Source organism: Tachypleus tridentatus, chromosome 7 (assembly GCF_004210375.1).
Source record: "Tachypleus tridentatus isolate NWPU-2018 chromosome 7, ASM421037v1, whole genome shotgun sequence".
Taxonomy (NCBI): domain Eukaryota; kingdom Metazoa; phylum Arthropoda; class Merostomata; order Xiphosura; family Limulidae; genus Tachypleus; species Tachypleus tridentatus.
This window is the reverse complement of record NC_134831.1, coordinates 165244437-165530716: the sequence shown is the minus strand read 5'-3', so window position 1 is coordinate 165530716 and position 286280 is coordinate 165244437. Positions and strand designations below refer to the sequence as shown.

The 286280-nt window shown below is 34.4% G+C and overlaps 5 protein-coding genes and 1 pseudogene across 27 annotated transcripts; 3 read left to right on the top strand and 3 right to left on the bottom strand.

Moving 5' to 3' along the window:
- Positions 1 to 3743: 3743 nt before the first annotated feature.
- On the bottom strand, positions 3744 to 40543 carry LOC143257129 (aquaporin AQPAe.a-like; annotated as a pseudogene). Its single transcript, XR_013031696.1, has 5 exons — positions 39639 to 40543; positions 13513 to 13717; positions 10163 to 10243; positions 6644 to 6762; positions 3744 to 6274 (listed from the first exon to the last, which is right to left on the bottom strand). The product of XR_013031696.1 is annotated as an aquaporin AQPAe.a-like (transcript).
- A 44785-nt stretch (positions 40544 to 85328) lies between these two features.
- LOC143257127 (hairy/enhancer-of-split related with YRPW motif protein 1-like) lies at positions 85329 to 93281 on the top strand. The gene is made up of 5 exons (XM_076515401.1): positions 85329 to 85758; positions 86038 to 86095; positions 86408 to 86491; positions 87302 to 87374; positions 92072 to 93281. The coding sequence occupies exons 1-5, from the start codon at positions 85688 to 85690 to the stop codon at positions 92710 to 92712; spliced, it is 927 nt and encodes a 308-aa protein (XP_076371516.1). The 5' UTR covers positions 85329 to 85687; the 3' UTR covers positions 92713 to 93281.
- Positions 93282 to 101484: 8203 nt separating this feature from the next.
- Positions 101485 to 166457, top strand: LOC143257124 (protein argonaute-2-like). 5 transcript variants are annotated; one of them, XR_013031695.1, is made up of 23 exons: positions 101485 to 101620; positions 115357 to 115660; positions 117938 to 118055; positions 120526 to 120707; positions 121720 to 121856; positions 124070 to 124292; positions 124679 to 124762; positions 125402 to 125465; positions 128669 to 128740; positions 130907 to 130954; positions 131234 to 131275; positions 133035 to 133157; positions 134341 to 134474; positions 136015 to 136199; positions 137364 to 137523; positions 138226 to 138316; positions 139090 to 139284; positions 139546 to 139782; positions 143545 to 143744; positions 144364 to 144477; positions 151781 to 151859; positions 163267 to 163364; positions 165133 to 166457. XR_013031695.1 is itself a non-coding variant. In XM_076515391.1 (21 exons), exons 1-20 carry the CDS (start codon positions 101605 to 101607, stop codon positions 144470 to 144472), a joined length of 2724 nt encoding a protein of 907 aa, XP_076371506.1. In that variant the 5' UTR covers positions 101485 to 101604; the 3' UTR covers positions 144473 to 144477; positions 151781 to 154414. The 5 variants fall into 5 exon arrangements, 3 of the variants coding, with proteins under 3 accessions (XP_076371506.1, XP_076371505.1, XP_076371503.1); XR_013031694.1 differs by having other exon boundaries at positions 144364 to 151859; XM_076515391.1 differs by lacking the exons at positions 163267 to 163364; positions 165133 to 166457 and having other exon boundaries at positions 151781 to 154414.
- LOC143257125 (kynureninase-like) lies at positions 154887 to 210624 on the bottom strand. 8 transcript variants are annotated; one of them, XM_076515398.1, is made up of 13 exons: positions 210476 to 210624; positions 195017 to 195189; positions 192611 to 192734; positions 188976 to 189058; positions 185874 to 185935; positions 181963 to 182034; positions 180583 to 180657; positions 179805 to 179951; positions 177532 to 177630; positions 175151 to 175289; positions 169660 to 169745; positions 168152 to 168379; positions 154887 to 155253 (listed from the first exon to the last, which is right to left on the bottom strand). In XM_076515398.1, exons 1-13 carry the CDS (start codon positions 210595 to 210597, stop codon positions 155233 to 155235), a joined length of 1431 nt encoding a protein of 476 aa, XP_076371513.1. In that variant the 5' UTR covers positions 210598 to 210624; the 3' UTR covers positions 154887 to 155232. The 8 variants fall into 8 exon arrangements, with proteins under 8 accessions (XP_076371513.1, XP_076371510.1, XP_076371507.1 ...); XM_076515395.1 differs by lacking the exon at positions 154887 to 155253 and adding an exon at positions 155274 to 155564; XM_076515392.1 differs by lacking the exon at positions 154887 to 155253 and adding an exon at positions 165831 to 167779.
- A 1544-nt stretch (positions 210625 to 212168) lies between these two features.
- LOC143257123 (ras-related GTP-binding protein C-like) lies at positions 212169 to 237674 on the bottom strand. Of its 7 annotated transcripts, XM_076515384.1 has the most exons (10): positions 237050 to 237208; positions 234765 to 234910; positions 234127 to 234221; positions 232536 to 232669; positions 225060 to 225259; positions 223179 to 223293; positions 220238 to 220380; positions 216650 to 216798; positions 215452 to 215525; positions 212169 to 212984 (listed from the first exon to the last, which is right to left on the bottom strand). In XM_076515384.1, exons 1-9 carry the CDS (start codon positions 237050 to 237052, stop codon positions 215461 to 215463), a joined length of 1050 nt encoding a protein of 349 aa, XP_076371499.1. In that variant the 5' UTR covers positions 237053 to 237208; the 3' UTR covers positions 212169 to 212984; positions 215452 to 215460. The 7 variants fall into 7 exon arrangements, with proteins under 7 accessions (XP_076371499.1, XP_076371497.1, XP_076371496.1 ...); XM_076515382.1 differs by lacking the exon at positions 237050 to 237208 and adding an exon at positions 237418 to 237674 and having other exon boundaries at positions 212169 to 215525; XM_076515381.1 differs by having other exon boundaries at positions 212169 to 215525.
- Positions 237675 to 248553: 10879 nt separating this feature from the next.
- Positions 248554 to 267904, top strand: LOC143257122 (MFS-type transporter SLC18B1-like). Of its 5 annotated transcripts, none has more exons than XM_076515375.1 (14): positions 248554 to 248639; positions 251884 to 252194; positions 254985 to 255080; positions 256844 to 256917; positions 257340 to 257484; positions 258778 to 258846; positions 259308 to 259392; positions 259758 to 259894; positions 260229 to 260327; positions 260907 to 261001; positions 261496 to 261591; positions 264167 to 264241; positions 266024 to 266117; positions 267490 to 267904. In XM_076515375.1, exons 2-14 carry the CDS (start codon positions 251934 to 251936, stop codon positions 267592 to 267594), a joined length of 1431 nt encoding a protein of 476 aa, XP_076371490.1. In that variant the 5' UTR covers positions 248554 to 248639; positions 251884 to 251933; the 3' UTR covers positions 267595 to 267904. The 5 variants fall into 5 exon arrangements, with proteins under 5 accessions (XP_076371490.1, XP_076371493.1, XP_076371492.1 ...); XM_076515376.1 differs by having other exon boundaries at positions 248574 to 248635; XM_076515378.1 differs by lacking the exon at positions 260229 to 260327.
- Positions 267905 to 286280: the final 18376 nt, after the last annotated feature.

Sequence of the window (286280 nt, the reverse complement as noted above, 5' to 3'; positions counted from 1 at the left end):
TGTTTACTATTAAGAGCAACACTATACGATGATTATACCACTGATGCATCATTCCCTATGCAATGTGTTTATGACACAAGCCATTATTTCTTCACTGGAGGCAGTAATAATTCTGGCCATTTGAAAGGACAAATAATGATTGTGAAGTTTAATATCAGTACCCCATATAAACAGAGTATTTACTTCATCAGGATTTTATGTATATGTGGGCTTGAGGATTCTTCTACAGCAGGTGTCTGTGACTTGTTGGCAATAAATTCAAATAATAAATGGATAGCACACATTCCACTTATTTTAAAATAATATATTCAAAACAAACTATATATAATTTCTTATGCTATAGCATATCACAGTTGTACCTAAAACTCTAAATATTTTTTTCTTGTCAGTAGTTCACCTAGCTTGATTCTATTAATTTATTTTCTGATTGAAAAGACAAACTATTTTTCTCTGGCTTTATGACAATTGTATCCCCTTTTCATCAAAGCCCACACAGACTAGTTCAAATACTTTAGAACAGTTAGAATACACAGACATACTTTGCTTGTCATCTGGTTCTCATCACTGTACCCAGTATCTTTTAGAACCTTCACATATTTGCATATTGTGATTTGTTGGCACTTTTTCATATTTGTAATATTTTCCAATCACCACTGTTCGTCCATTGGCTAACTTCTGTCGCCTTTGGTGGACTCCTGCTTCTGGTCAACAATCATTGGTTTTGAATTTAACTACATATTTTTGGACTTGTCAGTTCTACTACCTTCTCAGTCTTCATCTTGTTTTGCCAGCTTGATCATCTCCTCAAATCTTTTGGGGCGCCCTTCTTCAGAAACAGTGACATGTCAGTTGAGCACGTGATCATGTACTAGTTCACATACTAGTAGATCTGCTAGTCCATCAAGACTATTGTCACACTTGTCCATGTCAGTTCATATGGTGAATTATTGCAGTAGACATGCAACAAGCTGAAATACAGTTTCTCCAGTGTACAAGTTTGACTTCTCTGAACTTCCAATGAAACCTTACTTCAATAAGTTCATATCTTTTCAGCAAAGCCACTTTTAATTTCTCATAGTCTTTATCATCTTCTAATCTCATGCATGCATTTACTTGTAGGCTCATTTCTGTGAGAAGTGAGCTGAGACAGACTACCCTGTCACATTTGTCCCATTTCTGTCTCTGGCAACTCAATCTCTCTCAAAGAAAACATCTGTCATCTTTCTCTTCATCAAATATGGGAGCTTGGGTTGGTTGGCCCTAACCCAATTGTCATTTTTGGGTTCATCTTTTTGTTGGATGAGCTTAGCGACCGTAATTTGTATCCTTATTATCTATATTTCTCTTCTCTCATTAATTCTTGTTGTTTATAAAACGTTCGTATTTCACTGTCTTTTAACTCGAGACGTTCTTCTCTTTCTATCCAATTATTAATTTTTTACATGGTTATGTAGCGTGATTGTAATTTCCACACTAACTGCGCTACTAATACTGTTGTATGAATGTAGGCCTACTTGTTTCCGTTGTCATTCATGTTTTGTTCTATTGCCATTTATCAGTGTATAACCTTGGCTAGCTCACCAAAATGTCGGTGTTTATATGTATAGATGGGCTGAAGATTCTTTTATATCAGATGTTTGCGACTTGTTAGCGATAAATTCAAACAATAAACAGACAACACACATTCCATAATGTCTTCAAAACAACGTCAAACCATGTAGAAAAATTTATACTAGCTATTGGACTTTATCTCAAACTCTAAATAATTATCTTTTTCTTGTCAAAATTACAGCTGGGTTAATTCAATTATTTTAGAATTTGATTGACAAGGCAAAGTATTTTTTTCAACCTTTATCACAGTAATATCGGTGAATAATTCATTGACGTTACCCCGTGGGTCATCACAGTTGTGTGTAGAATAATTGTTTCCTTTTCGTCGAAGTCCACACAGACAGGTTCAATTACTTTAAAACACAAATTTCATCCTAGTATTTATAGCCTTATTTTTAAGTAGTACATGTTGCAATTGCTGAAAATTAATATTTTGTGTGTAACTACAACTTTAGGTATAAGTATAATTTGTTACAGGAATATTAGAATATTATTCTTTAAAGAAAAAAACTAAAGTCATATATAGACCAACCCCCCGATGTTATAAGGAATAAGTTTTATTTTTATTGATGAGGTTAAGGTTTGTTTTAGCTGTTTTCGGACGCAATTTATAAGTTTTAACTAAAGTCACGCCGAACGTTATAATGACACCTGTTAACAAAAAAAAAAAAAACAGGTTTTACGGAAATGTTAGTCTGAGCTTTGTAAAAGGTAAGTAAGGCTCAGTGCTGATATTTTATAACATGTAACTACCCTAGACAAGTCCTAATACCTTCATTGTAATGATGATCTAATACTCTGAATAAATAGTTGAAGAGGATTCTAATCGGGCTCTATTAGTTAAAAAAAAATTATAAATTAGGATTTAATTTTGTTCGTGGTGGCGCTGCTATTTCATTGGTATTCCGCTCAATCTTAGTAAAAGCCTTATTTTAAAACCCACCCTTACTTTGCGAATTTATTAGCAAACTTCGTACCAAAATAATTAAATTAATGACTTCATAAGAATAAGAAAACGATAAAAATTGTAGTTTGACAAATACCAGCATTTGTTAGTTTTATAATGTTTAGTTTCGCTTTTTTCTTTATCGGGTTTTCGGTCTTAACGATCAGGGAGGTCAGGTTCACTTGTACCTCTTCCTCTGTGTTTAGTTTCTTTCTTTTTCATTTCTAAATTTGATTTTCGCAGGTTTTCAACAAAGCTCGAGATTTTTATATTAAGTTGTATTTAATCTTGAATAATAATTAAACCAAAACGAAGGGGACTTAGTCTTAAAACATTACAGACAGGCTGCTGAATTTTCACTCCGTAAACACCAAATTTGTATTTTTTAAAAATTTATTCCAAAGACTGGTTTAGGTCTTTCATATCCCTTTGGTTTTCTCCGACCTTTGAAAACGGTAAAACATTGTTTGTGCTCTACCTCAGCGATTCGTTGTTTTCTTTCACGTGAGTATCGTTCCTGGCTCTGATTCGTCGTCTAACAATGGTGTCTCTGCTGTTCAATAGACGGCGCTGTCAACAGTTGACGACAGGGTGTAAACTGTTACATATTAGTGTTAGTTTCTGTTGATCCATATGGAAGTGCCAAAATTTTCTTTTGCCTTTTTTAAACCAAATCATAAAGAGTTGGTATATCTAGTTATATCAATATCATTGTCAAGTACAATTTAAAAATATTAAATATTTGAAAGATGATTAATTTGCCGAAAACGGGAAATTAAAGTTTATTGCACAATGAACATAACCCGCAGTTTTATACAACTGAACTTGTTGCACACTGTTCTAGTATTATATGCCATTGAATTTCTTTCGATTTAGAGTAATCTTATACCTAGAAATTTTCGAAATTAGCAAGAATTTACTGACAGACAAAAGCTACTGTATAATGGTTAAAACAATATTGCAAAAATAAGTTTTAACCACTTTTATCTCTATTTGCTAATATTCCGGTTCAGAAAGTACATGTAAAAAATCAAATATAATTTTCATTTAAGAATTAAAATTCGTGTATCTTATTGTCTCGCATATACATATATAAAGAGGTATTTGGGAAAACAGTTCAGTTTAAAATGTGTCAACAAAATCTAAAATAACCGTAGTAATATAAACCCAAACACACTTCGAACAATATCGCAAAAATTCGCATTTTATTAATCTATGATAGTTGGCAAGTGGTAACACATATCCAGAATATTTGATGACATTTTTCACTCGTGAAAGTTTTTCGTTGACTTTCATTGTCATAACTCTAAATTTAAAAAAAAAGCAGATATATTTGCGCTGAGTAAGATAAAACCAATATTAAGGGTAACAAAATTTTATTGTCTTTAAAATTTATTCGTCATCTCGTGTTGTAGGCTATAAACCGCATAATTCTTCTCGTAATTGATGGCATGCGCACATTTTACTGACGTCACAATAATACAAATTGTAACTTTAAGCGTCCCTTATATGACGTCATTTTAGTGTCTACTGACAGACAAACTACTGTGGGGTAGTACGAATGGTTAAAATAGGTGACCCCTTCAGGCTGTCTTTGGCTCCCCTTTGAAGGAAACTAGTTTTACAGATATTTACTGCAATCATTTTGATAGTAGCTGTGGAAAATTATTGTATATGCACAAAACATGTTTACAGTGTATCTTCTCTTCCTAGCTTCTTTTATCAGTGGATAACATACGGAATGATGTTTCTTTAACATTTTTGTCAATTAGACATTACAAAATTGTACTATAAATCCATTTAGGTAAAACAATATACAACAGATGGCTGTAGTATGTTTGTGGTTATTTTAGCGCAAAGCTCTTGCCGACCCACCTGAAACTCATAAAGGGTTTATTTCACTTACTGTTCTGTTAACGTACAATGGAATCGAGCTTTGATGCTCTAAAAATCTGTAAAGGTCAATAAATCACATTACCTATACACAACAAATTACTTAAGTTTTGCAACAGATTTGGAATATTACATAATTTTTAAGCGCATACACGATACTGCTGTTCTAAATTTAATGTTGTTATGTAACATATCGACGCAGTTGGGTACTAAATTAAATGCGTTGTTACGTTTTATCAATATCAAGTTCCGGTATTTACAAGTGAGCTCCCTATAACAAAAACCAAAACGTTTGTAACTATTACTTAAAATGATTATCAAAGCCTTCGTGAAAAGCTTACACGATGGACTATCTGCGCTCTGTCTCTCACCGGTAATAAATTCCTGGATGGTTGGTGTTGAAAGTGCGTAAATTTACTACTACCCTGCCTGTGGACTAGTGCCGCTATAAATCTTGAAACTAAACAAATCAAGACGAAAGCTCGAAAAACATCCTAAAATGTCTATAACTTATGATTATTTGTAATACGACGATATTGTTAAGTTTATCATAGTTTCAACACTTCACTCGTTAGCCAGTCTCCGAGGTTTTTCAGAAATAAAAAAGAAGAAACTATATAATAGTATGTCAACCCAGGTATGTCTGCCATATCCGTTGCTTTTATACTAAGGTATTAATTAACAGGGCTAGCTATGCTGAAATGCCAGTATAAGCCTAACGGTTTGCTTTCGCTCTTAGGCTTAACTTGGTTGACAATGTTAGGTGAAAAACATGGAACGTTTGTTTGTTTGTTTTGAATTTCGCATAAAGCTACTAGAGGACTATCTGTGCTAGCCGTCCCTAATTTAGCAGAGTAAGTCTAGAGGGAAGGCAGCTAGTCATCATCACCCACCGCCAACTCTTGGGTTACTCATTTACCAACGAATAGTGAGATTGACAGTTGTATTATAACGCCCCCACGGCTGAAAGGGCGAGCATGTTTGGCGCGACGGGGATGCGAACCCGCGACCCTCAGATTACAGGTCGCACGCTTTAACACGCTTGGCCAGGCAGGGCCTAACATGGAACGTAACAATCAAATTAACAAAAAACTTCCATACCTTACCCATGATTGTCAACACATAGACCGATTACAAAAAGTGTGTGAAAACCGTTACAATGTTTCACTCTAACAACGCTAAAACTTAATGTCGTAAATTTAAAAAGTCTCGTACTTTTACTTTTCTTCTCTCCCAGAAACTTAATTTGTCGTTACTATACGCTCGGCAGAGCTGAGTTATTACAGTTGTGAGCAGTAACGACAGAAAAACCGATGTGGAATCATTAAACTAGTTTTCGGCACCAGGGTTCTCTCAATCACAAATACAGAAATGATTAATTCGTAGTGGAGTTGGCGAGCTCAGTAAACCTGAAATTTAAACACAGTGGATACAAGTCCGCACTTCTGAAGGGCTAAGGTAAGATATACTAGGATACCTTCAACATTATAAGGTTCAGGTCAAACTGTAAGTATCAAAGAACATTGCACTAGAACTTTGCGGACCCAGTGTCATATTCCATACAGGTTGGCACACCCTTAAAACCACCTCCAAACCGTGGCCCACTGATTTCTCCATAGCTGGACGTGGGAGCGCTGTGCGTTCTAAAGGTGGATTCTGTGGAAGCTGGGTAAGTAGAAGGGGTGGTAGAGTAGGTATTAGGGGGAAGCCTCAAGTTTTGGTCATAACACTGAGCTCGGAACTCTTCAGACGTCTGTGGACTTCTGGCTTTGGTCATCTGCAATCTTTCTAGATCGTCGTAGTCGTCTTCATCTAGATTCGATTCTAGAGGCCAAGAAACAACATACACCCATAGTAAACTTAAGTGTAAGTTATACAGATCTGTAATAAACTCATTATATCACCCTGATCTCATCTAATAAGAAACCCAAATAATGTAGTTTTCAAAATGGCCGCTTCCACTGTCAAAATATTCTAAGCGGTTTGTTAATATTTTCTGGTAATTTTATGTCAAATGAAAAACAGCTGAAGATCATGTAGACAAGAATTCTTGTCCAATCAGTATTTTAGGTATACTGAAAGTATTTGTAAACTGGATAACCTTTGGTTTACAATTCGAAAAACAGACGTGACACAAAATATATTTACTTAAATAATTTAAAGTGATTGTAAATATGCTATTATGGTTCATACCTCTGTCGATTTCGTCTAGTGCATTTTTTCAACGTTTTGGCAGTCTTTTTAGTATCGAAGATGTATTCATAGATTAGGCCTGCAACAACGGATCCCGCCAGAGGACCGAACCAGTATACCTGCCATACAAAAATGGTTTACTAGCAATTGGACTGCAAGACTAAAAAACACTTTCCAAATAGCTCCTTGACTCTAGGCAGTATTTATTGCTATTAGTAGTTAGAGATGTTCTACAATATTACTTAAGACTACATTAATTGCTATCTAGAATATACCGGAAAAGTCGTAAGTCCTAATATTACCTACCCTTGTAAAGTAGATGTGGAATATGGAAACTATACTGACATATTTCACACCTATGTCTCAACAACAGGGAAATGAGGAATGTAGTTATCCGATAAACGAGTTAGATGTAACATCGTATTATGGCAGGTATTAACAACAACCGGACAATATAACAAAGCCATTATCTTTCGTCTTCAAGTACAGACACGTAAATCATATCTCTCAACTGTGAAAAGTAAAAAAAGTGTCTCGTCTTAAACACGATAAAAAAAATGATATTCTTTCATCATGTGTATTAGCCTGACAATATAGAAGCTAGTAACATCATCATCATGTGTATCAGCCTGACAATAGAAGCTAGTAACATCAATTCGGTGTGTTTCTGAGTGGAAATAGAGAATAGCGTGTTATATGTTAAATACATACAGTGCTGTGTAAAAGGACAATGGGAGGTAAATCACTGGTGAGACATCTAAAGTTTATTAATGTTCATATTTAGTACAACAGAAACTCAGTGGAAGTACTTGAGTTTAACAAACTTAATATTTTGTGTTTTCCTATTCCCGTAAGACAGTCATTTACATATGGTTGGAACATATTTAATCAAACTGTCATTTTGGATTTTATTCCAAATTTCTCTCTTAAAATTTCCATAAAGTTTCTTTGGAAGTAACTTTTGATTTGCCAAATTTTTCATCTATCAAATCCCAGATCTACTCAAATGGGTTAAAATTGGGGCTTTGTGGGGACCATTGTATTATTTGAATGAATCCAGTAGCTTCTTTCTTAGCTAAGTAATTTCTACATAGATTGGATGAGTGTTTGGAGTCATTATCTTCTTGGTAGTAGAATTCTTTACTTAATAATACACAAACCAATGGATATACCATGATAGATCTGTATCTAATGGTACTTGCATTGGTCAATTATTCAATCTATTTTACAAATATTTTATGTCGCCTTAGCAGAAAAACACCCCCAAACCATCACCTTACCTCTGTCATGCTTCATGATAGGTGCTACGCATTTAGGTATCTTTCACCTTTCTTCTATTGGACGTACAACTTACACTTTGAACCGAATATTCAAACTTGGATATTTAAGTCCATAACACCCTTTTCCAATCATTAACAGTCCAGTTTCTGTACTTTTCAGCAAATTTCAGTCTCTTGACAATATTTATAGATAAAAGTAAAGGTTTTAAAACTACTATATGACCGAATATTCCATTCTGGTTTAGTCTTCTTGATAATGTTTGTTTGGACACTTTTTTGTCACCTGGTACATGGTTGTTTATCACATGCTTGAGATCAGTAGCAGTCTTCCTCCTGTGACAAAGGCTGCATAAATGAAGATACTTAGCATCGGTATCATTGAGTTTAGGTGTTCTGCCTCTTCCTTTCCTATTTTCAAATTCTCATGTCTTGGTCTCACGATCTAGGATGTACTTGACATTGTATGGGGGGCATTTCAAGTTTGCAACAACGTGTTGGAGAGTCCAACCAGCATTACGTAAAGCTTTTATGTAAACTCTCTGTTCTACTAACAATTCTCTACACTTTTGGTACCTTGGCATGGCAACAAAACTTAATGTGCAGTATTAAACATTGTTTTTATCAAGGTTTATCTGCAGAGTGCTATTAAACTGATTCCTTCTAGCATATATCGGTACCAAGTGCTAACTCCTTGCTAGTTTCTTTCTATATAATTAAGACACTGCTTGGGGTGCCATGACAGATGTTTCAGACCGTAAATTTGATCAGTACGTTCATTCAAGCAGGACCCTTATGGCATAACTTTGATACAAGTACACATGAGTTCTATAGAATGATAAGTATTCTTACTCTGACTCATTCAGTTGTCAACAGAGATCAGTGAAACATTACCACAATGACATAGAAGAATTAGCCACATAAAATGGGAGGAATAACAAAATATTGTCTTGTCCTAACACAGTACTGTACCTGCTACAACCAAACAAGTCCTTCCTTAATATCCGGCCAGGTGGTGATGACTAGCTGCTTTCCCTCTACTCTTAAACTGTTGAATTAGTGACGGCTAGCGCAGATAACTCTCGAGTAGCTTTGCGCAAAATTCAGAACGAACAAACTAAACCTTAATATCCATCACTCTCTCTGGTGGAGTCTTGCAACCTGCTCATGCTCATCCTTTCAGCGATAAAGGCGTTATACTGTAACAATTAATCCCTCTATTTATCAGTCAAGAGTTGACGATGAGTGGTGTTGACTAGCTGTTTTTCCTCTAAATCTATCACTTTAAAATTAGGGGCAGTTAGCATAGGTAATGTAAACTTCGTGTGTTTTTTCACGAAACTGAACAAAAACAGAAAGCATCCCGTGCCGACGAGATTTTTTGTCCATTTCTTAGGCTCGTCAGGTGGGCTGGAATACAATAAACATAGTACGAGTTGGGATGCCACATGAACATTTACTCTAGTTTAAACTAAATTAAATCGAGGAAGTGATAGTTTTCTTTAGATGAGGTAACTTAGAAACAATACGAATATTGACGCATGAACGTTAAAAGGTGTTTTGTAAACCTTAATAACCAATGAAGTGTGATGAAAAGCGACAGCCAACGGTCAAACTCTAAATCCTGCCAAAAGAGGGAGTTCTGGGTTAAGCTTGTATTGTTACATTTCGGAAATTTTGTCTACCTTTCGTTTGAGTGACTACTTAATGAAAAGTAATGTGAAAAAAAATATTACCACTTTTCCTAAGCCTAAAAATCCTCCTCTCGTCTGTCTTTTTACATATATCTTTTAATTATCTGGGAAAGCCGTTTGTTTCTGCTCTAGCTATAAAACGTGTATAACATTAAACATTAATATCGTCTGTACTTTACGATATACTTAATTACGTAACTAAAACTATCTCATACACTAAACTCGTATATTCGAAACTAAACATTAGCCGGGTATGGAATTTGGTTTAAACTTGTCACTATTCTCTGCAATTTTCTGCATTGTTTATAAACTTGCAGTGAATAATTTAAGATGCTTTAAAGTCATTAATATTGAACAATGTAATTACACCATTCTGCAGTAGTAGCAAAAGAAACTGTACTTATTTTTACGTGTTCACTTTGACCGTGAACTTACTAAGCTTACTAAACCGAACTGTCTGTGTTCACTGTGGATCTCGCTATAAGACTGTAACCGGCAAATTGTTGCTTGTGCTTGCATCATGAATATATATTAAAGAAGATACTTACCCAGTGGTGGAGCCACTTGTTCATTACGAAAGCCGGGCCAAGCGACCGTGCTGGATTGAACGATGCTCCAGTGGCTGGTATCTAGGATACGAATAAACGCTATTTAAATTCAAAGTATAAAACACCCGCAAGAAGGAAGCAATATACAGGAAATGTTTATATTAATATGTCACAACTTTCATATATGTTTCTCGTGCCATGCATTTATTAAAACAACAATGAATACGTTAATATTTAGCACACTATATTTGGTCAGAACATTATTCGGGTATCTAGAGTAATTAATATTATCATTAAAACGTATGATTACGAGTATTTAACCAAAGTGACTAGAACTTAATTAAAAAACAACATAACCTATGAAAGTGCTTATTAAATATCAGTGAAATAGAAAATTACCTATACCGACTAGGTTACAATGAACCATCACTTGGATAACCTTACTGTTCGACCAGCTTAGGATTAAGCCTGAACAGATATATACAATAAGTTCTCAATGCAAACTAATGTTTGTAAGTGCAGTACTAATTGTACATTTTCGTAGGATAAAGGTAGTTTTAATTCATTAAAAAACTTTCGAGATGAATTAATTAGATTAAAGTAATAAAAGATTGTGAAAGTTGAGGAACACACACTGTGATTTGGAATTTATATTTTAAAGTTGATAAATACTGCTGCACACGTTTTAATCCTGATAGCTATTTATTAACCCTAGGTTGGTTGTTTCTTGGAATTTCCAGAAAGCTAAAGAATGTTTATCTGTGTATAACCATCCACTGAGCTAACAGATTAGAGGAAAGACAGCTATTCCACAGCACTCACCGCTGAGGTTTGGGGTACTATTTTGCAACTGAACGACGGACTTTGATTGTAATTATTAGAGCTTACTCCTAAAGTGTGGAGTGCTTTTTGTGTGTGTGTGTGTGTGTGTGTGTGGCAACGGGACATAAGTCACTAATTCTCTGAGACATAACCTGGCCATGCTAACAAGTAAGCCACAGTCAGCTCCTCGGTCAGAACACAATAACTGAAACTTATATAAGAACACATTTCTTGCATTTTATGATAAAACGTTTTTAATCAATAATTCTCTGTTCCGCTCTCTAAAACATAAAAATCAGATATGATTTTTAAAATCTTTAAACTTGTAAATTCATCCAATCGTCTTTGGTACTGCAAGTTTTCAACTATACTATAAACAAGCAACAAAAGATGACAAAAGACGCTACACCAAATGATGAATATATTATTTTAAGGAAATTAGCTAAGCTTTGTTTGCAGAGACCAACTCATAACACCTTTTATTTGAATTTAAAATAATTATAAAGTTTAAACACCAAAGCAGTAAAATTAAACTAGAGTTTTAAAAATAAAAATAGGACATTGCCTTCCAAAAGTATTTAACCATCTACCAATAATGTCACATTTGATGAAATACAAATAATATAAACAATTTAATAATAAACTTGTTTTTACTTAAAAGTCTAATGATCAAACTTAACACTCTTATATGTGAAGGAAGTTGAATATCAGCAAAACCTGCAAAAAATAAATAAATTTAATTTACTGTATAGCACAAATATTCAGTCCCATATGTCAGTACATTGTGAAAGCAGCACTGGTAGCAATTACTGCTGTAAGTCTTTCTGGATAGGTTTCTACCACCTTTACACAGTGGGATGGTGTGATGTTTGTCCATTCTTCCTGTCAAAATTGCTCCAATTCTGACAAGTTCATTGGGGATTGTTGATGGACTGCAGTCTTCAAGTCTCTCTCAAATCTCTATCGGATTCAAGTCAGAAAATTGACTGAGCCACTCCAGGATAGTAGTTTTCTCCTTTTGAAACCACTTCAGTGTGCTTCAGATCGCTATCTTATTGAAATTCAAATGTTGGACTCAATATTTGAAATCTTGGCTGACTCAAAAAGGGTTTTCTCTAGGATTCACCTATACTTTACACCACCTATCTTCCCGTCAACCATGACAAGCTTCTCAGTTCCTATTAATAATAAGAATCACCATAATATGATGATGCTATCACCATGCTGGACAGTTGGTTAGGACAATATTTACTGGGTGATGTTCTGTTTTGGGCTTGTGCCAAATATAACGCTATGATTTTAGACAAAAAAAAAAATTTAGTCTCGTCTGACTCCAAAACCTTGGACCAGGTGTTTACAGTATCATTTACATGCTTTGTCACCAACTCCGTAAGGGATTTAAGATGATTCCTTTTCAGAAATGGCTTCTTTATTGCCACTCATCCCTACAGTCTAGTTTTGTGTAAAGACTGGGATAGTGACGATATATGAATACTGACTCCTACCTCACACACAAAGGTTTGAAGATCTCTCAACGTAATTGTTGGCCTCACTGTGACATCCCTAACCAGTTTCTTCCTGGCCAGCCACTTAGTTTGGAAGAGCGGCCTGATCAGGGTAGTGACTGGATGGTATGAAGAACATTCCACTTCTTAAAGATGGACTTTACCGTACTAAAAGGGATAATCAACGATTTTGACACCTTACTGTAACCTTCTCTTGATCTGTGCTTCTCTACCAGTTTATCTCTTACTTGTTTAGAAAGCTTATTGGTCTTCATGGTTGGTTTGTTGTATCACTGTGTGAATTATGTCTTGAACAGATACATTTACTCTGAAGTCAAGTTCAATAATTTTGATTATATACAGACAAAGACCACTAAAGTCATTTTGTGACCTTTCAAATTCATGTTTTGCACCTTAATTGGTTTAGGGTTGCCTTAGCAAAGAGGTTGAATACTTATGCATATGAGAATATTCTAATTTTCTTTGAAAATCTAACTTATTTTCATAATATCAGTGTTTCTTTAGCTTTATCAGCTAGAGTAGATTAAAGATATAAAGTCTCATTTGAAAGTTTTGTAATTGCAAGCTCAGACGGCAACAAAGTATGGAAACTTTGCACAGGGATGAATACTTTGCAAGGCACTGTAATAGAGAATTTTATGATTTATCGCTGTTCCAATACCCGATACTAGGCCCCACAGCTGTCTGGTGTTTACACTTATACCACGTGGGTATTAAATGAACAACAACAGAATTAACAGATGTTCTTCATGTCTTTGTATTTATTTTTTATTGATAGACCAAAGGATAATTCCACACTTGTGTGACGACCAGTCTCTCCCGTTAAACTGTCCTGTATACCTACCTCAGGTAATCAAGCAGCTAGATAGCCAATACATAGAGTCAGTGTATCTCTACTTACCCCAGACGGTGAAGTAACCAGATAGCTAATACCCACAATCAACACATCTCTACTTACTCCAAACAGTGAAGTAGCCAGATAGCCAATACATTTCTACTTACTCCAGACAGTGAAGTAACCAGATAGCCAATACCCACAGCCAGTGCATCACTTCCCAAAGATCTTCTGCTAGGATCCAGCGTAGCAAACACTGTGAAGACCACTAGAAAGGTCAGGATGAATTCAATTCCAAAAGCTTGCCATGGTCCCAGATCAGGATGAACCAAAGTGGCGCCCAATATCCCCTGATGTCCAGGAATTGTTACTCTAGGTTCATATAAAAATTCATTTCTATATAAGAATATTTACGACCATTTGTAAGCCAAAACAAAGTTATATAAACCTAGTAAGAAAAACACTTATAAAAGCATTTATCTCTGTTTCTTCTATACGTAGATATATATACATTTGCCCTTTAAATTCTAAGAGGCAGCTAATTGTAGTTTACTTTATGTGCATTTTCCTCTCATGTATCCTGTCAACAACTTGACATGGTGTACTTAGCATCTGTTTGCCATACTGTCTTCCTGTTTACTTTTTGGAAAAAATTATTTAAAACATATCTTGTAAATTTGTTGTTTAACCTGTTCAGTGCCGTCGACGAGATAATTCGTCCAAGCCGATCGGTAACATAGTGCCACGGACGAGTTAATTCCTTCTCAATAATACCTAACTTCAACGCTAGATCTCAACACCATACATGCATTTGACCTACTAACAAATTGTTTCACTTTTGATCCAAAATTGCGTCATAAAAAAGTTACAAAATGAAGAAGCATTAGAGTTGTATTGTAGCAGCTGAAATACCTGGCAGTCAACAGGTTAAAGTCTAACTGTAAAACAAAACTATAACATAACACTTTTATTTCAAAATTATAAATAAACCATTATTTTAAATTATTGTTATAATTACTTTTGCAGATGTTGTTCTCAGAATTGATAGCATATGTGTGTGTGTTATTAAACATTTTATGCAGCTTGTATGTTTTAAATCACACACCTACACAATGGGTTATCTGATACCTGCTCACTGTTGATATCAAAACCTGATTTTTAGCATTATAAATCCACTGACTTACTGCAGAGCCAACGTAAGCATAGAGATGGTGGAGACTTGTCTGATCAGTGGTATTGTGCTAGTCTGTATAAGATGAAAATGGTGGAAACTTGTCTGATCAGTGGTATTGCGCTAGTCTGTATAAGATGAAAATGGTGGAAACTTGTCTGATCAGTGGTATTGTGCTAGTCTGTATAAGATGAAAATGGTGGAAACTTGTCTGATCAGTCGTATTGCGCTAGTCTGTATAAGATGAAAATGGTGGAAACTTGTCTGATCAGTGGTATTGTGCTAGTCTGTATAAGATGAAAATGGTGGAAACTTGTCTGATCAGTGGTATTGCGCTAGTCTGTATAAGATGAAAATGGTGGAAACTTGTCTGATCAGTGGTATTGTGCTAGTCTGTATAAGATGAAAATGGTGGAAACTTGTCTGATCAGTGGTATTATGCTAGTCTGTATAAGATAAAGACGGTGGAGACTTGCCTGATTACTGGTATTGTATTAGATGTTTGGAAAGCTTTGTGCGAAAAACTGAGTTTAATTTATTACAAAATTTAAAAAATCAAATTGATTTGAGTTCGCTAACCAAGTTTCGTCAAAAGAAAAAATGAAAATTTGACCAAGATCTGAATTCGTTTTACTCTTATAAATGTATCGTCGTGAAGGTAAAGATTAATCAAAATCAGTTTATACAATAATCTTACGTAATGATTTATCAACATTCATTTTTTGCCATTGATACCTTTCGTAATCTCTGTTTGTTTTCGGAATTTCGCAAAAAGCTACTCGAGGGCTATCTGTGCTAGCCGTCCCTAATTTAGAAGTGTAAGAGTAGAGGGAAGGCAGCTAGTCATCATCACACACCGCCAACTCTTGGGCTACTCTTTTATCAACGAATAGTGGGATTGATCGTCACATTATGACGCCCCCACGGCTGAAAGGGCGAGCATGTTTGGCGCGACGGGGATGCGAACCCGCGACCCTCAGATTACGAATCGCACGCCTTAACACGCTTAGCCATGCCAGTCCTAGGTGGAAAAACAACAGAGGAAATCAATATAGAAGAAAGATGTGATAATATCAACGAAAGTACCACAAGATGGCGCAACCAAACTGAGTACACACCTCCATTTCTTAACCATAAGAGTCAAAGATACAAAACAAAATGTATACCGTTTTTTTTCCTGTTTTCTTCTTCTTGTAGCGATTGTGTTAGCCCTTGACAAAGAACTCTTGTCACTAGAAAGTAACAACTCTTTCTGCAGAGCAATGTGTTATTTCTGTTTCTCTGGTCAACGGCCCGGTATGGCCAGGTAATTAAGGCACTCGACTCGTAATCCGAGAGTCGCGGGTTCGAATCTCATTCAGACCAAACATGCTCGCCCTTTCAGCCGTGGGGGCGTTATAATGTGACGATCAATCCCACTATTTGTTGGTAAAAGAGTAACCCAAGAGTTGGCGGTGGGTGGTGATAACTAGCTGCCTTCACTCTAGTCTTACACTGCTAAATTAGGGACGGCTAGTGCAGATAGCCCTCGTGTAGGTTTGCGCTAAATTAAAAAAAAATTATCTGGTCAACAATTTCACTAAAACCCCTTTCTGTCGATTATCTGTGACAAATAGTCCTCTCCGGTAAGCCAGAGGCAAAAATCTTTTCATCAAAATATACTTTACCTCGATTAGTTACTACCCAATGTTCTAATGAAACATGGAATATACGTATCAAATCAACTACCACAATTAATCAAAATAAAGCATATTAATGATTAACTATATTTTAATAATTCTTAATCGAAAAAAACTCACAAACTAAACCTTCATTTTTCAAGACAGTTCAGTAAAGGTTATATATAAGAACTATGCACGAGCTACACGTGTTCACCATATTATTTCGGAAATCGCTACCAGATGACCTTACGATCACCTCCTGCATCCCCAAGAAGCTATTAAGTTCGCTTCTTCCCACTGTAGGGTGAGGAAGGGGAAAAGGTAAAGAACCTCTCAGAAATCGTGTTTGTAAAATAGAAGATTTCGCGCGCCTCACAGCTGTCACGCATGATAAAAAAAAAACGAGCCAGAAAACAAAATGCTTTTTGTTGAAGACGCCAGAGGGCCAAGAAAATTAGGTATTTTTCTATTTACTGACTTATTTGTTTTATGTTTTTGCTAAAAGCCGACTAACCGCTAGGACTTGTAACATGCTATAGAATTTCTTACTTCGTAGCCATTAAAATATCCAGTTTTATTTTCATGTTCTCTCATGGACAACTCTGAGCGTATAGAATGAAGTTATTACCACACGCTACATTTTAATGCCGTGAAGAAATTCCTCCTAAGAGTAACAAATGAAAAACATATAAAGAAATATCTTGTCCTGAACGCCAAACACATGGAATTTAGCGACCTTTGAAAACAACTAACTAAACAAAATTAATTTAACAAATTAATAACCATGTGACGCTGGTAAAAAAAAAAAAAAAAACTTCGTTCTCTTCGTTGTATAATTAGTCTTGAATGTTCATGGCAGGTTTGCAGTTAAGCAGAAGAGAAGCGTAGTAAACAATGTACAATAGAAAACATCATGAGAAGCGTTGTTAACATATTTAACGGATACTACATTATAATAAGCATTGTTAACATGTATAATGGAAAACTAAATTACATTATTCACAACATTTACTAAACAGGACTTCACACAATTACTACTTTACACAATAGAGATGTTCATAAATCTAATAATACAAACTCCACAGAATATAACTACACAAAGTATTCGTCCCCACCCAGTCTACCTGACAAGATTCGTGGACGTATCCCTGAAAGGACAGAGAGTACAAGAAACTACAACTGATATCACGATCAGCTACTCAAACTTAAAGTTAATAATAGTTCAGCAGGAAGGAAGAGATTCAAGAAACACTTGATCTTTTCAGGTCTACAAAGACCTAAAGTTGAGAATATAAAAATATGTGGTTAAATTCACTATAAGTTGAGAAGGTCAAAAATGTACAGTGAATTTAACCATGTACAAAAATAACTAAAATGATCACAGATGGAAACAAAGTGAAAATGTAACAGATAGAATGAACTGAAAATCCACCAGACGGAATGGACTGAAATTCCAATAACCAAAACGAACTGAAAATCCAACAAACAGAACGAACTGAAAATCCACCAGATAGAATGAATTGAAATTCCAGACAGAACAAACTGAAATTCCAACAAATTAAATGAGCTGAAAATCCACCAGACAGAATGGGCTGAAATTCCAACAAACAAAACGAACTAAAAATCCACAAGACAAAATGGATTGAAATTACAGATAGAACAAATTGAAATTACAACAAAGAAAACAAACCGAAAGTCCAACAAACAGCGAACTAAAATTCCATTAGTCAGAATAAACTGATTATTGATTAAATTCAAATTACTTTCCTAAGGTTCTTTATATTTATTTCAAAACCCATAAGAAATATATATCTGTTTATAAATACACTTACTATAAGTATCCAACCATATTCCCGCGTGAGCTTTACTGTTTCTAGCTCAATAGAAATACAACATATTCTGTTCACATAGAAATTTCAAAAATATATTTTATACGTCATTAAACGATGTTTGTTTGGTTTGTTTTTGAATTTCGCACAAAGCTACTCGAGGGCTATCTGTGCTAGCCGTCCCTAATTTTGCAGTGTAAGACTAGAGGGAAGGCAGCTAGTCATCACCACCCACCGCCAACTCTTGGGCTACTCTTTTATCAACGAATAGTGGGATTGACTGTTACATTATATCAACCCCTACGGCTGAAAGGGCGAGTATGTTTGGCGCGACGGGGATGCGAACCCGCGACCCTCGGATTACGAGTCGTACGCCTTAACGCGCTTGGCCATGCCGGGCCCAACATATTCTGAATATCAGTAAATAAACGAAACACAATTCTACTTTGAATATCAGACGATGAACAGTACATACTACTTAAGATGGAAACTGTTGACAGCATTATTATTACCATTCTAAGGCACTCAACTGGTAATCCGAGGGTCGCGGATTCGAATCTCCGTCATACCAAACATGTTCACCCTTTCAGCTGTGGGGGCATTATAATGTGACGATCAATCCCATTATTCGTTGGTAAAAGAGTATTCCAAGAGTTGGTGGTGGATGGTGATGACTGGCTGTCCTCTCTCTAGTCTTACGCTGCTAAATTAGAGACGGCCAGCGCTGATAACCCTCGTGTAGCTTTGCGCGAAATTCAAAACAACCAACAAAAAAACGCAACTATTACCCCTTGTGGAGTCCAAGAATAAATAACATCTAATAAGACAAGAACATAAAAATACGAACAATAGTGAAGTTATTCCTCACTACAGCTGTATTTCACATACAAAATTAGAGATTTTAGACAATTTGTCCTTGTCAATTCTTTATGAAACAAAATAAGTGAATCTGATGTTATACACTGCTGGCCAAAATTTTAAGGCCAATGAACATAAAGAAAAAAATATGCATTTTGCGTTGTTAGACTCAACCACTTATTTGAGTAGAGTTTCGAAAGATGAAAATAAAAATAGGAAAAATAAAAACTTTTTAGCATTTAATAGGAAAAATGTGAACACTATGAAATTAGCCTAAATACTAGCTGGTCAAAAGTTTAAGACCATATCAAAAAATAGTTCTAAACAGGGTAGAAAATGTCCAACAAGAGGTCTCAGTAGTGAGTTGCACCGCTGTCATTACGAATAACTTCAAACATTCGCTTTGGCATGGTCGATTTAAGCGTCTGCAGAAGGCGGGCTGGAATGTTATTCCAAGTGGTGAAGATGGCTTCACCAAGATCATGCACTGTTTGAAAATGACGTCCATTTCTATAGACTTCCCTTGCCATCCACCCTCAAACATTTTCAATGGAGTTCAGTTCGGGCGAACACGTTGAATGGTCCAAAAGAATCACTTTATTCGCCATGAAAAATCCTTTGTTTTGCGGGCATTGGAGATTGCAGCGTTGTCCTGCTGAAAGATCCAGTCATTTCCACACAAGCGAGGCCCTTCAGTCAATAAAGATGCTCTCTCCAACATGCCAATGCAGCCAGCTGCTGTTTGACGCCCCTGTATAACCTGTAGCTCCATTGTTCCACGGAAGGAGAAAGCACCCAAGATCACGATGGAACCTCCTCCACTGTGTCGTGTAGAAAATGTCTCCAGTGAGATATCTTTATCGTACCAGTAATGTTGGAAGCCATCTGGACCATCCAGGTTAAATTGTTTCTTATTAGAGGACAAAACCTTCTTCCACTTTTCTACGTCCCATGTTTGGTACTTCTCAGCAAAGTTTAACCGAGATGTTTCGTGGTGTGGAAGGAGGCGTGGCCTTTGAAGACGTTTACGATTTTTAAAACCTTTCTCTCGTAGATGCCGTCTTATTGTTCCTGAGCTGCATTCTGTGTCCGTAAGGACCTTATTCTGGTTCGACGATCGGCTGGTGTCTTGCCGAACAACCCGTCGAATCCTCCTCCTCAACGCCGGCGAAATTTTCTTGGGCCGACCACTTGAAATTCTCGCTCCGTATCCCTCAGGGTCTTTAAAGAAATTTGCAACAGCAGTTTTACTAAGCCCAATCTCACCAGCGATGGCGCGTTGAGAGAGACCTTGCTTTTGCAGCTCTACAATTTTTCTGTCAAATTTTTAGCCTTTGCCATGTTTTTACCCAATGTAACGCAGGAGATGTCTTCCAAATTACTAAATTTCGTTATGTGTTTACCGATTAACGCTTCGTTTCAGTATGGTCTTAAACTTTTGACCAACTTGTATTTAGGCTAATTTGATAGTGTTCACATTTTCTCTGTTAAATGCTAAAAAAGTTTTTTATTTTTAGTTTCCCTTTTTTATTTTCATCTTTCGAAGCTCTACTCATATAAATGGTTGAGCCTAACAACGTAAAATACATATTTTGTCTTTATGTTCATTGGCCTTAAGATTTTGGCTAGCAGTGTATGTGGACTCTAATGACAGTGAATGATGTAAAAACAAGTCGACAGTTTGATACTTGGAAACAGATTTGAGACAACAAAATAGAAATGCCACATCTGGTTGAAGCATCTCTACACACCTTGCTTGTTCTGTTACCACTATGTGGAATATCAAGTTTACAGGTGAATATAGCTTTACATGTTCATAGAAACATTTAAAAAAATAGGCCAGGACTTCCAAAACAGTACATGTAATCCTACGATGCTAATAAATACAAAGTCACAGTAACAGAGACAATCCACGTGACACAAAGAAGCTCATTGTATTAACTGATAAGGTTCAGGGTATGAATTGTGACACATTAATTTACTTAATTCAGTTTAACACGGGAGACGTACACCCTTTAAAATCACTCAAACATACAACAGAATCACGATAGATAGTCCACTAATGTTTCATGTTACATGTTCCATACTTCCAATATAAATAGTCATTTAATGGTGTTTTAAATCACACAGAGCCATTTGCACCTCATAACGACAGTGATGAGTCGTTTGCACCATTTCAATGTTTATTTTACAGCGAAGTTGTAACCATTCGACAGTGCAGAACCACTTAGATAAACTTACACTTAGGAGTTACTGTTTTCCAATAAACGTATCAATCAGTGTATCCTCACTCAACTTACCGACTTCTATTATTTGACGAATAACTATTGACTGCAAGGAAAGAGAAATTTCCCAACATGCCCATAAAGAACAAGCACCAAAGCAAGAATAATGAAATAATACACTATCAAGTTAGGTCAAGGTCCTATTGCGATATCTCGCAACCCTTAAATCACCTACGTCAACGATGATTCTAAATAAACATATTCATGGGGAAAATATTCACTCATACTAACTTGTGTAAGTATTCTGGACCACTCCTTGGAATAAGTTATGACCTTACTTCAAGAATGCATAGCACGCACATAGATGCAAGCAAGAACAAGCCTATAGAACAATTGTTCTACTATGGAATCTTTATCTAAGATATGAGATGTGTACAAGTTTATGACATTAACACATGGGAGATACATGGGGGGGTTCAGCTGTGTGTTGAATGGGTAAAACAACTAGCAGACATTATAGAGTGGATGAGTATACAGAAGTACAAACACAATTTTCTTGTACGTTTCATTTTTATGGACTTAAAATTGTGTAACCAAAATTCTGAAGTTGTATGTTACCACGCAGAAATTTACGAGGGCTCAGATTTTAGTTTTTTAAAGCTTTGTTTCCACTCGTTTTGATAAGCATTTTGTTTCAGTTCTTCTATCCTGTGTTAAAGAACTAGGTCGTTATTATAAGGTGTTACATAAAGCACTGTCAAGTACCAGGAGTGAAAGCCTTATCACGGTCATGTCATTCATAAAAGAAAAACGTTAGTTAGTCCTAGTTTGGCCTGCCATGGCCTAGCGCGTTAAGGCGTGCGCTTCGTAATCTGAGAGTCGCGGGTTCGCGCACGAATCGCGCCAAACATGCTCGCTCTCCCAGCCGTGGGGGCGTTATAATGTGACGGTCAATCCCACTTTTCGTTGGTAAAAGAGTAGCCCAAGAGTTGGCGGTGGGTGGTGATGACTAGCTGCCTTCCCTCTAGTCTTATACTGCTAAATTAGGGACAGCTAGCACAGATAGCCCTCGAGTAGCTTTGTGCGAAATTTCAAAAACAAACAAAAACAAACAAAACATAGTCCTAGTTTTAATTCCAGTTCAAACACCTGGTTATGTAACACAAGCACACTTTTTGTTTTAAGCAAGTCTTCCTACGTATTCTATGTGATAAGCTAAAGTATTTAATTCCAAGACGTTGTTAGAATGGATTGGGAAGCTCTTCAGGGGTTTATATATTTGAATATATGGCTAAGTTACTAAGATGATCTGCTGCTGTCCCTAATTTTCAAATATTGGCCAGAGGCTAAATAATCAGAAGCAATTTACCATCTGCGTTTCACGATTGTAACACAACCATGGCTTAATCATTAAATCTACAAAGTACATGAAGTGGACCTTTCTTTAAAGAGTCAGTTTCATAATTGGCTTAAATGCTTGACATACTTATCTTTATAATGTTTAATTTCTAATACACTTCTTTACAACACTGTTAGCTAAATAGATCCACCTAGCAGTAACATAAACAGTGAATGAACCCTGTCAAATAATACTAGGATCACGGCCGAAAACATTGTTAATAACTAGTGAAACAACGCATTGTGATCTTTATAAGTTATGAGAAGCATACTAAATTAGCTATACTCTTTACGTGGTTGACTTTTAGTAAAGATTTACGTAGATAGCGCGTTTTGATCAAAAGCTAACACCAATCGTTACGCATCACTCTTAGATTTGCTTCTAAGATATTTAGAATACCCAAAATGTATTACTAGTTTACTGTTTACTTAGTCAGTTGTTCCCAGTCATCAGATGGGTGAAAGGTAAGTTAAAGGATTTGTAACATCAAAATCCGGGTTCGATCCCACGCGAAGCACAGATAACCCATGGTGTAGGTTTGCAGCACCCGACAATTAAAGAGACGGTGTTTTTGGAAAGTTCGAGCACATTTAGAGTCACGTGCATGAGAAATGTAAGCCTCCTATTCGTAGAGAACAATAATTACACTTAAAGAAACTCTTCCCACCCTTGAAATTATCACATCGGAACTGAATTCAGAAGAATGTGCGAAAATTTTCACGTGTGTATACAAGCTGATTAAGGCTAAAGACCTGGACAACAGGCAATAAAAAGAGTAATTTCACAAAAACAGTTAACAGATAGTTGATAATTTTCAACTAAAATTTCTTCTTAAATGCAGAGCTCCACAATGGGTTATCTGTGGTCTGCTCCTCGCGGGTATCAAATCCTAGTTTCTACCGTAAGTCTTCTAATGTACCGCTAGCCGCCGATGTTTTTCTATTTTTTTAATTTTGCACAAAGCTAGACAAGGGCTACCTGCGTTTGTTTTGTTTGTTTTTTTGAATTTCGCACAAAGCTACTCGAGGGCTATCTGTGCTAGCCGTCCCTAATTTAGCAGTGTAAGACTAGAGGAAAGGCAGCTAGTCATCACCACCCACCTCCAACTCTTGGGCTACTCTTCTACCAACGAATAGTGGGGTTCACCGTCACATTATAACGCCCCCACGGCTAAAAGAGCGAGCATGTTTGGCGCGACGGGGATGCGAACCCGCAACTCTCAGATTACGAGCCGCACGCCTTAACACGCTTGGCCATGCCGGGCCGGCTACCTGCGAAATTCAAAAAAACCAAACCAAAACTTGGCCATGCTGGGCCTATTTCAGTTTTAAATAACTACACTTCTTTTGGCGGGCCCTGAACAATCGTCAAAGGTTGTGTTTCTTTCTTTTCTTCTAAATTCAGATCACCAGATAATTATTAACAGGTTTTACACATTACAAACATGTATTAGCTTATTTTACTGGCAATGTTAAGAGATTTTATTAGAAAATGTTTTAAAACATGATACAATTTGAAAGAGTATTGATCTAATGTTTCACGACAATTTTTAAACCCGAAACACCTTAAATCAACGTGGATATTTTTTTTAACGATCTAACGCTCTAGTGACTCTCTCTCTGTAAAGTTACGATAAACTATATAAACCACGTACTGTTGGTTTAATTTAATAAAAACTGACTCTATTGTCTTTATCTTTCAGTACGGAAAAGATCCTGTACATGAAAGATTCTCTTACAACGTTGCCTACTAGGTCTATCAACGGTGTTTGGAACAGCACGTAATTCAACATTCCCAAGCAAAGATGGGGAGGAAGATGATATGTAAAACACAGAAGGTATATTACGATTTAGAAAGCGATCCCTCCGCCCCTTATACTGAGTCTACAAACACGTCAACATTGCTGACATAGTTAGTTACCGCCATTACTTCACTTTTATACATAAAGTGGGTGAAATTAGTAACACAGTTTTGGGGTTCCTGTAAAACTTCCCCTTAAGGGTTAATCTTTGCAGCAGAGACAGGTCAGATATTAATGGTGAAATGAATCCTATCGCAGTGAACCTGACGATAACCGAAGAAGGTCGAAACGTTGTTCGCTCCTCTACATAGTGTTTTATCTATTCATACCAGCCGTTTTTTATATATATAATTAAATCCTATCAGTTTATGGGTCTGTCGGTAGTTCCTGGGTGTGAGATTACGTGTCAATGGTGTGTCATCAAATGTAGTGAAAACTTCATAACTCCGACTTGACTTTGCATCAAATCCAAAGTCGTCCATCTAAAGTAGCTGTTTTCACGGACGTTTCTTTTAGTTCTAAGATTAGTTTCAATCACTTTTTAAGCTTTTGTTGAACTTAAGTTATAATCCACTCAAATTAATTACGTTACTTAATTACATTTTACTCACTCGTAAGTCCAGCTTTGTCCATTTAATTTGTGAGCAGGGGCGTAGATTTTTTACACCGATGGAAGGATGATTTTTGCAACCACTTATGTGGACTGTTCAATTTGCAAATTGGTAATCTCTGATTACGTGAACCTGAAAGCTGTAAACGTGCAGTCACAGAGTAATCATGTTGCCACGATACTTCAAGGTTTCCATGTAGGTTTGTATAAATGAGGTGTTGTGAACAGTTTTCAAAATGTTAATAGAATAAAGACAAATGTGTCACAAATTAACTGCCACATGAATTTATTCCTGCACACTGTACAGTATAAAAGATGGCCATTATACTTGACAAGGTTACTAATAACTTTCATTGCATGAATTACGTTTTCAAATATTAATAAAATTAGTAATTACCCTTGATAAGTTTATATCTACTGAAAAACTGTTCATGTTGTTTGATAAAAATAATTAAAATATCTTTGCGAATTCTTGAAAATTACATATCAATACAATGTAGCACATAATTATTCATACTTTTTATTGAAGTAAAATTCATTTAATCCTCTAGTCTACATGTTCCCAAACATAGACCTCCTTTGTGATGAAGTGTTTATGAATTCTTTCATAAGCTCTTCTATATTTATCTTGTTGACCTCATCTTTGTGAATGTGACAAACTGACACATGGTTGAGGCGGCACTGAGACATAGTTGACCTTAACCACGTCTTCAACCGTCTTAATGCAGAAATGCTGCGTTCACATTCGCAGCTGGATACTGGACATACAAGCAAAATTTTCATGAGAAGAAACACTCCATTAAACATCTGCTGGCTTGTTTCATGCATTTTACAGTAAGCATTATTCGCACCTTTCAGAGATACTGCTTTTGTTGTTCCTTTGAACATGGGCAACTGAAACTCGAACCGTTGTGCAGAGATTTCTGGATAGAAGTTTATAACCGAGTTGTCAATCTTGCCAGATGTGATCATGTTCCCAAGTACCAGATATTGCCTCAAGTCATTGTTGTCTGCATTGAATCTAGTGGTCATATGTTCTATGACTGTGTCCACAAATTCAAAATATTGGCTTCTGTAGTAATCTCTAGCTGTTGCAGAATGGTGTGCTGAGCCATCACCTGTGATCCTTCTCTTTCTAGGGGGTCTGCGAATGCGTGGTAGTTCAATAGGCACCAGTTCTAGGGAAGTTACCTTTTTCTCAGCTTCATCAAATATCTTCTTGTAATTTTCCTCTGTTCAGAATACCCGCAATTGCCCAACTGTCATTGCAGATGCTTCAATCGTGCCAGATACTGTCGCTGATTTTGCTTGGAATGCACGGTTTAGTTCCTCTAATGCAGCTAATGGATGCTGAGCTATCAACAATCCTAAAACTGTCTTTCCTTTGTCAAATCTGTCCAGCAGACCTCGTGCTTTTACTGCTACATCTGATTTTTCATTTGCTAATTCAGACAAAGAATCAACAATGTCACTGTAGTGATCATTAGCACATGTAAATGTAGATTGCGGCACAATCAGCATGTTGGACACAGTGGGCGGATGTATTTAACTGGACCATTGTGGCTGTCTGACGATACAATATTTTCTAAGAATGTCTTGTATTTGTCTGATCTCTGAAGCAAGACACTAAGTTCATGTACCCACTGGATAGAATCTCGAACACATTCACAAGCTTGAACTGCATGTTGCATTATTAAATTAGCCTTATGTGCTCTGCAGTGAAAAAACAAAGCTGATGGTCGCTTCTCTTTTATTTTTGCCTGGCATCCACTGTACGCACCACTCATGTTAGCGGCTCCATCATAAGTTTGTGCTATTAATCCTGACAGTGGTAAATTGAGTCTAATCAGTACATCAAGTATAGTCGAGTATATAGTTTCAACCAGTTGTATTGGAAACACTGTACAAACCAAGAAATGTTTCATGGACGTCAAAGTTCTCATCTACGTATCGTACACATATTGCTTCCTGTTCGGCACCTGTAATATCTTGAGTGCCATCAACCATTAATGCAAAGATTTTACTTTGCTGCACTTCGTGTGCTGTGTTCCTCAGTATTTGATGGCTGAACATCTCCATTATTTCATTCTGAGCCTGGAGTGATGTGAATGTGGTTTTCTTTGACAAGTAGGCCGTCAACTCAGGATCTTCCTCTTCTAGGAACTTTATTAACTGCAGGAAGTTGCCCTACGTATCAGTATGTCCACGTAATGCTAGACCTTGACGCAATAAGAAACGTAAACTTCTGAGTATTTTGGCTAGACTTCTTTTGCATTCTTCCTGCTGCTTCTTTTTTCCATCATGTAGCTGGACAGTCACTGGAGTTACATCAAGTGAACCTTCTGGAGATATAGCAAATCTGTGCTGAGAGGAGGATTGGTGTTCGTTGAATTTCTGTTTTGCCTTTTTCCAGTTGCAAAATCCAATGGATATGAAGGTATACTCCACTGGCCTCTCCAATTTCTCTGTAAAAAGGCCTCTATTTTCCGCTTTGCCACAATGAAAGCATATGACTTTTTGAGTCTGATTATCGAAATGCAGCCATGGGAACTCATCAAACCACTTGCCCTGGAAGTTGATATTTTGAGATTTTGCTTTCTGTCGTGGTATTAGTTGTGCGTCTGGATGATATGGCTTTCCACACTGTATCTGTGACGTGTCAGATTTTTCATTACTGCACAAACTTGTTTCACAACCATCTGGTGGTTCATGATGTGCAATAGTTGCACAAGCATTTTCAGACTCGTCCTCTGATAAACATGGCATTTCCTCTGTATGGCAAGTTTCTATTCCTTTGCTTGAGGTTGTTGGATTATCTGCATCTGCATTGTTACTTGTAGTACTGGTACCTGGCTTGTAGAACTGTCTAATATCGGAAAGTTTGAGACGCTTGCTTGTCATAATTGGAATCTATTTCCTAGGTGACTCAACAGGCTAAAATACAGTCTTTATTGAAAAACTCTAACGTACAACGAACGAAGATAGAACAGAATAGAAGTAGGACTGAACTGTACAATGTATTTAAGTCGAACGCGCGAACCTCACAATGACAATTGAGCCGACTGACCACCTGGGCATCGCTGGGACAATAATGTGTGCTAGTTACAACATAAGTAATTGCAAGTTTCTCGAAAAATGCTTAAACAATCACAAATATATTATATTCCTGTTAAAGCTCATCAAAAGGCAAACACATTGTGATATAATGTCTATAAGCACGTCTATTATATAAAAACAACTAAACAAAAACTACCGATACAATTCAAGTAGAGGCTTCAGGCCGTTGAAATCGCTCCTTTCGTGTTCTAATTATACAAGAAAATACAATATTTTCACTATCTATGATAAGAGAATATATTGTCCTTTTACCATAAAACACCAGCACTTTATTAGAGGGCGGTGATAATCTGAAATTTCATGGATTATTGAGGGCCACAAACACAGGTCTAATGAGCCCTGTTGTAAAATCGAGGCTCAGACTACAGAGAGCGGAGGGGGGTGATGTAGGGCGCGTCTGGATCCGAGCGGCCCGAACCTGTCTTTAACTGTACACTAAAGGTACACTATGGTCAGCGACTTCGGCAGCTCAGGAGAGTAAGGCGTTTGACAATAAAACCGGCTAGACATGCATAAGAACAAATGACTTAGGAAAACCGCACAATATGCACATAAGATTGATGCAGCTAGAAGCTACAAATGGCCTGCCAGATCTAGATCACAGGAGTTTACGCTTGGGAGTAATATTTTCGAATTTAATGCTCTGTTCAATCTGTTGTGGTGAAAATTGTACTTAATCTTACACTACGTACAAAACGTAGGTAGATTCTGTGGTAGTGCTTGCAAGCCTTGCATGTATACTTAGGCTTACTGACTGATACTTACGAACTATCGCTCAGATCGAAAAGTTCAGAAGCACGCCTATATTAAAGATGTACATTTCGGCTACTGAAAAAGCCTACATCTAGGCCTAATTATGTAATTCGATTGGTAAGAACACGAGAATCACAAGAACAAACACACAATTTGTAGGCCTATGATGCAATAAAACAGTTCAACAGACCAAACTGTATGAAGAGGATGATTGTATGCACCATAACCCCACCTAAAATGAAGGAGGATGTATTCCACCCATCCCCCCCAGGATGTACGCCCCTGCCGGTGAGATACGTGTGGTTACTGATCGTTCATTGAGCTACCGGTGAGATACGTGTGGTTACTGACCCTTCATTGAGCTACTGGTGAGATACATGTGGTTACGTATTCTTCATTGGACCACCAGTAAGATATTTGCTATTATTGATCATTTATTGAACTACTGGTGAGATACGTCTGGTATATAATCATGTTGTATGTTTCATATATCCTTTGCTAAAATATAAAATGAGTTTTTAAACATAAAGTCAATGAAAGGAGTCATGAAGCACCTCTCGCTCCACTTACTCGTATGAAAGATTACTATAAAGTAGTATATATTCTACCGACAGGAAAGTAATCTTATCCACTGGGAGATCAAGCGATACCTTAAGAAAACAACATCACTTGTTTTCTCGTGAGAGTGACTGTGAATTACGTGTGTGGCGCCTGCGTCCTGAGAAGAACGACATTGTTGCTTATATAATGTCTTGTTCTCTCAGTCTGGAATAGGATTTCAACATTTGATGACTGTGCAGAATCTAATTTGAGAAATCGACAAAATGAGATAGAGCTATCTCTCCAATAAAGGTACCAGATTATGTTTACTTGTGTGAAATATTGTATCCAGTCTTTGATTTAAAAACTAAACGTTTTCTGGTAAACCTCTAACCATTCTACAATTATTTGCAGAAAAGTCACTGAACCAAACAATACGACAAAACTAACGCCTTAAACTTTCCACAACTATCGTTCATTGATATTTAGCGCAATTGTCTTTAACAGTGAGATAAAGATCAAATTTGCCATAACATCAAGTTTGCCATGCTAGTCTCTTATTAATTTTACAAAATCCACTTTGCCACACTGATACTTTATTAATTTTATAACAGTTTCTTTGCCTTTCTGGTCCTTTATTAATTTTACAACATCCACTTTGCCATTCTGGTCGTTTATTGTTTTAGAACATCCATTTTACCACACTGATACTATATAAATTTTACATCACCAACTTTACCGTTCTGGTCTTTTATTGATTTTATAATATTCAAAACATTTGCAGAGAAATGATAACGAACAAACATATATATATTTGGAAACCTTCTGATAATATTTTTAATAAGTAATTTTACTAAAACTACAGATGTCTGTCCATTCCAGAGAAATCTTTTTCCTCAATGTAGAAAGTGTAGTGAAAATCCTTATAAAGGATATTTCTGCGCACAGCATATCCGATTTTAAGTTGAAAGAATAGAGGGAAGACAGTTAGTTAACAGCACCCACCGTCAGTTCTCATTGAACAGTAGGATATGACTGTTACATTTATAACACCCCCAAAAAAAAAACAACAACAAAAAAACAAACAAACGTAGAGCGACAAAAAGACGCAAACAAGAACCCTAGTTCTATAATCTAGGCATGTTATTGAACTACGCCTGGCTATTCAAAGAAAACGTAGCGCTAATAATGAATTCGTTGGAAACGCTACATTTTATTTTATGTTAATAGTCATTAAGGCGTAACGTAGAGACAATATACATCCCCTTGAAATGTTATAACTTTACTTATGTTAGTATTATTTCTTCCCAACAATACACCTAGCTATTACAATAATTTATAATAAAACATTACACTTTGATAACGGCGCTAATTAAGTAAGTTGATATTAAGTTTGTTTCTTTTTCAATTTTCGCGCAATGCTAATTGCAGTCTTCTCTCTAGTGATCACCACATATCGCCAACTATTAGGCTGCACTTTTTGCCAACGGATAGTGGGATTTACTGTAACATTATAATGCCCCCACGACTGACAGGGCGAGCATGTTTGGTGTGACGGGAATTCGAAGCCGCGACCCTCAGATTACGAGTTGAGTGCCCCCTAACCATCAGAACATGCAGGACCACAGTACAAGTACGATGAAAAATGTACCGCTTTAGAACATTTTATTCATTTAGACAAGGACGGGTGATAGAAAATGTTGTTTTATTTTCATCTATATCATAATCAGAAATATAAGCTACAGAATAGACATCGTATTTGTATAATATATTCATGGAAAACTCAGGTTTTCTGCAACCGTCCCTAATTTTCATGAGAAGGAAATCAGCCTTCTACCAGCATTGCTAATGGATTGACTGGCACTCTTGTAACTCCTTATATCTTTAGCTACCTACCTCATTTTGTAATCTTTATACGAGCCACTGTTATGATTATAAACTTAATTAAATTTTAAACCTATCGAAGTTAAAGGGATAAAATCGGCACTGCCTCATATAATGGAGGCTAATGCCCAATTAAAATTCTAAGACTAAATAAGACAGTTGGGAAGGAAAAAAAAACAAAGTTGTTTCGTGATTGATTGTCAGATTGCGTGTCAAAAGACAGTTTTATGTCTACTAGGTAGCTCTCCGGTCGGCTCAATAGATCGTAACGTTCTTTATACAACAAAAAGTTGTATATCTACATGATAAATGCAACTATACTATACAGCATGGGTTAAACAGCTCTACTTTCCCCTTTCTCTTGGAGTTTGGAAAGAATTACTGTTAAAGTTTTGGCAATAAAATCGTTTTAAACTGGCCTTAGAAGTCAAAATAAAAAGTAAACCTAAAGTATAAATAATTGACTGCACACAGGTCTTTAATATAAAAAAACAACAACACTTTTTTATATCGCTTTTTGCATCGTTTCGAAAACGCCCTTCGTTAGGCTTAACTGTTGGATACCGATTACAACTTGGGTTGTTTTCACTTTGAACTTCTTTTAGACTTTTGCACATGAAACGCTTTATTGGCGGGTAACAATTGTATTGATAATAGCTACTAATCAAAAGATTAATAAAAGAAAGAAACTGCTTAGAAAACCGCAAGTATTTTTATGTTAATCTGGAACACCCTGCTATAATGAGCACAAATACACCACTTACTGATAATCAAATTTATTTTTGGGAATACAAAATTTAATACAAAAGTTAATTACGTAATCATAATGCAATATGGTCGTTTGAAACTAGCGAAAGCTCAGGATCGACTTTATTTTTAGGTTAGACGAAAACGAAGAAACAGTTTAAAATTATGGCCCGGCATGGCCAGGTGGTTAAGGCACTCGACTCGTAATCCGAGGGTCGCGGGTTCAAATCTCCGTCACACGAAACATGCCTGCCCTTTCAGCCATGGGGGCGTTATAATGTTACGGCCAATCCCACTATTCGTTGGTAAAAGAGTAGCCCAGGAGTTGGCGGTGAATGGTGATGACTAGTTGCCTTCCCTCTAGTCTTATACTGCTAAATTAGGGACGGCTAGCACAGATAGCTCTCGTGTAGCTTTGCGCGAAATTAAAAACAAACAAACAAACACTTTAAAATTAGCGAAAAGGCGGTTAATTAATTAAAATATACGAATCACGTCGTTGTTGGTTAAACGTAGTGTCTAGTGTTAAAATGAGTCAATAATTGCTGTATAAAATTTGGCTTTAAGTGTATTTTTCATTAACTAAATAATCCCAATTAGTTGCGTAAAACTAGTCCTACCAGCGCACCTTTAAAACCTGTAATAGCCCATAAGAGCCTGTTTTAATGCTTTAGCTTGTAAAAAAATTTAAATTTACAGAAACTTATTTTTATTGTTATTAATTCTACATTTAAGATGTAATTTTAAGTTCCTAGTTGTGGCTGTCATACACGTGCCCTGGACCAGACACATCTTGTGACCAGTGATACGTGAGGTGGGAACCAGAAACTTAGAATACACTGGAATACACTACAGGTAATTACATAGACTTCACTTGTAAGTATCCATACTGAAGCTGTTCAAGGAGTTGATATAATAATTTTCAGATACATCATACATGGAGCTCAGAGAGTGAATTGATATATCTTTTTTTTTAACTACAAGGTGAAAAAAATCCTTAGTTGTTAGGTAAAAAGGTGAGAAACACCTATATTTGAAATAAATACCTATATTTGTTTTGTTAGCTCTTAAGCACAAAGCTACGCTATCTTTTCTCTTCTCGCCGCTGGTATCTAAACTCAACATTTAGCGTTATAAGCCCTCAGACTTACTGCTGATCCAACAGGAAGGAGAGGGCAATATACTGTTGCTGTTCTCCTAATACAAAGTTAAACAGTGAACTATCTGGATTCTGCCCATTACAAGAATCGAATAAAAGTCTGTAAACTTACTGCTAACTCACCGGGAACCCCATATTTAGGAACCTAATATTTCCACAAGAATAATTTCACAGCCTGCATTCCAGTAAATTCCAATATATTATTTGTCACATGTAGCCTTCATTTCAAAGGTTAACATCAGCGCACATAACAGCGATCCCGAATCACGGAGCCATTAAAGACAACTACCACAAAAATTTTTATCAGTCTGGCAACAAATATTTTCACATGTGGCTAAACCAACCATATTATACTAATATATTGCCACAGACACGAAACCCGACGAACCACTAAGATGCAATAAGCTGTGTATACAAAACAATATATTAGAGGTACTTCCGCAGTGCTCCGTTTAAAGAGTAAATAAAACCAAAATTATTAGTATCAAACATTTATATTCCCTGCTTTTAAATATCATATGTCATGTAGTATTGAAGCCTACAGACTATCTAATTCTTTGGTGGTACGCGCACGTTTTACCTTTCACTTCTTGGTTTAACTTTATGACAATAATTATGTAAACTTCACATTTTCTCCCTCGTTTCTTGTTACTTGTAGGAGACAAAAGACAGACCTGAAATTATATTTTTACATTCCTCTGATTCTGAATCCACAAGCAGCAAATTATGAGGATTGTGTGAGTCCCAAGTTTACGTTATTTTAATCCCCAATGTTAAACCTACATGTAACTCAAGTGAACCCTAACAATCCACGTCAACTTTAAGCTCGACAGTAAAATTTTAACTAAATTAACAGACCTTAGCAGATTTTATTTTAAAGAAATTAATTATATTTTATATGAAATTATACTGTAAATAAAATCAAAATGGCGTACTAAGTTGCTTATAATATAAATACAAAAAGTTACTTTCAAATATTTCAACTTATATGAACCAAGTGTCAGAGGATTGACCTTCAGTCAACTAGATGTTCATCGATGAACTAACTAATGATGAACATGAACTGCTTGAACTTGATTCGTGTGGGTTACTGGAATGTAAATTACATTCTCAGGACTCTTTAAAATGAAGGAGGATTATACATAACTCAGTCACTGACAGCACTCTTTTCACTCTGAAATTCAGTTCATTGAGATGATTATAGAATGCTTTTATTGTGCGAGTATTGAAAATAGTTCCGTATGTAGTGAAACATGTAACTTCTGCGAAGATACGACAAGAAATCAAACCTCTAATTTTCGAGTTGTAAACAGTCAATAATACAGTTAAGGAGGGCTGTTTCTTATCCACTCATAGTTGTCCAGATAATGTTGTTTTTTTTTTAAAGCTGTGGTCGATGAGTTAAGCCATTTGTGGAACACTTCCAACCTACATTTCCAATGGTTCTTTTTGTTTCGAGGGCCTTACATACATCAGTGAGTGAAGAGGTTTATTAATAATGTAGGACTAATATAGCTTATGAAACCAGGTTTATATTTTATCAAACGTAAGTACTAAGAAGCAGCTATAAGCGTATTTTCATCAAAAGTAAAATATGTGACCAGGGAAGGGTTCAGGCCTCAATGCATCAGGTTTCTATCTATTCTGGCGTGTAGATTTAGAAAACGATGTCTACTGAAATGTAACCTTACACGCGTTCTTGTCACGTCTCATCCTAGATAAGACATCACCTGGAAAACAGGTTAATGGAATTGGTTTAACTGCTACGTCACACCAAAACAAACTGTATAGATTGTATCACGTGACAGTGCTCCTACTTTGCTGTACAATGCCTAAAATCATAGGATTTACACGGAGAGCCTATTGAAAGACAAACCTGTGATATCATCCTACCACAAGGGAGCTTCCAACAGTTATGATAACTCAATCAGTGGTATCTTATTCGAGGTTCACTGAAGCAATGAATAAAGAAATGCTAGATCAAAATAATGAAAAGATGAGTTGATAAATGGTTGTTTGCCAAATAAACAAGGAATTTAAAAGTCTAGGTTAAAGTTGGGAAGTGCAAGAAGAAGGGGTTTGGTTTTAATTTCACACAAAGTCACTAGAGGACTCTGTGCTAGCTGTCCCTAATTTTGACAGCATGAAAATTGGTTATTCAACACCACTCAACGCCAGTTCTTGGGCTACTCTGTTACCAACCGATAGTGGAATTGACCGCCCCATTATAACACTCAAACGGCTAAAAAAATGAGCATGGTCGGAGTGAAAGAGATTCGAACCACAGGTTGCGAGTGAAGCGCATTAACCACCAGACCAGGGAGTATATAATGGTACAACGTGGTGTAATTGTATCTTGTAATTAAAGAGAGTTGAAGCGTAGAATAAAAAATATATGAATATACTTTCCTGACTTATTTCACTTCTGTTTATGTGAGCATACTGCATGCAGGATTACACAGAAATTACCATTTATTGAGTTAGGAAACTTTGGATTACGTCAGTGAAAGGTCGTAGAAATCTAAAAACAGTGTTCTCCCCGAAAATGTTATTCGTTATTTCAGAAAAGTATGTGTGCATTAGTTCATTACTGGTGAACAACCGGACCGACAGTCACCAAAACCGGTATGTATGTACTGGTACAGTGTGTTGACAAGGTAGGTCCTCTAGAAGACTCCTGGATAATTTCATAGAATTGACATATTTACAATGTTAACCTAATGTTTGCTTGTTTATAATTAAGCACAAAGCTACACAATGGGCTGTCTTTGCTCACCAGGAGTATTGAAACCCGGATTTTAGTGTTGTAAGTCAGCAGACATACTGCTGTGCCATTGGGGGCGTTTAACCTCGTGAATAACTTCTTCATCCATAAGTGTTGTAACTCATCACATAAAATTATATACGATGTCTGTTAATTACACACACCAAACATAACTAACATCACACTTTTAACAACTAGAAGATTCCACAAAAAAACGAGAGTTCAACAAGAATTTGTCCATCACTTTCAGTGTTTGTGCACGCGAAAGTGTAGATAATTTGCTTTCTTCTGTTTCAACATCTAAGGTGAACGAAAGTCGAATGCGGTTTAAGGAATGGTCCGAGTCCTCCACCTCTACAGCTGAAACACACGGATCGATAGATTTGATTCGAGAGCCATAATGAAGATCCTCTTTGACGAGTTTCGTATTTTGTTTGTTGTTTTATCTACCTCATACAAATTATGACTGTTCCTTTATATGACATCGACTATTTCTTTATAATTATTTCAGGGCCTGCTGTTTTACAACTAAAACATAAAGCTTTCCAACGTAGGCGTCTCGAACGTTTTAAGGGAGAGACGGAGCAAATTGATGTCCTCGATCAAGAGAAAAATAAATAAAAGAAAAATAAAAAACGGCGTCACATTGAAAAACGTGTCTGCACCTGAATCACTATGACAACACCGATCTTTACTTATAAACCTATTATTTTATTTCAATAACATAGTCGTACAGCTTCTTCGTAGATATTTGTTTGAATATTTGTGTATCATTAGAGTTATAAGAACTCCCCTACAAAACCTGCCACAGCCCCCCCCCACCCAAGACGTTAATCTGACCCTGGTTCTATGCTCATGTTGTGTCAGGCATTTCCCGACATTAATCTAACACCAATATAATTCGATGTAACAATTAATTCGCCGTATTAAGCATTTAAGGAGGATGGGGGAACACCCTGGTGGTTGAAATTCAGAGCAATGAAACCTCTAGATGGAACCTGTAGGTTGGGAAAATAGTGAAGTCCAAATAGGTTTCATATGAAGCACACCACACCAGACTTTAAAATGTGATGCAAACTAACCATGATGTCACAACGAAAAACATTCAAATTTGTTTTTCTAGAACATTTGATACCCTTTTACCTACGATTGAACCCACACCAATTATGTTACCACACACACAGAACATATTTCCAGTGTTTGCATTCAATGTGCTTTTTTTTTTCTGGGGAAACATGAAAGTTATAACCAATATGCCTTTAATTAATGGGACATTACATGTATTAGCATGTTTATGATTACAATATGAACGTTATAAAGAACAAACAAAAGTACCCGTCCCTGGTGCTGGAAAACGTTTAAAGGTAATCTATCAATATAAGTTATTTGAGGGACTTTAAAATAGCTAATTGCGTTTCACTCTTTGTTTCACTCAGAACCAAATCTTTGAGCTACTTATACCGCCCACCATGAACGTTATAAACAATATACTTTTTTACCAACAGATTTTATTTCAATATGAACATTATAAACAATATACGTTTTTGTTAATGGAAAGTTACATGTCTTAACACGTTTCTGATATCCACGAGGTACCAAGAAACAATACACGATTGAGAGTTAAGAAAAACTAGTTTCTGAGCAAGATTAAACCCAATACATTAGAAATACTACAATACCTTACAATGTCCTAACTTATAAGTTAAACCTCTCATGCTTTACTAGTTTAGGGGATTATATTTTAAACTTACTATTTAGTCCTAACGTCATCTGATAGAAATACAGTAAAAGAGGTACGATAAAGTTGTGGCAGAATATTTTGTCAATGAAATTAGAAAAACAAAGACTTTTACCGTCCATATAATAACACAAAAACACAACTGATGAAGCGGCAATGGTGGAACGTCAGCAGTAATATCTTTTTTATCATCATCTGGAGAGTAAATGTCATTTTTCTTACTAACTTAATAGTTAAGATGTCTAAGTTTCCCCAGGGCGAAAGACTGTGAAAAACTATAAAATCAAGACAATTTTAAATTTTCTCACCCCACGCACGTCATATCCTGGGGTATTACGTAATTCTGTTTCTGCTTCTGCGATTTCTTTCTTTTTCGGAGTTTATATACAAAAAAAAAAGCCGCCTTCCTTAAGATGTGAGCTCATTTGTGTCTGCAGGTCCCAAACCTTCAACCTTTGTCAATAAGACGTAATTTTTGTCTTCAGGTACTATAACTTTATTGTTGTTGTTTGTTTGTTTTATGATAGGGGGTTTATGAGCAAATATATTACTTGTATGAGGTTTGACATTTGGTTTTAATACCTATACCAGCCGTCTTATGAATACTAATTTGTTACGCTGATACTATCATGACGTCTGCGTAAAGTTAACAAACAAACTACACAGACCAGATTCGTTGTTTTGGTGCAAAGCTACGCTGCAGGAATCGAATCACAAATTTTAACACTGACCCACCGTGATATAAAATAAGGGCTGAAAAATGATTTACTCAATGTTACATAACAAGCTAGGAGTGTGTAAAATAAAAAATATCACAGTTGACTATCACTGCTATAACTAACCTTAATCCAATAGGATATTGTCAACTTCGAAGATATAGGTAATCACTAAACCCATGTACTAGATTAATAATGGAAAGTAATATTCGTACAAGTAAACTCTAAATAATAATAAAATATAGAACCAACACTAATAATATAATTAAAGAAACGATGAGATATAAATTGGCATTCTGAAACAACCCTACACGTCACTTTGTTTTTGGATTTATTGCAACATTATAAACACGTGCCACGTTCAACCACATCAAATTTAACGTTTTTCTCGAGTCCTAAATTTTCCTAATTTACCTATGATTTGCCACAGACACAGTTGTATAGATAATTTAGAAATGAAGGTTCGTTTTCTTTTGCTTCAGCCCCCCACTAGCTCAGCAGTATGTCTGCGAACTTACTACGCAAAAAACCGAGTTTCGATACCCGTAGTAGGCAGAACACAGATAGCCCATTGTGTACCTTTGTGCTTAATTCAAAACAACCAGAAAACAAACAATCTTTTGCTTCAAATATTGTTGTCGGAATACAAATATATAAACCCATTCCCTATAACACGTTTTTCTAACTCTGTTCCTTTGTTTCAAACATTGTTACTGGATTACAAATATATAAACCCATTCCCTATAACACATTTTTCTAACTCTGTTCCTTTGTTTCAAACATTGTTACTGGATTACAAATATATAAATACATTCCCTATAACACTTTTTCTAACTCTATTCTTTTGCTTCAAGCATTGTTACTGGATTACAAATATATAAATCCATTCCCTATAACACTTTTTCTAACTCTATTCTTTTGCTTCAAGCATTGTTACTGAATTACAAATATATAAATCCATTCCCTATAACACTTTTTTCTAACTCTATTCTTTTGCTTCAAGCATTGTTACTGGATTACAAATATGTAAACCCATTCCTCCTTTAACATTTATTCATGGCACTGATTAACTTGCTTATTCGATATCACTGATATACACGTAGCTCATAAAGAAATACAGAATCCAGGGGGAAAAAGCACAGTATAAAAAAGTGACATTAGGTTTAAATATCATAAATAATTAATGTAATAAAAATATTTAAAATCAGTTATTAACTGATAATACATGACTTCTACACATTGACAACACAAATCATGTGAATGTGTAAAGTCATTTGTAGAGTCTGTGACTTTATTTCCTGTCACCGGAATACACACTCACCCGTACAGGAGGGCCGCTCCAGCAATTGATCCACCGCACTGAGCGATTACGTACATACTAGCCCTGAGTGAGGATACTTTTCTGGTCAAGAACATGCTAAAGGTCACCACGGGGTTCACGTGAGCACCAGAAATGTGACTGAAACTCTGAGCAAGAGTAGCCATGGTTAGACCACTGGTCAAGGCCTTAATCATTAAGTTACTGGGTTCATGACCAGGCCAGGTTACGTGAGCGCCACACAGAAGGAAAACATAAAAGAAACTAGCCAGACATTCTGCAATAATTGATCTCCAAAACTCCAGTGTTCTAATTTCTTCCTGGATACTCTGGTGCTTGTTCATCTGCGACTGAATATTTTCCACCTTACTAAGCAAGTGAAGGAAAAACGTTTCCAGCGGCACGGTTGCCATGGTCTAATAACCGTTAGTTGTTGAGCTATAATTTTAAAACAAACCGTGAAGTGTTTATTTCATCACACAGAAATCATGTCTTGTTGACGCTTCAGGAGCAGCACGTTTCATAGATCTACAGGAGAAGTCTTGACATTTGTAGACTAGCCGAGAAAAGTCACGACCATGCATGTCCGTCCGGACTGTCGTGTGATGGAGCGAAACTGAATTGCTGCTACACAAGGCGACTTAGCTGGTGGAACGAATCAACTCTGTTTCTTCAGAAAATGTTGGCCTTGTCCACTCAAGCCTACGGGTACGGTAAGATAACCAGCTGGTTTGGAAGGTGAATTCTGTTACAGCCAAAACCCTATCGCGCTTGATATCCTTAAAAAATCCAGCAGTTCACTAGAGGATTATTAAAAACAAAATCAATCCATTCTCTCTCGTACTTTGCACTCAGCTATCGTCTGTTTGCTGTAGCTGGTTGCCACTGGCTACTGCTGTCTGTGTGGCACGAGCTTTGATTGACAGGTAGGTGGAGCTCGTGAGAAAAGTGACTCGACGATCAGAACAAGAATGAACACACGAAAAAGTTTAAACTGCACAGACACGAGTAGGATTATGGGTGAAATAAAAGTATAATTCATTTCAAACCTGTTAAATTAAACTCTACCAACATGTTTTTGTGGAGAGGGTGCATTTTGAACATTTGTTATTCAAATGTTCCAAGGAACTCTGGTCTCCAGTTCTTTTCCATTTTAAGACGTAATACATCAAAATATTAAAAACCTCTATAAAACAACGTTAAAATTTAAAAAAATACATAAAAACACATTACTGAAGGCACCAGGTCTTACTTAAACACGCCAACATTACAAAGGAGACAGACAGCATACTTAAAAAACAAAAGCATTACTGAGGGCACTAAGACACACCGACATTAGGTAAGATAATTCGTTAAGTGGTGTATATAATATTTTTGGTTTTTAAATTGATCTATACATTTTAATATTTTAAAAATCACTCTTATACATGATCGGCCCATTTTGTCTTTAATGCAATAGATTATAAGTGTAAGATATTAATTCTGAATAGCACGCAGACACGTCGATTGAAAGTTGTTAACGATTACGCACTGTGATTCAATTGTGTAATATAAAGCAATTATTTCATCTCTATTTTTTATTTGTGTTTTATTTTGAATTACTATTAGTTTTTTATATATGAATTATAACAAGTATTTACGATTATTCAATTGCTTGAAAAATAACACCAGAGGGTTACATGTAAATGTTTACTATAAAGTTTGTAATTGTGATTCATTGAATATTTGTGACTCTTACCATTCGAACTAACTGGTGCAATATACGTGCAAGATCAGAATATGAAGAATTGATTTTTGTTAACCTGTAGATGGCGACACCATCAAATATACAATTTGGAATTACCGACTAATTTATATACCAGTGAGGTCCTATAGATGGCGAAATCGTCGAACACACCATGTGGAATTACCAACGCATCAGTGATATCCATATATTGGATTATTTTCCCGTAAGGGAAACCTAAAGCCACCTGGAAGACTCGCCAGTTTTAAACAGTAATGTATATTGTCAGTCAGTAGACACTAAAATGATATCACGTAAGGGGCCTTTAACGTTGCAGTTGGTGCTGTCGTGACGTCAAAATTACACAACCGCCTTCAAACATGTGGTCAGCTATCGGTCAGTAACCCTTTTTTTCTTTATGAACCTGACGATGACCGAATAAGGTCGAAACGTTGTTCGGTTCTCTACATAGTGCTTTCTCTACCCATACCAGCTGTTTTTACATATATAATTAGTTTGTACGTGTTATTGTCGGATTTGTAAAATGTTATTTCCCGACCTAAGACCTCCTGGTGGAGTCACGTGTTTTAACCACTCGCACCACTTTACAGTACTGTGTTGTCTGTCTGTCAGTCAGTAGACAGTAAAATGACTCATAAAATGCAATATTTATTGTCCTGACTTTAATAAAACGTGAAGAATTTTAATTTTTAATCACGAGAAAAATTATACACTCTGTGTGTGTGGTCCGGCATGGTCAGGTGGTTAAGGCACTCAACTGGTAATCTGAGGGTTGCGGGTTCGAGTCCCCCTCACACCAAACATGCTCGTTCTTTCAGCCGTGGGGACGTTATAATGTGACGGTCAATCCCACTATTCGTTGATAAAAGAGTAGCCCAAGAGTTGGCGTTGGGTGGTGATGACTAGCTCCCTTCCCTCTAGTCTTACACTGCAAAATTAGAAACGGCTAGCGCAGATAGCCCTCGTGTAGCTTTGCGCAAAATTTAAAACAACTCTGTGGGTGTAGCATGATATAAAACCTTCAAAAGCAAAAAATAAAAATATTTCTTGCCCTTAATTTTGGTTTTATTTAGCACTTTCAGCGACCCTGCGGATGTAGTATTAAATTTACAGCTTTATTATTATTGTTGTTTGTTTGTAGTATTTGCTTGGTCATAACGACCCTTTGCTTAATAAATTAAATAAATCCAGGAACGTTTAGAGAATAAATAGTTTCAACAAATGTATTTAAAAAAAACCACATGGTTTCCGTGTGGGTCTAACCAGTAACCCTATGGTTAACCTGTAAGTAGCAGCGATAACGTGTTATAATATTTTCAGGTTAATGTGACGTACAAGCAATCAGGTTGCAAGTTAATCCATTTTATTTTTAAAGGAGTATGTTTGGAAGTCACAATTTGTTTCTTTATCGCAAATTTGTAGGTACAGTAAAACTTGTCTTAGTCGGAAACTACATAGGGCGGAAACCTGTATATGTAGGAAATGTCAAAATTTTGCAGCATTATTTTAAGATTTCTCTTATAAAAGGCCCTCTATATGACAGAACCTGAGTAACGCGGACGGAAAACTATCTTTCACCAACCTCATCTATCAACAAAATAATATCAGAACCTGATTAAGGAAGAAAAATGTTTTGAATTACTTATTAATTTCTTATTTAATTAATAATTTGTTTAAATGTTAATAAATTCTTGTTTAATTAATAATTTGTTTAAATTATCGGACATTTTGTTAGTGTAAACATTGGTTAAACATATTCTGTTCTTTTTTCTGCCGTCATTATTCCGGAGGTCGCTATTCGAAAGAATGATTGACTGTGCTTTTGGTCACATTTGCTGTTGGGGAAAACTAGAGAAACAAACCATGGGTAATAGGTAAAGGTGAAAATCCGCGCTGTTTCAAAAACTTAAGGAAGAATCAACTTCCTGTGGAATGGAAAGCGAATAATAGAACGTGGATAACAAGTGTTACATTCGAGGAATTTTTGAACAAATTAAACAAAGAATGGAACAAGAAAATAGAAATATTCTACTTTTCCTAGGTAATTCAACTTGTCACCCACAAATTCAACTTTCAAATGTTAGTTTAATCTTTCTACCTCCATGTATAACATCAGTTCTACAGCCACTAGATAATGGAATTATACAGTATATAAAACTGAAATACAGAAAATTGATGCTTCAGCATATTATTGCAAACATGAACGACTGTAAGAAAACATCTGAAATGACCATAAAAAATTGATGTGTTAGATGAAATTGCATTTTTAAGTCATTTAATCAAATACGTAAAAGATAAATGTGTGATAAAGTGCTTTCAAAACTGTATATTTATTCTTGATAATGGCAGAAATGGTGGAAAAGTTGTTTGTTATGACGATTCTAGTGAAATCCAAACTCTAATTGATAAGACTGATGCAGATGATTTTGTGAACATTGACAAGAATGTTATAACAGAAACTGATGAAACAGATTTAAAATCTATAATATAATCGCGAGATGGTAACAGTGTGAGATATTCAGAAGATGAACAAAATGCAAAAGATAGTGAGAAAACTGTGTGCAAAAATGAAGAGGGAAGATGAACTTCATGAAAAGGCCGCAGAATTAGCGTTCGCTTTTAACCGCATGAGAAAGCCCATTATGATAAAAACGAAACAGTTGAAATTGGACACTTTCTTCAACTAAATGTAATTAATATTTTGTGCACTTATGTATATTTTGAATGTCTATTTTTGTTCTTATTCTAATAAATACAGCACAAACAGTATAACTTTATTCACAAATGTCTTACTTCACTTGAGTCAAGCAAGTATAACGTTCTGCTTAAACATTATATATAATTAAGGAAATACATGTTGACTATGTCTTAGCCGATAAACCTGCTTAAGCTGGAAATTTTACTGGGTCCCGTGCGATTCCGCCTTACACAGGTTTTACTGTATTTCCTTTTTCTTTGTAATTAAGCACAAAGCTACACAATTAGCTATTTGTGCTTTTCTAACTGCGGGTATCAAAACCTAATTTTACCGTTATAAGCCCAAAGGCTTAACGCTGAGAAATGTGTAAGTAAACTGACATAGATCTAATCGTATTTGATGTGCAAAGAAACATTAAATAATTTAATTAACTCAAACATCCATTGTTCACATCCCTCAGTGGCATTATTATTATTATATCGTGTTCCTCGATCGCTTAAATTTATTAAAGATAATCGACGAAAACACTTCCAATGACAAAGCTAGTGTATATTAACTTCAAACTACAGTGACGAGTGTAACTCGAGTTCGTCATTTTCTAGCTCTGAATTATATATATAAAAGTCAGACATATTTAGACGCGTTTGATATCTTGACGTTACATGTTCGTGCGAGCTACTTGTTGACTCAGCTTCAGTGGAATTTGATAAGGTAATTCGAGTAATGCTGTACGAAAAAATGAACAATTCAGTTACCCACACTCACGCCGTCCCGCCATCCCCGTGAAGTCAACAAGATAAATGCTGCGCGAGATGTCGAGCATCATCACATACATTAATGAAAATTTCCTATACCCTTCCATGCATAAACGCGTGTGGTTAATACTGATCCTACACTTAATCGAAGTCACTTGAAAACACAAAAAATTAAATTATAGTATGTTATTTCGTTTATATATGGCAAATAATTACTTGCATTTCTACAACAGAGGGTAGTATTTAACGAAATTAAAATATAAAAATTAAGTGGTCATTTGAGAAATATAAAAACATCAGTAAAATGACGTTTCCAAGACTGTCAGTCATATAGCTTGAACATAAAGAAAGTGTAAAATAGCTTCGTTCTTACTAAGTAAACATTCGAATCCCCATCACACCAAACATGTTCTTCCTTTCAGCCGTGGAGGCGTTATAATGTGACGGTCAATCCCACTATTCGTTGGTAAAAGAGCAGCCCAAGAGTTGGCGGTGGGTGGTGATGACTAGCTGCCTTCCCTCTAGCCTTACGCTACTAAATTAGGGGCGGCTAGCGCAGATAGTCCTCGCGTAGCTTTGCACGAAATTCAAAACAAACCAAAATTAAGTAAACAGAGTACAAACGTATCATTTCATTGTTAGACACACAGTTTCACAATAGGTTATGTTCCAGCCATCGCTGCTATCAAAACCCAATTTATAACGTTATAAGCCTGCAGACTTCCCGTAGTTTCACAAGGAAGAGTGTATCAAAAGTCTAGAGTTAAAGCAAAATTATAATAAAATATTTCTAAACATTGACAAATTTACTGAAGACTTCCAAATAGTCGTGTATGTTATTGTAGCTATTAACAAGTCATTTCTTATAATAATTAAAAACTTTGTATAATTCGCTTTGTACTTAACTATTGATATAGCATTCTTTTTATGTTACACGAAATATTTACGGGGGGAGACGATTACAAGCTGAGCCCTCGTAGGGTCAGGAAACTGTAGTGCAACAGTGCCATCTCTGAACAGATTGACTCACCATTTATTCAGCTGATTCATTATCCGATTTCTACAAATTTTCCTAGTTTGGAAAACCATACAAAAACTACAGTAGCGTACTGTGGCCGACAATTCAACACAAGATGGCTTGTCTCCTTACCATAAAGTAAATTCTTGCCAGTAACAAACAGAGCAGTCACCTTTCGTTTGTTAAAAAAAAATTGTAATTAGGCTTAATCAGGTTAGCATTTTGGGATTAGACATAATTGTAACACAGGAAAACTTTAAACAACTGTACACAGTCATCGTATATGTAACTAGGGTTACTCACTACTAACACGTTACTATAAATCAAAATATAAGTTACTGTACTACAAGTTCATACAAGTAATAACGGTTATTATACCATGAGGACCTAGTGTAATAATCGTTATTACACCACAAGAATGTACGGTAATAATGGTTTGTATGTCACTAGGACCTGGTGTAATAATGGCTATTATACCACAAGGACCTAGGGTAATAACACTATATGCGCTATCCGTTCCTAAACTTAAAAGCGACAGATGAGGGAGAAAAATTTACACTAACCCTTTAACCACCAGCTCTTGTACCAAAGATAAGTGAGATTGGTCGTTACATTACAAACTGAAGGAGCGAGCATTTTAGGTTACGGGTTTCAAACCCACGTCCCTCAGCTCGCGAGTCTAAACGAGTTCGCCAGATAGATAATTAAATCATAAATTAAGATTTAATGAAAAGTGTGAAGAATTAGGATATATAAAAACGTTGAGTAAGCGAAAAAGACGATAAAACAAAAGATAATTTTTTAGCGGCCCCTAGTGACAAAACCGGAAATTGTATCCAAACTTAATCGATCAATCACACAGTATATATCAAACGCCTACAAGCAGCTGCTGCTCTCACATTAATGACCATGTACGTAATCGACCGATTTACTCTAAGTTACACTCGCTCTCTTACTCGAGTATCTAAGCCTGACTAGTACACGACTCATCTCAATTTGACTCCAAAGCGACACATTTCACTTTTACACCTCCTACACGACTCATTTGACTACAGGATTCCAACATGACCCGCCTCCTGACAAGACGATTTATCTAACTACATTTCTCCAAAACGAACCATCTGACTATGGTTTCAGCGTCACGTATATTTATTTTCTGAATCAACAACGTGAATCTTTAGAAACCTGTCAAAACACTTCTCGATATTCCTAATTATTCTAACAACTAAACCAAATCGATAGTTCCATTGATATATTTGTTATCTGACTGAACGCGGACAACAATATAACATTTGTATTAACTGTTGAAACTAATTCAACAAGTATAAAGGAAAAAAAAAATATTTCTGAATAATAAATCTACGTACAGCTGGCTACTGAACTTGGAAGAATGAACCAAACAAGTTAGGAATGGAAATTAACATGTCACCTGATCGGCTAATGACCATGCAGCGGACTAAACTGTCTACACTTTACATGGATAATAAAATCCCTACTTTACTGGATTCCTCACTTTGTCTGTAGAAACCTCGATGTTTGAATATATTCTTAGCTTTTATTATTATACCTTTTACTGTAGTTAACTTTATAATACTAGTTTTAAGACTACTTTACAACAGAGTAACATATTACGTTTGGAAATTCTGGTTCTATTTTCTTTTACCAGTAAAAAAGCCAATAATGTAGAAATTTTATTATCCATGTAATGTTGAGATGACTTTTTCTGCTAAGTGATCATTAACCAATTAAGTAATATGTCCACTTTCTTCCATATCTTGTTTGTTTCTATATTTTTTCAAGTTCAGCAGCTAGCCCTAGGTAGATTTTTTATTTAGCGATAATTTTCCCCTTAATACTTGTTTGTTTATTTTTTACAAGATTGTGTACTATGGTTGCTAGGTTATAGTGTGTATTACAAAGCTTTATAAATTTTGCATATAGTGATAATAAAATAGGTAGTCAAACGTCATGAAGACTCCATCAAGTGATGATAAAGTTATAGTCACTGCTAAAATTAGTGAGGCGCTAGACTTATTAAAGAAAGATGATGAACGACAATAATAAATCTCGGTTTTGTTGCTTACCAGTTTTCGACTTTGGGACACTCTGGATAGTTGAAAAGCGGCATTTACACCGGAGATACAGTGACTATACCAGGTAAGCTCTTCACATCTAGCTTCTGATGAGAGGTAGAAAAAAATCTAGAAGATTGTTGTATTGCTTTAATACAGGTGCCCATATCATCTCTATATAGAGAGTGCTAGCACACTTTTCCATAATCTAATTTGCTAAATATTATTGATCTGACTGTTTTCGGGCAGTAAGTTCATTAGTACTCTTTAAATTAACTGTTGTAAGTATTTCAGTATTGATGTTCTGGCTACAACAACTAACCAAATACAATGAAGTATAAAAATAAGTAACCAAAATTACAAGGAAGTTTAATAATAAAAACGACAATAATTTTTAACTTTTATTAGAGCCCAAATAATGTTTTTTTTTTTTTTAATGAAAGCCGATACTTTGGAAATCAGAACTACTTTATTGAATTTATAGAGTGCCTTTGAGTGTGAGGTAGTGAAGCACGAAAAGTTACAGCAGAACAAATAAAAGTATTATTAAAAAATAAGTCAATTCTTAACCCTAACAGTCAGAGAAGCACACGTGAGAAACTTTTTTTAAAATAGTATAAAACGTTTATTAAATAACAGATGGATGAACAGTTGTCATATCAGAAGTCTTTACATACTACTATTTTAGGTTTGAAATCAGGAGATATGAAGTTAAAGCGACTTCTCCTACGTAGTTTAACTCAGACTGAAAAATTGTTTGTTTGTTGTTGTTTTTTATTTCGCGCAAAGCTATTCGAGGGCTACCTGTGCTAGTCGTTCTTAAGTTAGCAGTGTAAGACTAAAGGGAAGGCAGCTGGTCACTACCACTCACCGCCAACTCTTGGGCTACTCTTTTATCAACGAATAGCGGGATTGATCGTAACATTACAACGCCCCCACGGCTAAAAGAATGAGCACGTTTGGTGTGACGAGGATTCGAACCCGCGATCCTCAGATTACGAGTCGAGTTCCCTAATCACCTGGTCATGCCAGGCTTGAATGAAAGATATTCGACTCAGACAATTACTATATTTTACTGTATTTCCTTCCATAAGATCCCACGATAACAAATCTCTTAGCAGTGTTAGGTAATCTGAGATCCCAAGATTATAAGTAGGTTTAGCACTTGGAACAAGTACAAATGATACATGTTTTTCGTGGTAAACACCTTAGGATTCAAAACATACGAATTATAAAACCGTTCGCTTCACATACGAAAAATGTGTTGGAGTATATCTGTAATTAGAACGCCGCCATACAAATAATAGTTTTTATAGGTTCCTCGGCCAGAAGAACGTTGGAGTTTTAAGGTTTTCATAATACTTACCAGTTCATGAGACTTATGTTTCAGACTTTGTTTACCGATATAGTGAAGAACCTTATCCTCTTTTTAGTATATCTTTTAAGAAAATAAACATATCATATGGGTGTGGTCTATTTTATTTTGTGTGTGTGACAAAATAATAAGATTTTATTACACATAAATAACTTTCAAAGTAGAGGTTTTAATTAATATAATAAGATTCAGTGCTTGTGTTTCACGTAACTCATAAACCACTGGTCGCAACGACGTCTTTCTGGTACCAAACGAATCGTTTTGCTCCCCGATGTTTGAACAGAAGTAAAATATTTCACCTCATTCCTCGTAGAAACCGGAACTTTCCGGAAAACTATTTCTCCTAAACCACTGGACTCACCAACTTCTAAATGGTGTCAAACAAATCGTCTCGGTCCCGAGGTTTGCAAAAATGGAAATCTTTCCACCCAACCGGGTATCCCGCGGAAACACTTACAGGGAGGGGTTCCCCGAAAATGAATCCTATATTTGGAAATGATTTACACTAGAGATCATAAATAAGTAGACCTACTAATTACCGTTCGTAATTTGGTTAAAGAAATTAAACTTACATTATAGGGACAATGATTGTTAAACTGAAAGAAAGAGCTAACTAGGAGTTCAACATTAATATAATTGTCTGGGAATGTAGGTCAGAGGGTCAAGAGTTCGCTCGTTTTGTATACATTTTGTACACCTTTGTAGAACAAAAGGAAAACTTTACAGGCTATGCAAAGTGAACTACATAATTTATTTCATTAATAGCGAGCTGGGAATCCTTTATTAATCTGAAACACCTAATTTAAAGATATTCTTCCTCAGAATTATTTTCATATTACATCATCAGTTCAGAATAGAAATGTTTAACTTTCATAGAAAGGGGTTGCTGTACTTGTTACACGAGCTCATTCGTTACGCATTCTTCTAGAAATCTAGGTTTCATCCCTACTGTATATCTTTTATCTCCACGCCCACGTCGTCCAACGTAAACGTTTCGGATATTTATACAATGCTACAAGAGGGATATCTGCGCCAGCTGTTTCTTATTTTCAACTGATAGACTAGAAAGAAGGCAACTAGTCATCACCATCCACCGCCAACACATGGGCTACTCTTTTATCAACTCGTAATATGAAGTTCAACAATAACTCTATTGATAGATTACATAATTATCGTAATTTAGCACAAAATATTATTTCGATTCATTGTCAATATACATTTTCACAATGTTTAAAGATGAACTATTTGTTGTTACAGTTCGCGCACAGCTACACAAGAGATGTCTATGTTAATTGTTCCTATTATGAAACCTGTAGACTAGAAAGAAGGCTGCTAGTCAACGTTGCCAACTTTTGTGTTTCTGTAATCGAGATTTGACTGTCAGGGCTTAGGTCGTTCGACTTGCAATTTGCGGGTAGCAGTGTCGAATTCCTGTCCAACCAAATATGTTCGCCCTTTAACCGTAGAGGAGTTATAATGTAAAGATCAATGCCACTATTCGTTGACAAAATAGTAGCCCAAGTGCTGGGGATTAATTTCGGTGTTTTTTTTTTTTTTTTTGCAGGTAGGGAGGTAACTCGTTTGTTATTACGGACACTGACATTAAGGTGAAGATCCATGTACGTATCTCTTAATAAATCCAATGACCTTTAAAACCAAATTTGGTGAAGATCACATGAGGAGAAGGTAAACAACCCCCATAAAAACACAAAATTGAACCTTTGTATGAATATCCACATGGACCAAACAAACTTCCATACCAGATTTGATGAAGAGCCATCTACAGAGGACAAAGTACTGGTAACAAACGCCATAAACACTACAAAACGTAAAACCAGTATGTACCCCAGCATGGACCTAATGAACCCCCATACAAATTTTGGCGAAAATCCATCTACACCCTCTGAGGTAATTACATAGACATATAACAGCCAGTGTTATTATATTTATACAGATAACATACAACATATAGTACTATAATATAGACAACATACAATAGATACACAGGAAACTCCTAACTGTAATTATGAGGATTATTTACGGTGTTGTCCGTTTTTTTTTTGGGGGGGGAGTGACTTGTTCGTTATTATGAATCATGAGAGTAACAAGATCATGGACCCCCAAACAATTTAACACATAAATAGTTCAGACAAACTTTTACAGTGTATAACTTATCCTGTATTTATATCAGTTAAACTTCTGGCTTTTTGGTTTGTTTGTTTGTTTTGAATTTCGCACAAAGCTACTCGAGGGCTATCTGTGCTAGCCGTCCCTAATTTAGCAGTGTAAGACTAGAGGGAAGGCAGCTAGTCATCACCACCCACCGCCAACTTTTGGGCTACTATTTTACCAACGAATAGTTGGATTGACCATCACATTATAGCTGGGAGGGCGAGCATGTTTAGCACGACGCGGGCGCGAACCCGCGACCCTCGCATTAGGAGTCGCACGCCTTACGCGCTTGGCCATGCCAGGCCCCAGGCTTTTTGGAAAATGGGCAACAAAGTTATGATGTGATTCGTTAATAGGCTTAATTCGTATTTTACAGAAACTTCTGCTTTAGAAATTATTTGTAGTTTCGTTAGTTAATAAATACAGAATACGCTTCTTCTAAATATATTTTAAGTGCGTTGGCTATTACTTTTGTTATCAAATAACTGTTTACTGATCCTAGTGCCATCTGTTGAGACGTTTAGGCATAGATTTATTAAAAGTGGAAAGAATGGATTAAGGGATGTGTTTTTCTTATTGTAAAGCTACATCGGACTATCTGCTGTGTCCACCGAGGGGAATCGGATCCCTTATTTTAGCGTTGTAAATCCGTACACTTACCTCTGTCCCACCAGGGGACAGGATTGACGTAATCTAGTATGTAAATTAAATAGTCATCGGGATGTCGAAAATAACAACTAATATCAAAACTCATACTGAAAGGATATTCATTTGTATCTTGGGTGATTTAAATATAATTTAACAATCTGGTTTTTGTTAACTTATCTAATATAAATATCCATGAAAGCATAAATAAGGACACTCAATAATACGAAACTGTGTGTACATGTCCGTCGTTACAAACGCACACGTATAATTTTTCGGCAGGGCAATGACAAATGTCAATGTCCACCAGGTTCCATCAAAATATGATCATTTTGCATGAAAAACTGGTCGCCATGTTAACAAATAGGATATTTTTGGATTTTTGTGATATTGACCCTCCAAAAGTTAAACACTTCTATGTTGGGGCCATAGCCTAAATGTATATCAATTTTCATCCAAATCCATTAAGCCATTTTCGTAAAACTTTCCTAACAAAGAAACACTTCGGTGACGGGGGTTAAAATTATATGTTATGCATATTCGTACACAGATAGGTATAAGTCATTATCATATATATAGTTCTACAGTGTATGTCTGTATTTGTATTTTGTACACAGAATATATATAGAAGATGCGCATGTCTTTATTTTAGCGTGAGGTTACACAATAAGCGAACTTTGTTCTGTTCACCGCGGGGAATCGAACCTTGAAATTTAGTGTCTAAGTCCGTAAACTACCCTCTGTTGACCATTTGTAAGTCCCACTCTTATTCTGTTTCTTTGAAGTCATATTTGTGATTCAGTTTTTTATTTAAATTTTGCAATAAGTGCTGGGGATACTATTTACTGATCTTGTTAGAACATGTTGAGTAATCCTATGATTTGCCTGTACAATGCTAAGCCTAACGAACTCACCAAAAAAGGTGAAATCACGTATTTTGGGTGTCAAACGAACAGCAGTTATTAGTAAGATAAACTATGGCTTATATAGTTAAACTTCAGGCTAAGGTGGACACTATGTCGCGATTACAGCTTTAAATCACGTTGGTGAGAACCTTTTTTTTTATCATCCTGTTATTTTTAAAACTTATAATCCCAATTGGGTTTTGTGAAACCAGTAAAGCTAAATCTAATATTAAGATGTATCCTTCGTAATCACGTTATTTTATAAAGCTGTTTAAAATATATATTGTAGTTTGAACGCAGACGAGGTATAATAGTTTTAGTCAAATATAACATTAGTTCAAGTGGAATAGTTTTTAATATGAATATGAAAATTAAAAGAAACTAAAACACAAAAACAACACTTTTCGTATTAACAAGGGTTTGAGACTTACGTTTATCCAATAACGCAAAACAAACTTTAGGAGCTCAGATCAGCTTATTAAAGCACCGAAAGAGGGCGTTATGTACATATTTTTGAAGTGACAAGACGACCTCGTCATACTGTTGACTAATCTCACGAAATAGGATATACTATTCTTTGATAGATTGTTTAGGCAGAGTATTCATGATGAAACTTTGTAGAATGGATGAATATACTACTGGCCCAAAGTATTGTCAACCAATGACTCAACTATATAACGAAATAAGATTTAGTGTTGGCGCGTGATTTTGTTGATCAGTGAACCAATCGCGTCATGAATCAGGATTTAATAGTGGCTCCTAGTATTATTAACGTTAACTACTGATATTACTGCATCGTGAAATAGATTTTCTATTGGCGCTGCTTCGTCATTTATCTCCACATGCGAAAGATTTTGCACTTTTTGCAATTACAATTTATATTTAATAAAGATCTTACATTTTACAGGAAACTATAAATTTATACGTGAAATCAATGAAGAATATATAAAATACGGCAGCCACTGTATTTTTGCCACTTTAATTCCCGCTCAGTATCATGACTTACCAGTCCAGCTGGTATGTGACAAACACGAAAGTGAATTAAACGCTGTTTATATCATAAATTCCCCGACCAGCAATTCTTGCAGTGTGACGTAAATAAAATAAATAAATTGTAATTATTATATATCTTTTTCGTAATTTACAATTCAAAATTAGGGTTAATAACCAAACTGGGCATGATTCGTCCTACTCCAAACTAAATGTTAGTCTAATAAGTTGAGTGCCAAAACCGAAATGGGTACATCCTGATTTTGTAAAATTATGTTTGTGTGTAGAGAGTTATATTCATACGTTTTGTAATTCTATCATTGATTAACCTCGATTTCAAGTATAAATAACTAATGACAAAATTACAACAACAAATATGTAGGTTCATAAAAATAAGACTTACGTAACACAGGGCTTTAGATATTCCTGATTCAGGTCAAGTGTGATGTAACAACGGACTCTTGACATACCTAATTTATATGTCACTTTTGACGTAGCAAGTAACAGACTTCCAAAACCAGGTATATAATGTTACAAAATAATATTGTAAAAAGACCTGGCTATTTGCATTTCCAGAGTTTTCCATGTGTTCGTCTTTAAAGATTAGTATATTTAAAATCCATTAATACATTATTTTATTACATTACTACCCTTCCTAATAATCAGTAATGAGTTTCTGTTAATATATACTAAACTAGTCTATTACAAAATTGCCAAATGGTCGAAACTTTCTTATAAAAAGGCACGCAAACTGTACATGCTTATTTTCCACACATTTCGGTTTTAAAGTCAGAAACGTGTAAAAAATAGCGTTTCAGATCACTCTTTTGTCCCTTAAAATTCACTATCCAAAATGCCTTTAATTTAATACCATAACCCGTCACTTGGTGTGGATGATGAGAGTCAAACGACCTATGAAATGCACTTTATATAATATACAATCCTTCGCCACAGTTTCAGCGATTAAACTGTAATGTATATGATAGTCAAAAGATGGCGGTGCAATGCGATTCTTCGGCAAAAGATTTAAAATTGGTTTGTTTTGTTTTGAATTTCACGTAAAACTACATGAAGGCTATTTACACTATCCATCCCTAATTTAGCACTGAAATACTAGAGGGATGGCAGCTTTTACAACACCCACCACCAATTCTTGAGCTACACTTTTATTACGCCCTCACAGCTGAAAGAATGAGCAAATTTCGAGTCTAATACACTAGTCACCATACAGCCAGACTATGACGACCTTTGGAATACAACCATACCATATTTAACAACCTTTGGAATACAACCAGAATATGTTTAACAACCTTTAGAATACAACTAGACCATGTTTAATAACCTTTGCAATACAATCATACCATGTCTAATAACTTTTGAAATACACCCATACAATGCTTGACAACCTTTGAAATTCAAACAGCCCATACTTAAGACGCTCTTTGTCACATCAATCGCCAAATAACAGATGACTCCATCAATAGTTCTATTGTAGCTATAACTAGTTTCCTGCCATAAGAAGCTTTCTTATTACGAAAAAACAAAGAAACTACGAAGAAAAATAACGTTTTCGAAGGGCGGGAGGATGCAGTAGCACCTCTATGCTTGATACGATTAATTCTTGGGAATAACATATGTACGTATAATGTATAGTTTGCTTTATTTGAATAGTTATTAAATACTACAAGAATTAAGAGACCGATGTTTACATTTTATCCTTTAAAACGTCGTGGTCGGAAAGAGGTGTAACCGCCCTCTACTTTCAATAAAAGCCCCCCTCTCCATTATAGGTTGTTTGTTAAGCACCAAGTTAGTTATCATAATGGGGCAGCTAGCTTCTTTAAGTTTTCTTTCAACAAACTTGTTCAAGTTCAGAAACCCTATTTTACAAACGTCTATGAAATACTTCTTTGGCGAGACAGCACCATTCCGTTAGCTTAGTTTATTTATGGAACAATTTTATCAGCCGTAACTATAAGCTAAAAGACTGCGAAGTAAAACTCCAATACAAGACCATGGGTGTGAACAGAAATTATTTCCAGGTGGTGGTTGGGGAACAAAGTAGTGTGAAATTGTGAATTGACTAACAATTCATATACGTACGCTGAATGAATAAAGAATTATGTTTTTCATTTTCCAAGATACCACCTCTTGTCAGATCAGGTTTCAACTTCGGTATCCAGCAAGTTTTGTCTCTAACTTGTCCCCAGTTAGTTCCAAAACCTGCCTGAAAAAAACAACATAAAGAAAGAACTGAAAACGAGGTCTAAGTACGCACAGGACGCAAATAGTCACGCAAAAACTCGCGAGCGTGAAAAAGTTCCAATCATTCGATCAGTTTCTTAACCGTAGCCTGTGGCTGTGAGGGGCTATTGCCATGAAACAGGCGCACGCCACGCGCTCCCACGATCAGTGGATGACCTAGCGGGCACGACTATACTTCTGGAGTTCCTCGTGTCAAATCACGTGCTTCTGCGATGCGGTTTGGTTTGTTTGGAAGTTTGCCCAAAACTACACGAGGGCTATCTGCGCTAGCTGTCCCTAATTTAAAAATGAAAGACTGAGGGAAGGCAGCTTGTCATCACCATCCACTGCCAACTCTTGGGCTATTTTTTTACCAACGAATAGTAAGATTAAACGCAACATTATAACACTTCCATGGCTGAAAGGGCGAGCATGTTTGGTGCGAGGGGGATTCGAACCCGCGACCCTCAGATTACGATTCGAACTCCTTAAAAGAGTAGCCCAAGAGTTAACGGTGGGTGGTGATGACTAGCTGCCTTCCCTCTAGTCTTACACTGCTAAATTAGGAACGGCTAGCGCAGATAGCCCTCGAGCAGCTTTGCGCGAAATTCAAAACAAACCAAACCAATTCTCATTGACCAGGTATAATTACTTTCCCTGTCCTTGTAGCCCCCTACCAGTCACGTAAACTATGGAAACTGTAACCGGACATAATTAACTTCATTTTAATATAAAACGAACTCGCTGCACTTATTTCTAGTCATATTTGAGTATTTTTATCTAGTTTAAATTATTAGGTTGTCCAGAAATAAATGTCGGAATCCAAACCCGCGACTCTCAAATTGAGAGTTAAGTGTCATAACTATCTAGCCAGACTGGGCCTTCTGCTATACGAAAACCCAAAAGTTAGAAAACATAGAAGAAAGTATGTTTTTTCCACTACTAAGTTCTATTATTATCCTCCAACACACTAATAACGTGTGTTATTATAACAAATAATAAAGCTAATAAACTATATCTTATTATAATGGAGCTTCCGAAAACATATACGTCCAAAACTTAAACCTCGAAAGTTACCTCACCGATCATTAACAATCAAAACTGGTAATAGTCGTATAACTGGGCAGTATTTTGATAGCTGACCAATAAATAAAACAGTTGAAATTTCCACACACAATTATATGTGTTAGATTTAACTGATAAAAATCACAAACACAAAAAACGAGTACTGGTTTAGTTTGTTTTGAATTTCGCGCAAAGTAAGTTTCAAATATAAAACAATCAAAAGTCAAATTTCAAAAAATGATTCGTTTTTCTTTAGTGAAAATCTCATGAGTGTTGTAACAGAAAAATAGAGACACTTTCATTGATAACTAAGTCAACACAGAAATACTTCAATAAAATCTACTCTGTGATGTAATGCTCTGATGATAACTTATTTTTAAACTAATATTTCAATAAAACCTTTTCTTGTGGAAATACCCATCCGCCAGGGAGGTATAACTACTATTCCTGCTCGTTATTAATAAAACTAGTATAAAAACTTATCAAAAATTACAGGAAACCGTTGCTAAATGATTAACAAATATTATATAATTTAATTAAAACGAATTTGTCTGAACTTTCAAAATTTATTTCATTTCATCAATCTCAAAGCTCTTCTTTAAATCACATTTTAGCAAAAATTACGTTAAAAAGTGAAATGTTATCGTGAAGAAAAGTATTTGTGTACTCTTAAACCTTTTTACTATTTTCAGTCAGGAAGTAGAAAACACAGTGTGGACATTCCGACACATATTTTCCACTTTTTTTACAGTAAAAAAAAAATATATATATATTTGGTAGTAATAAATGTTTATTTTTCTTTATATTTTAAAGTTAAATACATAATACACGTTTTAAAATACAAAACTAATTTATTTATTAACATTTATTCGCCACATAATTTTTTTAAATACTGACTATAACGTTAGTAATGGTACGCCTATTTGTAGTCTAATTTAAATAGGCCTAAAACATAAACGTAATGTAAGGCTTAGCTAAAACACTACTTGGTAAATTTTATTTTGCTTTTGACATAACATTTCCGAATTAAACTACTTTGCTTTTAGATCACTGAAGTTATAAAAATAAAGAGTAAAAACCAAACTTTCTAAAAAATCAACATGAATATTGAGTATTCAACACAAACCGCATAGTTGACCTAAGAACAATCAAGAGGTAGTTTTGTTGCTAAACGACGATGTATATTATTGAGCATTACAAAAAATGCAAAAAAGTTTGAAAGCGTTCTTGACAGTGACATAGAGAAAAAGCCTTCAACTAATGCAAGTGCGGTAATATTCGTTCTCCAATTCACGTTTGTAACTGTGTATTTAAATTCACATTAATAAAGGCATTTCCATAGCATTTGGTTCCCTAACTCTGATTACACTAATTCAAGAGTACAGCAGCAGAAAATAATTTTAAATGACTTTTCTTTCTCCAAAAAACGAACCTCACGAACGTGTGAAGTGTCAGAATGTACCATTATCGAAGCATCTGTCAGATACATCTGTAAAGCTAAGTATCATTCTGAAAACGTTTTGAAATGTTTAAATATATTTTTCATAGAAGAGCGAACAACGTTTCGACCTTCTTCGGTTTATTATATTACACACGAAACCTAAACACACCTTGTTTATTATATATATTATACGAAAAACCTGAGCACGTGTCGTTAATTATATACATATATATATATATATATCTTCATTTGTGTATTAGCTACGCGGTTTTAAGTGAAGTGCGATTTTTTCGTTTGATGGATTTCAGAATGAATGACCTGAAGGAGCAAAGACTTGCTGTGAAATTGTGTGTTAAACTTGGAAAATCTGCGACTGAAACTTTTGCTATACTTAACACGGCTTACGATGATGTTGCTATGAAATGTACGGCATGTTTCAAGTGGCATGAACGTTTTAAGGATGGTCGACAGTCCATTAAAGATGATGAGCGTCCTGGACGTCCTTCCACGTCAACTGACGACCCACACGTCGACAAATTCAACACCCTGGTGCGGGCAAATCGACGTCTGACTGTCAGGGAGCTTGCTGAAGAGTGTGGGATATCAGTTGGATTTTGTTACGAGATTTTGACCGAAAAAATTGAAAATGCACCGCGTTGCTGCGAAATTCAACCCTCAGAACTCGTGAGATTTTGGCCAAACACTCGATCACTGTTCTTCCCCACCCCCCTTACTCACCTGACCTTGCTCCTTGCGATTTTTTCTTGTTCCCCAAACTCAAAAGACCCTTGAAAGGAAGAAGATCTGAGACGATTCCCGAGATTAAGGAAAATGCGACGAAGGAGCTGGAGGACATTACAAAAGAAGCGTACCAGGACTGTTTCAACAAGTGGAAACACCGTTGGGATAAGTGTGTGCGTTGGGGAGGAGAGTACTTTGAAGGGGGTCCCAGACCTGTAACTTCTAAATAAAGTACATCAGTCCGCGTATTTTTTGAACAGACCTCGTATACTGCACACAAAATCTGGACACGCATCGTTTATTATATATATATATTGTATACACCTGAACACGCTTCGTTTATTTATATATATTATTAACACAAAACCTGGACACTTAGTTATATTAAGGTTTCTTTGTTTGTAATTAAACACAAAGCTACAGAGCGGGCTATCTGTGTTGTGCCCACCACGGGTATCGAAACACGGTTTCTAGTGTTGTAAGTCCTGAGACATACTGCTGTAGTACTAGGTGACATATTTAGGAGCAGTGAAGTTGAAGATGCTCGAGAATACACAGTAAAGTTGGATAGAAAAATAGTCCGAATATTCAAAAATAACGCGCTGAATACGGTTCAAAAACAATATTAACAAAATAAGACTACATTACAGAAAACACATTCATAAATATATAAACTAAATCTATTTAAGATTTCCGTTGTTTCGTGAAATTGTAGAATAAAATATCTACCATCTTCTGATATCCTCAAGCTACCTGTAATATAATCCTAGTGACGTCGTTACTTATCAATTCATGTCACACAATGGTTTAAAATCACGTAAATCGCTACGTCAAATACTAGTTCTCGTGTAGTCACGTGCATTGCACGTGCTCTGCATCTGTGACAGTTTCTGCAAAAACGTAAGACAAAACCCATTCGTTGTGTATATGTGTGCATTTTAGTTATAAATATTATCTATTCTTATAAACTTTTCAACAAGACTAGTAGTACCAAAAGTTAGATACCACTGTACCATCATGTACCAACCAAAGCTAGATATTGTTGTACCAAACAAGTACTAACCAAAGTTAGATATTGTCCAACTGAACACGTACCAACAGAAGTTAGATACCGTTGTACTGAACACGTACCAACAATTGAATAGTTACATTAGTGACATTTTATGTCAAAACTAACTAGTGAGATGAGTACAAGCTACTTGATACAAATAATCTCTTATATTAACTTACTTCTTAATAATCAGGAAACATCAACCTATAAGCAAGAATGCTATTTATTTAAATACTTTACATCTGGTGATTTACTCTTAGCCGGATTTTCAAATAATATATGGTATTTACAGTTCTAATTAGATTTTATTTATACGTGTTGTCTCAAATAGTTCTAATTTATACATATCATGTTTTCTTAATGTATTTAATTTTACACGTATAATTTTGTCTCAATTAGTCCATAATTTAATATATTATGCTGTCTTAATTAGTTCTAATTTGTTTGTTTTTGAATTTCGCGCAAAGCTATACGAGAGCTATCTGTGCTAGCCGTCCCTAATTTAGCAGTATAAGACTAGAGGGAAGGCAGCTAGTCATCAACACCCACCGCCAACTCTTGGACTACTATTTTACCAACGAATAGTGGGATTGACCGTAACATTATAACGCCCTACAGCTGAAAGGATGAGCATGTTTGGTGACAGGGATTCGAATCCGCGACCCTTGGTTACGAGTCAAGTGTCTTAACCACCTGGCCATGCTGGGCCAATTTTAAATTTTACTCATATATTATATATTCTTAATTAATACTTATTCTGTTGTTCTAATTTCATACGTTTTGCGTTGTTCTAAATAGTCCTTTTTTATACATATCACACTGTTTTAAATTTATACGTATTATAGCTCTAATTAATCCTAAATTTTGGACGTATTACATGATTCTAATTAGTTACAATTTTATACATATTAAATATCAGGCCATCTCATAAGTAACGTCGTTTGTAACACTAAGATTTAAAAAGAGAACTCAAATAACAACTTTAATCAATTATGTATTTTCCATCACTTTCAATGACAGTCTGTCATGTCTTAAAAGATTTCCAATATCACCTTTATAAAAATCAGATGGTTTTCAGACAAAAAAGGTACAAGGGCTATTTTTAAACTCATTCACAGAAATAATCTGTTTTTCATTCAGATGATGTTTCAAGCTTCTGAAAAGATGATAATTTGAAGGAGCAAGATCAGAAGAGAATGTGGAAGTTTCTAGCTGTGTGAGGGCGTGCATTGTCATGGTGGAAAACAACTTTCCGATAATTTTTTTAGTGCAGTGTTCAGTCGATCCAGTTGCTGACAATATCTCTCAACAGTGATTGTCTGGTTTGTTTGTAACAACTCAAAGCGTATTACACCACATTGATCCCATGAAACACTAAGCAAAATCTTCCTACAGTACAGGTTCACTTTTGACTGTGGTGTAGCTGGTTCTCCACTAACTCACTGTCGGCGACTCCTGACATTTTGATAGAGCACCCATTTCTCATCTCCAAACACTTGGTGGTTCAAAAACGAAGCTTGAAGTTCACGAGAGTGAAGAGATGTGCAGATGTCTACAGTTCTCTCAGATTATCAGCTGACAACTCACGTGGTATCCATTTTCCCAACTTTGAAAGTAGAACAAGTTGTTGAAAATGTCGATGGAGAGTGAAAGGAGATGAATTGAATTTCTGGGATAATTCTTCAACAGTTACAGCACAAATCTCCTCGTGTGTTGCTCGAAGCAGGTCATTATCAAACTCAACAGAGTGCCCAGTACGAACTGCATTTGTCAAGCTGTAGTCACCAGTTCTAAACTTATTGAACCATCTTTGACACTTCCTCACATTTAGAATGTCATTGTCGTACGCCTCTTGGATGCTTCGTGTAGCACTTTTCTGAACTCATAAAACATTATATGCCTTATGTGCTCCTCTGACACTTCCATGACAACTGGGGCTTCGAAAATAAATAAAACAAAAACTAATAAAGAAACGAACTGGCTTATACTTAATATTGTCAAATTATCCCATTTTACTTAAATGGCTTTGACAATAACTTCATTTAGCCAAGAAATATGCATTTAAACTTATTCTATCCCGAAAAACGACATTACTTTTGAGATGATCTGATTTATTCCTAATCTTATATGTATTCATAATACTATTTAGTATTAGGATTAGAAGAAAGTGATATTTTTCACAAATATCATGATGTTTCCACTTTTCAAGTACAGATAAACTCAAAACAAATTTCTCTGCCCATCACGGGTATCAAAACCCGGTTTCTAGCGATATACGTCCGTAGCCATACTGCTGTGGCACTAGGGGGCTTGACTGGCAAGAAATAATTTTATATGCTTAGTGTTTAATGGAAAATGTAAGAGAGAATAAAGAAATCTGTTTGTTGCTAAGCGCATAAAAAGGCTATACAATACTTGTGCCCACTTCCATTATCAAAACCCGATTTTTTGTCGTTATAAGTCCTCAAACTTGCCGCCGAGACACTGAGGTGAATTGAGATCTAACAATTCATATCAGGTGGAGAAGGTTCGAATGTCCGAAACTAGTTTTAGGTATCAGTACAACTTAAAAAGATATTCGAATGTCCGAAACTATTTTTAGGTATCAGTACAACTTAAAAAGATATTCGAATGTCCGAAACGATCCTTATGTATCGCTAAAACTTAAAAATTAATAAGTAATGTTTACATCTGAAATGAAGAACCTGTCTGATAAATATAATATAAAAGGTAGAATGTCCGAAAGGATATGTCAGTTGTTTCGATCACAGTTGCTACCGGAGGCGTGAATTGGCCAGGTCATAACTTTTCCTTAGAGGTAATGTACCGTTAAATGACGTTTCAGACGCAGTTGGATTAAACTACAAACGAGCCTGTACTGCTGCTAATAAATTTAAACAATTCCAATGCGAGATCGAAAACACTCCGTTTAGTCGTTTGCATCGCCTTCGATCAGATACTCAAGTGGTTTTCTATACGGTTATTCATCTAACCAAATGTTCGACAGCTCATACACAACAGGTCCCTTGAAAGAGGGAAATTTCTACATCTGCTAGGGGGCGTAGTCGCTAATAAATCAATTCTGACAGCGAACATTATGGTCTTTCCTCCGTAATATCCAAAGTGAGCGGAAAGTTCCGGATTATTAGACCTCACACTTTAAACCTCTTTGATACCAAAAATATGCAAATTGTTATTACTCTTTCTATTTTTTACAATGAAGCTTCTATTAAAGAATTAATTTGTTAACCAAGCTGTTGACAAAGGGAGTAACCAACGACTTGTAAATTGATTATATTCAAATCTTACCTTCGACACTTTTCCACAAAAATGCCTACTCGTGGTGGTATTGTTTTTTTTTAAAAAAACTCACTTTTCTAAAGACGATTCGTACACACACACAGAGAGAATAGACACACACACACACACACTCGTTTTTTCCCTTTTTCAGGCTGGAACTACTGCCATGGCAGAAGAGGCACACTGGGAGAAGGTCATAAAGTGTTATAAACCTGTCAGATATTGAAAGGGATTGAGCATCGAGTTTCTCACAGGTTGTAATTGTGCAAATAAAAACTGTAATACGAGAGGACGGCCAATTGTGGGAACAGGAGCTGTCTAGGGTGTGAGAGTTCTCGGTGAACTTATGACGGTTTTTCAAACGTATTTATAACAAATCACAAACTGAAGCTGGAATTTTCCCCCTTCCCTAGAATCTATCTTTTTGCAGTTACACTTAAATATATATAGCTAACACAATTCCTCGTTTGCTAGCTAATAAATTAATACCGAAGGCCCAAGCGATCTAAAAAAACTGAATTGACTACACTGTTAAATAAACACGAAAAATAAAATAAATATCAGGTTAGCAATCACATTAATACAAGTTTTAGATTCGTTTACGTACCAATAAACCATAGCAAATTTAGCTACATCCTTTGGTAAATGATACAATGATTACACAATATTACGAACTTGTTTGTTAGTGACAGATGTGACGTTTTGCTGTCGAGTAATAAAAATTAAGGTTTTATTTAGAGTAAGTTGCAAAGAGAGTTTTATATACAAATTGATGTGATCAGTTTAAACAGTTTGGAAGGAAATGACGGAACTAGTAGACTAGGTGTATTTGAATAGTGGGTAAATTAGGCTTCCGGTGCCTAACAATAGAAAACGTGTCTAGCCACATGCGCATTTTTGTTACAAACACAGTTTCTCTAGTTGACGTCATCATATTTGCGACAGCCGTAGGGCGAAATGTATAAGTGACTTGATGACGTACGAGATAGATTCAGTGATAAATATTTAGTTGAAGACAACTGTCATGTCTGGAAAAATAATTTGTGATCGAAATTTCTTAGTGAAGTTAATTATTATGAGTTACAATTTAAAATAAACGTGTCGCGTGATTAAACTTACGTCACTGTAAACACGAACCACAACTTTCATAGAGCTAATGTGATTGGTAGTCCCTCCTAATCCTTTACAAGACACAACGACTAAAGATTTCTACTTCGATTACTAACTGTGCTTTCCGTTAAGTGGGTATTATAAATATTATGATGGACAACATGATATTGGCTTCCACTTACCACATTGTTTTTTGTTCTTTTTTGTTTTAAAATTTTCTTGAGTTAGCATCATCTAAAGGAATAAAGCTTCCTGCAGAAATTAGTTTTTTAAACTTCAAAAAGAAATGGTACCCTTAAATTATTGATATTGTATTATTGTGATGATTGTGATCCCTAATATGGATATTACAATTATTAATTAATATTAGGTTTTCTATACTGTAGCATAGCATGGGCGTGTTAAAACAACATCTCTCTGCTCTATGTCCAGTTAATTTATGTCTGTTAAGTCCCGGAAGTTGGAGGGGGTTCAACCCTAAAGTTGAATGAAAATTACTACTACAATGACAGCAATCGTTGACCAATAATCTTTCTCCCAGCATAGTTAATCCACTAAACATCGTCACCGTGTATACGCTCAGACTGATTCACTGTCTTGATATGAAACCGTCTCTTGGATGCACGTGTCGGAAGTGAAGGTACCGTGCACGTGGAAATCCTACGAGAGGAAAATGATGATTAATGCTCTCGACAGCAATTAGTATTTTTCATCAGTAACTCTCTCTGGTAAATGATAATTCAGTATAGTGGGCCACTTAGATTCATTCTGCCATAAACTCACTTGTACACTAACGTCACTTGCAAATTTAGGGCTCTAACTGTTATAAATTGAATTTGTGGTTCTTGCACCTCTATATGGCCTACTCCATTCTGAAAACCTCATTACGTTATTGGTGTAGCTCTGAATACATCAGTTTATTGATGTAGTGTTAATTTAGGCTTAAACAGAAACTTGAATTAAAGCAACATGATTAAACAATAAATTATCCAACCATCACCAAACTAGATTGCTTGTGAGGTGAGCAGTTCGTATAATATAAAATGTGTACCAGTAAAAAAAAATGCAGTTACTGGAAGGTGGAAATTTTACGACGTATCGCAATAACTTTCTTTTGGCTAGTTTTAAAACAGAATTTAATTTTCAAAATGACAAGATATACACCTGATTTATTCTCTTCGTGGATACACTGACTTCTTCATTTGTAATAAAATCATATAAAAGTAACTAAGGTACAATACTAACTTATTGTTTATACCGTAGCATCTTAATGTTTGAAACCATTGCACTCAAAGAAGCAGTTTGATAGCGCATGCGTCAATTTTACTATTGCCACGTCTAATGGACTCCACTAATACGATTAAGTGTTCATATCAAAATATTGTTGTAATTTATTTCAATAGTTATATTCCTTAAATAATGAATCTAGAAACCTTGCAGAAACTAGAATGAGAGTAGATACGACTACGTGCACTTTTAACAGGGAAAAATATAAAATTACTCAAAGCGAATTGTGGACCATAGTGGCATTAAACTATGTAAAAAGAAGTAGGTAATTTCCTCTTAAGTGAGCCGAAGACCGCTTGTTTTAACCACTCGTACCATTGTACAGTATTGTGTTGTCTGACAGTCATTTGACATTAAAATGACGCCACATAAAGGACGCTTAAATTTTAGTTTGTAATGAGCCTGGCATGGCCAGATGGTGAAGGCACTCGATTCCTAATCCGAGGATCGCGGGTTCGAATCTCCTTCACACCAAACATGCTCGCCCTTTCAGCCGTGGAGGCGTTATAATGTTACGGTCAATCCCACTATTCGTTGGTAAAAGAGTAGCCAAGAGTTGGCGGTTGGTGGTGATGACTAGCTGTCTTCCCTCTAGTTTTACACTTCTAAATTAGGGACGGCTAGCCCTCGTGTAGCTCTGCGCGAAGTTCAAAACAAGCCAAGTTTGTACTGTCGTGACGAATGTAAAACGTGCGCATGCTATGAATTATGAGAAGAATTACGCAGTTTCTAGGTTACAACATAACATATGAACTTTAAAAGAAATAAATAAAAATATTTGGTACCCCTTATTTTGGTTTTATTTACCCTTGAAACAGAATATTTTCGGGGACACCTCGGAAGTGCACACAGGTTGAATAATTACCTGAGGTGTACACTAACCAAAGAAAGACTGAGTGTTCTAGCTTTAGTACATAATCGTTAGGACGCTGCTATCAATACTGGCACTAAGTATTTATGGAAAAGCGCCCTAGAAGAATGGAGCATGTTAACATATTATTTCAGTAGTTCGTATATGTAGTAATATAATAGCCAATGATTTAAATATCTAATACACTTAAAAATTAATAACTACTCTGCATGTAAATACTATAGTACTTTACTATAATAAAATATAAATTTTTATGTTAATTTAAATTTAGCACTCTATGCAGTGTCAGAACAGAATGACGATTTGTTGACTTTTCATTGGATGCTTATGGATTTTATATGAACAGTTATCCAATTGTTTATACTACAATTCATGCAAAATTGCTTTCACAGAACCAGTTTTACGAATTTTCTAAGGGAGACATATCCCCAGACCCTGTAGCATCAGCATGCAAAGCATACTGATCGTTCTTTGCTTTTGATTTCACAAATTATAACGCCCTTTCAAACATTCTGCGTACGAACCTGATGACATATGAACTTCAAAAGCAAGAAACAAAAATATTTGTTCTTAATCTTGGTTTTATTTACTCTCAAAACAGAACACTTTCGGGAAAAACTTGCGGAAATACATCTAGTGTTAGGGTTAAAGTTGAACTAATACATGTGCAAGTGGTTACACTAGTTATTTTCTCGTACATGTACTACCTTTGAACATTATAGATGGCACTGTCATGAAGATGGATTTGTTTCTTTTTGCTTGTTGTTAAGCGCAAAAAACTTCACAATTTGCTAGCTATTTGCACTCTGTCCATTGAGTGCATCGAAACTCACATTATAAGTCCGGAAGTGTACTGTTGATCCATCGTAGTACAAAAAAGAATTTTAACCCTATATTGGATTTATGGTTAATTATTTGTAATGATTCAAAAAGGAAAGAGAAAAAAAAAGGTTCAAGGTAACGAACAAAAACAAATAGACCATAATTCCGTGCGTTTTATTCTTTATTTCACCCATTTATAATCAGTTTTATCATTCTGTGTACGATTATAGTAATATTAACTTTCTATCAGAGAATGCTATCCATTTAGATCAGAACGAAGATCAAGACGGTAATAAGTACAGATGGTGACACATGCTTTCGTTGTGTTATTATCCATATATATTATATATGCAACTTATTATGGATTATTTAGCCGACAAGCTCTTTACAAAATATAAAAATAAATGTGAAACCCAAATATATTCGGGATAATCCAGTGATAAATACAAGTGGAATTGTTATAATGTGAAGGTCCCATTGTTAGTTGGTAAAGAATACTCGAAGAGTTGGCGGTGGATGCTATTGGCTGATTGCCTTTCCTTCAGTTGGCAATATTACTGGTAGTTTTGCTGTAGTAAGCGGTGTTTGTTACAGAAATACCAATGATTAAAGACAGAAATACTGAAGTATTGAGTGTAACGTCCCGTTACGACAGCAATGTCGTCTTGTATATATGGTCTTGTTTTTACACGATACAGACCATGAAACGAAATCATGATTCTTTCAAGCATGTACCAGGAAAGCAATAACTATAAATAGCAGGAATAACCTCAAAGTACTGTACGTGAAACCATGTAAATTATTTATCTGAAAATGAGACATTCCCCCAGCAAAACAACCAGTGACTGAAGTAACATTGACGTTTTTTCCAAATGAGAACCCAATCGTTTCGGTTTCAAGTAGTGTGATTTTTAATAATTTCGACTAAACTGAAATTAAATTATCGTGAATGCACATCTGGCCAAGTTATATTTTTACTTACATTTTAGATGCAATAAATGTATGTCAAAAAACTCCTCACACGAAAACTTGGTCGAATTAACCTGTTGACTCCGTTGATATAATACACTTACCTGTGTAAAAAGTCTCGGGTTTGAACAGATGCAGAGAAATAAAAACAAATAGTTAACAATTTATGCAACTGAGGGTACAAACTACCAACAATACTTGGGACTGTCGTTATGGTTAATCACTTGTGATAACCAAGGTGCGACAGGTAAAGCGGTAAAACCAACTAAAAATCAGACATTTCAAAAATAAAAATTGAACAAAGTGTTATGGGACTCGGAGATTTCTTTCTTTTTTTAGTGGGAATTTTCCGTCACTTTTACTTCTGAAAATTTCTCTTGTGGCCTGGAAACGGTTTCTTCATGAGCGCGTCACCTGCAGGCTAAGAGCAGGGGTCAAAGGGCAAATTGCAGATGAATTCAACACCACTACTTCTACAATATCATCTCCTCCCCCCGTTGAAGCGTCTGGTATTTCAACATATTTAACTTATCTTTTCTACCTGTAGGAAACCCCCTAGTCCGGGAGCCGCGTGCAAGCTTACAGCAGTCGCGCGAGTATCATCGCGTGTACAAGGAAACGTGTGTGAACGTCAAAGCGCGTGTGTTCCCAGGACAGCAAGCATGCTCACATCCCTACCAATCCAAACAAAAACACAAAACGTAGGTGAGTTATGATGAACGGAACAACAAAAAAAGCTGTTGTGTGGCGAGGGGGAGGGGCTCCCCTGAATCGGTGGTGGTCTTCTTCAGTAGTTGGCCCAGGTTTCGTGCACTGCATGTGGCTAATAAAAGTAACCATATTCTTCACAAGTCCTATTTTGACGTTTACAACCAGCATTAAACGAACGTCTTCTTACTACTAGTGAAAGGTCAGACAACAGTAGCAGCGTTTATTTGTAGTATATCATTCAAGACGTAAACTAGTATTTACACATATTTAAATTACAAGAACCGCGATATAAGTTAGGTAACGTCAACCAAAATTACAATTCGATAACTATAAAACAAAAAGGGAGATATTTTTACATAACGGATCTGTAATTTTATTTGTAATCTGAGAACTACAGTTAAACAAACAAATTAAAGTAACCCTAAAAAACAGTTTAATATCAATAAATACACAATAATCGACTAAACACTATATCTGCTTGAAAGTTATTAAGCTACTGTGTGTTAGCTCTCGTCAAACTAAACTGATTACAAGTTCTTTCGTTTCACTGTGCCCTGATCCGTTTAGTTACCAACACTTACAAAACCTCGTCAGGGTAAACTGATTACAAGTTGTTGTTGGTGTTTTCTGTCACTATACCTTGATCTGTTTTGATTACAAAACCTTATTCTTGAAATGTCTCCAGTATAGAGAACCGAACATCTATTTACTACAGGTAGGTTCACCTAAAGTCCTAAACGACCACAGTTTATATTTACTTCCACATATGTGTTATACAGTCAAAGAAAAACAGGTTAAATGTTTCTAAAGTATCAGAATTAAACAAGTTTCGTTTTGTGGTACGGATATGTTTGTTTGTTTGTTAAATTTCCTGCAAAGCTACCCAAGGACTATCTGTTCAAGCTTTCCCTAATTTTAAAGTTATATATACATCAACCTCCATCAACTCTTATGTACTCATTACTAACCAAATGAGATTGATTGTCACATTATAGTGCCCCTACTGCTGACAGTGTGAGGATGTTCGGTGACGGGATTCGACCTCGTGACCTGCAGATATTGAATTGAATACCCTTACCATAAGGCCATGTCACGTCTCTGGTAAGGGTATGAAATTATTAAAGATGAGCCTACAATAGGAACGTGGATAGGTTTGGTACCTATGATATTGCTGTATACACGTCGGGCAAAAGTAGAAAGAATAACCAAGTGTTGAATGTATTCTTTAAATAAACAAGAACAATCAGAGAACACTGTATACCCATCCTTCCCTCCTGTTCGGTACTGCATGTGTTTACATTAGATAACGTCAAATTTCACCCTTGAAAACTCAGAAAACCTTTCTCAGATCCGGAATGATCAACGATTCGGATGGTTTTTTTATAGTGTGATGAGAAGTTTCAACTTTAATATGTCCATTCAATTTGGTATAAATTAGATTAAATTTTACGAAGTTATTAACCCTAAACTGTGAAAATGTCATATCTCCCTCATTATCAAAAAGTTTTAAAGTGATCTAGAATCCGATTCCAGAACTGTACTTAAACCAAATTTGAGGAGGACTGTCCTATGATGACTTCCAATTTTATGTAAAATATTTGTACACATCTGTCTATTAGTTTCTGAGATATGCGCGTGGAAACACAGACAGACATACGGACCTGATTAAATACCTTCTCTCCCCCCTCCAGAGGTCAAGGGTAATGATCCCATATTTGAAAACACTTTAAATCTTGGTAAAACATTTTTCTGAAGTTGAAACAAAACATTTTATATAGTAATTCGTTGGTCATCACATTAAACTACTTTCACAAACCAAATAACAGAAAAAAAAAGTACTACACTGTTCTCTAAAAATGGTTTTGTTTTTAAAATTAAAATTCACGATAAATATACAATATCTCCCGTGTACTGGCAATTGTTATTCTTTCGAAAATTTACATCTCGTAATAAAATTGAAAAACAAACAAAACACATAAAATAAAATGAGTGCAGGAAAACAATGACAGGCGCTACAACTGTTTCTGCTGTTCTTCCTCCTCTCCGTACTGTTGCCTATGTTACATGTTTAACACCAAGTAGTGAAAATATCAAAACAGCTGTTTCATTTGTGATGTCTGAGAAACACAAAAGAGGGTCACTTCCAAATTACAGTAGACTTAATATTTATCTTTAATCCTAAAATTACCGGTGGAGTCAATGACTCTTTTAAAAACATTTTTATAAACCTTCTAAGCACCAAGTTCCCATGGTGTTGAATGATTATAGAATCCCTTATAGGAAACCACCATTAATGACTGTAATTAATCTTAGTGGTTACTGCTGGAGACTCCTACCATCTCATACAGTAAATAAGTTTTCAGTCACACATTTACAGTTTGTACAGTAACAGACATAAACGCAAGATTATTCAGTATGATGGAACGGACACTCCCTTCCCGGTAATGAACGGTATAAAATGCATCGATAAGTTTAAGGTTAGTTACGACCATCCTCGAAATAACGTCAAGGGAATGGCACACCTATAAGATTGTTTGTTTGTTTTGAATTTCGCGAAAAGCTACACGAGGGCTATCTGCACTAGCCATACCTAATTTAGCAGTGTAAGACTAGAAGGAAGGCAGTTAGTCATCACCACCCATTGCAAACTCTTGGACTACTCTTTTACCAATGAATATTGGTACTTACCGTTACATTATAGCGTCCCCACGGTTGAAAGGGTGAATATGTTTAGTATGACAGGGATTCGAACCCACGAACCTCAGAATGCGAGTTCAGCGCCCTAACCACCTGGCCATGCCGGACCGAATTATTAGAAGTCTTAGCACCAACTGCAGTTAGACCATCGTATAAACTTAGATTTCAGTTCCACGATTTGGGTAGATGTATTTGTTTATTATCACACTGGACATAATTGACATTCCAGAAACTCTTTCCCCACCTCGTGGGTTGCGACTCCCCGATTGTGAAATGCTCATATATAAGATAGTTTTACCAAATACCCAACAACGATTTGTGCAGTATTATAAAGATTACCAAATTTTCAGTCCACTACGACTATTCTGCAACTAAACTTCGTTTATCAAAATTACTTTGTTTTTTTTCCTTACAGATGTGTCCACATGTGCTATGACTACAAAGGTTCTATGACACTCGGTTTGTGTGGGGTGTAGAACCAACGTGAATACTTGGTTCAGAGGTGGTTTTACGCCCACCTTCAAGTACGCAACGAGTTCAGATTATAAAAATTACGCCGATAAGAACGTTAAACGTGGGGAAAAGTACCGTAAAACAAGCAAAAGAGAAGTTACTCACAATAACTGTACAATTTAAATATTCAGTTGTGGTATATAGTAACAGTGCTATTAAAAATTAAACGCCGTGTCCTACAATCAACTACCCTCACTGCGGAAGAACTAGACAATGGATAACTTTAAAACGACAGGTGGCGACCTCTCTAAGATTGACACACTTGAGAATAATAATGTTCGATAATTTCCACTCATGTTTTTAAGCCTCGACACTTAAGTACTACATTGGGAAGTTAAATACGCTGCTCTACCACACACCGACTACGTAGTTCTGAATTTTTCTTGTTAACTCCAGTAATTGTGCTTCATATTCCACAGATATACACTTAGATATATAACTATAGTGTTTATACATATATATGTATGTGTGTGTGTGCAGCGCACGTGCATTAATTTCGACTATTTACTATAGTCCAGGATTAAACCCCATATATACGTTGAAATATTAATTTCACTGGCTCCCTCTTTTCTCAATGGATAAAATTATCAAATGAAAAATTATAGTGAAACATAAATAACATTTAACATCTATCAACAACCACCGTTTTTGAAGAGCTATAACGAATCTTCTTTTTGCACAACAAACATCATGAAACTCAAGAAATGAGAAAAAAAATCGTTCCAGGTAATATATTCCATTGGAACAAAGTTTAATCCTGCCCTGATTTCCAACTGGATTTGTCACTTATGTTCTGTCTATTATTATAGTTTCAACGACGATAAGCAAATGATTGTTTGTGTAAACCCTATACTACTTCATGCCTGAAGAAGACAAACCAATGTTCTGTCAAAACATGTAGTATTTTTCACAATCAATAAAACATCCTTACGCAAATTAATAGTTGTCTGCCTACCTATTACTACAATATCATAATGTGCTTCCTCACTCAAGTAAGAACTTATGCTATTAAATTATCTCAAGAAAAAAAACACCACCTCTGAACTGTCCTTAACTGGTCAATGACAAACTACAGCCAGTAATTACTGTTATCTTCAGTAGGTAATGATACAAACTACTACCAGTAGTTACTGCTATCTTCAGTTCTTAATGATACGCAGAGAGTTACCTGTAAAAATAGCAGTGAATGAGTTAACTAGGTATCAGTGTAATTACAGACTGTCCCCTTCTGTATGAAGAAAAGTGTCATGAAATAAATGTCATTCAAAACGTAAATGTCAAACTTATTTTTAGTAAAAAATCCAAAAACATAGCATTTTCTATACACAAGCACACTCTTGGCCAAATTTTTAAAACCAATGAACATAAAGAAAAAATATGCATCTTGTGTTGTTAGACTCAGCTACTTATTTGTGTAGAGCTTCGAAAGATGAAAATAAGAAAAGGAAAAATAAAAATAAAAACTTTTTTAGCATTTAACAGGGAAAATGTGAACACTATAAAATTAGTCTATATACTAGCTGGTCAAAAGTTTAAGACCATACCAAAAACAGGGTAGGAAATGCCCAACAAGAGGTCTCAGTAGTGAGTTGCACGGTTGTCATTGCGAATAACTGCAAACATTCGCTTTGGCATGGTCGATATAAGCGTTTGCAGAAGGCTGGATGGAATGTTATTCCAAGTGGTGAAGATGGCTTCACGAAGATCATGCACTGTTTGGGATTGACATCCATTTCTATAGATTTCCCTTGCCATCCACCCCCAAATATTTTCAATGGGGTTCAGTTCGAACGAACACGCTGGATGGTCCAAAAGAATCATGTTATTCGCCATGAAAAAGTCCTTTGTCCTGCGGACATTGTGGATTGCAGCGTCGTCATGCTGAAAGATCCAGTCATTTCCACATAAGCGAGGGCCTTCAGTCAATAAGGATGCTCTCTCCAACATGCCAATGTAGCCAGCTGATGTTTGACGCCCCTGTATAACCTGTTGCTCCATTGTTCTATGGAAGAAGAGGGCACCCCAGATCATGATGGAACCTCCTCCACTGTGTCGTGTAGAAAATGTCTCTGGTGGGATATCCTTATCTGGCCAGTAATGTTGGAAGCCATCTGGACCATCCAGATTAAATTTTTTCTCATCAGTGGAAGTTTCTTCCACTTTTCTACGTCCCATGTTTGGTGCTTCTCAGCAAAGTTTAACCGAGCTGTTTCGTGGTGTGGAAGGAGGCGTGGCCTTTGAAGACGTTTACGGTTTTTAAAGCCTTTCGCTCGTAGATGCCGTCTTATTGTTCTTGAGCTGCATTCTGTGTCCGTAAGGACCTTAATCTGGTTCGACGATCGGCTGGTGACTTGCCGAACAACCCGTCGAATCCTCCTCCTCAACGCCGGCGAAATTTTCTTGGGTCAATTACTTGAAATTCTCGCTCCGTATCCCTCAGGCTCTTTTAAGAAATTTGCAACAGCAGTTTTACTAAGCCCAATCTCATCAGCGATGGCACGTTGAGAGAGACCTTGCTTTTGCAGCTCTACAATTCTGGCACGTTCAAACTGTGTCAACTTTGTAGCCTTTGCCATGTTTCTACCCAATGTAACACAGGAGATGTCAGTGGGAGATGTTGACAACGCTAATGCTTGAACACAAATGACTAAATTTCGTTACGTGTTTACCAATTAACGTTTCGTTTTAGTATGGTCTTAAACTTTTGACCAGCTAGTATTTAGGCTAATTTAATAGGGTTCACATTTTCCCTATTAAATGCTAAAGAAGCTTTTTTTATTTTCTCTTTTCTTATTTTCATCTTTCGAAGCTATACTCAAATAACTGGCTGAGTCTAACAACGCAAAATGCATGTTTTTTTCTTTATGTTCATTGCCCTTAAGATTTTGGCCAACAGTGTATATATAAAAGGTACTTACATTTTTATCTCAATACAGATAATTTACTACTTTTCACTTGAATTATGTTTTCCATAGCCCGAATGTAAACCTTTCACTACAATAATAAATGGATCCATACGTGACGACCGGTTTTATCTTCTCACTTTAATCATCCAAGATGTCTGCTAGTGGTTTTAAAATACAAACATAATATATTAATAAATAAGTCATACTATTCTTTTAAACTTATACACCAGGGTCGTATTTTTGTTAAACTTCAAGTTCTTTGTTGAATTTCCTGACAAAAGCTACTAGAGAACTCCTACATCTGCTTGTTGTCCCTAGTTTAGAAAATAAAAGACTAGAGAGAAGGCAGCTAGTAAACACCACCTATCGCCAACTACTATTTACCAAAGAAAAGTGTGATTTACAGTAAGATTATAATGCCCATAGGACAGAAAAAGCAAACATTTTCGGTGATGGGATTCGACTTTGCGATCCATGTATTGTGAATCGATCGTTCTAACTGCCATTAACGTCAAGTTTCAGGCTTTTTAGTCGAAGCCCTCTACATGTACATTCTATGTAACTAATCTTTCTCTATAGAATTATTCTAGTGTTGTTATGTACACGTACTAACAGGTGAGAATAATCGATTCATTCCACTGTTTACATCGCTTATACCAGTAATCGAATCATTTCAAGGTTTGCACCGTTGCCTAGTAACATAAACGAATCGTTTCGTTATTTACATTGTTGCCTAGCAACAGCAATTGACTCATTTGATTCTTTACGGTTGCCTAGTAATACTAAATGAATCATTCTACTGTTTATATTGTTGCTTGGTAATAGCAATCGAATACTTTGTTAAAATATACAGGAGCCGTAGCGGCGTACCCAGAAGGCTTTCTTGGTTGCCTGGAAGGCCCCCTTTAGATATAACATTATCTAGCGATAAACACATTTGGAAATATATCCCCTCAAAAATCCTGGGTACGTTCCTACGTCGAAACACTTGTGCAATAAAACTGTGTTCTAATTGCGCAATGCAATAACAGTTTTTTGACATAACATTATATACAAATTCTGTTTTTCTTGTCATTAGATTCTAAAGACACAAAAACATATAGCTACTTTTTCTTTTTTTTACTTTCAGTGTTTGACATCATTTGGATTTATTTTGTTGGCTATGAGCTACATGTGCTAAAACACGATAAAATACTGCAGTATTATAGACGTTGAGTATGTCAAAAAGATTCTTAAGCTTGATGGAAAACGTTGCTGGATAAAGCTACGAGAATTGAATTTTATACACGATTCACTCAAACATCTTTAAAAATAGGAGTAGCTAAATAGGACCAAGAGTAGGAGGCAATCCTCACTGAGAGATGGTGGGGTCTAGATAACGTGTTTTCACGTAATCGCTGCTTGTTACATTAGTGTAGCCTGGAGGTAGTGAGTCACGCTGCAGCTAAGCGAGGCTAATCCAGAAGAAAACGATCAAACCTTGTTTCAACTGGTTAGGTAAGGACAAGTATTTGCTTTTGAAAACATAATAATGGCTAGCGGTATTCAGGCATGAAAAAAGTTTAAATTCCTGCGAAACAGAATAGAGTGCTATGAATCTTGGTCACCTTTGACTTTTCTTAGGAGGTTAAATGTCAGAAAGGGTCATCCTTTTCCCATAGCTTGGTCCTGTGTTCAGTAAACGGAACGAAAAATTAGCAGCATATCTGTAGATACCACTTATTCAGAAGACGAGTACACAGTTGTAATGTAACACAATGTAAATATTCTAACTTCTTATATATAAGTCGTGCAGGCATTTGAAAACTAAATCAGTCACGTGCGTCAACACCCTGAGGCAGAGAATAAATAATTACACGACAGCGTGGGAATGTGAACATACTAGACAAGAATACTGTATGTCCCCTAGTGGTCATATCCGTAAAATAATTATTCTTAAAAATAAGTGTAATTAACAGGTATGGCATCGCAACAACGTGTCAAAAACAAAATCTAGCTACTGCTAAGAGAACAAAAAAGTACAGTAATAAACATTATAAAAATTCAGTTATGTGATGAGTAAAAATGTTTAAGTTTAAAACACACTCAGGATTAGTTAAGGTTAATAGCACACTGAACCTCTACAATATCAGTCTTTCGCGAATATTCAAAATGCGAGTCTCATATGATTTATGTTATTCCAGAAAAAGGACAAATTACTAATTAAATATTTTTACCTGTAGTACAACAAACAGTCAAACTCTATATCCTGAAAAAAAAATCCCACAGTCAAGAAGTACTCATAAATTTGAATTTACGCTTTAAATTTAAAATTTCAAACGTATAAAATTATCTAGATAGATTCTAACAGAAAGTGGTAATAAGAAGTTACTATATATATTCATATTATTTATGAATTTGTTCATGTAAGATAGAGAACGGAGGTTAAAACTGATAGACGATGTATTTCCACTGCAATGTGGGTCCTAATTCAGGAGTTACCTTCAAACCTCGGGTACATTTTAAACACCACATTATTCTGATCCTTTTTATTTGTGCAGTTTTTTATTTTCGCTTGGGATTGTTTTTGTTTGTTTATATATATATATAAGGTTTCACTTTGAATTTATTCTATATTAATAAGTTTGAAATATCGCCTTACTTGACTTTTATTTTCAAAAATCTTATTTCGTTTGTTTCATATCATTTCACTTGGTACAGGAGGTCAAGAAAATATCAACATCACAGTAAAAGGATCTCAATAGAAAATGAACCATAAACCAGGTTGAGGAAACAAGACTTGTTAAAAAAAAAAGAAATATATAAATATTGTTTTAAAACTTGTGCTACCGGACTGGTGGCGCCCCACTTTGCTTTAGATCAGTAGCAAGTGTAATTTTACACAAAGTTATTCAAAGGCTACCTGCTCTTGTAGACTAGAGGGAAAACATCTAGTTAACGCCACGAAACGTGGAATTGACGTAACGTTATAACGCCCCCACAGGTAAAAAGGCAAGCATGTTCAATATCGGGATTCGAACTCGCTACCTGCGGATTTAACAATATTCTTCAATATTCCAGTGCCGATAGAATTAACACAAAGCGGTCTTGAACAAACATATGAGTTTCTCTTTCCACTTTCACACAAATTATTCACATGTGTGCACACTGGATGCATTACAGCCACTGTGGAAATGATACAGATAGTTTTTACAATAGCTAGCTGAGGGAACCCGTTAAAAAGGCAAACACTGAATGAAAAACAATGTTCCTTTTTCTCCTTCCTTTTTTTATTAATGACATCATTAGATACTAATTGTCTTCCCTGCTTCATGCAAGTTTGTAACTGACTCATTTAGCTGGTTAAGTAATTGTATCTTTAAATCAAAATTCTAAAGCCCACAATAAGATGTGGAAATGTGCTACAATTTAGGACATTGTTTGTTCTCCTTCTAAGCCAAAAATCCTAAAACAACATAGCACATTACACAGTTGGCCAGTTTCTTGTTATCTCACAAAAAAATTATAGCAATAGAGCTAGCCAACTGTGGATGGTGCAAGCCAAGGATCTATAAGAAAAAAAAAAGTATTTTAGGGGCTTCTTATTATCCCCCTCATCGGTCAAAAGTCCAAAAATAAAACAGTCTATCTATACTATTGAACAGTTTCCAGTTACCAGGATCGCAGGAAGTGGTAACGCAAGTTAGGCCTAGGCCCGACCACTTTTTTCAAAGTGTGTATAGCTATAGCTTATGTATTAAAAATTGCTTCTTTTAATTAAATACACTATGACGTATGTATTCAGTATTTATAGTTAAAATGGCCCAAGATTCAATGTTATACAGGGTGTTCGGAAAGTCACTGTGCACTTATATATTTATTAACAAACAAAACTGCACAGTGAATTTCCGAACACTCTGTAGTATTAAATGTTCAAATAGTTTTCGGTGGGAATGCCCCCTAAATCTTCTACAAATGACACGCTTTTCACACTTCACACTACTATTTAGATATAATACTTGATTTCTACGATTAGTTACTATACCGAAAAACACGGAAATCGAGCCTTTCATCTGTGAATAGTGGATGTTAAAACACAGACCTATCACGGATCGTCTTTATGGTAAGATTGTAACAAGTATGTGCTCGTCGAATTTTGGTTTCTGACATCTTACACACACTGATATTACATGTGTGGCGTACTTACTTGAAGAAATGTTTCTCTTTCACAACTTGTAAAGTGGGACAAACTAACGCTGAATGGGTGTCCATGTAATCCTGGCAGGGAACTGTATTTTTGAGATTCTGTTTGTATTATTTATCTATATCTTTTCTATTGAAAAAAAGTATAAGCCAGTTTAAATGTTACTCATTTAGCACGCATTACACTGTAAACATCACACTTAAATGTAATGTTCATTGGTGCACTGATTGGGAGTAATATGTAATATTGCTTTTAGTTTTTGTTTCGATAACAAAACATATCACAACTACTGTAGCCATGCTAAATTTTAGACGAACTTTAAAAATTTGTGCACCAGATTTTATATTTGAAATAATAATCCTAGGTTGTTCTAAAAAATTTGAGATTTTAGCGTAAATAAAGAAGCGACAATTTTAAACCTTCTGGACAAAAAATGCCACTTTTGAATTTAATTAAAAGATTAGAAAGTCGAATACAGTCTACGAGGTATTTAAAGTTGTGTGAAATTTAACAGGAAATGTTCCAGTGAAAATGTAATTCAAAATCTAAAACTGTTCATTTACACTCCATGAGAACAGGTGTATACAAACTGCGCGAGATAGAAACTTTTTAAAGTATCAATTTAAAATTACATTAATTGTTTTGGTGCAGACGACATAGAAATAAATTATTTATAAGTTCTACCAAAAATTTTCTCCTACAAATGTTTTTAGCAATTTCCTACCACTTCAGTATGTATCTGTTCGGATATCTTAGGTGATGTGCTCAGGTGTTTAAGAGAGAGTCTATCAAAAAAAGGGAGTGTGTCGGACTTTACGTCTAGTTTCACAACGACCCTGAATTACTTACTATTTGATGTTCTTTAGAGTACGCCTCCTCGAGGTGATAATAGTCCTGGTTAGGATACAGTCACTGCTCAAATCTCTATGTAGACAGGTTGTTGTGTCATGGGTTTCGACACCGTGGGAAGGTTCGTTATCGTGCTAGGAACAACGCGAATACACACCTGCATCTGACACTTACGGAATTTTCGTGCCCCACGCTATTAGTACTCCAGGTAACTGTAACGAATGAGACTACACACAAAATGAGTCGTTTTTCAGCCCATCTTCCCTGCCAACTCCACCGATCAACGAATGTTTACTTTTAAGGTAATTCCGTATGTAAAACGTTTCCGAAAAACAAAAGCCAGGCATCCTAAGAAACAATGAGGGTCGAAATGCGGATACAAAGTCTAGTCTCGATCGTAAAAATAGAAACAAAATTTACCATAGTCCATAGTTTGAGGTGTTTTGATTTTTGTTGGTGTTATTGTATTTGCCACATGCTTGTATAAAGTGGTGAAGTTTAACTTGTATGTTTGTTGTACGAAACTAAAGATGATAATATCGTAAGGTCTACTACACGTACGACAGAGGCGAGTCATAAAAATGAACGAGTGAGTTTAGGCTGAGTAGTTCAATCAAGAAAAGGTTGGGCACCACTGAACTAGGTGAACACACTTCAATACACAAAGTGAGGTTTTATACATCACTGGCTTTTAATATTAAGTTCAATCTTCGCCAAAAATCATTAATGAAGTAAGACAGAATATGATGAGTAATCCATTGAGAAACCGAGTAAAGAAATTGATGAAACATCATAAACAAAATATAGAAACCTGTCACGTGACAACAAATACGTATTAATTGGTGGTGTTAGTAACTAAATATTAAGTTATACAAAATAAATGATAATCGGGTTAACTTAGGGGTCCATTTCTCGGAAAGTGTATGAAATTATTTTGTGAAAATAATTCAATGTCTTTTCCATGTAACAGACAAAAATTAGTTTGTTTCCTCCTTTAATCTCAACGTTTCTACAAGTTTACACACTGGTACATTGTCATACATTGTCACAGGCCTACGTGATATTCTAACTTTCGAACAATATAAGGAACATCGTAAAATAATTACATGAAGAAAGTATCTCAAAAAGTGCAACGATTTACACAGGTCAAACTTCACACACTGACTAAAACAATTCTATATCTTCTTGAAACGAATCTCTACACACTGCTTACCTTTCAACTCATTCTTTTATTTATATCTCTTTAGTAAATATTTAGAGCTTTCGAATTCCAGGCCTACCTCAACATTATTTACGTGTCGCAACTCGATCTAGCTAAAAAACAATACATTATTAAAAATATTATGTATCTAAAAGTGTAATAATCCTTTAAGCCTCAATTACCTAACATGTAATTAAATTCACTTGTATGACAAAAGGGGATGCATCTGTGTTCAAAATTTTCGAAGAAGCGGTGTTTTTTATGGATCAGACTTGTGGGTAAAATACCGTAAAAATGTATTAAAGGGAACAGAGAATCGTCGCCTACAACTGAAAATTTTCACCTCTGTCTGAACACAGGAACAGCCTTAGATACATCTGATAAATTTACAACACATATACAACATTATTTAGAACTAAGAAGTACTTAAATACCAATATTTTAGTATCTATTGTAGTTTGTAGAGCAAAAACTATAACGGGTTTAAGGTGTTGGAATTTCGCACAAAGCTACTCGAGGGCTATCTGTGCTAGCCGTCCCTAATTTAGCAGTGTAAGAATAGAGGGAAGGCAGCTAGTCATCACCACCCACCGCCAACTCTTGGGCTACTATTTTACCAACGAATAGTGGGATTGACCGTCACATTATACGCCCCCACGGCGGAGGGCGAGCATGTTTAGCAGGTGGATTAAAGCGTTTGAATCCCCGTCGCACCAACCATGCTCGCCCTTTCAGCCGTGGGGGGGGGGTTATAAAGTGACAGTCAATCCCACTATTTGTTGATAAAAGAGTAGCCCAAGAGTTGGCGGTGGGTGATGATGACAGCTGCCTTCCCTCTAGTCTTACACTGCTAACTTAGGGACGGCTAGCGCAGATAGCCCTCATGTAGCTTTGCGCGAAATTCAAAAAACAAGCAAACAAACAAACACTAGATACATCAAGGATAATGAACAGATTTTAAATGAATGTAAACAACACATTATCATTATTATATCAGTGTCATAACTTACGAATACGACATTTCTAATGCTGGAAATCCTGCTTATGTAAGTCATAAATGCTAATAAATACGTTTAAGCCAACTTAATTAACTCTGAAATATATTAGCTACTATTCACAAAGCACGGTTGTGTAGTTATAGGGTTTAAATTCAAAATACATAGTTCCCTACATGTGGGGAAAGGGATATATACAGAATTAATTATACAAGCCCAGAGACAAAGAGAAAGCTCATACCAGATGTAGAACCTATGTCCGGAAATAGGTGGGAATTTAGGTGTTAACTAATATTGAGTGAATTGCTGCACAAATAGGTTATTTTTGAAAATGTGAAATAACTATGTATTCCCCCTATATATCGGGAGTGAATACATAGAGGTGTATTCTACAAGTTTGCATTCTATTACCTCGTGCTGAAACTTGATTAGAATGCCAAATATTTAAGCTGCTAAAGTTTCATTAGGCCTCAATTAGTTCATGTTTGAAAACAAAGTTACTACGACTTACGGATACAATTTCTTGTAATATTTTAAATAAACAGCTTGAACGAAATAAATGCCCATAATTTAAATAGTTTAGTCATAAAAAGGTTTAAAATATTTATCGTCAATAACATTAATTTACTTAAGCAATTTGGACTTAAGTATTCCATACTCATCCATTGAGCCCTCACCGACTTCAAACGGCAAAAAGTGTTGGCAAATGAAATTATTAAATGGTACTACTTGTAAATAATATAATAAATTTGGACTAAAAATTAAATTGAGAAATACCCATGTTTATAATGCTAAATCTTGATCACTGGGCTTATAAATCAACAGTTTCATAACATACATAAATACATTAAGTCAATGTGGGGAAAAAAAGATGAAGCTGTAATGGCGAAACATTGATTAAAATAATTTTTTATTGTTATATGATCAGTAAAAATCTTTTTTATTTCTGTTATTTTATTGCCAAATGTATTAGATTTGAATTGCTATAAAACACTGCTCAAGATTGCAAAAAAAATCTAATTTACAGGTTAATATTATTTGTATTTCTTTTACCTCTTATTCTAATTTTGAGGCGACGTTTCGCACTCTATTCTTCTTCATGTCCTGGGACGTTATATGACGCAATTCGTTCTACATTTTTTTTGTTTTGAATTTCTCGCAAAGCTACGCTAGCCGTCCCTAATTTAGCAGTGTAAGACTAGAGAGAAGGCAACTAGTCATCACCACCCACTGCCAGCTCTTGGGCTACTCTTTTACAACCAACGAATAATGGGGTCGACCGTCACATTATAATGCTCCAACGGCTGAAAGAGCAAGCATGTTTGGTGTGGCGGGGATTCAAACCCGCGACCCTCAAATTACGAGTCCAGAGCCTTATCCACCTGGCCATGCCGAGCTCACTCTAAATTTCCAGAAAGGCTCAGCAAAGTGTTCAAAAAGACCTATTCTAAACCCAAAAAGCCCGGCATGGCCAAGCGTGTTAACGCGTGCGACTCATAATCTGAGGGTCGCGGGTTCGCATCCCCGTCGTGCCAAACATGCTTGCCCTTTCAGCCGTGGGGGCGTTATAATGTGACGGTCAATCCCACTATTCGTTGGTAAAAGAGTAGCCCAAGAGTTGGCGGTGGGTGGTGATGACTAGCTGCCTTCCCTCTAGTCTTACACTGCTAAATTAGGGACGGCTAGCACGGATAGCCCTCAAGTAGCTTTGTGCAAAATTCAACAAACAAACAAACAATAAAGCCAAAACAAGAAACAGAAAATGTTGACAAAATGTTGACGTGATAAGCACATCATCTAAACTTATTTATTTTAATCACTTTATACTGTGATTATAATGTACTTAAATAACCTCTATCAAATAAATACCGTTTGCTTGTTTTGAATTTAGCGCAAAGCTATGAGAGGGATCTCTGCGTTAGCTGGCCATAATTTAGCAATGAAAGACCAGAGGGAAAGCAGCTAGTTATCATCACCCACTGCCAACTCTTGGGCTACTCTTTTATCAAAGAATATTGGAACTGACCGTCACACTATAATGCCTCTACGACTGAAAGAGTGAATATGTTTGGTGGGATGGGTATTCAAACCCGCGAACCTCATATTGCGAGTCAAGCATCTCAACCACCTGGCCATGTCGGATCAATTCATTGTGAAATGTGAACATAGAGTAATTTCTCCCAATTTACAATTCGGGTTTTTGGCAAACTTGAAGTGATAACAATAATTAAAACCAAATATTCACTGAAATATTGGGTCGTGGTAGTACAGTAATTTAGTTGGTGCGTGTAAAGAGTCCGTGTTTGCTTTTCTAGCGCACAGTTAGGAATCAAATAAAGCTAAATAGAGTATCCATCAGATAAACCTGCCTTTATTTAAAGAAGTATTCGTAAGTGCTACAGCTTAATTGTGGGACTAAGTGGACTATACATGGTGAGAAAAGGAGGTTCTACGCTTGCCCGCGTATCTAGTCCACCACACTCACTGCACGCGGCCAATCAGTAGGCGCCTTTTACCTACTATAGGTTGTTACCGTTCAAACAAACCAGGGGGGCGGCCTACAGTCGCACGAGGAACTTTTTAATCGGCCAGTCGTGGGAAAGTCAAGATCAGTAAAGGAACGGCGTTGCACGAGACTAGTCGTGTGTCTAAAGAGAAAACTTCTGTTGTTCGTGTGTCTGGCCGTCCCACCATTATACAACAACCCACAAATCTTTTCCTGATGATGAAGAGAAACCTTAGTGATATGGATTCCGACTGCGATGATGTCTTTACTGACGATTACACTAAAGGGTAGGTTTACTTTTTTGTTTATTTTTCGTCTTAAACATCTTTTATCGTCTGCAAAGCGCGTGCAACAGACACGTGGCTATAGGGAGAGAAGAGGGGGTGAAGAGATAATGCAACTGCATTTCGTGGTATATAAGTACCAATGATCAGAAATGCGCTGTACAGTTGTTTATAAAATGTGTCGATGAATATTATTTTTACCAAGTTTCAAAGTATGAAGTAAGAAACTCGTGTGGTGGTGCTTAAATACTACGTCTGATCCTAGGCTGTTCTTTCCTATAGGAATCCAAACCAGAGTGACGATGGATATCAACTGCTTAATCGCAAACGAAGACGAGGAGTAAGTTATGTTTGTAATAATTATGTTACTTAATTTGAACAAAAGAATCCAATCTAGCAACAAAAATACTGTATTTTTTACGCGATTTTTCTGCCCTTTTATGTGAAAATAGACTCTTTGAAAGTTCAGTTGTTGTTAATTTTTCTATTTAAATTGATAATATATCTTCTTTATAGGCTGTGAATTGGCCGTATTCTTCCTTGTGTTTCTATATATTTCACTGTTAAAGAACTATAATTCTTTCTCGATATCATTTGAAGAACTAATTTTTTTCTCTTTGGATTTGAATGATATGTTTATGGAACTCTACAGGTTATTGAAAAACGACGCCGTGACCGAATTAATAATTGTTTGTCGGAACTGCGACGTCTTGTACCTGCAGCATTTGAAAAACAGGTAATTTAGAATATTCTAAAAGAAATATTATCTTGTATCTCAAAAGTTATTTCATATACGAAATTAAAGTTTGTCATATTGCTTCCCTTTCATATTTCGTTTCAATTGTTGTTCTTAAAAGTTTTTGGCATATATGTAAGCCTAACTTCTCATTATCTAAACTATGTGATAGGATATTTCAGAATTAAGTGATTGTTTCATATTGAATTGACGATTTTAATTATTATTTTCCCGAAAGATTTAGTACTCGTAATATCTCTAAAATTTGTAATACTATCTATAAGATAAGCATTACGATTGTAGATGTTTTTTGTATACAATTCATAATCAAACTATTTGTAGAACTACTTTCAGTGCTGAACATGTTATATCTGACTTCTGGTCTTCTCTTTACATACATATTTTATTCACTTAGCCCTTCCAGCACAAAATCAGTAACTTTTAATCAAGATTAATCTTTTTGTCCACTTTTTAATTTCCAGGAAGGAAAATCATTATTTCTCATTCCTTAACTCTCAGGCAGAAAAATCCTTGTCACCCTTTCTATAGATCCTAGGCAGAAAAATCATTGCCATTCATTTCTTACCTTTCAGTCAGAAAAATAATTTCCGTCTTGATGTCATTGGACTGTCAACCGTTATATCAGTTTTACTCATGTCATTGTCCACCCAATAGTAACGAAACAGTACTTATTTGCAGTAGATATTGTAATTTTTATAGAGTGGTTTGAATCGGATAATAATCGGTTACACGTGAAAATAAAATGAACTTTATATGAATCGGACGTTAAAACATAAATGTATGTTTCAGGGGTCAGCAAAGCTCGAAAAAGCAGAAATTTTACAAATGACCGTGGAACATCTCAAACTGCTACATGCTAAAGGTAAGATGATATGCGTTTGATATATTTAACGTTTTTAATATCAAATGATACCAGAACTGTTAAACATGTATAGATCCCCTGGTGGCTCAACTTACAACATTATAATCTGGGTGACAATGCGGTTAACAATAAACAACCAGTTTTAACTATGAATTTATTTTTAAGCGTGCGTGGCCTAGTGTTTAAAGTGCTGGCTATACATCCGAGGGTTTCTGGTTCGTATCCTGTTATTGCGAGATTACGCTCGTAATTTTTCACTCCAGTTGCGTTATAAGAGTGACAGGCAAATTCAACATTCTACTACTTTATCAGAGTAACCCAAGAGTTGGCTCTGTGTGTCGTTAACTAATTGTCTTCACTCTAGGATGTCAGCTCAAAATTATGTTAAGCTAGTGCAGTTACCCATTGTGTAGCTTTGCGCACACATTGAAAATGAACAAACTAATACTAATGTGTGTGCCATCTAGCATCAACGCCAGTACTTGTAGTGCAAAAATGTATATTACGCAAACTATTGCTTTTCATACTTTAGGGGTTAATACTGACTCATTTCTTGGCTTTATTGTAGTACCTCACTATTGATATTCAAAAGGGTGAGGGTAAATTATTTGTAGGGTGTTTATGTGTGTGTTTAATTGTTGATTTGTTTACTTCAGATTCAGTCAAAATCCGAGTGAACTAAATTTTGTTAGAAAACAAAACTGTTATTTATGCTACGATAAGTAACATCCTCACCACGATTAGAGGTCATAAAGTTGCTAAGCCTCGAAATAAGAGCTTGTCTTAAGTTCTTCACCCCTGCACATACATTCGTGACTTTGAACTGAAGTTCTCCCATGTTTTCTTCTTTATAAAATTAAATTATTTCAGTACATACATAAAACAAAAGCTTTCATCAGGATTACCATACTACGCATGTTTTTTTACCGTCTGATACACAGGAACTATTTTTAGGCTTTCTTTGAAAATCGTTGCCTCTTCTCATGGTTTGGCTTCGGACGCCTATCGTTACCCTAATTGTTAACGGGAACAAGAAATAATGGTAGGCTGTTACTCAGTTGGTGCGGACTGTTACGCATGGCAGCCTCAGAAGCTCGCTCGTTCCCACGAGGCTTGCACCTCCCTCACGTGCTTCAAATTGGACACAGTACAATTACTATATGCTTCTATTTTCACGAGAGGAAAAGGGCGAAATGCGACTTGACACAAATCCTTCTTTATATTACCGGATAGTTCTTTTCTTCCAAAACTATTAGAAAGTTAAGTGTTTTTTAAACCAGTACCTACAATCTCTTTCACTGCAGATCTCCTGGCGAGTGGACCGATAAAAGTGAGACCACAACAGACGCGTTTTTGTAGCTCACGTGTTTGATAGAATGATCCCTTTGGGCGTGGGAACGTGGCTACTCGAGTGACATAACGTCTTCTAGATAAACAATTGGCGGATATCAAGGGCTTCTAGGATTTAGATTAGACACGTTTTTCTCATGCTTATTTTGTAACAAGGGTCCCTTCACTAGTAATTAAACACCAGGGATAAGAAACTACCCTCCCCCCCCTTCCTTAATACGTGAAAACTTTCATGGTATCTTCTCCTGTCCTTAAATGACGTTGAATAAAGTACTTCAAACAGACTCAGTACCAGTATTTAGGAGTTAATTCTTTAGTACATGTATCATCACACAGTCAAGCTTACATATTTGTCGACAAAAGACTGCAGTAGCCGTTCCGGGAGTAGTGGTGCGGAGTACCAATCAAAGACTTCCTTAGGCCTAATAAAGAGAACTTTTTTTTTTTTTTTCCAAAATTTCGATGACAAGATGGAACCCCTCTTACTAAAATCCGTGGATCTAGCGTGTCACTTTTGCATGCTTTGGTTTGGACTCTCAAATATAATACTTCTTAAAAGTTAACTAGTAATGGTGCATTATAATGTGACGGTCAATCCCACTATTAGTTAGTAGAAGAGTAACCCAAGAGTTGGTGGTGGGTGGTGATGACTAGCTGCCTTCCCTCTAGTCTTGCACTGCTAAATTAGGGATGGCTAGCGCAGATAGCCCTCGTGTAGCGTTGCGCGAACCAAACCAATAATGAAATAAAACAAAAATACTGAAATCTCTGGCAGAGCTCCCACCTACTCGCACACTTGCATATACCCACACATACTTACATACACAAAAAGGTATTTTTGCTTGTTTGGCTTTTATCTATTCTTTCTTCTACGGTTCTGGCCTTTAAGCACGTGCGGATCAGCAGTCTGAAGCGCTTGGATCATCTTTTGTTGCCCTAAACAATATAATAAACCCTAACCCTTAGACTGAAAACACTCGAGTAGGATCATATTCCTTAACATTGAATATTTGGGCAAATTCTAGAATATTCGCATATGTGTGTGAGATTGATTTTAAACTACTACTAGAACTGTAACCACTTGAACGAGAGGATGTCCATAAACATAATAAAAGCTGTACATATTGCGCTGTCACATTCATATTTTGTAGCTAGTATGTTATGTTAAAGCTCAACAGTTTGTCTGCCGTTAACCAAAATCAAAAACTGCTCTCCTCGCTTCTTGGCTGTAATCGCGTTATAAGAGTGACGGTCAAATTTTACTACATAATCTGAGAAGAGCAGCCTACGAGTTTCCGATGAGTGGTGTTGATTAGCTGCCTTTTTCCTAGCCTATAATTTTAATATTAGGGACAGTTAACACTCGCGCAGGAAGTGACGTATGAACATTTGTGTGTTGTCAAAATATTTGTTGCTTCAAAATTTCGTGCGAAGTTACACGCGTACTGCGTTCGTTAGTCGTTCCTAATTTTTAACTGATAGATTATAAACTGCTAGTGAACATAACATCTTGCAATCTCTTAGGCTACTCTTATCAGATCGAACTGTGGAGTTTCAGAAGTCGTTCTTATAAAGTGTCCTCACAAAAAAAATGCACAACGCATTTTAAGGTAATGGATTTTTATCTGTGATTCCTCACATTTGCAATCTAAGCGCGCTAGTCACTGGGTCACATCCTGCCCAGTATAGCTTGAATCTCATGAGCTTGAAGTTTCACTTTTTTTCATTTATATATTTTTGTTTAATTTCACAAACAATTGGCAACAGAAATTCCTAAATAACTTTTTTTTTTGTAGCATTTAGGCTCCTGTAGCCATTTTGTCATATTTTAACAAAACGTTAGAAAGACTGACATCTGATAACAAAAAGTTCGCTAGTTGATCTATGGTTAGTTTGGGGAATTACTACACGGAAATAAGGGGCTCAATTTCTCGCGGAGGAATAAGCTCAGGCATCTGATGTGAAACTTTGCTCTAAAAAAATACCAAGGACATTAATGGAGACTAGTCTACCTGTTACAAGTGCTTTGCTTTTTTCTTAACATATAAAACAAATTATTACTTAATGTTCATACATAATTTTAGCACGTCCTCAAAAACTGTCGTAATAGAAAAATTCGTATAATTTATTGGAGATGATGATAAGAACATGAAATTCTTTAACGTTCCAGATTTGCTTCAAACGAACAAACAAAAATCAGATCGGAATTCGAAAATAACATACTCTAGGCAATGTTTACAATCCATATGAGGAACAGTGGCAAATTTAAAGTTGTGTGGACTCTACATCCCACGTAATTTTCCAAAATATAAAATTATCAATGGCCCCCGATTAAGACCATGGGTCCTGGGGCTGAGCCCCCTCTAGCCCATACTTAAATACACCACTGGTGCGGAATGGATTTTTTTCAAGTACACCAGTATCAAGGCAATGTTAGGATGTGCGTTACCAGTTTTTTTTATAGGGGAGAAGGTATTTATAGACCATCGATCCTATTAGATGTTTTTCAGACCGCTTTGCAATGTTACCAGTTGATTATTCGGGGCTTTAGATCTATTGACCACTACTTAAGGCCGTCAGCATGTTGATACTCCTCACCATTATTGAGAATGTGCGCGGCTTGAATAATGAAGATGCACAGCACTTGATTGGTTGTTCTATGGCCTAGCAGTAAGCTTACAAATTCACAACTCTAAAATCCCGGAGGCTTGGCATGGCCAGGTGGTTAAGGCACTCGCGGGTTCCAATCCCTGTCACATCTTTCAGCCATGGGGACGTTTATAATGTCACGGTCAATCCCACTATTCGTTAGAAAAAGAGTAGCTCAAGAGTTGGCGTTCGGTGGTGATGACTGCTAAATTAGGGATGGCTAGCACAGATAGCTCTCGTGTAGCTTTGTGCGAAATTCAAAACAAACCAAACCTAAAATCCGGAGCTCGATTTCGTGTGGTGGATAAAGCGTAGTTAGACTATTGCTCAACTTTGCGCTTAAACAAACAAATAATAAAACAGTTTGATTTTTCGTATGTCTGATGTATAAAATATTTTACTTATGCTTTAAAACTATTTTTGCGAGTTGTTCTGAAACTAACACATACTAGAGTAATTATTTAAAAAGCTATATTATTTCACAAAAATGCTTCTCAGCCTGGAAATAAGCCTTAAGTACGATTGTTTATTATTAGACCAAGCGGAAGTAAAGTTTGTGTATTTTGATGCTAACAGTAACGTACATTTACTGTTGTTCTCAATGAACCCGTATCATTAACTTAATGATGTTAAACTGTCTATAGTTTGACTTAACGCTGATGTACTTATTGTTAATTTTGGCGTACTTCGTTTTTCAGGGTTTGATCCGTTTTCGTTGGATCCGCACAAGATGTTTATGGATTATCACAGCATTGGATTTCGAGAGTGTGCATCTGAAGTGGCACGCTACCTGGTGGCAAAAGAAGGACTAGATCTTCAAGACCCGTTACGGTTACGTCTTATGAGCCATCTTCAGTGCTACTCAGCGCAGAGAGATTTAGCCGTTAAGTCCACAGTTACCCAGAGTCCCTGGAATACAGGGTCGTCTCAATACTTTTCTCATCCAATAGTGACCCCTAGCGGACCTGGTGTACATACCTCCTCATCCATGATTTTAGATACGCCACCCGGGGCTCAATATTCTTGCAGTATTTCAAGGCTTGCTCATCATTCTGCCTCTGAAGACAGTATGACATCATGTCTTCTTCCTCCACATCCGGGACCCCACGTACCTCGAGTACCATCCAATGCAATGAACACCATGTCACCTCCCACCATGGAGCCTTCCATTAATCCCAGCAGTACTTTCATCTTATCGTCGCCTTCTCAGATGCCAACCAGTCAGTATCTTGGTACACAGGGACTTCCATCCAGTGGCTATGGGTGGTCCAACACATCTCCACAACCATCATCTTCCATAAAACCTTACAGACCGTGGGGAGCCGAAGTAGCTTACTGACAGTGAAGAAGTCACACAATCCTGAGCTATGTATTCCAAACACTACTATATCAAAACACATTTGATAGATGTAGAATACTCACTGGGAAGTTTTAAAAAAATTGTATGCATCTTGGTCGTTTGTAGCTTAAACAAAGGGACTCTTCATAGTTGACATAAGACCCCGTGGACACTTCTTCGTCCAATAAGGATATACAGATAGAATGTTAGAGCTCTTCTCTAACTCAAGAATCTACGAAGTGCGCTTTCTAGTCTGAAAGGATATACAAAAGAGGTACATTACAGATTCAAGAGGTGTCTGTGCATTTTCCAAGTGATGAAAATACATAAACAGATTCGTTAAAACGATCTTGCCCCGTGATTATTTTTATTAGACTTACTGAAGATCTCACAAAAAATTAATGTGTGATTATTACTTTGTATGTACAAGTTATATATAACGAATGCCGCTAATTTTTAAAATATTTTGAAAAAAATAATATTTATTTTGGCGATCACTAGCGACTAAAATATATATATTGTATGAATTTTGAAGAACAAAAATGTTTTTGGTAATAAATAATTCAATCTAGTCCACTGAGTTATTTGTTTTATGCATTCTTCTTTTATATATTTTAATATTTAATAAACAAAATGACTCTAAGGTATGCCCCTAGTGGCCAGCGGTAAGTCTACGAATTTACATCGCTAAAATCAGGGGTTCAATTCCTCTCGGTGGTCTCAGCAGATAGCCCAATGTGGCTTTGCTTTAAGAAAAACACGCATAAACTGTCTAATGATGGGCGGAGCACAGATTGCCAATTGTGTAACTTTGATTATTTTGGTAAAGCTTTGTACTTGATTTCAAACAAATATATCTATGTACACCTTTTGAAAGAAAAACAAAGCTACTGAAGTAAATTTTTCACTTACTTGTCGATTGATTCGAGGGCTATCTGTATTAGCCATCCCTAATTTTGAGGTGACAGAACATATACAGAGAAGGCAGCTAGTCAGCACCAACCACCGTGAACTCTTAAGAGTTTTTACCGGTTTACTTTGGTAGAAATACCCCATTTATAATGCTTGTGGACCATATCGGAAGATCCAAAGTTCGATCCACGATATGTCGCTGAACACACTCAGCAGTTTGAATTGCAGAAGCGTTGTGAGTAGAACAGGAAATCTCGCTATTCAGTTCAGAATTGGGGACAATTATGTACGCACATAGCCCTTGTGTAGCTTTGCACAACAATTCTGAGACGCAGTTAAAATATCGATTTAACTTGAAAATAGTTTTTGGAATATTTTCTTCATGCGTAAATATAATAGAGAGAGAGAGAGAGAAAACGGTTGCAACAACACAAGTACCATAATAATTAACAGGGTTGTCATATTAACGAATCTGCACCGTTGCTATTGGTTTCAGGTTTTACTGGTTACAAACGTGATAATTCGCTTAGTTTGTGATTTGTAATGTCACTGGTTCGTTTTGCACATATGAGCACACAAATTAAGATCCACATTTGGTTTTCCATCTCGTTACTCCAGATTCGATTAACGATCAGAATTGAACTCCGGATTTTAGCTTTGTATTTTAGGTCTAAAGTCAACGACACAGCTTTTTACATTGTTATAGAAAAACAAATTATTTCTGTTATCCAATTGGTTTGTTTATTTTAGAACAAAACCACATCAGGCTATATGCTGTGTTCACCGCGGAAAATCAAAGCCTGCATTTTAATGTTATAAGTCCTTAGAATTATCACTGACCAGGAACATAGTAAATTCACAAAGAATGATTTATCAACTGAAAAAGATGAACCAATATTATGTTCAAACATGTTGTATGTTCTCTACATAAAATAAAGCGTTGTTTGACAATTTACTCTTGTATTAGCACAAAGTATTTTCACACAGTTGATTTTCAAACCCGCTTAATATATAAAAGACAAAAATATAGGATACTACATCATTAAACTAGTGTCTCTATTTTCGAGTATTACAGTGTTTATCGATATTTCTGTAAGACAAACGAACGTCTATATTAAATATTTCTGTATTTTAATGTTGCATATTACGCTAAAGCCTCTGTTAACTTTTTCTTTACTAGGAATTCCCCTACGTATCGCAATCGTCGAACAAATTTGATCGCTCTTTTCAATAGAGATATGCAGAGTGTAGGAATTAGGGCTAGTCACAAATCCTCTATCGTTTTATCATTTTATCTCAACAGGTGGCCGACCGCTCACCAAATCGATTGGTAGACACCAAGAAAACGAGAGAGGGCAGAGCACAAAGAGTGGTGGTGTGACACGGCGCGACGCGTGGTTCCCACGGCACAAACGCCCCAGTTGCACGCCACCCCCTACCCTTACCCGCACGCTTTCTTTCACAAACAATCTCTCAAAAGACTTCAGCCGGCATATACCTCCCCCCACACACAATTTTTTTTTTTTTACACGAAAAACGTGTCTTGCTCTTATGCACGTGGAATAAAGTCATAACAACCAATGAAATCGGCTGTTTCATTAAAACAACAAATTGTTTATGAGCGAAGGTTTAATTCTCATTTTCCTACAGTGGTTACAAACCATCTAGTGATGAGGAGAAGGCAAGGTCATCTGAAAATGATGCCAATGTATGTCAGTCTACTTTCAACATAACAAACACTCTACGATAATATAAACGCTTCTAATGTATAACTGAAGTATGATGGTATCGCAGTCTACTTCTAATACTTCTCCACTATAGTATCAACACTTTTGAAGTATGATTGGTATGTCAGTTTACTTCTAACTCCTTTCCACTATGATATCAACACTTCTGAAGTATGATCGGTATGTTAGTCTACTTCTAACACCTCTCTACTAAGATATCAACACTTCTGAAGTATGAACGGTATGTCAGTCTACTTCTAACACCTCTTCACTATGGTATCAACACTTTTGAAGCATGATTGGTATGTCAGTTTACTTCTAACTCCTTTCCACTATGATATCAACACTTCTGAAGTATGATCGGTATGTTAGTCTACTTCTAACACCTCTCTACTAAAATATCAACACTTCTGAAGTATGAACGGTATGTCAGTCTACTTCTAACACCTCTCCACTATGGTATCAACACTTCTGAAGTATGAACGGTATGTCAGTCTACTTCTAACACCTCTCTACTAAGATATCAACACTTCTGAAGTATGAACGGTATGTCAGTCTACTTTTAACGCCTCTCCACTATGGTATCAACACTCCTGAAGTATGAACGGTATGTCAGTCTACTTCTAACACCTCTCTACTAAGATATCAACACTTCTGAAGTATGAACGGTATGTCAGTCTACTTTTAACACCTCTCCACTATGGTATCAACACTTCTGAAGTATGAACGGTATGTCAGTCTATTTCCAATATAACAAATATCCAACTACAGTATCAACCAATTCAACTGTTTATCTTTCAGTTTGTTAATATTGTTTGAAAAGTGGATATGTTTGTTGAGAAATACAAAAAATATTTTTATCTTAAATTTTTCAGAGAGACAAAATCAAAATTATTCAACATATAATGAAATCGTTTAACGCATCAGAGAAAATCACGAGACTTATTTAAATAGCTAATCATCACAATCCTCTTTGATTACATTCGTTTGTTTAATTATGAAGTGGACGATCATCTAATACTGAGTGTTCTCGTATTTTCATTAGTTGTTTTTTTCATTCTAATGAATGATAAACTAATCATTTGTTTCTTCACAGAAGTCGATTATCGTAACTTCGATTTTGCATTGCTGTTTGCTGCCATGCTCGTGATGTCATGCTGTCCAGTTTCTGAGTGTCTGTTGGCGGTTTCGAAGATCATAGTTTCATATCTACAAGATATTTTTGTCTGAATTCGAAGATAGCTAACCAGTTTCTGATATGAAGATGATACAACTGTAGTTACAGAAATTTGTTCACACTGAAGCGGTGGGAAAGTATATTGGAACTCGGAGAGAAAAAGTGAGCTGCAATAACGTAAAAGCTTAATTTACAGTTTTGAATCTGCCACTTATCAGTTCGACTTCTCATCTCCAACAATTAAATTCATTTTAAAACTTGTATCTGTTCATAATAAGTTGTTTGTCTGGAGAAACACTTGACTCAAGTTGAGGAAATTGTAAATTTATCGAAATGACAAACCGTGGACGAACCAAATGAATTGTAGATGGGCTATCTCATCCGCTGCCATTTTCTGACATCTATTTTTAATTTTCTGTCCTCTTATGTTGTTGTCAGAAGTGTACGTACATATCTGATGACAATATTCAGACATACAAATGATTCCTACGAGATAAAAACCCCAATGACATAGCAAAAAATTGATATTTGAATAATCATATCACAACAACAAACACTTTACTAAGTGATAGTAAGGAACGCTATAATGATAAATTAATATACAACTGACCACTGCAGAGAGAAGAACATTCTATGTTTCAATATCTTACGATTTATCATCCAGGAGGTCTCCACATCTTATCTCCAACAAAGAATCAACCGTACCCTCGGGACATGTTTAGGTTCTCTCTTGACTGCAAGTTCCACCATTTAATTGATAAATAGCCTCTGATAGACAGTCTGTGGTATCAGATGACCTGTTTTCCAATGCCCTAAATTTGGTGGCTCCCCCTTTAGCTGAACTATATAATTAGAGATTAAGTAGAATGTCACCGATACATAAGATCGAAACCATGTAAACCACCCAGTCTCTTCATAGCGATTTTTACCTGCCATTAAATTTCTAGGCGAGATACTACAAGATACTAATAGTCTGAACCAGTTAGAAGCACTGACATTATCACACATTCGTATGTTCTAGTAATACCTTTACAATTAAATTTAATACTTCTAATGAAGGTTTGTTTTCTTAGTCTGTGGGCTATCACTGCTAGCCATTCCTAATTTTGAAGTGATAAACCAGAGTAAAAACAGCTAATCAGTACTACCCTTCGCCAAATTATGAGTTATTCTGTTACCAAAGAAAAGTGGGACGAACTATCACATTATAACGCTAATATGGGTTAAAAGGCGCAGATTACAAGTTGAATATCCTTATCACTAGGCCATGCCAAACCTTTCTGACGAAGGAAAATCCATTTTCTGTTTGTTTGTTTGTTTGTTTGAGAACAAAGCCATATTGGGTTATTTACTGTGTCCACTACAGGTAATCGAACCTAAGATTTTGGTAAGTTGTCTTACCAGGGTAATCCACATTCGAGTTTTTTTCCTGATCCTCACTATTTACTGTTGATTCTGCGGAATTTTGAATATCACAAATGAAATAATTATACTGAGGGTTCCAACTGCATCACTTTAAGACCCAATTTCTGACTTAAGATTAAGCAAGAAGTAAATAAGCTTTTTAGTCAATAAAAATTCACTTATTCAACGTTTCAGGTTTTATCAACATTTACCTCCTTCAAACACAGCTACATTCGTCGTCCACACTCAGAACGTATAATTACAAAAAATAATTAAAATAATATTGATATTACAACATCCTAATACGCCGTTACAAAACAATAATTATGAAATATTCTCTCCCCATTTACTGTACTGTGATAAGTTTTAATCACTTTTTGTTTGAGAATATTTTATTTTAATGTTAGTTAGTTTTATTTTAGCGCAAAGCTCTAGGTCACCGCAGCAGAAATTGAATCCGAATGTTAGCTTTGTAAACCCACTGATTTACCACTGATCCACAGGAAAAGAGAAGATTATTTAAGATATGAATGTTTAGTTTGTGTATATTATGAAGTTATTTAAAATTCTTAAATGTGTTCCACAAAACATTGTTTGGACCAGGAGTGACAATAAGTTCCACCTCTTAGACCAGAAGTAACGATAAGTTAGATCACTTGGACCACAACCAGCGATAAGCTACGTTACATAGATCAGAATTAACGATAAGTTACATCATTTAGACCAGAAGCAAAGATAAATTGGATCACTTGGACCAGGAGTAACGATTAGTTGGATCATTTGGACCAGAAGTAATGATAAGTTGAATTGTACCTACACTTACATATTCTCAAACCCAAAGTACATTGTTTTTTAAAGAGTTGTTAGTATAAATGCATCTGACCTTTCTGTAACAGTATGTATATCAACTAATGGTCTGACTTTTCTGCACACTATCAGTGCAATCTTCCATTACTACTTGCAGTGCCACCAAACGGTAAATGTGGATCCGTAAACACAATGACTGACACTTCAGTCCTTTATTGTTTTTATTTGTGCGTCTGTATGTAGCAGTTCATCAGTCCCGGTACATTCACAAAACGACAAATAACCAATAAAATAACTTTTCTTTTGAACATAAAATATCTAATGAAAGTATATTTCCAGCATCCTACCATCGACAATGGAAGGATGTAATACACAAGTAAATAAATATTCATTATTACGCATTAATTATATTAGTATTGCACTGGATGACTAATTTTAATATTGTGATTTGTCTTAAAGGGGATTTTTTTAAACAATTAAAATTGTGACTTTTCATTCCATGGGAGTGGGGCATCTTCAGGCATTGCATGACTAATAATAATTACAAATATAATGTCATGTTCCTCTAATATGGGCTGAAATATCGAAGTTTTCAATGTTTAGACTCTAAAGTTAATAAATATACGAATTTATTAACACTGTAAGAAGTGTTCGTCAGTATCTTAACTTAGGATTAGTAAGACAAGGTGAAAACAAAACAATTAACCTAAACTAAGCTTTGTAACTCGATGGAAACGGATTAAACTATTATAAATATTATTATATTTGCCAGATGGCTGGGTGTGGCCTAGTAGTTTGTTTGTCAAAAGGTCCTGATCTCGAGATATAGTACTATTGAACATACTCTACTATTTCAACTGCCAATTTCATTAGTTGGATCACAGAACCAGACAATACCCTTATGGCGATGGATGCTACTAGCTGGCTATCTTTCCTTTAATCAGTTGTTCAAAATTAAGGATATTTATACCTAGGGTCGTTGACTTGACCGTTTAATCCACGGCGAATAACACGCCTTTAGCTATTTTAATACCTTCACCCCATTGTTCAAAGCAATTTGGAATAAAGACTCAAAATGACCTTTGTGATTGAAGAAAGTTAAAAGTAAAGAAGTCTCATAAGATGAGGAAGGTTTTTTTTTTTTTTTTTAAATAGCTGTATGTTGTTACTGTGTAATTTCTGTATGCATATATATTATGTTTAAATACTTTTGTAGACAGATGTCTTCATGTCCTTGTTATTTGGTATTCCATCCACTTTTCTTCGTGTTATTTTTTCCAGGAAAGTAACGGTACTGGTTCAAACAAATTGCAAAATGCCAAATGGCTCAAATATGCTTATGTTTCTGTATAATATACCTTTTAAGTTACTTCTGGTCGCTGAGAAAAACAAAAAACAACAACACGTGTTTTACACTAATACATATTAATTTGCCACCTAATATGATTTATATGTTTTCGACATATTTTAGGGTACTTTTTTTTTGTCATAGTAAGTATATACAATACTAGAAATAATTCGTTAAAGGTAAGAAGTGTGTAAATATAACGAAAATAATCTATACCAATAAATATTAAACCTTTCTTCATGGAACTCTTGTGATAACTTTTGTTAGAAAAATTTTACATTGTAACTCATTGAAAATAAATTCCAGAGACTAACAAATATTTCCATAAAAAATAACAAGGCAGCTATTATCTAATTACTTGCGTTTTTAATTGTGTATATCTTAAAATTTTATATCTTAAATAACTAATTCTTTATTCGATTATTTCTTAGTCATTATATAATTTTTTTTCGGGTACCAAAATTATAAACCAGGTGAAGTTGTAAATAATTAATGTATCATTTATCTTTCAAATATAAACATTAAAAAAAAAATTAGATTTAAAATACAATACCTAACAATAAAACTGTGTTTCTTCGCCGTTAATTTGGCATCATGGGATGGTATTTTCTCAATATTATTTTAAAGTTAAATGCGTTTTTAGCAACGCTGTTGAAAAATTGCGTTATTCTAAAACAAAATAGGCCTGGCATGGCCAAGTGTGTTAAGGCGTTCGACTCGTCATCCGATGATCGCGGGTTCGAATCCCGGTCGCACCAAACATGCTTGCCCTTTCAGACGTGGGGGCGTTATAATGCGACGGTCAATCCCACTAATCCTTGGTAAAAGAGTAGCCCAAGAATTGGCGGTGGGTGGTGATAACAAGCTGCCTTCCCTCTAGTTTTACATTGCTAAATTAGGGACGACTAGCAGAGATAGCCCTCGAGTAGCTTTGTGCAAAATTCAAAACAAACTAAAATCCGGTTTTTAACAGTGAGTTCGCAGACATGCCAGTTTTTTACGGGCGGATACAAATTTTATGAAATATCTAACCTATTTATAATCATCATGAGATATTATGTGTGCTTTCTTATAGCGAAGTCACATTGGGCCATCTGCTCAGTTCACCAAGGGGAATCGAACCCCTGATTTTTAGTGTTGTAAATCTGTAGACTTACGGAAGTACCGGCGGGAGGCTGAGATATACAGTTGTGATTTAAATGCTTGAATAATTTTAATATAATGTTCTTATCGGCCAAGTGTAACGTTTTAGCGTGTTTTTTTTTTGTAGGTATGTACTTAAAATGTAGTAACACTCAATAAATCTAACATATATCAAAAAATTGAAAATATCCTAGTGAAAACTGTATAATATTTGAATTTTAATTGTACTGCTAGCGAGGCTAATTTCTTCTGACGTCACTTTGTCGCCATATTTGAGAATTAAGGCATTGCAGGTTTTCTTGTAAACTTTGTAGAGCTATTGAACAATAAAACTGTTACTTTAAACTTAAAATTATCCCTCTGGAGGAACCAGGATGTTTCCAGTCCAACGTAAGTCAATTAATACTGCGTACATTATACTAGGATAAATAGTTTATATTTTCTAAAAAGTTTGAAAAGTTTCGAGATACGAAATTTTCTTAGCCCTAACCTAGTCTTAGGTGCGTGATAATTAACATGGTAGCATTTAACTTTGACGTACAACAAAGAGCTTGCTTATCAAGCGAGGCTATCCCAGGTATTGAAGATAATAATAATAACCATTTTAAATATTTGTCGAGACATCCCTTAAGCAACATTAAATGCTATTAATTTTTAGAAAGATTTGTGTCTTATTGCCCTACTGGTACTATTCTCATAATTACATGTGAAAAAATATGATGTATCGAAACTGTTAATTTCTTTGATAATCTTCAATACCTGAATTGGAATATTTCTAATATTTTTTTGAAAACTATTTCAGAGATCTTGCCTGTCCTCATCATAATATAATTCAGATTGTTATTCCTATATACATTGTGTTTTTGTTGTTTTTTTGCAATGTTTCAACCTGTGAATCTGGTTAGAGTGCCTGTATTGGGGAATGCAGGTTCAGGGGTTCAAATCCTGGTAATACCACACAAAATTTTCTGGTTGTGATGCACACATGAAACGTCTAATATAGCACCTGATGCTGCATGAGAATTCAATAGTCAAAATATTGTGTAAATAATACTACACATAATAGAGTTGATAATCTGAATAATTATATCATCAATAACACCAACACCTTTTTTCGTTTGTTCCACAGAACTATTGCCTATCCTCATATGATATAGCCAAAATTGTTTTTCCATACTGCCCAGTAATTATACCATTAATAATACCAACACCTTTCATTCGTTCCACAGAACTATTGCCTGTCCTCATATTATATAACCAAAATTGCTTTTCCATGGGCAACGGCATACTGCCTGAAATGCTTTAAAATAAGCTAATCTACCAAAATGTAATATGTTTTAAAAACACTATTGTAAGTATTGAGTTGGTTTCTGTCAAGGTGATAATTAGGTTGCATTACAGTAGCTTAAATGCAAATACATCTATGATTCATTTGTTTAATTTACCAAATGATGATAATTTCTCTGTTACTTTGTAAAACATTGGCATTCTCTTCACAGTCAGTGTGATCTTAAATTTTAATGTCAGTAACCTTGACCAGTTTTTAACCATTTCTTCAGAGCAGTGTCATTTATCTATAGGAAATAGAGTGAGAGTTACAGTACAGAAGTAACATCCGGTTGCAACTCCAGTTTAACTGAATTCTTTGCAATCCTTTATTTTCTTCCTTTTAATCAATCAACTATCTTGTCCACTGACCCCACCCATACAGGTACATCTCTTTAATATATTTTCTGTTTTTATGTAGTATTTTCTCAGAAGCCTACCATATATTCTGGTATAAAATCTACTTCTTTGACCTTGGTGACACAAGTAATGGCACATTTAAATAAAGTCATAAGATTTGCGAGACAAGATTTTCCTTGTGTTCAACATTGCTGCCTGTACAACAAAATTGTAAGCTTTCTCAGATGGCTTTACAGGGCATTTTTAATAAGCCTCACCACAGAATTGAGATTTAACTAGCCAATAATTACCTGGACATTGCTTTCACCTCCATTAGAAATAGATGTAACATTACTCAGCTTCTAGGCTTCTGACCTGCTACACAAACACAAGTGTTAATAAAGGATTTAATTACACAATGTGTAACCTCTTTTATTATTCCTGGAAATTTTTTTTTCTGGCTCAGGAGCCCCATAAATTTTAAAACTTCTAAATTTTTCTTTAATAATTTCCTGGCCAATACTAAATTTATGCACATTTTTTTGTATTTTTCAAGATGTGGAATCTGTTCACATCTTTGTTAGTGAAGGGAGGAACTTAGCAACCCAATATTCCTGACAAACTTAATTTTTGCTTTTGTTCTTTAAATGTTTTTACCAGTCTCTTGTACTTCCCAACTCCCTTGACTTACCCTTCCTTACATCATTAACTCAAACACACTTACTAATATTCTGCCACTGCTAGCACCCTTAGTTATTCTTTCTGTCATTTATATCTTCCACACTTACCGATGTAACAATTATTATTTTCTTCCTGTTTACTACATAGACTATTGTATTCACGTGCTATCACAAAAAATTACCATGATCTGTCAGGGACTGAAAAACACTAGTTAGAGCAAACACTGGGTATTGATTTAAATCTAACACATTTTGTTCAGAATATTTTAGTATTTTTTAAATATGCAAGAGATATATTAGCTGAAAATAAACAAGTAGCAACAATATAAATGATAGGGTTTAGATTAAACTTATTGCTCATTGTAAAGATACACCCAGTAACTCAGTAACTGTAGATAAACATTAAAGCAGGTTACACTATATAGGAAATTACTTTTTGCTATTAAGTAACTTCATGATCTTAATTTAATGATGATTTCTCAGTAGTAGTCATAATACCAAAACAATATATCAAGATAAACCAGTGGTAAGGACTTTCCTTGTGAAACAGAAATATAGCGTTGCCTTCACATGCTCAGTATAGGAGTAAATGAGAGAGGGAAATTAGATGTAGGTTTAAAACCATTTTACCCACCTGTCTTATTTTTAGCACAATCACTTCAGCCAGATGGGTGAGGTATATATATGTGTGTTTTTCTGCTTCACATACAGAGGTGACTGAGACTGTCTTTAATTACTTTAGAGGTGTAGTTTGTGATAAAAAGTGAAAGGGGACACTGGAATAATAATCCAAACTGTTGATTTCAAGTTAAATGTCCCCTGATAGGAGAATAGTAAATCTGTGGACTTATGATGAAAAAAATCTGTGGTTCAATTTTCCACAGTAGACACAGAAGATAGGTCAGTGTGGCTTTGCTCTAAAACAAACAGCCAAATTAAGTATAACCTTTCACATTATTATATTTACAAGGGTGTTGAATGAATATTGTGCAGTGCTCAGTACCATAATACTTTACCAGTTGGCCAAATATTTTTGTTTCATATTTTTCATTATATTGCTGTGGAATATAGTAGATTTTGTGGGAAGTTTAAGTTGTGAATTGTGGAAGTCTAGAATATATGACCATTAAAAATTACATAATCTAAAACTCAAATTGAAACTTGTACATGTATTCCTTTAATTAAAAAAAACAAACTTGTACACACAGTAATAAATGTATTTAAAACAATGCAACAACACTTAAATTACTTCAGTCTATAACAGGAACCTAGTAAAATTTGGCTGTTTTTTTATAAGTATATGTGTAGGATATTTTTTTACACTGCAAAATCCTCAAGAAAAATATTAAAACCATAAACCTGAATATATATAGCATAAATGTTAATGCAATGTACCCAACACGATTTAGGAAGAATATATAACATGATGAAAATTACTGAAAGCTTTAATCCTTTCACTGTAAAAATTGATGAAAGCCCTTTGAACCTCAATTACTGTTAAGTGTGGAAATTGACTTTACTTCATAATAGCCAAAAAAATTTCTCCACTGCAACAGTTCACTAATTTCCCCTGGTCTTGAAATCTTTGCCAAAAATTCTTATGTGCTGCCATCTGGGATCAACATCAGAAAACACAAATGTAAACAAGAATCAGCTGATCCTCTCATATTGTCTACTGCAGTAATGGATAATCAACTAGCCACTGGCGTGATGAAATGATTCACATATTACCAAACTTTGTTCAATTACTTATTAGAGGCAAAGTGCATGTGTAAAAAAAAAAATTCTTTATTTATTGACCAAACAGTTAATTGATTGCCTTTTACTAGTATACCTTCAGCTTTGTGTGCATCATTACTGTGTTTTTACCATAATTTAAATAAGTTATGTACACCATTAACTTGTATTACACCTAATTGTAAAAAATAAAAAATTACATCATTCTATTGTTCTGTTTTCTTCATCTCAAGTCAGATGACAAACTTCTGTTAAATGTGTAATTTTCTATAAATTCTGACATGTATAATACACTATTTTTAGGATTTATTATACTGTTTTACATTTTGATTCTTACTGAATCTAAAAAAGATATTGTTCAGAAACTATCAAAATCACCAATGCAAACAGTCTCTCATTAATTTGTGATAATGGTTCTAACAACATCAGCTGTATTTGGCAATTTCTATTCACCATTTGTATATTTGTCCTGACTTGACCTTTGCCTATATCCTGTTGTATTTAATCTCCTATGTTTTGTCTTTGTAATGATATATAAACCTTGTGTTCTATAGTACTGATCTTATCTGAAGAAAACAAACCAATATTTTGTCAAATCATATACAGAGATGCCCCATTACAATTTTGGTGTATACATTATGACTACACACTCAAACAGACAAATATTACAACTTGTTGCAACTCCCAGATTATTATATAAGCCTATACAATAAAGTGATAAATTGTTCCCCTAGGGCTTGAAAGGGGTGTAAAGAAAATTTCTAGTGAGATACAAATAAATTTTGATAATAAATAAAAACATTGTCCAAATGGCTACTTGCAATAATCGTGTTTGTGCTTAAAATAATAAAAAATATTTGTATCTTTGACATCTACCAATAGTTTGAGTGCGGTGCTTCTCCATACTGGTTATATGGGGGAATTCATAGTTATGTCATCAGTGCTTGTCAGCCAATCAGAGCTTGCGTAGATGGGTATTTCTCGTTTTCTAAGCAGCATAGAAACACCAATGCGATCATTCACATGTTGTTGAAAAGAGGCCTCATTCACCAGATTATCTTGTTTCTGGCAAATCTAAAAGGACTAAAACTGTTAAAAAATTTAGGAAAGAGTATAGTGCAAAATATCCGGTCATTGCGTCAAAAGTCAATGGACAGTCGTGCATGTTGTACAGTTTGCCACATCGATTTTTCTGTAGCACATGGCAGGATAAATGATTGTTCCAGACATACAAAATTGGCATCTCGCCAACAAAAGGCTGAGGCGAAGACAAAAACGATGCAGATAAGGACATTTATGAATAAGAATTCAGAATATGAAACCATAAATGCAGAAGTGATGTTCACACAATTCATCATTGCTCATAATTTACTCCTAGCTGTAGCTGATCATGCAGGACATCTATTCAGAAAAATGTTCCCAGACTCTGATATAGCAAAAACAATATGGCTGTGCTAAAACCAAAACTACAACCCAAAACTACTTGGGTTGTGAAGATGACAAAATGATTTCAAGCATACTTACTAACACTGTTTACAGTTTAGCTGCAGATGGATCCACAGACATGGATGACTCAACTGTATCCAGTGATTGTACCATATCATGGCCCTTTGCTTGGAAAAATTGTTTGTTCTCTTTTTGACAATGGTGGAATGGAAAGAAGCTTCAATGGGAGAGAATATTTTCAAGCTTTTGGACCATGAATTGACAAAGAGGAAAATTCCATGGGAAAACTGCCTTAGTTTTTCTTCAGACAATGCCCCAGTTATGTCTGGTACAGGTAAAGGTGTGATGGGATACACTTCAAGACGGCAGCCTAGCATTTACTTCATGGGCTGTGCCTGTCACCTCATGAATATTGCTGCCCAGAAAGCTTCCAGAGAACTGCCCTGCCCAGTTTCTGATATATTGATAGATATCTACTATTTTCTGGACAAAAGTGCTAGCAGAAAACAACATTTCAAAGAATTTTAAGGATTGTATGACAAAGAAACAAGAAAAATTATACAACTTGTTAACACAAGATGGCTACCACTTTGGGTGTGTCTCAACAGAATATTGGACATGGGGAAGCCATTGAAGAAGTATTTTCACTGTGAAAAGGAAAAACTAGATTCAAAAGGATCTAAATGTGCAGCTCAGTCAGGCAGCAAGACTTTAACAGTCAAGACACCCTCCCAGCCACACAGGGACACAAGACAACAGTCTCCAAAAGCAAAGAAACATTTGATATAACTCAATATATGTTTAGGCAGTCTGATCTTGAACTAAAGAAGAGACAATCAATGAAAAAAGAAAAGGAAAAACGAGAGCTAGCAAGGAAGTCACCAAGAAAAGTTATGCGCAGAGCATAGCCAATTTGATATTGCAAAGAGAAGAACCTTGCATACACATTATGCATATAACTCTGATTACACAAGTTAAAAATATACTTGTCAGATACATCAAGCCAAAATATCTTGAAGGCAACATCACTGAACTTGACTACAACAATGAATCCTTACACAAATCTGATGAGGCAGTTTCTATTGGAAATGCTGCCAAGGATTACATTGTTAAATATGAAAAGGACCTGGACCTGATCAGCTTCTACACCAGTGTCAAGAAATACCACATTGCAGCTTCAGATTACATGATGAAACATTTACCTCTAAATGATGAACTTCTGATTCACGCAGAGGTTGCTGATCCAAAACTGAAAGTCAGCAAAGATTTATCTTCTCTACGCTTCTTCACATACAGGTATCCTGTCCTTGTTAATACACATGAGCATGGCACTATTGACAAGTTGGAAGGGCAATATTTGAACTATCAAATTGATACTTTCTCAGAAACTGTCCTTCAGTTGAATGTTGACAAGTTTTGGGTTCAGTTGTCTACAGTTAAGGATGGAAATGGGAACCAAAAGTATGGTATTCTGTGTAGGGTTATGCTTGGAATTTTTACAATCTTCCATTCTAATGCTGACAGTGAAAGGATATTTAGTTTAGTGACTAAAAACAAAAGCAAGTTCAGACCAAACTTGAGCACCTCAGTTTTGAGCAGTATTATAACACACTAGATGTGTATGCAGTCAAATTGACAATGTTATTATAACTCCAAACCATCCAGAGACATTCTCATGAAAGCAAAGGCTGCAACAGCTGCAAAACTATTACAATAAGTGTCATAAACATGATATAAACTAGTGCTTTTACTGCTTACTGTTTGTGCATGTTCAATGTTGTTTTACCAGTATGTTTGTTACTCTGGTCTAAATAAAAGACATAATTTCAAAAGAATTTTTTAAATTTATTTATTAAATATACAAAACATAGTCATAAATGAGCAATCTATAGCAGTAATAAATAATAATAGTTATAATAATAATATGATAATAAACAGCATAGAGACATTGGTCAGACCTAGTAGCCGCAAATGATAAAGGGCTCTGTTTACAATCATTACACTCAGTTATTTGAAATAGTTGGCATCTCTGTGTATAGCTTATAAGTTGTTGTTTTCTCAACTATTATTGTATTAGAGTAATATGTTTTCCTACTCTGGTATTTACTTATCCATTCTACACATGTTCACTAAATTTTGGAGAGGGAAAGAAATTCATAAGGTTAAAATCAAAGAACATAAAAATTACAATGTCAACTTATTTTGAAAAATAAAACTTTTGATAATTACAGCTTTATTATCTAAGTTTGCAAACTTTTATGGAATGAAAGAAGAACAATTTAGAAAGTTTATAGCAAAGATACCAAGTCTGTTTGCTATTGTCTCTTAATTTTAAACTGCTGACCTTGGAGAAGGTAGCTGGTTGGTGACACCTGTCACCACCTTTTGGGCTACTGTAATTGAGTAGTAAAATTAATTTACATGTTTAAATTCTCCAGTTGTTTAAAAAGTGAGTATTAATACTATGGATTGATCTTGTGACCCATGGATTTTGAGGTTATGTGTATCTTAAGCTTTTGTAAACATTAGATGTTTGTTATATACTAAAATCTTATTTTTAATGAAGTATTTTTTCTAAAGATTTGTTTGTGAATTTACTGAATCAGTTTAACTAGCCTCAGTGCAAGATGATTTCATGTTAGAAATGAAAATATAGTTTTCTTACAGTTTTAATCCCCTCAATGTGGATTTCTGTACATGGTGAGGGGACCTACCAGAGAAGGTTCTGTTCTTTCAGTTTACCTCTTCTGGGATCTAAACATCAACCCACATGTTTGCTTACCATGCGTGGTGACTGACCCAAGAAGGGGAGGAGAGAATTCTGGTGGTTGAGGGGTCCACCTCTTTTAACAACCACTTTGGCCTTGAATTTGTATAGACGAATGGTTCTGGGGTGGCCCCTTTAGGGTCAATTGGCTGGTCCACTTGGGCTAGGGTCAGCCAAGTACCAGTGTTGGATGGTTTCATTATGTGTTGTGGGCATTGTATCTGATGCTGGTGTTTGGGTATAGTGCTCACAAAACCCTGCCATTATTTCAGTGTCCATCTTTGGCATTGTAGTGCATCCCCTTGTGTGGCACCATACCAAAACATTCTTTCTTTTTTATGGAGCCCCCAAATAAAAACTTAAATGAAATAGTAAAAAACAGTCCACAGGTAAATGACCACATCTTGAAGATTCTGAACAGTAATCTGTAACACCTGTACCTCATTTTCTTGAATTACATTCTCTTTTAGACAAACCTTTAGGACAAATGTCTCCCTTTTTTATTCAGAAGGGACTTGCTGGTTCTCCAAAGTCAGTGAAAAGCTTCGCTCTGGTGACATATTGGTGAAACATTGACATCTAAACACTGAATTTTTCTTACATTTAAAGGTGATTGGGGTAACCCATTGAGGTTACGCCTCATGCTACTTTGAATTCATCTCAAGGAATTATTATTGAGAGGGATTTGAAGAACATCCCAGAGTCAGAGATTGTCAATGGTTTCTTCACCTTAGGAGTTTTTGCAGTGAAGCATATCTCCACTCACAAAGATGGAATTATGATGCCATACCAATGTCATCATTTTAACATTTACATCACAACATCCACTTGCCACCCTCAAGGCAGGTTATCTTAATTGCAAGGTACAGCTATACATTCCAAGTCTTTTTGGACGTTTCTAATGTCAGTGGTTCGGTCACTTGAAGACATCATGTTGTGGTTCCTTGAAGTGTAATTGTTGAGGTGGCAAGGATCATGATGCCTATGAGTATGAAACAGAGAACATTGCATTAATTGCAGTGGCTCTCATCCATCCTACTTTTGTTCTTGCCTTATGTGGTTGGAAAAAAAGAGGTGCAGCATTTGAAAACAATCCAAAATATTACTTATCCTGAGGCTCGAAAGTTACTGTCCACCACTTTATCTTGGATGTATGCTGCTGCACTTCGTTTGACTACTATAGTGGGAATGCAGATGGTCCTCTCTGTGCCTCCAAAAGAATCATTCTCAAACCATATGAAAAGTCTTTTGACTTCCATGGTTAAAAAAGTTGATGAGTCAACATCAACACCTATCTCTGTCCCTAATATTAGTTCCAGCAAACTCTATGATCCACTTCCTTTGGTTCCAGGTATGGGCATATCCTCAGGTACATCTTCTGCTCCTGCCCCAAGATGCAAAACAATCATTTGTTTATTTCCTCAGTCGCTGGAATCCTCTTCCAATGACAGAGACCTGCCCAATTGATCCAGGGCAGGATCCACAGAGGTTGTAAGATTTCCCTTGAATAAAGAAAATAAAGGAAAAAAGACGTGGTTGTAAATAGAAGGGCTCTCCACCCAACTTGCCTATGCATAAATAAAAATGTCCACATTGATACAATGGAACTTTTGAGGTTTACATTCTAATCTGGATGACATATTAAACTCTGATAGCTTCCAACTATCCTGTATGTCTTTCCTTACAGGAAACATTTCTGAAACTTGCGAATACAGTCACCTTTCAGCAGTTTTTTTGGTACAGAAATGACAAGTAATGTGATGGATGAGTGCATAGAGGGGTGGCACTGTTGGTTGATTAGCATGTGCCTATCCTGTCTTTACCATTTGACACACCCTTGGAGGCTGTAGCCATTCGTGTTTCCTTGGGTTGTACCATCACTATTTGTTCTCTCCATCTGTCTCCTGAAGAGACACATGTTCAATCAGACCTTGATGCTTTTGTTGAACAGTTGCCATCACTTTTGAATCCTGGAGGGACTTTAATGGACATAATACCCTCTGAAGAAGTACTGATATTGATGGGACGGGTTGTTCCATAGGGTGTATGCTCTCAGATCACAACCTTTCTCTTTTCAGTTCTTATACTTATTTTCATGCACTTAGTCCATTACTTCTGTTGATCTCTTAATTTGCTTCCCTTCACTATTCTTCAACTTTTCTTGGAGGATTAACAATAACCTACGAGACAGTGATCATTTTCCTATAATCCTATAATTTTGAGACAGACTGGCTATGGTGAGTGCCCCCAACCTGTGTGCCTTGGTGGAAGTTGGATCATGCCAACTGGCCCTCTTTCACTGTTTTTGCAGAACTTGATCTTGCCGTCATTTGTAAGCCATCAGTAGACAACTGTGAGGCAGTAGTGACTGACTGCATTATACAGGCAGCTGCTCAATATATTCCCAATACTTCGACACATTTTCCATGATATCCTTGTCTGTTGTGGAATGCTGCCTACTACATGGCATGGAAGGCTCAAAAATGTGCCTGAGATACTTTTCATAAGTGTCCCACACTCCCGCATCGCTTTCCAGCAGGCATGTGCTCAGTGGGTAAGATGTCAAAGCCAGAAGGAATTTTAGATTAATTTCACAACCAGTATATCTTCTATCACCAGTTCCAAAGTCACAAGGAAAAAAAGAGTCGAAAGGTCAGTGAGCAACATAATTCTGTTCCCCTGTTGATCTTGCTCTCTAATGGCCAGGAAGTAACTGATACCCAGAGTATCGCCAATACTCTCGGTGAAAGCTTTTGCCAGGTATCTAGCACTTCTGCTTCTTCCTCCACCTTCTTAACCATCAAGACTCAGACAGAGTGATCACCTCTTTCCTTTTGAGCTAATTGTCTCTATGACTAATCATTCCTTAACACTGGTGGAACTCAAACTGGTCCTTTATCAGTCTAGCAGTACATCAATTGGACCTGATGATATACGCTACAAGATGTTGCATCATCTATCTCCTGCTTCTCTTGCTATTCCTTTGATTGTTTTTAAGAGGATCTGGTAGGAGAATGTTTTTCCTGATGCCTGGCACCAGGCTATAGTCCTAGCTTTCTCTAAGCCTGGGAAGAATTCCAAGATTTCTTCAAACAGCCATCCATTTGCTTTGACGAGCTTTCACTGTAAGGCCTTAAAGAAGATGGTTAATGCTCATTTTGTTTGGTTCCTCAAATCAAACAACTTCTTCTTGCCCACCCATCATGGGTTCCAAGGTCATTTCTTCACTGAGGACCACCTTATTCAACTTGAAACTTCAATCAGAGAAGCCTTTCTCAAACTACAACATCTTGTATCAATATTCTTTGACCTTGAGAAGGCTTATGATACTACAGGGAGGTATGGCATTTTGCAAGAACCTCTACTTATATGGATTATATGGTCATTTGCCCATTTTTATTAAACATTTTTTAATATACATGCAATTCCAAGTTTGTGTGGGTTTGACACTTTCCCATTCTTTTCTACAGGAATTTGGAGTTCCTCAGGGCTTTGTTTTGAGTGTCACACTTTTCAGTATAAAGATTAATGCTATCACTGAACAACTCTCTCTTACTGTTGCAAACAGGCTCAATGTCAATGACTTTCACATCTCGTGTCAGTTGTAGAACATGAGGTATATTGAGTAGCAGTTACAGACTGCTCACAATCATTTACTGAAGTGGATCACAGCTAACAGTTTTAACTTCTCTCTCTATAAAACCGTTTGCATGCACTTTTGCAGCCAACGGGGTATTCATTCTGATCCTGAACTCTGTATCGGTGAAGTTGTGCTGCCTGTGGTCCCTGAGACAAATTTCTTGGTGCTTATCTTTGACTGTAAGCTGATTTTTATACCATACATGAAGCAACTATGGGTCAAAATGTACAAGAGCACTGAACATTTTCCATATACAGTGTACTCTCTTCCACCACTTGGGTGGCAGATCAATATTTTTTGCTAAAGATATATCGTGTTCTTATTTGATCAAAACTAGACTATGGAGCACTGGTCTGTGGCTTTGCCAGGACCTTTGCCTTGAAGATGCTGGACCCTCTATTGGACTTTGGCGATCTTGTTTCTGTAGGGATCGGAAAGAGGAAGTTGTCCTAACTATTGGGTTGAGGAATAATTCGTGAGCGTTTTTTCAAGTTAACAAAATATATTCATAAATGAAACGCTTTCGCAAAATATTTCATGTCATTTGGTAGATAATTTTTTGCTCTAATAGATGGTGTGTTTGATTTTCATATGTCTTTAATTTTTGCTTTCATTTTCAGCTCATTAAATGGAATGTCAAGTGGACAAAATCGAGCATTTTCGACAACATCTGCTTTTCGCATTTAATTTCTTGCAATTTCGTTTAAAACAATGCATACTATATACCTAGGTATTACATGAAATAAAGTATCATAATAAATGTTTTGGGTGTAATGTGTTCATGCATTGAAGTATTGTATAGTCTTGCATGTAATGCTTGAATGAAATTATTTAAAAACGCTCATGAATTATTATGCTAGAGAAAGTCTTTTAAAACATATAACTGTACTTTCTGAAAACAGCCATGACATAAGATAACTTAAAACCAGGACTGGAAAGGCCAACTTCAGGTGATTAAAGCTGATGTTTGAACCTACCTATTAGTCATCCTGTCAAGTTATGATAATTAAAATTATACTGCAGAAAGTCATTTACAACTTGTATTACTGTAGTTTCTCTCTTACTACTGTAAACTAGATACAAAAATTGGTTTTAACATTATTTAGGTTTTTAATTCAAAAATTAAACTTTGTTTTGTTTTACCTTGATTCCTTTTTATGAATTTTAATAATTTTACTTTAACTTTTTACTGGATGTTTGGTACAGATAGCCTTGTTGCTTTGAGCCATAAAATGCCAAACCAACCAACAAACCAGTTTCAATATTTTATTTACTTATAGAATATCCTAATTCAACATTGCAAAGCTTAATCAGTGATGTCAAGAAACCCACTTGTTGAGAAATTTATATGCAAAAACGGCTCGTTTGGGTTGAGAAAATATTTTACATAGAAGAGCGAACAACGTTTCGACCTTCACAAAGACGATGTGAACCTGACGATGACCGAAGAAGGTCGAAACGTTGTTCGCTCTTCTATGTAAAATATTTTCTCAACCCAAATGAGCCGTTTTTGCATACAAATTGCAAAGCTTACCTTATCTTAAGCAATCTTATTTTCTCATTGAAGAACATTTTTGTGGCTTCCAAACAGATATAATTAAACTCATAATTCTTTAACAGTTCACAAATGAAAGAAACATTTATAGAAACGATAGGAACTAAACTCATACATGTATTCTACTGTTATGTGATAGTCTGAGTGTGTACCTATCTAATCACATTTACATTTTTGTTAAATCAGCTTTCAAAACCATGTTTTATTAGTAAACAATGAGTTACTTATTTTTAGACAAAAGTGGTGAAACAAAGAGAGTTGAGTGTTGAAAGTAAATTTTTTATGTATTAATGGTACTTATTGTGATAAAACAGTTTGGGAACTCTTAAGTTTTCTTTCACCTTGACTCATTGAATTACAGTATTGGTTTGCCCCTTTTTGTGTCATATGAAATCCTGTAATAAATTCTATGAATGCTAATATAGCCAATAGATTGAGTATTTTGTAATGACAAACATTCCACAAGTATTTTGGTATTATCAAGTTTTGTAATTTGCTCATATAAATATCTTTTAGTAAATCATATGTGACATTTTTCTGAAAGAAGTCAGACTGTAGTTGTGATACATTTCAGCTGTGTATTAAAGTAAATTTATGTGCAAAAATTAGTTAATTATAAAAAAATATTTTCTTCAGCTCCTGGTCCTCCTGGAGCCATCCCTCCTAGAGGCCCCTCAGTCCCCCCAGGAACTATGGTGGCTCCTCCAGGACCTCCTGGTGCACCACCTGTTACTCCTGGTCCGTCCATGGCTGTTGTTCCTCAAACACCACTAGTACCTGACCTCCCAACATTTATATGTCCCCGTCGACCCAATGTTGGAACAGATGGAAGACCTATTATGCTTCGAGCTAACCATTTTGAAATTTCAATGCCAAGAGGCTATCTTCATCATTACGATGTTACCATTGCTCCAGATAAGTGTCCTCGTCGAGTCAACAGGTAAGAAATTAACTGAAGAATGAATATTTCTCCTGGGTTTGAAAGTTAAAATAAAACTTATAGTACTACAAAAGAAATATTTAATAGAATGTGTTAAAAGCAAAATCAGTTGAAATGATACAATAGCAAAAATGAAAAACTTGTGTGTTTGGTTTATTATATTAAAATGTAATGTGATTTGCAGCTTTTGCTATGATAATAGACCACAAAATTTGTTTATTTTCTATTAACAAAATATAGTTTGATATATAGCATTTGGAGTGATAATAAAAAGAACCATGAAGATTTTTTTTTTTTATTGGAATAAAATATTTGATGATTCAAATTAACATTCCACAGTCACAGTGTACAAAACATTTTATTTTATCACATGCTCATTACAGTTTAAAACTACATAAACAAGTGTATGATCCATAAAGTGTAATATTCATGCCATGTAGTAACATTGTTTACACATTTGCATAGCTTGTTTAAAAAGTGATTGTGTTGCTAAACATTGAGTACTTCTGCTCGAGAATTGGAAAATTTGAGTTGAATTTCAGAGATTTTGTTTATTGAGATCATAAGTAATTAGTTAAGGATTGTTATAAAATAATGGTTGTGTTTTTTGTGTGTTTATAGTTAGTAGTACAAACTGGAGAATATTTGCCATTTGCAAAACAAATAAACAAAAAATGGTCAGTTTCTCTTGCTAAATATGAATGTTTGTCTGTTTGACCATTACAGCTAATTCATGGCTCACAAAAAAATAATCCTATTCTGATACATTTATAAGTTTTGTACAAGCCCTGAAGAAGCCTTAATGATAAAACACATTCTGATTTATTTGAAGGTAATGGTAATTATCTTTGTTTTTTCGTAAATCAGTAACTTGGATCTGAAAAAAAGGAACAGTTCTTCCTACTGTTGTTATTTTAAGTGAACTTTGTTTTATTGAAATAAATATTGTTGCAGATTAAAATTATGTTGTTGCAATATTTTCTCTGCATATCAACCAAAATTTCTTTATTTTTGGTATTTCCATGTGTTTTAAGAGAAGTCTGTGTGCATATAATGTTTGGAGTTAGCGTACCTATTATTTTGTTTGAAGCACTGTTGAAGTGAAATGCAGTGTACATGTGTATTAATTCTATTTTATCTGTTCTCTCTAAATTAAAATATTTAAAACTCTAAAGAGTGCTTCAAACAAAATAACAGGTATGCTAACTCCAAACACTATATGCACATAGGCTTGTCTTAAAACACATGGAAACACCACTAGTATTTCAATTGCTTTATGAATAGTTTATTTAAACAGAGATATTTTGAAATGCAAGTCTATAAAACTCATAGATACACAGCACCTGATGATGATAAATAACCTTGTTAATTACAGTGTTTTGACAAGGTTATTTATCATGATCAGGTGCTGTGTATCTATGAGTTTTATAGACTTGCATTTCAAAATATCTCTGTTTAAATAAACCACTCATAAAGCAACTGAAGTGCTGTTGATGATTAAATATAGTGGAAACCAAGATATTTATTTTATTATGAGGGCTTCCCTGGTTTTTATTTTGCAGTTATTGTTTTCCTTATAAATAAAATGAAAAGAATAAGGGATTGTTTGATCAGATTTGTGCTTCTGTTGAAAGTTGTGAGTTGTATGACTGATATTTTATATTGATATTGAGTTTTATCTCTTTTTCCACACACATAGCTAGATCTACAGTCTTAGAGTTTCTGTTCTTAAATAGCATTACTATCAGGACTGTGTAGGAAAATCTTTGAAAATATACATAGACAAAATCATAACTTTTTCAGAACTCGCGAAAGCCCAGGAATGTAGACTAAATAATGGTTATTTGTGTGTCTGCTTTTTTTGAAATTGTCTGGGTCATCACATGAATCATTTTAATGTTAGTTAGCAATTGTATGTGTAATTAGAGCTTTATGAAATTTGTTAATGTCAATAAAACAATATTTTAGATGTTTGGTTTCTGAATACAAAATGTATTTTTTAATTAAAAGGCTGTAGTATTAGAAATTTAGATTTTTAAAATGTCTCTCTTTTTATTGGTGGCTTAGCGATAAATGGTAATTTGTATAGACAAGGGAAAAATGCCCTAAGCAGAAGATAACTTTGGAAAGAGCAGTAGTGCAAGCTTCTTGGGTATGGGCTTACACAACGAGTAAGTAGACAAGAGAACATATTAGTATAGCTTTTGTAAGAAATGGAAGTTTGACTTAAAATTTTCAATATGCTATGTATGCAATAACACATGAACACTATTTCAGAGAAATCGTTGAAACCATGGTTCAAGCATATTCTAAAATCTTTGGAAGTCAGAAGCCAGTGTTTGATGGAAGGAAAAACATGTATACAAGGGATGATCTTCCTATTGGAAAGGACAAGGTAAGGCTACTGTGTGGAAAATGTACACTGGGGATGATCTTTCTACTGGAAAAGACAAGGTAAGGCTACTCTGTGGAAAACATACACAAGGGATGATCTTCCTGATGGAAAGGACAAGGTAAGGCTACTGTGTGGAAAATGTACACTGGGGATGATCTTTCTACTGGAAAAGACAAGGTAAGACTACTCTGTGGAAAACATACACAAGGGATGATCTTCCTGATGGAAAGGACAAGGTAAGGCTACTGTGTGGAATATGTACACAAGGGGTGATCTTTCTACTGGAAAGGACAAGGTAAGGCTACTGCATGGGAAACGTATACAAGGGATGATCTTTCTACTGGAAAGGACAAGGTAAGGCTACTGTGGGAAACGTATACAAGGGATGATCTTTCTACTGGAAAGGACAAGGTAAGGCTACTGCATGGGAAACATATACAAGGGATGATCTTTCTACTGGAAAGGACAAGGTAAGGCTACTGCATGGGAAACGTATACAAGGGATGATCTTTCTACTGGAAAGGACAAGGTAAGGCTACTGTGTGGAAAACATGTACACAAGGGATGATCTTTCTACTAGAAAGGACAAGGTAAGGCTACTGTGTGGAAAACATGTACACAAGAGATGATCTTTCTACTAGAAAGGACAAGGTAGAACTACTCTGTGGTAAACATATCCTTTCCAGTAGAAAGATCATCCCTTGTGTACAAGGTAAGACTACTCTGTGGAAAACATACACAAGGGATGATCCTCCTTTGAAAAGGACTAAAGTAAGGCTATTGTGTGGTCTCTGTCTTTATTTATGTTGGAGATAAAAACTTGAAATAGAAAGTAGTTTCATTTTAATAGTATTCAGTAAAATAATCGAAGATAAAGTTATTACATCTTGTTAACCAAAGTTGTATTTTATCTCTACTTGGAAAAAAAAAACTTATACAAATCATGTATTTAAAAGGTGACACAACAGGTAATTTAGTTTTGTAAAAGTATCTGAGCTATGGATTTGATATTGTCATGGATTCTGAAGGAGACTGAACAGATTATTGGAACCTGTGGCTGACACTTTAAGTAGTTAGCTATTACTTTAATACTTCATAAATCAAACCTTGGGTCTGTTCCTCAGATATTAAGCATTCCCTCACATTATAATACAGGGTTTAGTATTTTTAATAACACATTTTAAAGTTTTAATTATTACTGGAATGATGAAGAAATGGCACCTTATGTTTTTGTAATACTTGTTTAGTAGGATTTGTATGTTAAGTGTGTTGATATGGTGATTTGAATGGAAAGTGTGGTTTATGTTTTTATAAGAGTTAGTATTTTGATGGCATTTTTAATATATTTTGTGTAATGACCTCAAAACTGACTTATTTTTTACAATGTTTATTTTGTTGTTTATTGATACTAGTTTTGATTTGTTACTATAACAATCTCAAGAGTAACTATATTTTTTGTAGTAGCATGTTGTTGAAATTTCTGATCTACTCTAATAATCATGAACCATGATTGTGATTCATAATAGTGATCACCCAGGAACTTCACAAGAATTCTATTAGAACATACGGACAAAAAACATCTTAAAAAGCAGACACTCAAGACATTCCATCTAAATAACTAAGGCTGTTAAAATATTGATAATAGCAAAGAACTTGATTTTCTGATATTAGACAAAAATGTATTCATTTGTTCTACATATTGTTCTTGTTTCACAGAAAAAAATGGCTATGGATATTTTACTCAAACCTTGGAAAACCTACTAAAAATCTCCTGTGCAGATCTTAGAACTATTTTTATGTTGATTCTTGAAACAGAAGGAGACATTTTCAGTTTTTATAATAATACTGTCCAAGTTTATCTTTGAAGGGATTAAAACACCAAATGCCTGCCATTGTATTTGGCATGTGTTAACTAAGTTTACATGAAACCTCAGACATAAAGTCACCTAGCTAAGTAAATGAGGTTGAGTGTGAGAAAAAAAAGAACCAATTCAGCAGTGTAATGTAACATTCAGCTGAATACACATATATGTATGTGGCTTAAAATTATTTCTCTGTAAATGGACGTAAAAATATATTTAATAAACAAGATTGTTAAAATCTTAAATTTAAAAAAGAGAATAGGGATCATCAAAAATGTGAAGAAACAAGTTTAGTCAAAGTAAACAGATTAGGCTGGAAATAGTGTCTACATTGTTTTCTTAGGCGACAAATCCCTATGTTGATCCCATGTTTACAATATGTATTGATGTCAGTGGAGCCAAAATAGAGAATTGAAGTTGGGTGAAATAATGTAGATGATATTCCAGTCTGGTTTGTTTATAAACCCTAATTGTAGGCTTGAAACATAATTTTTGTATTTTGATTCAATTTGTTTCTGTACTTTGTTTGATCCCTATTTCTACTTTTCAGATTAACGATTTTGACCAATCTTGTTCCAATAGAAACTATGGCTTATGTTTATGTTCAGGTTGATCTGGAAGTTACCCTCCCTGGAGAAGGGAAGGATCGGGTATTTAGGGTTTCCATTAAATGGATAGCACAAGTAAGCCTCTATGCTTTAGAAGAAGCACTGCAGGGCCGTTCCAGAACCATTCCCGTGGATGCCATACAAGCTCTTGATGTAGTCATGAGACATTTGCCAAGCATGACGTGAGTTATGTTTTTTTTTTCTGGGATTTTTACCTTATGTATTGATAATTATTAAAATTAATCAGAAATGTTTTAAATTGTATAAATTTGAGTTAATTATATACAAATAGTTAGTTGACCTCTTGTTTTACCAACTGAGCTGAAGGGATAGCCCCCTAGAGCTTGCAAGTAAGGTCTTTTTAATAACTGGAACTAGTGCACTCTTATTTCATAAAGAAATAATCAGGCCTACTTCTAGATTTGTGGGACAGCATCATGTTGGGTGCCCATGTGCAGTTTTATTTACAGTGTATCTCTTCACCTCAGATGTGAACCCAAGATCTCTTGCGTTCAAGTGGGTGCTCTCCCATCTGAGCTGAAAGGGTAGTTCCCTAGAGCTTGGTGGTAAGGCACATTTTAACAATTTAAACTGTTACACTTCAGTATGTTGAAAGTTAAATGTAATCTATAGAGGATCACATTTTATTACATTAATGCAAACAAAACCTAATAATTCTATTAAATAACAAAATGATATTAATATTTGAAAATGCTTAGATTCAGTGGAGGTGGGGGTATGAATAATAACATTAACTATGATCATTTGAAGTTTTTATCACTTAGACCTGTGAAAGTTGATTAGTGTTAAAAAAAATAGTGATTTCCAAACTAATCCTAAGATAAAGAACTGAAGGTACTTAACTGAATTAGTTATAATACTTGCCTTTTTAAGCATTACACTGTGTGCCATGTAACATTGTTTCTACATTTGTTACAGGGAAGATGTGTTTAATTCACAGTGAAACAAAGTATATTTATTGCAAATATTTTGACAAATGATGTATTGAGATTTTCAAAAGCTTATCACAAAGCTTCTAGACAAGTTGAGATTTATGTAGTTAAAACTATATTATTTATATAGTGTAACTAAATTAGCCTTGGAACTGTATATATTTTAGTTTGCTTGTGGAAACTATGAAAGGTCATTTTTTGTTTTTTGAGGTATATAAAACATCTTTACTTTGTGTTGTAGGTACACTCCTGTAGGACGTTCCTTCTTCTCCTCTCCTGATGGCTACTACCATCCTTTGGGAGGTGGTCGAGAGGTATGGTTTGGGTTTCACCAAAGTGTCCGCCCCAGTCAGTGGAAAATGATGCTGAATATAGATGGTATTTAATCTTTTCTGTCTAAACAAAATTTAGGAAATTCTAAGCTTAGAATAAAGAAATATATATTTTTTTTTATGTGTAAGCATCATGAGAAGAATGTTAACATCTGTATTTAGTTATAATGTTCTAGTGATTGTTTTAGGATTATCACATGTCTGTGTATTTTTTTACATTGAACAAATAATTAATACATGTATATTAAAATAGCACAAGTTATGTACATAGAGGACATTCTGTATGGATGTTAATAGGTGATTGATTTGGTTATTTCTATCAGCACTGAATATTGCTTGATGAATGTGTGATGTTTGAAGTGTGTACTCAGTTTTAGCTGATAGACTGAGCTAGTTACGTCACTGTTTTAAACCTTTTCCAGGGAGTTGCTAGTTTTAGATCACCTTCAAATTCACCCATTGTTACTTTTCTCAAATTATCTTAACATTGTTGAATTTAAGAGTTCAGAGACATAAATTCAGTGCTTACCATAAAACTAAGCCATATGTCAAGTTGGTTATTGTTTTGATTATTAAGAAACACTAGAACATTTCTCCTCATACAAAAAAAATTACCTTTATCCCTGTTTCTTATGATGTTACTGTTTATTTGCTTGTTTGTTTTTTTAATTTTGCACAAAGCTACATGAGGGCTATCTGTGCTAGCTGTCCCTAATTTAGCAGTGTAAGACCAGAGGGAAGGCAGCTAGTCATCACTGCCAACTCTTGAGCTACTCTTTTACCAACTAATAGTGGGATTGACTGTAACATTATAATGCTCCCACAGCTGAAAGGGGGAGCATGTTTAGTGTGACAGGAATTTGAACTTGCGACCCTCAGATTGCAAGTCGAGTGCCTTAACCACCTTGCCATGCCGGGCCAAGTGATGTTACTGAGCAAGATATTAATATAAAGATGGTGTCTGCAGTGCAATATCAGAATTTTTCACAATATTTAAATTATTTTCTATGTCATTAGTATTAGTGGAATTGGTTTTCTAATACTTAAGTGACTTGAACATAAACACAACTATAGGGTTATGTTATAGACCATGATAAGAGTACCAACACAATTACCTCATATGGTATTTACATTTTCAATTTTGGTTTCAGTAACAAAGATATTGGTTTCTTTTGTTCATTTACTGTTTAGAACTTTTACAGTGATATTTTCATCTGATGTGAGATCTTTTACTATATTTGTGTTGAGTCTATTGGAACACCAATACCTGACTGCATGGTGTTGTAAAACCAAATTAATATTTTGTAGATATCCATGTAGATGTATATAAATTTGAGATTGCAACATATGTTGAAGTATCAAAAATGAGTTTTGACCCACAGTGTCCTTGATTTACCAGCTGAGCTAAAATTCGTGACACACACACACACACACACACAGTTTAGAGTATGATTCCTCATTCAGTGTTTTTTGTACTGTAGTGGTCCTTGTTTTCAATGACTAAATATTTTAGGGTTCTATCTATGGATCTTTGGTGGCTAACAGCTCACTTGTAAATATATAATCTAAGTCAATTCCCTTAACCCTAGAATTATTGATTACTGTTTTGTATTATTCATATACACATGAGCTCAGTAATACTATTTATGGTTAGTTTCACTCATGACTTAAGAGAAACTGAAATTTGAATTCCCAGTTTTGTTCTTGTGATTGGGAATATTTTGAAGCTTGTAAACTGTATTTTTTCTATTAATATTTAACCAGGGATTTACTTTTTGTGATTATCAAAGATACTACTAAATATTTACCATTGTACCATGAAAGTTTTTAACTGGTGTGAAATTGAGGGTGCCAAATTGTGTGTGGAGGCTAAATCCTTTTGCTTGTTTATTCTTTATATATCATTTGTGGATGTAAATATTTTTTAATTTCTCCAATAATAAAAAAAGGAACAAAATGGGTGACAATTGTCTTGTTCAAAGGGACAAATGTAGAGATGATATTAATATTTTGGAATTAATGACCTGAAGAGGTAGCAAAATGGGATTGGATTATGTTACTGATCTTCTGAAAACTTTTGTAGATTTGTATTCCACCAAGATTTTATGTATAGTTGTTCATTTTATCCTTGTTTTGTTCATCATAAATACACTGCTTCAACCACCTAGTCTCAAAAAGTTGTTTTTAAGGCTATGTTTAGCTAGCAGGAATGTTTTGTTTTTCAAGTTGTACGATAATTTTGTGCTTTCTGTACCACAGTGTCAGCGACAGCTTTTTACAAAGCACAGCCTGTAATAGAGTTCATGTGTGAGGTTTTAGACATTAGAGACATCAGCGAGCAGAGGAAACCACTAACTGACTCTCAACGAGTGAAATTTACCAAAGAGATAAAAGGTTTAAAAATTGAAATCACACACTGTGGATCGATGAGACGAAAATACAGGGTGTGTAATGTAACCAGACGTCCAGCACAATTGCAGTCGTGAGTGTGTGCATTTTTAGCGTTGTTCAGGGAGATAATGTAACTTTAAGATTTTTATTTAGAAAAACAACTTTTTTAATGCTTAAATATTTTAACTAATTATGGAAATTATGAGAGATTTCAGCAGCATTAGATTTTTAGATTTCTTGATGCTTTTAGGTAAATATTTTATAGAAGAAGGAACAATTAAAGGTTTTCTATGAAAAGGTACACAGATGTAGAAATTATTGTACCTAGAAAATATTTAGAAATGTAAAACTGTACAATTGACTTTGCTTAAAAAAATTTAAATTGCACAGCATTACACCTTGTCTTACATTTCTTTTGTGTATAGTGTTTGCTTCAGTTGGTTATGATGAAAACTTCTGTAATGTTTTGTTGTACAGGTTCCCTCTGCAGCTTGAGAATGGACAGACTGTGGAGTGTACTGTAGCAAAGTACTTTCTTGATAAATACAAGATGAAGTTAAGGTCAGTAAAAAAATGTTTTATAATTATAGGTTAAAAATTATAAGAAATATACACTGTGAGAAAAAAATTACAGTTAAAGTTTGTTTCTAAAATTTTAAGGTGTTTTTATGGAAACATGGTCTCCAAGGCTTGGCAGTGTGCCAGTTTTAATAATATATCATGTACAATTTACAGGATTTTATTTACAATTTTAACTGTGATTATGGAAGTAAGCTAGTACTTTTTCTGGTGTTTGAAATATTAACTATTATAAAGTTAATAAAGTTCTTTGGTGAACAGTGGTAAGTGTACAGACAGTGCTAAGATTAAAATAATCCTTCAGTGAGTCAGTGGTAAGTTTACACACATACAGTGCTAAAATTTGGGTTTTATACAGAGCACTGAAAACCCATTAGTGAAATGTGTTAGTAACACGTATCCATTCATCTATTTATTCTTGTGTGGTTAATATAAATTTTTATATCATAATATCTGTTGTTAGTTTGTTAGTGGTATTGTATTATTTTTAAAGAGAATTTTTATAATTTTACTTAAAATTATTATGTTTTTCTATTATGTATGTAAAGAACAAAATATAAAGCATGTGAATATTTTTAAAACAGTGTATTTAAGTTTTCCCTTTAACAATTTCTTCATTAGATATCCTCATTTACCATGTCTACAAGTTGGGCAAGAACATAAACATACATATTTACCTCTGGAGGTAGGAATATGGATTTGTTTTAGTTTCTCATTTTAGGTTCTCTTGTGCCTGGTCTTTGTTTTTCAATTATTTTTTAAATTTTCAGTTTTTCTTCTTGATGCATTTCAGATTGAAATAAAAGTTAAGAGAAATTCGTATTACTAAAAGAAAAAAAAAGTAACATTGAAATGTTTATAACATTCAGTGGTGGGCAAGTAACACTTCACTGAGTTACATTACAATGCTGAATATCATTGTTTTAAAGAAGGAAGTATGGTTATTGTACCATTAATGGATTTAAATATAATAATTAATAAATATTCTAATACAACACCTGATTTATACTAACTATATACTATTGTAGGTTCTTATTAGAATCAAATTTAAAAAGAATCATAGACAGTGATTAGTAGTTGTAGTTTAACCATGAGAATTGGACAGTTTCAGGTAGTCTCTCTGATACTACAAATGTGTGTAATTACAATTCAGTTATTCAGAGTTTTATGTTTCTCTCCAACTTCAGGTTGTTTGCTGTTGTGTTTAATACATCATGAGCTAGTCATCATATCTAAAAATAGAAACATTATGTAATGGAATTCAATGCATTTAACTCCTTAATCTTTGGGGTTTCTGTGTGATAAAATATGTTTGTAACCAGTTGTTTTAATAAGAAACCATAGTTTATTTTGAATCTCTTATACAATTGATATTCTTATCAGCTGTGTACCAACAGGTCATTGGTTGTAAAAATCACTAAGGATGAAGACAGAGGTATATGTGTTTTACAATACATAAAAAAGCATCTAAGGGCTAGAAAATAATAATTGTTTGATCACTGCATCAGTTTTGTGTACACCAATCCTGTAAATTTGTAAGCCCCAGAAAATGTTTCGATGTTTCTCAGAAACATTTGTGAGTGAGGTTGTGTATACATTTAATGAGTAAAACATTTTTAGATTTGTGATTTGATCATGCTCCCATACGAAGCTGATAACAGTATTATATCTCCATGTTTGGAAATTAAGTAATTATTGCCCACAAAACTTTGAAGATTTAGTAGCTAAACAAAATAATCAAAATTGTCAAAGCTGTGAATTTTTTTATTTAAATTTAATATATATATTATTTTGTAATAAATGCCTTGTTAAAAGAATCTGAACATGTGGCTGTTGGGGAATGTTCTAATTATTACTTTTGCAGTATGACTGCTGTTATTTCATGGGGCTCAGTGTCAGCTAGTTTTCTACGAAATTTTGGTGCAACTCATTTCTATTGCTGTTTCACAAACTCATCCATTTAAATAATGTCTGGAAGGCTGTTTAACCTCTAAGTATTCAGATAAAGTCTGAAAAGCTGTTTAAATTCTACCATTCAGATAGTCTGAAAAGTTGTTTAAATTCTACCATTCAGATAAAGTCTTGGAAGGTTATTTTAATCTCATCTGTTCAGATAATGTCAGGAAGGCTGTTTAACTTCAGCCATGTGGATAATGTCTGGAAGGCTGTTTAAATTCAACCATTTAGATAATGTTTGGTATGCTGTTTAACCTCAGCCATGTAAACAACGTCTGGAATGCTGTTTGATGGAACAGCTTGCATGTTGGGTGGGATGTGTCATATTTAAGAAGAGGTGTGATACTTTTGGTAAAGCAGTATATAGTGTTTTTCTTTGTAAAGGTGAAAATAATGGAGAAAATTGAACTGTACTATTACACTGAATGAGTGAAAACTTTAAATTCATATAATTTTAAGGGTAAAAAAGAAGCTTATGTTCCTTCCAACACCCAACTATAACTACCACTTGTGTAAATATCCAATCTTTTCTTGAACTTAGTTAAATTTTCTGCTTCCATTACCCTTCAAGGAGCAGCTCATTCCAAAAGCCAGCCACCCTGTTTTAAAAATAATACTGTCTAAACTGCAGATGATACCTACACTGCCAAGTTTTGAACTTATGTTTCATTGTCTTGTTGTTTTCACTGCTAAACACAAAAGTTTGATGTCTATATTATCAATACCCTTGATAATCTTAAACATCTGAATTAAATCATCTCTGACCCTTCTTCTTTCTAGAGATTTTAGTCTCTTATCATAAAACAACCCCACCATTTTAGGTATCATCCTAGTGGCTCTTCTCTGAACTTTCTCTAACAATTCAGTGTCCTTTTAGAGAATGGAACCCCAAAACTGTACACATCACTCTAAATGATCACTCTAAATGATCACTCAAGTGATCTATCTAGTGAAACAGTAATATCTCTCATATTCAATATTTCTGTAGATGCTATCCAAAATCCTGTTAACCCTATTACTAGCTACAATACACTGTTTGGATGACTTAAGTGATTTTTTTTATTACAACACCAAGATCTTTTTTTCAACTATAATATTCCCATTTAAATTATAACAATTTGAATTGTGAAAACTTGCATACATCACCTACCATTGTGGATAGTTAAACATCATCTGCCATGTATTGGTGTCAAATGGCCTAAATATCTCTTAAGTCTGTAGCATCTTTGATACAGTTAGTCACATAAAAAATGTTAATGTTATCTGCAAACTTCAGTATTTAATATTTTGTTAGTTATTTCAGAGTCAGTATCATTAATATAAATCATGAAAATCAGAGGATCCCAGTACACAGTCCTGGGGCACACTGCTTGTAACTGTTATCCAATCAAATCTAATTTGTGATGACAAGAAACCCACTTGCAGTAAAAAATGTATCTCAGGATGTCTGGTATGGCTATTAACTCTTTTACTAATAAAGCAGAGAACAAAGTTTTGACTTTCTTTGGTCATCTTCAGGTTGAAACATTTTTTCTGCTTTATTAGTGAAAGTGTTAATACCCATACCAGCCATCCTGAGATACAGTCAGATCTAACTCCATTTATTACTACTTTCTCTTTTCCACTCTCTAGCTAACTTTCTATCCAATTTAATAACATTTGCTCCACACTTACAGATTTAATTTTTTTAACTATTGCAATTACCCTAAGTTAATGACCACTATCCAGCTTTAATCATGAGCAAAGATAATGTTTGAAATAATAGACTAATTATGACTTCTGAAAACTTCTTAGATTAAACTACATGTTTAAAAGCCTCGTACATGCACACTAGGCCTAGCTGGTAACCATATATTTGTAGAGGAAAAATAAATTGTTTAGTACATGCAATACACTGTTGCCTTACTACATATTTCCTTTGTTATTTTCTAGGTGTGTAACATAGTTGCAGGACAGCGATGTATAAAGAAGTTGACTGACATGCAAACTTCCACCATGATCAAGGTAAACTGACCTTAACCAATTTTTCCATCAGAGATTTTTAAAGAAACCAGTCATGGACTTGTTCATGTACAACTGTTGTAAAGAAAAAAACAATGTAGTATTTATCTATTAACCATGTGAACAAAACATGTTTGGATATTTAAACTATACATAGAATGGTTATTCTTGTTGCATCTTTTCTCAATTAAATCAGTTAACAGTGAAAAACATGTACACTATTTAGTGGCATGCTTGAATGAACTAACTAGTTTCTATTAATTATTCTTTTAGTGAAACTGGGAAATGGAACAAACTTGGGGAGTTTTGTTTTGATTTTCTGAAAGTAGAGCCTGAAATGTTTATTTTCCATAAATATTGCTAAACAAAGTAAAAGTACAAAGTTACTTATTTTCAACAAGCTTCAGCTACTAATGTGTGCAAATGGAATGTGTTTCATACAACTTCTGATTTTTTATTTTATTTTTTAATTTTCTAACATGGCTTGAAATGTGTTAACTAAAACAAAAAAAAAAATCCAATATCAAAAGAAGTGGTTAGCTCTCTCTTCACAGGATAGGTCAAACTTGACTCATCATGTGACCACTTTATACTTTTTGAAGTCTTTTATAGTTTGATAGTACAAGTTTCAATATAGTATGTATATCTTCACAACATTTGACAGACTTTCTGTAAATATTGCAAGCCTTTCACATACGAAAGAATTACATGTTTAGCAAAGTATTTTTAATAAACTAGAAAAGACTGGTTCGTAAACATTTTGTCTTTTTTGACTACTCTGAGTGCAAAGTGATTTTCATGTGAAGATTAAAAATACTTCACCTCATAGTTCACAAATTTCATTTGCATATAATCTCTAAAACCTTCTAAATACGCTTCAAACTTTTGTTTTTAGTAAAAGTTTATATTTATCTGCTGTTTTCTCTACCATAACTATAAGAGGTAGATCAATTTGGTTAATTGTGTAACCACCAAAAAGAAAATCTAAGTTGGTGTTTTTTTTTCTAAAATGACTTCAAATTGTAGCATGAAACTAAAAAGCTTTAAACTTGTAGCAGTATATATTTGCTTGTTTAAATTTTATTGTTTTACTGCCCTTTGAACCATTTCTAACTACTATTTGAACTGCTATGAGTTGTAAATCACTTAGGGAACATGGAGTTTAACTTGTACCATTGAATTACATTAACTGTAGCCTACTCTGAACTGCTTGCTTGTGTGCATGCCTGGTGAAACACTATTATTATCTTATCTAACTTTAACTAACCTAAAGAGATTCTATCTTAACATTTTAATTACTTTTGTAATAATAAATATCTAGTGCACATGAAAAACAAGAAATAAACTACTTACTTGGCCCTTCTTCTTTCTTTTTTTTTTACTGTCAACTGTTGATGACATTTAACCTAATTTTTTTTACACTAATGTTAATAGTGAACTAACTTTTTATTTAATTCAGTAATGCACCAAAAAGCATAACATAATAAACATGTAGAAATGAAACAATGTCTTATAAATATTGCAATTTTTGGCTTTCGAAGTGTGAGGCAGGAGATGAAACGAATTTGTCAGAGCTAGTCAATATCTGTCCTATGGGACTGAAGCTTTTACTGAGAGACAAGCTGAAACTACTCTGTTCAGAAAAGAATGTAATATAATGCAGTGTTTGATAGATGAAAATTTGGGTTTTCTATTGGTTATCAATAATAGAGTTAAATGTAAGAGTATTGTCAACAAATCATGAAAGAGAGAATGTGACAGATTTATGTGGCAAGAGGGCTCAGTAACTAAAAAAAAATTGAAGGTTATAAATATTATGCTTGGTATGAGAAATAAAGATCTTATAGTAAGTAATTTAAGTTAAATTTCATACTTGAGGTGGTGAGTAGATTAGAGAAGATGAGATGTCTATAAAAAAGTCAATTTCTCACACAAGAGGAAGTTCAGGATTTTTTAAAAATATTACCTTATAAAATTAATTTGTGTACTATTAAAATATGGATTGTTATGTATAGATTTATGCCATAGTAATTAGTATAATACAAAAGCTTAATTAGATTTTAAATGTAAGTCAGAAAATACCTGTGCATTTTGTACCTTTTATAGGTTTTCATGACCTAAAAAACGTGTGTTTTAAGTGTGAAATGAATTGTGTTTTTTGTGTTACAGGCAACTGCAAGGTCTGCTCCTGATCGAGAAAGAGAGATTAATAACTTGGTATGGAAACATTTAATTTGTTTCTTATGTTGTTTTTCTATCCCCTTGAGAGGTATTGTGGTTCATCTTTAAATAACAGAAATAAAAATATATTTAGAGTCATACCATTGGTTACTTGTGTTCAGCGTATGAAAAGTCAATGTAATTTGTTTGACATAAGAATGTACTGGGTTTTTACTTAAAACTTAGCTGTATACCACTTATATCTTTGTTGTGTGTTAACTCTAAATACATAATTAACATGAGGAATAATAAAATATTATTTTTGTCTGGTTTTAGGTTTCAGCTAATGCAGCTCAGATTCCAGAACCACCTATGTTGGTAATGTATTTTTTGTGATAAGATGTTCTAAACAAAATGTTATACTAATAACATTTACAGTGCTAAAAAACGTTCACACATATTTCAAATATTAATTAAAAAAACGATTTAATATCTGCTTAGTTGAAAATATAAATATGTATTTCTTGATTTAGTTTTTTCTGGTACAAAGTAAAATTTGGATAAAAAAAAAATTCTGGATGTTTTTATTACTCTTTTACTGTAATCTTAAAGTTGTAACATTTTTATATACTTACCTTTTATTGGCTATATTCTGTTAAAAGTTTATTATAATTTTTATGTATGTTCATTTGTTATTTTATAGCTAACTTAAATTAAATGAATAAAAAATTCCAGAAGATGTGAAAAAATGTTTTCAGAATTTTACCATGAAGAGTTGGTAGTAGACATTAATATGTTTGAGTACTTCAACTTTGATTTTATCAGTTATAAACTTGGGTTTTGTAGAACATCTGTACCCTGGATATATTTACACTATGTATTGAGTACTTTAGAGCATGTGTACCCTGGATATATTTATGCTACGTATTGAGTTCTGTAGAACATGTATCCTGGATGTATTTAACTATGTATTGGGAATTACATAATTAATAAAATGACAGATTACTTAATTTCATGAAGAACTTTGGTTTGTTAGGAAAGAAGTTGGCAGTTTTGCATTAATGCTTATAAGTTTTAGGACCTGGGATGGCCTAGTGGTTAGGGCACTTAACTTACAATATGTGGTTCATGGGATTGAATCCTTTTACCAGATGTGTTTGCACTTTTAGCCATGGGTGTACTACAATGCAACTATTTTTTGTTGGTTAACAGTAGTTTGATAGTTTGTGCTGGGTGGTGTTTTCCTGTTTACTATCTGCTTTTCCTCTAGTCTATTGCATGAAAATTTAGTACAGATAGCCCTTTAGTAGCTGTTCTTGAAAGTTCAACAAAACCAATTAATTATGAACCTAGACGCTTCTCTCTTGACATTTAACACACTTATTGTAACTGGAACGTATATTTCCCAGTGCTCCCACCCCCTCACACTAAGACTGGGACAAACATTTTCCATTGTCAACACTGTTTATGACTTCCTCTGCTGTGTCCAGGTTAATTATTTTGTCTATCATCACTAGATGGAGAGCTAACATCCTCTTATGTCATTGCATTTTCATCACCGCATATTTCAATACCACTTGACTCACTTTCACTGTCTTGTATCCATCTGAGTCAAGCTCATCAAGCATATTCATATAATAATTAGGATTACTACTCATCACTAGTGATGCAGACATGGTTGTTACTCAGTTGCTGTATATACAGCTTAACCATCTTGTTGATTGCTGAAGGGCTGAGTGGAAAACATTGACAGAAACCATATATCTACATTAGGTGGGGTGTCAGTAAATACTTTCCAACTAATTTTACCTCCGTATATTACGAGGCAGTTCTGAGTGACAGTGGAAAACATTTTTCTCAGTTGCAATGTGAGGGGGTTAAAACAGGGTGGACAAAAAATACAGTGCTATTAGACATTTTTTTTTAAATGTGTAGACCCATTTTCAAAGAATGAACAACCTAAAGTCAGCAACAATTTATTGACTTGCATGGAAAGACAAGTGGTGTTTCCTCCCTATAATTCTCAGTGTGTAGAACTCTCTAGATAATATAATTAAAGAAGTTTAGTATTATATTAACCAGTTAATTATTCATTATTTTGTTGGTCATTTTACTGATAAATCCTGTTAAACTTTAGGTGCGTAAAGCAGACTTCAACAATGATCCATATGTCAGGGCATTTGGGTTGTCTATTAACAGTATCATGATGGAAGTCCGGGGTCGTATCTTACCACCACCCAAGCTTCAGTATGGAGGACGGGTAAGATATTATATATTTTAATAGAATTTGATTAATCTATTCAGGGATAAGACTAAAGCAAATATTATGAGTAAACATTTGTAATATTGGTGTTGGGGGGGTTAAGTGTGAAAATTAAATTGTTTCGTATATCTCATGAAAACCCTCTAGAAGTAAATACTGGAGTCCAGAAGTCTGTCTGAACAGTAACAAATAGTCTTTCTAAATGGGCATTAACATTACCAGAAGGCCAGTGACTAGCATGTGTTGTTATCACGTTTGTCTTGAAAAAAGTGCTGAAAGCTGACAACAATACACAAAAACTAGATGGAATGATTAAAGGTTTATTTTAAATGAGTATTTTCTTATGACGTTAACATAATGATAATGTTTAAAGAATTAAATATGTAGTTATGTAAGGTTCTTTTACAGTTAGTACTACACACAACAGTAATGGTAATATTAATCATGAATGAATATCTAAACATCAAAGTAAAATGCACTAGATTGCCTTCCAAAAATATCACATTTTCTATACTTCTTTGCCCTCTCTTCAGACTGTTGTTGACCATATATTCAGTTTGATGTTAATTTTCAGACTTTCAGCCTGCCCTATTCTTATCCTTGTCTTAATACAATACCATGATGGAATTTTGTAGTAATATTTTACTACTAGCCAAGCTTAAGGATGGGGTGGGGTGAATAATCTAGTATAATACTTATGTTTCTGATGTGATCTGTTTTCTGTACGTGTGTATATATTACATTATATTGAATCTTTTAAACAGATGAAAATTAAATGGTTTTTAACACAAACAGTTAAAGATTAAATCTTTAAAATATATACGTAAGGATGACACAAAAAGGTTTAGATTTTCTCGTGACATAATTGTTCTATCAGTCTATTATATTGGTTCATCCATTCATATTATTATCCATGTATAACAACCCTGAGGGATCTTATTGGTTGTGATGCATAGATCATTGGGATGGTGGAAGGTTTTTAGTGCTACCTTTTTAAAAATATTATAATAAATAGAAATGTTACTATAAAGTCTGTGATGCAAACTTTCTATACATATTTATGACATTCTTTGTACTGTACATGATATTTAAAATGTAGTTTCCATTACTACATTGAGTTAAAAAGAGTAGAATTATGTGCTCATTTTAAAACAGTATCTTATTTATTTGTTATTTATAGACCAGGCAACAAGCTATTCCTAACCAAGGTGTTTGGGATATGAGAGGAAAACAGTTTCACACAGGGATAGAAATAAGAGTCTGGGCTATTGCTTGTTTTGCTCCACAGCGAACTTGCAGAGAAGATGCGTTAAGGTAAGTTGTTTTCATTGATTGTTAAGTCTTTAGCCTTATGATGCTAAAAAGTGGATTTTGATACATGTAATGGGTGGAGTGCAAATAACCTATTGTGTAGCTCTGTATTTATCAAAGACCAAAATCAAATCACTTTAGTTTCTAGTTTTGTTAAATGTATTTTTTTTCCTCTTATGCTTAAAGATTAGGCATGGCCTTGAGATTAGCATGAAACGTTGCATCAAAGTGTTCTTGGCTCTTATCCCATTGACACAAAATCATGCTTTGTACTTTGGGACAGTAGATGCAATAAAAGAATGCCAATTTACTCCTTAAACTCAAGTGGACACTGCCAGTGTGTGGCCTAAAATCTTGATTTACTTATGAGAAGGTGACAGCATTCAACAACAATTATGTCTCTCTGACTGAAAACTAATTCAAACCATGTTAATATCCTCCTTTTATAAATAGACTGAAAGTTCTATGAAGCATTATTTGTTGTGAAAAAAATTTCAGATCAAGTTATCTTTGTGACTGTTTCATTGTTTTCTTGTGAAATCTAACAGTTTGTTTACATCAATTGTAAAACAAATATGGTGAAAGACGCCAACATATTTTTTACTACTGAGCAAATAATGAGACTGAGGGAATGATGACAATATTGGTTCAGATCTTGAATTTTACTGAAGAGAGACTAGTGATCAAAATGACTCAGAACCATCAAGACAGTTTGGTGGTACTTAGTCTACTGATCAGAGGGGGAGCATCACACCAAACAGGCCATGAAAGCTAGCCCAATCTTGAGTTGATCCACCTCCTGGATTTATGTCCACTTCCATGAATAATGACTGGGCTGAGGTAGATCTGCAAGATAGGCCAGTCACAAGTAATGATTTTGAGGTGTTGCCAAAGAATGGACAGTTTCCAGGTGTATGCAGCAACATCGGTAATAACTAATGCTCCTTAACTTGAAGCTCTGTTTACAGAAGATGTAATGAATGCTTTTGTCATTGCTAATGAGTACACTAAAGGACAAGTTAGAAAGAAAATTCAGTGAAGGTTGAAGTATTTGAACTGGACTCCTTTAACCATGATGCTCAGTTGAAGTTTGTCGTGATTACATCAATGAACATTGACAGACAACCTGGCATTCAAGACTACTTCACCATCTACTGATCTCTCTGTATACCCTTCTATTATCAAATGTTCAATAGGGAAAGGTTGAGGCTATTTACTCAATGCTTAATGTGGGTATCCCTGATAATGAATAGAAAAACAAAATTCATATTTTATAAGGTATGGTGATAATTATTAGGACTTCATGAAATAAATTTCAGCAGTGTGTGCAAAATATTATTGGTTCAAACAGTTAAAAATTGCCCAAAAATTGTTGACTGGCTGATTTCTCTCTAGTTTCTTAGGTCAAAATGTGGAACAGATAACTTTCTTACTTTTAACTTATTTCACTGTGATTATTGTTTATCAAGTTGTTTAATATATTAAGAATGTTGTTTCATGGAGAGTATTTTGTCTTAAGGACTTGTATACTTCATTATTTCAGGAATTTCACACAACAGCTGCAGAAAATTAGCAACGATGCAGGCATGCCCATTATTGGTCAGCCATGTTTCTGTAAGTATGCTACTGGACCTGACCAAGTGGAACCTATGTTTCGTTACCTCAAGTCAACATTCCAAGGTTTACAATTAGTTGTGGTTGTACTGCCTGGGAAAACCCCTGTCTATGGTAAGTTTAACAATCATTTATCATTTTGCAGGATTGATAACATATAGCAAGATTCTATATCACTGTTATTAATTTTTTAGTTAACCTATATGACATTGGCTCACTCAAGTGTGCATGCCATAACATTTTATAGTTACATTGGAAAAGGAAATTAACAATTTTACTCTCAATGCATGTCAATAAACATAAAACTTTATTTATGTTACGGAAGATTTACGTATTATATTTCAGATTGCTTATATGCCAAGTATCAGTGTTTGTCTGAATAGCTAACAGAATTCCAACAATTAAGTTGAAGCTTATTTAGAAATCTAGTTAAATTACAACAGTTTTGTAACATTTTTTCATAGTGAGTGATTATTTTTTGTGTTCTAAAATGTGCATGGTTGAAAGCTACGTGAATTTTCACTTAGAGAAGTAACATGTACTTCATGGTATTTGTGGTACTATCTGTGGATCTGTTGCCATGAGTTTATTGATAGGAGGTTTACTGTTCAAGTGGATATGAACTACAGTAATAAAACCATAAAATTAATAGTTGAAAATGTAAAGTTAAGATGACCGTTAGTCCAATGAAATGATCAGTTCAAAGAATGTTGTTCATGTTATTTCATGTTTTCAGTTTTTCAGTGTAAGGTGATTTTGTTACAGTTAGTGTTGTTAGGATAGAGAAAATAAGTAAGATAGAATTGTTTACCAGGAAAAAAAACATTTGATATTCATTTACAAGATCCCAGAGATTATGAAAATAAATTATCAAAACTGTAAGATGAAAAAATTGTTTTTGTTCATAACATTAGTAAGAGTCCAAGTCAGGTTCAGTAAATGGATTGTAAGTTCACAGATAAACCTTTTATAAAGGTATCTTGTGACAGACTTGTAATATTTACTAAAAGCTTGCCAAAGTTTGTAGATATAGTAATTCAGAATTATATTAAACGTTACTGTGTATAACTTAACAAATGGTTAGTCCAGTGCACCTAGCCATTAACAAATGAGTTAATGTATAGTTGAGTGTACATTTATAATAGAAATGAAACATTTGTTTTCTAAGTTACAAAAAGTTTTTGCCTTTTCTCCTTACTGAATCCAATATAATAACTGCTCTGAACTCCCATACAGTGGGTAAGAACAAAAATAATAGTATTTTGGTTTTATTTTTAGCGGAAGTGAAGAGAGTAGGAGACACAGTGCTTGGCATGGCTACACAGTGTGTCCAGTCAAAGAATGTCAACAAAACTTCACCACAGACTCTGTCTAATCTGTGTCTGAAGATTAATGTTAAACTCGGGGGTATAAATAGTATCTTAGTGCCAAGTATTCGGTAAGTATGACATTGGTTTCATACTACAGTATGTTGATGCCAAGTATTTGGTTAGTATGACATCAGTTTCATACTACAGTATTTTGGTTCCAAATATTTGGATAGTATGACATCGGTTTCATACTACAGTATTTTGGTGCCAAATATTTGGATAGTTTGACATTGATTTCATACTATACTATCTTGGTGCCAAGTATATGGTTAGTGTGACATTTTTTCATACTACAGTATTTTGGTGCCAAGTATATGGTTAGTGTGACATTTTTTCATACTACAGTATTTTGGTGCCAAGTATTTGGTTAGTATGACATTGGTTTCATACTATAATATTTTGGTGCCAAGTATTTGGTTAGTATGACATTGGTTTTATAGTATGATATTTTTGTGCCAAGTATTTTATACTGTAGCAGTAAATTTCAGTTTTAGGATATTTAGATGCATGTGGAGATTACAAATCTTAAGACTGTTTTTAAATTATTTTCCAAGTACTATTATAATACATATTGTATCTGATGTATTTGGTAAGAGTTTTGAGGTAAATTTAATTTGCTGGTTTGTATTATATAAGTTTAGTTTTTGAGTGTAATAAGCATCTGAAAGTTAAAGGCCATTATTAAAAATAAATTTTAACAACAAATAACCATTTAAGTAAATCTGTTAGTTTTAAATTCTAAACTTTTTTTGGTTTGTTATACCTGTTAGACCCAAAGTGTTTAATGAACCTGTCATATTTCTGGGAGCAGATGTAACTCATCCACCTGCTGGGGATAACAAGAAACCTTCTATTGCTGCAGTGAGTGTTATTGTGCTTATAATATATCATAGTAAATATATGGTACTGTCCAAAAGTGTTAAGACAAGAATATTTTGTTGTTCCTTCTATTTTATGTGGCTAATTCGTCCATACCATATCAGGATGTAAATTTCAACACTATGGTAATGCTTCACTGATCCTTGTTGACAACTGAATGAAAAGCAGGATGAGAATTCATAAAATTCACACATATTTGTATCAAGGGCATATCATAAAGGTCCTGTTTGAAGTAACACACTGATCAAATTTAAGATCTGAAACAAGTGTAATGGTACCCCATGCAGTGTTTTAACTTTATAAAGAAGCTAGGTACCAGCTGAAGTAAGACCCCCAGTTGTTCAGTTTAACCTCAATTTCACCAGTCTCACATGTTTCAGAGAAATTAATAAAAGATGGAAGAGCAGATGTGGGCACTCCATCTTGCAATATCCCATATCTTATAACCTGAGTGCTTTCAAAAAGTGGACCTTTCAAAAGCACTCAGATTATGGGGTTTCTATTTCATTTCTGTCAAGACTTCTTAAAGCTACATGTTTTTATAACATCATGAACATTATAACCTAACTTATAGTTTGTTGTACCCACATGTCTGTGTTTGTAGTAATTGTTGTTATTCTTCACAAATTAAGTATTTAGAATTAATAATGGCTGGGAGTGGCATATAGTGAAAGTTGGCCATTTAGTGATATGTGGTTGTTTTGTAAAAGAGTTATCAGTAAAATAAAGATGTAGATTTTCTGACATGTTCTCAGGTAGTGGGTAGTATGGATGCTCATCCCAGTCGATATGCTGCAACTGTTCGTGTTCAGCAGCACAGACAAGAACATATCCAAGATATGACATCTATGGTAAAAGAGCTGTTAATCCAGTTTTACAAGTCAACTCGTTTTAAGCCTAACCGCATTATTATGTACAGAGATGGTGTCTCAGAAGGTCAGTTTAGTCAGGTAGGTCAACTTTGTGTCATACTACTATGATCATGTTTACTATAAAAACTTAAAATCAAACAAACAGAAAATTAAGTATTAATCTTTTTTTTAATGTAATATTTTTTATCATGGAATTGGCAGTTTTTTATATGTGCATCTGAAGGTTACATTTGGTTATTGTTATGGAAAAAAAAATACTATCAGATAATAAGTAGGTGTCTGAAAGCTCAAACATCTTGGATTTTTATTGAGTTTTTTTCCTTCTTAATCTGCTTGCAGGTTCTAGCACATGAGCTCTTGGCTATGAGAGAATCTTGCATGAAACTGGAACCAGACTATAAACCAGGTATTACTTTCATTGTTGTCCAGAAGCGCCACCATACAAGGTTATTCTGTAGTGACAAAAAAGAACAGATTGGAAAAAGTGGGAATATTCCTGCAGGAACAACTGTTGATGTTGGAATCACACATCCTACAGAGTTTGACTTTTACCTTTGTAGCCATGCTGGAATTCAGGTGAGATTTGACCCTAATTTGCATAATGACAGACATTTCCAAAACAGCTGAACCCTTACTAGTTTGTAGTTTGTTGTATCAAAACAAAGCAAAAGGTAATGTTTTGGACAAGAACTGTGGTCGAGCCCGGCATGGCCAAGCGTGCTAAGGTGTTTGGCTCATAATCTGAAGGTCGCAGGTTCGAATCCCAGTTGCACCAAACATGCTTACCCTTTCAGCTGTGGGAATGTTATAAAGTGATGGTCAATCTCACTATTCATTGGTAAAAGAGTAGCTCAAGAGTTGGCAGTGTGTGGTGATGACTAGCTGCCTTCCTTCTTGTCTTACATTGTTAAATTAGGGACGACTATTGCAGATAGCCCTCGAGTAGCTTTGCACGAAATTCAAAAAACAAACAAAACAAAAAATAGAACTGTGGTCAGGAGTTGGTGAAGTAAACACCTGCCATAACATGCTTGGACATTTCTTGCTTTACATTATTGAGAATACTCGTTTGCATTGTCTTCTAAGATAACTGCAGCTACATTTACAGTCTCTGAGGTAGGTAGTATAAGTCAGGTCCATCCCACATTAATTTTATTCAAACAATACTTTAATAAGCATTTCTGTTTGTTGTATTTATCTATTCATAGACACAATATTTATAATTTGTGTGTTTGTTTGGAGAGCAACTACTGCAGTAGTAAAATATATTAACTTATGAAAATGATAAATTCTTAACATCAGGCATATCAGCCTATGCTTTTCTTATTCAGTGCATGTGTGGCATATACAGGATAGCACTAAACCTAATTTACACAGTCTGAGAACACATCAAGGCAGTTATTCATTATGTAAGTCATCAGATGTTTTATATGTGGATTAAGTGCTGTAACCTGTCAGTTGGAATTTTGGGAATTCCATTATTGAATTCTTTGAAGCTATGTATTTTAATTTTGAAAAGGTATTTATCACTAATTTTAAATACGTATGACCAGTATGGAGAGCTTGTACAATTTACTTTTGGTGAAGGAGAGAATAGTTCACAGTTGTACTGAAGACATCAAGTTCATTTATGGCATCATCGTAAAGAATACAAATAAAAACGGTATTCATAATCCCACACGTAGCAAGGAAAACCATTCAGTAGAGTGTTTATTTTGGTATTGAATTTATGGATAACATATTTACGCTATAATGGAGATAAGGATACAAACATAATATGTGTAGTTTCAGGAAGCTTCATTGAGTTCCATAAGTGTCTGCAGTATAAATTGTAACTCTGATCAACTTTGTTTGTGGTCTGGGTGGATTCCATCTACCATGTGTCTGTCGAAGTAATCATAAAGCAGTTACACTTTAACCTTTTAAAATGTGAGAGTATCTTTGAAACATTTTGCAGATTATCAGTAAACATCGCAAAGTTTTCATCCACTAAAGTTTTAAAAAGTTTTTTTAATTAATGATTTACTTGTACATTTTTTTTTCTTTAAATGTTTGCTATCCAACAAGCAAGGTAATTTTAATTTTAAGATGTATGTATAGAATGGAGGTGTATGTAAACAAGCATTTCCAAAAATGGAAAATGTGCCATCTTATTTTATTTGCTAAGTACAATAATATCTCATCAAATAGAAAAGATGGGAGATTCTTATTTTACATTCTAGCGTCTTTAGTATTGGTATTTTAAGTTTCTAATCTGTAAGAAACTAGAGACCTTGTATTTCAACATCACAGACATCTAATTTAATCCAAATTTGCATTCAACAAACCACGTGACATACAAAATAATCAATTACAGAGTTTGTATTAATAGTTACTTTTAAACTAAGAAATTAACTAATGTATAATACTAAAATATGAATTATAACCTACAATTTGATACTAACCTTAATGACAAACTTTAAAATAGTGGTTCAGTAAAATTCTGAATATAAGTGTGAACATGATGATATGCCTTCTGAACCTTATCAGTAGGGAAACTGTTAATGTACATGCTCCATGTGAAGTAACCTTCATAACAACAGTTAATAGTTCTTTGTGCATTATGTCTGTTGTGCATTTTTAATACAAAGTACTGTAATGCAAGTTAATAAAATAATAATGCTCAGTAAATATTACCAAACATATTGGGCTAAATTCTATTATACTACAGAATAAAAGATATTAGTATAACTTCCATCAGTAAACTAAAACGTGCAACACTGTGAGGGGAAAGGTTCAGGTTCTTTGTCTTGGCAAAAATATCAAGAAATAACGTGCAAAATTGTTTACAAAAGCCTATAAACAAATGTTAGGATGATAATGGTAGAATGAAAACCACCATAATTTAATATATTTTATATAAGATTCTGCTTAACATAATCTTAAATACCAACATAATTTAATATATTTTATATAAGATTCTGCCTAACATAATCTTAAATTCATTCTGATCAAAGTTACTTTCTGTGGCTGGATTTATTAGAAAATTTTGCGTGACTTAATAGTAAGAAAAAAATGTTGCTCAATGGATTACATTATCTGGATTTTTTTTAGAAGAAAAAGCATAAAATTGAAAGTCTGAGCCCTTTCTTCCATCACTGGTTGAGTTACTGCAAACTGTTATTTCCTATACCTAATTAAAGCTATATTGCAATCATACATAATTACATATAATCAACACAATGTTTTTTAATATTCTATACAGTATAAAGTGCAATGTATAATCGAATCTATATATCATGTTTCTGTTTTTTAACCATAAACAAAATTGATAAAATTGTAAATTTTAGTGCAATATTAATTTATTGGGTGTTGAAAGATACATCTATGTACATTCACATCTATAACTTATCACATGTTAAAGATGCTGAGATGACCATGTATAATGAATACTGTACCATAAGCATTTGTTTCATTATCAAATAATTGTGGTTTCAAGATGTACCATTGTCTGTCATAACTTCCATCAGAATACAAAATCAGGGAAGTCAGAGCAGTGGTGTTATAAGCATAACACATACACAGTGTAGAAAAAATAAATTTACAGTTACATTAGTAATAAATGGTGAAGTTATGAAAGTTATATATTACAGTGTAACACAAAGTAAACAGAGTAAGTTTAAGCCTTATTCAATACTATAGAATGCAGTTGTATAATTATGAATCACAAACTTAACACAGTGTAAAATAATTGTTAACACTTTGCTTAGTACTAGTTGCCAGTGGATGGTGCTAGTCATTTGCCTTCTCTCTATAATCAGCAATTACTCACCAGGGAATGTAGTAGGTAATCTAAGTAGCTTTGTCCCGAACTTAGAAATGACAGAGTCCAAAGTCCCAGTGGCTGAAAGTGCCAGGAACCCTTAAATCACAAGATTGTGTTTAGCCCAAGGCTGCACAAACTAGATTTCATAAGAAAACAAATATGGATTTTGAGAAATCATAATAGAAATATCTTGATGACATGGGTGTTTTGGATACTTGTAGTAAAAACATCAGAAATGTAATGTTCTTAATAAACAAATTTCCCCTTAGATCAGTTGGAAACATGTTTCTAGTAGATACATGATTGTTGTCTGAGGAATAGTGATGTATATTTCATGTATCTAGAAAACTTTCCCCACAAGATTTCTAGTCAGGAAAGGTCTTTGATAATAAATACACATATTTATTATTGTTAAATTTCACATGAATTAGCTACCTAAAAGTTGAAGAAATATTTTTTAAATGATGTACAAACAAACATCTTTAAATAGTAGTTTTTACCATTTAAACTGTTTTTTTTTCCCACATTTTTAGGGTACGAGTCGACCTTCTCACTACCACATTTTGTGGGATGACAACCAGTTTTCTGCAGATGAACTTCAGTGTTTAACCTACCAGCTCTGTCACACTTACGTTAGATGTACTCGTTCTGTATCCATCCCTGCACCAGCGTATTATGCTCATTTAGTGGCCTTCCGTGCTCGATATCATCTGGTGGAAAAGGAGCATGACAGGTATGATGCTTATTAAATATTTAACCTTATGTAAAAGATATGAATATAAGTAACCAACAAATCAGAATTGTAAAATTTAATGTTTCCACCAATTATGGGAATGTCAGCATAGTGTTTCCCTGACTTTCAGAAATGGAAGTTAGAAATAACTCTTACATGTAAGTAGAATAATTAATATATTAAAATGTACGTATTAGGTGGACAAGTGTAGCTGTAATTAAAACCATTAAACAAGTATAGACATTCACATTAGATGAAATATTTATTTAAAGGTTGGTTTCTGTAGTTTTGGCTGCAAGATTTAGTTGAAGCAGAAGTCTGGTTCTGTAATGGTGTTATAAGGTTTTAGTATGTTGATTGTTGGTTCCGTTGGTGTGTTAGATTTTAATACTGAAATGTTAAATAACATACTTAGTAGTAGTGTATTGTAGAACAGACTGTACTAACTGTATTATTGAAATAATGAATAATGTAGTAGTGTATTGTAGAACAGTTTTCTGCATCAAATTCCTCATCTATTATAAATAATAATAAGGTGAAGTAGTGACATATGTGTTTTAATTAATAACCATTTATATAAAGCAAGTTTAGATCATAAAGATACAAATTTTTTTTCTAGTGGCGATGGCAGCTATCAGTCTGCAAATGGGGAAGATCGTACTCCCACGGCAATGGCTCGTGCCGTAACAGTTCATACCGACATCAACAAAGTCATGTATTTTGCTTGACAAGGGTAAACCTTAGGGTATGATTAATACAATAGTTCTTGGTGACATGATCAACTTCTGTACCTGATCAGTGTTCTACTCTTTAGAGATAGTATTCTCTAATGGAGGACCTAGGTTTTAAGTGAATAGAAAAGAAAAGTCACATGTGTATGTGATGATATCAAGCGTTGGTAGCTGTGCACAATTTATTATCAGTCTTATCATTCAGAACATGTTTTTACTCCAGTTATCTTAACTCATTTCTATTAGAAATGGGAATCAAAACCAAATAACCTTATTATGAAAAGCAGTTAATGTTTACAATATCTGTGTTTGTACACTCCGGTGTTTTTCTTGTTAATTTATTGTTGATTTCTCAACACGTATCTTGAAGCCGAGCCATTTCTCTTTTTTAGTGAAATAGAGAGACGACAAATTTGGTTTTATGTTTTTCTTTTTACGTTTAGACTCCTGTATTTATATGGTTTTTCAATTTAATTATAATTGTATTATCTGTGCATCAGTTTATCAAGGATGAAGTTTTTAAGTTGTAAAATTTTGGGAAATACTTATAAAAGATGCAGGTTTGACAAATTGAACTATTTTGCCATGTTAATTGTAGAAAAATTAGTTGTGATATAAATGTTAACCAAAATCTGTTTTATTGTAAACATCCTTGTGTTAACCTCATTGGACAATTAATCTGATCTTAATCATGATCCACAAGTTGAACTCTGACATACATGAGTCATGCTGTAGTAGGAGCTCATTACTATGCTATGTATTTGTACATAGCAGTCTTGTACAATATTTCCTTGTGTTTTCTTTCTGAAAGATAGTACAAAATTGCTACACTATCAGGTTTAAACAGAGTTTATACTAACTGTGGTAAGAACATCTTTGGAGGTCATTATTTCAGTGGAATTTGGGGCAAATTATATATGGTGGGTTTGAGGAGTTTAGTGGGCCACAGTTGCCCATTGAATGGAAAGTGGGAAACATTTTGCATGTGTACTGCGGTCTTCTTTTAGATTGAAGAAAACCCCCAGTATAGAAGCTGAAATGTCATCCTCTGTTTCTTTGCACAGACAGCTTAAATGCATTAAAATTCTGAAGGTGTCAGTGGTAGGGGGTCCCTTAAAATAATTGTAAAGAAAACTTTTATATTTCAGAGAATTAGTACTAAAATATGCAAAAGACAAAAGTCTCAAAACACTACTAAGTCAGATTATGGGAAGTAAAAATTTAAAAAATTAAGATTAAAACTATAAATTTAAGTATCCCAGCTTAGTTGGGATCCTAACTTTTCTTCAAACATCTAAACATAAATTGAATTACAAGTAAAGTACAACAATGTTTAACATTCTCTTTTAGAGGTACCATGGAATCTGGTTTCAGTTTCATTGTATTTTTGTTTAATTATTAACTTTATAAAAAAGAAAGGACATATCTGTACCCAGATTTGTAGGAATTCTTTATGGTCTTTAATTTTATTTTGCTATCATGTTAGTTATAATTTAAAAAACAACAACTTTTTTTTATCTAGTTTAGAAATTTGATAAAAAAAAATTCAATTGAACAAATGATATTTTTAGTTAAGATGTAAACCCAAATTGTTTCTTGAATATGTTACACTATATTTTGTTTTACCAATGAAAAGCTGTATGAACTGACAATTACATAGTATAGGTATGTATTTACTCCATTTATTTTCCTAGACATTTGGAAGTGAAAAATACATTATAGGCCTTATTGACTTGGAGCTGTGTTTCCAGTAACATTTGGTAACTTTTACTCTTTCAGTTTTACTTTGTTTTCACCATGTCTAAACTGAAAGGGTTATCGTAAGTAGCTGATTGTGGTGCTACTGATACACAATACTTGATGTTATTTCTTTATTGGTGTACGAAACTTATAAAAATATTTAACAGAAGTTTAATTCGATGGTGGGAATGTTAACATATTTAGTCTGTTAGAGTCCACATACATGTTAAAACCTTATACTGAATTGTTTATCATTCTTTTCTATTATAGACTTCTCATACGAGAAACAGAGGAATTATTAATTTATTCAATCATGTCAAAAGAAGCTTTGGGTACATTTAAATGTAAACTGATTTAATTATAAGGGTTTCTTCACCATTAAGCATTGTATCATATAAACAAAATGTCAAAGTCAGGAACTGAAAATATGGGAGTAACTTTTCTTCCATGCTGGAATATATGGTATTGTTTCTTGTGTTATTGAAGCAAATGTCTTCAAGTTGTAGACAGTGTAAACTGTAATTTCATGGTATATTGTTTTATTGCCATTGAGCCAAAAAGAAAGTTTCTATATGGGATGTTGTCAGTTGCTATGAACCTTACCTGGGAAGAACAGTTTTCTTCACTCTAGACAACTTATAGTTGTCTCTTCTATATATGTGGCTGATTTTCACAGTCGTACTTATGATGGACCCTGAGGTGACACTGCTGTAAATATGCTTCATACAACATGCGAATTTAACGTGCATTTCTCAGACAATCGTTGTATTTTAAATGTTGGTGGTTTTTAACATTACTCTTGCACCTTTTGTGTTCATTTGCATCTTGGAGATGGTGGGATGTTTTTATTACAGGAGTTCAAACAGTTTATTCTAAATTAAATCATTTGTGGGTATGTTTATTATAGACTTTTTGTTTTGCCTCTTCCTTATAACTGTTTAATCCTGTCAGCCAGTGGATCAAGTGGAAGTAGCCATGTTTCAAAATTGGCTGGTAGGACAAACAAGGTAGTTATTCCAGTGTTATTCTGACGTCTTCCTCTTTGTTTCAGTTTTATTTCGAGACATTAATATGGCTTGAATGATCTTTATAATGTCTTATTTGTTCCTTATCTCTTTTAAGTTACAAATTACTGCATTTTACTTAAAGAACTTTACAACTTTATATGTTTTTCAAAAAATCTAACTTTTTAATGGCTCTTGATCATCTGATGATGCAACATTTTTAACTGGTCCAGTAAAGTGTTTTAAATATTTTTTGAGTCTGTTGTATTGTAGTTATATGTCAGAGACATTGGGAATGTTATTCAGATGAGTAGAGAATGTTTTGAAGGTATTGGAGGTAAAATGCTGTCAGATTCGAGACACGAATAGTATTTTAAATTCCACGTATGGAATACTGCCATAACATAAAACACTGTCATCAAGTGTTCTGAAAACCTGCATAAAGAAAAATTATTTTTCTTATTCTTTGTAATCTCTGTGCTATTGTTGGAAAAATTACAGTTGAGATATTTAAGTTTATAGATAGGAAAATAAGGTGAAAAAAAATGACAAAATTATATTCACATTATAAATTTTGACTAGCATTAGAATATTGTAATATTATACCTTAGCTTATAATTTGCAAGTAAAACCACCTTTGACACTAATTTACTACTTCAGGTAAGATCTAGTTAGACTTTTCATATTAATTTACCATCTGAGATAAGATTGAGAAAGATTATACCATTAATTTACCATCTGAGATAAAACCTAGGTGGACTTTTAACATTCATTTATCACCTGAAATAAGATGTAGTAGTCTATTTAAATTAATTAACCATCTTAGATTGGATCTATTTATGCTATTCACATTACCACCTGAGATTAGATCTAGCTAAACTATTCATAATAATTTGTCATCTGAGATGAGATCCTGTTTCACATTACTGTCTGAGGTAAGATCAAATTGGGCTTTTAACATTCATTTACCACCTGAAATAAGATGTGGGTAGACTATTCACATTATTTTACCACCTGAGATATAATCTAGTTAGATTATTCATATTAATTTATCATCTGAGATAAGATTTGGGTAGACAGTTCACATTAATTTACTATCTTGAATATGATGATTCAGTCACATTCATTGCAATACTTAGATTATTTGTGACGTATTTTTTACATACGTTAATTTACAAATGACACCAGTTATGATGCTGATTTAAAAATATCCTTTGCTAAGAAATACATTCACAAATGTGTAATGTTTGTCCACTGAATATACTCTAAAGTCAGAAAAAAAAATTAATGAATTATTTGAGACTAGTTTACAGCCAACATAATTCATATTTATTGGTACAAAATAAACAGTTGTGGATGTAGCAGTAGCCATTGTTCCCTCTAACGTTTCTTTGTACTACAAGTTCCTAGTACTGTCCATAGGCAGCTTAAACTTTTAACTACCTACAGTTATGTAAGTCATCTGAAAATATTTACATCATAACACCCTTTTTTTGAGTGTCTATTTTTGTGCCTTGTATTTGGCTTGGCTTTGTTCAAATTATAGGCCGTTGTCTTTCACATAAGACCAACTAACTGAGTTTATGAGTGGTCTGTCGTTTTTCAATATGTGATACTTGCCATGTTACTATGTGTTCATGCATGCAGAGTAGAGAAAAAGTTAGAAATAAATATATGCATACACCTAGCTATTGTTCAACAGTCCAAATCAATGGATTTCTGTGTTTAACCTTATCAGTATAATTGTCATTGAAGCCCAAAATAATACATGAAAAACATCTAACTTGAGCTGTCAAGTAAATTTTAAATTAAGCTTGAATCCATGTTTGTATAAAACATCTTATTATTTTGGCAAAAGAAAATGAAATAATTTGGAATAACATCATTATAAACAGGTAGAGTAAGTTAAGATTTCTCCTTAATTTGTGTTAGAAATGGTAACTCATACATTTATAGTCTATACGTGTGATATTGGCATACTTGCATGTAATAACATAGGTCCCACATAACACGATTTAGTAAAAAATTAAGTTTTTCTTACTTCTTTGAAATTTGCCCTACACGTATCTTATTTGGCAACTTATTAAACAAGGAATATAATTATTGGCATTAAATGTATAATGGTTTATAACTCCACAAACCAAACCAAAGCAGTGTCAGTTCTTAGGTATACTTTAAGATGTATTAACACAGTCTATCAAGACAAGGCTGTTGACTGGGTATTGGTGTGGATCATTTGACTTTTATCTGTGTTTATAGTTGGTGTTCTGAACAGTTCTAATATTTTTTTGTCTCCTGCATCATTCGATAATGCATTAAATATTGAAAATGTCTATTGACTGATAAGGAATTGTAAATAGCATGTAAAATGTTACTCTCTGTTACAGTTCATATTACTCGACTTGAATGTTACCAAAGTCGGAGAACAATAAATCTCTGGAATTTTAATATTATCATTAGTACTATTCTTGTGTAGATTACATATGACTAACAGTTGTGTGAAGTCTATCTCTAATGTGTTTTTGTATCATTGATTAATGTATTACATGGTGTAACGTATGTTTACTTGGTGTGTTAAGGGCTTGATGTTGACATGAGATTTTGGGGGCTGTTTCTCTTAAATACTGGCATGTTCTATATACAAATGTAAATATATAGTGCTGGTCATTAGTCTAAACTTCATTTATAGTGATTAAATCGTAGGTAAATATAATTTTTCTGTGCAGAGGTTAAGCTGACGACCTAATGCACAGACTCACAACGAACTGAAATCACAAATTAATCTGCTTAGATACCAACTGTACAGTAACTACTCACTTTTATAAATGTTTTTATGTAAAGTCATAAAACTTGTGGCCACTCTTTCAAAGTGACCAGACAAAATGGTTTTTACTGAAATTCTTAGTTTATTTAAGGAAGTTAAGTTATTAAGACAATCACTGGACATTACTTAATTTCATTTCACAATGTGAGTAATGCATCTTGTTTGTGATGAGACTCAGTAGAAGGAAATCTTGTTGGGTAGAAGCCTCAGTTGAGTTACTTAATCAACAGGCTAGTTAAAGGATGTTCAATTTTAGGTACAATATTCTTAACTAACTTAAAGTCACAGGTTAGTACTAATTCAAACAGTGACTTGAACTTCTACAGTAGAAACTAAAGTAGCAAATTATCCAGAATACTTCACTTCGTACAAAAACAAGTTAACTTTATTTTCTAGTGGGTTGTTGGTGTTTATATTCCTGCATTACTTAACAGAAAGTTCCAGAGTTTGATGGTTTTAACCACAGTAATTTTAGCAATAATTCTTAGTTATGTTATGTTTATAGATGTTATTACAGACTCTTGATAAAACCTAACTATGATGTGATATAAAGTGAGAGTTACAAGGTTAATTAGAATGTGGCGATGATGTAACTTAGTATAATTTTAGACCATATTTTAAGTAACTGATGATTATACTTAATTAATGGGCCAATCTCTTATTGTTTTTATTTGAGTGATAAAAGGATTTGAGAAGTAATTGTTTAATTATATTAACAAAGTAGGATATCTTTACTAATGGTCTTTCCTACAAATTATGTTTATTAATTTGAAAGTTTTATTTCCTGCTTTTAAAGTGTGTATGTGTTCTGGTTTCTGTTTACAAAAGGAAACAAATGTTAGGCTATCAATAAAATTTATAAATTAAATGTTGAACCAGGATGTGTTGTCTCAGTTAGTTTTCTGTAAAGCTGTTTATGAATTATCTGTGGTTGGGGAAACAGGGTACTTTGGAATTATTTCACATTTTGTATGTTAGGTAATATTGTAAAAATTTCATATAAACTGTTACTAACATTAATATGATGAGTTCAATCAACTTACCTTGTGCACTCGTAGTTAATCTGCACTTACTACAGGCGTTTATCTCAGATAATTTTTGGAAAATAATTCTAAGTAGTGTTTTTGTCTTGAGTAAAGGTGTTGCCCTTTTATTGTTTAGAAACTAGGCTGTGTTTAGTTTCCTGCACATTGTTAACATATTAAATGTAATGATATGTTTAAAAGGTTTCAAAGTTTGGTACATATAGTTTCCATGTCTAACAATTTTAAAAGTTTCAGCACATAATGAAGATCAATAAGAACCAAAAACCAATGCTGTTTCAGAGGTGTGTATGTGTTTGTGTGTCTGGTTACACACCCTGTTATCTAAGAACTTTTTTTATTTGACAAAGTGGAATATTAAAATTTAGATTTATTCCTGGATCAGTGTCATTTTGAATTTGACCTGGATCCGTTTGTTCAGTTGAACACAGTTTCATACAGTTTTCATCACACACTAAACACTGATTGGTTGTGTGTGAATCTGATTTTCATATAATTGTATTCTTAGTATGTGTACTGTCTGACAAGTATTGAACTGTTGTCACAGTGTTTGTTGTACATTAAAGTGGTATACTGACTGGTGAGTATTGAACTATTGTCACAGTGTTTGTTGTACTTTAAACTGGTATACTGACTGGTGAGTATTGAATTGTTCTGTTTGGTTGATGATTATTGAACTACTGTCTCTTTGCAGAACAGCTAACTTGTTTGAAATTGTTGAACTCCGTAAATGGAATTTTGGATCAGTGAACAAATTTGGTAAGAGTTATCTGGTAAGTTTATGAGCTGATTTTTTGGTTAGTGATCAGACTTCATAAGAGTTGTCTAGTCAGTTTGTGAGCTGATTTTCTGGTATAGTAATCAGACTTGGTAAGAGTTTTCTGGTATGTTTATGAACCAGCCTATTAAAATTGTATAGAACCTAAATCAGTTTGTTTTTTTTTTTTTTTTTGGTGTTTTTTCGAATCTAGTCTGTCTAGTATGTTCTCCATGTGTTATTGTTCTGCTGGACACTGTTCACCATTGATTATGTTATCATTGTTATAACATTTGGTGAACTTATTTGACGTGTATGTGTGTAGTTGGTGTAAGAAAGCCAAATGTTCTATAACCACCACCAGCTGTATGAACCAGTTTTCATTAAATCATTTACTCATATTTCAATGTTCATCTTGTTTTATAAACTCTCCATCTTTGTTATCTTTATGTAAGGTTTGTGTGAATGTAAACTGAGCAGAACGTGAGTACCTCTTTTCAATTTTATTATACCACAGTAAAACTGTTTTTAGCACTTGTAAACTGGTTGACATTGTACATTGTGAGATTAAATATAGATGTTACTGTGATGATGGTTTAAAACAAATAGTTGCTTGTTTGTTTTTTTGTTTCTCTGGACATATCAAATTAAACATTTTGAAAAGCATCCTTTTTGATGGATGTGCTGGTTTAGAAGATAGTTGTGTGTTGAACAGATTAATAAGGGTAAAATTCACACTAGAATAGTAGTTTTATCCTTAAACATAGTTGAATGATGAATTTTGTTATGTGCCTTATTTTCTTGTTTTTGTATGTACTGAATTATTAAAAGTTAGATGGGAATTTATTTCATGTGTAATCATAATCTGATACTGAAGATTTTCGTTCTCAGATATGTTGTCAGGATAACATTTGAAGTTTTTTAATAGCAGTAAGTACTTTGCACATTTAATAGATGCTACATTTAATTTGTATAGAATAACATTTTTTGGAGGTGTTTACAAGTTGATATTTGAAAGGATATAATTGGAAGATAATATCCAAAATAATGTAACTGATGAAAAATAACACTACTAATGTGATTTGTGCTACTTAACTAAAGGTTATAAAAACAAATGACACATTACTGAAGTGGTATTGATATTCTCTATACTGAAAGAAGTAAAAAAGAAGGTAAGTTCTTATGAAGCATTGATAGTTATGTACAGAATTATTGGAATGACAATTATAGTGATTTGTTAATCTTACCACAAAGACTGTTGCAGCTGAAAGTTTTGTATATAATGGTTACTTTTAGGTTTCTGTCAATTGTAAACTAGTGTGTACAGACTCATGACTGATGTTAGACCAGTTAATAACAAGGATTAATGAAATATGAGTATATTTCCTAAAGTTGTTTAATTCATGGTTGTTTTAAAACATTAAAATAATGGCTGCTTTTAAAGAAGTTTATAGCAGTGGTAACTATAAATGAAAGGTATTTTTATTGGCTCTGAGAACAAATATTCTGTTTTTATAAAATTAAAGAACACTATAACTTAAATTATGTCATGACATAGGGGTTTCCCAACTTTCACAAGACTCCCCTTAAAATTCCACATCTACATTGAAGATTCTTACCCAGTGAATTTATACATACTGAGCATCTTAACAATGTTGTATATGTGGTATGCTCCCACTAACACTTTTCTGCTATCCCCAGTTTGGGAACCCCTGTATTAACCAACAACCAGATAATTTTCAAGAGTTAAAATATATTAATATAAGCTATAAAGAAAGGATGATTTTAAAATGGCATATGTTTTTAGTTGATTAATCCTATTAGGCAAGGTGGTACACAGCATTCTTGCTAACAAATTACTGTTAACCTTAAGGTAATTTCATAATTTAAAAAAAAGGCACATTAAAGTATTGTCAAATTACCAGAAGCAGTACTTTATTGATGTTTTGTGTTGCACAAGTTGTTTTTGTATGTTTCTAACTACATAATTTTATGTATGCAATTGTGAATGTTTTAGGTAAGATTTTGTTTGTTTTATAGGAGTCTTCATGTTTCTTAATCTGTCAAAGAAAACTCATCATTTATGTCTTCCCATTTAAGAAAGTGATTCCATTGCCACTTTGATGCCTAAACAATGTGTCTGAAACACTAATGTTCCCATATTTTAGTAGTAATAGAAAGGATAAGATCTGTCCTAGAGGTGTACTTACATAGCTGTTAGATATCTTTCTATCATGTAATTGTTCCACACTGTCTGTCTGAAATGTTTGGACATAAGTTGTGAACAAAGAGACAGACTGATAATATTTCTATGAAGCATTTTTATTTATTGTGCTCAATAAGCTTATTTCTGGCTCTGATGTGATTTCAGAATAAATGTTTTTACATTAATTTATTACATACAGCTATTTTCACCATCAATTCTGACATGAGCATTTTCAGTATGTATGAGTAAATTTATCTAATAAGAGGCATCATCCTTACACAACCTAAAATATTTAATTTTTTTGTATTTTTGTGAAATGAAGATCTAATAAACTTGTCAAACTTTCATGTGCCATTGGAAATATAGTGGATAGTGATGGAAGTTATTTTGCACTTAGGCTATCAGATTAGCCAAGAATTGTTAAAAAACTGGACTTGTGTCAAGAGAAAAATTTAACATAACAATATGTAGATAATTTTCTTGCACAGGTTTTAAAAGACCCATTATATTTCTTTATATCTAGTATGAAACTTGTTATGTATAGCTTATTATGTTCGATACAAACTGGTTTGTCCTGTAGATAAATGGTAGACAAAGACATAAAACACAAAAGTTAAACAAAAAACAATTTCTGTAAGTATATTAATTATCTTTACATATGCCCAAAGATTTATGTAATCATTGTCATGTTCAGGTGTATAATGTATACACAAATATACTACAATCATAAAGAATACTTTGATGTCTTTTAACACTTTTAACTGTTATATTTTATTGAAAACTTGGAATTTTTTTATGGCAATATTTTACAAAATAAATACAATGGCAAAAACTAGCTAGAGCCAAAAATGTAAATTTATATAACCATGATACACATACACCCCTAAGAGCCAAACTGGAATATTGGGATGTTATCATACAACCTGGAGAATTATTTTAAAACATCTAGAATGTTTAGAAGTTGAAGAACATACACTGAGAACAAAATAATGCCTTGGAAGTTAACAGCTGGTGAGTGCCATCAAACTGGCAAATAGAATAGCCCTGCAAGTTTTAAAAATTTCACAAAAAGCACTTGCCAACAATAAATGAAATAAGTGAAGAGAGAGAATTTACTTGTTCTTCACCTGTTGACCTTGTCTTTAGTCTCGTTGGACAGTCCCCTTATCCAATAAGGTAGAATTCACTGCAGAAGAGGGGTAACCTAAAGTAAAACAATTTGTTGGTATCTGTTTCAAAGTTTACATGAACAAGTGTAAACAAGGCACCTAACTGCAAAGTTTTTATACTCCTATCAGGAATATATAGAAACCACTCCTCAACATTTAGTTTGGGATCAAGCATAATGTATTATATTGACTTGATTGTCCCTGGTGTCTTTAGTGCCTTCTAGAAGAATTCACCCACTTTGGAATTTGTTGACATCAAATTTTTCATTAAGGAAAGAACAGGCTTGGGAGTTATTCATTCAATGAGATATCTTTTGGTTCTTGACAAGCAAACGTATTCATCATTCTACAGTTGTGGAAAGTTCAAAATAATGATCTGTAAAATACTTGTAATAAATCTTTCCCTCTCCCCCCCAAAACAAAACACACAAAATTTCCGAAAGCAACAAGGCATACAGTAAGTCAGCCAGCTTAAAAACAGAAAACTAATTTATTGAATGTAAACTTTGTGAAAAATAAAAGTTGATTGTGAAATTCTTAGATATAAAATACAAACAAAATTCAAAGCATTTAATGTGCATTTGGAATGAATTTATCATTGTACTTTGTTTTAACAAAATTATAGGATTCGAAATATAAAACCTAAAAGGATAGAAAGTAAAATAATGAGTTGGTTATACTTGCCAGTCTTTTATTTTTACTTCTTACATGGAAACTTAGAAGTAATTTTCTTTTTATGACAGTACTTTAAACCATCTATACAGATAATTTAAAAAAGTTGTGCAGGCACATTGCTAAAAGTTACCCATTAGGGAAATTATATTCACACTTAAATGTGCAATCTTAAATCTTGATCATGTGATGGAGGAATATTTTCAAATCACATTGTTGTAATGATGTGCTCTGTTACACAGAATGTTTGACAAATATCGTTATAGTTGTGCTTCAGTGTAACCTTTTGTCGTCAATATTGTTTGATTTTATTACATCACTTGGCCAGTAAAACGTTACTAGGTGTTCCGTAGACAAGGACATATATTTTGAATGAGTCTGTATTATAAATTGAATTAAATTAGATAGTCAGAAGGAAGATTGTGAAGGTATTTGTTGTCAACAGGGTCAAACAATTTACTTACGTTTACGTAACATTGTGGCCACTAGGCTTCCAGAGAGAGAGGGAACTATTAATACTCACTTGGAAAGTAAAACTGTCAAATTAAATTACATCTGGCATCCCATTAGAGAATTATGAAGAAACCTGGCTAACTATACGAGAATATTTCTTTACTAGGTTGAGAACTGGATATTGCTGATGAAGCAATAGCAGAAAGGAGCCAAGAAGAAAATACCAATGACATTTCCATTGCAAAAAGGAGTTGTTTGACATGCATCTGGGAGCTGCTGTTGTCGTGTGATTAAATGACCATAAGCTGCCTAAGACATAACCTTTGTGTTTGAAACAAAAATGACTTTTCTGAGTCTTGCTTTTGGATTTCAGATGATTGTTACTTTGGGAGTTCAATCTTCACTAAACACATAAGAAACCTGTCTTTCCACGATCATTTGATGGCAAAACAGATGGTTCCACTGCTTTCAACTATCTGAGAGCACTAGAGTCACTGAGGTATTAACAGTTCTTGTTAGAAACCAGTCACAAATCCCTTTACAAACACAGGATCATTTTGATAGTTTTGATCTATCCCAAGGTAAGAAAAGTAAGTAATTCATATAAATCATCACCTGGAGCAGTTAATTACTTCTCTAAAAACTGGAGTGAATATGAACAGAGACTTCCATTCTTCCATTGTTTCAGCAGAAAAAAAGGATTCCTCACAAGTACACTGAAATCACAGATGAGGATAATATGGTGAATTATATGAATATTGGTAGATAATTTCTACATATTGGCTGAAACTGATATGTTAGCACATCTCTGTGGACCAGTATGTTACAGTTCTTAGAGACCTACTGAAAGATAATGCAGAGAAACGAAACCAATCCAAATGTGCAGGTCTAAGTGGCCTATGAAAGATGATTGTTTAAAAGGTAACCAGAATACTAACTGTAATATTATAAGTAGTAAATAGTGATGGATGTTGGTACATACAAACTAGACCAGTCCCAATGTAATATCTTTCTTTGTGACCAGTGAAGGGTGTTGGTACAGACATAACCGAACAGTCTCATACTCTCAGTATAGGATCATTTCAGTATTAAAGACTGTGACTTTGTGGGTAACATTACACTTCCCATGAACCTAAACATGCTGTCAATGTAGCTGATGGACGTTTGTTGTAGCAATCGCAAGAATCTTGGTTACATCAAAATAGTGCTGTGTGACACCTGAAATCAAAACTTTATCAACCACTGGGGAGATTACGGTAGAAAAAGAAATGCCGATGTACTTTTTCCTGTGCATTTATGCCAATTCACGATCGTATGAAAGTCTCTCAAGCCCAGCTGGATTACATGCATTATGGACACGTTTGTGAACATCACATGGACGAACTGTGGGATGTTTGGCGCAAAATCTGTGAGCGCCCTTACACCGATAATTGGTGCAATTGTTGAACACTGAATGTTTCAAGTAATTGTTCTTAAGGTTATCCTATTTTAAATTGTATAGCTACTAATTCACTTAAGTGAAGGCCAGGTGGTTAGGTTGGTCGATTCGTAATATAAGGATCGCGAGTTCGAATCCCCATCACATCAAACATGCACGCCCTTTCAGCCGTAGGGGCGTTATAATGTTACGGTCAATCCCACTGTTCGTTTGAAAAAGAGTGACCCAAGAGTTTGCGGTGGATGGTGATGACTAGTTACCTTCACTCTAGTTTTACACTGCAACATTAGGGGCGGCTAGCGAAGATAGCCCTCGGGCAGCTTTGCGCGAAATTCGAATCAAACTTAAATGAGATAACATTTTTCATTAAATACACGCGCATCCCAGATTATGGATTATTTGTAGTGCTGATGGTATTTTCGGTAAGATAACAAGTGATGTGAAACGTATAACATTAAAGAAATAGTGAAGAAAAAACACGTAGATTTCACGTGTTATTTCAGAGGACACAATCCGTGTAACACATTTTGGATGAGTAAATGACAGAATGAAACCAACTAAAAGTTTTATTTATTGTAAATCTAGACGTTTTGAGATGTTCAAGGCTTTATCCATTTACTAGGTTGGTACCATGAATTACGAGATAATCCATTCTCAATTAATCAAGCAATCACATAAGTTCATTCTTCTGTACTTGGCTAACATAAATTTCTCATTTCTACTCATTTACACCTATTGGTCAATTTGAAACCCAAGGTTTGTGAACATCCCGATTCTTTTAAGAGACTGAAATGGTTTCACATCGAAATAACTGCCAAGGAAAAATAGACATTTTGAGGAACAACATTATAGATAGCAACAAAAAGATCCGAGATTGGTTCCCAATATATTTTATTTTGAGATGAATGGATCACTGCTAGACTTGTCAGAAACCTACACACAAAGCAGCTATTTGCTTAACAACTAAAATAACTTACATGGAATTCACCATTTAACCCTTTAAACTATTAAATAATGGTCTCTCCAGAAGAATTGGACGAAACTATAGTTGTTGCTTTTTATGACTGGCCATATGACCAACACTTGAAGCGAAAATATACCGGCCTACTTTAATTTTTTTATACACTGTCACTACATTTCTATATAAAATAATGCATAGCAAGTTGTTATACTAAAGTGTCTTCACTTTCATTACTTAATAACATAGAACAAAAATAGATATCAGAGTGGTTCATTTGATGTTTGTTTGTGGATAATTACACGTTTGATATTAATTTTGCTCTTTGAAGAATTGCACTTTAACAAGTTTTTAATCTTGCAGAGATCAGATTACACAGTACATATTTGATCTCTGGTTCTCTGCGTGAATATACGTTTAGAACGTCGCGTGATCTGATATGAACAGTGGAGGGTGGGATGCAACAAAAGTTTACACATCAAAAGTTTCATACTTGTAATTAAGAGAAATTCCATAATTAAATAAATCAATATTTTCTAAAAGCAGTGAACAATGGCGAGAATTGTTTGACCTTTTAAGTTTAATTGTCAAGGTAATCACAAAACATAAAATTAACCCACCAAAACTATATATGTGTGCAACACAGTTTTAAACCGCATCCACCAAACAAACTCACAGATAACCGACCGTCTAGTTAGACTCGCTGAATCCGTAAGACACCTTTATGCACTTCCCTATGTTTTATCAATATAAAGAAAACATTCGACATTCTTCTGGCCTAATAATCTGAAATTCCATACGTCAGAAATGGAATTAGTGGCCAGTATTATTTACTGGGTGTCCAACTTTCTGCAAAATAGGTAATGTAAAAGGAATATTTTATTTCGGAGGTAGGCGTCCCACAGGAATAAGTTGCTAGTCCTGTTCTATTTATCAAGTGCTTTAACAACATGCTCCGAAATGATCAAAGTCGTGAGTATTCGTCGAAGTTCGCAGGCGACGAATTTTGTAAAAGTTCTCCCACTTCTTCTGTCTCAGCTACAAATATCCAACCTCAATTAGATAGAATGACAAAACACTGTCAAAAATATCAAATTAAAATCAACGTACCAAAAACACGTTTGCTCGTTTTCGTAAAGTTAACTAACCACAAAATAGACCTGCCATTACTGTAAATGAATGGAGCACTTCAAGAAAAACCATCAGCTAAATTCCTAAGTCTAACTTATAACAAACTTAACATATTGTGAACGCCTAAACAATATTGCCTTGCTGTTTCCTCGATCTTTAGAATCTGGTACGCAATAAAGAAAACCTTGATATCTTAAAATGTAAACTTTAACGTAATGCCAGATACCTGTTGTCAGAATTGGGTGTGAATTTAAGATAGTTTTAGATCTAGAAAATACCTGGTTGAGATTTTACAAGAAGTAGAAGATATGTAGATTAGTTTCTATCAAAAATAAGAAACTTATGCAGAGACAGACATTCCAAGAACTTCATGAAAATTAGGGAAACCTGAAAGCAAAGTACTAGTTGTACTATGTGGCTCTGGCCCGGCATGGCCAGGTGTGTTATGGCTTTCGACTCGTAAGCTGAGGGTCTCGGGTTCGAATTCCCGACGCACCAAACATGCTCGCCTTTTCAGCCGTTGGGGCGTTATAATGTTACGGTCAATCTCACTATCCGTTGGTAAAAGAGTAGCCCAAGAGTTGGCGGTGGGTGGTAATGACTAGCTGCCTGCCTTCTAGCCTTACACTGCTAAATTAGGGACGGCTAGCGCAGATAGCCCTCGTGTAGCTTTGCGCGAAATTCAAAAACAAACCTATGTGGCTGTTAGGCCGTATATTATTGTATTTGAACTTTAGAAAACACAGCTAACGTCTGTCTAACTTCTGTTAAAGTTTGCCTTCACCTGAATTTAATTACGTAGTGGTTTATTTCATCTCTCGTGTATTTGTATCACCAACAAATACATAAAACACATACAACAGAGAATGAAGTTGCACAAGAGCAAAGAATTAAGCCTTGTCCGCTTCTAAAGGAGGAAAAGTTGAAAGCTTTATATTTGTTTTCGTTATACAATTTTTTAACTTTTTTGTAATTCGTGTTTATCTTGCTCAGGTGTAATTCTTTATTATTTACATTATTATTATTATTAAAGTAGCGATGGGTTTGTTGTAGAATATTGATTTCGAGGGTAATATAATTCTTAATTATCATTTTCCATAGGTGAATTATGATCAAGTGGTCTCTGGAATAGGTTTTTGCGATGAGATACAGAATAATAATGACATTGATGTGAACATAGATGAAGATAATATTACAGAGTATAAAATTAATAAAGCCATGGGGGAGATAGAGAATAATAAAGCTCCTGGATATGATAATTTAAAATTGTCTATAATCAAAAAAGTATATTTTGCTAATAAAAATTAACTAGCTGTTTAAAAAATACGTAACGTAACCATGAGGTAGATTACATATACGTCTATAATTGAAAAAGACAACCGACTGTTAGATTGTTGCTATCTAGTGACAGGTCAGAACAATAAATATTTATTTTGAGAAAACGGTGTTAAGTATTGTACATTTCAGAATGTATGAAATAATTCAGTAGAAGGTTTAATACATATGGAGATATTCATGTTACTTTTGTGGATATATTATAATTTTCACATATTAATATGTTCTGTAATGCAGTGGCAACAGATTTAGTGTAAAATCATTTTTATATACCCTTAGGTGGGTGTGAAAGAATTATTTTACATTTCTAAATAGGCACAAGTTTAATTGTGCATTTCTAGATGGGTGCAAGTTATATATTTGTTTTTAATTTGTAGATGGGGTTCAAGATAGTTATGTTAACCCTTGGAATTCTGAGCGCCATATTAGTACCTATGTTTTGGCCTAATCTCCAACCTCCAGTTCTGCCAGACAAGTGGTAGCGCCGAGGAAAATTGCTCATTGATATTTAGTTGTATTTCGTTTCATAATTCTTCAATATTTTAATGGTTGTCAGTCTTTTTTTTTCAACCCTGTAAAGTAATGTTGTCAAGCAATAACTTTTAAACAAATTAAGTTTCTTATGATTTATACAGAACAACCCTTTTCTTTGTTTATATTATTTCGAATGTTGTCTTTCCCGTTTTCAAATATCTAAAACTAAGAAAATTTAACCAAAAATATTTTATATTCTGCAGTTTTTATTTTTAATGTAAACATTTATTATAAAACTGATAGTTATACCTAACAGCCGCAAAATTTCCAAAAGATGGGACTGTTGTCAGACCGTTCCGCGTCAACGTGTTGAATGAGACTCTACGAGACTTAAATTATCGATTGGACAAAAGTCAACTTCACAATCCTTTAGACAACATTCAATTCCAGTACGATTTGAATTCTGACTAAATGAAAAACTAATCGATTACTGGAAAAACACTTATGATTGAACGAAAGAAGGAAAACTACTGAATCAGTATGACCAATTCTTAATGTCGATCCATTCTATTAGACTTAATTTCTTGCATGTCAAATCAGCCAAGACAAATTCGAAGGTAAGTTTAAGTCAAGGAATTAAATTGTATTTTAGAACAAAAACTGTGAGACCAGTCGTAGCCTAGTGGTTAGCGTGCCACACTGAGTACGAATTCAAAGTTCGGGAGTCGAACACTCTAGCCTTTTAGGCCATACTAAGCCTAACATGGTGGTACTTACACTTGTTTTATTGTACGTTACTAGGGTAGTTTAGTTTTATTTTTTTGCAGATGAAGGTACTTCCGCTAATGCTAATTCACGGCTGGTCTAGATCTATGGTAGAATTTTACAAGATAATACCCTTTTTTGTCCTCCTGAGTGAGGACAAAGACTGTGTTTGAAATTATTTGTTCTTCAATACCAGGATATCGTTTTCCTTAAAAAAAATGTCAAAATCGTGCGCATCTTGAGTAAGGTGCGATATATACAGCAGAACCCAATTATTACAATTATACCTGTCAATGGATAAATTAACGCCTCCTATAATACGTAGTACCCTTATTACTCTCTTTTCATTTTTCGACTTGCTTGTATTCAAATGAGTTAAGTTTTGGATTTCTTATTGTGACGTGCTATGATGTTATTTCTACATCATAGACTACATGTTTTACATCATTTATAATTCAGGTGTCGCAGTTTTTGTTTTCTACCTTTTTTGAATCGCTTCTGTTTAGTCTCTTATTATTACGTAATAGTGACTTTTTGCGCATGTTCAGTCTGCTCGAACCTCATATTTAGTACCTTTCACCAAACGATTCCGGGTTAACCTGATTGAACATTGAAGTGGTCAAGTAGCAAGTGCAATCCTGTTCCGTATGGGCTGTGTTAGTTCAACACCTTACCTACAGAGGGAGATTAAGACTACCACGAGCTGTATATTAGTTTAACATACTACTTGTTGAGGTGTTTGTTCTTGTTTTATTTTCTGTAAATATTTAATTGTTGCACCCTCAAATTCAGGTGACATTAATTACGTATTTGTGTATTTAGGTTTTTTCCGTGACAGATGCAGTACAATTGTTTAGTAAATTGGAGAATGGGGTAGTGCTCTATTGACGGTGATCTCTGCAGTGTATCTAAGTATTTCTGTATCCTTTTTTCATACTGTAGTTTATGAACTTTGTTTGGTGTACATATATAGAAATTCACGTTCTTACGTAAAATGTGTATGTAAATACGTGAACGAAATATCGCCAGCTCAAATCAGATGATGCACTGAAATAAAACAAATGCGATCTTGGAGGGAGATAAAAGACGTATAACTGTTATTTAATCAGTAATAACTTTTATCAATGATACAAATAACCCGAGGGTGTCGCCATCTCGCCCTTACATAAACTGTTGTAGCATGAAATGTACTGAAAGATTTACAAAATTCATTCATTAGTTTAAGGTTCATGTGTTTGTGTTTTTTTTATTGGGTTGGGGAATGTTTTAAACTTATATAGAACTCCGAAATAATATTATTGACCAACGTTCTTTATATTTTGCTATTTTATCACATCCGTCGTCCACACTTCGTGGACTACAGTTTTAGGCTCAACATTATTGCAGGTTTTCGAAGTAGTTTATGTGGTACATTTATCTCCCTTGCTTTGTTCGTCCCCTACGCCATGGTCCAATATTTAAAAATATTGGTTTATTTTGAATTTCGCGCAAAGCTACTCAAGGGCTATCTGCGCTAGCCGTCCATAATTTAGCAGTGTAAGACTAGAGGGAAGGCAGCTCGTCATCACTAACCCAAGAGTTGGCGGTGGGTGATCTTGTACCAACGAATATTGGAGTTAGCCGTTACACTATAACGCTCCCACGGCTAAAAGGGCGAGCATATTTGGTGTGACGAGGATTCGATCCCGCGACCCTCGGATTAGGAGTCGAATGCCTTAACCTCGTGGCCATGTTGGGCATATTACAAACGTAAGCGATACTATATTAGGGGAATTATATATTCACCAACAAGCTCCAGACATGACTTTAGGGCTTATAGTCATCATCTGAAGTGACCTAGTGTGGAAAATAATTGGAAACAACTGCTATCAGGATTAAACCTTATTTCAAGATATGTCAAACAATCTTAGAAAATAAATTTGTATAGAGGTGTTACACCTAACCAGTTTAATTTGCTGTGTGATGAGTAATGGTGATGAACCTTCAATAACACCCGGAAACGTGCCAGCTCACTTGTTGGGTGTGATACCTCAGTGACACTCTGAGTCGTGCCAGATTACTTATTGGGTGCGATACTCTGAGCAGTTCCAGCTTAGTGGTTGGGTGTGACTTTTAAATAGTACCTGGAGCCATTCCAGCTTACAGCCTGGGTGTGATCCGTAACTAGCACAAGGGACCGTGTCTGATAAAACAGCGTAGCTGCGACTCATTCATTGTTACTACTTTTGCACCGAAAAAAAATGTTCTGAAGAAATCTGTGCTCTAAATAAATATATATGTACAATGTAGGTTTATGGTGTTTAATACTGAGACTTTACACTGTGTTCTTTAATCTTTTATATCACTTTACTACATAGCAGTTGGGGTTGGAAAAAAAAAAAATGTAATCTTATAAACTTAAGTTATGTATCACGGATTCCTGGTCACATTTCACAAGTATTCAAACCTACTATCTATTAGTGGTTTTTAGTGCCGTCCAGCTATTCAGATGTCGGTATTTGTTTTTCAAACGATAACGATTCTCAAAGTTTTAAATCAAGAAATTTCTAATTCTATCGTGCATGGTTTACGAGGCTTAGTAATAAATTGATTTTATTGAATAAACTTGTTCATTTAGGGTAGGTTAAGCCCAAATATAATTTAGCAGTAATAAACTTTAAAAACTGTTTTTCTTATCTAAATTTTCAGTAACTGTGCCAACGGGAATAGCCAGTTTCCCTAATGAAGATATCATTATGCCTAGAAATATCGCTAAACGCCAGTAATGGAATATTGTTCTATACACAAATATGCCTCGAGGGGGCCATTATGCAGTGTTGGGAGAACCGGAACCACTAGCAGACAATATATGGAAATTTGTGGAAGAAATTGAAAAAATTAAGGATAATAAACATTTAACCATTCTCAAGGTGAGAAGGTATATTTACCGCGAACAAAAATGGACATCAACTGGTTTCTTATAGGGATGGTGTGTACATATATGGTGTTTTAATTTTTTTTTAATTCGCCACAGTAAAGGTATATTTACATAAGACTGGAACCATTGCTAATATTAAATTTATTACTGTAAACTATTCAACAAATGATACTCAAAAAAATCGCTAAATCTATAATTCAAGTTATCTTAAACCGTGCAAAATGCTGGCAACCAGGTATCTTTAGTCCAAAAGATTATAATTAAAATAAATATTAATTTGAGTTAAATTTGTCGTTAACTTTTAATATTTTTCTCCCATCATAATTAACGCCAACTCGTTGTAAAAATCGTATTTGTTTTAAGATTGTTTAAGTTTTTTTATTGTTCATTCTTAAACCAATAGGAGATAAAATATTTATCTATGCTTGACACGTGAGTATATCGATATTAACACTGACTTGGAACGTAGTAAATAACGTCAAACTATTTTTAATTCATTACTTATACAGAAAAATAAACCTATTTGTTAACTAAGTTTACATTTTTACATAAAACTAACTCCTTTCATTAAATGTCGATAAAGAAATAATTAACTCTGAGCTCATTGGGGAGAGGTTTGCGTATTCTTTCAAGAAATCCTACTTGTAGAGAAATATTACATGTAAAAACGGATCGTTTGGATCGAGAAAATTTTTTACGTAGAGGAGTGAACAACGTTTCGACCTTCCTCGGTCATCGACAGGTTTACAAAGAAAGAAACAGGTAACTGACCGGAAGCTGACCACATGTTTGAAAGGGGTTGTGTAACTAAGTGTCGGATTGTAGAGGGCGGGCTTAGATGTTTACTGGTACAGGTATGTAGACGACACGATTACGGGATTCAAATCTACAGAACACATAGTTAAATTTTTTCAATCACATTAACTCTATACATCCCAACATCAACTTCACATGTGAACAAGAAGAAAGCAATCAAATACTTTTTAACCTCAAAATTACAAGAACCGATACACAATTTAAAACAGAAATCCACCGAAAAATCACCCATACTGGACTATACATTCCTTGGAACTCAGCACATGAAACAAAACAAAAACTCAACATACTAAGAAACCAAATAAACAGCCATAAAACTGTTCTCACTAGATAAAATTAACGATGAATTAGACATAATAAAACAATACTTCATCAACAAGTATCCTCTACAAACTATAGAAAACATTAAACGCACACACCTAGACAGAAAACAAAATCAACCAACAAAAGTAAATATATCTCACGAATCAAAAAATCACGAAACCATATACTGCTGCATACCATATATTCCCGACATCAGCAGACAAATAACCAACATTTGGCAAAAACTAGTAACAAAATACGACATTCCAGTTAATACCAAATTTATTCAAAAACCAGGCACAAAACTGAGGTTTATGCTATGTAAAAACTACACTGACAAACACCACACCAACATTATTTATAAAATACAATGTGATAACTGCCACGACTTCCATATTGGAGTAACAAGTAGAAAAATGGAAACCAGATTTAAAGAACATAAAAAGTCACCTTCATACGTTTTCGAACACTGCAAGTCAAATAAACACAACATAACCATAGAAAACACCTCAAATACTAAAAGAAACAAACATAAACAAACGCAAAATTAAAGAAGCCTTACTTAAACAACAACTTAAGCTCAAAATAATCCAATACAAAGGAACACCTTTATACCTATATTAAAAGTAATATATAATAATAATAATAAATATAAAATTATATATTCAAACATCTAAGCCCACCCGCCCTCTGCATTCCGACACTCAGTTACGCAACCCCTTTCAAACATGTGGTCAGCTTCCGGTCAGTTACCTCTTTCTTTCTTTGTGAACCTGACGATGACCGAAGAAGGTCAAAACGTTGTTCACTCCTCTACAAACAAAATTTTCTCAACCTAAACGAGCCGTTTCTACACATTTATTTCTGTAATCTTTGTTGATCGGACGAAATGTTAACTTACCCGGTAAAAGCAAAGTTAAAAACAAAGGATTGTTTTACAATGATGTAGGTAAACTAAAATACTATGAGGTTGTTCGTAAACACATTTTGGAGAAGTATATTAATTAATTTAATGACCCGATAACCCCACGTTTCGATTAATTATTTTTAATATACACATGTCGAGAACCGTCACCGACAGCAAATCATCAAAACATGGCGACACGGTAGGCCTAACGAGAAACATCATTCAAGGACTCTGCCATCGTTCTCAACGACATCATTAGGGCTGATATTCTTGGAGAGAACAGGGTCTTGTAATACAGCTTTCAATACGTTCACAAATCTAAAAACGTCTACAAAACTGTTGTACAGTACAATTGGAGACACTCGAATAACAGAAGGCAAACGGATGTCACACTAATAAGAAAAACAAGTTATTTAAATTGATATCTGGCTAAAAAAAAATTGGTGATAGTGTCAAAAGAATATGTAACGATTAAACCAAAATAACCTTATATATTTCAGTAGGTAACTTGTAGGGTATGTTATAATAATAATAAAAAAAAGGACTTCCCACAATGAAAAGAGTTATATGAAATAACAGTAAACTTGGATAAGAATTATATTACTTTTAGATATTAAAAGGTTGATTTAGCATTTGAAAAGATACAAACTTCGTTACAACTGATAAATACTTATCGAATACTTTTATAATTGCTTAATTACCATCTTAAAATATCACTATATTTAAAGTTACTTAAAAATATAAAATTATTAAACCAAACTTACCACAATTCCTCTGCGCTGAAGTTCCTTTTGTACGATATTTAAAGGGATATCAAACGTTAGGCTTAACTGACTACCTCTCTCGTGCGCATCACGTGGTGTTACTATTTTTACATAAGGAGATGTTTCCGAACGTTCAGAAATAAAGCATTTATCGATTAGGTAATCCAAGTAGCCAGTGAGAAGAAATTGTTTGGCAGCAAGTTCTTCCATGTTAGTTTGCTCAAAAATCTAAAACGAGACAAAATATTTGTTTATTGGAACCTAAAATATTAAACACTTGTCGACACGTACAAGCTACTAGAAAGACTTTGAAATTTTATCTGAAGAATGAAACATCACAAAGACTAGCATTACATGTTCCAGTAATTTTAAAATTATTTCGTCCCGTTAGTTCCTGATGGATTCAAATTTTAAAGAATTTGAAAACAGACAACAGTGATGGACATTTGATCAGACACCGTAATTAATCTGAAATACTACTTAATCCATTAGAAGATTTTCCATTGTCCTTCTCATGCTATTGGTACACAGCTTAAAAATAAACGCGTATAACAACTACCCGGTTCATTCCTCCCAATAAATCCTGCTAGAAGCAAGGGTTACCATAACAACCAATAACAATTGATCTTCGCACCTTTCTCATCCTTGAATAAGAAAGATCCACCTTCTAATATCATTAATATGCATCTTTAAGGTATAATCCTCAACTTACCTAATTATTTTCACACCGCCTTCTACCGGTGGAGTTTATTTTCTGAAATATTTGCAACATTCAGTAGAAATAACCGACCAAAATAACACTTTATACTGTGTGTGTGTTTTGTGGTATTTGGGGACCTGTGATACTAGGCTTAATGTTATGCACTTGCGTTTCTATTTGTAATATCTACTGACATTAATTTTAATTGATGACCACAGGTAATTAATACTCATTCCCTACTATCTACGTTAAGGGATTAATTACCGTTTATAACGCACCCTCTGCTTACATTTCGGAGGAATAATTTGAGGTAACGCACAAATTCGAACCCAGCTCTCCAGCTTCAAAATCCACAGATTTTGCACATGCTTAACCTGCGCCCTCTATTAGTACTGGTTTGGGAACGAGTATAAAACGTATAGATTTCAATAACTGATGTTAATTCCACACAATATCCCAACTTATCCCTCTCGCTTCCTGCTGTTAAAATATAGAGAGAAGAAATATACAACATTTAAAAATGATGAATACATTAAACCATTCATAAATACAGTACAAACTTTAAATAAGAATTAAGTTTTTCTATAACATTGGTAGCACTATCTTGGGTATTTTGGGACATTAATCACCTAAATTTAGTATTTAGAAACAATTTTATTGTTGAACTGGTTACGTTAATGAAGGGAAGATATAAAGTATCATAAAGTGTTTAACTCCATTTCATAATGCTACCACAATGTATATATTATGACGTTTTAAAACAAAATTTAAGAACAGTTACCTGAAAAAAAGACAACAAGAACTATACCTCTAAGCTGGCCATGAGCGTTGAGCTCAGTAATGGTGCAGGATTGCTCAGTTTAAACATATCTGCTCCATCACAAGGATCAAATTCTACAAGGGACATAAAATGAGTTACATAGACAAAGTTATGTCCGTTCTTTAAAGCTGCATGGTGTGATAATTATTATGTCTATTTATTTATGGACTGTTTTGTACTAACTTTGTGCTACTTCGAAGACTTTACATTTTCAAGTAGAACAATGCAATTTCAATAACTAAGTCCCTTTTAGTCATGTATAAACAAACTTGATGTGTTTTTTTTGTGTATGTATTTTTTGTGTGGAATATCTAATGTATCAAAGTCAAAGCTGATTGGTCAATAAGGTAATATAATTTTGGATTTCAAGTATTAAGTTTTTTAACATAAATATTAACATAACTATTAAGTACAAGGAAAACACATGCTTCCCCAATAACTTGTGACATCTTAAATTAAATAAGATAACTGTTTCAAAATGTACTTTCTAATGTAAAGCAACAAAGGAAGAAAAGATAACATGTGGAGAAATACTGTTTTGGATGATATATCTACCAAACTGTTTCTGGTACCAAGACCCAAGTGTGATTATTATGGCAATATCTACCAAACTGTTTACAATACCAGAGGCATACAGTAATTTGTCCTGATGGGGAAGTAAAAGCATACAAGGTGGATTATAAAATTAAAACAAATATGCAGAGAATAGCCAATAAAAGATAAAATTAATTACTTGTAGTCATTGATCATATTTAATAATAATTACTTCCAATTAAAGATAAAGACAAGATATATTCAGATACTTTATATGTTAATTCAATCCTCCTCTTTTGACTGAATAAATTTACTACATCTTCATAGAAACTATCAATCTATTTCTTTAAGAAGCTTTTATTTCAATCACAATTAATGCTAAACTTAAGTCTTTCTTGTTGTGCATTTTTGGTGTAACTGTATTCTTTTTGAAACAAGAGAAAGAATGTCCAACTGAGGCACTAGTGGTTGAAAGAGTCAAGGTTAATTCATACAACTTTGTAAGTTATTGTAGAGCTGCACATCTAACTTGGCATTTCACAAACAAGTAATTCATTCACTGGTTTTCCTTTCAAATTAGTGTCAGCATATAAAACCGAAAGTTCACTTTTCAAGTGATGAATATCAAAGTATTCTACATAATTATCTTAGTGATTTTAATGCTAATTCTGGAATTTGTTTTTTATTCTCTTCCCGTTTTTTAGTGTCATGAAACTCAAGGAATGCTGTTTTTCAAGCTTTGAAACCTAAATTCAATTTGACTGCAAATTGCATCTAAAATTTCATAAAATAACTATGTGCTATTTTAATATCTTCTCTGGGATAATTTCTTATTCAGTGAGTAGAGGAGTATAATCCATTGACTACTGCCCAAAATTTGTGGAAATAGTCTTTTATTTTGCAGAATAGTCACCATTTCATTTACTTTATACAGTAGGATATGTCAAATATCCTATTCTGCAGAACATCAAATATAACATTTGTATATAAATAAATACTGACAAATATATTAAACAAGAAACTGAACTCAAAATCTCCAAGATTCAATGAAAGTGCTTGGGCACAGGTAAAGGTTTCAGTATCCCAGTTGCGAAAATTATCAACAATATTTCGAAATAAGTCAATGAGTTCATCCTTGTATTCCAAGACAGTTTCAATAAGGCAGTGATTATAATTCCAACGAGTCAGGGCCACTTTAGGAATATTTTCTTCAGTTCAGTATCTAAAAGATGCACATGATTTGTTGATTTCACAAAATATAGAGAATGATTTACGTTTTGCAAAGAATCTATCACATTGCTTGATCTTTATTGTAGATTGCAACAATACTAAATTCAATCTGTGTGCCATACAATGAATGAAAAGAGCTTTTGTATACTTTTCTCTAACTCTCATTTGAAACTCATTCAGCTCACTGGACATCATACTTGCCCCATCATAGGTTTGGGCAACATATTTTGACCTAATATTTAATTCCTTGACTAAATTACACACTATCTTTGATGTACTAACAACTATTCGATCTGTACTAATATTTGTAAACCCCAGAAATCTATCACAAATTTCACCATCTTTAGACACATAATGCACCACAACAGTAAGCTGAGAAATGGTTCTTGCATCAGTAGTTTCATCTGAGATAGGAGCCACAAATGGTAAATCACTTATTTTCACTTTTAATTTTATTCAACAATACTTCCAACACAATTTGCAAGGTCATTCTAGATTCTGTTTAACAGGCCAGAAATTAAACTAGATTCCTCTAAATGGTATTTCAATAATGGATTATGTTTCTTGCACAGATTTACTAATTTCTCATAATTGCCTCAGTCAGCATACTAGTGATTCATCATGACCTCTAAGTGTTAATTGTTGTACACCCAAATATCATACTACTTTGATTAATCTTTTTAAAATGTCTCTATTCCTCTTTATTTGTTCACTGTACATTTGCACATTTATTTTATGTTGACTATTTAGTTAGAATTCAATCCATGATTTTCCAAAGCTAGTTAGGACTAGAGTTGAAAATATTTGACTGGAGTATTTTCATGTTTTTTAATTGCCTTATGCACATTATTTAAATTGTCAAATTGGCTCGAGTTCCATGTTCACTGTTAAATAATAAAATGCAGCCAGCAGAAAAGCTTCTGCAAGTTAGAACAAGCAGTTAACCAATAAGTCCTGTCATACTGGTTTACACTGAATTTTCAAACACTGCTTTGTTCTTACAGTTGGCATAGGTCTACAATTTCTGATGATGATGATTTCTTTATCACTAAAACTCTTTGTACCAAACTTGTTCAGTGATAAGTTTTCAATAATAGTTACAATTTTTTCTTATAACCTTCTGAATCCATATTTAAATCTGAAAGGTAACACCTCATGGAAAATTTATGCATGCAAAAAATAACTCATTTAATACAATGCCCAAAGAACCTGCACATCATGTGACAGAGGGGTAACAACAGCCACAAGCACGAGGTGCAGGTAATGTAAAAACAAGTCTCCAAATATCGCAAAAACATTAAGTTATTTTTTTCTTAGTGGATTTGTTTATTGCATATTTACTTTATAAAATAGCAATTACAAAGTGCTAACTTATTTATAAATTATTTATTTCACCTATATTTTTAGTGATTTAAGTAATTTAATATATTATTGACAATTTATAGTCTACATATAAATATATATACTATATTTATATATGTGACTATAAATGGTCAATAAGTTCCACTTTTACATGTATTTTGAAGTAAGATAAATGAAGCAATTACCAGTTCATGTCATAGAAGAGACCAATACAACATTCAAGGTGTCTTTGTTTCTAATACAAGTATGAATTTGTAATATTTTATTAAAGATTTATTCATGTGAGAAGCATTTTTTTATAGTTTGAAGAAAATATTATGTAACAAAAATGTTAGTTAGAAATAAAGCCTTTTCTTGTAGAAAAAACTAAAATCAACTCAAAAAGGAAGCATTTTGCGAGTTGTATGTAGTCCAGGTTCTCTCCAACAGTGCTTTCACCCATTATAAGGTGATAACTGATAACACAATGTAACAACATTTTTACTTTTTCTTGTTCCTGTGCCAAATGTGTTATTTCCCAATTGCTTAGGACAAAAGGTACATGGACAAGACCACTTTTTCTCTTCCACATTTGCTTTTGTGACCTGGGTAATGACGTTTCCCATTTACCCATTTTCCAGAGCATTCCAGGTAGATCTCGTGTGCGCGTGTGTTCACCACTCACCATTTCAGTTTAGTTCTAGCTGCCTAAGTGAACACACAGACTTATCTGATTTTATCAGAGATGGCATCAAGAAGCTGCAAGCATTCTCTAGATGCATTCTGCTATTATGTGGTCAATTTATCAAGACAAGAGCGAAAAAGTACTCTGTGACAGCATCTGATAAAATGTGTGAAGCCTCCAAGGCATATTTCGTCATGCCTGTCAGGGATCAAGACAAACCTTGGGCACCTTATTTTACCTGCAAGCACTGTGAAAAAAATCCAGAAGATGGACAATTTTTGCTTACTTGAATAGTAAGATATTCTATTATACAAATTTTAACCTTTTAAAATTTAAATATCTTAATTTATTTTTCAAAATTTCCAATAGTATAGAAAAAAAATCTTGCATGAACCTCTTACACATTAGATATGGATGAAATAAATTTATTTTGTTCTTTTGGAGGATGGTACAGAGGTGAAAAGAGAACTATTCCAAGAATTTGGTGTGAACTCACTGACCACTCAAGCAATTGCTATTTATGCATGGTGGACCCTTTCAAATGTCGGGCTGGCAAGAATGCATCTGCTATCATGTATCTGGACCTTCCATCGTCCCTCACTTCAGTGCCATACTGCCATGAGCTCCCTATACCCACTCTGCCAGAGAGAAAGCAGCCATCCTCAGAAGTGCGAGCCACTAGTGGACTTTCAGAAGGTGTTGTTCCCACCATTGCACATAAAATTGGGTCTTATGAAACAATTTGTCACAGCTCTTGATAAGAAGTCTGCAGATTTCAAGTACTTCTTCTGTAAGCTGTCTGAGGCAAATGTCAAAGTTGGTGTCTTTGTTGGACCACAAATAAAGATTCTGGAATGCACAGAATTCCCCAAGAAGCTCAGTAGGTAGGGAAAAAAAAGCTTGGGGCAGCTTTGTCGCAGTGGTTCAAGGGTTCTTGGGCAATCATAAGGTCGAAAATTATACGGAACTGGTAGAGGCTCTGGTGAAGAACTGTGGCAAAATGGGCTGCAGGACATCCCTGAAAGTCCATATGCTTGTTGCTCACCTTGATAAATTCTAGGAGAACATGGGAGCATACTCAGAGGAGCAAGGTGAGCACTTACACCAAGATATACTGGACTTTGAACGCCACTACCAAGGAGCGTATAACGAAAACGTGATGGGAGACTATATTTGGGGGCTGATACGTGAAAGTATCATTACAGTCGCAAATCTCGAAAAACTACTCACTTCTAAACATTTTTGTACAACTTTAGTATAAATACATGTAAATCTTGATTCATATGTTGTTTTATTCAGACCTTATGTAAATGAAGATGTGCAAATTTACCCTTTTAACATTGAAAATAGGTTAATTTCTAAGTTTCATTATCTAGGTTACTAAAGTTTGAAGGGAACAATGGCCATTTTCTGTACTTTTACAACATAAGCAATTAAGAAATAACACATACTATCCAGGAACAAAATTGTTACAGTGTTATGTATGGTGTAGTAAAGCGCTTCTGTATGAATAAATTGCAGGTTCATAACGTCATATTTAGCCGATACTTAAAAATTGATTTTTTTTAAACACCTACTGAGGAAGCACTGATTCCCTTGCTTCCATGGACTGCATGCCTGTGTACAATACCAAGATCTAAGTGTGATTATTACAGCACTATCAACTGTTCTTTGAAAATTTTTACTCACTTTTGTCCATTAGAAACTTGGTTTTGATCTTATTTCCCCACCAACCTTGAAGTTTTGGAATCACAAAGTCATCTCCATCATTTAGATGGCGCTTGTGGACAAATATACACCCAATGCCTCCTGGTCCTGTGTTTAAGTACTGGGAGGATAAAGAATATAATTTAATATAAGATCCTTTATTATGGAACAAGTTCTGACACTTAAGTGCTCTTTTCAGTTCAATTTAAGTACATAAATGTTATGACATTCGTACAGATTGTTGATTAGGCCAAATTTGGAGTATTGTATTCAGTCTTGGACCCGTCACCTGAGAAAGGACAATGAATTGTTGGAAAGGATTCTAAGAAGGGTTACTAGAATAATGCCTGGGATGGAGGTGTTGCCATACATAAACCTCACACTGTTCTCTTTTTAAAAAGAAAGATTCAGAGGAAGCATAATTGGAAATTTTAGCATTTCAAAGGGAAATTATACTGATGATGGATCATCATTTTCATTGCTTTTAGTGGTGAGAATAGCAGGATAAGAGCCATCTTCATCTAAGACAGCTTTATGTTTCTAATAGGGTGGTTAGTATTTGGAAAGGGTTGCCTTTGGATGTGGTAGATTGAGTTTATTTAAGGGAAACCTCGATAAATATTTTAATGATAAGGGATCACTTTGAGTTTTAGTTTAATTTTATGGATATGAAGACCAAGACAAACCAAAAGGTTCTTTGTTGCCCTTTAATGCAGGTAAAATACAGCTTATTTTGGGCTCCAAGTTTCAATTTGCTTCAGAACATAAGATACAGTTCAGCTTACAGTGATCTGAGGTTTTAAAGTTTGTTAGTCTTTGGATTATTGAATTTTTCACAATTTCTCTTTCGATATAAATGTCCCTCGTAATGTTTAGTTTTTCTTGGTTTAAAGATTATTGTATGTCTAGACACTACATGAGTCATTTGTTACTCAGAACTTAGGTTTCCCCTCAACCCACAGTTGTGGATTCCCACTGCAACTCGTTTGTTAGTGCATCATATCATTTTTGATTCAGAACTGTTGACCACAAGGTGGTAACCAACTGATATCAAGTACTTTAATTTTATATATTATTAGTGTTAATTATTGCAAGTTTCTCTGTTGTTGGAACACTTGTAAAATATTGTTTGAAAGGGACAAACATCTTAAATTGATACTGATAATAAAGAAAGAGTTTTCAGTTATAGGTTTGGAAACTGGTAAACTACCAGAAGCCAACAGTCTTCAAACCTGTTCGTCTTCCACATTATTCCCCAACTTGACAATTTCCGTTTCAAAACCCCAGAAATGTAAAATTAACACTTCAGATCCATCTTCTGTCTCCCATTGTTAGAACACTTCTCATAAAAAAATATATTTTTAATGGAAGCACAGTAACCCAGAGTTTGTACTGGCTGTAAATACAAATCTTTCACTGTAAAAACATTACACAAAAAAACTAAACTGAAGCACCACGTCGTATTTTGCTTTAAAATGTCATCATTTCCAACCACAACTCGATACAAGGTCTTACAACATGTTAGAAAAAATACAGATATAAACAAACTGTCGAACTAGATTAGACAAATGTTTGAGTTTAAATGTACTAAACAAATACCAGGTCAGAAGGACAGGGTAGTTTAGTATCTTGAATCTGACGAAAATGGACGAATGTTTTAGAGAAATGCAAACAGGTAAAAAAAAGAAAGGAACTTAAGAGATGTGTGAAAGTTCATGGAATAGGAGTGAATAACAGTCCTCTAAAGAGATACCAATATTTACAAGAAATCACTGCTGGTTTATACATGAAATCACCATTTTATCATGGCTATGAAACTAATGTAAACTTGTTAAAAATTAAAATTTATAGATCAGGATAGATGTGAAAGATTTCAAATGCATAGCATGTTTGGAGAAGTTAAAGTCATAACTTCACTTCATAGATTCTTTGTTTGTTGTAAAAAGTAAAACTACACAACAAGCTAACTGTACTGTTTGTGGCAATGATACAGAAAGCCGGTTTTTAGTTTTACAAGCCTCCACACTTATTTTGTAACAAAACTCATGTAGAAGAATATGCAGAGATTAGCTGCATTGTATTAAAATGACATAAGAAACTCATCATGTGATTACAGTTCTTAAAATATCCAAAACTTCTTTGCTTTCTTATAAAATCCATACAATATACGAGGACAACAGTTTTGATGAAATCATACTTGTGAAAAGCAAAATAATATCAAAGTGTAGTTCTTATACTCTTCATTCCACCAACACTTTATATTCTGATATTAAAAATCGTTTTTAAAAAATATATAACAAATTAATATAATACATTAAGTGTTCATTGTCTTTCATTTGTTATTCAATAACAAGTAACCTTACCTTGTAAGTACACCATGTGGCAAAATCCACACCCCATTTGTGAAGTTCCAACCGAACGTTACCTACAGCATGGGCCAAATCAACAGCAACGAGACAACCCTTAAAAACAAAACAAAAAGCTTAATTATGGGATCACTAGCAGAAACAAAAATGATGATGACGTTAAATACCTTACTGACACTAAGAAACCAGAACACTAAATATAACTATGATTATGTTTACCAACATTAAGTAAGAACTGTTTTCACAAGACTGCTGGTATGGGTATTAAAACTTTCAATAAAATATAGAACAATGTTTCGACCTTCTAAGGTCATTTTCAGGTTAAAGAGTTTGCAATCTTTTTATTAACCTGAATATTACCTAAAATATCAAAACATTGTTCTCTACTTTATTTCAATTCGTTATAACACCTATGCCACTTCCTACAAATATTTTTTACTTCAAGCGAGTTTCTCGTCATCATAAATTCATAAAGAACAAATAATGTGCATGCTTGCACTTCAAATGAACCTCCCTAACAATGACAATATAAACAAAAATTTGCAAGATAACTTCACAAATAAAATGAAGTGTTTCACAAATTAATACATAGTACTGTATGAAATAGTATTAATATATTCATATTGAATCATAACTTGATGTCTGGTGTGATAGTTTGAAATAATAATAAACTTAGAATTCCGAAAATTGTTTAATATCAAAATCTAAGTTCAAGGGAAGTCCCGTTCAATCTACACTTTGTATCAATGCGTGTTATGGGGTTATATTACTTTAGGAAAATTCCACTCCTCATAAGTAACCCAGAACACAAGTTGACCAGTGTATAGATTTTTCTCAAAGCACATTCACACCAACTGTATATTTAACAGTTTGAACTGTTACTAAAATGTCTAGAGTCCTACTGTGCGTTAACCTTTTTAACCGAGTTGGAATAGCATTCGCTAGTAGTCTGAGTGGTTTGGAATTATGTTTTGGAAAGGTTATGGTATTTTCAAGTTTATACAATACATGGGTAAAGTGATTGGATGAAAGACCTATAAATTTCGGGCATAGCTAACCGTGATTTAGAAACACTGAACAAGGGGGGAGAACGAGGTAGCTGCACTTTTATCTGAATTAGGGGAGTGACCGTCACACTTATGTTTTGGAAAGGTTATGGTATTTTCAAGTTTATACAATACATGAGTAAAGTGATTGGGTGAAAGACTTATAAGTGTCGGGCATAGCTAACCGTGAATTAGAAACACTGAACAAGGGGGGAGAACGAGGCAGCTGCACTTTTATCTGAATTAGGGGAGTGACCGTCACACTTATTCAAAAAAACGCTCACAATTGACTGGGTGGTTTATTATAACTTATTACAGTACTTAACTTCTAAAAAAATAACACAGGATCCATGTTGATGGAGAATTTTGAGTTTGGAAATAATTTAAACATAATATAATTTAGTGTTTATGTTTTCACATATTAAATAAATTCAAATATTTACTGGATATGAGATCTGACAGAAATTAAGTGTTAATTCATCTTTTGTCAAATTCATTTCAAGATTAATTACTTTATATTTCTCGATCTTTGGGTACGGTTCAGCATTTAATATCCAGTTGAAAAGCGTAACGATATGAAAGGTTGCTGTTAGACCTCACGAGCCATAATCTATAACAGTAACATCTTAAATCTGTAAGACATCTCTACGTATTTACAATCACATTAAAAAGAAACTTTTTTCCGACTTTACAGGTCAGTATTTAAGTCCACTTCACTGCATGTATTTGGATTCAACGAGCACACGACAGCAATTAGGTTTTAGTGTCAATAAGGCATTTGTCAGGGTTCATACATAATATTACAAAAAGGTCATACGTCATCTACTTTCCTCATCACAGAAGCCGAAACGTCGTTCACTCTTTTCAAGAAAGTTTAGTTCATGAGAACTCCAAATCCAGTAGAACCAACTTTGCTTACAATTTCACTAATAAATGAGGAGTAACAGAGGTTGCCGACATGTTTATTGCCTTAACATTCAATGTGTCGTTCTGCAGACAAGTGATCAAGGGTATCTATAATATACAAAAAAAAATGAAAGCTAGATTGTCCGTTTTTTTTTGTCTAAGTCTAACGTTCATTTTGTTTCGTGTCCATCTTTATATATTTTAAGCTTTGCCTACCTTCCACCTGAAATGAAAATGCTAAAGGTACAGATTAAACTCTTAAATTATCTTGTTACTATGCTAATTCTCTCATCACAATTATCAGGTTTAAAGTTGCACCTTCTGATGGCCAGCACGAACTAGGTTTTCAGTGTCAATTAACTGTCCTGTATAATACTGGACTCCTGGTAACAAGATAAGAGCAATAGATTCTCCATGAGCTTCTATGACGGAGAGAATGTCCTCCTGTTTTAGAAGATCCTCACCCTGGGGAAAATGTATCACTCAATAAGTGTTAGCAGTGTTTGATGTTCATGATATTCACTGTGTATTAATACACCTTGTACCATATCTTGCTTACAGTTACTTCTCAAGACAGAGAATTTTAATAACATTTTTTCTTTCACTGTTCCACAACTTAAGAATGAAAGAACCAACTAAAACAGAAATCAAATGTGAAAATTAAATAAAAAAAATACAAAACCCGAACTAATATTTCTATGCAATAGTTTTTTTTAGACAACTTCAAATTATTTTGTCAGTATCGTAAGAAACGTGAACCTCAATATTTTAGAACGCTTAATTCAAAACTAATGAACTGTTTTACTGTTTTTTTTACTTAAACGTTATCAACGTTCCTTCTAATTTTTAAATCCTATTTGATCATTAGGTCGCTTTATTTTGCAGCCATGTAGCTAAGAAACAACACTGGTTATAATCATGATTGGTTATTTTATGTTCTAGCTAATTAGGCTTACATATGGCAGTGTAGATTCAGGGTTAAAATGTTAACGACACCCGTACCTCAGAAATTACTTTCTCGCTTAATATTTATTAAGCATGAGCAAACCAAACTAATTAATTGAAAACATCTTTTGAGGTTTAAAAATGTACTTACTTCTCTTGGACAAAGAGTAATTAAACTCTCGTCAACAGGGTATTCATGCAATGCAATTTGCGATTTCACAGCATACTGAAAATAAGAAAAAAAAAAAAAAGGTATGAAGAATGTACATATAATGTACTATTACAACAAATTGCACTTTTAGCTAAAAATATAATTCCCAGCTACTGTATAGCACACCTCAAATTTGATTTGATACTTTACAGAATTTTTGCATAAAAGTTTAAGCTAGTAAACTAAATGGGTGGCAGCTAATCAACTCTACTCACTAAATACTCTCAACCTACTCTTGTCTGTGGCAACAGGACTCAAATCTCGGTGACATTTCTCACACACTAATTACCAAGCCATATCTGGCCAACTTAATTTTAAACTAATGGAATAGCATGAAGGAAGGGCCTTTTTGTTAACATCCAGCACCAGATGTTGGTCCATTTCTATGGCACAGTGTTACCATTATAGCACATCCATGACCCCAGTGCGAAGAGTACGTATTTACTGAACAGGGTAGGAACCACGAAACCTTAGATTTACAGTTCAAGCACGCTAACCATAAATCTAGTGCTAAGCCAACAGCGACCAATTTTTGTTACCTGTTTGTTAACACAAAATTAAAATGTTATTGATTGTGTACGTTTGTTTTTGAATTTCGCACGAAGCTACACAGGAGGGCTATCTGCACTAGCCGTCCCTAATCTAGCAGTGTAAGACTAGAGCAGTGGTTCCCAACTTTTTTTTTTTTTTTATGCCCTTCACCTTTCACAGTAATTATTTATTTAAGAATAACGGTGAAGGTGGCCAAAACAAATGTTATCTTGCACCCCCTGGAATGCTATCTCACACCCCTAAGGGGTGCAAGCACCCATGGTTGGGAACCACTGGACTAGAGGGAATGCAGCTAGTCATCACTGCCCGCTGCCAACGCTTGGGCTACTCTTTTACCAATGAATAATGGGATTGACCGTCACATATAATGCCCCCCATAGCTGAAAGGGTGAGCATGCTTGGTGTGACAGGGATGCAATCTTGCAACCCTCAGATTACAATACTAATGAAAGTATAATCAATACATTATTTTAAAATAAATTTTAGAAAACTTAAAACTCCAATTTTTTTTGCCACCAAAATATTTTGAAATGATTAATTCAGAAACACTTACAGTCCATATTGTAAAAAGGTACAATGTTGATTGAATTTTTACGATATTATCCTAAAAAAAAAAACGTGATATCTAACGTTAGGATGTTAATAGACAACTCAAAATTAGATGTTGTTAAATGTAACCATTACTAAAATTCAACGTTCTTAATATAAACTGGTTTTAAATAAATGTTAAAATAAAAGTTCTAAACATAAAATTTCAACAATCCTTACCATGTCTGAAGGAAAGGCATATTCTTCTATAAGTATCTTGTGTCTGTCAGGGGTCGGTTTATAAAACGAAGTCTGAAATATTGCCACGATTATTATATTAAATAGTTATAGTAAAACAACACTTGAGCAGTACTGTTATTATTAGGGTATATCCTTGTGTACTTTTATTCCTCAGAGGTCAGTGCTAAATTTATCCTCATCAGTCTCAAACCATTTTACCGAATAAGTGAAAGCTGTGTTAGAGGATCTCTAAAATAATTAAGGTCTATCTCATAATACAAGTAAAAAAACACCTTCAGTACTATAATTCTAAGCCTAATCTTTTTTTCACCCACAAAAAATGTTTAACTTTGTAGCTAATCAAAGTTAAGAAAATAGTCCTAAATTCACAAGATGCTGTTGTTACACTTATTTCTTTGTTGCCGTTTAATGAAATGAATCGGTAAACCTTCAATCTGCAAGCTTGGATGACATTGAAGGTTTTTAATAACACATTTTTAGGCCTTATAACCGACTCCAATACTTTAATACTATTTATTTAAGAATATTCTCACAACATATGACAAATGTCAAATGTTTGTTTATACTCTAAAATATTCTATATTTCAGCAAATACTAAAAGATACTCTAAATCACTAGTATTTTCAGGCTTATGAATATTTTTTACAGTGAAAAGATTTTATATGTTAAAAACATCATGGAAACAACTAATAAAATGTCTTCTAAAAGACTATGGAAAATGTTAGGGAATTTGTAAGGTGTCACTTCTTTAAAATGTAGTGAACTGTCAGAAACGATATACAGATGTATGTCTAAATGCCAAAAACCACTGTTGAGATACCAGTAAACAATTAGAAAATTCTGGTTTATCCAAATACAACTTAACCTTAAGCAACAATAGAAACTAGTAAATGCAAATGTTACTCAAATGATACTTCGTTAAAGTGCGTGCGTGTGTTCTTATAGCAACACCACATCAGGCTATCTGCTAAATCTGCTGAGGGGAACCAAACCCCTGATTTTAGAGTTATAAATCTGTAGACTTACTGCTGTACCAGCAGGACACCATTATAATCTACCAATATTGGAGATCAAGAGAATATCCTAAAAACTAGATCTGGGTGTAACTGGACTTACAGATACCAGCAGTACCTACTATGTTCTAAAATACCTAATGGACTTAAAATATCAATTATAAAACTTATTTACAAGTCAGGAAAAAAGAATAATTATAGACCAATTTCCATTTTACCTGTAACTGAAATAATAATGGAAAGGTATGTATGCAACAAAATGCTAGATTTTATCTTAAAAAAATAGTGTTAAAGAATAATAAAGTGGACTTATTATAAATAAGGGTACCATGTTACTACTATAATACCTTTAAAATGATGTACATTTATAATAAGATAAACAAGAAATAATACAAGTACCTTTTTATTTGTAAGTACAGCTTTTGAAACATTAAATCTTAAGATGCTGCTGGATAAACTACACATGATGGGTATAAAGTAAAAGTTACATAACTGATTCATGAATTATTTGAATAATAGATACAATAATAAAAACTGGAGAAATAATATATGATCCAATGTTCCATGAAGTTCTATTTTGGATCAACTACTATTTAATTTATATGTTCAATGATATCGTAAATTTTGGTTTAAAACATAAAATATATCAACACGCAGACAGCACAGCTTTAACCGTAGCTCATGATGATGTTGAAATTGGCAAAAAACTTTTACATGTTCATTTTGATAAAATAAGGTATTGGTTTAATATAAATGAAATATATGAAAACTGATAATTCACTCACAGTATACTTTTTTTTTTTTTACAGATTCAAAGATATAGTAATAAATAAACATTTACTTGTAGATAAGCATTCTGATAGTAAATTTAATATACAATCAGAATTACAGAAAATGTAATTAAGACATACTTAGACTAACTGAAAACATCTATAATTTGCCCTAAATATACGATTTGCAATAAACTGGGCCTATTATAGCAAAATTAAGAATACAGAATATTTCATCAATTAATGTAAAAAATATGCATCTTTAACATGCAACAGATTTACTGTTATTTATTTATTTTACTATCTGTGTTTGTTTCAGTTTAATATATATTTAGAAATGCATGTAACATATTTTTAAGCTTATTGCAAAAGTCCTGTCCTCTTAATTTTTCAAAGATTCTCAAGTGTGAGAATCAATAACGTACTATATGTGTATGTAAAATACTAGTGATTGCTAGTTTTATTGCTTACTGAACTTACTACGTTCTCTCCTAATGAGTATAAACACATCGCAACACACGGGAAGACTATAATATTGTTGGGTCACTATATTCAGTATATTATAAACCTCGGTAGCTATAATTGTGATAAAGGTTTATTAGTCAGAAAATTATATGCATTTGTCCAGACACATGTATAGATTTCACACATTACAAACTGTTCAACTTCAAAAGAATTAACTTCGGACGTTAATATTTCTACAACATTAAATACCTTTGTTGGAGAGAAATCAGCTTGTAAAACAGCAAGGCTAGCCATTAAAAAAGTGTAACAATATTAACACAGAATTCGCTCTTTGCAAACTGTCGATAAAATATTCAGTTTCAGAGCAGGCAGAAGACTCAATATTGTTTGTAATTCTGTAAAACTTTTGTATACGAATCACTATAACTTGTTATATTGCTATGTTTCTGAATTTTGCGCAAAGGGCTATCTGCGCTAACCGTCCCTAATTTAGCAGTGTAAGACTAAAAGGAAGGTAGCTAGTCATCACCACCCACTGCCAACTCTTGGGCTACTCTTTTACCAACAAATAGTGGGATTGACTGTCACATTATAACGCCCCCACGGCTATAAAGGCATGTTTGCTGTGACAGGGATTCGAACCCGCCACCCTTACATTACGAGTCGAACGTCTTAACTCACCTGGCCATGCTGGGCCAACTTATTATAAATTGTATTGTTGTTTGCATATTAAAGTATATGGATGTTAAGAAATAAAAAAACTATGTATCAATCTTGTTGGAAAATACCATAATTTTGATACACATCAACATTCAGTTAATTAACTTCTAAATTAAAATTTCCGATTATTTGAAATTATAATACGTAACAAGCAGAATCTGTTGTACGTTATGGATTGACAGTAAATGGTTCAATAAGAAACATTTACTTAAAAAAAATACCATTCAAAAATAAATGTTTCAGATAATAATTTAAAATAGAAGAACTCAATGCAGGTGTTACATTAACAAATAAAATAAGAAATTGGTTATGTAATTTATAAAATACATGATAACTTTATATTCCTATTATAGTTTAAAACAAAAAGTACTAAAAAAATCACACGTATAATACTAGAACGTTAGAAAATAAATTATGAAATTCCAATTTACAATAACAGCGATTGAACAAGATCAAAAAGAGTATATCATATATAAGGCACCTAGAGGTAAGGAATATAAATATAATAGAGTTAAATTAAACAACTGGTTATTAGCCTATGTTTGCAGACAAACTAATATTCACTAAATGGTACTTTATGTATACAAACTAATATTATCACTAATTTAACTGTAAGTACCTGTGTTATTGCTTGTTTGTGATAAAAGTACCACAATGTTATAGGTTATTTTGTTTGCGTTATGTTCAGAAAGTCGTTGATTTCAGATACATGTTAATATAAAATAATGATTGAGATAGTCTTCTAATACTAATTGCCATTTTGTGTTTTGTTTATATATAATTATTGAATTATATATAGAAAATTGTAGTCAGTTATTAAGGATATTTCTACAAATAAACTGATTAAGCTATGCAGAACCTTCATTTTCATATTTTATTTTTATGGGTATGTATGTATGTGACAAAAAGCAGCAACTCTCACCATTAAAATATGGAGGTTAACACTCAATCCGTTCATGATGGCTATTTCTTCTGGTTTGGCACCTTCAGATAAAAAAAAGGAAAAAGAAGAGACAAACTTTAAATAATCTAACTGAATAACATGAGTAGACTTGGCATTTTGCCAAGGTAAACAGATTTCATCTTAAAAATATTAGTACACAACTATGTAACCTTTCGTTTTGAATATGAGAGCTATAAAAATGAGGTCATCTGAACTATATATCAGTTAAGATTTATACCTTTTTAATGTCCTACAATGTATTATGCAATGTGTTTAGACAAGAACTCAATACACGTGTGATTTTTTAAAAACATTTATTGCAATTCATCCCAAAGGGTGTCAAATGTTATATACTGATTTTAATGAACACTGATCTTGTGCTTTTATTGCTTGTACGTGTGTGCAAATCTTTTGCAGATTGTTATAAATATCCAGTATTAGATATTGACCCATTATAGATCTTGTTCAAGGTTCATAACGTATGTTTCTCATAAGAAAAAAGTATATGTAGATATTATAATTTTTTGAAATGCAATTGAACTCGTATGTATAGGTGTAAAAATACTGAAGTACCTACAATAAAGGGTTTATTTTGCTTTCTATAATGAAATGGGTTGCATTAATTTGTTAAAGGTTTTGGTGTTTGTAATGTCTGAATGTTCGTTCCACATGGGTGGCTCTAGTCTTACACTGCTAAATTAAGGACGGCTAGCAAAGATAGCCCTCGTGTAGCTTTGAGCAAAATTAAAACAAACAAACAATCCACATGGGTAGGGATATCTACACGCCTGAAGATAAAAAAGGGGAGAAGACATGGGGTATGCTTAGAACATTATGTATTTAAATTCTTCTTACGTTTAGTATGGTAAGTTTCATCCTCAACCACCATTTTCATACCTTTTTACATTCACGAGTCTAGCTCTCTCTCTCTCTCTGTGTGTGTGTGTGTGTGTGTGTGTGTTAATAACACTAATAAGACATGGGTTTGGGTAATAATAAATCAAACTCATTTCAGTGTATCTCAATAACTGAACAAGTAGAGAATATTCAAACTTTTGATTTTACTACACTGTACACCACACTTCCATTAAGAGATTTAGTTTTTATTATAGATTCATTAATAAAACAAAACACTCATCCTTTCATAGTACTGGAAGACAGAAGATTTATCTCCAAGAACTTAAGATATATTAAGTTTCTGCATTTATATATTTCAACAACCATGTATTTAAACAAGTAATAGGAGTTCCTACCTGTATTGCAAATTAATATACTTATTTTCATGACAAGAGATTTATTGAAATTTACATCAACCTGGGCATTTTTACTTTAACTTAGATATACAGAGGATTTAATTGGTTTAAATAATTGAGAAAAATAATTTTATTAACACTTTTTATCCAGTAGAATTAGAAATTGAAAATGCTTCAATCTCTAATGTAGGAGCACATTATTTAGATTTAAAAATTACAATAATTTATACTGACTATCTAAACAACTCTGATTAAAAAAAAAATCTAATGTATGGTTTACCTGCTATTATCAGTATTACAACTTCACATTTTGTTAAATTTGTAATAAATTACAATATTTTATTATTAACGTTGAAATACTGATGTAGCAATTCATATTCAATATCTAATAAAGAAACTAAACAAAATTAAAACATTCTATGATAAATAACAATGTATTAAATAAATTTAAAAGAAGTATACATTAAAGATATTTTGCTGAACATTAAGTATTTTTAGTTGTTAATATGGTCATTTAAGATAACGTTTTGGGACAAAATGGAATCTATCAGTCCATCTCAGCTTTTTCATCATTTAAATTAAATTAATTTTGAAAACTTAAACTGGTCTATCATTTATACAGTTAAACCTTTTTCTTAAACTAACTTAAATTTACTGTTTCCACAACATCTAAAAGGCAACCCATTCTATAGAACAACCACCCTGTTAGAAAAATAAAACTGCCTTGGTGGAAAATGACTCCTACTATACCAAAATGTGTAATTATGTACCCTAGTCCTACCACTTTCACTGTTAAATATAAAAAAAAAAAATTGATGCATCAACTATCAATTCACTTTGAAATCTTAAAACACCTCAATCAGACCCCTCTTCTTTTTTAAAGTGAAAAGTTGAGATTTCAAACTCTCTTTGTATGACAACACATCCATCCCAGACAATTCTAGTAACCCTTCTCTAAACCCTTTCCAACAATCAATGTCTTTCCTAAGGTAAGAAGCCCAAGTCTGAACACAATATTCCAAATGTGGCCTAACCAGTAACCTGTACATTGAAATTATAACCTCTTTAGACTTTACTTTTATTTGGATGAACACCTCACTGTACATAAAGATTTGTGTAGTCTGAAAACTGTCAGTAACATTGAGTGGTGGTTTATACTAGTTTAGATAAGTTGGTTGGAATCCTATACTAGTATGATTTGTTTACTGTGCTGTTAATTAGTGCTTTGTTTCTATAAATGTAGGCTAGAATGCTAACCAATGGAGGTAAGTTCATGTTATTTACCTCAAAGTGCTAGTACACTAATTCGTTTTTTGTTTTTTTTTGTTTAATATTTGCATTCCTTTACTTTGGAGAGCAGTCACCTTCCCACAACTATCTACAGGCAGTGAAGGGGGTATAATTATAGATGCGAGACATTGTGGGCTTGAGAACTCACATCCCATTCTTTTAATTTCTATTGATGATTATTTTGCATGAATTTCTTCGTGTCAAACTGGCGAATGGAGGACAAGATACTATTTTTCTGTCTAATCATAACTTACTTGCAGACATTATCCATTCTGAATAGATAGAATGGAAATCTTCGTTCTCAGAACGCCATATAAACTCTCTCTCCAAAGGAACAAACTTAGGTGCTGTCAGGGCTCTTAACCAGCATAGTTGAATGGTCAAAGCATAAGAGAAAGTGGAATCTTGAAACATGGATTCCCTTATTTTACAGTATTTATCCCATACAGGTTCTCTAATGATATAATAATTTATCATAGTTCAAAAAGTACAAAAATAGTTTTTTTTCGATAAGTATCGTGTTTAATGTATGACTTACCAACCAATCTGGCCATGGGTTCTTTCGGTGGGAGGTCACAGAATGCCGCTGGGAGGAACCCATCAGTGTGAGAATGAACCCCTCTATTTAAATAAGATGACTAATTAATTACTTTATACTTAAAATTATTTGTATTTCACTCCTCAAACTGTTACAATTGTATTATAACAATACAATTTAAACCAACAGACTATATAGGTGGTAGGAAGTTAATGGTAACTACTACAACTATTACAGTATGGTGAAATTTGACCATCACTCTTACACACTCAAGACCCCTAAGGTGTTTATTTAACTAATTACCATTGTTTCTTTGCTTTCATTCCAGCCATTCCTTTAAAAAATCATTACAATGTGGTACATACAAGCCAAGATTTATTTTTTGCTCATACATACTTTACAGTAAAGTTTTAACATTAAACTTTTACTAATTTATTTATGCACCAAATAGCTTAAAAAAGGTCTATGAATATGTACTTTGATGTTTCAATCATGCAGTGAACTGATAGCTCAATTGGTGATTTAATTTCCATTAACAAAAAAATCCCCGTCACACTCCTTTCAGCAGTGGGGGCATTATAACGTGACGGTCAATCCCAATATTCGTTGGTAAAAGAGTAGACCAAGAGTTGGCAGTGGGTGGTGATAACTAGACCCCTTCCCTCTGGTCTGACACTGCTAAATTAGGAATGGCTAGTGCAGATAGCCCTCGTGTAGCTTCGCACAATAGTAAAAAAAAAAATATTTTTTTTTAGACATGTGGTTGGTATTTTCTTATAGCAACACCACACTGGGTTATATGTTGAGTCCACAAAGGGAAATCAAACCTCTGATTGTAGTATTGTAAATCCAAAGACTTACCGTTGTACCACCAGCGGGGGGACATCTGGTTGTAGAGTAACCCTCTAAACATATTTCCAAAGTAAATGACTTACTGTACATTTCATGCAACTTGATTGAATCGGTAATGTGAGACTTTGCTATAGCAACCAGCCTAATAATGTGAGGCTATAACCCATAAGCTGATTTAGAACTACACCATCCAATGGGAAAACCAGGTATGAGCTCAATAAAATAACAAAAGAATAAAAGGTAGTTAGAATAAAATCAAATTAATAACCTTCTTGGTTGTGTATTATAACTGCATTCTTAAAATAGCACAATTTTTAAAAATCATTTAAGAGAAGGTAAAAAAATGCATGGTATGTCTGTAAACAACAGAACTAGCCTGCTCAGAAGAGCCAAAATTGCTACTAGCCGATACCAATCTAAAATGTCAATAAGATCTAAGGGCACATAAACAACTTCTTACATCACAGTTTGGCATTAGACTGAAACCATCCCTAGTGTTTGATGAAGAACTTACATCAGATACGTAGTACAAGATACGGAGGGAACCAAAGTTAAAAATATATATAATTTAGTGATGAAGCAGTTAGGATGATTACAAGAACACATACAGTTATTGTCTAACTACTTGGCAGGATTAGACTCAGATAAAGCCAAAAGGATAATTTTACGATTTGTACAAGTTCCCAGATCATATATCAAAGCAGAAATTTACTTATTGAGGTACAAGTATCTGTAGTAATTGTATTTGTGGAAAAGAATTATATAAAGAGATGAAAAAGTATACTTCAATTCCAGGGTCTTTCTGTGGATACATGACAAACTAGAACTGGAAATATGAGACTTAAATTATCACATATCGTCAGCCTTTATATTACGAAACGTGAACCATATTTCCCCGATTTAAAGTAACAGTTGGGAGCAGGTGAAACGTAGTGTTATAGAGAACTAGTGACGATTAGCTATACAGATAAGTTTGATTTTTGTGTAAAGCTACTCAAGGGCTAACTGTAATACTAGAGGAAAAATGGGTAGTCAACAGTAACCAACTGTAATTCTTAGGCTTCCTTTTACCAAGGAATAATAGGATAAATCGTAAAATTATAACACCCCCAATGTTGAACAGGCGAGCATGTTCTCTGATGGGATTTGAGCCCAGGCCATAAACAGAGACAAAACTAATGAAAAATTATTAAAAAGTGAAGATATCTACTGGACAGGTGTGTGACAGTTCTGAAGGAAGGCTAAAAATAGACTCAGATGAGTAAAACTGAAGAGATAGGTAAAGACAGACTCGCTTTGTTAGATGGCACAGAAAGAAACAAAGGCCATAGTCTTCAACCCTCACAATAAGCCAAGACATCACAACCGATTGATTGAAAAAAAAAAAGCTTCTTTTAGGGAGCATAGCACTAGTATATTTGCAGAAAAAGACATTTTTGACACAGTGAAATATAAAATCCTTATTAAATATTTCAGTCGATTCATGACTATGGTGTTAGCTTAGCCTATATTAAACACAATGTTTTCGTTGCATTTTGAGTGGTCAAGACTGAAATGAAGTGCATCAATGCATGGCCCCAGGCTTATTCTGCGTGAGACTACTCATCATGTTTGATTTGCACGAACTTCATTAGCTAAGCCTAATAAAAGGTAACAAGGAGGCTCGGAATTACGTAAAATGGCATGGAAAAACAAACAATCCATTTTCTGGAACATTCAGTTCAACCACTGTAAATAATGATTTCAGACCTACATCACGTGCTGTAGCAAACCGTATTATTTATTTTCACTTTGATACTCTGGACGAAATTATTGTATTGAAATGTATATATCATATCATAATGGAGCTTCCGATGTATACGTCCTAAACTCGCATCTCGGAAGCTACCTCGCCAATCATCACCAATAAAAAAAACAACAAAAAAAACAGGCAGTATTTTGATAGCTGATAAATAAATAAAAACAGTTTAAATTTACAAAGAAAATTATATATTCTAGATTTAACTAATAAAAATTACAAACACAAATGATTAAGTGTCAAACATAAAACAATCAAAAACCAAACTTTAATAAATTATTTGCTTTTCTTCAGTGAAATTCTCATGAGTGTTGCAACAGGAAACCATGACAATTTCACTGATAATCGTGTCTACAATGAAATACTTCAATAAATCCCTTTTTCTCGTGGATAGCAAACATTGAATGCCAAGTTTGAATATATAGTTGTAGAACTGTCAGACAATTCCAAAATAGCTGAAGGCCTAATAGCCTTCTAGAGGAAATATCAGTTATACCTGCTCGGAAGGCGAGTATAAACTCCAAGTATTTGTAGTAAATGAATTATGATGATGAAAAACAAATAGCTGGAGTGGTAAACTTCTGGTCTAACAGCCTGGAGGCTAGTTCATAAAAAAACCATTTTGTTTAAATTAACATATAGAACAATTCAAATACAAGGTTATAACATGGTTAGTTCTCGTTCGAAACGTGTCACACAGATGAAACATTCCCGTGTAATTATGGTAACTGTTCAGTGTTTGATTATTGCATCGACCCCAACATCGGTATTAGATATTGCAATACATAACATTGTTCCAAACAATAACTGGTGTTACTTCCAAGAGCCAGTGAAATGCACCCATCATTACGTATACATTCAATACATTTCACTCATATTACACAGTATGCCTTATAAACCATTCCAAATACTCTTAACTAGTGAGATTACAATTATAATACAGAATCTGAACATCGTTACTGTTTTATCACAATTTAGATTTTACCTTTTACCCCAATTTTCTAACACTTGCTGCACATACGAGCTGGTCTTCTTTGGTTGTAGACCTAGCGAGTGGCCACACAAATAAATACACTCTTCCTCAATATTTGTGATGAGACTTCGATCCACTGTAAAAGTAGAAGGGTATGGGGAAAATATAAAACAACTAAGTGTCTGAAGATTTAAAAAATGAAACTTAGGGTTTTAGTCATGATATTCAACATAGGAAGATAAATTGATTTCTCAATAAATTGAAAGGTATAAAAAGTAAACAACTTTAAGACGGAAAACATAGAATGGTAATAAATGGGTAATTTTCCTATAGGCTATCTTTAACCTATAGCAACATTAAGATACTTTTTCATCGTTTATATGACTCCAACAACCATATGATACCGGTTTAAGTTTACTTCCTCTCAGTGAAATCATAATCGCCTCAGGAGCTATGATAACAACGTTAACTTATCCAAGTAATCTTCAAAATATATTGAAACAGAGTAAATATCGGCAAAACAATCGTATTCCGAGACATTATAATACGAATCAAAGGCGGGAAATACTTGACAAAATTATCGCTAATTAATAAAACTGGCCCATACACCATTAAATGACACCAAAAGCGAAATATAGTCACACACACACACACACACACACACACGAGCCCTACAGGTTAAATACGTAGACCAACGTCACCTCGAATGCTACATGTTAGTTGGTTCCCTTGTAATGAACTTGTTTTCGCCAAAAACGATAATATTATGAAATTATGGTTTATGTTTTGAAACCACAAGTTTACACATATAAAATATCTAGAGGCCTAAACCTGACAGTAAAGAAACCTGAAATGCGCTTTTTTGTACGCCTTTAATGGACTTAAAATGGACAAATTTAAGAATAATGTCGAAAACGTACAAATTTATACTTAATGTGATTTTCGTCTCAAATTTTAAAACCCATTTAGTTTGCAATGCTCCACCAACTTTCAACATTTAAACCATAATTTTTAAAACACGTAGTAAATATTGTTTCCATATAAAATCACTCCATTATTTTATTATGATTAAAACACAATTGAGAATTACTCATCTTCAAACCGATTTTTAAATTTATCGTCAGCAGCCAGAGTACCAATCTGTAGAGCGCACACCTCTCTCCGCTATGCAGCATGAATCGTATTCGGCCCTCAAGAGAATACGAAAATATGCACATATGAACACGAAACATTTTTGACAGGACTACGAAAAATAATATGCTACACATCTCTATCAAGTGTCATCAAAATACAGTCATTTCTGACTGAGTTATAGAGCACAGTGTGAGAAATTGATCCCAATCTTAACAGATGGGAAGTTTGTTTTCTCGTGACCTTGGTACTCCAAAAACTAATCACTTTCAAGTTCGGTAAAAGTCCAAATCCATTCAACAGTTCTGAAGAAATCTTGGTGCCACACACACAAACATACACACAGAGGTGAAATATAATATCCGTCACTTTCAGTGGCGAAGGTAATGAAGTGTATAGAATACACTCTTGTAGTTGTAACTATTTTCTGATATCAGTCCTAACGATGACTAGGCGTTTATCTCATCTATATCATAATAACCGTCTGGTTCTCTCGTCGAATCTTGGTCGCTTTAGCAAGCGGAAGAATTGATTTAAATCACAACACACGGGCATGATATAATTTCTGCTATCTCACACACACACAATCATATGGTTCTTTCACCAATTTAAATTTTAATCGATGTGCGTCTCGGAGTTTGTCTTCTAAAATGGCGTCAAGGTAGGGTAATATTAATGAGTCTTCTCTGAAGGCTTAACAAAAAACTAATCGCCAAGCATTGTTATCCTTTCTGTCGTGAGAACATTATAATCTTACGGAAAGTCCCACTATTAATTAGTAAACAGTATTTCTGGAGCTGGTGGTGATGGTTTACAACTGGCTTACTTCCCTCTGGTATGTCAGTTCCAAACTAAAAACATATAACGCAGTTAGTTCAAGTAGACATTTGTGAAAGTTCAACAAGAACCATACCTTACGTTTTTAAAGTATACTTTGTTTGTAATCTTCGATTATATTCTCTCAGACGCAGAGTAACAAGATAACTTTCAGGGCAACAAAGTTATAACGATTAGTTATTCGCATTTAAACGAATACCCTCCTGTTTCTTGTGAACTGCACGGTTTCGAATACACTGAATGATACATTCGCATAAATAACACATCACACAATAATTTAAGCATACATTAAGTTCCATAATTAGGAAAAAAAACAAACTATACCACAATACGATAAAATAATTAATGTATAAAAACTCAAGGAATAAACCAATTAATGAAGGAAAAAAAGGCATTATAATTTTCATTATCGAAATATCTATCGTATTTTATTTAAATAGTCAATGTTACCGTAAGGAAGATCAACTTTTTTGGGAATAATAAACTTGTCACGAAAATGTGCCAATTCGTCTTCCTGATCCAACCTTTCGGCGAATGTCAGGCTGTTAGGATCGCAGCACCACTCTCTAGCTTTCTTAAGCAGAACCTCAGATGGATAACTCATTGTTGGTTTGGGAGGTAAACTAAAAGAAAAATAATTTAGCGCGCTTAAATAAAACTATTACCATTTAATATGAAAAGATATACATTACAGTAATTTAACCTCGAGTAAAACTGTTCGTGAGCCATCTCGTCCACAATTCTTATTCTTAAAGAGATTTCACTTGATATTCAAAACTTTTCCAATTTTGAGTTTATTTACAACAAAAAAGTTACAGAAAATAGTACAAATAAACATTGTAAAAATTTATATCTGTATAAATTGTTATACAAATAATTAAATTCAAAACTACAAAAAATTATATAGACAAAACCTGAATTAAAAAGAACTAAAAATAACAAAAAATCACGAAGTCTAAAAGATTATTAGAAATATAAGAAATATAATTTCAAAATTATAAAATCACAAAGATGAGAAAAATGAAAATATAAAAATAAATTTTGAAATTAATTACAACGAATAGCTTTACTGTAACTTTACATTTGATGTACAGATATGCACTTTATACAGATACGTACAAAATATAAAATAAAATTGAAAATAACAATACAAAAGAATAACTACAAAAAGGAAATTACAAAAATATAAAATCACAAAATACAATAGAAAATCCCCTCGGTTGACTCAGCAGATAGCCCGATGTGGCTGTGCTATATAAAAACACACATACAATAGAAATATTAAAAAAAATAATGCAAAAAGAAAGTACGAAAAAAACACAATATAATTTAAAAATTACATTTGTAAATTAATTACAAAAATTATAGGGGTAGTCTAAAAAAATCAGGTTAACCTATAAGCGTGCATATCGGCGAAATATCCAATCGCCACCGATGATAAAAGCCCCTTGGATACAATACCTGATAGTCATCCTGAACGCGGAGTAACAGCTTGTACCTGGCCTTAGCTAGTATCTTAAAGTGCGTCACCGGTGCCTGCTCAAAAACGAATTGATCTCGATCGAACCAGATGACGTACTTGAAAACGGTGTAATGAAACATGAAGAACAGGTGACTGGGAACAGGGACCGGTACGTGATATAATATGGTCCTTACCAAGATCGAAGGTACACAAAAAAGGCAAGCCACCTTTTCCATATCGTCTTCGACGTCTGACAGAGGGCCGACGTGTAAAGGAACAAACTCCACCCGAGTGTGATACAACGGACACGACTCTAACAGTTAGTTAAAAAGATATAAAAACATTCTCTTACCGGTAAAATGTTATGAACGATGAGCCAGTTGAAAGCATGGAGGTACAATGTAACTATCAACATAGCGCATCGCAACTCGGCCCCAAATAACATCCCACGGAAAAGAAGGATGGTGTTGCTCTATCCTGTTGGTAGATTCCGGGGCCAGCAGATGGTACAAAGAACTGTAGTCCGTCAAAAAGTCAAGTTACATGGCGTGACAACGTCTGATCGCCGCAACAGCGTCAGCGTACCAATCGGGAGGATCAAAACATATTGGTTTACTCAGGCTTGGCAAAATACGTAAGCCCTGTGTCACTCAATAAACGAGCAAGCTGGTTACAGGGATGATCCTCCCAAGACAGTGGATAATCTTAGACAGAAAGACACTTGGTCCAAACAATGGAATGCCCAGACCTCCCTACTGGGGTGGCTTAATTAAAGATAACTAAAACGCCGTCTCGAGCTTACCACTTCACAAGAAGGTGTAGACATGTCGCTCGACAGCCCGTGCATTGTGGTTGTTCACAAGAAAAATCCCAAGATACTATACCAAAATGAAGTAACATCCTCTTCACAACCTCTGCCATGCCAAACAAGTTAGCAGGGCTGTAATGATAATCCTGAACTACCGAATCGACACATTGCACCAACTCCTCCCAGGTAACCTCAGAACTCGCAAGGAAGCAAGTCCCAAAAATTTAAACAGAGAGCCCATGCCAATCCAGATAAGGTATCTGCAGATAAGGCTCATTTACTCAACCACTAAGCCCTAGACTTGGCATAGTTGAGTCGGGCTGCATTGGCCTGAGAGTACTTATTAACAATTGCCAGTGCTGAACCAAAATATGTGTGGTTCGTCAAAAAGAAGTTCACATCATCTGCATGACTGACATACTTGAATAACACCCCTCCTGGCAAATGAAGGCCATGCACAAAAGCCGAGTGGTACAGATAAGAGAGCAGACACTATCACCAACATACAGAGGTGATAACAGACATCCTTGACGAACACCCTGACAGATGTTAAAGGGGGTCGTGAAGTATTCACTTACTAAGAGCCTGCTCGAGAATGAGGTATAAAAGGTTCACGTACATACTGCACAAAAACTAGAGGAAAACCATATCTCTCCAGAATGCACCATAAAACTTCGTGGTAAACCTGATCAAAGGCCTCACTCTGGTTGAGCAACATAAAAATCGCAGGGATGTTCCTGTCCATGATGTAGTGGAACAGGGCAGGTAAAAGCACAAAGTTCTATTGGATACTTCAACCCTGCACACCACACATCTGAGTGCTTATGACCAGACGAGGCATACCAGCACTCAAACGGGCACACAGGACTTCAGATAAAATATTTGTATCCACATTCAGAAGCGATATGGAAAGATCTTTGGACTGGATGGGATTTTTAGAGATTAAAGTAATTAACTCATCCAATGTACTCGGAGACACAGACCCATGAGTCAAACAGTCGTTAAAATGTCTAACAAAGAGGGGTCTGATAACATGCCACACATTGCGATAGAATTTTACTGGCGGGCCATCTGGTTCCGAACACTTACCAAATGACATAAACCGAATAGCCATCCAACCTTCATCCAGAGTAATAGGTTTCACTAGTTGTTCAAATTGTGAAAGATCGAGGATTGGCAAGAACTGTGTAACGTCTCGCAAAACTCCCTCGCTCACTGGTGAAGCCAAATATAATTGGCTATAATAATTGAGGCGTGTGTTGAGGATGTCCATAAGGTCTGAAGACACTTGATCATCTTCCCTCAACAGACTAGAGTTGTGCACAATGGCACTCTAGTACCATTTCTGTGATCGTGTGATTCCATCAGGCTGGAAACGCTCGCTGCTTGGAACTGTTTAGTATATTTCAAGTCAATGTCCTTTTTGAGCCATTCAAATGTCCAAAAGTATTCAATAATCCATTGGTCTGCCCCTAAGCAGACAAGATGGCGGGTTCGCAAATGCCTCATGACAGCCTTCCTCAACAAAGAGGCACAGGCTTCCTTGAAGCCCATCCACCAGGTCTCATTAATGGTGTCAATGGAACAGAGGTTTCGGACAAAGGTGATCAATTCGTCCCCCACTTCGTCCTCAGCAAATAGGGAGACAGTCTCCATACTCCTAGATCTCTAAAAACCGGGGTAAAATCCTGGAATGTGGTTAGAAAGGCCCGATGGTCTTTAAACAAAGCCGAAAAAAAAACAACACGTAATTGCACACGACCGAATTATACTAATATGAAAGATCCCAATCTGTCATCTAACAATTACAACTACCACCCATTAGGTTTGCTGTAACTCATTCAAAACATTTCCTGAATGTGCATCAGAATCCTTCGAAATTTTCTTTATAATGGAAATTTGTGCATTGCAGAATCTAAAATAGGGAATAACATTTAACGAAACTGTCTCCACCCATTTGATTAAAATAAGTTATATTTCACTGCCTGTGTTACCAATATTCTTCTTTTACAATACAACAGCAAGATGCGACATTCAAGTTAAACATCTAGTTACCATTCTAATTAGAACTGGAGAGCCAATGTACTCGTTATATCCTTAAACCAGAACATCTTATTAGAATATTGAACAAAGAATAGCTTTTTAGTCTTAAAGTCTCGTGAAATTTGGATTAAAATTTAATATTTTGTATTGGGAAAACAGAAACTTAACACAGGAACTACATTTAACTATGGATTAGATTATTATCGAATTAAAACTAAACGTGGTTTACTATTCTCAAAACATGTCTCTTAAAAGGTTTTTTTTTCAACTTAGAGAGTTCTTATTACATAACATATCTTGCATTACTGATTTACACAAAATGAAAACTATTTTCATGCCAAATTACCTTTATATTCTGTTGACGGGTGTTTGGGGGGGAGTAGTAAGTTTTTATGCTAATAGCTACTTCAACATCATTAGTTACTGCTTAAATTCATTAGCAATTTTGGTCAGAGTCGTGTTGTTTAACATTACTTTTGAAAATTATTTCTTTAAACATTAATTTGAAAATGCAAGTGAAATTTGGAGCATATAATTAAACGGTAAAAACAATATTTATTAAAAACGTTTAGTTTAAACACTCACAATAAGAACAAGAAATGTACACAATTCAGAGATTTTATTTGATGATAGTATAACTGGGGTATTACGTTATGTATTGTTTGTTTATTTGTTTTCAGAACAAGCCACATTAGGGTAGGTAGGTGCTGCGTCTTTCGCGAGAATTCGGACCCGGGTTTTAAAGTCTATAAATTTACCACTGTTTCACTGGAGAACACTATGTATGAATGGTTACTTGCTGTAAAGAATAAAGACAATCAAGGAGGCATCTGTGCTGGGGGGGACCACACTTATAGGACTCCGGGAATTGACGATATAAGCTTTCAGACTTATTGTTGAGCCACTGAGGGGTGGGGTTGTTTTAATGAATGTTACAATATTTCTTGCAAGTGTAAGGGCATAATACTTTAGCATAAAAAAATTGTGGTGACTCTTTCTTCAAATACACGTGCAATGATAGTTTAAAAATCCAATGAAATTTTAAGAATGCCGTCAATTGAATAAATAATTGACTTTCTTTTACTATAAGACCAATAAACTAAAAATCAAAAGGTGTGACAGCGAGATTGATACCCAATTTTTTTTAAACCAAACGCTATACAGTATCAAGACAGAGTGAAAATATAACCTAATTAACTATTTCCGCCTCCCAATGAAACAGAAGTATGTTTGTGGACTCATACCGCTAAAACTGGGTTTAGATACCCGTGGTGGGCAGAGCACAGATAGCCCATTGTGTAGCTTTGTGCTTAATTCTAAACAAGCAAAGAAAACAATATTTCCTTTGTACGCTTCCGTCAAATGTCTTTGTAAATTTAATATTGATTTAATACATTCTACTCTTTCTATTTTTTAGAATTTCCCAACTTTTCTTTTTTTGTGTATATTCTTGTTTTTGTTATATGTTTGACTGTATGTATTCGAGGTATTACTCACAGGCTGCTATTCAGTATTATACTTTTCACTTTTTATTCATGCTTATCAAAAGAGCTGGACAATTAGTGATAGGCCCGGCATGGCCAGGTGATTAAGGCACTCGACTTGTAATCCGAGGGTCGTGGGTTTGAATCCTCGTCCTTTCAGCCATGGGGGGCTATAATGTGACGGTCAATCCCACTATTCGTTGGTAAAAAAGTAGCCCAAGAGTTGGCGGTGAGTGGTGATGACTAGCTGCCTCCCCTCTCGTCTTACACTGCTAAATTAGAAAGGGCTAGCGCAGATAGCCCTCGTGTAGCTTTGCGGGAAATTCTAAACAAACCAAAACAAAGTCTTCAACCATGTGAGACCTGCGATACAAAATAAATTATCAAAGAGCATGAAATTTGAAAAATTCCATGAGCCATTTAATAATAATATCATTGTGAAATGTGAGATTTCTCATGAGAAATGTTACAAGGATAAGATGTATAGAGCTTAGAAGGCGATCTGCTTAAGAGGGACCAAGAGGTTATGTGAGGAAAGATCAAATCAGATACTTCAGGTGTACTCTTTGTAAACGTTGTCGTTTGGTTTCAACTGATACAACGAGTAAGAACAGTTCAATGGTTAGATATTTGAAAAATAAGTTTCCAGGACTTTAGTGCAACGCTTCATTTCACATTCATTGATTCATGTTCCAGTAAAGCAAGCAAACAATTTTCTTGAGGATGTGAGGTCATAGCGAGAAATGTTTATGATTATTTAAAAGAACAAGAATCTAACGCACGTGCACCACTACCAAGAAGTTTATTATGTTGAATTTCGCAAAGTGTTGAAGACTTCTCTAATTCGTTGGCTATCTTTCTCTCCAACAAGTGGATAACCGCTTGTCTATCTAAAGGGAAGCCATCTTCCTTTTATTATTCTACAGTGACTAGAAAGTCATTCTCAGAGCATCCTCATGAATATTTTACTCTAAAGCAAAGAAATGCTTCAACTCTGATGACCCGATTCCCACTCACATTAAATACCTCAACCTGTCTATTGGTGCAGAGTAAATATCACACATATTATACCAGTCAGTGCTGTCACTAGTATAAGAAGTACCTCAAATTGTTAACCTTGATAACACAATTATTTTAGCTTATCGATGACCATTGGAGGCAAGTTCACTGATGAAACTGCCAAAGAACTTTAAGGAAATTGATGTGAAAAGATTTAAAAGATCTCGGAGGCGAAAAGGTGCTGAATGTAGTGACAGCATTTGTTCTTGATATTCTTGAGTTTGTGTGTTTTTTTCCCAAACGCTTTCTACAAGTAGATGTTTCCACAAGTTAGTATTATTAAAATAAAACTGCAAAACACACTCATTACTGATACGATTAATGAACTGCAACATACTTACCAGTATATAAATATCTCTGATGGGTGTAATAAGCTCAAGACTCCTGAAATTATACTGTTTCCTTCCTCAGATTTATACTGACAATGAAACTATCTCAGCCAGTTAAGGACTACAGGACTGCTACAAGTAGTAGAGTAGGACAGTAACTACAAATTGGAATTTAATACAGACATATAGGACCTTGCAAAAGTATTTATTATCCCCTACTAGTAATGCAGCATTTTGATGAAATGCAAATAATATTTTAATGAACTTATTGTTATTCAAAAATCTAATGATAAAATGTCCTAGCATGGCCAAGCGCGTAAGGCGTGCGACTCGTAATCCGAGGGTCGCGGGTTCGCGCCCGCGTCGCCACAAACATGCTCGCCCTCCCAGCCGTGGGGGCGTTATAATGTGACGGTCAATCCCACTATTCGTTGGTAAAACAGTAGCCCAAGAAGAGTTGGCGGTGGATGGTGATGACTAGCTGCCTTCCCTCTAGTCTTACACTGCTAAATTAGGGACAGCTAGCGCAGATAGCCCTCGAGTAGCTTTGTGCGAAATTAAAAAAAACAAACTTATTCTCAACATACATATACCATCGTGTATTTACACATAAATATTCTTTTTGTTTTAATAACCCGGGTGACAGTTTTCATGTTTAGTGCAAGTGATCTTGTTTTAAAGTAGAAATTTAATGGCGAGAAGCACTTAGTCCTATCAACATCATGTATAATATAGCGATCTATTTCTGTTAACAAATCATTTATGTCCAGGATTTTATTAAAGTGTGAGTAATCTATCAATCTGCCTTAGAGTGGAAGCTTTCGTAATTATGTAGAAATATCAAATTGTGTATATTGGTACTCTGAAAACTATGGTGACTATTGAATTTTGTATGGTTTGCAATTTCTCGAGATTTTTTTTTTTTTTTTGCATTTAATCACATTCTATTACTGCTCTGATATATTTGTTTATAAGTGTTATGTTTTCTGTGGATGTTCCTGTGTTTACCTGTTGAGGTTTTAATATATTTTGATCGGTGCAACACTTTTTTCGTCCTTATTTCAGTCATTTGTTTAATCCACGTTAGTTTTGAATCATAAGTTATTCCTAAAGATTTTACTATAAAAAAAGAACACTATTTAAACACAGTTTCGGTGGATTTCTACGAAGTTTAATTGATTTTGCGAAAAACAACATTTGCGCGGAATTCAAAACAAACCAAACGTAAATTTGTTGAAACCAATTTGAGCTTTGGGTAATGTTGACGAGATCTCTTGTTCTAATAATGTGAAATTTAAGTGACGCCAAGTATGAAAGCGCCAACTTTCTACAAATATTCGAGTTACGTGGTATCGCAATTTTAAGTGACAAACAAATGTGATGGTTGGCAACATTCCAATTTATATCGCCTACTTCGATGTACTCATTAGAGTAATCAACATTTATACGAGGAAAAATTCATTTATTCAAATCTGGCTGTCCTTTACAAATAAATCTTTGCTACAGCTTTTATTAAGAATAAAGATGCCTTTCTTATATCGAAATTTAATCGTGACGCGAAATGGCATAACAATCATAGAACTTTGTTTTTCCTTTCAGTTAATTTCACTTTTTAAATCAATTTTTTGTCCTTTACAAATTATATCTTATTTACATTTATCTAATTTGTGTTATTTATTATTTTCTATGCATATATTCAACGATCGTAACTACAAGTTTGGGCTGCATGCCAACGTTGGTGTTTTTCGTCATAAATGTTGATGCAAACGATATGGGTGCTGACAAATGACGGGAGGAACTGGAGTAAGCGAGCATACATTAGTCTGCTTACAAAAATCGGGTTTCGGTACTATGTAGAAGGTTATAGAGGCAAAGAAAACCGGTAACATCCGATATTACCATAATAACTTTAGACTTACGGCAACAGTCTTATATGACCAATTACATGCGTCACAAACTGTCGTGAGTAGTATGAACTACTACTATAATAACCAAAAGGTTAACAATCATTGCTAGAAAAAAAAAAAAAGACAAAAACTCCCATCAAAGCTGTTAACACAAAAACATAACATACATTACAGAAGATACCACAGACATTGTGTTATCACTGAATGTATTTAAAAGAACTTACAGAATACCAGATCTATCAGAAATACTAAAACACGAGCTTAACACACAGATCGTATTAACGAAACGTCTTACCAGGAGAGGAGCCCTAATTAAAAGGAATGGATGCAAATTTAACTTGCATGACAAGACTGCGTTTTCAGCCCATATAACAAACACATGCACATATCAGGAGCTAGATTACAAATCAATACGGTCATCACTTTAAACAACTCACCTGAAAATCAATACAAAGAAAACTAAAGAATTGATCCTTCAAAGTATCCACTTTTTACAAATCCAGTGCATTAACTTAAAGCGCACAAAAACACGTGCAGCAGAACATGTCGTATTCTTTTAAATGACAACGTTTTCGACATGTCACAGCAGTTTCAACAGATGGCCATAATTACAACACGTGTGGATGTCGTATAACAGATGTGGAACGCACATGTTGTAACTATAATTCAACAAAGGTTCACATTAAGTAAACTTATTTTCCCCCCTTGGAATGTTGTACAGGGGAAGCTTTGTTACATCACGCCCATTCTTACTCTTCAAATATTTTTCTCCCCACCTGTTTATACACTTTTTTTTTTCATACAAGGTGACATGATCTTACGCATTATTCATCAATTCGTCTTGATATCCTGTACGTATATCATCAGTGTGGGAGTGCACCATAATATTACGTTACATATTACACGTTCCAAAATGCAAACTTTGGTTAATTTGCAATAGCAATGATAAATTCCTTGTAAAAGAGCGCAGTTATTTTCTAGCCTAGTTAGTGAAACGTCTTTTAAGGCTCATCCTATGTAGTCATGCCCTATAGTACTCTCAGTTTTCAGATGTTTTACTTTACCACACCTACTCAGTACGGTGGTTTGGTTTGTTCTGAATTTCGCACAAAGCTGCACGAGGTCTATCTGCACTAGCCGTCCCTAATTTAGCAGTGTAAGGCTAGAGGGAAGGCAGCAAGTCATCACCACCCACCACCAACTCTTGGGCTACTCTTTTACCAACGAATAGTGGAATTGACCGTCACATTATAAGCGTACCCACGGCTGAAAGTGTGAGCATGTTTGGTGTGGCGAGGTTTCGAGCCCGCGACCATCGAATTACGACTCAATATAGTGAGTGAGTGGACGATGCATTTTAAAATGGCGTCTCTGTTCAAACAAACCCCATAATGGATAAGCGGTGTGTCTAAGTACTCACACTACTAAAAATTGGGTTTCGATACTGGGCAGAGCACAGACAGCCCTTTGTGTAGCTTTGTGCTTAATTCCAAAACAAACTATTAAACCTGTTGTACGACAACTAGCTCTTATCTTCAGTGATGTTCAGTATAAAAAAAACGCAACTACAAGTACGTAGTCACTTTTCTGTTGTATTTAGTGCGCTTATAACTTAATAACTCTGTTACACAGCAAGAAGTGTTCAAGTATATCAGTCCCTAAAACTGGAAAATTAGTGACTGTATAACTTGTAACATTTGTATGTGGTTTGTTTATCACCTGATAGTGTCTTTCAAATAGTTTAAGATTTATTATTCAGTTGTTTTTGAATTTCGCACAAAGCTACTCGACGGCTATCTGCACTAGTCGTCCCTAATTTAGCAGCTAGTCAGCACCACCCACCGCCAACTCTTGAGCTACTCTTTTATCGACGAATAGTGAGATTGACCGTACCATTATAACGCCCCCACAACTTAAAGGGCGAAGATGTTTAGTGTGACGGGGATTCGAACCCGCGGCCCTAGGATTACGAGTTAAACGCCTTAACCCACCTGGCCATGCCGGGCCATTTATTCAGTTGTTAAATGTGTGTATGAATAAATAGTATGTTGCATGTACTGTGTAACCACCATATTGTTACTATTAAGTACCACCGTACGGATGATCATTAGTTACTAGTAAACATTTTTGTTTTCTTTATCAAAAAAATCTAGCAATTAAACCTATTCAAAATTTTGACAGCAATGGTTAAAATATTTCAAGTAAAAATTACCAAACATTTAAAAAAATTGTTTAAATAAACATACAACTGTCAAAATAATTCTTTGGTTCCAAACGTAGTTTGCACCACAGACAAAATAATTACACAATTCTGAGGCAGCTAATCAAGTTTAACTGGTCTTAAATCTCATTGGTTGGAATGGTTTATTAGTTAAGTGGTTTAAGTAATCATTTTTGTTGTTGTAGAATATATTGTTTTTTTTTTATATATTGACCTACTTTATTTTGAAAACTGTCCCATGGTTTTATCAACTTTCCTATCATGAAAAATATTAACGTGTTGTCAAGTGCAGACGAGTTAATTTGTTGCATAAGTTTATCAAGGTTCGTTTCCACCATATATCATAGGGAAAAGCTCCAAAATCGTCTTATTATATTATACTTATCCAATAAGCTATACTGCAATACAGTGAATTTTAAAGTATTATCTTAATATTTTTTTTACCCACCAAAACACTGACTAGGACAAAATATTCTTTCATATGGTATTCTATAAAGTGAAAGGGTTTATTAAAACATAAATCAATCCACCACCGTTTGTGGCAAATCAGTAAGTAACTCAAGCTTCTAAATTAACAAACTCAGTTTCTTCTAAATTTTCATTTAAAAGTTTCAACAGTATTACCTACATTTGAAGTTTTATGTTTACGGTGAAAATTACAGTAAATGTTTAACTTTTATTCATTATAATTTAACAAGCCAAGTTTTATCTCTACAGTCATAAAACAAAGATATCAGCTTAGACTATTCCCGCCAAAACACAATGTAGGGATAGGCCTAAACAGAAGTTTTCTGGCCAGTTGTTACTACTTGTTTAGTAACAGAAATAAAGTTACACTATTCCCGCCAAACTACAGTACAGAGTTAGGCCTAAACAATATTTGTCTGGCGAGTTTTTACAAAGTTATTTAATAACGGAGAAAACCTTGGACTATTCCCATAAAACTACTACCTGGAGTTGGGCTTAAATCTAATTTGTTAATTGCGAATTTGTAAAGAAATTCTATCTTCAAAAGCATGAACATTCTTGTCTACAAGGAACTCAAACGTTGTAGTAGCTATCTCCAGTTTATCAACCAGGTGGTTGAAAAAGGTCGTGGGTTGACCAGGGCTCAGTTGTAATTACCTAACAAGAGGAAGTCCATAAATTTAATGGAAGAAGTACACATTTTGGTGGTAATTTTAGGCGTAATTACCTCTCTCTGATTAACCAGTCATTAATTCGATCGAAATCAAGATGCGACAATCACTTTGCATAAGAGAAGTGGTAATCTATTTTAATGCCTCAGTCAGAAGCCCAGGAACGCTAATGGCTTGAATCCTCAAGAAGTCGAATGTCGTTCCAAACTATTTTACCACAATTTAGCCTTTTAAATATTAAAAACGAACTTTGCCAATAGTTGAAGTTAGGCTTGTCAGTAAAGTTTCATTCTAGAAACGCTCCTTCGATATGCATGATTTTGATAAAAAGGGGAGACGAAATTTATATTTGTTTAATAAGAACGGCATTCACCCTCAATTTGAATACTGGAGTTTACAAAATGATACACTTGGTCAATTTATAATAGTATAGTTCTAGGTCTACAATGCAGACATTATGCAGAGTAGTTCAAGGAGGTTCCGCTGAACCTCCTATATTTATGATGTAAAAAAAGATTATATTGTTATAACGCATCTGCTTATGGTAGTTAATGTTTTCGATATAGTCTACGTTATTCTGATGAAATTAATATGGTTTGAAATATCCGCATGTAATGGCTCTTAAAACAAGTCAAACGTATATACAAATGTTCATTACACTATTGGTTGTAACAGTTGTGTCCAGAGGTTTAAATAGTCTCTTGTCGTAAAAGGCCACACTGTATGTTTCAATTACTTTAGAATAAAACTAATAAGATATTTTTTTTATTTGCTACTACAACACAGTCTAGAATAATTTCACTTTAATATTCGCCACTATTCGCTCTTTCTCGCACAATAACACAGTCTAGATCTAAATAATAATCTTTTAAAGCGTATTTATCGACAACAGAACGTACGTTGCCTCGTAACTTACGGAAGTTGTATCCTAAACTTTCGATAACTTTACTTTTTCGGATTTAGGCCTACTTCCAATAAAGAGTGCTTTTTTTGCATTTAAGCCTACTCAGTGGCGGCGCCAGGATATTTTCGTTGGGGGGGGGGGGCTGAGGTAAAATGCCATCAATATGAAGTATAGATGGTAAATTATAATAATGTAAATGCCAAGGTACATTTCAGAAGGGTGTGCTATTTTCAACAGAGTTTTCAATGCAGTTTTCATTGGAAACTTATACTCTGATTAATAATTCATTATTACAAATTAGAAATAATCTGTTTATAAAAATATGCGTATATGTAAAAGAGGAAGTTCACCTAAATTCCACCCAAGGTAATACATAATAATAAAAAAAATCTTAATGAAGACGTTGAGTTCTACAAATCTATGTCTCTTTGATGTTAATTTCTAAGCAACAACGACGATTGCGTTTTCCATATTTTGTGAATATATGTAGGTAACAATATTTGGGGGGCTTCGCTCATTTTGAAGGGGAGACTCAAGCTCCCCCTTGGCGCCGCCGCTGAGCCAACTTCCAAATTATCGCCGCTTTCTTGTCAAAGTCCCTTCAGTCTGGTTCAAGTTACTTTAGAACATTTTACGAGATAAATTATTATCCTAAAATATCCTTAATATATCAGTCGTTAAGCTATTCACTTTCACAACAGTTAACTTAATGTTTTCTAAATTTTCTCTGACCGAAACTCTCTTTCACTCAGCTTTGCTTTTGATTATCATTCCACTTTGGTCTCTCGTCTGTTCGCCGCTATTTACCTCTCTCACTGATGCGTTCTAGATATAAATTAATCAATACTACTTACACTAGACAGTCCTTTATTTTTGACACATGTACATATTTGATAGCCAATGGCTGAAATAGTTAATATACTATTAGTGAACAGAGTTATTTAAATTGATAACTACATTGAATGTTTATAGTACAGTAGTTTACTGTAAAACAAGATACATATTTATGCTCATTTACGTCTAGCTCCCTATGCAGTGTCACAACAGAATGACGATTTGTTGACTTTTTATTGGATGGGTGTATATTTTACGTAAACAACCATGCAACTGTTTAAGTAATATTCATACAAAATTGCTTCCAGATCTAACCTCATCGCAACTATGCTTTTACAAATTTTATAAAGAGCATGCTCCCAGAACCACGTAGCGTTAACATGCTTTACATGTGCTTTGCAAGATGTTTACTTCTGATCTCAAAAATTAGACTTCCCCCTTTCAAACATTTTGTGCATGGGACTGCAATGTGGAGTAATTAAGTTATTTACATTAAGGGCATGTCAATGTTTGATATAGGAGTTTGAGATATTTATAAATATATTATGAGTTTAACAAATTGTCAATTGTGGAATTAGGTAACATCGAACAAACACGTATAAATTACTTTTTTTAATCTGTATAGGCATGCCACACAGATGACTTAGTGAGGGGCGTCGAGAGGTAGGTCGGGCCCGGGGAAAAGTTATGTCCCCGGGCCCCTTTTTGAAGTCTTCATGAATTCATAGTACATTCACGGGCGAACGATTTTTTTTTTTTTTCTAGTGGTCAGAAGTCAAATGTCTTGAGAATTTACATTTTTTGAAGCAAAGCGATTTGCCACAGTACTGCAATATTTCCTGAAGTATATTATGAAAATGAGAATGCATTATTCTTTATCTCATATTTTCCCGGGCTCCAGGACTGCAAGCCCATTCATGTACAACCGTTGTCACGATTAGTCGTTAAAGTGATTACTTACGTTTAGGACTAATTATTATTTTAAATATAATATACTAATTAAGAACTAATTAACATATCTCACGTTTTGGGTGCTAACCTGCTGCTTTCTCCAGGGAAGTATCGAGAAAAATTATGGTTGCATTCTAGGTCTTGGTAGAATTCCGAGCAATTCTGCCAAATCACTTCACTATTTGCATTAGTCATTTTCAATTTTGAAGCGATAGACTACAATGAAGGCAGCTAACCCACATCATCTACTACCAACTCTTAGAAAACTCTGATATAATTGTAAGGTTTTATTTTCGCTTTTCTCACGCACACATGGCCCCAAAATAACTGGATACGAAAAACGGCTTTTCGAAACCGTACGTGTGTACTTATAAGTTTCCAACACGTTCACACTAAATGTTCAAGGAAGGGGGGGGGGGGGTGCAATTCCACCTAATTATTGTGACAGTTTATTTTAATACGTATTAACAACTGTAAATATGTTGTTGTTGTTGTTTTTCTTTTTTTCCGGAGACCTCAAATTTCATGAGTTAATTTTATTTTTGCAGTAACAAAGATAATACACAGCGAACTTGAGGATTAAACTATAACATGTTTTTTTTTTTTTTAAACAGTATGGGTGCTTAACGAATGAAGGATGTTTAAAAAGATAATCTGCAATAGAAAACTTAAATATACACAACTTAAGTCTGTGAATTACGTAACAATTTATCAGCCGTGTCTATAATTACTACCGATTATCGTACAAACAATTTTTGTAGGCCTTACCTTCTCTGCCAAGACACTAGAGTTGCTTGAACAGTGACAAGAACGAATATACACACTACTAGAATCCGTCCTCTATAATACACTAACTGAACGAATGTCAATGAGGACGTTTTTGTGTTCATGGACTTTAGTCGACAGTAAATATATATGTGTGAAGAAAAACATGTATTTCAAAATAACTCTACCCCTGAGGTCACGGATTTGAGAGAAAATTGGCGAACCACAGAAAGTTAATAGGCATAACATTTATGAAAGAAATATTAAATACTGAAACAAATCACAAAGTTAATAGGCATTATATTTGTGAAAGAACTATTAAACAGTGAAACGCAATTTTAACACAAACCATATTTGAAGTCCAAGATGGTAAAAAAAGAAAATCTATTTCAAACCTGTATTGGACAAATGAAAAAGAATGTGGAAAATAAATATTTAAAATATTGCGGAACTTTCATTACAAATATTATGTCTCTTAAAACTGCTTTCAAAATGTTTGAATTATCATTATTCAATATTCTCCACACAGTCGCACATAATTTGAATATTGTACACGTTTTTGATGAGTTCCCTAACCACTAGCAAAGAGAAACAATACGTGTTTCTTGAAATACTATGCTAACCTTAATTCTGTCGTAATTATTGTAAATGAAAAAAAAAAAGAATATAAAAGATTTGTTACATTCGATGGAAAAGAAACTATGTTTGTTTCTTGAATTTTGCGCAATGCTACACGAGAGCTACACGCAGTGATGGACTAAAGGAAGGGCAGCCACTCATCACCACCAACCGCCAACTCTTGGGCTGCTCTTTTACCAAAGAATAGAAGTATTGGCTGTAACAATATAACGCCCTCACACCTGAAAGGGCGAGCATGTTTGTTATCGCGGGGATTCAGAAACTATGTTACATTTCTGTACTTGAAATAAACTTAAAACAGGAAAAAAAAAAACTCTCCACCAGTTCATAAGACATAATAAAATTACCAATTCGAACCCTAATACACTATTTTTTAAAATAAGATTGAATTTAAAAAGAAATATCAATTTTGTTATGTTAAACACTTAAATCTAGTTCATCTTTATAGCGTGAAAATATTTAATTTTATTAAATGTAAAAATTATAAAGTTAATTTCTTAATCATATGCGTCGACTCTTTACCACATTATTAGGTTCATCCATTTTATTTATCGTGCAAGATGAACTAACCATCCCAGATACTGGGATTTCTACTGTTGTAAGCTTTATTTTTAAAGTTTCAATTTACATGTTTGCTAGAGGGTGCTTGTCGTTATTGTCGTGTAATTTATCTTATTTTAATATTGGGTTAAGAAAAAAAAATCTTTTGCAACATATCTGGCATTCACAGTTGCTACTCCTAATAAATCAAAGAAACATTTGTATATAGATTTTAGTTCATCATATACAATATGCTTTTCTTTATCAGTTTATTTTTTGGTGTTCTTACTGGACTTCAGATAAGGGATCTGCAAATTAAATCTGGAAAATATTAGATTTACTGGTTCGTTTTGCTGTCTGTACATATAAGCTTAACATGCAGCCACACAATTGAAAAAAAAAAAAAATTCCTACTACATGGTGGTGAACATGTACAAATTCTTTGTTTCATGTGTGTAAAGAACACTTAACAGAATTAAAAATACACCGACCCTAGAAATCAATGAAAATAGTTCCATTTATATTGTAAAAAATGAACAAGTGTATACAAATAACTTTATTTTCATAACTGCAAACTCACTATACATTTTAATAATAGAGAATCAAGTTAAACGTTAACATTATCATCACTGAAGTACAAAACACCCTGATCATATATAGTTCAGTAACGAGTTACATATAAAAGCACTTTGGATCATAAAAACGGATGACAAACAAAATCATAAAAAAACTTTCACATTCTTACAGATTACAAAGTAAGACTTGTCTGTTAATTTTAATATATATCTTAACATCCAAATATAGAAACTCATTCCATTCTAACCCTTAACGTCTCTGTGATCTAAGTAACAAGTTGAGAAGCTAAACTATTAACATATTTGATACATTCTCTGACACATGCTTTGTTTTTTCGTTAAGCACAAAGCTACATCAAAAGATACCTATGTGGTGCAAACTAAAGATATCAAAACCAGAATTTTGCATCATAAGCTGTCATACTTACAATGATGTCAACAGTGAGCATGGAAACTCTACAAACCATTACACAAGTTGATAGCTAGCTAATACTAAACAGACAAGTACATGCAAACTAAAATAGAAGCCAAAGGTGCAAAAACTGTCCCAATGTCATGAACATTTGACAATTTCTGGTCCATAATTTTCAATGAGCTGCTTAAGAGCAAATACAAAGTAAACCCTTAAAATTCTCTCTTATAGTAAACTTAAAAAAAACACCTGAAAAAAAAAAACAATCATATAAACAATGTTACGGGTTAGCTACTGTTCTGTTGAAGATGTTACATGCTAAGTTCCTGCCTCCGTAAGATATTACCTGCTGAGATACAGAAGATGATGTAATACAGACAATATCACGTCTCAACTATAATACTTATACACTTAATACCCCTGAGCTACATAAAATGGGGTAATAGACAATAGATGTCTCAATTATAATACTTGTATACTTAATACCCCTGAGCTACATACAATGAGGTAATACAGACAATATCAAATGTCTCAACTATAATACTCTTACACTTAATACCCCTGAGCTACATAAAATGAGGTAATACAGACAATAATGTCTCACTTATAATACTTGTATACTTAATACCCCTGAGCTACATAAAATGATGCAATACAGACAGTATCAATGCCTCAGCTATGATACTTGTACACTTAATATCCCTGACCCAGACAACATGAGGTAATAAAGACAATATCAAGTGTCTCAACTATAATACTTGTACAATTGATATACCTGAGCTGCACAAAATTAGATAATACAGACAATATCAGATGTCTCAACTATAATACTTGTACACTTGATACCCCTGACCTAGACAACATGAGATAAAAAGACAATATAAAATGTCACAACTATAATACTTGTACACTTGATACCTGACTTAGATAAGTTAATACAGACAGTATCAGTGTCTCACTTCTACATTTGCTTTGTTTCATTAAAAAAATAATTTTTATATTGTCAAGATTCTTACATTAATTACTAGAAGAATATACATTAAGTCTCATATAAGGATTTTTATTATTGCTTTATGAAGATGAGTAACATGAGATGTAAAAGAATAATAATTTTGCACCTATACTTCTCCAAATAGTCTAAATATATCATATGTTAAATGTCAGTAATATTACCTAACAGTGGTTTATCCAACAGAAAAGGTAATAAAAAGGTCAAGGTACAAAACTCATAACATTTTATTTATGTAATTAACACTACCAATTTATATACACAGTTTGTTCTATACCCAACTGCTAGATAAACTAGTTATTAGAAATAGGGCTTTTGAGTGGTACAAAACTGCAATAGAATGTATCAATGAGTATAAATTACAAATCACAGAGTGTCACTTATCACAGTTACATCCAAAATTTCATCTAATCAAATTAAGCATGAGCCCCTACCAATTCTAACTCTCATGTTAAATATAAACATGTTTATATGATATTTATTACTCTTAAACTATTACAGTGAAAGACTTTTAAGTATCCTCCCCAGACAACTCTCATACCAAAATAAATTTAAGTATCATTTTTCCATTTTCAAACTAAAATGATATTAAACATCCTTCCCAGCCAACATTAATACTAAAACAATTTTAAGTATCCTCCCCATACAGAAATTTTCATACCAAAATAATTTTAAATATCCTCCTCAGACAACTTTCATGCTAAAATAATTTTACATATCCTTTTCCAGACAATTTTCATAGTAAAATTTAAATATCTTTTCCAGACAATTTTCATAGTGAAATTTCAAATATCCTTTCCATACAATTTTAATACAATAATAATTTTAAAAATATTCCCCAAACAGCCTTCACACTAAAATGCTTGTAAATATCCTTTCCAGACAAGTTTCACACTGAAATGCTTGCAAGTATCCTTCCCAGACAAGTTTCACACTGAAATGCTTGCAAGTATCCTTTCCAGACAAGTTTCACACTGAAATGCTTGTAAGTATCCTTTCCAGACAAGTTTCACAGTAAAATGCTTTTAAATATCCTTTCCAGACAAGTTTCACACTAAAATGCTTTTAAATATCCTTTCCACAGATGTATCATACTGAAGTAATTTTAAATATCCTTTTTAGACAATTTTCTTACTAAAGGAATTTTAAATTACTCCCCAAACAACCTTCATACTGAAATAATTTTAGTCATCTTTCCAAGATTATTAATAGGATTTATTTTATTTATTTATTTATTTTTTTAAATGAGCATTTGTTCTTAGTCTTATATCAAGATTTCCAGTGCAACATTGTTCAGATCAAAAGGTATCATTCTAGGAATATATTTTGTCCTTTTCCATGTACCAAACAGAAGTAGATCTTAAGCAAAAAGTTCTAAAATAAGAATGTAATAAGTGACTAATCTCTAAACATATTTTTGCTAATAATGTTCCTTAAGTGTCTTTCAAAAATGAACTACAGACGACTTTGTTATTCACTATATTGTAAACAACAAAAAACAAATAATCAACAAACTAAACAAGCTGGAGCATACTTTAAAGTTCCTTACTCTATAATGACAATGCTCTCTGTATAAAAGGTTTCTTCCAGCTTAAAAAACAAAAAACTATGCCATTACAATATCAAAACATGGAAAAAAATCCCTTTTTATATTAAATGGTATTGAGAATGTGCAAAATACAAAGTTAAAATAGAGACTGTTTTCCATAGTGTGTTACAGCATAGAATGTTTTACTATCTCACATTAGGCCTGGATAATTATAATTGTCAGTGATTTCTCTTTCCATAAAGATGTGTTTCATACCATCTATCTTCACTGGATCTGAAATGTATCCCAAGTTGCTTTTCGAAAACAGTGAAGGTTGTAGTTGATAATTCCTGGATGGCACAAGTAGATACATGTATTAGTTAGTTTTTGTAAGGTAGAAAGCTTATTGATCAAATACCTTCAACACCATTGGATTTAACACAATAAGGTTAACTTTGTGATCTATATAATATTGACCCTATGCACAGTTTTAGGTTTGTAAATATTCAACAATAAAAGGGAATAAATAATAAATAAGTACTTTTATTTAAAGAAAAGAGTCACATGATTCATGATGAAATGTTGATTCGACATCATTTAATTTGTAAAGGAATTAGATATACTGTCACATTCATCAATAGAACAGGTTAACCTCTCATTACAGATGGTGACTAAAGTTGACACAAATAGAGCATAGTTGGCAATATTTGCCTACATAACAATCCCACATCTGTTTGACTAGAATGTATATTGTGAAATCCTACATGTGGTTGTCAGGTTTTTACTGGAGTTGTCATTTTGTACAGTAGGTGCCTGAAACTTTGTTTCAACAATGAATGGGCAGCACATAATCCACTTGTTTTAAAATAATATTAAAACATATCAAAGTTATATAGAAATGTTCATTACACTATTGTTTGCCACAGTTGAATCTACTGCTTTAAATCATTGTCTCTTTCTCATTAAAGGTCTACACAGGCTGGTTTAATTACTTTAGAACCCAATGGACATGAATAATTATTCTTATATATTTTTGTTACAACAATACAAACTATGACATTTTCACTTTAGAAATCATCTGTTATGCTGAACTGACAATCATACAGCCTAACATACTTTAATTTCTTACTTGCACTCTGTATCTGCATGTATTTATATGTGACAGAAAAATCTAGAAATATCTATACCTCAGAAGCTTTGATTTCAACATTATAAGTCTAGTGCAACAATTAAACCACATATACAAAGTACGAGTAATACAGAGTTATATAACTATTGATTTTAATATGTGATAAGTGATAGAGGAGGCTGATCTCCAAATTTGATGCCCAAATGGTTCCCACCAGGGATGTCCATATGTCTCACTTATGAACTAAACAGATATTTCAGCCAACATACATCACATACAGACATCTGTTTGTTTTTTTAGAACTGTTAAAATTATCCTGAAATGGACCAGGAGTAATAATCTTACCTTTGTTATCAAAGTTTTCTTCCCGAAAAATACAAATTAAAGCTAAGCAATCGTTCATTTCTTGGAGGTACAAAACTGTACTGCAACTTAATTTGATGATGCTACAGGACTGTTCATCGAATACAGTCATGTCATTGTCTTCTGGCAAGCTGAATAATAAAATCATGTTATAAAATACTTTCTTTGCTTTTTTTCCCCAACTATTTTTAAGGTCAAAAGGTTTTAGTCTTCATGAGTAAGTATTTCACATTACATAAATCAAGTTCTGATGTTTCAAGTTTTTGTTGAACTACACCCAAGAACATTATGTAGTAAAAATATGATCTTTTCTTACAAATTACCTAAAAAAAATTCATGACTTACTCTTTTTTTAATGTATATTTCATTAATATTTGTTAACTTACAGTAGAATAGACCTTAATGTGAGCTTAGAGGTAAACTGGAGTCTTTTTGATGCAGCTGTACATAATCTATAAAAGTATTACAGCAATAACTTTTGTACAGAAAATACAGGGGTATAAACATTATCAATTTATATTACTTTTGATGATGTACAAGACATTTTATGTCAAAATACCCTTCAGCAAAGTGTACAGACATGACATCATTACACTGTGATCATATTAGTGCTAGTAACAATGTGTGCATCCAGGTAAACAGTTAATCTGCCTTGGGTATCACTTTCTGCACGTAATAAGGTTTCAGTGGTTTATTTACATTAAAAATGTTAATAAATTACTTTTTGTATGTTATAGCAATTTGAATAGCATAAAATATTATATACTATTAAAAATGGATTAGTAGCCAAGTTTTAAGTTATTAATTTCACAAGGTAAAATTTTTAAAATTCTGAATTTCCCCTAATGTGAGAAATCTAATTTTTTGTAGGCATTCCATCTTCTCTGTTTTATTCACCATCCATCCAGTAAGTGTAAAATTTAATGTAATTTTCTCACCATAAAATTGCTCAGACAAACCATAACTTTTGTTACAGCTTTCAATTTTGTTGGATTACAGAGCAAACAAATAGAAAGCCAGACCTCTCGTCTCTCCCACCTGTTACGTTCTTTTTTGCAGTATTTAAGAGTCCTTATACTGAATTCTACATTATCTATAATCATAGAAAGCCAAGATTTACATGTATCTAATGATGTATTGCATTACTTTGTGCTCAGAACAGAAAATTGACAATTTCTCATTTAATATAAGCTTCATTGCCACAGGAAAGACAACACTAGCTTGGATGAATTTGTTATGCTTCTTGTCACATAATTAAAAAGTCAGAAACAGTTAGAGGAAATTGTTTGCTTTTTACATGTTACTATTCTGTTCTTTAGTTCATTACTACCATTAGTTTAAAAAAAGTAGGGTTAAGTGTCATTGAGAGTTGACAGCAACAACAAAAAAGATACAGGTAAATAGTTTATTTTGTGATTTTCATGTTTATTCTTTACTTACTATTATAAAAGTAACTATAATGTAGAAATATGGATCTCTTCAAGTTAAATAAGATAAGATTAGGTAAAATAGACAATAACATTTCATGAGGTACACATGCAAGTAGCTTGAGAGTAATGTAATTTGACAGCATAACAAAAGATGTACATTCCCCAAGTGATTTACAAGTGCAAATAATAGTTAGATATGATTTAAAGGGTAATAAAACAACAAAATTTAGTAATAAATAAATAGATGTATACTGTTATGAGGTTAAGGCTACTTAGGATAAATGAATGTAGTTTCATGTTACAATTTGAGGTCATTCTAGAACAGGGATTTCCAACAGGCTGCATGCAAGCAGCATGCAGCCGTGGCATGGTTTTATGTAGCCCTTGAAGGTCTATTGAAAAATATCCTGAAGCTCCAGGGGCAGAAACAGATGGCATCAAATTTAATGGGAAACATAAATGGGTTTTAAAATAAGTTAAGAATTTTCAAAGTTTGTTTAGAAAACAATGACTTGGCCCACTTTCCAAGTTATCAGCAATTAACAGAACAGTTCAAAGATGACGATCCACTTGATGTTTTAGAATTTTGCATAAATATTGAAGATTTCACAGATGAGTTTAATGCAAGATTCAAAAAATATGAAATGCTAAAAAGCAGGATAGAGCTGTTCAATAATCCTCTTTGTGTTGACATAGAAATCAACAAGTTGATGTTCAACTTGAATTGTGTGACTTGCAAGCTGATCCATTTCTGCAAACCAAACAAAAAAAAGGACCAGATTTCTTTAAACTACTTTAAAAAAATCGATTTCCAAATCTGTGTGCTTTTGGACAGAAAATGACAGCAATGTTTGGTAGAACATACATATGTAAGTGTGTTCTGCACGATGAAATTCATTAAGAACCACAACAGAAGTCACCTCATGGATTCATCTCTGCTTCACCTCCTGAGACTAGCAAAAACAGAACTCCACGTCAACATACCCGCTTTGGTCAGTGCTGCTGAGTGACCTCAAAGTTCACATTGAAAATTTATGTGCTTACTACGTTAAATATCATATATATATGTTTGCTATTCTAGTTTCTTTTATATGCAGCATTTTTAATTAAATTTATTTATTACATAATTGAACATGTTTAAATTACATTTTCCTTTTATTTTCACAATGAAATACATCTTTTTTCACAAATATGACTGTCTAAATATCACGTAACGTAAAGTAAGTCACATTCAGATTAACTCCTTCCCCAATCATAACTCGTTTTACCATGTTGAAAGAACATAAATTAACCTTACCATGGATCTATTTACTCTATTTTGCATTATGCAATAAACCAACAAGCCCTAATTTGACAAAAATATAATGCTACCCAGTACCAGACTCATGAATCTAGTTGTGGACCTTGGGCACTCTTAAGTTGGAAACTCCTGTTCTAGAATGAAAAATAAAGTAATTTAAATGCATTTGAATTTCTTTTTGGTGATTATGAGGCCAGCTGGTCAAATTAACCAACCTTATATAGAGTTAGGGTAGAGAAAATAGATAAAATATAAAGTTCTACTGATAAAAAACATTTTAAATGTATTTAAGAAGTTTTAGAGATCACACAAATTTAAGATGAAAAAGATTTTTAGTCTCAATATAAAACTCGCTTTGCACAGAGACTATCAAAAACAAATCTTTTTTTTAGTTTATTAAAAATACTTCACTAAAAAATGTGATTTTTTGTGTTTACTGAAAAACTGCCAAGACATACACACACTATACCAAAAGTTAGTAGAATCAAATCTATAAAGATTTTCAATGAGTACAAAGAGGTCATATGGTCAGTCAAATTGACTGAGCCCACACTCATCTTTTTCAGTGGTTTCTATTTCCTTTATCATACATTTATCAAAGCAATATAACTGATATTAAAAAAAAAATAAATCATTTAATGGTTGAAGTGTTTTAGAAAATATGTGGTTCCATTTCTGAGTAATTAATTATCATGAAAACAAATTTAGAAAATGACTGAAATTCTGCCACCAGCTTAGAAAGGTTGAAACTGGCTTTTTAAATCAACTTACAACTTGAGTTAAACATTTAAGTAATATTTGAAAGGTCTTTGTACAGCTATATACAAGAATAAGACTCACCCATATATATATGAAATGTCAAGCACTACATCAATCATGTCACAGCAGAGCTCATATGATTTCATATCCAGAGGTGAACTGTCTGTAGCAATGTATATTTTACTAGCAATATCAAGCAGAAAAGCCTTCTCTATTACTGAATTCTGAAAAAAAAAAAAAGACACCACTCATAAAAAATATTAGTAAGTTGATAAATAAAGATAATATCATAATGGCCTTAACTTTACATGTATAAATAAATATGGGAAAGAAGAAGAAAAAAAGCATTTTTCTAACAAGTTTATTTTTGTTGAAAACCAACCTATGTTGAACACAACACATGTATTGAAACTTGGTTTTAATATTATAAGCCTTGAGACTCACCACTGAGCCACTAAGAGTCGTTATGGGAAATACAAAGCAATTTTATTATATTACAAGGTGTCAAATTCACAATGAAAAACTATACAGTGAAGCCTCAAATATCTTGTAAAGAGAAACACTTAACAGCAGCTAAGTTCAGGGAAATAAATGCACACAGTATATCCAAATTCTTCACAGATAAAGACCTTTCATAACCTCAGGTTTATTTGGATAAAGAACAGAAATATGTTTCGATATATTTCATAATTATTACTTAATTTTAAAAGTATACACTTTAAAAACTTTGAATGGAGTCCTTTTCTTAACAGTAGGTTGGGTCCAATTCAATAATAGTGCTCTTCCAGGAGATATATGTCACATATAGTACTAATATACAATGTTTAATGAAAAATGGTTTACCTCACGATATTTGAATAGTAATATCTGTGTTTTTAACAACTGTTCATTCAGTTTTATTTTCTGTGGGGCATTTTGACCAGAGGCTTTGTTTAATGTCCATTACTCAAACAAAAGTTGTTGTATTAAAAAACACACACACAAACCACCAGAATATTATATGTAATAACTTCTTCAATATATTGAATCACAACATTACAATGAAGCACAGGAGTTTTACATTAAATGGCAGATTTGCTTCAATAAACACTGGCATTCAGTACCAAAGATGTCAGATGGTTTATATTTCATTTTAACCCCAAGTGTTATTGTTTCCCTGAAATCATAAAGAGCAGATTACAAGCACATGGAGAGAGTCACTCCAGATATCAGGTGCTCAGGGGTTATCTCTTCTGGTTTGTCACCCATGAACAATAAATAATCAATTGTTGTATTCATTAAGTTAGTATATAACCCTATTGTCAATTGCACAATTCCAGTCAAGTTCCTGCTTAAACTTGAACAATTTCAGTTTTCAGAATCAAAGTATTTCTTTTAGAACCAAGCATTTTCATCTCAAAGATAAAAATTTTACATTACAACACATGGCTAGAATAACTCTGTTGGAATGTGTCTTAATGAGGAAATAAATCCAACAGTGTTTTCATCCAAATTTCATAGCTCAGTTTAGGATAGATGGCTCAACATATATAGTAAGCACATGAACATATGAGAAGAGGTTGGTCTACTGATTATGTTTTAGAAGTTGAATGGCAAATTATAAAGATGGATTTTGACAGATTTTATTTCAACTTTGCCTGACAAATCTGTCTTCACATGGGCATGATGCAGGCAGCCATAGTTATGCCACATGGTACATGTGCAGTGGAATGCTCCATAAAGAGCAGCCAACAGGGGAGTCGCATCGCAATTATACATTGAACCAGTTGTTCACAAAACATCGTGAGCACATAGCATATTGTTGTAACGTAGGCTGCCTATCCCTTACATATTTCCAAGCCAGATTTACACAAGTCACAGAAAATAACTCAGAGATAAAACTCTGAAATTCACAGAAAATTTATCAAGTTATTTATTTACTTGGCTTATTTACCCAAGGCATATATTTAATCAGCTAACACTAACAATGTTTTTAAACAATTGTGACTGACAATAACTGTCTTTCTTGTCCTTAGTTTCTACTCAAGCCATTAGGGTTACCAATTTCCTGTTTATGTAACATTATGTTTAGGCATGTTTAATTAATCAATATCCTTCTGTTAAAAAGTCTACAACTGTTGTACCTGCTTGGAAAAATGACTGTTAAATAGACTTGTTTTGTGAAGTACTTTTCAGTCACCACAATATGGTACTCTTACAATGAAAGTTTGTACCTAAAATTTGTCCTGTCTATAGATGTATCACAGATAACATCAAATACATGTACCTAAAGAACACATTTTATCATTTTTATGCAATAACAACCACTGTTCAATATAACGTCTTTAAACTGTATTTCAGTTTATTTATTTGATGGATTACAGTGCACAACAAAGTTTTTGCTTCTTGAACACTGTTGGGTGTTCCTTATAGATTTTTGGTTGCTGATCACGAAAATTACATCCAAATTTGCCCATCATGTACAGTTTTATCGAAATCTTCAGTTTCACCAAAACAGTGCTACAATGGAAAAATGATATCAGGGCAACTGGAATCCATCAATGCTTGCTGACTACTGTTGAACACTACAACGTGATGCACCGGACATTGAATACAAATGAAAATCAGAAGCAAAACACTTAATTACGTTGAACTTACTAGTGTATTAGAAACAAACGCAATTAAATACATTATTGCTGGTAAACAGTTAACTGTCTATTTCTCAGAGTTCCTACCCGATGAAGCAAAACCAAAACTATATTTGTACATACCCACCAGGTACCTGTCACAGTCAGCAAAAACTTTTTGGAAGCAAAACTTTAAAAAAAAAAAAAATTGTTATGCAGTGTTGTGTTACCTGTGAAATAAAAGGAATTTCAATCAAATATCAACTAGTCACTATGGCAACATCATTAATAAATTGTGCAAATTAGTATTACTGAAGGTTTAAACCTTCAGAAATTGAAACCTACTTTTTGTTTGAGCCTTATAACCATAGAATTAAGAGAAATTAGTTTTATAACACAAAACATGTTCTACTCACAGATATGAGTACATCGAGTAGGTTCTCTAAGGCTGGCACCTGTGGGATTAGCTTCTGGACCACTCTGCTTAAGGCTTCAAATATTGAATGATCATAAATACTGGTTAGGTGGAAACTAAAACAGAAAAACATATTTTGTCCCACCTATTGACTATCTTCATGTTTTAACCCACATTCTGAACATTTACAATATTCATTCAAAGTATACAATTTATGTTTTAGCTCAATAACACAAATCAGTTAAATGCGTTAAATCAGTTACTAAAAGAAAATTATTCAACTGATCATAATTAGTATTTGTTGCTTCAAAATTCCAACTATGCAAGTAATCAAAATATTACCATTTTGATTTCTCACTACTATTTTAAGTTAATTGAAGATTATTTAGCTTTGTGTTGCAAGTCATAAAAATAAGATTAATCAAAATTAGTATTTCTAATTATTACCATTTTAAATTATTCCAGCAATCCAAGTCTAACATAAGAATAATGATTTTATGAACATTGTAATTAATTACTAAATTACTAAACCAACAAAAAATAAACTGTGAAATACAAAAGCATCATTTATGACCAACAGGTGAGAAAAAGGAGTGAAAATCTGAGTAGAATATATAGAATCTCAGAGTTTGTGTGAAGGTACAGCAAAAACATTCACAAATATAACTTCAATATTTAACCAAAATACTCATTAGTATAAGCTTAGTAGATCTACATGTACTATAAAAAATCACTTAATTTATTAGACTTTCAATCATTTTTTCATTCTTTAAAGCATACAATAATAATAAATTCAACAAATGAATATGACATATTTTTTGGGTAAATCATAAACCCTTCAAAAATCATTTTTAATTATTCAATCCATCAAGTTATGTACGTAAACATTAACTTTAAAACTGCTTATTTCTTTAAAAAACTTATTTCTATAAAATAAGGATTCAATGTAAAAGGGGAGATCTTTACAACAGCTCATGCAGTCTTCGACTAGAATTTGGAAAGACATTTATTATTTTTAAGTTATCAGTATGCTCAAAACCAGATTTAAACCTTTCTCTAGAATTTGCTAGAAGGTTTGAAACTGATGATTGTCTCAATTTACTTTTCCATTCAGTGACACTTGTCAACATTAATTCAAAAATCTCTAACATATGTACTAAAATTACACTGATATTATTATAAGCAGAACAAAATTCAGGAAAAACTACATAGAACATTTGTGATTTTTCAAAACTTTTATTGCATAAATTTCAACTCTGAAGTAATTTTTCTTTTGATAAGTGTATATATTATTAAAAATGTATTCTCTATAATATACTTCACTTAAAGTCCTTCAAGGCAGGACACACATCACTGCAAAGATAAGTGACTGAACAAAAGAAGTTATGTTGTTGGAGGTGGGTACTACAAGTAAACAACAGAAGTACAGAAATCTAGAGACAGTTGGAAAACCAGAAAAGAAAGGTGGAGAAAGTAGAAAATGAAAAAAAAGAAAAAAAGATTGTGAGACAAGAAGAAGCACAAGCATGATAATCGTCACAACTGAAGGAATAAACAAGTGGCAAGAAAAGACAAAAGGTGAACAAACAGTGTGGATGAATACCACCAAGAAGTTGACTTGAAGGAATTTGGAGGAGATAGAATGAAGAGCTACAGTAAGAGAAGGGTTCATCTGAAGAACCCAGACAGCTCCTATTGATGAATGATTCAATAAATTTTCCCTTTACCATGTTACGATGTCTAAAATAAAATTTGTTTATCACCTACACAAGATTCATGTTTATAATCACACATTTATCATAACCACTACCAGGTACATTAAATATATTAAGTATACATTTCTCCTGACCGTCACCAGTATATTAGATAATATGGACCTCACCTTAACCTGACACTTTTAATTCCACTATCCTCCAAGTCCTCATTTGCTCTTTTGTGTATGTCCCTCTGTGTCTCAATCTTGTGATCATACAATAAGCCATCAGTTTTGTGTATAAAGACTTCAAAATGTATTTTACAGTTGATTTTATAAGCTTGGAAAATAGTTCTGTGAAGTATATTTAGAGCTTCCAAGTAGTCATCCTTCAAAAACAAATAACATTAAACAAAATGAGTGCAACTAACATTACAAGCTTATGACACACATAGAACATAGTTTTATAATCCAACATATGGCTAAGAATTTGATGGAATGCAAACTACATAATAGTAATTAATAACTACAACAAAGAGTGAAGAAAAATAAGGAAAATTGAGTCGGTTGGTTGGTTTGGTGTTTTATGGCACAAAGCAGTACAAATTGAACTAGATGTACTTTGGTTCTTAAAAGGGAATCACATTAAAAAAAAAAGGTATAATACATGATTCTAAAAAAAAACTTAAATAGCATTAAAAATTAATAGCCTTTATAAACCTAAAAACATTTCTACTGTGGACAGGGTCACCATCATCAATAACACTGTCTAATGTTACAGATAAGCCTTGGGACAAAACACGTTTCAAATGGCACCGTCGTTGAGAGTCGTAATGATAGCAGGACAGCACAATGTAGCTGATTGTGACCTGAGTGTTACACAGAAAATACACTAATGCATCCTGCATAAAAGAAAATGATGAGTTAAAAAAACATTGACTAAAATGTAGTATAGTTAAAACAACTTCCTCTTTCTGGTTCTTATGAAAGCAAGATGGCTAAAATCAAATAAAGGGTTTTATTTGGAAAAGCTTGTTCTCACATTGCTCACTCCAAGTTGACTGCCAACTGACACGGAGCCAAGCCTTGAATACAGGACCATTGACCATGTATGGAACAGGCACAGCAGTGACAGTGCCAGTGCAGACAAATTAAGCTGCAGTGTGGCTGAGCCCGTTCCTGCGAATATCAATGTAGCCTAGTATCCAGAAAAACTGGGTAGAAGTAGATGTTAAAGAGAAATGGGCCAGTCAGTTTTGAATATCAGTGAGAACAGGGTGACAACTAACATGAAGCAATTCCAGGGCCAGTAGAGAACTAAGCGAGTCAGTATAACTAGTGCAATGTCAGTACTATTTAGCTTATATGTGATCCAGGGCAAGAGAAATGGCATACAGTTCAGCTGTGAACACAGAAGCTGTAGAGGGGATTCTGCATGCAACCACCAAACCACAACAAACTATGGCAGAGCCCAGAGAGTCACCTGATTTCAAACCATCTGTATAAATGGGAATGAAAGGATGGTTCAAAAGATGTTCAGCAAATAACAGACAATGTTTCCAATCAGAAGTGTCTACTTTTCTCAGATGACTTAAGTAAAGATAGGTCACATTTGGGGACTGCAGTAAGCCATGGTGGGATGGGCTCACCAGTACATAATGCAAGGTTATCTAAGGACAGACCCAATTCATCCAACTGAACCTGGATGCAAAGGCCAAAAGGAGCAATGGCAGATCATAGGTTCTGAAAAAGCATGGTCCTCCAAGGACGAAAAACACAGCCTCAGGTGGGGTGCTTTGATAAGGAACAAAGTTTTGAAGCATACAGTAAAGACAGTTGCAAATGGCATAGGTGCAGAAGAGGTTATTGAGACTGTGTATAAGTTCTAAACTGGGCAAGTGCAGAAACGAAGTCCCTGATGACAAACAGGGTCCAGCATCTTCAAAGCCAAGGTCCTGGCAGAGCCATAGACCAGTGATCCATAATTTAGTTTCGATCAAATAAGAGCACAATATATCTTTAGCATAGAACATCATTCCACTCCCCAAATGGTGGAAGAGAGAACACAGAGAACGTTCATTTGACCCATAGTTGCTTGATGTGTCATATAAAGGTCAGCTCATGGTCAAAGATAAGCCCAAAGAACTTTGTTTCAGGGACCACAGGTAGCACAACTTCACTGATAAGGAGTTTAGGATCAGCGTGAATACCCAGTTGGCTGCAAAAGTGCATGTGCACAGTTTTACAGAGAGAGAAGTTAAAACTGTTTGCTGTGGTCCAATTTCAGCAAATAACAAACAATATTTCCAATCAGGAGTGTCTACTTTTCTCAGATGACTTAAAGATAGGTCACATTTAGAGACTGTAATAAGCCATGGTGGAATGGGCCGACCAGTGGACACAGAATGTTATCCAAGGACAGACCCAATTTATCCAACTGCACCTGGATAAAATGGCCAAAAGGAGCAACAGCAGATTGTCTGTTGTGATAAAAGTATGGCCCACCAAGGAAGAAAAACAAGGCAAAGGTGCAAAGAAGGTTCATGAGACTATGTATAAGCTCTGAACTGAGGAAGTGCAGAAAGCCCCAGTGCAGAGCCAAAGTCAATGATGATGAATGAGGTCCAGCATCTTTAAGACCGAGGTCCTGACGGAGCTATAAACCAGTGATCTATAGTATAGTTTAAATCAAATAAGAGCAGGATATATCTTTAGCATAGAACATTGATCTCTTCCCAAGTGGTGGGAGAGAGAACATGGAGGATGTTCAGTGCTCTTGTACAATTGGTTTGTAGCTACTTGATGTGTGGTAAAAAGGTCAGCTTATGGTCAAAGATAAGCCCCAAGAACTTTGTGTCAGGGACGACAGGCAGAACAACTTCACCTAGATGGAGTTCAGGATCAGAGTGAATACCCTGTTGGCAGCAAAAGTGCATGCAAACAGTTTTAGAGAGAGAAGTTAAAGCCGTTTGCTGTGGTCCATTTCAGCAAACAATTAAGGGCAGTCTGTAGCTGCCACTCAATATACCTCATGTTCGATGACTGACATGAGATGTGAAAGTCGTCGACACAAAACCCGTTTGCAACAGTAAGAGGGAGTTGTTCAGTGATGGCATTAATCTTAATACTGAAAAGTGCAGCACTCAAAACACAGCCCTGAGGGACTCCAAGTTCTTTTCAGAAAAGAACAGGAAAATGTCGAACCCACACAAACTTGGATTCACCTGTCCATTAAACACGTTTTAATAAAAATGGGCAAATGGCCACATAACCCATTTATATGGAGATCTCGCAAAATGCCATACCTCCCTGTTGTATCTTAAGCCTTCTCAATGTCAAAGAATATTGATAAAAGATGTTGTCGTTGGAGAAAAGCTTCTCTGATTGACTCAAGCCAGGTGGTCCATGATAGAGCTGTCATCGAAATCCACACTAGGTGGGTGAGAGGAGATTGTTTGATTCGAGGAACCAGACAAGATGAGAATTAACCATCTTCTCTAAAGTCTTACAGAGACAGCTCTTCAAAGCAATCAGATGGTGGTTTGAATGAATCTTGGGATCCTTCCTAGGCTTAGAGAAAGGTAGAACAATAGCCTGGTGCCAGGCATCAGGAAAAATATTCTCCTGCCAGATTTGGTTAAAAACAATCAGAAGAATAGCAAGAGAAGCAGGAGATAAATGGTGTAGCATTTGGTAGTGTACATCATCAGGTCTGACCAATGTACTGCCAGACCAATGAAGGGCCAGTTTGACTTTCACTAGTGTTATGGTATGGTTGCAGTCATAGAGACAATCAGCTTGAAAGATAAGAGGTAATCTCACTGCCAGAATCTTAATGGCTAAGAAGGTGAAGGATGAAGCAGAAGTGCTAGATAACTGGCAGAGCTTTCACCTAGAGTATTGGTGATGCACTGTGTATTAGCTACTTCATGGACATCAGAGAACAAGATTGAGAGGGGGACAGAATTATATTGCCCACTAACCTTACGAACCTTGTCCCATATGACGTTGGAACTAGTGGTAGAAGATATGCTGGTTGTGAACTTAATTCAAGAGTACTTCTGGCTTTGACAACTTATCCACCGAGCTTGTGAACAGGCCTGCAGGAAAGCAATGCAGTTTGACAGTGTGGAATACCTACAAAAACTATCCCAGGCCCATTCTTGAGCCTTCCATGATATGTGGCAGGCAGGATTCCACCAAGGATGAGAATATTGTGAAAATCGTGTTGAGGTTTTAGACATACATTGAGCAGCTGCCTGTATAATCCAGTCAGTTACTGCTGCCACACAATCATCTACTGATGGCTTACAGACAATGGCAGGATCAAGTTTTGTGAGAGCAGTGAAAGAGGGCCAGTTTGCTTGATCCAGCTTCCACTTCCAGTCTCAATCATACTTATAGGAAAATGATCACTGCCTTGTGGCTTATTGTCAATCCTCCATGAAAAATGGGAGAATAATGAAGGCAAGCAAATTGAGAGATCAACAACAGTAAAGGACTGATTAGGTGCACAAAAATAAGTATAAGAACCAGTATTGAAAAGAAAAAGGTTGTGATCAGAGAGCATACGCTCTATGGAGCAACTCCTCCTATCAATATCAATACTACCCCAGACAAGATGATGTTCATTAAAGTCTCCCAGGATTAAAAAGGAAGACAGCAACTGTTCAATTAGAGCATCAAGGTCCAATTGATCATAGATCTCTCCAGGCAACAGGAAGAAAGAACAAACAGTGATGGTACAACCCAAGGAAACACAGATGGCTAAAGCCTCCAAGGGTGTGTCAAGTAGCAAAGACAGAGTGGGCACATGCTGATGAAACAACAGTGCCACTCCTCCATCAAACAGGTGTACTATAATACCAAAAAAGGACACTGCAGCAATGCCAGGATTTCATGAGCACTATACCCAAACACCAGTATCATATACAATGTCCACAACACCTCGAAAACATCCGATACTGGTACTTGGTTGACCCTAATCCAAGTGGACCTGCCAACTGAATTAAGGGGGGCCACCCCAAAGGTGCTCATCTAGAGGAATTTGAGGCCAAAGTGGCATATTAGGGTTGTACCCCTTAACCACCAGGATCGTCTCCTCCCCTTTACAAGTCACCATGCACGGCAAACACACAGGTGGATGTTTAGATCCCAGAGGAGGTAAACTGAAAGAATACAACCTTCCCTTGGAGGTTCCCTCACCATGTACAGGAATCCACACCAAGGGGAAATTAAGTTGAATATTATGTAAATTTATACAAGTTATATACCACAGAAATAAAACAGGTCATGTTCTCTTGCAAACAAATTTCTCAATCATAAATACACATCTGGGGAAGAAGCATAAAGTAAAAAGTGGAACAAGTAGGTAATTATTATAATCATAATTAACCTATTTCTGATTACCAAGGAATCATAGGCTAAGTCCAATATTTCTTGTCTAAGAAAGAGGATTTTGATATCATATTAAAGGATAAAGATTACATATAACAACTGATCATGTCAGATGAGAAGCAGAAAACTTGGAACAGAGAAAGTATAACCTGAAGAGGAAAACGCATCAATCTGCTTATGCTCTTTTTACTTGGAGACATGAACGTTAAACATGAACTTTCACAGCAGAAAATGAGGTTAGAGAAAGGAAAGAAATATACTATATATAACAGTTACATAAAGAATTATCCCAAGAGGGTGAAATAAAACCTAGGAAACACAAATACCAGAGTTCAGATTTCATTCATCAAAATCAGCAATGGCAAAAACCGTCTCAACTAAGAAAGTAAAAAATTGTGTAAAAACATAAAATAAAAATTAACTCATTAGAGTAAGAGATAGCTCTTGAAAGAAGTTGGAGGAAGAGCTTCACAGTACAGAAAATCTTACATACAAATAAAAATGTAATGAAATTATTTCCTTACCTCTGAAAGATTCCACACAATATACAACCAAAAGTAGAAAACAATAAGCAAATATTTTGTTTAGCAAATTTCAAATAGCACAGCTGAAGATACAATAAATATATATTTAAATCTGAAACTGAATAAATGACTCAAGTTATAAGACGTAAGATGGATTCATGCACGTAACAGGTAACTGAGCAGGAAGATATAATCCAGTACTGCTGAGAGAGTACCATCCGTTTCTGGAGCAGGACGTACATCATGAGATGGTATATACTGACAAAACTGTTAGATGTATTTTGTTTGAATGATATATGCAAGAAAGGTTTTTGCATATTCTCCCAAAGCCACAAAAAGAGTACACTGCAAAAATATGAAACCTATAACATAGAACTTTTGAAAGATGGACCTTTGTTCATCAGGGCCAAACAGTAATTGTTCACCCTTTGAAAGAGATCAGGTTATTATAAAGGTTTTATATTTTGTCTTCAGTTGATGTTTTTGAATTTATGAGTTTTCTAGCCCTCACAACTGAAGTGCCATATGCATTAGGCATTCATAATTTCAAACTTGTAGCCTAAAGGAAGTGCAGCTGTCAGCCCACTCTCGTTATTCTAATCATTTTATTCCATTATTCTTAATGTGCAAAGCACACTTTTTATATGATGTATTTTGGGAACAAAATGCGAATGATAAAATGTTAGATCCATGAGCATGGCACACTGACCATTCTTAAATGAGATTCTTAAATGCATTCTCAGTTCAGTAAAAGTCATACCACTTTATTACACAATTTACTCATACTTACATAACTGTTAATGACTTGCTATTGAACTATCAGTCAGCAACTAACACTAACAGCAGCACAATGAATGCAGGATTCAGAATACCCCCAAAAAAAAAAAAATTTCAGGAGAAATTATAATTTGTTTAATTATTTTTAAAGATTAATAAGCAATTTTTATTTATGGAAGCCCAAAATTATTCTTACAAGATGTACAACTTAACTATAATGCTATGCTTTATATCTAATTTTCAGTTTCTTTGATAAATAATAATGATAACTAGATATCCTCTATTAAAAACTGTTTGTTGCTAATTTAGAATAAAGTCATTTGAATCTTGAAATGTACTCCAACTTCAGGTGATAAACTTTCCCTAAAACAAGTGTGTAACAGTGGTTGAAATAAGTACCTAACTTCCTACTAATCTCTTTCTGTAGTACTTGCAGGCTTACATGTTATGAAGGACAGCATCTGAGAGATGATTGTAATGTTAAACTCAAACTAAACTGAAACTCAAGGTACAAGTAGTAAAATATACTGTTATTGTTTTTGTGAAATGATTACTTATATAATTATGATTCTCTAATAAGCCAACAAAAAGTTCATTCTTGATATTTAATATTAATAAAAAAAAATTCTTTAATAGTACATCTTTAAATTATTTGGATATGCAGTCTGATAAACTATGCTAGTGACATCTAGGAGCTAGACCTAATGTATCTGTTTTTTTTATTTAACATTAACTATGTATTAAGAATTCTATGAAAAATACCTCAAGTTAAAGTTAAGTTGATTATAAGGTAGTACACTCAGTCTATTTACTTTTTATAAAATATTAAATAATCACCAGAGGTAGTTAATAGCATTACATTATCTGGCATGTACATGTGTAAATTGTAGCTTTGTGAAGAAAATAAAGGGTATTGATTATTTAATGTTAAAGATTATTGAACAATCTAATATTTTATTCTACTAACCTGAGCATCTATAACAAATACTATAGCTCCACAGCTGCCAAATATAGTCTCCGAGTCAAATGTTGGGTCAAAAATGTCAATCTCTCCTGGGAAATCCCATATTTGAAACTGAATAAATGAATGCTTGAAAATATCTGGAATGATAAAGATGTCCAATATTTACAAAAGCTCCTAAAATTATTGAAGAAATTGAACATATGAGCAATATCAACCAATTTATTGAACTTTTTATACCATTGTTTCAGCCATGTATTGGTTTTTAATTGCTGTAATATGATCTAGAATATTCAAACAATATTTCAACCAGTTTACTATTGATGCTCCACAGTCAAAGATAACCTCAGAGTTACATATACCACTTTAATATTTTCCAAAAGCCCTCAGGTATTTAGTTTCTTTCCTAGTAAAAGTAATGTACCAAAATAAAAGAAACAAACATCAGAAACTTTTCTGTAAATAGCTATGTTTACTTGGTGCTCTGGAGGAGACTGATATTTTTCAACAAATTTTGCACATTTTAGAAACACCAATTAAAGTTATTTCTGCATTTGCCTTTGAGAGTAAAGTCATCAAAATTTACATTTATCATTATTCTAATCCATGATGAGGAGGAAACCCACTTGTAGAGACAATTATGTGTGTAAAATACGTCTGGTATGCATAGAGAAAGCTCTATGTAGAGGAGCTAACATTTTGACTTTCTTTGACTTCTCTACACAGTGCTTTCTCTACCCATACTAGCCACTTCTACATATATAATTATGATTATTCTGATACTTACATGAATCCCTATACCAGCTAATATTTTCTGAACAAAAAACTACTGGTTTGTTTTAAATTAAAGTAAATGTAACAACTCAACAATCACCATTCACCTTATGAGGTAACTAACATAGTGGATTCCATTCATTTTAACAACCAGATGAACTCATTCTAACAAGTACAAATATACACATAAACAGCCTTAGAAACCTTCTTTGGTAAGTTTCAGTCACCATGTTGAAAATAATGTTACACAAAATGAGAAACAGAAAAACTAAGCATTACCAATCCCCATTTGAGAATACTGATATGCATGATACTTTTGAGAAAACTAAATATAACAGTTGTAAGTTAGATCTACTACCATAATTACAAAACAAAATGATTACAAACTAGTTTTAGCCACATTCTGAAACAAGTTTGGACATTTTTTTATTTCCATTTATGAGTTAGTGTTTTCTGTGCTTCCACAGATTCTTTTACACATAATTATACAACTTCAAACATTTTATATGTTTAAAAAACTTTTAAAAAAGTGAGCAAGTTAAAATACTTCTTAGCTATACATGGGACATGGTGGCTTGATAGTTAAACAATGCTACTATCTATTGATATAACTTACCATTGCTCTTGAACTGTAACCCTAATTCTTTAACAACTGGATTAAGCCAAACAAACTGGTTATATTTCTCATCTTCTGCACAACAAGATTACATTAGTTAACATTATGCTTAGCTATGATGACTAACCAGTATTGTCAAAATGTAGTCTTGTAGGAATTAAAAAAATTTTCTTCTAAATCAACATAAAACTAAAACATCGAACTTACTCTCTTTGACAATTTTGCTTGTGCTTTCTAGATACAAAGTTTTACTTGGAGACATCTTGTGGAAGACTACCTTATAGATTGATGACTTCCCACTCCTGTAAAGTTATGTATCAAAAGATAAAATGTTAAAATAATAAACTGAACAACAGAGGAAAGCTCAGTATATAACAAACATTAAGTAACCAATTGTGTGACATACACCAAGTCAATTTAATGGTGAAAAACAATATAAATGAAATGTATTTTTCAATGCTTGCTTTAAATCAGTGAAAATTTTTCAAATGAAAAAAAAAAAAAATTAATATCTGCATCTTAGAAATTTAAATTGGTAAATTGAGTTTTATGATTCCCAAGCATAAGTTAAAACACTAAATGAAAATTGTAGCTTATTGCACAAAAGGTATGCTACAAGTGAAAACTTGGCGAGAAAATCACTGTTTATATACGCTTTAGTTTATTTAACATCCTTTACAAAGTAGGAAACATTGGATTTTCTTTGCTTTTTCTTCATAAAGGTTTTCCTTTTTTCTTGAGCAAAACAATAATGTTCAAAACAAAACTAAACAATGAGCATTTTAAACAAAAGTTAAGACATGCTGTGACAAGTTTTCTATACAGAGTATAACTAATGAGTGAACCTTCTGAGTCCCATTAGAAAAATCCTATGTTTTTGGATAGAGTTGACATCCTCAGTTTCAATGTCATTATCTGGGCCACAACCATAATTCCTGGGAAAAGAACCAACAATATAATCTTCCTGACAAATGCCTTTCTCCTCATATAACTGAAACAAAAATAAAAAAAGTTATATTCTTTAGTTGTCTATGAAAATTAGTAGAACAATTCCTTTATAAAAAACAAAGATTTTATAGTTAGTAAATTTAACTAAGACCACAACCTTGAATTACATTGTGCTTCCACTTTTCTACAGTTAATTATCTGCAGAAATTTTATTTGTGATGATGTTGGTTACCATTGCATTTGTGAATCTTTTGCATTTTCTTTTCTAGAGTATATTAAAAAATATGTTATAAAACAGAATGAAATTATTATATCCAAGGTTACACGATCTCAAATACTTTAACATTACAAAATACAACTTAGAGTAACAAACAGGACTAATTTATGATTAAAATAAATCAGATTTTTTCATTCAACAAAAAACATCTATTACTGTAGCTTTATCAGCATTAAGATTATAGCTTCACCATCTTGTGCTATTTAAGCCATATTTTTTAATGTACATAAACACATGGTTACAAACTTTAGCCTTTCCTCTGTTATTAGCTAATCTTTATAAACACTCTAGAGTACACATAGATACATATCAATAACAAGTACTTATTTATTTCTTGTTAATTACAAAGCTACACCAAGGACTCTGTTCTGTGCCCATTAAAGGTATCAAAACCTGTTGTTTTTTTTGCATTGCAAGCCCCCCATGCTTATCGCTGAGCTGATGGGGAACACAGGCCACTAATTTCTAAAATAATAACACATACTAGAAGACCACCAATAAAACATTTCAACCTGACTTTTTAATATGCATTTTCTATAAGTTATATTTAGATGTGGGTAACAGATGTATTATGATATTAATATGAACTACTCATTAAAGCAAGTTACCTGCATGTGTCAGTAGTAAAATTCAACTTTATAACAAGTATAGCTAGCATGTTATATATATATTTTAACTCAGAGTAGCTAGGCACCAAAATACCCTATTTGTAATATCCTAGATATGTGCATCACAAACACACAAGTGTAATGCTGTTTTCCACACATTATAAAACACAAGTGGAAAACTATTTTTACACTTGGGTAAATATGTAAGATTGCACTTGGCATAAATTCTTTGTGACAAACACCTACATCCTTCACAATAAATCAGGTGACCCAGAAATGTGATATGTACATGTGTAGTGACTGACGATTATAACTAACAGGGGGAATTTTATGGTAAACATTTCAATACTAACACATTCACAGGTTATTACACTGTATATAATACCTCCAAAAATTAAGATATGAACACGATTACATCATAAACGAATTAGCAATATACATGTAAACACACACAAAGTAATGTAGTACACTAACAATTCAGCTGCACTATATAACAATCACAATTAATATGAAGATTCAATTGGTTGCAAGGTTTTCTAGTTACAAAACACATTTTTATTAAAATGCATTTGTGAAATTTTGACAATATTTCTGTCTTAGTAGACAGAGAAAAATAAATTAAAAATTTATTCTTGTTCCTAAAATAACACAAAAGTTTTGTTAGAAGTTTAAACTAAATACATTTTTTTGTCTTTGTTAATAAAGATTTCTTCCAAAATGTAAATTAAAATACTAAGATTAATTTTTGTTCAATGTCACACATGGATATATCTAGCCTTATTCTAATTATTGTAACATCATTTAAATGGGAAGAAAACATCATATGGACAAATTCGTACGGTTTTTAAACTAGTTACAGTAACTTCATAGCACATAACATTCAAAATAATAGAAACAAAATAAATTACATATGCACTTTTTTGTATATTTATTATAACCTATAAACTATTGTCACTGGGTGATCATTTCTTTTAATATTATTCACCTTTAATAGTTTTAATGACCTACTAGTATTAACTAATTACCATTCCTTTGTTAATCACTGTATTCCTAGTTCAGTTATTCATAATTGAGTACAATAAAATTTTAAGAAAATTTATTAAAAATATTAAATCTTTTTTCACACTCCACAGTTAAAATATTCAATAAGAAAGGGAATATGTATCTCAAGATTCCTGGTATGAATATTAAAACTTTTACTAAAATAAAGTAGAGAACAGGTTGACCTAACAAGGTCGAAACGTTGTTCACTACTTTATTTGGTTTATCGTCATCACGAATAAAGAGAAAAGTTTACCATTTTTGGATTTCGTTATAATCTTTTAACTGCACAGAATATTAATTAATTTAAAACTTTTAACAGTCTCATTCTACCAGAAAACTGACATATTCCTTCCTCGTGTTTCCACAAGACACAAAATACAATTGCAATGGCTCCCCTTATCAGATACCAGCTCTTGAGTAAGATATAACGGGTTTTAAACACGTTTGTTATTATTATTATTTTATTTAAGAAAATCACTTAAAATTTATTCATGTTGTTAAATGTTTTTTTACAGTTAGATATCCTGAATTTTGTAAATATATTAGTTCATCATAAACCAAAAAAGATTTTAATTTTTAGCGTTAGTAATTTAAGTTTTGAAAGCGTGAACGAACACATACCATTCTATCAGCCTGCTGTTTCGGGTGGCTCGAGTATTAATAACAACATGGTGCGCAAACTGTGGGGTGAAGATAGTTGAGAGAGGTGTAAAATAAAGGAGTACATTAAATTATGTCTAAAAATATATAACTGAAAATAAAAGAGGTTTCAAAAATATTAATACCAATGAGCAAAATAATAACAAGTGAAAGAGGAAACATTATGTTCTCAGTATACACACACACAGGTTGGAGTGAAGATCTATGTCAGCGTGTGAGCTACAAAAGGAATTACAAAAAAAAAAAATCAAAAAAACTTATTTCTATATTTCGTGTTAATATTATTGCACGAGTCGAGTTTTGCTGCTCTGCGAAAATCGAAACAAAATAGCAGACTTGTCTGCTGATAAAAGGTATCTCCGATTTGCCATTCAACAGTTAAGCCAAGAATGAACATCATTTCGAGCTCACTCCCACCCTTCACACGAAATTAGTTAGTAAACTGAAATTGTTTGTCTTATGTTATGCACCATCTTAAACAGTCCTTCGATTTTTTATATGTGGTGCAGGTGGCACAACAAAACACGTGTTTATAAAGAATTGCCATAAAAATTTCACCTTACTGATATATGGAAAAGAGTCGATATTTAAGAGTTCTTCAGCGGAAACCATAAAAGACTTTATAAAACACATGAGCAATGGGGCTGATCGTGGCTATACCATCAATCTGATCATAGTGTGCACTATTGAGCTCTCTATAAGGAAGTAAAGCATCGAGTCATGGTAGTTTTGATTGTATTAATGAATGCTTTTATTTGTATTAATGAATGCTTTTATTTGTATTTGACTAGTAACCTCAGCAATAATTTTGTTCACGTTGAGCGATTAATATGTACACGTCCAGGTCCAACGGGTCATGCAATAATATAAGGTACTTTTTGAAAACTGATTTCTTTCAGAACATCAACAAGTAAAGAATAAATAATTTAAATTTAAATTTCTAACTTGCGTTTTGATTACTAATTTATTAACACACATTGAGAATTAAGTTCTAAATTAGACTTGTAGCATACAGACGAAGTAACTCAATTAGCATTCAAGTTATTCTGTATCTTCAATGATAAACTAATAAAGTGTAACAACATTCGAATACATTTTGAATTATTAAACGATCTGATTGAAGTCTTTAACCGATAACGTCTGTTTGTTTGTTTTTTAATTTCGCGTAAATCCAGTGGCAGCGCCAAGGGAGGACTTCGCTCATTTTGGGGGGCTCAAGCCCCCTCGGCCCCCCAATATTGTTACCTACATATATTCATAAAATATGGAAAACACAATCGTCTTTGTTGCTTAACAATTAATATGAAAGAGATATTGATCTGTAGAACTCAACGTCTTCATTAAGATTTTTATTATTATTATGTATTACCTTGGGTGGAATTTTGGTGAGCTTCCTCTTTTACATATACGCATATTTTTATAAACAGATTATTTCTAATTTGTAATAATGAATTATTAATCAGAGTATAAGTTTCCAATGAAAACTGCATTGAAAACTCAGTTGAAAATAGCACACCCTTCTGAAATGTACCTTGGCATTTACATTATTATAACTTACCATCTATACATCATATTGATGGCATTTTGGGAAGCCCTTTCACAATTTACCTCAGCCCCTCCCCAACTAAAATTTCCTGGCGCCACCACTGCGTAAAGCTATACGAGGGCTATTTGCACTAGCCGACCCTAATTTTGCAGTGTAAGATGAGAGAGAATCACTGCTAACTCTTGGACTACTCTTCTACCAACGAATAGTGGGATTGTCCGTCACTATTTAAGATGTGGTGGCCTCACAATAATACGATCAATCCTCATTAATTGTTGATAAAAGAGTAGCCCAAGTGTTGGCAATGGGTGGCGATGACTATCTGCCTTCCCTCTAGTCTTACACTCCAAAATTAGGGAGGGCTAGTGCAGTTAACAAACAAACAAACAGTTAAACGAGAATAAGAAAATTCTCTTGTAACAAATATCACATTTTGCACTCTATATTCTATAAAATAATTGTATATCTCAATAATATAAAAATAATTAGTACTGTGAAGTTAGTCAGTTAGTTAGTTATCACCATTAGATTCCATCTAGGAACATAGGGCCGCAATCGCTTGCGGATTCCTCAATAAGGATTTAAGTGAGTAGGTTGTTAGCCCACTGCACCGAGCCGTCCCTAATTTAGCAGTGTAAGACTAGAGGGAAGGCAGCTAGTCATCACCACCCACCGCCAACTCTTGGACTACTCTTTTACCAGCGAATAGTGGGATTGACCGTCACATTATAACGTCCCCACGGCTGGGAGGGCGAGCATGTTTGGCGCGACGCGGGCGCGAACCCGCGACCCTTGGATTACGAGTCGCACGCCTTACGCGCTGCCTTCCCTCTAGTCTTACACTACTAAATTAGGGACGGCTAGCACAGATAGCCCTCGAGTGGCTTTGTGCGAAATTCAAAAACAAACAAACAAACAAAACAAACCACTCTAATACCCGGTGTTTATAAATGACAAGACTGTCTACAACATTTTAAACTAGTTCTATCACATGTTTATAGACGTCAAGACTCTCTACAACATTTTAGAACAATTTACTACCCTACAAGCAAACAAACAATAAAAATATTTATTGCTCTTAATTTTGGTTTTATTTAGTCTTGAAACAGAATATTTTCAGGAGCCCTTCTGAAATAATCTACTTTTAATTTTGTGTGTTTGTTTTCTATTATTTTATGTGTTTGTGTTTTCTATTTTTTTATGAAAGACCGAAGTAGTGAATAACACCTGTTTTTAATTATTTTATTGGAAGTAAAATTTATTGGTAAGATTATAAATTACGTTTATAAAGTTAAAAAAAATGTTTTCTTTCCTCTAGTTAAGTTTATTTTGTATTTATAAAACGTGGCTAGTTGGCTGTATTGTGAATACGAGGGTTTGTCTTTCATTACTACAAAATCGCATTCCGTACATAGGAGCCGTAGTTGTGTTTTAAACGTGACAGAACAATTCCACTACTTGATTCGAGTACCATAAAAATTGGTGGCAGTTTTTCTTGACTAGCTGCCTACCGTAATACACAGCCGTTATTTAAATTCAACTCAAAAAATTATCAGCCTTCTGACAAGCTCTAGGGAACTGTATTGGTCAACATATCAAAAATCTACTAAATTCGTTTTGGTTCATGTCACTTCAACAGAAGATAACCACTATAGAGCTAGCTTTGATTTTGGATCTTGTTGCTTCAATTAAAATGACTAGGGTGGCATAATAGTTAGGGTCCCCAAATTCCAGTAGTTCATGGTTCTTGCTTCATTCCGTCAAGAACGCATTTTTGGCTGTGGATATTATTCGATCAAGCAAGGCTCGCCCAGTAAACGAATTAGCATTTGATGCTGCTAATTTGTTACCTTCCCTCGAGTTTAGCAGTTCGAAATTAGAGACGTAATAGTCCTTGTGCAAACTTTGCACGAAAATTCTCATAAAAAAAAACAACTAACTATAATAATCTAATATTGTGGAAACACTCTGTGTATGTGAATTTATTGCGAACTGGTTTCCCAGAAAGAGGACAAAACTTTACATTATCTAGGGAGATCGCCTAATTCAATCACACGCACTACCGACAGTAGTATATTGTCTGTCAGTCAGTCAATAGACACTAAAATGACGTCAGCTAATGAGATTAAACGTAGCAATTTTTACTGTCGTAACGTTAGTAATACGTATACATGCCATGAATCACGAGAAGCATTATACACTCTATAGGCTACAACATAACATGACGTAAGAACTTCAAAAGCAATAAATAAGGTTAGGACGCTCAAGGAATCGAATCACCGTCACACTAAACATGCTCGCCCTTTAAGCCGTGGAGACGTTATAATGTGTCGGTCAATCTCACTATATGTTAGTAAAAACTAGCCTAAGAGTTAGCGATGGGTAGTGATGACTAGCTGCCTTTTCTCTAGTCTTAACCTGCTAAATTAGGGGCAATTAGTGCCGATAGCCAGAGTAGAAAGCATTGACTTTCACAGGTATGTTGTTGTGAAAACGGATCCAACCGTGTTTTCCCATTGATTCTTGGAATTGACTTACAAAGTGAAGTTTTGAAATGAGCAACATCACAAATAAGAATAGGTTCATTCCATTTTCTTCCAAGGATTCACTGAAGACATTCTCTAACTGATTTTTTCCACAACATAACTTACGACTAGTAAGTTGAAAATGTGTGGAATTAAAACAAAACAAAGCTCTACCATCCATAGCTACGAGATACATTTCCAAATCATTGTTGTTGTTTCGTTAAATAATGTACAGTAATTAGGTTTCTGTACACGTTTACACTCTCGTCCCTAAGACATGTGACCACCAACAGTCAATTGCAAACTCTTTCTTTATTAACCTGAAGGTGGCATAAAAATATCTAAACGTTGTTCTTTACTTTATTTTAACAACAGTCTTAACATCCATACCAGCCGTCTTTAGATACATGTTTATTACCTCTCTTGAGAAGAAGTTACTTTAATTAACTTTCAGTCTTCTGGTTTCTGCCGACTGTTTAAGAACTGACAAAAAACAGTAGTAAGTGGCTCACATATCTAATATTTAAAGTCCTTCACAACCACTGGGAAAATATTATATGGCTTATTAGACATCATTTGTTTAATCTTCCAAACAGTTTTTAGCAGTTCAAAATTAATGCATTAATTCTGTTCAATTTCTCATTTACATTTATTAACTAGTCAAAATATGGAATACTGTTTAAGTCTTTGTTAATAAAAGTCGAAGAATTAAACAAAATTTAGAAACCGATAACGATCAGATACTAGCCTTTCTTTATCACCCTTGAAGGGTTCTACCCCCATTTTAACATTTTGTTTAACTTTAATGTACTTTACGAAATCCTGACTTTTAATTCTTTCTATTCCAGCCAATCATTTATCATTCATCCTTTTTAATGTCCCAGTTTCCTATCACACCAATTTTTAATCTTTCAGTCTCCTAGTCAATTTAAATTTCTTAAATTTGCGATGACTTTCTTTTATTTTGTCTTCGGATTAAAACAACGCTAAAATTAGAGGTTTGATTACCCTCGATGGACACAGCAGATAGATCGATGTGGCTGTGCTATAAGGAAACAACCCGCAAATTCTTTAATAATATTATTAATTAGCCAGAGACACTCTATTTGAAAATAAATTCTATACTATTATCTTCAATTTCAACAGGATGTAAACCACATTATAAATATACAGCCACTCTTCCCCACTCTCTTTAATAATCTATTTTACTAAATAGCCAGAATCCCTGTATTTCAAAATAAATTCTGTATAAAAATCATCTCTGTTTAACCATGTTTCAGTTATTCACATTGCATTAAAATACTTCATTTCTGCTAGTGCTCTAAAATTGTCTGTATTTTTTCCTTTTCTTCTAGCATTAAAATAGTAATAATTAAGCCTGCTCATATAATTATTTCTATGCTTATTTCCCATGCTAATCATTTCTCTGCCTTTTACTCGCTTTGCATTTAGTTTTTCCTAGTGACCTATTTAAAACTTTATTTTAGTTAATTTAATTTTTGGCAGTATTCTTGACAAAATTAAATTATGGTATTTTTCTTTAATACCTTTATTAACGAACTGCATCTCTGCTAGCTGCTTTTGAAAGATTGTTTGTTCTGTCAATTATATCATCTATTTGTGCCCCTTGCTTGAAAATAAAAACTGGGAACCAAATACCAGTAACCTATTGTTAACACTGTTACTATTAATACTAATGTTTACCAACCAATTGTTAAGGACGTATTTACACGAAAACATTTCGCAATAAAATCATTAACAACTATACCATTATTATCTCTGTAGACTTCAAATATAGATACGGGTTTTAGTTTCGACACATCGACCACAATAATAAACATAATATATATGTACTGTATTCTACACATTCTGACAACTACAGCTCTTCTAGAACATCTTGTTTGTAAGTGAGCTTTCAACAGTTATTCTTGGCGAAATTTCTAATTTTGCGACTATGTTGAGGTAGTTTTAATAAATCAATATATACTCTTCAAAAAAGAAACACAAAAGGCAAAATTTGAGACATATTGTTAACAAGTTTATTCCGGGTAGTTCTGTATGACATGTGTGAAACTTTGCATATTCACTGCTGAACATCCAAAGGCGAAGTCCACGCTCACTAATTGACGTTTAACGTCACTCAACGTCAATAACGAGTATGCCCCGCGTGAACATCAATAACTGCTTGGCATCTCCTGCCCATGGAAGCGATGAGATGACGAATCCCATCCTGTGGAATGGCTGTCCACTTAGCCTGCAAAGCTGCTGCAAGCTGAGGTAGAGTCTGCGGTTGAGGTTGTCGCCGTCGCAGACGTCGGTCCAACTCGTCCCAAAGATGTTCGATGGGGTTTAAATCTGGTGATCTGGAGGGCCAGGGAAGAACGTTGATGTTGTGGTGTCTCAAGAAGACAGTGGTGAGTCGGGCTGTGTGAGGACGGGCATTGTCATGTTGAAAAACGTCGTTGACGTTCACCATGATGGGTTGCACATTGGGCCTAAGAATCTCGTCGACGGTTGCGTACGGTCTGATAGGAAATCCTACGCAGCCCTGGTATGGTTGAGGAAGTAGACGTCGCAGTGGTGGTCCTATCCCGAAGGTGACGTAACCGGATGTAGCGATCTTGTGCGGGAGTGGTCACACGAGGTCTGCCAGATCGTGGACGGTCACATGTTGATCCATGTTGTTGGTGACGATTCCATAGCCTTGTGATGGTGCTTGGGTGGACATTCACAGCTCTGGCAACATCTGATCGAGATTCGCCTGCTTCCAAGCGACCAATGGCGTTGTTGCGTTGTGCTTCAGTCAGTCTTGGCGTAACTGTGTTGTGTATCGGTGCTTAACACTGAGCTGTGGAAACCGAGAACCCGTCACTTTTATAGGGATTTTGCACATGTTGCACTTGCAGAACATGTAAATCTCTCAAACAAATTTATTGGACACGAATGCGTTTTGGCAAAAAATCCGATGTTTTCCTCCGTTTTCAAAGTGCACAACTTTTATTGTCATTTTGGTTTGACAATCAGTTCCTTAACACGTGTAACATCACATACTCTGAGCTTGTAACGTTATTACATATATTTCTCTTTAAAATAACAAAAATATCCCTTTTGCGTTTTTTTTTTTGAAGAGTATATTTTCCTTTTCTGTTTCAATAAAAGTAAACACAGATCCAATGACTACTGGATTCATGACTCACATCCAAGTTAACAATGTATAACTGTTTTTTTCTGCAATGTGGCTTTAATATAAAACAAAAAAATCTGAAAGAAGAATAACAGGGAGATTAAGAAAGGTTTAACGTCATTGGTTACTCGATATCTCAGCAACAAACTGGAAGAATTATAAAGCTAAAATCTGAGGTTTGATTCCCTTCACCTTCCCTGACCCCTTGATATCCGTAGGAACACCAAAAACAACCCTTTTTGTTTAAAGACACCCCTAAATCGTTTCTATGCTCCTTTTTTGGATATGTTTCTGATGCAGCAAAACAGCGACATTTATCTTCTCAGTACTCTTATACTGTAGCAGCATATAGTTCAAAACTAACAAAAGTACATTTTAATATCAGCATTTGAGCTAAATATGAGCTATTCCTGTGTTTATATATGAATATATACATAATAAGGTACGCTTGTTGAAGTTTATAAATGTTTGTATAGTGTTTTGATACATAATATATATTCATCGTAAAGATATACAAATGTATGGTTTAACTGGTTTCCGCCCACGATGGCTGAGCGGTAATCTTGCAAATTTAAGACACTAAAATTCGGGTTTTGATCCCCTTGGAGAGTAGAGTCCTGTGCTCAACAACAACAACCAGACTAACTTCCCCTTCTGTATCTTTTCATTGGTTACTGTACCTAAACTGTGAAACTTAGGCCTCTTAACTCGATCCCGTTGTCGTAAAAAAAGCTACTTCATACTTTGGGGCTGTGGATGCGTTGTAAGAGTTACTGTCAGTCAGGTCCTACTATTCTTTCAAACTAGAATAACCTAAAGTTTAGTGATTAATGCTGTTCACTAGCTACTTTCTCTCTTTTTCTTGTAATTACAAAATGAGGGAAAGCTATGTGAGAGAGTACTTTATGGTAAAAATCCCAAAACACATTTGTTTGTTTGCTGTTAAGCACAAAACTACACAATGGGCAGTCTGCACTTTGCCCGTCACCGATATCGAAATATAATTTATTGTGTTGTAAGTCTGGAGACGTATGGCCGTACCACTGAAGAATAAGTCCTAAAGAAACAGAGTTTATACTCAACTCTTATGTGTAATACCTTTAAATATTATTGGCCTGGTGCTAACATGTTGTACTCATTCACGTTTTACACTTCCGTAAATCAAAACTAGTATATACATGTAGTTCAGAGGTTTTAGACCTCGGTAGATTATAACTAGTCTGTACAGGTTCTTTCATTAGTAGAGAGATTTCATATTTCGATAGATTATAACTAGTTTGTACAGGTTCTTGTATTTGTAGACAGATTTTACACTTCGGCAGATTATAACTAGTCTGTACAGGATTTTTCATCAGTAGAGATGTTTTAGACTTAGATTACAACTAGTCTGTACATGTTCTTGCATTAGTTCAGAGGTTTTATATTTCGGTAGATTATAACTAGTCTGTACATGTTCTCTCATTATTAGAGAGGTTTGAGACCTCGGTAGATTATAAATAGTCTGCACATATTGTTTCTTTACCTCAGCATCTTTCGTAATATACTGCATTAAAGTGCTGTTTGTATTTTTGAACCTCAGTGTCAGAGACAATTCTTTATTCTAACTGTGAACTACTTCGAGTTTATGGGTTGTTCCAGGTTCGATAAACAATATGTCGTTGAACCTGTTCCATGCTTTTAACTGCAGGATATTTTAACTACCTTAATCAATCTCATTGCTCGGTTAAGAAAAGTTGTATGAGAGCGGTACCAGCAGCTGATGCTACATGTTTAACAGTTATTAATAAAGGACGGCTATTAGGGAGGATTTGAATTGGAATTTTACACCTTCAGCTTGTGGTTTAGAGACATTATTTAGTACGCTTTAACATAAGATTTACTCGTTTTTTATTATTCTCACAACCATGGCCAGTATCTCTAGTTGTGAAGATGCTACTTTGAACACAAAGTATTCTTTATTCACTTATAACATTTAGGGCTGTCCATGTTATAATATAGGTTTCTTTCGTCACTTTTTTAATGTTCTTCTTTATTTTGTTTTTAACAATTTATTGCGTCATGTTTCAGAAATTTACATATATTTTATGTCAAAAATATAAACAATTGCCAATAACCTGTTCGGTTTGTTTTGAATTTCGCGCAAAGCTACACAAGGATTATCTGCGCTAGCCGTCTCTAATTTAGCAGTGTAAGACTAGAGATAAGGCAACTAGTCATCACCCCACCCACCGTCAACTTATGGGCTACTCTTTTACCAACGAATATTTGAATTGACCGTCACATTATAATGCTCCCATGTCTGACAGGGCGAGCATGTTTGGTGTGACGGGGATTCGAACCCGCGATCCTGAGATTACGAGTCAAGTGCCTTAACTACCTGGCCATGCCGTACCAGTTAACCTGTTCGAAAAACGTAAGTAAAGGTATTATGAGAAATACCATATGTCAAAAAACATTTTTCAAATATATTTAGGTCGTCTTATGAAAAAATATTAGGAAGTGTTTTTTTTTTATAACAGAGAAAAAACCTAACACATAGACATTTATTATATATGTAGAATACATAATTCATATGCAAAGACACACTATTCATGAAACAGAATAATGAATAGGGAAAGTTTGTTTTTGGTTTTTTAATTTCGCACAAAGCTACTCGAGGGCTATCTGCGCTAGCCGTCCCTAATTTAGCAGTGTAAGACTAGGGGAAGGTAGCTAGTCATCAACACCCACCGCCAACTCTTAGGCTACTCTTTTACCAAGAAATAGTGGGATTGAATAATTTGGTGTAATCATTTCTTCATGTCATTAATGTTTGACTGAACTCCATTTGTTCCATTAAAAGTCACTCTTCTATCCAAGTACTTAGCTTATCCCCCACCTGCGTAGAGATGAGTTTCTTTACAAGCCTTTTATGTGACACTTTGTCAAATGCTTTCTGAAAAATCTAGATTAATCCCATTAATTAATTGATTAATTAATCCCATTGATTAATCTAGGTCAATTCCATTATTCGTTGTTAGAAAAGGGTAGCCCAAGAGTTGGCGGTGGGTGGTGATGACTAGCTTCCTTCCCTCTAGTCCCACACTGCTAAATTAAGGACGGCTAGCGCAGATAGCCCTCGAGTAGCTTTGCGCGAAATTAAAAAAAACCAAAACAAACTTTCCCTACAGACTTTCCGCATGCCATTAAAAGTGACTAATCCCCACAGTTTACGCATTGCGATAATCACTAAGGGTAAAGGTAACTGGTTATCAGAAGCCTCTGCCATCTATTGTATGATCCAGTACAGAGATGTAATTGTTACTTTTCTTGCACACTCATGGCCTCATAGGACGGAGCACGTTTTTAAAATGATGGGCCACGAACCTCTTGGATTTACAGTTTTAACCACGTCTTTCCAGTTTCAATATTTTGCAGCCATCATATTTCCTCTAATTTTAACACTTATCTAATAAAATAAAATCATATATTTCACTGTTTTTGTTTGTTTTATTTATCGCTAAGTTTCACTAAGAGCAGTTATTTGCAGTGTCTTATTTAGCAGTTGTCATAAAATAATTTCTAGGTCACTGTATTACTTTTTGAAGTGGAGATTATTCACGTGCAACTGATTTTTAAAAAAATAAATCGTTATATAAAAGGTCAATACCAAAATTATTTTCTCGTGCACATCTACAAACATAAGTGAGTTTTCCTGTAATCTTGTCACATGAGAATTATTGGCATTATTATTATTTTACACACACACATTTTTAAAATCGAAGTCCGAAAAATACCACTCAAGGACCTCATAATTATTCGTTTCAGGCATCGCAAACAGCCAATAAGATGCATTCTTATAAGGCTTAAGTAAATTGTATGAGTTGGTAGTTCAGGCAGTTCTATGTAGAACAGCAGCACGTGAGTGAGAAACAGTTTCGAGCAGTACGTAAGTAAAGATTCTGGTTGTAATGTATTGGTCTGATATTTTAAAATTATAAATTATGGAAGGACATAACGTTATTCATACCAAGGCGTTCTTTATACACATGTTATCTAGACTACTATTATAACTTTTAATTTTCCACACGACATGGTGAGCCTGTTTACTGGACGAAAGATCTCGTCGGCGGATCATATTTTAAACAAATCCTACTTAGGCGACAAATTTTCTTCACTGGGATAAATTTCCGTTGCCCACTCCCTATGTTAAAAATGCTCTGCTCGTCGGCATTGGATATGCTAGATGTAGTGCAGTTGATATTTGACAAGTGAAGAAAATTTTTCAGAAATAATACAAAAAAAAAACAGTAGGTATGGCATTTAGGTCATTCCTACGTAATGCTCTCTTACTCTTGGGTACTTTGGAAACCAACACTCTCTATACTGGTCTCAACGCTATTTGTATCAATAATTGCATTAATTATTAGGGTTTATAATACTTTATACCGGCGTATCATGAGCTACAGTATAGTTTGTGCGACATTACATGAAATCTAAACTGATAATTAATCTATAATATATTTTTCTGGACTAAGCCTATAGTGGCCTTAGTGAAAATATAAGAACGATACAAAATCCTTGGCCGAGCTTTATTTTATATTTATATATCAGATATTGTAAAATCTTGTTTTGTACCGCCGAATGGTGATCGATGAATCGATAACTTAAGTAAGTTACATCATATTAACTCGCTGTTATGGTGCTTTTACTGAAAAACGACGTCATGTGATTAAAGAAACTTTAAAAAGCGTTATAAGTAAAACTATGATCAAATATCTTGGGAAACACCATCTATAGTGTATTACACGCTTTGTCGTTAAATGTTGTGTACCACAATAATTCAAAAATACCATTCTCTCAGTTAAGCCTAAAGATTAGATTTCAATCATCAAACAATCTTAATATACTGTGTGGTTTTTCTTTTCAGTCGAAGTGTTATAAGACATAGCATAAAATGTTGCTCGATGTTTTGAGTGTTTTATAAAACTTACAGTTACGACAGAAAGTGTTCGTACCCCTGCGTCCCGAGTAGTTTTTTGTTCATAACTTAAAAAGTATCACGATTAGGCTAATGGACGTATACTTTATTATGAATATTATACTTACACACATCTACATAAATTTTTATGTAAATTAAACGACAAATAAACTGTTTATAAACAAATAACCCAAAATAGGAGGAGCAGAAAGTATTCGTACATTTCAGAACGTGTGAAAAAACTGATATTCCTGTACAAATTTTGTTCAGTTTGGCGAATAAACTATATTATACCATTCCAGAACTAGACACTGAGTTCATAATTATTGGAATTTAGCCACCAAAAAATTTACTTCCGGCAATTTAGCGCCGTCTCCGTCATTATCTGCTTGGTCATCATGGCGAACAGGAAACAACTGTCCAGTGGTTTAAAAAACCGAATTATTGTAAAACACAAGTCTCGTGTGTCTCTTTTCGGTATTGCTACACAACTTAATGTGCCGAAATCTACTGTTCAAAGCATAATTGCCAAGGTTAAGCTTATAGGATCAACTGCTAACCTCCCTCGTTCCGGACGCCCCACCAAAATTCCAGAGAAAACCAAGAGGAAGCTTCTCAGAGAAGCTAGATGGAACCCTCGTTTAACACGTAATGACATACAAAAAATGGTAAGGGAAACTGGGGTTGAAGTAAGCACCTCTACAGTTACGAACATGTTACGCTCTTCTGGGTTCAAAGCATGCCGTCCTCGTAGAACTCCATATTTAAAGCCTGTTCTTTTAAAAGCACGATTGAGGTATGCAAGAAAGCATGCAGATAAACCCTTTACCTATTGGAAGAGTATTCTTTGGTCAAGACGAGACTAAAATCGAGCTTTTCGACTACAGTGATGCTCGCTATATTTTCCGTAAGAAGGGGAAACGAAATCTTCCAAAGAACACCATCCTTAAGTTAAACAACAAAAAAGAAGAGTACGTTGATATATTAGGCACTTATATCAAGAATGATGCTCGGAACTTGCGGCTTGGGCGTCGATGGATCTTCCAGCAAGACAATGAGTCTAAGCACACATCAAAATGTGTGCAATCCTGGTTGCAGAGGAACCATATAAGCGTTCTGGAGTGACCATCGCAGTCACCCGATCTCAACCCAATTGAAAACGTTTGACATGAGTTGAAGACCAGGGTTCATCAGCGTCATCCGAAAAACTTGCAAGAGTTGGAGGCCTTCTGCAAAGAAGAATGGAAGAAAATACCAGTCGAGTACTGTCAAACGATCATGGAGGGCTATGAGGAGAGATTGCGCCAAGTAATTCACCTGAAAGGCTACACAACTGACCATTAAAGTAGACGCGCGAACACTTTCTGCTCCTCCTATGTTTGGTTATTTGTTTATAAACAGTTTATTTATCGTTTAATTTACATAAAAATTTATGTAGATGTGTGCTAGTATAATGTTTATTTTATACGTCTACTAGCCTAATCGTGATACTTTTTAAGTTATGAGGAGGAAACTACTCGGGACGCAGGGGTACGAACACTTTCTGTCGTAACTGTAAGATCTGTTTGTTCGTTGTTGTTTTTTTTACGTTGTCGTTTGATAAAACTGAATGCCCGCTGTATGACCTTAGCTAGAGTAATAATCTACACAAGTTCCAAACACCTACAAACAAATAGGGTCAGACTTACATATTGTATATTTTTTCCATATGGGTGCAAAATCAAATACTACGTTACATTTAATTTTAAATTCCAACCGACCTCATAGCTAGTTACAGCGTGCTAATTTCACACAGTAGGTTTTACTAGTATAAAATCTCTAGGCAATCATTCTAGTGTCAAACTTTTATTTCTTTACGATACCAAACTTACCTTTGTTTTCAACCTGGATGCCCTAAAAACCTTCACAATTTTACAGATTCGTGTGGTTTTTATTAATCCTGTCATTACTGTCTTATCTTTTTTTTTAAATTTTAAAATAACTGAAAATGCTAGTAACACTTTGATTAGGTTCATAAATATCTCTAATCCTGTCATTATGTGGATATATTATTTTCGTTGTAAAAAATAAATAATATTAATAATAAACAATTGTTTGTTATTTAGGGGTAAATTTCAACAGCGCTAATACGAAAGGCGTAATTTTGTATTTTGTTAAAACATTAAACTTGTGTATACTTTTAGAAAACATACATTAACACTTGTGTTGTCAGTTGTAGTGTCGTATTGGGATTGGATTAGTTAAGTGAAAGCAAGATTAATAATGGCAGAATACGGTTCAGTAAGCAGACGGACAAGAGAGGACGAAACATCTTGCGACACAAATGGTTATTTTCATACCGAGAACGCTGTCTGTGATGATTACCTTTTGAACAGATCGAAAACTCCTCTTCCTAGGGAAGAAGTTAATCTCAAACCCAGTAGCAAGCAGTGGACAAAGTGGTTTATTTTATTTGCATTGTGTTATTCAGAGTTCTGGGTTGGAGCTTGTATGTCACTACCAGCTCCATTCTTCCCTAGAATCGTAAGTATATATCTTTCGTTGTTTACAGAATTTTTGCAAAAAGAAATATATATTTATTTATATTTTGTAAGCATCCTTTTTAATATATAATTATTGAAGAAAATAGTTAATATGAAAGTTTTGATTGCGACCTTGTAGACAATTGTAGTATAACTTGTAATAGATTTTTGGCTGTGGAAAAATATATTAAAATGTCATTTATTTATTTAGTTTTTCATCGGTCCTTTAAAAGTTAAATTTGTCAAGACTACTTCAATGAAAGAATTTGATAGCATCATTCTGTATAAGTCTAGAAATAAGACACCCGTCTCATCTGTATCTCTAATCACGTAGTAACTTATTACTTGTTATATAACGCTAAAAACCGGAACACTACATCAGAACACAACACAAACAGCCGATTGGATAGTTTTGTGCCTAACTACATGCATATAAATTTCACAAACAAATACTGCTTTTTTTATAGTTAAACTCTGTTTAATATTCAGTCTGTATGGTTACACTTTGAGAGACTATTTGATAACAGCAATTGGTTTCGAATGCTGATCTCCCGAGCTTCTGAAATGCTCTCTGGTATTTTATCTGGTCATATTAATGAAATATTGAACTAACAAATTACTATCACCTTGTTCATTAAGTAGAATACACCCACTGGTATTACATACGCTTGATTTTTGTCGTTGATTTTTGTAAAAAGGCTCTTATGTTTCTGGGAAAAAATGGATTTAGAATAAATGTTAAAAAGATAATGATAATTTCACGAACCGAGGAACCTTCCAGAATGTTTATCAAGGTAGAGGTGGAACAAATAGGGGAGCTAGGACGAAGTAAGTTATTTAGTTTTCTTATTTCACTGTTGTTTTCATTTCAGCTGTGTTCTGGCTCGCTATTGTGCTATTTTCAGATTAAATAATTTCCAGTGGGCCGACATGGCCAGGTGATTAAGGCACTCGACTCGTAATCCGTGGTTCGCGGGTTCTAGTCCCCGTAACACTGAACATTCTCGCCCTTTTAGCCGTGGGGGTGTCATAATGTAACGGTCAGTCCCATTATTCGTTGGTAAAATAGTAGCCCAAGAGTTGGCGGTGGGTGGTGTTGACTAGCTGCCTTCCCTCTAGTCTTACACTGCTAAATTAGGGACGGCTAGCACAGATAGCCCTGGAGTAGCTTTGCGCGAAATTAAAAACAAAATTATTTCCTTCCAAGAAACATGAATCAGACCCACTGATAACAGTTGATTCGATCAAGAAGTAAGAGGAGTGACGTACTTGATAACGAAAATGAGGTTTAGGTTTAGTGAGAAGTAAAGGGACTTGAAGCAACTGAAGGACAATAAAAACCGTATTTATTTAGACACGTACATGATTAAACAAGGGGGCAATCACCTATACTGGATAAATGAATAGTTCTTCGGCTTTCCATTTCTTAAGATGAATCTGTGCTGAAAAAGTCATGATGAAAAACAAGTAAAATTGGATTAATAAAGCATGCCTGCATTCAACAGGCAAACCCGGTTACTTTGTTCACTTGCAATCAACATGATCTTTTCAAGATTTCTTTTCTCTCACAGTAATGATCAGCTGTGACATTCAGGCAACATCAATTTGGCCAGTAACGAATATTATAACCACTAATCCTTTTAGCTCAAATGCTGTGAATTACTGGAATATCCTCTCAGGCAGAATAAATACTATATACTATGGGGAACAAAGAAACAAAACAGCTAGGATAAGGCAATCTGAACTATTTTCTGAACCACTTGTTAATGTTAAAATTGCACACAAACTAAATACATGAAAATTCTAAAAATTCCCATGTCCATCACTACCTCAGTTAGAAAAGATATGATGTGCTAGCATATCGTAATATTACTTCTAGTGCTGTATATCTGTTGTTGTTTTTTCATGTTTTGTTAATTTGATACACACATTCGAAGGAGATAGTTATGTTTGAGAACATGAATTATGATGAATATTCGTAGTCATGAAAATCATATTTTTGCTCAGAAGTACATAACATTATTCACCTCTCATCCAGCTTTTACTTCATTTTTATGTTCTTTTTATCTCTAAAACAAAACTAAATTTCTAGAAGATCTCATGTACTTTCAATTCTTTATAACAAAACCATACTGATTCTTCAAGAACAATCGGAAATATATAAATATATAACGGAATTTTCTGCTCCTTGATGTTCGGTAACTTAGTAGATTGTTTTCGGGATTTAGCTAGTATTTTGGGCGCTCTCATGATGACTGCTAGATTGGACAAGTGTCCACGCCAGTGCCACCCCTGGCCTCAGTTACGAATTTTAAACGGTATCTCAAAATCCCCTTCCCTCTCTGGCTTGTTTCTTAACATTCGCCATCTTACACAACATACCGTCTTCACATCTGAACTAAACAGTACGCTTTTAACTCATCATTTAGCTTTGATAGTTAGTTATATAACTGAAGATATTCAGATCTGGGTAAGAAACTTGATGGACTGTCAGTTATTGGTTGTAAGTACGATATGCTGGTGGTTGTTACTAAATGGTAAATGATTTCAAAACGTTGAAAACAAATTGGTTGACAAAAAACAAAACAAAACCAAACCAAAAGTTAAAATTATTGTGCTCACCTGGCTTAAAGAGAAGTAAAACTCATTTCCCGCTTAATAAAGATATTCATTATCAATATTATCCTTTTGTTATTATAGTAGTTTTAAATGTAACGTATCAATAGACTATTTACTCGATTCTAAATTATTTCGTGAATGAATTAATTCAAAATTTCTTTCTTTGTAACAGGCGGAAATGAAAGGTGCTACGCCTACAGAATATGGACTAATCATCGGTATTTTTGAATTTATGATGGCAGTGCTTTCTCCATTATATGGAATAATAGTAAGTACATATTCACATGAACTTAACTATAAGGTATCAGTATGTTTTATTCCGATATTTAAACGATGTTAAGTCCTGGACAACTTTAAATCCAAGATTGTTTTAATGTCTCTCAGCTAAAAATCTTATAAAACATTAAATAATACAGTCTTCACGTTTTTATTTTTTTAATTAACTTTTTATGGATTACTACATTAATGGATTTGGGTGAAAATATTTTTGGATGATTTATTTCGAATATCTTTGTTTTAAATTGAAATGTTTGCAAGTAATTGTTTGAATCCATGGACTGTAATTCCGGAATTCATGGCTTGTATCGTGTTGTCACAATAACATGCTTCGTATTTTGGTGATGAGAATACGTTATAAGAGTGACGGGCAAATCCCACTTTCTGGTCAGTTAAGAGTAATCCAAGAGTTGGGGGAGAGTGCTGTTGACTAGTTGTCTTTCCTTTTGTCTGTAAATTCAAAATCAGGGATTGAGGGTACTATCCGCCTATAACAACTCTTGTAAAGCTTTCTGGAAAAAAATCCAAAGTACCGTTTTTATTCGTTTATAAGACGATTCGCTTATAAGACGGGTCCCAACTTCACCTGAGAGATTGTCGATATTCTGTTTAGACTCGTTTATAAGACGAAGGAAGGAAAGCAGGTAACGAGAGAAAAGTGAAAAAAAATGGAAATTAATAGAAACCTAATTTTGGGTTTCGTATACGATATTTCGATATCAGATTAGAAGGAGAAAAATAGAAGAGATAGAAAAGTGAAAATAAATGAATAAATCCAAACTCGGTGTTCAAGCGTTTAATGGAATTTCATCAACTATTTTATTTACTGTATGATAAATATTCATATTTAAAACACATAACAAAGAACAGTCTAACGCACAAAACTTATCACAACATATTTCAGTATCAAAGTACGTTTATGCTAACTTTTAAACCACATTTCTTCAAAGTATTAAAAGAGTTTACGCAAACTGCACTTTAATAGAACACAGCAAATCAGTATACAAGTTATGAAATTCAAAAGCCTTCAAATTATTCGTTGTCGCTATCTACAAACAGTAGATTTTCACTGTCTGAAATATCCGCACAGTTCTGAGTGAACTAAATTTATTTTCTATGTCTGTAGACCTCGCCTATAAGACGGGCCCCCCAATTTGAGCCTGAAATCTCGAGGAAAAATCCCCGTCTTATAAGCGAGTAAACACGGTAATTAAATTAGAAACGCGCGTGTGTGTTAAAGACAATTATTTACATAGCTGTAAACACGAGAGTTATCTTTAAATATGGCAAAGAGCGGCTGTACCAGTAAATTACTGTTTTTCGAGTAGAGCCTGACCCAATGGCTAAAGTGCCGGTATGTAGTTGAAGGTACCACAATTTGTACTACGTTAACGTGTTCTGCACTTTCAGGCTGTGGGTGAGTTATAAGCGTGACGTTCAAATCCCGCTATTTGATTAAAGTTTCCAACGAGTTGGTGGCGGGTGTTGATCACTAACTGGCTTCCCTGTAATCTATTATTTGAAAATTAAAGATGGCTACTACATATAGCCCCCTAGTAGCTTCGCTCAAAATTTAATAAACGAAATTTGTCAAGTTAATACAAAATAGTAAAGTTAAAATTACCGCTGTGAAACATACTTGCCGAGTTAAGGCTAAATAGTCGTTACTTCAGTTTTAAACCTCAGTTCTTTAAAAATATTAACCTCCTGCCTAAGTTTTGAAATTTCTTAAACTTCTACATTTTCTTTCTGCAGATTGGTCAAATCTCACCGAGTTTTCTAATTAAAGTGGGTGTAATAGTAGCAGGTAGTTCATCTTGCTTATTTGGGTGAGTTCTTGGTTACTTCATCGCTGTTAATTTGTTACTTCTTTAACCACGTAGTACAGAATTACTTTTATCATATTTTTTTGTTTTGGTCTGTTACTTCTTTAACCACGTAGTACAGAATTACTTTGATCATATTTGTTTTGTTTTGGTCTGTTACTTCTTTAACCACGTTCCGCCTGTACCCTTATCCTTACATACCACACTTATAACAAACGAGTTAAAGACATTATTGTAAATAATTTTCACATTTTAGTTTGACGATGATTAAAATAACCTAATCTATATTTTTATCACCAAGTTTTGCATTACCACGGATAATTTTTGTTTTATAAATATAATCACTTCGTTCTTTTTTCGTGTTCTGTATAACCAGACATACAAACTGGTTTATTAAAAGTGTAAAATATCCTTTACTTAACTAGGAGCTTAGAAGAGTGTCCAGTGAAGTATTTTGTACCACTGGCTTTCACAGTTCGTGTTTTCGAAGGTATTGGCGCTTCTGCTGTCTTAACAGCTAGCTTTTCGACTGTGGCGGCAGAATTCTCAGTGGATGCAGTTTCTAAATGTGTAAGTTACTGTTAATTAATTATTCCTAAACATCACATAATGATAAAGCACTTATTTTATTGTAGGTAAAAAACCAAACACCGAGACTAGACTGGATGTGAGCTTATTTAACTTTATATTTGGAATTAAAACTTATTTATTACTTATTGTTACCCGTCTTTATAAATGTCTCTAAAACCTTTCCATAACTGATATTCTCCTTATCAAAAGTGAAACGACACAGCTACGAATAGTCAATATTTTCTTGAGTATTTACGAAAACTGTAAAATACTCGCGAAACGGTTCTGATATTTACGCTTTTCCCGAATTGTTCCATAACTGGGAAAACGCAAGAAAATTGAGTCAAATATCTTATCAACATTCACAGATTTTTACTTTCGCTTTCGAGTCATTCCTATAGACCTTTGATTTATACGATATCACCGTAACTTTGCAATTATAGTTAACTTCTATTGTGCCATTTGTCAAAAAGGCACACTTCCATGAGTCGCCAAATGTAACTCTGCAATTTAAAGTTAAAATGTATGTGGAATTTATATGCTTCATACTTTGTGGGTTTTTTTCATAGTGTTTTTTTATTTAGCGATTTTTTTCCTTACACTTATTTGTTTACTTTTAACAACAAATAGTTCGATTAACTGAACCTTATAACGCTCCCACGATTAAAATAATGAACACGTTCGGTGACAGTCTCCAACCTTAAATCCTGAGATTGTGAGTTAAGAGTCTTGACCACCAGGCCAAGATAAGTCCCCAAATGGCCGATATCTTGTACTTGATGACATTGAAAGACAAAGAAATATGGATCACAATAATAAAAGTATGTGTGTTAAAAACAAACCATTAGATGCTTTGGAATTCATGCGTCGTCTTTCGTGTCACTTTGTTTTCTAGTAGTAAAGATAAAGTAGTAAAGATGTTTGTCATTTTGTTGTCGAGTGGTATGACGATTGATTGTAGTGAATAACATGGAGAATTACACGTGATTTCTTTTCAATAAATAAAAAGATTGGATCGTTTTACCATATTCAGTATCACACTATACAGCCTTAAACAGCTATTACAAAAATTCTAGTACATCAATAACTTGTACCAAAGTACCTTTTGTGGAGCATCTCGACTAACAGGCTTATGATTTAACAATATTTTACAGTTAGAATTTATTTTACCAAACAAATAAGTTAATAATATCTATACTAAACAGTCTTTTATATCATGACAATATTTTAAAATATATAAGACTTTAAAGCTGTGCTACTATTTTCTTCTTGAGTTTTATTACTAATTTTTAGGCCCTTCTCCAAATGTTCTTTGGATTTGGATTCACCTTTGGACCTACAGTTGGCGGATTTTTGTATGAGGTAAGCCAAAGTTACCGAATTTAATGTATGCAAAATGATTTAATATATATTAGCGATTCATTTCACATGAATGAATATTTTTTACTGTTGCTTGTGTGTGTGTGACCCAAACATGCATTGGCAAATTTTAGGTATTTTCCTTACTATTATTAAAATAAGAGGAAATAAATGTTAATTGACATGTTATTAAGGCATTGCATGCCTTTTTAGAAGTAGGACCATGTATCATTAAGTTTATATTTTAGATGAAGAATTGAGTTTCCACTTACAATAATTTTGGACCGGCCCTTGCGTCATTTTAAAAATATATTCTGTTGGTTAGCGATCTACCATCAAATGACCAGGGATAAAATATCATTTGTTAAAACATTTCCAGTTAGTACTATATTTATTTTGTTTTTGTAATCGACAAAACTATAGCTGACTATGTTTATATTGACTCAACTTATACTTTCCACTAGGTGGCAGGATATAAATTCCCTTTTTTCGTTAACGGTGGATGTCTTTTTGCTGGGACGTTAATGGTGTACTTTCTTCCGGACTACAGTAAGTGTTTATATAACCGTCTCATTTAATAGATATCTATTTGTTGTTTTCGTGAGAAAATATAAAAATATAATTATTTTCTTCATTTAAATCTTATTAACAGAATAATTTATTTGTATTGTACCAAATATCATCTCCGTTTGTTTTTGATGATTAAGATAGTATTTGATTTCATATTTTTAATTCTAAAATTCAGTTGGATAAATCAAGTAAGGTTTATACATTAAGAATGAATTATGCTTAATTACTGATTAAATTATTTAAACATATTAGTATCAACATTATTCATTTTAACTGATCAATTACATGTTGCTCTGGTATTGTATAATTTTCATTAGTACTCATCACGTGTTCTTCTCTGTCAGGTGTAGAAAAATCCAGAATCGGTTCGGGAACAAAATATTTTGCAGATTGGGTGACGTTCCTCTGTGGAACAACAATATTCAGTGCTCTTCTATTCATCGGCTTCAACAACACCACGTTCGAACCTCATCTCAGACAGGTACAACGCTGCTTTAATTTTGGACAGTTTGGGTTATTTTCGGCCTTTTTAGGACTTGTGTACATGACTGATGACATAACGTTACAGTTATTTTATTTCTTGACAGTTTGGTTTATCTGCGGCCTCTCTGATACTTGTGTACATGGCTGATGACATAATGTTAGTTATTTTATTTCTTGACAGTTTGGTTTATCTCCGGCTTCTTTGGGACTGTACATGGCTGATGGCATAATGTTAGTTATTTTATTTCTTGACAGTTTGGTTTATCTCCGGCTTCTTTGGGACTTGTGTACATGGCTGATGGCATAATGTTAGTTATTTTATTTCTTGACAGTTTGGTTTATCTCCGGCTTCTTTGGGACTTGTGTACATGGCTCTTGCGATTACTTATTCTATTTCATGTTTGTTTGTGGGACAACTTCTAAACAAGGAGGTAAGTGTAATGTGTAGTTCTACATAGTAAGGTCTATTAGTGACAATTTTAATTTTGAGCAGTTGAAAATATCAAAGCTATAACCTAGCTTTAATTAAAATAATTGTCAAATAAGCATAAAGGTCGTAAGTTACTTCTTATAAGTTTTTATTATTAATTAATATGTGGATGGCTCGGCGTGGCCAGGTGGGTTAAGGCGTTCGACTCGTAATCCGAGGGTTGCGAGTTCGAATCCCCGTCGCACCAAACATTCTCGCCCTTTCAGGCGGGGGGGCGTTATAATGTTTCGTTTAATCCCACTATTCGTTGATAAAAGAATAGCCCAAGAATTGGCAGTGGGTGGTGGTAACTAACTGCATTCCCTCAAACAAAAATAAGGGAGTAATCTTAAAGGTGGCCAGGTGGTTAGGGTGTCATGATACAGACCTTCATAGGCCGTTAATCTTTCCAGCTGGCATGCTTTACTTAAGTTGATAATTTTCATGCTATGTTCTGTGCATAAGATAAATTAGCACAATCGTCTTATATAAGAAGTTTTAGAAATAGTTAACTTTCTTTTGTTTCTACATTTTCAACTAGATAATAACCCCTATCCCTGTCATCTTTGTGGGTTGTTGTATAACCATTCTTGGCCTAGTCTTCATTGGTCCTCTTCCAGGGATGCCTTTACAAGCGTAGGTTGATGGTTTTTATTTATCGAAATATCACAAAATACATAATTTGAGTAACATTTACAGCGTGTCTAGTAAAGTTTTCCAAACTCGGAGAGAGAGATAATCTGATTATAGGTTTAGATATCTTATATCCTGTAGGTCTAATAGAAAATTGGAACCTTATTTGTAAAAAAAAAAAAAAAAAAAAAAAAATCTTTGTCATGACAAAACTAAAGTAATTATCCTTTAAAGAACTTAAATTGTATAACATATACCTCTTGGTTAAACAGTATGATATTTAAATGTTTTGAGTTTTCTTCATAGTTTTCTTTGAGTCAAGGTAAAATACTGAATTAAATCAACTTGAAATAAAGTTTAAGCTTTAATTTTACAACGATATTGTAGAAGAAAGGCTTAAGATTCTGTTTTATTTCTTTCAAATCTAAGTTGAAATGTTTAATTTTACAACAGTATATTTTAGAAGAAAGGCTTAGTGTTGTGTTTCTTTGTTTCAGATACTTGTGGATAATCATCGTGTCAGATATTGTTTGTTTTATTGGAGCCGCAGCCAAACAAATTTCTGCCTTCTCTTTTGCCTTACATAGAAGTTTGTGGGTGTTAAATTTATGTATTTTACTGTTTTAAACTTGAGCTTGTGGGCGTTTATTTCAAACTTAAAATAATAACTTCCAAATTAGGAATTTAAGTTATTGTCTGTTACGAGTTCTTACCTATTTACATTAATTTTCAAGTAAATCCATTTAGAAACCTCAAATCTCTTGACCAGTCTATCCATTTACTTTTGTACTTCAACGCTTTCAAAACAAACCTCGTCGCACCAAGCATACTCGCCCTTTCAGCCGTGGGGTGTTATTATGTGATGGTCAATCCTGCTATTCTTTGTTAAGAGGTGGTAGTGGGTGGTGATGACTAGCTGCATTCCCTCTAGTCTTAAACTACTAAATTAAGAATGGTTAACGAAGATGGTCCTTGTGTAGCTTTGCGAGAAATTCAAAAACAAACAAACACTATTTTTCAAACCAGACCCCCGCTGAGATGGTGGTAAGTCTACGGATATACAATGCTAAAATCAAAACTTTTTCTATGCGTATATTCAGTTGCAGTTATTATCATAGACAAGAAAATGTCTTGATTATTGTTAAAATATCAAATAAACAAGGATCCAGCTCAGAACTACTGAACACTTGTGGATATTAATATCATTTTATGGTAAATAAATGCAGATATTAATGTCGTTTTAAAATAAGTAAGTGTGAAAATTAATATCATTTTACGATAAATAAGTGCAGAAATTAATATCATTTTCATCATTATTAAGGCCAATCAGAGGTCCTTATTTAGGTAAACTATAATAAATGTTTAAGCTTGGATCTTATGCATTTTGGGAAATTACCTAAATCAAGGGTAGCGCAGGTCCTTGCCAGGGAAAAAGAGAGACTCTGCAGTTTCCGCCATATCACCAGTAATAGAGGAGTTTATTTCCAGGTATTTCCCCACTTTCAAGTCTGACATTTACCAAACCTTTGATGATGCAAACTAGATTTCCAAGAAGATACAAAGTATCCCACACGCCTTCATACACAAACACTCCATACTCTTGACCTGAGAACTAAAACCAAAGTTCATGTTGTTTCCCAGTTTTTCATCCAGTTTTGAAGTCGTGCATCAATTCCTAAATGTCATAGTGCCATTTGTATTAATATCCCTGCTTTTTTTGTTCAGCTACCATATGGCACAGTCAGGGTAGATTATTCAGCGCCATGGCTGTGAAAGTGGGTTTTCTCGGAATACTTCCGTTTCCCCACAGCAAAAGTTTGGGTATTTCTTTACCTAAGCCCTGAAAAGAGGCTAATTTTTCAAGTAATTTAATTTTAAATAATCTTTAATAATCATGCCATTGTGTTTATTATAAAATTTACTCTCACGCGAACCCTAACCCATCCATTTTAACTCTGACGATGTATTGCGTCTCTTTGCTCGTGTCATCATGTCTACAACAACAAGAAAAGCTCAACCTTCCTCTTCTGTTTTTTTCCGGCTCGTTGAGACTTCTTATCAGCTACGTAGAGCACGCTTCATGATGCTGATTAAATAAGAACCAAGATAACCACCATTTTTACTTCTATTCAGTAATGTCATTTTTCTCATTAATTTCTACTATCAAGTTGCGCCGAACCTCTGAACAAGCCCCAGCGTTGTTTCTCGGGTTTTGCCTTTTGAGGTTTCAAAATCCAAAACGGCTACCATGATATATAGTATAGAATTTTGAGAAATTCGTTGTCATTACTTTGCAAAGTTCTGATGGACTTCACCATCCTGTAACATATATTTGAAAACTACGATTAGATCTTCCAAACAACTAAAACAAAATGTTGTAGGTTATAAGTATTTATTCGCAAAGGTGAATGAAACCCGTTAAAATTTTAAAACATTACAGAATTAGTTCAACTTACAGAGGTTGAGTACGTTATATTAACAATAGCCCTGCAACGCAGTTTCCATTACAAATGTTTCTTTCTTTAGGGTGTTATGTCCAAAACACACCATTCTATTGTACGAGGACGACCATTTCTCAGCTACCGTTTCAACAGTACGTTTTACATAGGATAGCATGGATACTAGTTTCATTCTTCAGCTGCTTGAAGCATGTGACGGTTAAACAGATAAGTCATGAAAGGAAGTTGTGTACATGTGACTTCTGTTGTTTGTCCAGAATGAGGTTCTTGTTGCATGGTGCTAGTGGATAGATTTTACAATTGTTTGTTACTTTTTCACCAATTACTTTGCTTGTCACGGCTAGGGTAAGACTTGTTGCAGGTCTCTTTCTGGATTGATCTTAGGTTTGATCCATATTATTTTACTTTAAACGCACCGATCCGAACACATTTTTCGAATATTTTATGTCGAAAAGCCTTCTAAAAAGCAATAGATTTTCGATGGCATAGCGTTACCTACACAACACCAAATGATATCAAAGAGAAGTATTGATACATGTTACACCCTCCCCTCATTATCATGTTGGATGTATTTGTGACGCACTTACTGATTTACATATTCGACATCATTCTAACATAATATACTTAACTCTCGACATAATTAACATTCTAATATTGGAAGTAATACAGATACTCACCCCCACGTTTTCTTTTCTTTTTTTTAATTTAGAGCACGTGGATATCCAAACGATCACACAACGTATGGGTTGTTGTCTGGAATGTTTCAAGCGTGCTCTTCCCTAGGGTAAGTTGCTATATTTTCTAGTTAATATTGATAACCCTAGAATTACTCAGTCACTTTATAAACGCATTTTTATAAACTATTTGGACACTAAAATGGTCGTTGATCTACGACTTTATTGGCTACAAAGTTTCGAAAAATATAGGAGTCAAATCCCACAAATAAAAATATAACCCATACTTAATCCCACTAAATCCTGTTGAGATCTCTATTTAAATACTTAATATTTTGGTCTATTACAACAAACATTGAATATTATACACGGATTTTTCTCTACGATAATTTTTTTTTTCTTTCACTTGTGAACTTTAGACCCTCTCATCAGAGGATCTATGGAGCGAAAAGAAAAGTATTTTAACGTAAAGTCCATATATAAATTCTTCCTATTATTTTATATACATAAGTATTTAAAAATAAAAAATAACAATTACTCAGTATTATTATAAGTAATACAGGATTATTAAATTATCTTTCCTATTTTAAGTTAATAATTAAGTATAAGCCACGTAGATTTCGACATCTAATAAATCAACTCGCTGTTTTCACTCTCACGCTGTTTTTTTTTTGTTTGTTTTCACTCCAATGAGTAGTGTAACCGTCTAAGATGTCAATCGTTCAAGAAAAGGATCAGTGCATCATTTGGCTTGCAGGATGAACCAGTTTCATAGCCTTCGCGTTTACCAGATATCACTCCATTTTTGGGGGGAGAGGGGGTATGTCGCGCACCTTTAGCAAACATCACGAAGCTGAAGACCAGGGTAACAGACGTGGTCGCGATTGAATTGTGGAAATGTTGGAGTGAACATGAACTAAAATTGAATATCGGTTAGACATACCGAGAACCACCAAAGGTCTACATGTGGAAGTCTACTGAGTCATCAAGAAAAACTAAGTTGTACTACAAGGTGCTCAAAACTGCATGGACATATTTCTTTAGAGTCCAGCATGGCCAGGTGGTTAGGGCGCTTAACTCCTAGCCTGGGCATTAAGGGCTTGAAATCCCGTCCAATGAAACATGCTCGCCCTTCCAGCCGTGGAGGCTTTATAATGTGACGGTCAATTCCACTATTCGTTGGTAAAAGAATATTCTAATAGTTGGCTGTGGTTGTTGATGACTATCTGCCTTCTCTGTAGTCTTTCATTACTGAATTAGGGACAGCTAGCATAGATAGCTCTCGTGTAGCTTTGCGCGAAATTCAACTCAAACCATTATTTCTTTAAATTTTAAAACAGAAAAGATACTTTCGGGCCACGATGTATATATATATATATTTAACCTTGTTAGCTAGATGGAGCTGTAGGCTGTTTATGCTAACATTAATTTCGGAAAGTTAAGATAGGCTTAGAAAAAAACATTTGAAACTTTTTGAGGATATACCATAAACTTCAATTTTAATCAAACATAGATAATGATTCTTCATAAAGCTTTAGTTAGTTGAGTTAGTTAGAAATTAACTGTATGAAGAGTGAATCGGTTAGCGTGTTAACTATCACTGTTACGTCGTACAAGTTGGTTTTTACATTGTGTAATAGTTATCGTAACTGAAACATAGGCCTAGAAACTACAGTGTGTTGAAGCTTGTACTAATGTTAAAAAATAGGTTTCACGGATTGGACATAATTTTCACTTCACAAATTAAAATAACACCCATAAAGAAAGAAAAAACAGTAGGATGAAATACCATCTACCCTCACCACTGGTGAACAGGATAATCAAGTCTATAACATGAGAGTTAGTTACAAAGTAAACTATTTCAAAAAATGTTTGTTTTCATTCTTATACAGGGCGTTTGTGGGACCTTCTATCGGAGGAATCTTATCGGAAAATGTCGGTTACAGAACGAGCACTGTTGCATTGGTTTGTGAAGAACTTCTTCTGGTAAATCAATCCAAGTTTTAATCACTTAAATAATTTGAGTTGTCAAGAATAAATGTTGATATCGTTTATTTTGATTACCATGTTTCGTACGTTCATGTTTTATTGATTATTAATGATTTTAAACTGGTGAGTAATTTGTAGAACAGAAAGTACGACATCCATGTTGTTAGCATTGAAGAACTAAAATCGGATCTCTGAGCTACAGAGGGCCCGGCATGGCCTAGCGCGTAAGGCGTGCGACTCGTAATCCGAGGGTCGCGGGTTCGCGCCCGCGTCGCGCTAAACATGCTCGCCCTCCCAGCCGTGGGGGTGTATAATGTGACGGTCAATCCCACTATTCGTTGGTAAAGAGTAGCCCAAGAGTTGGCGGTGGGTGGTGATGACTAGCTGCCTTCCCTCTAGTCTTACACTGCTAAATTAGGGACGGCTAGCACAGATAGCCCTCGAGTAGCTTTGTGCGAAATTCCCAAACAAAAAAAACAACAAACAAACTGAGCTACAGTAGAGAAGTTAGGCTTTTTAAAATGGCATATATACTTCGGTAATAAAATCCAATATGCAAATGCCGAACAGAGTAATAATTTGAAAAGAACTGGCAAGACATTAACCTTATTTAGTTAATAAAAATGAAGAAACGTAGCAAAGCATTTGGAAATGTATTTAAAAATAATTTAACTCTTGCTGCCATGGACGTTTGTCCCTCTAAAACATTACAGTGGTCACACGTACAATCTCTGTTAGAATTCTGTCATGTCCACGCGTATATTCCCTACTAAAATGCTGTCATGGTCAGACGTATGTTTTTTTCTATAATTCTGCCAAGGGTGTTAGGAATTTTGTACTACTACGATTTTTTTCTTTTAAAGTTTTAAGTTCCTTACAAATTATTAAAACGTGTATTTTGTATTTATACTTTGTATCTCAAAAGCAACTGTCACTGGGAGAGATTTTCATCTATAAACGTGAAAGTTAAAGAGTTAAGAATATTTCCATTCACTTCATGACGTTACTATACCGTCACAATTTTTAACTCTTTACGTCTAAAGTATGCAAAGTGACTCAAGTAGCTTTGTTGTAAATAAGCTTAGTAAATTAAATGTTTTGATATACAGCCATGTATGGAGTATGATGTTCAGGGAAATGTTGCTAAATTTTCTATCAAGTAACAGTATGCTGTATATAAAACGGTACATTTAACTTTATTTAGATTCTGATAATACAAGTTATTAGCCATGGTTTTTTGAAATCTGAGTGATTATTTTTTCATGATATATCGAGTTTAAATAAAACAATTGCACAATGATCTAAACATTCCAAACTTTGTATTTGGCAAATTTGAGTTAAGTTTTTTTCACTGATATTTTATTTACAGATAAGTGTGTACGTCATTTATACCTTCTGCAATATGCCCGCCAGGAAGAAAGTCGTGGACGACGAAAAACAATTCCTTTATCATAAGCCTACATCTTCCACTTAATAGAAGTAATTAATGTTTCTGACGTCATTTCTGCGTGTGGTTCACTGAAACATGGATACGTGGGAAGAGAGAGAATGAGCAATCTCTATACAACTAACCCTTATAAAATTCAGTTCAGGTATTCACGAATGGCAATATCCAAAACATGACAGGCTGAAAACTGGTCTTCAAAGAGAATGTTAATATTCACCAGCCTGATCTTTCGATAAGCGATCAAAATATTGCAGATATAAAATATTTTTTTTTGTAGTGTTATTCATAACCATAATTACAATTATTAAAGAGAATGGGAACTGTGAACCTAGATTAACTCTTCGTTGCTTTCTGATACAAAATTAAACTAGAGTCTTAATACAGCGCAGATTCATCATGTAAGGCCCTCAAAATAAATGTGTCCATTGTTATCAACGGGCACGGAATGATATTCAAGTCCAACACGTCTCATCAAAATCTGATTAGTTTTGACTAAATTATAGAACTAACATAGTGTGAGAAATTTGTCCTCATGTAACAGATAGGGTTGGGTTTTTTTTCCTGACCTTGACCCTCACTTCTAGGTTAGGTTGCAGTTCAAGTGTACACCAGCTTTCGTCCAAATTCATTCAGCAGTTGGTCGAGAGGTAGTAACGTGTGGTTAAGTGTATTCTGAGATATTACTTCACTGTGGTATTCTGGGTAAATACCACACAGGTCGATAGAACCATCTTCGGGCTAATTGGAGGTCAGAAGAGTGTTAGTACCACAACTCATGCTCGTATTGTTTTTGGTGATTAAAAATTATAAAATGCAAACAAATTCACAAAAACGATTTCGCAAACCCACAAGTGTATTATACGCCTTCTACTTTCCCCTCGATGGACACAGCAGATATAAAACACACACACTCTCAGAATACTTACTTTCGAAACAAAGTAAAAAAAAAAAGTAATTCCAGACCAATGCAATTACTGAACTAACTCGATATGTTAATATTAAACTAAAACTGTCATTAATAAAGAAATGAGAACTGTAAAGATAAAGACTCAAAAGCTAACCTTTACTTCTAAACATCTGTCATGAAACTACAACCCTGACAAACAGCAGTAAGTTTCACTTCATCCAATCAATTAGAAATTCTACGATACAAACTATCTCTACAGCTAGCTCATTGTGTTGCTTTAGGTTTACCTTCAAACAAACAACGGGCACTCTGACGTATTCGCCCTTACCAACAAAACCAGTTTCAGTAGAGGTCACGGACACCGATGGTCGCGAACCACTACACTGAATATCTCTGTCTACCATAAAACACCAGACGATCTGATGGACTCAGACTGATCACAGTGTCAATTTCTCATGAAGATCTCACCAAGAAACAACGCTTTCAGTCTGCTACAGCGATCATTTAACACAATATTAAGTGGAATATACCGAAATTACCTAAGGCCATTAGTACCAAACATGATGAATAAAAAAGTAAAATTTAAAATGTAAGAAATTTGAAAAGAAAACAAAAAAGAAATACAGTAACACGAATCCCACAATTGAAAACTAAACGTCATATGGGACAGAATCATCATTTCTAAAAATAAACACATTTAACCTTTCAGTTAGCCTGGCATGGCCTAGCGCGTAAGACGTGCGACTCGTAATCCGAGGGTCGCGGGTTCGCGCCCGCGTCGCGCCAAACATGCTCGCCCTCCCAGCCGTGGGGGTGTTATAATGTTACGATCAATCCCACTATTCGTTGGTAAAAAAGTAGCCCAAGAGTTGGCGGTGGGTGGTGATGACTAGCTGCCTTCCCTCTAGTCTTACACTGCTAAATTAGGGACGGCTAGCACAGATAGCCCTCGAGTAGCTTTGTACGAAATTCCAAAAAACAAACCTTTCAGTTACTAGTCGTTCTCTATTTCCGAGAACATGAGAAATTTGTCAATCTAAAATAATTCACATTTAATTAATTTACCGAAGAAAGTCCTTACAAACATTATATTTTTTTCTGAATTCAATCTAAAAAGTAAATCTCAGTGAAATATCATCCGCGGCAAAAGTCCATTATGATAGTTCTATCAATGATGATATTTATAATTTTCGCTAGCGTCTGCTAACCCTAAGTTTCAAGTTAATGTTTCCGCCTGAGTTTGAATTACCAAAGTTCCACCTGCGTATACAGTAGCTGATGAAACAAAATAGTTTTTTCGTAGTTTCAACTGTATCATGTAACTAATCCCATAATCATGTTGTTCGATAGCTGACGTTATTTAGGTCAATACTAGTACTTCCTCGCAGTAAGATCATTGATAAAATGTGTAGCTGTTACATGAATTACAAATGGCGCTAATATTTCGTAAAAACAAAAAAGCCTTAACGATTATTCAACTCGCGACTTGATATTTTATTCATTTTTAATACCTGAAGAATAATTTGGGAGAAAAATTAGTAGCAACAATGTTGTATATTTTTCAAATATTACATAAATACAGATTTACTATAAACAATAAAAAGTGAACTCGGAACCCTATATTATACGTATTACACATACGTGATAAGTCTAAATATAAAATCACAAACCATAAAATAATGTTATGTAATTTTATAACTCATAGAAAATTACACTTAAAGTATAAATACTAATTCATGGAACTTAATTATAAACTACAGCTTATTTCATTCTTTTTTCTTTCTTTCAAAATTACCGAAACCAAGTTCGTAATAACGCTAACTTTAATATTACGTAATGACTATAATATTACGAAGCATTACTTTCGTAATGTATTGCAAAGCATTACAGGTGATTAGGCGCTCGACTCGTGATTTGAGGGTTGTGGGTTCGATTCCCCCTAACACCAAACATGTTCGCCATTTCAGTCGTGGGAGCATTACATTGTGACAGTCAGTCCCTCTATTCGTTGGTAAAAAATTAATCCAGGGGTTGGCAATGTGTGGTGATGACTAGCTGCCTTCTCTCTAGTCTTACACTGCTAAATTAGGGACGGCTAACGCAGAAAGTCCTCATGTAGCTTTGTGCGAAATTAAAAAACAAAACAAATAAGTATTACTTTCGTCACAGCCTTAATTTACTCACCCATCCTACAATCTACAGTGCAACTTGCACACAAATTTAAGGACAGTTCCTGCTTTCAACTCGCAACATTCACAGCTTTCCCGTGTGTCTCGAGGCCCTACGAGAAGGACTACACCTCTTCCTCAAGTGGGACAACGGATCGATTTACAACGCCAAAATCAGGGATCCGATAGCCCAAGGTAGATTTGTTATAAAAAGACACGCTACACCTACTAGTCACGATACATAAACAGTCAATGTCGCTTTAGAAATGAAATTTATTCTCCGCCAAGTAAATATCCAGTACATAAAATTCCGGCAGTTTGTCCCAGAATTAACCTACATTTATCAAATCCAATAACAGGGTGAAGAGAAACTGGAGTTTCAGAGGGCCTATGTTTATCTTTCAGATCTCGTGGGTCATGTGGATTTTAAATCAAATTCACTATCACGATGCCAAAGTTATTATTTTGTTTTTTTCTTTAGGTGAAATTATATTACCTCGTTCTTTATTTGCACTAATGTCGATTTCTGTTTGTTTTTCAAGGGCCTCCAATGTGCATATTATACATTTCCTGGATTTTTGTTACGAATAATACGTTTTCCTTGCAGTAAGAATACTTTTCCAGGTATTCTGTTAGTTTTTGCTAAATAGCTGTTACCCCTTAAACGGGTTAAATGTACCATCAGTCCAACTATAGTTGGCCTATTTTCTAATCATTCACATTTTAAACTCTTATACCAGACTCATAACAATCCTAAACCGTCTATGTCGATCTTGCCCTCTACATCTTCTGAAAACAAGCTGAATAATGTTTTGGGACAAAATGGGACTTATTGGTCCATCTCGGCTGTTTTATCCTCCAAACTAAATTAAAATAATAAAAACAACTTAAAAACAGTCCTTATCATTCATATACTTATAAAGATTTTTCTTAAGCTTACTGCATTTACAACACCCGAAAGCAACCCATTTCAAAGGCTAGATGAAACTATTTTAGCCGAAGATTATTTCTACCTTGCCCAAATTTTTATATCTGTCTCTAGTCTTACTATTTTCACTGTTAAGTGTGGAAAACAATATACATGAACATTATCAATTCCCTTTAAAATCTTAAACATTTCAGTCAGGTATCCTTTAACTCTTCCTTTTAAAAAAGAAAATAGTTTGAGAGATTTTAACTTCACCTCGCATGACAATCCATCCATCTTAAGCACCATTCTGGTAACTCTTCTATGAACTCTTTCCAACAATTCAATGGCTTTCCGAAGATAAGGAGCCCCAGACTGAACACAACGTTTGAAATATGGCGTAACCAGTGACCTGTACAATGAAATTACAACCCTTTTGCACTTATATTCAATATTTCTGTAGATAGAACCTAAAATCCTATTTGTTCTACTACTAGCAACAACTCGCTGCTTGGAAGTCTTTAGAGACTAATCTACTATTACACCAAAATATCTTTTCTTCGTAACGCTGTTAAGGTTATTCCTATCAAAATTAGCTTCAGGTTCTACTACCATTATCTCAAAACAAGCCATCTTGCCTTCGTGCTGTCATCAACTTTTTTCAAAAACTGTGTTTGCCTTTCTTCTTCCTCGAAGAAATAGAATTAGCAGATTCGTCAGAAACATGCATAAGGGCAGCTTTTCCTGCTAACCATCTTGTTTGCCTCATCTTCTGTAATCGAAGCATAAATTTATTAGACACATCATCTAATTCTTTCAGTGTTTTCCACAAGTATGTAAGAGACTAAAGAGATGTTAACCTTTAAAGTAACACAAACAGACTTGTAGTAATTGTAGAGACACCAGTCCTGGATTAAAGCCAGGTTAAAAACATGATTATAGCAATGAGTAAAGATTGATTTGAGAACTTCCACCCTTCATTACTTTCTTAAGACCATTTTTCTGCTTCATTTATGTTCGATAGATTGTCAAAGGCATGACTATCAATTTTTAAGTAACAACCCATATTCTTCAAGTTATGCCTTAATTAAGTTGAACAATTCTTGAAATTTTAAGGCAGCAGTAACAGGTGAAAACCTAAGCTATCGCTCCATCATGGCAGTGTCCTTCACGTATGTGACTCATGGTAAAAACTGATCAGAAACCCTGTGTTGAACTTAACATTAGGCTGTAATAATCTCTTTCTTGTATTTTTCCTGGTACTGACTTTTAACTAATCTGACAGATAATATTTGTTACATGGTTAAATGTTGGCTTAGACAGGAATGTCACAAGTGGTTCTTGTTCTAATCCAGCTTTTTCATGCATGGATTTCTTGCATTTTTTGCTGGTAGCAATGTCGATTTTTAAATACTTATCTAGCAACAGATCAATATTTGACGAATAAAAAGCAGATTCAAGAAATCATCACGAACTGTTTATGAATTTCCAAGAGGGTAAGCCTCTTTTCCAATATTGGTTATCGACCCTATATGATCTCTTCCAGTGTACATAATTGTTTCAATGATTCTACTCGGAAAGAGCTTTTTCCTTTTACTCGTTGTTGATATGGTTTTGCTAATTCATTATTAACTGTACTTTCAATTATTTCTAATTTTTGGAAGTCAGATGTCCATCAACAGCTCTTGAATGACAACCTGAGCTCTCTTTTTTTAATTTTTACATAAACACTCTTCACTGAAACAGTCACTCCACCTTTTATAAGCAACGAATCCTCATTATGAGAGAATATCGTGTAAACATTGCAGAAAAGTTTATTGTCATATCCAGAATAAGAGATCCACTTTCTTTCAATTGTGTGGAAACTCTTATTTCTCTATAGTATGTACTCACTAGGTCAACAGATTAATTTTTACGATTTAGCCAATTAGGATGTTCAACAAAAACTTAAATGTTCCTGCAACTGGAGAATGTTCCTTTAAAAACCAGTGAGATGGAAATGAACCATTTTCTGCTTCACTTATTATGTTAATTTCGATAACTATTTGAGGTTTCTCTCCCCTTTCGAAACATTAGCTGAAAAATTACTACATTCGTGAAATATGTATTTAGCATGGTTTGCACTGGAGTGATAACATTAGTGAAAACACTGCAACAGTTTAAATAAAGAATACAAGCAGGGTTATTACCTTCAATCTGGCAGCACAGACCTATTAGGCTTGGAGGAAAAGATGGCAAATCTACGAACACTGAGATCTCTGTTGAATACTAAGTTTGCAAACACAAAGTTTCATTTTTTTATTATATTTCCCTAGTTTATACATTGCTTTCCCTTTGTGCATGTCTTAATATTTTCCATCCAGATGTCTTTTTTTTTTCAATATTCAAATCTATGTACTTTCTTGAAAGTTTTCAGGAGAAGCAAATGCTCGTATAGAGTAAAATTAGGTATATTTAAATTGATGTAACAACAACAAAAAGCCAATGGTTCAACAACAACGAATGAAAAGGAGCATATTAAATAGGAATGATCACGTAGTTAGTACAGAGGATGGTACTACACCAGTATACGAGTTAATATTAACTTCAACGAGCCATGCAGTTCAAGATAATCCTCAGATTGTGTAGGAGGTGAAATGCATGTGAAAGCTCACACAATATATTCTTAATATTTCTGAAACAGAGCAATTCATAAACAATTGATTGACTGATTTAGTGTTTTATGGCACAAAGCAGCTAGGCTATCTGCGCCAAACGACCAGTAAAAAGGTGAAAATAAATTAAATGTAGTAAAACACATAAAAGGAAATGAAGGCAAAACAAAATATCATTGAAAAACAAAAAAAACATAAACCAATGTTGACACCTAGTCTACAACGTTAAGAGAGAAAGCAAAGTAAGAGAAGTTGTAAAGGACTTTCTCTAGCAAAATGGTAATGATCACAACCCGCCAGGAAGACTAACAGGTGAGTACAAGAACCACCGTCAGTCACCTGAAGTTGGCCTTTCCAGTCCTGGTTCCGGGTTATGTTGTCCTAACAGTCATTATCAAAAGGTAAAATAAGAAAAGTGTTAAAAGACAAAGCAAAATCGTAATAAAAATTAGCCAAATGTCCTGTAAAAAGGCAAAAGTAAAATAAATGTAGTAAAATTCGTAAAAGGAAACAAAGGTGAAAACAAAACAGCAATTAAAAACAGAAAATGGCATAAAACCAATGCTGGCATCCAGTCTACAAAGTTGTAAAGGGCTTCCTCTAGCAGAATTGTAATGATCATAACCCACCAGGAAGACTAACAGGTAAGTACAAGAACTACCGCCAGTCACCTAAAGTTAGTCTTTCCAGTCCTGGTTCCGGGTTATGTGTCATTATGGCCAGTACCAAAAGGTAAAGTAATAAGTGTTAAAAGACTGGCAGCAAAATTGTAATAACAACTCGCCAGGACGACTAACGGGTAGTTTAAACAGCAGCGTTAGTCACCTGAAGTTGGCCTTTCCAGTCCTGGTGTCGAGTTATTTAATGTTCTGGCCATTTTACAATGTCAAAGTAGAGAGATTGAGACTCCGAAAAGGGAACCACAATTAAAAAGGTGTAATGAATAAATATCAAACACTTAAATGAGGGTAAAAAGATTAATGGCCATTAAAAAACTAAAAACTTTATCAAGGTGGACAGTGTCACCATTACCAATAATACTGTCCAATGTTACAGGCAAACCCTGGGACAGAACATGTTTAAAATAGTGCCGTTATTGAGAGTCGTAACGATGGCAGGAAAGTAAAATGTGGCTGACAGTGATTTGAGTGTTACACACACTACACACTGGTGCATCAGTTTCTGATAAAAGAAAACGATGAGTTAAAAAACTGTGACCAATGCGTAGTCTAGTTAGAACAATTTCCTCCTTCCAAGCTTTATGGAAGCTAGACGGCCAAAGCCCAATATAGGGTTTTATTTGGAAAAGCTTGTTGTCGCGTTGTTCACTCCAAGTAAACTACCAGCTGGCACGGAGCCGAGCCTTAAATACAGGAACATAGTCCATGTACGGAATAGGCACAGTGGTGATAGAGTCAGAGCAGATAAATTTAGCTGCCGTGTCTGCAAGCTCATTCCCGCGAATACCAACGTGGCCTTGTATCCAGAAAAACTGGATAGAAATAGATGTTAATGAGAAATGAGCTAGTCGGTTTTGAATATCAGCGAGAACAGGGTGTGAGCCAACGTAAAGTGATTCCAAGGCCAGTAGAGAACTAAGCGAGTCAGTATAAATAATGCAATCGGAGAACTGCTCAGCTTCAATATGATCTAGGGCAAGAGATATGGCGTACAGTTCAGCAGTGAACACAGAAGCTGTAGAGGGGATTCTGCACACAACCATGGCAGAGCTCACAGAATTACCTGATTTGGAACCATCCGTATAAATTGGAATGATTGTTCGAAAGGTGTTCAGCAAATAAAAGACGGTACATCCAATCGGGAGTATCTGCCTTTTTCAGACAACTTAAAGAAAAGTCACATTTGGGGACTGTAATAAGCTATGGGGGGAATGAGCTGACCAGTGGATTCTGCAATGTCATCCAAAAACAGACCCAATTCATCCAATTGCACCTGGATGCGAAGGCCAAAAGGAGCAATGGCAGATCGTCTGTTCTGAAAAAGTAAGGCCCACTGAGGAAGGAAAACACATCCCCAGGTGGGATGCTTTGGTAAGGAACGAAGTTTAGAAGAATATAGTAAAGACAGTTGCAAATGGCAAAGGTGCAGAGAAGGTTCACGAGATTCTACGCATAAGCTTTGAACTGGGGAGGTGCGGAAAGCCCCAGTGCAGAGTCGAAGTCCTTGTTCATGAATGGGGTCCAGCATCTTTAAGGCCAAGGTTCTGGCAGAGCCATAGACCATTGATCCATAGTAGAGTTTTGAACGAATAAGAGCACGATATATCTTTAACATAGAACATCAATTCGCTCCCCAACTGGCGATAGAGAGGACACGGAGGATGTTCAGTGTTCTTGTGCATTTGACCTGTAGCTGCTTTAAGTGTGGTATAAAGGTTAGCTTACAGTCAAAGATAAGCCCCAAAAACTTGATCTCAGGGACCACTGGCAGCGAAATTTCACTGATACGGAGTTTAGGATCAGGGTGAATACACCGTTGGTGGCAAAAGTGCAGGCAAACGGTTTTAGAGAAAGAAAAATTAAAGCCGTTCGCCGGAGTTCACTTCAGTACACGATTGAGGACAATTTGTAGTTGCCGCTCAATACATCTCATGTTCGACGACTGACACGAGATGTGAAAGTCGTCGACATAGAGCCCGTTTGCAACAGTGAGAGGAAGTTGTTCAGGGATGACATTTATCTTTATACTGAAAAGTGTGACACTCAAAACACAGCCCTGAGGGACCCCAAGTTCCTGTACAAAAGAACGGGAAAGTGTCGAACCTACACAAATTGGAATCTCCTGTCCATTAAAAATTTTAACAAACATGGGTAAATGGCCACATAACCCATATATATGGAGGTCTTGCAAAATGCCATACCTCCATGTTGTGTCGTAAGCCTTATCAATGTCAAAGAATATTGAAACAAGATGTTGTCGTTTGAGAAAGGCTTCTCTGATTAGGTAGTCCGTGATGGAGTGCTGTCGTCGGAACCCAAACTGGGTAGGCGAGAGGAGAGATTGTTTGATTCGAATAACCAAACAAGACGAGCATTAACCATCCTTTCTAAGGTCTTACAGAGACAGCTCGTCAAAGCAATTGGACGGTAGTTTAAAAGAATCTTGGGATCTTTCCCAAGTTTAGAGAAAGGTAAGATAATAGCCTGGCGCAAGGCATCAGGAAAAACATTCTCCTCCCAGATCCGGTAAAAAACAATGAGAAGAATATCAAGGGAAGCAGGAAAAAGATAGTGCAGCATGTCATAGTGTACATAATCAGGTCCAACAGATGTACTGCCAGACCGATGAAGGGCCCTTTTCAGTTCCAACCAGTGTAAAGGGACAATTAGAGTAAAAAAGACAGTCAGTTCGAAAGAGGTAAACGCCCTGCCTGAGTTTTGATGGCCAAGAAGGTGGAGGAACAAGCAGAAGTGCTTGATACCCGGCAAAAGCTTTCACCTGGAGTATCGGCGATGCTCTGGACATCAGCTACCTCTTGGCCATTAGAGAGTCAGATCGAGAGGGGGACAGAATTGTAGTTCCCACTGACCTTTCGCATCCTGTCCTATATGACCTTGGAACTGGTGGTAGAAGATATGCTAGTTGTAAACTTAATCCAAGATTCCTTCTGGCTTTGACCGTCTTACCCACCTAGCATGTGCACGGGCCCATTGGAAAGCAATGCAGTTCGAAAGTGTGGAATATCTACGGAAAGTATACCAAGGTCCGTTTTTGAGCCTCACATGCCAAGTGGCAAACAGGATTACACCACGGACGAGAATGTCGTGGAAAACGTGTCGAGGTTTTGGGAATACACTAAGCAGCTGCTTGTATAATACAGTCAGTTACCGCTGCCACACAGTCGTCTATTGATGGCTGATTCGCGATGACAGGATCACGTTCTGCGAGAGCAGTGAAAGTGGAGCAGTCTGGCTGATCCAGCTTCCACCGGGGCACGCGGGTAGAGTGGCATTGACCACGGCTAGTCTCTTCCAAAAGTATAGGAAAATGATCGCTGCCTAGTGGATTATTGTCAACCCTCCATGAAAAATGGGAAAGTAATGAAGGGGAGCAAATCGAGAGATCAATAGCAGTAAAGGACTGACTAGGTGCATGAAAATAAGTGGAAGAACCAGAATTGAAAAGAGAATGATTGCGATCAGAGACCATATGCTCTACAGAGTGACCCCTCATATCAATAACATCACTTTCCCAGAGGGATGATGTCCATTAAAGTCCCCCAGAATTAAAAAGAGAGATGGCAGCTGTTCAACGAGAGCATTAAAGTCTGATTTATCATATGTCTCTCCAGGGGACAGGTAGAGAGAACAAACAGTGATGGTATGACCCAAGAAAACACGGATGGCTACGGCCTCCAAGGATGTGTTGAGTGACAAAGACAGGGTTGGCACATGCTGATCAACCAAGAGTGCCACCCCTCCACGTACTCATCCATCACACAGCCTGTCATTTGTGTACAGAGAAAACTGCCGAATAGTGACTGTATCAGCAGGGTTTAGAAATGTTTCTTGTAAGGAAAAACATACAGGATGGTAGGAAGCAATCAGTGTTTTGATATCAACCAGATTAGAACGTAAACCTTGACAGTTCCATTGTATCAAGGTGGCCATTTTTAATGACGGGTAGGCAATGTGGCCGGAGAACCCTTCTGTTTACGAGCACGTCTTTTTTCCTTACTGTCCTTATTCGGAGGAGGTCTATTGACCTCCATGGATCCTGCCCTGGGTCGATTGGGCAGGTCTTTGTTGTTGGAAGGGGATTCCAGTGACTGAGGACGCAAACGAATGATTGTTTTGCTTCGTGGGGTGGGAGAAAAAGATGTATCAGAAGAAATGCCTGTATTTGAAATCGAAGGATGTGGATCTTGAGGTTTGTTAGAATTTATTAAAGGAACAGAGATGAGTGTAGAAATCGATTCATCAACCTTTTTAACTATGGAGGTCAAAAGGCTTTCATTTGTTTTGAAAACGATTCTCTTGGAGGCACAGACAGATCTGTCTGCACTCCCACTGTAGTTGTGAAACGAAGTGCAGCTGTATATGTCCGAGAAGGAGTGGCAGACAGCAATTTCCTAGCCTCAGGATAACTAATGTTATGGGTCGTTTTCAAACGCTGAACCTCTTTTTCCTCCAACCATTTTGGGCAAGAACGAAAGTGGGAAGGGTGAGAACCATTGCAGTTGACACAATGTGGATCCGTGTGACACTCATTGGCATCGTGGCCCTTGCCACCACAACGAGCATATGTCAGGGAACCACGACAGGACGTCTTTGAGTGGCCAAACCTCTGACATTGGAAACATTGGAGAGGGTTTGGAATGTACGGCCGTACCCTGTAAATTAGATAACCTGCTTTGATGGTGGCAGGTGCACGTGGTGATGTAAATGTCAAAACGAGAATATTTGTCGGTAGTGTAACTCCGTCTTTGCGAGTGGAGATGCACCTCACTGCAGAAACTCCTTGAGTGGAGAGACCAGCGAGAATCTCTGACTCAGGGACGTTCTTCACATTCCTCTCAACAATAACTGATCCTGATGAATTCAAAGTAGCATGAGGGGTAACCTCAATAGGCACACCCCCAATTGTCTTTGAATTCAACATAAGTTCACAGTGTTGAGATGTGTATGTTTCAACCAATATGTCTCCAGATCGGAGCTTCTTTACTGACTTTGGAGAGCCAGCAAGGCCCTCTTGTCCCTTCTGAATGAAAAAGGGGGACATTTGCCCTAAAGATTTTTCTGGAAGAGAATGTAATATAAGTAAATAAGGTACAGATGTTACAGATGTTGAAAATTGCTGCTCAGAGTCTCCAAGACGTGGTCGTTTACTTATTGACTGTTTTTTCTCTATTTTATTTAAAGTTTTTTGTTGGAGGATCCCATAGGAAAAAAGAAAAGTTTCAGTACCCACTGACCCCACCCACCATGGAACCCTATGAGGGGACGCACTACAATATCATGCAAGGACATTGCAGCAACGCCAGGATTTTGTGAGCACTATACCTAAACACCAGCATCAGACACAATGTCCACAACACCCGTTGAGAATTTCCAACACTAGTACTTGGTTGACCCTAGTCCATGTGGACCAGCCGATTGACCCAAAGGCCGCTGGTCTACAGGAATTCAAGACCAAAGTGGTGTGTTAGGGTTGGACCCTTCAACCACCAGGATCCTCTTCCCCTTCACGTGTCGCCACGCACGGCAAACACGTGGGTGGATGTTTAGATCCCAGAGGAGGTAAACTGAAAGAACAGAACCTTCCCTGGGAGGTCCCCTCACCACGTACATGAATCCACACCAAGGGGTTCATAAACAAAATCTTCTGGATAAAATAAAATAATTTGTAACAGAACTATAAAATAATCCTAGCACAACCTTCCATATATTCTCAAATATTTCATGATGTTGGAAATTAAATCTTATAATCATACTTACAATAATAACTATCTTTACTAAAGTACAATAAACTGTGTAAGCTTTTCAAACGATTGCTGTTGACTATGTTGTTCCCCCAGAGGCGGAAGACAGCGTTAAATCTGTTTATAACCTTTATGTGAACATTTCTTGCAATTGTGCAATGCAGAACTGTTGTGGAATCCTTCGGACAATCTTCCACAATTTCACGAATATTTTACACAAGCTATGATACAAAGTTTTCGATTTACACCTTTTATATTTTACATCTTTGATCCTGTACAAATCAAATGCATTCGTTTTGTGTTCGAATTAAATAATCGAAACAAATATAAGTTTTGTTTCTTTAACGGAGCTCCATTACGTTTGGTAGCCTCCCGCTAGTACAGCGGTAAGTCTATGGATTTACAACGCTAAAATTAGGGGTTCGATTCTCCTTGGTGGGCTTGGAAGATAGCCTAATGTGGCTTTGCTATAAGAAAACACACACTCATTACGTTTGGTGTTTTTGTTGAAAAATTAAATTTTTTTGTAAATTTAGTTCAAGAAAATGTGTGTATGTTTTCTTATAGCAAAGCCACATCGGGCTATCTGCTTAGTCCCTCGAGGAGAATCAAACCCCTGATTTTAGCGTTATAAGTCCACAGACTTACCGGTGTATCAGCGGATGACATTAAGAAAATGGGAAAATACATATATGCAACACAGCCCTTGTAGTCACTTTCGTGCACAAATACAAATCTGTGTATAATTAATATATTATCAGTATTGTTTGATTACACACATATATATCATAAATTATATAATACTTGGGGTTATTTTTTTCATATTCTGGAAGGCAGTATAAATACAGGTTCGATTCGTCAAGGCAGAATAGGCCAAACTTATTTTATACGCTTGTACGTCTGTGTACAGAATTTGTTTTCATTTCAATGCTGTAAATAAACAAAATACTTCTCAAGATCCAAATAGATCCGTAGATAGCTTTAAAAACGCAAAACATGCTGCCTGTCTTCCATAAAACGAAAAAGAGAAAGCTATCAAATTCTCAGCAAGATAATTTTAACTTTCCTTGATATCCGATTTCCTTGACCTGTAGTCAGATTTATTATTCATTTGCTTATTCGTTTCGGCTTTACATTCTCTCTTACTCTAACATAATTGTTGCTGAGAGACCCAAATTTTCGTGCTGTCATGAAAATTGGTCTATTATTGAAAATAAAAAGAATGTCTGTAATAGAAATTGTAATGACAGCTAAACTACTAACGTAAATTTTCTTGAGTTTGCAAGTTCACACACTCGACAAACCATTCATTTGACTTGCTCACAGGAAATTTTATGAGGGGAGGGGTTAGTACAATGTATTTATTACTAAATCACACAATACAAGGCGTGGTACGAAACAAGTGATAAACTGATAGTCCAGGATCCTGGGGTTATATAAAGGCAAACCAAAACTTGCCTTTACAACACATCACGCACAACAACACAATCGCAAAGACGGAGGACTCGGAGAAAGCCGACATATTAGTCAACCATTACGAGTCCTCCTTCAGTGACCTAAACTCTGCCGACTTTAACACATAACACCAACAACATGTTAACAACTACATACATTCAAATCAATCTTCTTTCACACCACAATTCCTCGATAAGACACTAGAAAGCTATTCAAGTTTAATCAATATAAAAAGCACCACCACTGAACTCAAAATTAACATTAAAAAATTGAAAAACATTTTCCCCGGACTTGATCAAATACCAATATTATTCTCAAAAAAGGGCTTCAGTCTCCTATTACAACATCTCACAAATAACATGAATCTCTCATTAACAACAGGTTATTACCTCGACAATTGAAAAAAAAAAGCCATTATCACCACGATACCAAAGAAACAAACAAACAAACAGGACTAATCCTGATAACTTCCGCCCCATTAGTCTGTTGTCTTAGCAAAACTGATGGAGAAAATAATTTCAAATCGCCTCCTTCAATTTGTGTGAAATAAATAATAACATTCTACTCGAATCTCAAAATGCGTCCAGGAAAAACAGACAAACAGTAGATCACCTTACTCGACTCGCTGAATCTGTTTACAAAGCATTCAATAACAATCAGGTAACCACAGGTGTATTTTTAGAAGTTACAAAGCATTTGACAGTGTTTGGCATAACGCCATTAAGTATAACTTAACTCATCTGAATGTAAATCAAACTATGATCAAATGGATATCAAACTTCTTAATAGATAGAACAGCTCTAGTAAAAGTCAACAAAACCTTATCAAAATATTTCAAAATTACTGCAGGAGTGCCCCAAAGATCCGTCCTCTCGCCACACCTTTACATTGTTTTTGTTAGTGATATACCTTATCCAGTCTAACGTACACTTACAATTCACAATACGCAGAGGACATTGATATCTGGAGTATTTCTAAAAACTCACTAATGGCGTTCAGGAAACACTAAATACTGTCTCGAGCTGGAGTAACTAGTGAAGAGTGGTTTTAAATCCAACAAAAAACGCAAGCAGTAACTTTTTTTTAGGAAATTAAAAAGACAGAGAAAAACTTTGGAAAAAGTAAACATATCACTCGGCAATACGCCTATGAACATTAGTAAGCACATCACATTCTTCGGCATCACTTTCAACTCAAGAATAACATGGAAAAAGCATGTTAACAATACACACTTATTAATCAAAAAACACATTTCACATTTGATGACCATATTTAGCAAATACTCAAACTGCTCACCAGAGACCATCATCCAAATATACAAGGTTTACATCCGTCCGTTAATTAAATATGAATGTTAAGAACATGTCTAACAACACACTACAGAAGATCCAAATATAACAAAATAAAATATTAAGAGCAGCAAACCAACTACCGTCATACACTCCCGTAAACTATGTACACAAAATCAGTAACCTACCAACCCTTAGAAACAGGCTCACAGAAATATCATATATCGTACATATATTACTTAAAAGCAGAACATGGAAATCAACTAACTGCATCATTATGTAAGTTAGCCAGTGCACCTACAAAATACATTTCACCATATAACATATTTCAACAATCACAAATCACTCAACAAGATACATAATGATAAATAAGGTGAATACATGTTTATACGTATTTCCTTTCAGATCCGGGCACAGGACAGGTAAAACATTCGGCGCCTTTTCTGTGAAAGTGGGTTTTCTTGGGCCACTCCCGTTTCCCCTCACTTCCAAATATCAGGCATTGGATATTTAGATCCCAGCCAGGCCAAAACTCTTGCCCAGCCCTGAATCGAGTCGTTTCAAATTGATATTTGCCTTTCGGACTTCGGGCTCCAGCCTGGCTCATTTCTTTTGTGCCGTCTTTGTCTCGCTCTCCCCTTTCTCATCCGTCAATTTTATAATACCCCACCGCACTTAATCACCTTAAACAAGTAAAATAGAGGCAAATTTCCCAGCAAAATTAAATAATCTTTCATGTGAGGGGACGTTCCTGACCACCCCTGTTGGAGAGATAATTCTTCAGACTTCTTTCTCTCTCCCCTACACTAAACCCCTGCCAAGTTCGTTTGCGTTTGCCTCTAGTGTTCATTCTCTCTCTTTCTCTAGTTATTTGGGTATACAAGTTTTGTATACCCGGGAGGGTCAAGTTCACTAGACCTCTTCCTCCTTCCTTTTCATTGTTAGGGTGGACTGTTTGGTATATTTATAGTTAGTACTTGAGGGCCAGAGAGATGAGCATTACTCAGGCCCTTTTCAGGGCAATAGTGTTCATTATGACTCAACGTTAAGCTAGTTGAAAAGACACCAGACATGTAACTAAACCTAACACAGTTTGCATTTTATATAACTTTTTCTAATGCTAATATTAATCAGTTTACAAAATTAAGGTCACCCAATTTTTGTGATATTGTCCAATTAACTTTTAGAAGAAGAAACAAGTATAAATCGTTTTTGTTTTCGGTGTCCTAGCCTTTTTTGTAAATTACTGAAAACTTAGGCTTTAACATTTAGGCCTAAGATATTAACACAAATTTCGTTCATATTTATAGTATTTTAACTTGATGAAAATAGCAACTACGCTGAAAGAAACTATGCATAAATTTATTTTGAAGCAGGCAAAAGAAGGAAAGTGGGAAATATTAGGAAAACATAGGCCTAACTCACTACAGTACATGCAACTGAAACTAAAAACAAAATAAATATAACATTTATAAATTACAACTTTTAAGTGGGTACTAAAAACAAGAAAAATATATTCAAAGTAGGTATTTTAATTATGCATTTAACGTGAACTATTATATGTCAAAGTTTAAATGTAACCCAAAAATTAAATCAAGCGAACATCATAAAGTGGTAAGCATTCATATACATTTGGTGCAATCTGGATATGGTGTGAACGCCATCTGTAAGTTGGTGAAAAATTACTGTAATTTAATAAACTTGCCACAGGATATTAATGTTACACTCATTTTAGCACTACATCATTTAATTACTCCTTATTTTTTCTAAGTGTATATAATAGTGTTTCAACCATACCATGTTTGCAATGTCCATTGCCAACGTGTTTCACTCAATACAGACCTTATCTGGCTGGCTGGGATACAGTAAGCACACTAGTGACCAGAACATTATTTTATCATTTACCAGTTTAGAAAAGGCATGCAAACCACATTTGTTGTAGCAGATACTCATCTTCTTTTTGCAATATTCACTGCCTTGCTATAATTGTAAATTCATGTTATTCCATATGCTATAATTATGACAGTACTGCTTACCTGTATCCATCATGAGTGGATATTCAAGAGGTGGTTATGCCAACAGAGGGGCAATTGGAAGTTTATTGAGTGTCTGATCGCTGTCAGCAGCCCAGCAAAACTAGTTTTTTCCTTTTTTTTTTTTAAGAGAACAGTCTATATTAGAGAATGTTAGAATATAGTAACACCACAAATTAATAAATCTTATTTCATTAAATTCTGTGATACTGGCCAATTCTCAACAGCTTCAGTCTTAGTTGGATCTTTAGACACTCCTTTAGAAAATGCCCTTGTTGACAGGAGAATAAATTCACCATAAGGTTGTTTTTCTTCAATCAATCCAGTACTTTCCTTTGGCAGTCAGAAGTATCACTGAAGATCAGGGTTGGTTTAGGCTGTTAGGACAGCCTAATAAATCCTGGCTGGCTAGTGAGGCTACTGTCTAACTTACTGTACATCAATCTTTTTAAATATATATATATATATACATCATCCTGTTCTGTTTTTGGCTCCCAATCCATCCATGCTGAAGATCTTCCCATGTGTAATCAAGTGAAAGAGTATGAAAGTCCAGAGAGAACATAGATTTCATTGTTTATTTAAATGTAACAGTTGCATTACATCATCCAAATGGTAACATATCAAATTTCTTCAACCAATTTCCTGCTGTAAAAGCTTTTCCTTGACTTTTTCTTTTTTTGTACATGCCAGTATTCATTTTGAGATCTTTGTGTTGTTTTAATACAAAACTACCTACTTTACTCTCTGAACTCCATCAATCCACTGCAGAAAATTAAAGCCCATATTATAGTGTTGTAAAGTGACTTGATATTATTGTAATAAACAATGAATTATGTTGTACAAAGATTACATGAA

Excerpts from the sequence above, each read along its gene's own strand:
- LOC143257127 (XM_076515401.1), top strand. The coding sequence starts at position 85,688 with ATGATGAAGAGAAACCTTAGTGATATGGATTCCGACTGCGATGATGTC. Across the intron at positions 85,759-86,037 it reads ACTGACGATTACACTAAAGG|GAATCCAAACCAGAGTGACG; the intron begins GTAGGTTTACTT and ends TCTTTCCTATAG. Across the intron at positions 86,492-87,301 it reads CTGCAGCATTTGAAAAACAG|GGGTCAGCAAAGCTCGAAAA; the intron begins GTAATTTAGAAT and ends TGTATGTTTCAG.
- LOC143257124 (XM_076515391.1), top strand. Across the intron at positions 121,857-124,069 it reads AATGATGCTGAATATAGATG|TGTCAGCGACAGCTTTTTAC; the intron begins GTATTTAATCTT and ends TCTGTACCACAG. Across the intron at positions 138,317-139,089 it reads AGAAACCTTCTATTGCTGCA|GTAGTGGGTAGTATGGATGC; the intron begins GTGAGTGTTATT and ends ACATGTTCTCAG.
- LOC143257125 (XM_076515392.1), bottom strand. The coding sequence starts at position 210,597 with ATGAACACAAAAACGTCCTCATTGACATTCGTTCAGTTAGTGTATTAT. Across the intron at positions 175,290-177,531 it reads CCACATGGTGTACTTACAAG|TACTTAAACACAGGACCAGG; the intron begins GTAAGGTTACTT and ends TTATCCTCCCAG. Across the intron at positions 167,780-168,151 it reads TTCAGCGCAGAGGAATTGTG|TGTGACATCCGTTTGCCTTC; the intron begins GTAAGTTTGGTT and ends TTTTCTTATTAG.
- LOC143257123 (XM_076515382.1), bottom strand. Across the intron at positions 234,222-234,764 it reads TTTCTAATGGGACTCAGAAG|GAGTGGGAAGTCATCAATCT; the intron begins GTTCACTCATTA and ends ATAACTTTACAG. Across the intron at positions 223,294-225,059 it reads ATTAAAAGTGTCAGGTTAAG|TTTCCACCTAACCAGTATTT; the intron begins GTGAGGTCCATA and ends TTTCTGTTTTAG.
- LOC143257122 (XM_076515375.1), top strand. The coding sequence starts at position 251,934 with ATGGCAGAATACGGTTCAGTAAGCAGACGGACAAGAGAGGACGAAACA. Across the intron at positions 252,195-254,984 it reads CTCCATTCTTCCCTAGAATC|GCGGAAATGAAAGGTGCTAC; the intron begins GTAAGTATATAT and ends TCTTTGTAACAG. Across the intron at positions 260,328-260,906 it reads GACAACTTCTAAACAAGGAG|ATAATAACCCCTATCCCTGT; the intron begins GTAAGTGTAATG and ends ATTTTCAACTAG.